At 36.3% G+C, this 232,815-nt stretch overlaps 7 protein-coding genes across 11 annotated transcripts; 1 reads left to right on the top strand and 6 right to left on the bottom strand.

Annotated features, from left to right (window-relative positions):
• Positions 1 to 4,688: 4,688 nt before the first annotated feature.
• Positions 4,689 to 19,967, bottom strand: LOC137396278 (RNA-binding protein PNO1-like). Its single transcript, XM_068082473.1, has 7 exons — positions 19,604 to 19,967; positions 16,879 to 17,028; positions 13,329 to 13,412; positions 13,167 to 13,227; positions 11,140 to 11,257; positions 5,948 to 6,018; positions 4,689 to 4,923 (listed from the first exon to the last, which is right to left on the bottom strand). The coding sequence occupies exons 1-7, from the start codon at positions 19,862 to 19,864 to the stop codon at positions 4,856 to 4,858; spliced, it is 813 nt and encodes a 270-aa protein (XP_067938574.1). The 5' UTR covers positions 19,865 to 19,967; the 3' UTR covers positions 4,689 to 4,855.
• A 4,649-nt stretch (positions 19,968 to 24,616) lies between these two features.
• On the top strand, positions 24,617 to 82,430 carry LOC137397026 (single-minded homolog 2-like). 3 transcript variants are annotated; one of them, XM_068083308.1, is made up of 22 exons: positions 24,617 to 24,666; positions 29,541 to 29,588; positions 42,195 to 42,384; positions 45,935 to 46,137; positions 49,341 to 49,483; positions 50,150 to 50,315; positions 52,923 to 53,077; positions 54,104 to 54,237; positions 60,115 to 60,221; positions 61,546 to 61,690; positions 63,963 to 64,099; positions 68,576 to 69,310; positions 71,912 to 72,040; positions 73,197 to 73,339; positions 75,881 to 75,978; positions 76,078 to 76,175; positions 77,883 to 78,062; positions 79,075 to 79,145; positions 79,252 to 79,372; positions 80,266 to 80,381; positions 80,535 to 80,569; positions 81,152 to 82,430. In XM_068083308.1, exons 4-21 carry the CDS (start codon positions 45,948 to 45,950, stop codon positions 80,565 to 80,567), a joined length of 2,901 nt encoding a protein of 966 aa, XP_067939409.1. In that variant the 5' UTR covers positions 24,617 to 24,666; positions 29,541 to 29,588; positions 42,195 to 42,384; positions 45,935 to 45,947; the 3' UTR covers positions 80,568 to 80,569; positions 81,152 to 82,430. The 3 variants fall into 3 exon arrangements, with proteins under 3 accessions (XP_067939409.1, XP_067939411.1, XP_067939410.1); XM_068083310.1 differs by lacking the exon at positions 71,912 to 72,040; XM_068083309.1 differs by lacking the exon at positions 80,535 to 80,569.
• Positions 82,431 to 82,569: 139 nt separating this feature from the next.
• Positions 82,570 to 89,366, bottom strand: LOC137397027 (calcineurin B homologous protein 1-like). Its single transcript, XM_068083311.1, has 7 exons — positions 89,208 to 89,366; positions 87,414 to 87,486; positions 86,181 to 86,261; positions 85,720 to 85,838; positions 85,532 to 85,635; positions 84,232 to 84,312; positions 82,570 to 82,905 (listed from the first exon to the last, which is right to left on the bottom strand). The coding sequence occupies exons 1-7, from the start codon at positions 89,272 to 89,274 to the stop codon at positions 82,852 to 82,854; spliced, it is 579 nt and encodes a 192-aa protein (XP_067939412.1). The 5' UTR covers positions 89,275 to 89,366; the 3' UTR covers positions 82,570 to 82,851.
• Positions 89,367 to 94,887: 5,521 nt separating this feature from the next.
• On the bottom strand, positions 94,888 to 126,293 carry LOC137396753 (alpha-actinin, sarcomeric-like). Of its 3 annotated transcripts, none has more exons than XM_068083061.1 (17): positions 126,121 to 126,293; positions 118,978 to 119,082; positions 115,990 to 116,119; positions 113,253 to 113,339; positions 110,709 to 110,796; positions 107,552 to 107,630; positions 104,438 to 104,519; positions 103,932 to 104,137; positions 103,309 to 103,457; positions 102,852 to 103,054; positions 102,010 to 102,312; positions 100,988 to 101,232; positions 99,879 to 100,041; positions 98,940 to 99,121; positions 97,030 to 97,257; positions 95,966 to 96,124; positions 94,888 to 95,438 (listed from the first exon to the last, which is right to left on the bottom strand). In XM_068083061.1, the coding sequence occupies exons 1-17, from the start codon at positions 126,214 to 126,216 to the stop codon at positions 95,277 to 95,279; spliced, it is 2,667 nt and encodes an 888-aa protein (XP_067939162.1). In that variant the 5' UTR covers positions 126,217 to 126,293; the 3' UTR covers positions 94,888 to 95,276. The 3 variants fall into 3 exon arrangements, with proteins under 3 accessions (XP_067939162.1, XP_067939163.1, XP_067939164.1); XM_068083062.1 differs by lacking the exon at positions 107,552 to 107,630 and adding an exon at positions 106,421 to 106,499; XM_068083063.1 differs by lacking the exon at positions 110,709 to 110,796 and adding an exon at positions 110,351 to 110,438.
• Positions 126,294 to 131,776: 5,483 nt separating this feature from the next.
• Positions 131,777 to 153,246, bottom strand: LOC137397254 (uncharacterized). Its single transcript, XM_068083542.1, has 15 exons — positions 153,066 to 153,246; positions 150,720 to 150,829; positions 148,129 to 148,172; positions 146,831 to 146,879; positions 146,580 to 146,747; positions 146,228 to 146,345; positions 143,945 to 144,047; positions 143,647 to 143,824; positions 140,701 to 140,846; positions 138,876 to 139,042; positions 135,282 to 135,376; positions 134,080 to 134,190; positions 132,810 to 132,928; positions 132,100 to 132,227; positions 131,777 to 131,866 (listed from the first exon to the last, which is right to left on the bottom strand). Exons 1-15 carry the CDS (start codon positions 153,244 to 153,246, stop codon positions 131,790 to 131,792), a joined length of 1,794 nt encoding a protein of 597 aa, XP_067939643.1. The 3' UTR covers positions 131,777 to 131,789.
• Positions 153,247 to 157,052: 3,806 nt separating this feature from the next.
• On the bottom strand, positions 157,053 to 158,371 carry LOC137397253 (uncharacterized). The gene is made up of 2 exons (XM_068083541.1): positions 157,322 to 158,371; positions 157,053 to 157,103 (listed from the first exon to the last, which is right to left on the bottom strand). Exons 1-2 carry the CDS (start codon positions 158,369 to 158,371, stop codon positions 157,053 to 157,055), a joined length of 1,101 nt encoding a protein of 366 aa, XP_067939642.1.
• A 5,944-nt stretch (positions 158,372 to 164,315) lies between these two features.
• LOC137397623 (mediator of RNA polymerase II transcription subunit 12-like protein) lies at positions 164,316 to 228,396 on the bottom strand. Its single transcript, XM_068083917.1, has 39 exons — positions 228,291 to 228,396; positions 226,647 to 226,757; positions 226,230 to 226,427; positions 224,999 to 225,161; positions 224,059 to 224,237; positions 222,042 to 222,152; positions 221,249 to 221,391; positions 218,333 to 218,529; positions 215,878 to 215,948; positions 214,469 to 214,568; positions 213,373 to 213,509; positions 212,562 to 212,784; positions 211,775 to 212,019; positions 208,611 to 208,730; positions 207,965 to 208,079; positions 207,761 to 207,862; positions 205,579 to 205,694; positions 201,666 to 201,797; positions 201,114 to 201,292; positions 199,655 to 199,763; positions 197,208 to 197,341; positions 195,358 to 195,468; positions 194,101 to 194,239; positions 193,249 to 193,381; positions 192,129 to 192,304; positions 191,353 to 191,499; positions 191,097 to 191,192; positions 190,762 to 190,917; positions 183,063 to 183,171; positions 181,702 to 181,897; positions 180,850 to 181,051; positions 179,894 to 180,127; positions 179,274 to 179,537; positions 173,263 to 173,403; positions 172,591 to 172,798; positions 171,439 to 171,594; positions 170,042 to 170,299; positions 167,358 to 167,515; positions 164,316 to 164,727 (listed from the first exon to the last, which is right to left on the bottom strand). Exons 1-39 carry the CDS (start codon positions 228,375 to 228,377, stop codon positions 164,605 to 164,607), a joined length of 5,979 nt encoding a protein of 1,992 aa, XP_067940018.1. The 5' UTR covers positions 228,378 to 228,396; the 3' UTR covers positions 164,316 to 164,604.
• Between the last annotated feature and the right edge of the window lie 4,419 nt (positions 228,397 to 232,815).

Here is a 232,815-nt window from a genome sequence, read left to right as displayed (position 1 = left end):
ACCTTTTTACATGTCATAGAAGAAAGCCGCATCAACTATCTTGCCTATCCAAAAGACCACGCAATACTGGTAGGAGAAATAACTACCAGTTATTGACTAGTATATCAGCATGGCCAAACCTCATACGCTAGAACTCAAAATAAAACAATGAAAACTAGCTCAAGCTAACCAGTATGATATGACACAACTACGGCATTAAGGGAGTGTATCCACTTTGTTATATGCAGAATAGAATAAATTAATTTAGCCATAACTGTTCTTAGCCGTGTCAGGTTATTGAAGCATAATTTTTGAAGTTAGGAGTTGCCTTTTCAGAATAACATATTTGGCCTAGTGATGGACAACTCACACTTGTCCAGACGATATAATAGCAAGTAATTAGGAAAGGAAATGTACGTGTACTTGTTATTATACTGTACTTGCCAAGCACAGTATAATGACAAACACATTTATTCTCGTTAGTCAGTCTAGCTACTATGTAGCTAGCCATTATACTTTTACTTGATGTTAACGATAAACCACTAGCATGTAGCTCTATGATATACTGGTCGAATATTAGCACTTACCATAGTTATATAGAGGGAGGTGTTGGAGTTGGGTGGAGGGTGAGATAGTGGTAGACTAGGAGACGATGTTTTTCTAGAAAGACAGATACTTTATGTTGTTACATAAATCCATTAGTATTATTATTATTAATATTATTATAGAAAATGACAATAACTTGAGCAGCAGTGATCTTCCAACCCAGATACTTGCAACAGAGAGACAAGCTAGATTCATGGCAAGGGCAGAGATATTGCTGTATCGTGTTCTACACCAAGTACAAAGGATACAATTTTTGATTAAACGACAACCAGACATTTGGGTCGTATCAACGTAAAAGATAACACCTTAGATCTAGTATAGTCAATTAACCCTAAATTTATATAAAAAAAATTATGCCTCAGAGATCATGATTTTTATAATCACTGTATTATATTGACAATTTTATGTCCTGAAATAAACGCTTCTAAAACAACACTATACAATTTGACATAATACCATGAAGCTGATCAGGAGAAATTGGGAGACACGTTGTAAAAACGAAAGCACAACCTGTCTGATATTGACAATGGTGATGACATGTGGAAGCAGTTTATGGTGGGTCTTAAAGTAAAAATCAAATGTGTGTCGACCGTAATCATTAGCTGTAATCATTACTCAAAAATGGTCAGTATGATTTGTGCCATACTGACTATGATTATGACTTAGTGTCGAAAAGCTGTTGAAAAAGAGTCTTAACAAAGTAATAGTAATACTAAAATACAAATGGTAATCAGGGCCGTATCTACCTGTTTGAAAATGGTACTGCGAGGAGAGTCCGAGAGTGGTGCCGAGTACCCTCTTGGTGGGAGGCGGGTCCAGGAGTTTTCCTGGAAAATTTTTTAGTATAACTAGTCAAATTGGTGCAAATCTAGCACCCTTGGCTTCTGATGAGGCACATGTTCTAACAACAAATTTGACATTATAAACTACTGTTTTCTAAATATAAAACTGTTTATTGAGATTGTCTTTAACAACGCTTATTAAAAATATAATTTGAATGAAAGCTGCTAAAGGGGTTGACCACAGCTAGCATGAGGTAGAATTATCACCAGGTACAATGCTGAATGGTGTAGGAGATGAGTAGTCTCCTATGAAATAATTTAATTAAATAATATTGTAGAGTTAAAAAGTAAAATTAATAGAGCACCATGTTAAAAATAATGCACTTATACTATAGTCTATAATACTGTGCAAGTAGTAGAATGAGTAAACTGAGTCATTTACACAAATACGTAGTTAGAATTAATATAAAGGAGGGAAGATCTTCTATGAGAGTGTTTGAAAGTGTCAATGATAGCTTGTATGTCTAGCTTATCAGTTAGATCATTGTGGACATGTAGTATTAGTAAGTTGTTCAGTCTTTGTTGACCCATAGCGGCCCTTATGGCAGTCAGAACCCGGTTCTTTCTCAATCAATAATAATAATAAATAAATAATAATAACAATAATAATAATAATCAATTCTCAATCAACTTCTTTAGGAAATTGCTCAAATAACCCACACGCAGCTTAAACACTGTAGTCCAACAGTGTGCTCCATCAATGATCTCTTTGGGTTGCAGTTGAATTTGCAAAAAAACGCACTTGATGATGAGTGAGATAATTTAGACATCAATGATACCTCTTGCAAAGCGCGTGACTTAGTGTCGTTACCACAGATACTGATTCAATATGGCAACACCCATAAGTGAAAAATTTGTGTTTCTTCAGCTTTTTAGAGACTTATTAAAATCAAGCAAAAAGGACGTGAATTCCAGGATTTTGAGCCTCACAAAATGGTACTGCCATGGCAGTAGATTCAGTATAGGAGGATACGGCCCTGATGGTAATACATCAAGTTTGATGATAAAATGGTTCGCTGTAGCCTTCAGGTAAGGATTTACACAAGCAGTTTTCTCCTCCTGCTGTTGGACAACATCTCAATAGTTTCAAGATCTCGAAAAAAAGCTGAAACTGCATATTTCTTAACTGCCCCCAAATGGCATGCAGTCTCATAAAACCATGCTGTTTCTGCCACTATCATATGTGCTCACTTTCCCAACCCGTGCAACAAAACACTTTCTCTCCGATAACCGAAATCATCATCCCTGAACCCAATAAGGAAAAAATAAAACTGCGAGAAGCGATGAAGTTATTACAAATTACACGAACTCAAGTCTGAAAAAGCCAACCTAGATCAGCCTCTTTATGGTGTTATGCTCCTATCTGAATGGAAATCTGGACACGTCACTTCTAACCACAAATGCTTTCAACAAACTCTCCTCTCTTACCAGTATTCCTTGTAAACTGAAGAACATATTACGCAAAGACAATACAGGCAAGATTGACAGCTGCCTACACAATATACAAAATGGTTTTAGAAAATGTCTCTTCCGTGAAACTCAGATAGGTACACCTCTCCGTGAGATCGCCAGAGTAACTGTTCAAAAGTCAAACATATAAGGGACTACCCTAAATCTATCAATGCCTTTTATGTAGTCCTACATCTACTTCACATGCAAAAACTGTAAGAGATTTCTAACGGTGACAGCTACATAGTTGGCTGGATTCAGGATTTCTTACACCGAAGATCTCAGTGTACTGGATGGTGTTGAGTCTCTCAGTAACATCAGTTCTCCAGGGCTCACTAATAGACCCAGGGCTATGTTTTGTTTATATCAACGATCTTCCCAATCGTGTAGACTGCTCAATTTATTGGTCTTTTTCTTGTTGGCACGCTCATGTACCAGACCGTAAACTGCACAGATGATGAGGGAAGGTTTCAGGCTAACTTAGTCAATTCGCTGGAACTAAATGTGCTTAGCTTGATGCTTCTTGTAATACATCCGACTGAACGTAATAGGAAGGAGATGAAACCACCTCATTATCATCTACCGGAAACAATAGAGTGTTCTGTACCAAGCATCTCTTATGATGCAACTTTGTGGGCCAACAGGAATGAGCTGAAACCGACTTACTGTTTTTTAGTGAAACCAACAAAAGACACCTAGTGTTCCAGGTGTCTTTTGAGATTTAGGCCTAGGTTCTTGGTAGATAAGAGCCTGGACCTCAAAATTCCTAAACTACAAAAGAATGAATACGCTGACAAGGAGTACAACTTTTTTCAATTTTTTTATGTACTATGTAAATATTTATATTTGCTGATTGTGCCATTTACCACATGTACGCTGCCATAGAAACTATAAGCCAACTAAAATGCTGATGCTCACCTGAACACGTACTTTAACGAAGAAGCCTGATGCCTTCAAAACTGGATGTTCGGGTTCACATACTCTGCAAAGTATATTTTTCGTTCCTAAAACTTTATCACAATAACTGGACAGACGGACGCCGAGATGTATAAATACTGTATATTGTGGATTATGGAAAAGATAATAGTATTTTGTTTCTATTGAATCAGATGAGTTGGTTTACTCTGGAATCATTTGTAAAGTAATTATTATACTAGAGGATTACCATTTCAAAAGTGCATGTAAATATGTTCATTGCCGACACTAAAATTTAAATTTGATTTGTTACCCAAGAGTGCTTTAGAATTCTGCAAGGCTACTTCTGAAGTAGGAAGCTAATTGTCATTCGGATGTTAAATGGCAAAAAGTGTGCTAAACGGCATTAGTATATAATATAGATATATAGTTTTCAATGTTGATCGTCCTCTATTGTATATGTCCATCTATAGCTATTAAAACCTTGGAATACAGAAACCATTGAGCAGATTTGATCTCGGAACCTCCAATCACCAGTCCAACACCTTACTAATTAAACCACACGAGCTTAATACATTCACTAGGCAATATATGTCACTGTATGGGAGCAAACAGGCTCCCGGTCACAACGCCAAGTGATGGCATAACATCATGATACGCGGTAGCTCTTATTACTAAGCTTACTCAAATTATCCATCAGCAATGTGCTAGGCTAATAGCAAGTGGCCGACAACTCTCATTGTTTATAAGCTGATTTTTAATACCCGGGCAATGTCGGATAGTGCAGCTAGTGTGGATAGCTATTGTGTATACCTATATACACTGTAATTATTTTTATCCTGATTTTAGTGTCTGTGAGAAAACCTGATCCAGTATTCAAAAGCAACAGCAGTGATGTTGACAGTATCATTGATTGTTTATTATATAAACTGATGCAGAGACAACAAAAACAATCATAAATGAAATTGGTAAAATAAAATTCATCATTAGATTTAAGAGTTGCCAGGACCTGGTTGACTGACTCGAGCACATTGCACAAATGGTAGTACTGGTGGAGAAAGTCATCAGAAACGATCATGCACCTTGGCAGCAACAGCCCTCATTGTACCGTACACCTTGGATGGAGGACTTCCTGCAAATGAACAATTGGGTGTTACTTAATTTGAACTTTCATTCTAGAATAATTCAGTACAGTTGAACATCTACTTATCATCACAAAATGATCACATCTACATATAAATTTTCCAACATATAATATAAATTTGTTATAATTGGCTTGAAATACTAAGCAATTTCTAGCATTCAATGTCAGAAGTTTTTAGAAAAAGTTTTTAGAAACTGATTTTTACAAATCAGTACATAGAGCTGTGCACATATGTACACAGCTCTACTTTACATAGTTTAGACCTACAAATAGTATTAAACATTGCTTTCATAACATTTTAATATGATTTAAAAATATTTTTTGAAAAGATTTTAAAAATTTGAAAGGAGAATGGTAATTGTAAGATATGAAAAAAGGTTTTCCTAAACTTGAATAGAGCAATTTTAGGTAACGTCTTCAGCTCAATTCTTTAGTAAAAATTGTCAAGAAGTTAGTTATAGTTAGTGAGAAAATGGATAGATAAGCTGGCCATGACAATTAATGCTAAATTACAAAAATGTTAAATATAACAATTACATAATTTATGCTAATTAAAGGTATATGTAGTCTAGGTCGCCTAGCTGGTCATCTCTTGATGAGCTCCATATCGCTGTCATCTCTTTTACCCATGCACCATCCAACTCGCGTATTACCTCAATTTACCGATTTTTAACGTAAAGGAAATATGACAACAACGAAATGTTATTGACATCATTTTATTTATTTAGTTTTTTGAATACTTGATATTTTACTTCAAGCAGCTGTCGTAACAATAAAACCAAACAGTATTTTTATAATAATACTTCCTCAAACATTTACTTGGTACATCGAGGTTTGGCCATACCGGAAGAAGAGGGCAATAACTAAATCAAGTACAAGACATGACAACTCTGCTAATACAAATCTAAGCAACTTGGTTTAGCCGTACAGAAATACTGCTATGAATACAACAGTACAAGCCTGCAGGGGAGCACAACACCCAACTAGATCCACTGAACTACGAAGAACTTACCTAATATCAGGTTTGATATGGCCCTCCTCGCAGCAGCGATGTTATGAAATGTACCCAATATGTTGATTTTGCTGGCAAAAAGAACAAAAGAGCATATTAGTAAACATTGGTACCAAAATGTACCAGCATGGAAAAAGTAGTTACAACAATTATTATAAATATACCTCTACTATTGAATGACTGGCGTTGCATGAGTAATAATAAGTAGCTTATAAACAGTGGCAGGCAATGTAGTTGCAAGTGGCTAAGGTTTTTTACCCAATAAATTTGAGTAACTGGTGCTAGTCTAAATTTTTACTATACTACGAGCCGTGTCAATCCCTCGTCAGGAAAAAAGATCGCGTCATGATATCTCGCGCAATCATGAAATTCAAGCGTGTTGACTGAATTGTGCTATTTTAACTAATTGACATTAAGATTCGCAGGTATAATGAATATGACCAGATTTATTCCTTTGCATAGCAATGAAGCCACTCGACCTAATGGATAGCACATCTGTTTGCTGAACTGGAGGTTCCGAATTGAATTCCAGTACGAGTCGAATTTTTCATTCCTAGAACTTTATCACTATAACTGGACACACGGATGACAGCCAGACGACATACAAACACTGATATTTATATATATATATATATATACAGTGCACCTGATATTTGATTTTTCACCTTACGAACTGTAACATGATGATTTTTTCACCTCATCATACGAATTTTATTTCACGGTACTAATTCAACAAACTTTATGCCCGATTTTAAATTTGGCAGTCGGCGTGCTTATTACGTACATCAAAATGATAAAAACACCGAAATGCTGTTTGCCGAAAATATTTTCACAACACCTGAAAGAGATACGATGACCGATTCTCTCAGTTCAGCAATTTTCATGTGTAAAACGGTAATATTATTCCTTCAAAACCAGTAGAAAAGTTGGAGTTACGATCCCTTCATACAGGTTTAGTGGTCAGACAACTCCCATTAACTTGCTAACCAAAATTCATTTCATTACGAAAATTGCATTGTTCGGGTTTTCGTTTGAAAACTGTTTTTAACAAGTCTGCTAAAAGTTATAGTGAAAGCGAAGACAAAAACTGATGAGTGATAAAATTTTAGAAATAAAATGTTGAAATTCAGTAAAATAGTTAGAAATATATACTAAAACTTAGCTTCAAGTGTTTAGTAATCTAAACTTATTTGAAGTGAATTCAACGTTTATGTTATCCGCACGTCTATCTTAGAGGTAAGAATTTTCTAGAACTTTTCTTTTAGTACTGCTCATAGCACAGTGTAACGTTACATTTTAATGCAGATCACAACCAATAAACTCACTAAATATAATAGTCACTGTAGGTAACTATAGTTACTAAGGTTAACATACTATTTTGTTACAATTTTTAGTATGAACAGCTCTTATATAAAATTTTGACAATTTTTACCAGAAGATGTTTGCATTATATAATTACATTTGTACTATGGTTTCTATACCCATACATATAATCTTTTCACCATACGATGTCAACCCTGGAATGGATCGAAATCGTATCCTGAGGGTGCACTGTACCCGGGTTGATAGAGTATTAACAATTGAGAGTGTAAAGTACGAGGCTAAATGATATGCTGGGTTTTAGCTATTCCTGTGAAGGAATAAATTAGTAGTAGGTAAAAGTTTGATTGTAATAAGTAAAGGTTTGACTTTTGTAAGTGGAAGTTTAACTGTAGCAAGTGGAAGCTTAAAATACATAAATTATATAATCTTTTTATTACATAGTTCAATACATCGGAGTCTTGGCTTTTGAATGACTCTATATTCAATACACAAAGAATACTAGAACTATGAAAAACCGGGTGTCAAAAGTATGTCTTGCAGTAAAAAAACATTTGGTTGCGGTTCCCCCAATGTGCTGTCATAATTATTATTTAGCCTTAGGTAATCGCTCCCTTTCACTGCCATTGAAGCTGCGCTTTTCTGTGACAATCGGTGCTGTTAAACCCAGAGAGCGCTAACAATAAACTAGGATTCTAGATAATCAACCATGCCTGGGGATCGTGCTAACGCCCGGCCAATACAAACCCATGTTCTGGGTTAATTAATTATGCTGTCATTGGTAAAGGTAATGAAATCACATCAATTAAATTGTGACCTGCAGTTGCGTGGCCCTAGGACTATATCGCACTTTCGCGAGATCACGCAATACTTGAAATTAATTAGTCTCCGTCGTGCCCCTCAATATCACAATAAAAAGAGAGGGCTAGGGCATAATATCATCGGGAAAACAGAGTATGGTGCTTGGAATCCGAGTCATTTATCATAGAAATAGTCTGTACATGGAGAGCTTAATGAAACTGATTCCTTTGTCATCTTCATTGGTTCTCTGGAGTTGTCCTAACTTTGCCTGCCACTAGATTCATTATCATAGTTGATAAATATAAGCGGTAAGCAATAAAATAAGCAGTAAGAGCACACAACACCGAATATGAAAATTGTGACGTAACAATTTTCGAGCCTGTACCATTGAACATTTCTGCGGTAGAGCTCTGGGGAAATCCTATAAACACCAACCAATGTCTGTCTCACCATGTGAAACAATGGCTCATTCAAAACAAACATGTCAAACAATCGCAATCGCCAAACAAACAATATATAAAAAAATTATGTAATTTATGTGCTTTAACTTTAGTTTAGCTTACTAAACACACACTTACAGCGAAGTTTTAGTGTGTATTTTCAATTGTTTTACTGAATTTCAACTTTTTATCCCTAAAACTTTATCATATTAATTTCTGGCTTCGTTTTCAATATCATTTCAGCCAATCTTTTTACACTTAATTTGGCAAAAAAGTTCGAACAGTGCTGTGTGCTGTTTTCGTAGTGAAGTGGTTTTTTGTTAGCAGGTTACGGAAAGTTGTCTGGCCACCGACCTTCTGTTCAAAGGAATCGCAACTCCAACTTTGCTACTGGTTTCAAATGAAAATTATCGTTTTACACAAAAGAATTGCTGAGCTGAGAGAAATCGGTCAAAGCGTCTCTTTCAGACGCTGTAAAATTGTTTTCGGCAAATAGAATTTCGGCGTCTTTGTTATTTTGACGTATGTAATAAGCATACCGACTGCCATGTTTGAACTCACGAACCTTTGTATGGTGAAGTGAAAAAAATAATGTTCCACTTCGTAAGGTGAAAGAAATCGTATACCAGGGTAATAGTACCCTGAAGAAGCACTGTATAACATTTGTATAAATTATAAATACATGTAATGGTTAAAACTGTAAAAAATAAAAATGTAAGAATTATATTAGTAAAGAGTAAATAAAAAAGTACACAATTGAAAAATGAAAAAAAACACAGAGAAATACAAATACTAACTATGCGCGGTTAGTTTACCTTTTGACTTATCAAGTACAATTCTTAAGTGGTCATTGCTAGCCACAGTTGCATTGAGCAAACCGAAGATTAACTTGGTTTGCTTTGGTCTTTGGTCGAAAATAAAATAAATAATAAAAGAATAAAGGCATTATAATAAGCAATATAATTCAAGATAACAGTGGGCGATGATTAAATGGTTGGAAGTACATATAAATATAGTGAATAGATGTGGATGAAGAGAGAGCAGGCATGAACTATGCAATTTAAATACTCTTGTCTATCACTGGGTGACCATGCTTCGAATGGGTTTGGAGTTGTCATTTCGTTTCGCTAAATTTGTATGAAGACATTTGCTGTAAGAGTACTATTCGACATCTTTGAAACACTCACTGATGATGGATCCATATCGAAAATACTCGGCTAAACTCTTCCCCGTGGTGGTAAAAATTTTCAATGTTGCAAGTCAATGCTGAAATCGAGGGCATCAGTCATCCTCGCTTAAAGGTTGACTTGCAAAAAAATTCACATTACAGCTATTTGGTATCAAAAAATTCACCATGTCTTTCTCTGTTGTGTTGTAGGTGTCAAATATGTGAAAATGTGATGACAAGCTCTTAAAAGCTCAAAAATAAAAAGCCGCCATAGATTGGAATCTCTTTATTTATCTGACGTAGTCATGAAATTTATGTATTGTCTTGTCACGTGATGTTCTCACGTGAATTGAAAGGCCAATAAAAAGCTCAATATAAAACTTATCGTAGCACTAGTTTATGACAAACACTTCAAGTTTTACCGAAAACCCCGTATCAAATATAGATGCTCGCTACTTTACAGTTTTGTTTCGGTTTGGTCTAATCGGCAAGTCGTAATTTGATCATGTGAACCAATACTTCGCAAATAATTTCTGCAGCACTTTTCGATTATCACAGGTGACCAACAGGCTCATCTTGATTATCAGACAATGATATGTACTCATTCGAGGTAAGGTTAAAAACTTACAGTAGTTTTTACGGTAAGTTATAAGATATCACTGCTAAAAGTGACAGCATTACAATGACGATAAAACAAACGCATAAGAACAATAGACATGGTTTTATTGACTGTGCGAAGTATATTTGTGAAAATATTTCGATGAATAAGGTTGCATGAAAGTGTAAACAGAAACCATCTCTCACAACTACGTCACATTTGAGCCATTTTGGAAAGAGAATCCAAACTACGGCGGTCTCGTGTGGCTGCGATTTACTGTTCGTTTTTGAGTTTTTGTCAACCTTTAAAGGTTGACTTGCAACAAAATTCACATTAGAGTTATTTGATATGAAAAGATTCACTATGTCTTACTCTGTTGTGTTGTAGGTGCAGAATATGTGGAAATGTGATTACAAGCTCTTAAAAGCTCAAAAACGAACAGTAAATCGCAGCCACACGAGACCGCGGTAGATTAGAATCTCTTTCCAAAACGGCTCAAATGGGACATAGTTGTAAGCAAACCTTTAAGCAAACAGTTGACTACGCAAGATATGAAGTGACCGTGACCTGAAAGAGAGTCTACTTTAACATGTTTAGTTTTGAGAGATACATCATCAATTTTGAAAAGATCGATATAGCGTAACTCCGAATCGTGCACCGAAAACGGCAATAAAAAGGGCAACTCCCATTCGAAGCAACCCAAATCACAAACCATTCGAAGCATGGAAACACGGAGTGTATATGACTTGACTAGTCACATCTCCCCACCCACCCTGTAACCCTGACAAAATCGTATGTTCCCCTGTAACCCCGACAAAGGTCGCATGTTCCCATAGAACCCTGATAAGCTGAGTTAAGCCCTCACCTCTCTTGCAGCACTATTCTCGTCTTGGTAACATTTTCAATGGTGTATTTGGTTCTACCTCCTTTGCCCGCAATCCTGCCAATAGCTCGGGCTAGATGGTCACCCCTCAAAGTCTTAACTGGCAATAGAAAACACTATTTCATGTAACCTGCATTTGAAACCGTCACCAAAGTCCATAATATCTAAGAGAATATTTCTGACGAGAGAAGGTACCACATATGAACTATGATGACACTCTTATTGCTGACCAGGAAGTGATTAAGGGAGCCTGCACACAATCAAGTGGCTAACAATTTGATTATGAGTACTTGGGTAAGGCAAGTTCTACTCAGGCTTCACTCTAGTTAGCACATTCTTCAATTGTGACCATTCTTACTGTTCACTAAACCCTTTCTCAAGGTTTGGAACAGTTCAAGAGCCCTCAAATAATGCAGACAAATACCGGAAATGTATTTCTTTCCCAGTTTGTATAAACACTACTGCCAACATGTGACATTGAATTTACCTCTGACCAACTGCTAGAGCAACAATAATGCTGTTACTTATTACTTATCCATTTTGGTATCATAAGAAAGATTCAAGGACTCTATCAACTAATAGTTTCTCACTTCTAGTTCTACAATATCTGAACACACAGCTTTTCACACAAACAAACTGAAAACAGACACAACGATGCTATATTTGACAGATCAATGTCTTCTGCCTAGCAAATTTAAAAATGAACGCAGGAAATAATCTATGGCAAAAAAAGGCGAGTAGCAGCACATTTAGTAAATGGCAGTAGATGATGACAGTTGACCGACAGTGATTGTTGCAGCGACCTTGGACATCAAGTTCACCAATCGATTGTCAGATCTTCTAGTCGAAGGTCTGACAATGTGTTGTTTATAGAAACTGCCTGAAAGAGTGACAAGTGCTGCCTGTGCCATCACATAGGCCAAACCCGCAAATTAAGGAACTTACATATAGAGGTGAACAAAAATTACCAATTATGAAAAACAGGCAGCTATGATTACCCGTTAAGAATTATGATGCAATATGTTTCCATAACATGGATAATCCGCAAGATGGAAACAACAAAAATCCACAAGTCAGACGAGTTTTATTGGTTATAATTCTTGATCGAATGTTTCATGCTTGCAACAAATGAAAATGACTTACGAAGAATGCGCAAAAAAATGCTATGCAAGCTATTCTATTTTAAAGGTTGACTTGCAACAAAATTCACATTACAGTTATTTGATATCAACAGATTCACTGTCTTACTCTGTTGTGTTGTAGGTGCAAAATATGTGGAAAAGTGATTACAAGCTCTTAGAAGCTCAAAAACAAACAATTAATTGCAGCCATTGCGAAAACGCCATAGATACGAGCTTTCCGATAGAACCCGAAGTGTTTGTCATAAACTAGTGCTATGAAACGCTCTATATTGAGCCTTTTGTTGGCCTTCAATTTGAATATCAATAACCACAATGTTTGAGTACATCATCGAAATAAAGCGATTCCAAATTATGGCGTTTTCGTAATGGCTGCGATTTACTGCTCGTTTTTGAGCTTTTAAGAGCTTGTAATCACATTTCCACATACTTCGCACCTACAACACAGCAGATTAAGACATGGTGAATCTTTTAATACCAAATAACTGTAATGTGAATTTTGTTGCAAATCAACATTTAAACATTTTCCCCATTTCAGTCATTGAATTTTGATTTGAGCAGTTTCAAATGCGCCGATACCGACCTCTGGCACAGAAATCCTCATCTTTTTAACAAACGACCCGCGTTAATCCACAACATGTGAATATCCATTGAAACACTTATCGCTCAGTAACTCAATGTGCGCACAACTCCAAATTCGCATTATTCGCGTCATAGAAACATAGTGACTGAAAACGTTATTACAGACCAAATCTAAACTATGTATATGTAGTAATACTGACAACCTAATATGGTAGGACAACTTCTCAAAGTTACAGGTGACAACGCGGCTTGATTGTGGTTTGAGAAGCATCTACCAGGCATACTCACCATCCTGAACCATAAAGCTCTCCAGGTATAAATCATCTAACCTGACCAGTGCAAGGGCATCCTGCAATGAGACAAAATCGAAATGCCAGTTGTGGTCTGTTGTAAATGTAAATAATTTTACAGCATTGACATGATAAGGTCGTCTTAAGGTCAGACACTTACCTGAACCTCAAATCCTACAGAAAAAGCTCGAACAAAATCTTCAGCTTTTTGTAGGGCTGAGATTTCCTTAGTTTCTTTGCATGACTACAAAATAAGTAGGGATGATTGAAGCGTTAATCGCAGAACTGAGATCTGGCACTGGTGTAGCTGTAAACTGCATACATCCCTGTAGCAAAAATAATGAAACAGTTTAACCAGTTTTGTTCGAAACTTAGGATTTGTTTTTGTTTAAATAAAGTAACTCTGCGATGTTGGGATAACTGGACGTCTAATACAGAACTATTGGTTCATTTTTTTACCCTAGTAAACTTATGTATTCGCCTCATCTAACTTTCGCGTTTTCGCGGAGTCATCCTCTCGCGAAAATTTCATGGGCGAAACTAAACTATCATAACGAACGAGCGAAAAAGCAAAATTAAATAGCTTTGTTCATTGATAGTCCAAGAAACAAATGGCAGCAAGCGATCAAATTGCATTATCGACCTCGCCCACACCATTCTACCTGCGGTTAACAGTTACAAACTAGTCCCAAATTGAAATTTTTTTTCTTATCAGTGAGCCAGGCCCGTATTCCCTGGGGCAGCTGGCAGACTGAGCCGTCCCAACTTTTTAGGAACTTTCCACGGCTAAGTACAGTCAAACTCGGATAACTCGCCCTCGGATAAAATGTAATATTTCATCTCAAACACAAGGTTAACTCGAACGGATTTGTTTGGTCCGTTCCCACGCAATGATAAATTGCTTCAGATAACTCGACCTCAACATCATTTATTCCAAAGGTTATTTGCCCAACGGCTATGGAGACGGTTTTTATCGCTGTTGAATATCACTTTATTCGAAGCCATAGAGACAAACATCAACTTTTAGTAGTTCTTAGGCGTCATTATTATCATCATCAGTGGCAAAATATTCTTGTTAACGACCTTTATAAAGGTTTGCAATATATCAAGTTTTACCAAACATCCGCTTGGCCATGTCCCATCGAAAGCGTGGAAACTTCCGTATGAACTTAAAATAAAATCGGCAAAATTGATCTTTGTTAAAACGCTCAAAAGAAAAAGATGTCTTTTTCTGAGCGTTTTAACTGCGGTCAAGTTTTGCCTATTTTAATTTAAAAATGTCTCGTCAGTCACATCACCTAAAACAAAACAAATCTCAAAAAATAGAAAAATGTTGACATTTTCCAATAAAATTTTTTAAAACTTCACAAAAGAGGCCCGGCTGAGGCCCTACATAAGAAAAACCTGTTGGGGGCTTACACCGCCCCCTCAACACCCCCAGGTATTCATAACTAGTCGCCTAACATTAGTCGCCCCAACTTGCAACCTGTGAAATTAGGCCTGCGGTGAACTGAACCTGAGGAATCTAATTATGTTTGTTCCACTGCATATATTTTCGCACTCATCAGAGCTGCGAAATTAAGGTGCAGTGAAATTTTACTCTGTATGCTACTCACGAAACTAAATACTAGCGAAATATAAGTGTCCTAGGGTATTATGCATGAAATTGTTGTAAACACCAACGGTAGTCTGTAGTCGCAAGAGGGATGTGAGATTGGTCAAATCTAAGCACCTTGTAAAACTGCTTATGAAACAGAGAACTTCATTTCAATCATGAGTAATATGTCACTACCTATTCTATGAGTAATATGTCACTACCTATGCTATGAGTAATATGTCACTACCTATTCTATGAGTAATATGTCACTACCTATTCTATAAGTAATATGTCACTACCTATTCTATGAGTAATATGTCACTACCTATGCTATGAGTAATATGTCACTACCTATTCTATAAGTAATATGTCACTACCTATTCTATGAGTAATATGTCACTACCTACTCTATGAGTAATATGTCACTACCTACTCTATGAGTAAGATGTCACTACCTATTCTATGAGTAATATGTCACTACCTATTCTATGAGTAATATGTCACTACCTATGCTATGAGTAATATGTCACTACCTATTCTATAAGTAATATGTCACTACCTATTCTATGAGTAATATGTCACTACCTATGCTATGAGTAATATGTCACTACCTATTCTATAAGTAATATGTCACTACCTATTCTATGAGTAATATGTCACTACCTACTCTATGAGTAATATGTCACTACCTACTCTATGAGTAAGATGTCACTACCTATTCTATGAGTAATATGTCACTACCTATTCTATGAGTAATATGTCACTACCTATGCTATGAGTAATATGTCACTACCTATTCTATAAGTAATATGTCACTACCTATTCTATGAGTAATATGTCACTACCTACTCTATGAGTAATATGTCACTACCTACTCTATGAGTAAGATGTCACTACCTATTCTATGAGTAATATGTCACTACCTATTCTATGAGTAATCTGTCACTACTTATTCTATGAGTAATATGTCACTACCTATTCTATGAGTAATATGTCATTACCTACTCTATGAGTAATATGTCACTACCTACTCTATGAGTAAGATGTCACTACCTATTCTAAAATTATGTGACTGACTATCTACTTGAAAGGTTGACTTGCAACAAAATTCACATTACAGTTATTTGATATCAACAGATTCACTCTGTCTTACTCTGCTGTGTGGTAGGTGCAAAATATGTGGAAATGTGATTACAAGCTCTTACAAGCTCAAAAACAAAAAGCCGCCATAGAATGGAATCAGTTTATTTCTCTGACGTAGTCATTACATTTGGTTATTGTTTTGTCACATGAGGTTCTCACGTGAATTGAAAGGCCAATAAAAAGCTCAATATAAACTTATCGTAGTACTAGTTTATGACAAACACTTCAGGTTTTACCGAAGACCCGTATCAAATATAGATGCTCGCTACTTTACAGTTTTGTTTCGGTTTGGTCTAATCGTCTAGTCGTAATCTGATCATGTGACTCAAACTTCGCGAAAAATTTCTGCAGCATTTTTCGATTATCACAGGTGACCAACAGGCTCGTAATGTTTATCAGACAATGATATGTATTCCTTCGAGCTAAGGTTAAAATATTAAACGAATTTTCACGGTAGGTTTTGAGAATCAGTGCTCAGAGTGACAGCATTACAATAATGATGAAATAGACGCGTAAGGACAATAGGCAAGGTTTTATTGAATGCATGGAGTATATTTGTGAAAATATTTCGACGAATGAAGTCGCATGAAAGTGTAAACAGAAGCCATCGTGTTCAGGTACATCCCATTTGAGCCATTTCGGAAAGGGATTCCACTCTACTGCGTTTTCGTGATGGATGCGATTACCTGTTCGTTTTTGAGAGCTTATAATCACATTTCCACATATTTTGCACCCACAACACAGCAGAGAAAAACATGGTGAATCTTTTGATACCAAATAACTGTAATGTGAATTTTGTTGCAAGCCAACCTTTAAGTTTTCCTCAAACCTTTTTATCATCAACACTGAATGTTAAAAATGGTAAAGGAATATACACGACCAAATTGTAATTGTGTGAGTTGGTTAATTAAATTAGCATGAATATTAACAAACGTATCTCAGCGCTTGACGGAAAAAACTCATAGCTTACCTTAATTTCGACTCGCTTAGCCTTGACATTAAATCGAACTTGTAAAAAGAGCTGCTTTACAATAGGATTGTATATATCTAGCCAGGAATCTTTGAGCGCTTTGAATCTGTTGGCAGGGATCCTCACCTTCCTCATCTCAGATGGACCGGACTACAATGTGCACAATTGAACAAAACTCATGACTATGATATGATTCCTTGCTGATACTGTTTTAAAATGCATGATATAACCTTGAGTCTAGTGTAGCACTACACGGCTGAGAGTACAGCACATCTAGTCACTCACTGAACGATATCAAGCCAAAGCATTTACATGACGCTCAAAGAAGATTCAACTTTATGTTTTCAAATGAGAGGATTAAAGACGTGGTTGCGTCAAAAAGGTCGATTTAATGATATTAAGACCAATACAAGGCTAAAACATCAGCTACAATTTGATGCCATTTTTGTCTTTGTAGACTAACCCTGTCCAGAGATATATGCGTTTGAATGAGGCCATCTTTTAAAAAGCTCAGATTCCAGTGGGCGCTTCATTCGTGACGTAATGAATGATACATGTACATGTGAAAAGAGTCCACGAGCGATAAATATAAGATCTCTTCTTTAGCCAATCATCAGGATTAAATCTTTATCTAGGTCATGTTAAATGTTATACGAGTTAAATGTAAAACGAGTTGTCTGTGATGTCAAAGATTCTCGTTGTTAGGGAAATTACTCTATTACTAGTTAGTTATGAGCATCGAGTACTAGTAGATTCTGGTAGCTACATGCATTGACATATTTATTTTACATTAATCTTCAGACAGGTTATGGTTAGAGGTGACAGGCGTCAGCAGCGTTATGCTGCAGAGAAGATAGGAGAATGGACGTAACTTTATCTTTCACTTTGATTTTTACTTATAAACTATAAATTATAAATTGATCTTTTACTTATTCATATATTTTAAGCTAACGGTAATAATTTTAGTACTCATAAATACATCTACTAATAAGTAAAATTATAACATTTTGCTATTACGAATCATCGTTGCATAACTTTTTAATCGTTTCACAACTTTTTATCATTTCACCTAGCTATAGCACTTTCTTTGGCCTTTTTAGCTAGTAAATTAGATTTATGATTAGAATTTATGTTCAGTGAGAAAAAAGTGAGGAAAATCGATTGATCAATGCTCATCTTCAACTCTCAGAAACAAAGCTTCGAATTGTTGGCTTGGCGTATTTATGCTTTTGTTAGACATTTATTCATTTTGAAAATTACACTCGCAAACTGTCTAAACAGTCGCAACTCTCAAATTGAAAGCTTTCAGTAGATATGGGTTAGAACGACATATATATATATATATATATATATATATATGAATGACATTTATTACAGTTGTTTCAATGTTGCAGGATGTATATGTTTACAAGTTCACTAGCGGAGCAGTCGTGTCGGTCTGGAAACTGCCATAAATGGGAAAGAGAGACACGAATGTGTGCTGCAGAAACCATGTTTTGTTTGAGTTTGCTGCAGTAGATTAATTTGTCCTATTATATATACTGAAACTATGTGAATGGCCACGACTGTGATGGACGTTTTTAATAAAAACTTTGTGCTGCGATGAAAATTTTTTGGCTTGTAAAAATTATATAATCAAATAATATTGTTGAAGACCATGCAAACCATGATTTGCAGAGCATATTGAATACATTATAGCCCTGTTATCATCAGCGCTGAAATGTTCTCTGATAGATGGATTTATGAAGTGTAATCAGAGCTGTATTGACAGGTACTTTTGAGTAGCTCGACTCAATTCCAACGGACCAAATATTAGATTCAAAAAGTTTTATGCCCCATCCTACTAAATGAAAACAGCTGAGTCCACAAACCGCCAACCAGGTGCAAGAATGGTTTTATTAATCCTTTACCAGAATCGGAGGGTTAATTGATTTCAACGAACTTGACGTTTTGCGTTCGCTATTTCGGTCAACTCATAAAACCATTTGTTTTGTACTTGAATTAACTAATCGAATGGACCAGTAAAATTTTTTTACAAATTGATACTAATAATGACTAGATAACAGCCTATACATGACATTTGGGATGCAGTTGGTTTCGCCATATACTATTAACATATTATTTCCAAAGATGACGGACGTGCCTATTTTATTTAGTAGCTAGTTTCCGGTGTGTGTGTGTAGCAACTGAGAACTTAGCTGGTACAAAGGCCATGATGAAATAAGCTAACTCGACGACCTAATTACCAAGGACCCCGTAGAATTGGTAGTCAGTACTCAAATATTTACACAGCATTTAGAGTAAGTTAATATGAAAAGTTTTCAATTTCTCTTATTTGAGGCATTTGAAACATTCATAATAATGTATCTGTAGCTGGATTTAAAATTTTATTCTAGCCAACATGAGCAAATAAAAAATAAAATATATGCCAATAGAGCCGCGTAGGACTAGACTTTTATCGCATTAGCCGATGCGAATACGAGAGATAGAAACAGGTTGTATCACGCGTTACATCATTTTGGGCAAGTCTGGGCATGTTTTTTGGCCTGAGCTTTTTTACTGCGTTTAATTTTTTCGATTTTAATCTTCAAATATCTTGACAATGAGATCGTCTAACACAACAAACAACATATCAACTGATAGAGAAAAAATACTTTCTTTTAAAATCAACTCACATTTGACACAACCTTATCTTCAAGGATGCTCTAAGCCAACTTCTACTAACCATTTCATGTTTGTCTGATAACTTGGAAAAATGTGGTTTTTTCGGTGCCGAAGCATCAGTCTCCCTTGGAGCATCTCCATCAGTAGAGATACCCGGTGCTTTCCGTTTAATACGCTGAGGTCGCTTCTTTTTTTCTTGAAATTCGCCCTCCTCTTGGGGAACAGAGTCTGTGTAAATACGGACAACTTTATGGTCTGTTGAACGTAGTTTTCTAGATTTCACTTGTGATTTGTCCGTAATTTCTGTTGACTCCGACTCCATTACTAAAGACTCTTTATAAATGCAGAAGTTGCTCAAGTGTTTTCCAATGTAAGCTTGCCTCTCTGACCCAGCAAGTAGCCACTCACCCCAGAGATATCTAAAACTAAATTAATTTCAAATAAAAAATTTTGATGAATACACAATCTGATAAAAATTGTGTTAAACCTTTTTGGCATAATTTTCGAAATATATTTAAATCCTCAGATTAATTGATGCAGAAGGTTGGTTTGAGAAAAAAACTATCATAATATAGATTGGACTGTAGGCAACTGTGGTCATATTTATATGCTTTACATAACTGAGGCCATGTTTATATGCTTTACATAACTGTGGTCGTGTTCATATGCTTTACATAACTGTGGTCATGTTGATATGCTATACCTAACTGTGGTCATAGTGATACGTTGTACCTAATTGTGGTCATATTGATATGCTGTACCTAACTGTGGTCATGTTGATTTGCTTTACATAACTGAGGCCATGTCTATATGCTTTACATAACTGTGGTCATGTTGATATGCTTTACATAACTGAGGCCATGTCTATATGCTTTACATAACTGTGGTCATGGTTATATGGTTTACATAACTGCGGTCATGTTGACATGCTGTACCTAACTGTGGTCATATTGATATGCTGTACCTAACTGTGGTCATATTGATATGATGTACCTAACTGTGGTCATGTTGATTTTCTTTACATAACTGAGGCCATGTTGATATGTAGTACTTAACTATACCCATGTAGATATGCTATATCTAACTGTGGTCATGTTGATATGCCATACCTAACTAGTCCTCAGAATTGAAAAAAAACCAGTTTTTTATTAAAAAACCAGGTGTTTTGGTTTAAACCGGATTTTATGGTTCATATAATTTGGCCAAGGTTTTTGCAATTTTGTTTTGCAATTTTGCAAGTAACATCACTTACTATAGCTGCTGCATGATTGAGTATTCAACATACATATGTGAAATCATCTATTAAAGATGGTGCCGTGGGAATTACGAGAAAAAGGAGAGAAAACATGGAAATTTCAGAATGAACCTTTGATCTAACATGAATGAAGAAATACAGAGCAGAAATCTTATCACACAAAGTGAATATAACACATACAGTTCAATGTGTAAGCAGGAATTTTAATCCCAGTGAGCAAAATTGAAGCAAAATTTGTAAATCTGTCAGAGTAGTAGATACTGTACAATGTGTGACTGAATATGTACTTAGGTATTGGTCATATGATAAATAAATACAAGTTTCCCATCTTTCTCTGTACCCAGTCTATTTCTGACTTTTGAATGGACAAACCCAAATTTTGAGAATATATGCTCAATGCTAGCACTAAAGTTAATTTTTCGAAACACAAATAACTTGATAAACTGAATTGCAACAATTCAATAACCGTAAAACCTCTAACCGAACGCCATGGTACTCTACTTTTCAACCTTTCCTCTATAGTGGCATTCAAATAGAAGTGGCGTTTGATTGGAGAGTGGCGGTCTAATTTTCAACCTATTTCTCAGGGTGGCAGTCAGTTGGAGTGGCGTTCAAATAGAAGTGGCGTTCAACTAGAGGTTTTACGGTACTTAGGCTTGTGCCCGCTAAATGAAATATTAGTTTGCAAACCTAATGCTTTTGCCCAAAATGGTGTTATTGTTTCAATTTTTAATTACATAGAATCCTCTCTCACTGGCCAGACTTGAGAAAGTTTGCATGCATTATTAGAGACGATGATGGGATTAGTATATTTCACATGGTTTTCATATTTCGCCAGTACAGAGATCAGCATATCACTTGATAAAAGCAATTAAAAATGAAATTCACTAATTCATTGTTGTGCTAAGATTTCATGTAGTTGCAACTTGAGCTATACCACCACCACCACCTTACTACTGTGCTAAATGAACTTCCACAACTGATAATTACATAGAATTGCATTTCTACCACACACGAACCACTAAGTTTAAAACAAAGCGGTTTAAATCAACCGCTTGGTTTAAACCCGGGGTTTAAGCCGCTTAGTTTTAGCCAACTTTGCTATGCCCATGTAAATAAACTGTATCTGTGTGTGGTAATGTTCGGTGCCTAACTGCGGTTATGTTGATATGCTGTACCTAACTATGGCCATGTTGATATTCTGTACCTAATTGTGCCCATGTTGATACTGAGCACCCTCAGGTTATGACATACCTGTTTTATAGTTTTTTGCCATATGATGCGGAGCAGATGTTTTTTCATGTCCTCTTGACGAGTTCTTTCTTTCGACAATGCATTAGCCAAATAAAGTTCATACAGTTTGCAACTTACAGTTACAGTTTGACAACATGGTAACTGGCAACAAGCTTTGAGGTAACAAGATTAAATACTAGTGTTAAGCAATAAACCTAACTTGCTGCTCGAACTAGTAACAGGGAAGTACACTTTTCAGCGTCTGGAGTTGGCCAAGTTGGGAAGAACTAGAACTTTTGTGTTGGCTTATATACTACTGAACAAACCATAAACATGCACAAAATGAATAACCCAACTTGATAGTTCATAGCGTGAACTACGTATATGACTTCCGACTAGTCAGTCATTAACAGCTGCACAACACATGCAACCTACCATGTGCAGCTACCAATGCGATACCTGAGTGCTACCTAAGGCAATCATTGCATACATCTAGTAGGAAGGTATTACGTCTAAGACGTATGTCAAAGGGGTTCAAATACATCACAACGATCACAAAATATTTTAATGGTTTAAATAATGTGATAATTCGTCAACTGCTGTTATTTAAATTGTCATCATCATGACCATACATGTTCCCTAGTATCTGCTTATCGATTTATAATCTCTTAGGATTTTTAAGCGAAAATATGGAGCACAGCACAAAAAACTGTAAGAGAAACTGGAAACTGCGTTTGTAGTGAACTAGTATCTATCTATCTATCTCTATCTCTGTAAAATATCTCAAGTGGCCGCTAGGCCTGTAGAAATAAAATGGTGCATTAGGCATAAAAATAAGATCACAAATAAGCATAGACTTATTTATCTAAGTCTGAAGGATAAAAGTATAAGATCGCTTGGTCTAGTTATAAGAGAATCAGATGTTAAAATTTCATCGCACGGTTAAAAAAAGAGTGTTTCATTGCACTTGTATTGATTGTGTGTCTGATATTGGAGCCTCGAGTAAAATAGGATGAGTTCTTAATTACAAATCTATTAAAATCGACCATTAGGTCTTGGCTTAAAATTTTTTGCAGTGTGCTTTCGTCCTTGATGCGTCTTCTCTCTGCAAGTGTTTGCCATCCCATTTTCACCATTTCTGATGATATACTATCAAATTTTCTTAAATTGTTGGCCCACCTAAAAGCTTTTCGGTTAATGGATTCTAAATCTTGTATACTATAATCAAAATGTGGACTCCAGATTTCCGAAGCGTACTCTAGCAGTGGACGACACACACTATAGTATGCTGTCCTTTTGACATTAGGAGATGTTTTCTTAAGGGTCCGCATAAGCATAAAAAGAGTGCCGTTAGCCTTACGTATGATGCGATTTATGTGTTCATTAAAATTGAGGGTGCTAGAAACAAGTATACCCAAGTATAAAAAGGATTGCGAGGATATAAGAGATGTACCGCAATAGTTGTATATATGTGAAAATCTAACTGGTTCCACAGATGTAGATGTGCATTTATTAGCATTAAATCTCAACTGCCACGACTCAGCCCATGCAGCCACTCTGCACAGTTGGTCCTGTAGCAGAAGGCTGTCGGACGCACATTCTATTGGTCTAAAAAGTATGGCATCATCCGCAAATAAACGTATGGATGTCTTTGGACAGTTCAGAGACTCTGGAAGGTCATTGATATATAAAAGAAAAAGCAAGGGTCCAAGCACCGACCCCTGGGGCACACCTGATGTTACCTGGGTAGGTGGAGATGTTTTACCGTTAACTAGTAAGTAATAGTTTGTTTGTGAATATTATTTATTGAGGTTTTCATTAGAAAATAGTGTTCTGTTGACCTCATAATTAAAAATTAAAGCTAATATAATGTGGTATAATATGATAATTGAGAATAAAATTGATAGTGGCAACAATAATATGATTTCTATAAGAGGATAATAAGGTCGTTGATTGAGCTGAGTATATATATATATATATATATATATATATATATATGCAAGCTGAGTTGATTGAGTATTTAGATTCCAAGTTAGTAATTATTAGTATGGTCATTTTTTTAAATTTTTTAACGCAGGTGACACAATACTCTACTATTCTTATGTCAGCTATGGTTGTACAGTACAGTTTCTTGTACAGTACGATTAAAATAACACTAAACCACCTTTTTGAAACATTAAAAACACGGATAATCTACCAAAAAATTTTGTTCGAAAAATTATCGTTGAGACACTTTAGAGGAGCAATCACTCATACAAATTGTAGCACAACCTCAAGAGCATAGAAGGTCTCCGCGTGTGTATAGAAAAGCGGAAATGCGACTTTCATAAAGTGAGATAGCCATAAAACGTAGCCGATGTGCGACTGGCCTGACGTGGAAAAGGCTAAAAAAATACACTACACTGAATTGTTTCGTGTCGATGAGGTTATTAAGTCGCTTGGCAAACCTAGACATCGTGTTACTGTTCATTCATGTCATTACATGTGTAGTAAAAAATTGTCTATATTAAGCTTTTCACAAACAAAACATCTATTGACTATTCTTTATAGTCTGCTGGCTACAAGCGTAAAATCCTATCTGGGCGAAGTTGGTAGGCGACTAAATTTTGCAGAGGCATAATAATTGGTATCGAAGAGTAAGACCTTACCTTTACCATTTTTGTTGGACTTCACTAGAGGTTTGATTAACACTCATTAATTCTTTTATGCATGCTGCATTCTATAGTTGTTTTTATAAATGAGATATATGTAAAAATATTGAAACTGTTTATGCTCATGTTATTATTTAGTACCTTTTTGCAGTTTTCATACGTTTCGGAATAATGACTCTCGTTTTTGTACGTCAACGAATGAGGGTGTTTGTGTTGAATTGGGCAAAGATTAACGTATGCAATGTTTCGTAGCATTGGTGCACTCTAAAGTGTGACTTTCTTGAATGTTTGGAAGACTAAATTATTGTCAATAAAGCACAGAAGCAAATGTTTTGATATTATTGCATTCAGGTTTTGGGTGATATAAACTTACACTTACTTTCAATGCCTGTTTTGACAACTTGCAAATCAGCAGTTTGGCAAATATTTGGCCAAGTGTCACCAAGTTGAAAGAAGAGTTACTTAGTTTAGCTTTTGTTAATGAGCTCGAATTTTAATTGACTCATCAGTCAACATTTTCCTCTCAGTTAAGATTTTTTCAAAGTATGCTACAAAACCCAATGTTCAACTAGTTTAAGGTTTGCTGGTTTTGTATCTTTTTAGCCTCTTTTTTATATCTGGTCATAAACTTTATGTTTTAAGAGAGCAATATGCAAGCACGTAATTGCATCCCAGAGTAACAAGCTTCTAAAGTTCTAAACTTTCTATTTATTTGTCTGAGACAATTTTTAATGAGAGCTATATAGCATGTCAGGCCTGCTGTCCAGTTTTATGGCCAAACACGATACGAATGCAAAAGTCGAGGTTCAAGTTTTGGTTCAAGACAAACAATTTAGTCTATGTTTGTCCATAGATGGTTTGTCCATTAAGAATAATACCATAGGGTACCACTAGCCATAGAACCTTTTTTTTACTGCAGCTGGTGCCTAGTTGCATAATATTTGTATGTTTAGTCTTACATTCCTTTCATTGTTTTAGTCCACACAAAGTTAATTTTTAGACTTATAATTTGTTACTGTTGCAACTCCGATGTAAGGATATCAATAAATTTTCAAAATTTTGATTTCAACTCAAGACCTAGTTTTTTTGTTGAAAATAAAAATAAAAGAACTTGTGTGTTGTTATTTTTTGAATTGAAATAATTTCACCATCAAACATCCATGCAGAAGCGAATGTTCCTGAAATGACAAAGCAGTATGAATTTTTCATGATACACGTATTTTGATTTGCATTGTCGATAGAAGGATGTTAAGTGATGCTCTCTGTGATGTTATGGCTGTTTGACATTTCCTATCATAATATTATCAGACTTCACCTGCTCAATGTTTCATCTATTGTTGCATAATGAAGCTAACAAAGCATAATCCCTCGTTGCTTTGAGATGAAGGTTCTAAAGTAATGGTAGAATTCAAGCTTTTCTATATTTTTATTTCCTCCGGAAGCTGTTTGGTGAACTAGGCTATCTTACGGTCTCTGGGATCCAACTATGGAAAAGAGTCTTTCCTAATTAGCTCTGTCATATTGGACACTAGAAAAGTGATTGATTATTAGGTAGTATTGACAGCCCAGTATATTTCAGCTACTTTATGCCTTGTATTGGACGTGTGGGATTTGAAACCAACGCAAATACTGGACGCAAAGTTCTGCCCATATTGTTTAATTGTCACCAGCAGCTAAGGGTCTGAGTATGCCTTGTGGGATCTAGCGAACTCTTTGGCAGTTAGTCATTATGTTTCTGCAGTTGAATGCATTGATCATATTGATGCTATCTCGTGAAGAGTAGCAGGGCAGCTTCGCAATTACCTAAAAATGACCTTTTCTTCTCATTTAAGCAGTAACAAAGTTGGAAGTGTTTCTCTTGGTCTTCTGTTTAAGCTATCGCATGTTCGATAAATTATGTAATTTTAAATATTCACAATAGGTGTGGAGAAGCTGTAGTGCTTCATGCATAATGAGACAATACTATTTTTAAACTGTTGTCAGATTTCTTATGTGTACCCTTGATGTACATGTCACAAGTTTTAACAGTTGAAAGCATTTGTTCAGCCCTACACATGTCTATGAACATAGATTTATAAGTTACATGCTGCTTTCAGTTATATATAATCGACATGGTTGTTGCTTAATGAATCAAACAAAATATTTTTAGCAAATGCCGATTATGTTTCTAATAAGACTAACATTTGGTTATTGTAGTTTCAACAATAGAATGTTTATAAAGATTTCGTGCATTGGTTCTAACACTTTGGCTAAGGAAGTGATGCATTTCGTCAGTCTGCAATTTTGTCAGTAGCCAAGAAACAACCAAGTCAAATTGTGCTGCCATAATCGTTTACAGATATGGTTATTTTGCTTGATAAATCACACAGATTTAGATTGAACATGATGATATTAATTGAATATTGCTCTGTATATCATTGTAATATTTCCAACTTTGTCAAGAACTGATGGTTTGGATGACCCTGTTCATTGCGCCAACTCCAATAAACGCAAAAATGTGTCAGGATCTAACCTGACCATTGAGTTGAACACTAACTGTAAATTCTGGTTCACATTATATCGCCATATATCAGTGTTGTTCTGTCGGCGTTCATCGTCGACTATGTGCAGCAAAGACCGATAGCATCGACAGGCAACTCGGATGCGTCGAGAAAGTTTGCAGCTGTGAAACTTTCTTGATATTTTGCTGAGCATCGATGACAGCCTGCACGATGTGCACCATTTCGGCGATAGTAATTCACAGTCGCGGATAATGTAATTTATTATTTCCGTTTATGATAGCTACTGCGGCACCAGATTTTGATTCAAGCACGCGAAAACAAGGAGGTTTCTTTGTCAGGTTAGGGAGTATTTCCTGATGCAAACGCAGATGGGTTTGTGATAGCGTGAACAGTGTTATCATCGACGATCACCGAAGTATTGTCGCATCAACTCCGAGATACGACGATATAGTGTGAACCAGCCTTAAACCATAACTGTCACGTACAACTTTTATTGTATTTTCTAGGTAAATCAAACACGCTGATTCCGATTTTGTACTCAAAATAAAGATTGGTCCACTCACCTTCAGTCATGAAGCTTTTTAAAGTATTTCAATATCCGTCTCGAAAACAATACGATCGGCACAACAAGCTCAGCCTATAAATATATGATTTAGCCTAGTGTTTTAGGAACAAAAGTAAGGGATGTTTAGTCCAATTTAGAATGATAAAGATGGGTGTCTTAAAACCCATTATTATCTAAATTCAGCCTTCAAAATAATCTGTCTTTTCTGAAAGGTAGATAAGCTATTTAACATTGCATATTTAACAATGAGCGATTTTATCACAAGTTAGGGTTGTTATTGCGCTTTTTGAGCTCATTTTTCTCGGCGTTCAGCCTATTAAACATCATGTAACAAGCTACGAACAATTTTAAATACATGTAGTTTATCTACCTTTCATAAAATACTGAAATTATTTTACAGGCTGAATTTAGATAATAATGAGTTTTAAGACACCCATTTCTATCATTCTAAATCAGACTAAACATCCCTAACTTCCGTTCCTAAAAAGCTAGGCTACATCATATATTTATGGGTGAAGCTTTTTGTGCCAGTCGTGTTGTTTTCGAGACGAATATCAAAACCTTTAAAAAAAGCCTTCATGACTTTGAAGGTTAGTGGACCAATCTTTATTTTGAGAAGAAAATCGGAATCAGCTGTGTCTGATTTACCTAGAAAAAACAATAACAGTTGTACGTGACAGTTATGGTTTAAGTATGTTATTTTTATGGTCTTGCTGACAATAAGCATGAATGCTACTTACTAGTGCTTCTAGGTTTCTAGTCAGATTCTCTAGATATCAGTCTGGTTTATTTACGCTCATTTGGTTAGTTATCACTAGGGATTTGATGCAATTAGAGTGGTAACACATCACCACCTCCATGCTACTGCAGTTACTACGTAAGCAATAATCATGTTTGCTGAGTTTGCTCATGATCATATTAATTAGTACTGTGTTGTTTATGAGCCTGTTTATATGTTTAAAAATACATAAACAACAGAATTCATGGACTATAAATGGTGGACTGGAGGAGGGGTGGGGTTGAAGAGCATCCACTATTGATACCTGCTCTACCATGGATCTGGGAAAAGCTTCCCAGAATCTAACGATGCTTTATGCTAAGAGTAAAAGACTTCTTTCTAAATCAGGTCACCGAATCCTCTCAGCCTATCAGAAGCATGACCTATATAAAATTTTCTAATTTTCTTTCAATTTGAGAATCTCTAGAAATGTCTCCTAGTAATTCTGTGCTAGGTGATCAGTTCTTCCAGCTGCATTCAGCCATCACCTATAGTTCCTTGTTAGAAAAAGGTATATAATACAGTTGGTTTCTTGGTGTTAGCATGCTAACTAATATCACATTAAATGTTAGCATGTTAACTGTTAACATGCTAACTTTTGGTATATCATTTGCTGGCATGTTAACTGTTCATATATTAGCTATTGGTATGTTAATTAAGATAAATAAATGATAGTGGATAATGTATTTATATTATAATCAGTTTTAAGCTGGAGTACAAAAGCTTGTTGATAACAGCATCGTGATGAGACGCTTGTTTTTGTAAATATTATAAATGAGAAAGCAGTGGACTGGTTATTAATATTATGCCACTTTTGGTGTTTTCTTTTCATCTGGTTGCCAGCCCATTTAGAGTGCTAAAATGTAGTAGTACACAAGGGACTGTCAATCATTCGACATCAGCAGTAGATGCAGTTGCTATTGGATTTTGGCATAGTTGTAAACATTGCTCGCATTGAAAATTGTAAGTTAAAATTACGCAAGTGTGTAATATATCTTATTTCATTTTCTTCCAGAAGCTTCTCTGTGTCCCCTAACAAAGGATTTTGAAGAACTGCATTGGGGTGAGTAAAACTAGGTAGTGTGATCCCGTTTGTCTTTTTTGCCCTTTCCTTAGCGAATGAATTGAGTAAGAAGAAAATCGATCTGGTCTGATAGCTTGAAATTTCAAACCACTATAATAGTGAAAAGATCTCGGACATTCTAAACCACGATGTTAGTTTGATCTGGGGTTAGTCCATGGTAGCTGTTTAGATGATACCTGATCTAAAGAACTCAACTTTCGGACGAATGTTGTAGCTGATTGGACATTGTTGTTTCCTTTTAGATGTTTGCTTTTTGTTTTTCTATTTATTGCTGTTATTTTTAGCTCAGATTTAAGCATTCCATCAAATCTTTCAGGCAAAGACAAAAATAATTCATACAATCAAAAATGCATAAAATAATGCTCATGATCAAGGGATTAGATTTACAGCTGTCACCATCATTTTCCTCGCAAGTTGAATAAACAAAAACTGACTCGTTATTTTTACAATCATTAGACCAAAATCACACGTTCGTAGGTCTGTATCATTCCCTTGACTTTCAAAACCTGTTTGTTACTAACTAAACTGGTTGGACTCGAGTTTGAACATTAGCATGGGAGATGTGTTGATCTATATCTGTCATTTCATGCAAATGGGAATGCTTGGTACAACTTAGCCTTCCCCTTCTCAACAAATGTATCGAATACTAGATCAGCAAAGAAGCACTGATTAGTATTCACGTTGATGTCACAAATATGCTAGAGACAGTCTTCCTGTCAAGTCTCAATGCTGGGTATATCGAGTGATACCGTTCATGCAGCTGCTTATTTTGCTATGGTGACTGCAACCACTTATGAGAGCTGTGTCCAAATCGGTAGTGATTTGAATACTAAAATATTTTAAGTGAAAATCTATACTCTTGTGTTTCGAGTCCGTTTTCATTTCATTTGGCCAGACACAAAAGTGACTTAAGTTTGAATTGGAAAACATACAGTAGTTTAGGGTTTTTATTCGGTAAACAAATCAAATCATTAGCTGACCTTTTCCCATAGACTACAACTATAATTTGCTGGATAATAGATTGGTTTTCAAATGAAAATACATGTGTATGTTTTCTTTTACCGCTAACACTTTGTGAAATTACCATCAAAGGCAGTCTAGGTAAAAACTTTTAAAACAGTCATCCTCAGGAAACTGTCTATCCCCGCGGCGTCGGCTTCAATGGAAAGAGTTTTCAGCAAAATGGTTTTATAGTGTGTCCAAGACAAGGTTCTCTATCCACATGTACATCAAATGTTTGGAATGTTTTGTTTCTGACGTGTAATGATAATAGACGAGTAATAAGATAAGATGTTGAAATATATTTTTTCCTTGCTCATAGCAATAATTTTGTTGCTTTTTTATATTGTTTTATTCTAGTGTCCAATTACACATTTACCACAGGAAATATACCCGACACATACATGGATAGGCTACAGTGTAAGAAAAGAAATGTTTTATTGCACATCTACTTATTACTAGTACACGTATTCAGTACAATATATATATATAATATATATATAATATATATATAATATATATATAATATATATATATAATATATATATATAACATTATTGTTTTATCAACTGATGAAGAGAGGAAACTTATGGTAACACACACCATATCTTGCTAAACATCGGTTTTTCTTTGTACATAATTATTTCCTCTCCATAATTTGTCAAATATTTTCAAATTATTATTGAAAGATTTGTTATTTGAATTGTGTGTATTAGGCGAGTATACGGTTTTATTTGTTAGATATCATTTAATAAACACATGTCATTTTATTATAAGATTTATTGGATTTTAAATCAAAAAAATTGATTTGGGCGCAGCTCTGCTACCAACTATGCGACATGGATGCAAGCAATAGTCTAGACCAGTGGTTTTAATCTGGGTTAGGTGGGTCAGTCTCAGGGATATGATGGAGGTCAAGACATAAATGATGGGGAACAAATGGTATAACATCCTGTTGTTGCTAAGAAAGCCCTAGAGATTTTTATTCCATTTGGTACAACATCCTTGCGAGCAATCTAATTTTTGTGCGTTCATGCATTGTATTGGTTTTGCTGTTCGAACGCAGCGATATTAATGCACCGTCCATTTTGTGCCCCAGTAAAACATATAAACTATGTCTTGAATGTTAAAAAAATCATACTTAGCTTTTCAATAATGAAACATTCGGTAAGAGTGCGTTTGAAACTGGTCGGTTCAGTGCATCCAACAAAGTGGAAAACCACTGGTCTAGCCCAAAAATGATTTATTCCAGCAAACTAGTCATCGTAGTGACCTTGACTTATCCTAATTTTGCGCTAAATCTGCTGTTAGACAGGAAGTATGAATGAGTGCTAGTACCCAGCAGTCAGACAACCTGTATTCGTGTCCGCGAGCAAATCTAATGCCAGCTTTGATTAGCAAGGTTTGAAAGGCGTGAAGGAGGCTTAACAGGAACTAGTAGTAGGAGCAAGTAATACCTCAGTGTGAAGTACTTATGTTAAGGAGTATTGTTTGGCATCTTTTTATTCTGCTGCAATAATGATTTTGGATGATGAAACTGTGGTATGCATGATTACGGAATAAAATATTAAATCCTGGTTTCCTCGCGTGTCTGGTTTGTCAATATGATTATAGTGGAGTTGATCTGAAGGTCAATTCTGACAAGGTCATTAATAGGGTTCATGCTCTGCGCTGGCAGGGCAATTAAAACTGACAGGCCATATATTCCCTGCGTATTGGGCAAAAGGGTACATGGAAAGTAAGTGACAACATGCCTGCATGACTTTTAGGGCTCCTTTGGTTTCCCTATGCGTAAGGGGATGGTGATGGGGTACATTCCCAATTGTACAGGAGTAATGGTAGTTGACAATGGATAGGTGCATGGAGGTCCTTACATCTCTAAATTCCTGAGGACTTTGTAAACAGTTAATTCTGGAAGGCCATGAAAACCAAACAATTGCTTTCAGATGAACTCATTCGTCATATGCTGAAATGTTTTTCATTTGTTCAATAGTTCATTATTAGAGTAATTAATGACTGTCTGTCACACGTTACGGAAAATAGCATGAAGAGGATGACTCCGAATTTATCTATACACATAGTAATAAATGAATGCTTATCACCTATCCTGTTCACTGATCACCTGTTCAATGACAGATATTTTGCCACAGGTACCCCTCTAGGGTATGCTTAGGTAATCAGAAGACACACTTGGTGAATTTCTGGTTTGGATACCTAATTTGGTAAGGTTAGTTAACAACACTGCTGTGGACTGACATAAAAGGGAGAGGGATTTCGTAAATAGTGATGATCAATTGTTCAACAAGCAGCTATCTACATAATTATTCTCCAAAAATGAGCCGCAGTGTCCGGATGTTGTAATTCATGCTATGACTTGATATAAGTAGCTAGAAGACTATTCTAGGAGAGTTCTTGTATAGATAGATCTCTCTCAACCCAACTTCAAAATTCCAAAAACTATTTTCTTTCCATAAACAATGGCATGAAAGCTATTGATAGCAGCCATTTTATATAATCGCTTTATAATCGCCCAGTTTCATGGTTTATTAAGTTTTTACAGTGTTAATCTGCATCGCTAGTATTTATGCATTGCCATATGCACCAATATTATATTCATTAATTACAACCCATGTACCAGTGCAAGATAGCCTTATATCACAAAGCCTTTGTAGCCTAGACTAAAGTCAAATCTATATATGGCTCACGGGGAAGCTTAGAAACTCCCTTTGGAGCACCATTTACATGTTACTAGAGCTACTAGGGGAATGTTACTAGCGGTGTTAATTTAAGCTCAAGAAACGCAAAAAAACTATGTAAAGCCACACTGATATGAAAATGAATTCATTTTTCAACGCTAACAAAATTAAAAAAGTATGCTTGAGTACGTACATTTTAATAGGTCAGAACTATTTGTATCATCGATCAATGAAATGATTATTCCCATGAAAATACTCTATCATTTGTTCTGCAGCCTATAAACATTTCACTATAATAAATACTGCAGAAAATTATACATAGCAATTAAACAAAGATATTATGTAAAAAATATATCTCTCTCTTGCAGTCAGTCAGGTGACTGCTAGAGAGACTGATAATACTGTCTATGGTTGTGACTTACGTATGATATAATCCAATCAGCTCGACTACAAGCAGTCATCTGCCATGAGTCTGTATTGATCTGCCTCCATTGCAAATTCCTCTTAGCCTGGTCTTAGCTGGTCAAGGCTACATCTTTGTAGCCTTGACCAGCTTTGACTAGCTTTAAGATCATATAAAAATATATAGGAGTGATTAATAGACTAGATGACCTTTAGGTTTAGTGAGTTTATCTCATTGATTTGTTAGACCCAATTTATCTATTTTTATTATTATTTTTATAATAGTTTATTACTTTTACAAGCATTTTTTATTAATAGCCTCCTGGTACTTTTGATAAAACATCATTGGTATTAGGGATGTTGAACAGGATATGTTGTCGTTTCAATGATTTCATCGTTTGGTTGCTGATTGCTTCATGAAATTGATAGTTAAACCAAATTTTGAATGTTGTTATTTCACCTTTCATCTAGAAAAGGGTGTTAAAATGGTGAAAAAATGGATGTTACGCAACACTTTCTAACATTCCATGAATGTTTCATTCAAAGCGTTTTTTTATGATAAATTACTAAAGTCATCAAAAACCAATGAAGTGAGATATTTCTAACATTTGGTCAAAGATCTTAGACGTTACATCATTTATCATGGGCATCTAGCTACATTTTTTGTGTGTGAATAATTTAGGGTAGAGTCACTAACAATCACACCAAGCCTAGCCAAGTAAAATACATATAAATACGAGTTTAAATCTTTTACCTTGCAATATTTTTCGCCATGTCGGATGAGTCGATGAGTCGGATGATAAGACACTGGTCTTATTATAGTAAAGATTTCTAACTTGAATATCATAAATACTAGAGATTATGTGTTTCTGCCTATTATTTGCAGTCTTTAAATGTAGCGAGATACAGTAAACTCCCGGGTTACTGCATCCCTGTCTTATGGTTTTTTCGCCTTACTATGTGGAACACAACATTTTTCTGGTCCCTCGTCGCGGCATTTACAACACCTACAAAAATGTCTCGCGAAATTCCCATTTGGCGTTCTATAGAATTTCCAATGCTATTGGCCGAAATCCATCGCACAACGTCTGAAAGAGATGTGATGCTCCTCTCAGTTCAGCATTCTTTGTGTTTCCTAAAGGCATGCTTTGGCATGAGTTAAACGATATCGAATTTATTTTGCATTTTGACGTTTAATATAATATTCACTATTAACTTGGAGTGAGATATTTCTAAAATTTGGAGAGGGGTGTTTGCATTAAATAATTACTATGGGTTCCTATATACCTACCCCTCTATACAACATTTTGTCAACACCAGCACGAATTAATGTTTTATGGCAGGAGGGGGTCCAATGTATTCCTGTATTGAAACAGAAATAATAGTTGAAAGTTTACAAATTTCTCTATATTCTTGTCACTTTAAACTTGTTTTAGCTTCATTGTATCTGCTAATCTTTGAATTTGTGGAGATGAGTACATGCATGTTGACTTCGCATATGTCGGGTGTTCAATCACTTTTCTGATGCTAGTCGTCAAATTTGGACATTTGAATGTTTTTATTTTTTGCATAGAAATTTGTTAGCTCAAGCAATGCATGAAGCGTGTAGAATCAGCCAAGTCCTTGCTTGGCTTCTGTTACCAGCCTCGTAAAGCTGTTGTTTAGCTAACCTTAGCCATCTGCGGGTCACCAGCGTGACCTCCCCTGACAGTCAGACAGGGCTCCTTCATATCCATCACTCGTTGATGACTCCAACAGGTGCTTGTTCTGTGCCATATGCTGGTAGCTTTTTCTTATTTTTTGCCTTTTTTCTAAAAGTACAGTTGGTTACATTTTCCTCGCTAACAAATGATACAACAGCCTAATGCCATTTATTGTGTTTTTTCTATAAGCCGACAAACCCTCTCACTAGTTACTAGACAGGGAAGGCAAGGACTGTCGGTTCGTTTAATAGTTGCAAGGAGTTTTTCATTTCGTCATTAGCTAATCATCCAGGACAAAAAAATTTGGCAGTTCGCCAATTAGTGTAATGTCAAAAATTCGGTTCATAGGCTTGAATGTAAATTTTTATCATCAGTATTTTTATTATAGGAAATCGGATCAATTGCGGTCTTTCAACACGTTATTAATTTTACATCTAATTTTTTATTGCGTCCTTTTTTACAATTTTTTGTGCATAATGGCATCACATACTCAGTTTTGTGTTTAAAATGCACTTTGAACATTGATTGTTGAAGACATAGAAACACTTGGACAGTAAATTATATATTGTACTCTGTGAAAGATATTTTTGTTACAAAGTACATTCTTTAGGGAGCAAACCTTTCTAGATTTTGACCTGTAGAAGTGATTTCCTGTTTGTAAACTCTACCATGGTCATTCATTTGTTGGCAATAATACTAGAATGAATATAATAGCTGTAATGCTACTATTATTTTATTTAATTTTTATTTCATGTTTTTTTCACCCGACCTGGTTTGCTTTTTTGGGCCAGTGAAATAAGATCAAGTTAAAAACTAGTTTAACATAGTTTTTATTTGTAACGGAATCTAAAAAATTGATACTAAGTTATTACCTATTGATTACCTATTGATTACCTATTACCAAGTTCTTCGATATAATTAACCGCAAAAGGATTTGCTGACATCCACTGGAGTATTTTAGCAGCTATGTAAAGTTTGTTTGATATTTTAGTAGTTCAGGAACTCTCTTAGGTTGTGGCACAATTATCAACTAGACTTTATAAAGGCTTGTTGCATACAGGACTGTATTATAGCACCCCCTCGCAATGATTTCCGTAGTGGTGCAAAGGCTACCCTCCAGTATGGTAGCATAACATACCATCGGCCAACATGATGATGTATCTAAAACCACGTGGTGTAACCTGTCAGATGTCAAATCTATCAAAGTTGCCGGCTCCCTTTATTGCTAGAAGTACAGCTTGAGGTTGTATTCATTTTTGATTAGTTGTTTTGCCCAGTCATGATGGCGGCTCTTTATTTTTATCAAAAGTTAAGGATTATTTAGATTCATGACGGAGTTGACAGATATTTTTGGCCTTGTTTACAATGTCAGTGAAGACATTTCACTTTCATTTATGAAAGTGTCGATTAAGAAAAGCGTGCAGCATCCAAAAACTTCATCAATTGTCCAATTTCACAACTAAATGTGAAAAAATCAAAATCATTGCTTTAGTGCATTTACCCATGATGCAATTGTGCATGATGCAATTAACCATGATGCAATTACCCATGATGCAATTATTATCACGCTTCCAATAGGATCCTTGAAAATAATTGAAAAGTATTCTCAACAACCAAAAATATATATAATTTGTGTCTTTCACGATACAAATTATACATAATCACAACAAATTTGCAGAAGTGCGAGTTTCCTCAGTAGGAAACGTAGCAAGTTATATTTTTATCATCTTCTTTTCTGGACCTCATTAGAGTGAGGATTAGAGTGAGGATTTTTTTGCATAATTTACCAAACTTCAAAACTTTGGCATAAACAACATATGAAGTGAAAATCTCAGAACACAGTTAATGTTCAGAATACATCAGTAAATCTATCATGTATTATTCCAGCATCAATTTGTATGCTAGTTTATAAGTACTATGAAATACTTGCTGATACTGCTAGCTAAGCAGGCATTTCTCCTATCAAACTTGTCTATTTGAATGCTGAAAAATCTATCAAATGTAAACGCTAGTGATTTTGCTTGAATATTCTTGCTTTGTTGTTATAACTTCCTGTCAACACTGATTGTTTCTAGTTGGATCACAGGTAGTCTCTCTCTGATTTGCTGATACAAGTAAACACTTAAGCTTCATGGCATGAGCTTTTCCCTGAAAGAACATAGCAATATATAAAATTTTGTTACCACGGTGATGTTACTACGTAAATAAAGAATATTTGATGGCAGAAAGTTGAAGTATATTAAATAAATGTGGAAATGATTGCCCTCATATGAGGTGGTAGCCTTAGAGATGGCCATTCAGGGGGCAAAAGATAAGGAGGTGATGAGAAGTTTAGGGACTTGAGTGAATATAAAAAACCAACCAGCTGTTCTCTAGGAGATTTTAGCCCGAAACTATGAAGTTAAGTGACTAATGATGGTATGCATGTCTAATCATGGAATTGCTTTTGCACTGGCACCAATTGCAGGTGTTTCTGCAAGTGTCAGGACTTTTGAAGGTTTGATGACAGGTATGGGGATAGAAAGCAGTAATAAGACGAGATAGTTGAGGTTAGACAGCATGTGTGAGTAGGTGTAGGTGTTGATAGGACGGAGCCAAGAAAAAAGTTGTGAAACATACTGATCACTTATAGAGACACTGTTCATGACATTAGCAGATCGGTAAAAATGTAGCCCCCCCTTTCCCCCCTCACCGCATCAACATCTGGCAGCAAAATGATTATTCCAAAAAACATGGAAGAACGATGGATTGAAACGATTGATATAAAGGTTGCTAAGACAGTCGCATCCTTGTAATGCCAAAAATATGAGGTAGCAATTTTAGGTAACAAGTGTTTTTAGGAATTCTGAACCAAAAAATAATTAAAAAATTAAGTGCACACTTTTTTTTATTTTGTAACTCACACTGCCGACCTTGACATGACTCTGTCATGGTGAGCTACAGTTATTACATCGGTACGTATTGATGGTCAGGTTAAGATGTCACCTAGCTGATTAAAAAACGCTGATCTTGTGAAATGTCAACATTTACCTTGTAGTAAAATCAATCACCTGCAAAATTAGCCTAATTTTAGTTATAGACCGTGGCTCGTAAAAAAATTTGTAACTGAAATTGAAATCTGGCTGGATGAGTGTTGAACATGAGGTAGACATGTTCGTGGGTGCCATAAAATCTTCAAGTCTGTTTAATGCAAACAAAAGGGGAGTTTGTTGCTGATGAGCAACAGGTGGTTCGTGCCATGGAGTTTGGTGAGAAAGCATTAATCTAAGGCTCTATACTGAGTCTAGTCAGTGAGGGGTATTACGATAGTCCTAAACCAGGTAATACTACGTACGCAACATCGCCTCCAGCTTCTGTTGGGAATAAACACACATTGCTGTAACAATATGATAATTACAGATATTATTAGACTAGCTACAGAGAAATCAATATTAGGTCGACGTAAGGTTTTCTCAAATTTCCTACATGTGAGAAAATATCGAAAAATATTTACCGTTCTCATTGGGGTAAACATTAGTTTACTCCTGTGCATATTCCTGAACTTGGAGTCGTCTTTTATGCGCCGCTTTCCGCGATATGTCACTGATGCAGTAATTATTTGATCGATGACCTGGAAACGTATCCACCCAAATATTTCAACGGATTTGTTATGATGCAAGTGTTTGACTATCGGAGAAAAACACAGCTGTGATGCACGCTTTAAGCTGTGACATAAGGTCATTTTTTTCAGTAAACAGAGATTTATGGTATATGATGTCGATGCTGGCGATTAGCTAACGCGTAAAGGCAAGACAAAGCACTTCTGTTGACCTTCATTCTAGTTCATTTTCTGATTTAGTCACCACGCTAGATGTCTTGGTTACCCAAAATGGCAGATTATTAAATCAAAACGTTGAAGCAGATTACACGAATGCCAAAGAATGTGTGTCATAATTATGTTCCGTGTTAGCTTTTGATCAGTGATTATAGAATTGTTTATAGGCTTGATTGTAAATCTTGTGGAGTGCGTCAGCAAGAAACTTTTTCTTCACACAAATATGAAATTCAAAAAGTTGTCTGTACAAAATAGTTATTCTCAAACGTCGTCTGTTTAGGAACGATCCGTATAGACTGTAGATTCTGCGTTTATAAAGGATTTAGAATGGACAAGTTTTACATAACCTAGTTAGAATAATGAGCAATTTTAATATAATTATATAGCATTGTAGCTGTTTCTAGTCGATATTTTGGTCGATCACAAATCCTTCTGTCCATTTTCATGACTTGACAATCTTGATAAAACCTGGTACAGGGTTGAAATTACACAAGAATCTTATTCAAACCCAAACTGTAATGTTATTCACTGCTGTTAATGCAATAAAAATTTATATTTTCAGTTAACCTTTAAACTAAACTTCAGTAAAAATAATTAAAAGTTTAGTCATTGCCATGATAACAACGTTAGTCAAACTTGTGACATTCAAGGTGCTTTCAAATGCCCTAGTTTGTATTTGTAGAGGGTACATGTTCGATGTATGGGTTCTCCAATCACATACTCTTCATCATTGTTGACCCTCATCAAATGAGACCACATGCATTCACATGGGATTATGGGATTGGTACGCTGGGGGCAGGTCCCTTACTACCAAATAGTCAGTTTCAGTAGAGAAAAAGTGGAATTACAGGGGTTTCCACACCGATTGAGATGCTCAAGGAATGAGAACGTGCCCCTCGACGCATCATTAAAAACTGGCCTGAGATCCTTGTAAATAGGCAATGTTTGTAGGCTATAATAACTAAACGCTTGTCATGTAACATGTGTTAAGTCAATGCTAAACATGTTGTTATTGGATTCGTTCGTTTGTTGGTTCTCCTTCATTTGATAGTGATTATAATCACATGAATCACTTATCCTTAGACTTTGCAAGTAGAGGATACTTCCAAGATAAGGGAAACTTGTGGTTTGGTGCAGTAGGAAGTAGTATTGCTGGATTTGCAACTATAAATGGCCTTTCTTCAGAGGCCAGTAGGTTCAGACTTAGGAAGGTATGCCTAGATAATTACTTGTGCATAAATAGATAACTTGCTGGTAGATGCATGAATACTAATGATGAGATTTGATTCTGATTATCGATGCACATCCTTGCATAGACTCTTGCCACTTCCTTTCCACCTCATAGTTCACAATAGTAACTGAGCTATAGTATTTGTCAGCTAGAAGGCTCATGGTTTCAGATATGAAGATCATATATTAGAAATGCGGTATTGTTGACCACATTTAAAAAAGTATATGAATTATCATTTTTACTTCCGTAATATAGATATTAACGTTACCTGCACCAGTTCGATGTCATTTGTAATAAATTAGATCATGAAATGAAACGAAAACACTAGTACTAGTAAAGTAAATTATGTGTATTGAAAGATGAAGCCCTTGATGCATAACGTTGTTCTATAATCTAGTCTAGTGGTTTCTTGTGGAAGTAGAAATGTAATGGATGGTCTGGCAGATTGGAGATACGATTAGAGTATTTTAGACAGCAAATATCTAGAACACATCTAGCTCCTCAGCATTAAAGGTTGACTTGCAACAAAATTCACATTACAGTTATTTGATATCAAAAGATTCACCATGTCTTGCTCTGCTGTGTTGTAGGTGCCAAATACGTGGAAATGCGATTACAAGCTCTTAAATGCTCAAAAACGAAAAGCTGCCGTAGATTGGAATCTGTTTATTTATCTGACGTAGTCATTACAGTTTGGTTATTGTCTTGTCACGTGATGTTGTCACGTGAATTGAAAGGCTAATAAAAAGCTCAATATAAAACTTATCGTAGCACTAGTTTATGACAAACACTTCGGGTTTTACCGAAGACCCCGTATCAAATATAGATGCTCGCTACTTTACAGTTTCGTTTCGGCTTCATCTAATCGTCAAGTCGTAATCTGATCATGTGACTCAATACTTCGCAAATAATCTTTGCAGCACTTTTCGATTATCACAGGTGATCAACAGGCTCGTCATGATTATCAGACAATGATATGTACTCATTCGAGGTAAGGTTAAAAAATTACAGTAGTTTTTACGGTAAGTTATAAGATATCACTGCTAAAAGTGACAGCATTACAATGACGGTAAAACAGACGCGTAAGAACAATAGAAATGGTTTTATTGAATGCATGAAGTATATTTGTGAAAATATTTCGACGAATGAGGTTGCATGAAAGTGTAAACAGAAACCATCTACCACAACTACGTCACATTTGAGCCATTTTGGAAAGAGAATCCAAACTACGGCGGTCTCGTGTGGCTGCGAGTAACTGTTCGTTTTTTAGCTTTAAGAGCTTGTAATCACATTTCTACATATTTTGCACCTACAACACAGCAGAGTAAGACATGGTGAATCTTTTGATATCAAATAACTGTAATGTGAATTTTGTTGCAAGTCAACCTTTAAAGGCTTTTAGACGCTAGTCATAACTGTCCATATCAGGTAGTATAACACTACAGCTTAATTTTTAAAAACATTCTAATGTTTCTTCATCAATTTTCGATACAAAATGATACCAGCTTGGAGCATCGTATGACAAAATGGAAAGTGTACGATTCTGTATATAAAGATGCAGTCTTTTACCTCGCTAATAGTTCTAATAACCCAATCTACTACTCGTAGGAAACTCCCACTCACATCATAGACATGAGCGAGTGCAATCAGCTGACTGATTGTATATCGTCTATTATCTATTATCTATTATCTACGCTCATTTATACTAATCTCCAAGTTTACTATTGTTTACCACTTCAGTCCTGGTTCACATCAAGTCATCAGAGCTCCACTGGAGCCATAATAGAGCTCTGAGTGAACTGCAATCAAAACAAAGAGAAGCTGGTCCCTCCAAGCATAGCAACATAGGAAACTCTAGACAGACAACGTTGATGTGAATTACTGCCCAGGACTGGCCTAGTCTGTTATAGCAAGTGCTCTTACTTTGGAGGTAAGAACTTGGTTCATATGTGCCAGGTCACATTTTACTAGTTGGCTCTCCAAGTTCAACTTCATCACTTTGAATTTTTTCGTTTATGCCTGTTTGTTAGCAGCAGAGAAGTTTCTGAGGGATTAATTCTCAATTTTTTGATAGCATATCGAGCTGGACATGATAAGAAAAACTTCTCAAGGGCAAAAATAAGGTTTTCCAGACAACTTTCCTTTTCTTGTGCAGGATCTGTATCTACCTTACACTGGGCAGTTGTGATAGCAGCAACATCTTGTAGTACCAGTATTACTAGTAGTATTAACAAGTAGTACTAGTATTACTAGTAATATTAACAAGTAGTACCAGTATTACTAGTAGTATCAACAAGTAGTACCAGTATTACTAGTAGTATCAACAAGTAGTACCAGTATTACTAGTAGTATTAACAAGTAGTACCAGTATTACTAGTAGTATTAACAAGTGGTACCAGTATTACTAGTAGTATTAACAAGTAGTACCAGTATTACTAGTAATATTAATAAGTAGTACCAGTATTACTAGTAGTATCAACAAGTGGTACCAGTATTACTAGTAGTATCAACAAGTGGTACCAGTATTACTAGTAGTATCAACAAGTAGTACCAGTATTACTAGTAGTATTAACAAGTAGTTTTTTTCTCTCTTCACCGTACATTTCAACTGAATTTATTAGAATTGTTAAATTAGTAACCATTTACATAAGTTTATTTAACTAGAATAAAATGGTTATAAGGAGTTGTCTGTTTTTTGATAGAAAAGAAGACAAGTCTATATTTGTGTGTTTCAACCCAACAAAAGGTGCCACCCATTCATTAAACAATTCATACTTTGTTATGGCTGGCATCAAATTGTTAGTGCTTCCATGCAGGCATTAGCAATTATTTTTAGCAGCGACCCTTTCTATTCAAGTAAAGTTGTCTGCCCTATGAACATATTTGCTAAATGCATAGACATTCAAGCGTTGATGCCTTCAAGCGTTGACCAAAATATCTTCTGCCTTGACGTTATGCATGCATCTGCTTGTTGTAATAGTAGCTTATAATTGTTGCCCAACCATATAGCAAATACGACCGTATAACGAATACAACCGTATAGCAAATACAACCATACAGCTAATACAACCGTATAGCAAATACAACCATACAGCTAATACAACCGTATAGCAAATACAACTGTATAACGAATACAACCATATAGCAAATACAATCGTATAGTGAATACAATTGTATAGTGAATACAACCGTATAGCAAATACAATCGTACAGAAAATACAGGCATATAGCAAATACAACCATATAGCAAATACAACCCTATAGCAAATACAACCATATAGCAAATATGACCTTATAGCGAATACAACGTTTTGCAAAAGTTTTTAGTCAATAGCATTTCATAATTTATTCTTGAGTTTAGCGTTCTCATCTGTAACCTAACTTATATTCGACGCTGAACTAGTATAGTATACACATCTATAAAACCGAAGTGGACTAGAGAAATATACCATGAATTTGTGAGCGTTGCAGCTTCGCCTGCTGCATTTTGTATGACAACAAACTCTATCTATGTAGTTGTGGTTGATATTTACACTTGCAGCTTTGCCGCGATTGGCTCCCTGGTTGTCAAGAAGGGTGTTTTAAAATGAAACACAACTTTTACCAAAAAAGGATTGTACAACCTTAAAACATAACACGTGTCTACCCATCTGTCTGAAACCACGGTTGTTGAGTAAAAAGATTACATCGAGGTGGATTTGAACTCATCATGACCTTCAGCTTTTTTGGTTGACACACCAACTGCTGTGCTAATCATTCACCTTCCAGTGTTTATGAATAATTGTACACATACTTATTCTCTGTTTATTGGCTCGTGTGACCATCTCTCACAGCACACTAAACTGCCAGAGTATGAGTGTAAAATAGAATCGAGTTGCTCTAAAATAATATATTGTAGAAGAAAGCATAAAAATACTCTTACTTTATTTCAAGTTTTATAACAGACACTTTATGAAAAAATGTCAACGGGCAAAGAATTTTGCCCACAGCTTCTGCCTTCAGCAGGTGAGAATTGTTGTTGCAAGACCGGTGTTTGAACTAACATTCTCATTTCACCTCCAGCATCCTTCGACCTTTAAACATGGACTAGCGTTAGTAATTATATTCTTTCAACTGCCGATAGACGCAACTTTTACAAGAGACGCTGGCGGGCGGTGCTAAATAGCAAATCTCTGGTCAAGCCACGATGTAGAATGATTTTATATGGAGTGAGCCACTAGTAAACTTTGAGCAAGCCATGTGAATGCATAGAACATTCTTAATAAAAAGTAAAAAGTGCAGATTCTCTGTTCATATTGCAAGATACTTTTCCATTTCACAGATTCTCACTACCAACTCGCCTGATCCGATGTTATTATTAAATTTATTAAAATGTTAGTACTGATATTAGGATGTGGGCACACCATCTCGTTTGTAAATTAGGCCTCTTAACTTGTTTTTTATTGCAATATTGCACCAGCACTTTCTTATTATTTTTTGCGATCACCAGAGAATCATGAATCAAAAATTGCTCGTGGTCACAATCCAAACTAAGGACAAACAGTACTCACAACTTTAACAGCAGTATAAGAAGTTTCTAGTCACTGTTATACTTAGGCTGAATCAGGTGGGAAGAGTATTTACCTAGTAACCATTTTTAGTAATTCTACAATCAAGCCTTTAGGTATGAAGTTAGTCCATTCTGACATATGCTTCTTATGTAAAAACCTTCGTATGTTAGATCAAACATTCTCATAGGAATACACAGAAGTTCGTTCAATTTGTTCTAGAACCCAAATACCTTCATATCTCATGAAGAAATGCTGTAGGTACAGTTACGTATAGCATTAATGGAAAAAAGTATATTAGCAAAGTAATAATCAATAAAAAGTTCTATTGTTACTTTATTTTAGAGACACACATGAATAGAACTCTAAGCTTGAAAATCGAGTAAGTTTGGAATTAGAGCGAATAAATTATCTTAGCATCGACTATGGGGAGATCAGACTAACCCGGTGTAATATACACTTTATAAATTATATGTAACTATTACCCTGGCAGTCTAGTGTGCCTTGAGAGATCCTCGGGTATAATAACTATACATACAACTATTCCAAACTGTAGGAAGACAGTTGATTGGTGCAGGTGGTAGAGTGTTGGTCTACCTAGCCGAAAATCATGAGTTCTAATCCTATTAAAAGCGATTTTTTTGTAACTTTGGTGTGGTTTCAGATAGATGGTCAGACATGAGTCTTATCTTAGTGAAAATTAGTGTTTATTTTTTATTTCTATTAACCTCTTCCCTACAGTGTTTCATGAAACTCTGAACGTCATGTGTTGGAAATTCTTTGTAGTTTAGAGTCAAATAGTTTTCAAATTTCACATCATACAATGGAAAATTTTTATGTTCAGGTAATTGTAATTTAAGGCTTGACTGTATTACGTATTATTATATCCATGACTACCATTATTGTCAGCCCTTGTTTTGTGTTGGTTTATAGAATTTACTGCGTGATGGCTCAGGTGAAAAAAGCCGAGAAATCAAGAGTCCATGCCAAGCAGCGGCGAACAGAGGAATCACGGGAGATATCTGAAATTGCCGAGCAGCTTCCCATTGCTTTCAACATCACCAAGAGACTCGACAAAGGATCTATTCTCAGACTAGCACTCACCTATCTCAGACTAAAGCATCTCATTTCTACAGGTGCGTTGATTATTGTAGATCTTATCTATAAACTGTTCTTGATACTGTAATGCACTGAAAGGGCTCTAAATACTCAATGCTTAAGTATTTTTGTTAGACACCTACTCTGGTTTCTAATGAGCCAGCCATGCGGATCAGCTCATCATTCTTAACATGTTTAGCTAATAAATTTTGACGGAAGCCAGCATGGCAAACCCACCAATCACTATGTTTCCATGATGCCGTTCATCCGCAAGTTTGCATCATCCAAAAGATGAAAAGGACAAAAATCTGCAAGCGAGTTTTCTTACTCTCAAATTTTTACCAAATATTTCGTGCTTGCCAAAGAGGGAAATGGAACTTGCAAATGATGCTCAAGAAATCGCAAGCTATTTCAGTGTAAACATTTTCCACACTTCAATCGTTCTTATTTCGATTTGACGAGTTACGATAGCCACTACGAACTCTGGCGTAGAATTCCTAATCTTTTCAACAAAGCACCTGCATTAATCCACAACATGTGAATATCCATCGAAATACTTATAGTACTGTAACTCAATGTGCGCACAACTCCAGATCTGCGTCACCCGTGTCATGGCAACGTAGTAGATCAAGTTCTAGCTATTGAACTCCTTCTGCAGTTACTTTTAAGATAGTGCACACCGGGCAGTGGCCGCCCTTGACCTTAGCTATCTTACATGAATACAAAGAATTTTGTTGTGAAAATGGGATGGCTCTGATAAGAGCACTGAAGTTTTAAATCAGGCTCCCCTTCAGACAACCTTGACTTGACAAAGTGACTACAGAAGCTAGTGAAAGCTCAATTTAGTGCTATGAAGCTGTAACTTTATAGAAGTCAGCTGACATAGTTGGTTGCTGATTTGTCACTTAATCGTTGCTATTGAATGGGAGGAATCACATCGCTGTGGAGGGAGGAAATGCTCGTTAATTATCTATTATTAGTGTTATTTTGTCATTTTCACCATCCTCTTCTCTATCATGTTTCATGAAAATTTTAGTGTCATATGAATCCCCTTTGGTTTAATTTTATCTTGTGTATTGGAAATGTCTATGTTCAGGTGATCGTAAGTAGAGGTTCGACTGTTAGTAACATGTATTCATGACTACACGATGGAGGGGTAATGTAGACAGTAAACATGACTTTTAGAGAGTAAAACTACTTCCTTCCAAGATCCATTTCTGAGAAAAGTACTGAGGAATGTTTTAGTAATGTGGGTAATGTTTAGTTGACCTTGAAATGTTGTTTTATCTCTTTAGTAGTTAGATTCAGGAGCTCTTCAGTAGGGACTTCAGTAGGTCTTCAGTAGTTAGATTTATTTAAAAATATTTATTAAAAAATTTCACATTTATAATGACAAATATCTTTGATTAGGATATTCTGCAAAATGATGTTTTACTTCATAGCTTTAGGTGCTATTGTTATTGTCTGCCAATTTACTTGTGCAGCAAGAGTTTGACTTCTCACTGTTGTTGGTGAATTCAGAACTATAATGGTTGGTACTCATTCTATTTAGCCTGAGAATGCTGGGACTACCAATCCACTGATTGTTCTCCTCTTGATTGAGCTGAGTGCAGATCCTGTTTATTTTCTGTAACAACAAAAAAACAACTAAAATAAAATATTACAGAAATTTTGTACCTTGTTCACTGAAAATTCAGTGAAGGCTTATATCACTAAGTTTCCAGAATCACTCTCAAACATATATCATTATGAAGTACCAACTTATGAATTGTCCTCTCTTTCATTTTAACTTTTGTTGTAAAAAGAGCAGATAACTCCTTATCTTGTATGTGAACGTAGTTCATTGAGTTTAGGCAAACGTCTGTTTGAACCAATATTTTAATAAACTTTCTAAGCTGATTAACAGTTGAATGTTCAGCCTTGACACCGCTAGCTATCGGGTAATTCTTTTTGTAGATCGAGAGCTATCTAAATAAACCTCAAATAGTAAAGCCTTTCAGTATAAGCTATAGTTGAAATATGTACTTGCTGTACATTCTCATACAAAGAGGGGACAACTCTAGCTTTTGTAGTCAAGTTTAAACTATTTAAAAATGCTGCATAGGGTTTGATACCTTTAGATTATTTGGAGTTGTGCTGGTATGCTCTCAACTCAATCATTTGGATAAAAGATCTATTCAAAGTTTATATTCAAATATATTATAACGTAAGACAGTTACTTTAAGATATGGATTTCATCGAAAACTAACAGATTAACGGAATTACAACTAAAATATTTAAAAAAAAATCTAATGTTTATGAAAACTTGCATGTAATTAGGACCATTCCAGCACCGACATTGTGAGCTGTTTTTGCTAGTACTATCGACACTCAACAAAACTCACACAATGCACACTTTTTTGTGTTATCATGGAAACCTTGGTTCAGTTGATTGTTTTGTTGAATCTATGTGTGACCTATTAATTTATTTTTCTGTTATTCCAAGACACTATATCTGTCTGGAGAGCAACCATGGCCTAGTGGTCTAACATATCGGACCTGCAAACAACAGGTTGGGGTTCGACTCCTGAAAAAAGTCACTGGTGACAAGGTGACAAGAATGACATCTAACCCTAAATTGCTCTCTGCAATTGCGGATATGTCTCCAGTCATCTAGGTTACCTTGCTACTGAACTCGGACATGTCCAGCCAAGATTACAGAAACATTGTTTGGTCAACAATGCTTTTAAAACACATCCTCTGTTCGTAGTGTGCTAAACAAACACCGCACTCGATCTTAAAGAGATTGCTTACACACATCTGTCACTTAAAGCACGTGTCACATCTGTCACTTACATTCTGATTGACATATTATGTCATTCTCATTTTGTTAGGTTTGATCAATTGGTTCACATGCAACATAATTGTTCAGTACTTGTATATTGTTCAGTACTCGTATATTGTTCAGTACTCGTATATTGTTCAGTACTCGTATATTGTTCAGTACTCGTATATTGTTCAGTACTCGTATGTTGTTCAGTACTCGTATGTTGTTCAGTACTCGTATCTTGTTTAGTACTCGTATATTGTTCAGTACTCGTATATTGTTCATTACTCGTATATTGTTCAGTACTCGTATATTGTTCATTACTCGTATATTGTTCAGTACTCGTATATTGTTCAGTACTCGTATATTGTTCATTACTCGTATATTGTTTAGTACTTGTATATTGTTCAGTACATGTACTTGTATATTATCTAGATGGAACATCTGCAGAACAGACATCGATAAATGAAGCAGATCTCATGTTAGACTCTTTCAATGGTTTCTTCATCATCATCTCAGCCAGGAATGAAATTGTGTTTGTGTCTGAAAATGTAGAGCGACATATGGGACTCAGTCAGGTGATTCTATAACTTTTGTATAAACAGCTGTATCTGTTAGAGGTCTGTTAGAGGTCACAGTGAGTAGGCTATGAATATATGTTTGAAGGGCCACTCGTGTCAAATTTGAAACGATTTTGTCAGAAAATCTAAATATTTTTCTATCATTAGAGATTTTGATGTCCTTTCAACTAACCTATTTTTAAATCATTTGAAACATGAATCGCATTGTATTTGAGGCTATATTTATAGTTTATTTAATCATGAGCAAACACAAAATACAATATTTGTATATAGACATAACACTGCAACCCGAGCGCATTCCCCAATGCCATAACGAAAGGGACAAACAGCACACGCGACTAATGATATCATTTTTGAAAGTTTTTTGTTCAGAGCATTTTAACTGCGATCATGTTTTGTTAATTTTAATCTTGAAACATCTTGGCTGTCAGATCACCTAAAATGACCTGCAAAATCTCAAATGATACAAAAATATCTATACTTTCTGATAAAATATTTTATAATTTGACATGCGTGAACAGGTAAATAAGGGGGCAACTTGTTTTAGGTGACATTTTTAAGGGAGAGGACATGTTATAACCTTAGTTTAATATCTAGAGATCCTGACATGTTCTGACAGGTGTTCTTTTTAATATATGATCACACATAAGCATTTGCTGATAGGTGGACATGCTTGGCAGAGACATCTATGAGTTTGTATTAGAAAAGGACCACAGAGAGCTAAAAAGACAGTTTATAGATCGTTGTGAAGGAGAGACCGTAACTGGGATAGGCTTAAGTCCCAGTGGTAATGCTATCAACATGGATATCAATCTCTCCAAACCTTCAGGTAGATTTAGAGGTGCTCAACACGAGTGGTTGCTTCATTTTTGCTTCATTCTATAGTACCCCAATTTAATTTTCCAGTTTATTCATTTTATAAGCTTTCACAGCCCGTTCTAATACAGTCATACCTCAACGTACAAGTTTCTTAACTCCTTTGGAGTTTGGAGATATGAAAAAAATCATGAGCAACTTGTTGTCTTGAGATACGAGACAAGTCTGCGGTAGAGCATACGAGATGGTTGTCAATGCGGCCACTAGGCGGCCAAGTATGTGAGAGACCGCTTTCAAAAACAGCATCGCTCGGTCTTTCTCGCCGAATCAGTTTGAAAAAAGTTTTTAATAGGCCAGCTAAAAGTGAAGGTGAAAACGAGTCATAAAGAGCCAAGTCTAAAAAAACAGTAAAAACCCAAAACGAAAAAAAGTTAGAATTAAATTTAATGTAAGATTAACATTTAATTTTCAATCTGTGTATATTTAAGTAAAGTTTAAAAGATTAAGCTGTTAAGACTTAAGATTTTCCTCGTGGTTTCAGATGGACTGGCACATTTTTACTCTAGTAAAGATTGTAGTTATTGTGGTTAATTTAAACAACAATTTTATAAACTAGAAATTCCCCTGTCATACAGCCCACGACCAAAGTAATAATGGACAAAGAAAGGGTACTGCTGCTTGTTGAAAAAGTAGTTACAGAAGGTCAGAATTCTACAAAAGTAGAATTCTTTAGTTAGATTTTGTAGGCTTCGCCTACAACATCTACTAAAGAATTCTCTGAATCAGATGAGTTGTTGTTATTATTTTGAGTAGTGTGTTGTTGAACATTAGCATTTGATGTTGATGGTTGCTGTGAGGGCCTTCTATTCCTCCTCTTCCGTAATAATTGGGAGACACGTGGACCGCCAATGCGACGACGTGGTGTTCTGGGAGGTTGTATGTTCATGGTAGTTGTCAAGTTGTTTTGAAATGAAATTCAAAAAGTCAATTATGCAAAACAAAAGGTTGTATAAAAATCAGACCTAATTTACTCCTATCTCAAACCTATGTTTTACAACAATAAAATAAATATTAATTCAAGCTGTAGACCTAACCTACTGTACGTAATTTAACTAACAACAGCAATAAAGAAATATGTTTATTATATCTCTAAAATGCAATATTAAAAGTAAACCGGCAAGCTGCCGTGTAATGTACAGTTTGAAAGTTGGTTGTGTTGTGAATGTATAATGGTTTTGACAGCGATATGTAACAGAAAGCAAACATTAGCATTCACGCGTCTGGAAGTTTTCTGCAAACTGGAGTGAAATAAAGAAATATTATTGTCACAAAGGGGCATTGTAGTTCGGCCCTAGCTTTTAGATAAAATGTAAAGAAATCTGGTTATTGTTCTAGATAATTTAAAAAACCTTCGGTAATTGGACAAAATATGTAGGCTGATAAACTGTGTACCACATTTTCGTACCTGTAAATCGGTCTACGCCTCAAACAGTCTACGTTAATTACACAAACCTCTGGCAATTAAACAATACTATAGACTGGTGAAATGTCAACGTTTTTCTCATAAAATGCTGGCGACTTAATATTTCTACTCTCTGTCGCACGGCTTTATCGGCGTTTCATATGCCGCTCTTAACTTTAATTACAATAGGCTTGTAAATTTTTTATTTCGATTTAAGGCCGAATTAATCTGTCTATTTATGTATAATCCGATCAGATGGGTTAGTTTTAGGGTCTTGCGGTATCCTTTCAAAGACTTGGTAACATATTTAAAAAGGTTTATATGTGTCTTGTATCGTTATTATATTTAAACGACTCTACACAAAAATGGTTAAATTTGTTGATGAAATTTCGGTACAAGGGTTTGCGACGGCTGTTAATGAATAATCTTTGGGAGTTGTGTGCACATGTGCATTTATCATAAATCTCCCAACCAATCGCTTCGCTCGTGTTTGGTCATGGGATTATATCAAAGTATATAGATTAGTAGAGAGTAAATAGAACTAGTCGTCTGCTAGCTATATATATAAATTCAAGTGTTTGTTTGTCGTCTATATGTCTAGTTATAGCGGTAGTTTTAGGAATGAAAAAACCGTTTTTCACTAGAATTGAACTCAGAAACCCTGGTTGTTCAGGCAGGCATCCTATTAACAATGCCACACAGCCTACTTGCCATACTATGGAATAATTGGGCTCATAATTTTTACACTTACCAATCTTCAATAACGATTGGTTAAAATTTCAGCTTCAATTAACGCTTTTAAACTACGAGAAAAAAATACTACCTTAGATTTCCCCAAAAAGCGAAAAATTTCTGTGCATATAGCCATAAATTGTATGCTTATAGCCAATAAACTTATAGTACACACAGAAGTGAACAAACACCTTTATTTAAAATTTAGATTGGTGAATGTTATATTATATTATATGTTGATTAAATATTTTTTATGTGTAAAAACTTTTATTACTCGTGTAACGCAGCTATTATATTACAAGTGTGAAGTAGCGTTTAAGAGATTGTTTTGGTCTTAAAATGCCTCAGGGCAAACTAGAATATCCTATGCACTTCGAGAAGTTTACCCGGGTCTCAGGCATATTTTTCGTATATGTGTGATTACAGAGGCACCGGTGTTTGAGCATCAAAGACAGTTTTTTCTGCGTATGAAGTGCAGCTACCAAAGGAGGTCGAGTGGCCTGAAGCTCAACTCAAGTGTCACAACCTCACAGAATGAATTCCTCCTTCTTCAATGGACAGGATATGTCCACTATGAACAGGTTAGAGTCGGTCACACATAAGCACTCCAGGTTATGGTTGATAGTCTAACTGGAACAGCTATTTCCTTCTTGTGGTCAAGTTGAATGTTCAGCGTATACCTTGTTTTGACGTCTCTTCCTTTGGCTTTGATAAGTGCATGTGTCTTTTTCAATAGATGTAAGTGGAAAGGAAGACTTTAGATGGTAAATTCCTATAGCTCATGTCAGCTATTCCAGCTTATGTTAAAGGCTCACTCGCGTCAAATTTTAAAACATTTTCACCTAAATGAATAGATATTTTATATCAGTAGAATTTTCATTTGTTGTTTCAAGTGATCCGACTGCCAGGATGTTTGAAGATTAAAACTGACAAAACTTGATCACAATTAAAACACTTGGAAGAAAAAGACGTGCCGAGATGTTCTAACTATGCAGTCCCAACTATGCACAATTATTGACAAAAAAGGTGTGCGTATTGTTTACATTGATGACAAAAATGACGTCGACGGTTGTGCATATAGCTTATAAGTGATAAATATACGATCTCACCAGCATAGGGAACTCACTTGTTTACACAGACTTTGGAGAAAAAACTGGAACAATTTCTAACCAACCTACCTTTAAATCATTTGAAATATCTACAACAATATATCTGAGGATATATTTGAAGTTTTATTCCAACAATCATGAGCAAATACAAAATAAAATATATGTCAATAGAAACGTGTAACACTGACACCTGAATGCACTGGCTGATGTCATGATTAAAGAGGCAAGCAGGAAATGCGACTATTGATGTCATTTGAATAAGTTTTTTTCTTCTGAGCTTTTCAACTGCGATCAAGTTTTGTCAGTTTTGTCAGTCAGTTCACTTGAAACAGCAAAAAACTCTCAAATGATAGAAAAAGTATCTGTACAACGTGATTAAATTTTCTGAAATTTGACGTGAGTAACCCATTGAAACTTGGCTCTAGTAACGTAAGTTGTCTCATCAGGATAGAACAACCTCGACTTTCTCAGTCCTCAAGTTATATATTTTATTGTCAGAATGGAAGGATTGCTTACCTAGCAGCTGTTGCAAGACCACTTCAGCCGACTCCTATTATGGAACTCAAAATGGATGGCAACATGTTTATAAGTAGACACAGTCTGGATCTCTATTTCATGTATTGTGACCCCAGGTAACTCTTATCTCCCTTATGTTATTGTATATACCATTGCCGCAAATATTCCGTAGATAGTGTGATGCTGGTTTCACCTATAATGTGTGGTGAAACCTGTAGTGGCTTTTAGATTGTTATATAGAAATGTGTAGTGTTGCATCAGGTGCCCTTAAAATTACATAAAAATTATATACATTTATAACAAAGTTCTACCATGAAAACTATGTTTAGAACAGTCCTAGTATAAATGCTAATCATGAAATAATGACTCACTTTAGCTGTAACAGTCTGCTCACAACATTACGTGGGCCTTTTAAAAGCTCAGAAAGTGTTTATATCAGCACTCAGATCGTGTTTTAGTAGAGCAGGAGGGCATCAAAAAGCTGTCAAAAAAAGTGATTTATTCCTTTTGGAGGTGGGCTATGTGATAAGAGTGGCATCTAGAACAGAATTTTGAGCTGATTTCAAATATCTGGTTTCTACACTTCTCAGATTGTTCATTTTGAGCAATTTAATTAATATATTATTTGAATTAAATAAATATCTGTAATGTTTCGTGTGCTTCTACCAACAATGTAATAATGAAAATGGCATATAAATACTAAATAATTAGTAATAACCTAAGTTGGAATCAATTCTGATAACATTAAAATATTTATTCTTCAAATATTATAATATTAGAATTGTATTATATAATATTATGTGTTCTCAGTTTGGTTGATATTGTGGCAGCTTTATAGTTTGTCCTTGTTATTCCGCAACTCATATATCATTACAGATCTGCAAAACAAAATTAAAGTATTTTTAAAGACTCAGACCATGTATATATAACATTTTAGTATACATATATTCATCATTAATGCTTATTATGTTGAACCGTTTACTTTACTATGCAAGTGAAATCGCAATTAGTCAGTCTTTTATGCGGTGTGACACATATGTATTCTAATCAAACATGAAGTGCACCTTTGGTTACAATACCACTCGAATACTAACCTTCTAATTCACAGTCATCTGAGTCTTCTGCATCACTACTTTCATCTTCATCCTCTTTATTTCTATTGCTACAGCAGCTGCTTCTGCACATGTCCGTACACTTGAGATCTGTATTGTTGCACTGACAGCGACGAGACTGGCACCCAGTTTTGCATCGACAAAACATGTCCACGAGCACATCAGGAGGTGCTGGTTGTTGTGTTATCCATCTAGCTTTAAGCTCTCCACCTTCCATAAACCATCCATGTTGCTGGGGGATGGGGGCATTGATGATGATTTGCTTGGCTCTTCTCCATATCGCGGCCTGATAGGCAGCCTTAGATATATGGAGATTTAACTCATCTAGTGTGGGTGGTAGGTTTGGTTGTGATGTGCGAGACGGTGAGCAGAAAATCTTATACCTTGCTTCATTAATGGAATTTGTCTCTTCACCATATAATCTGCATATGAATGTCTCTATAGATTATCTTATTTCACCATCAACTTCAAAACCTGTTCCCAATGATTTTAGTGTGTTACAGAATTCAAGGTTGTTCTTTAGCAGCTTGAAGAAAGTTATCTTCCTGTTGGAATAGAATGCGCTTACACTGTCATATCCACTTATAGCATGGAGCCCGAGCAGTGCTTTGCATCGTTCGGATGTGAGGACAGTAGACAGACAGCCTGTTTACATATCTCAACTGCTTCTTACCACAGCAGTAAATGAGTTTTTGTGATGGCAGCTCATTCACTAGAGATAGACAGCTTAGGAAATCATCTGTGTCCTGGCACTTGACTAGAACTTTTGAGCTGGGTTTGTCTTTCATCATCTTTGCGATATGTGATAATATGCGAGTATCTGCTTTCTCGTGGTCTGGTGTCAAACTATCTATTTGGTTTACAGCGATTGATCCATCAAGGTCATAGCTGATCATGTGGCATTCTTGAGAAAAAGCTGTTACAAGATCTAGCTTCTGCTTCACAGTTGACTTCCTCCATGTATCCTTTAAAAATTTCACTAAAGCAGTCTTGTTTGAGCCATCTGCTGAAAATTCAGAAGTTCGGACTAAACACAGCAACCTTCTGTCTTCCTTCCACACTTCTATGACTTCTCTCACCTTCTTTAATGCTGATATCTGGGTATGTGTCACAAACAAAATCCACACGACATGTGTGATACACGCTTGCAATATTAACTATTCGTTGCAAAAGCTGACGTGCAACCATGCCAAAAGTTGGAGGAGCTTTCAGGGTCTGAATTTTGGCCATAGCATCAACCACAACAGCATCAAAGACTGGTAGCTGATCCTGGTTAACATAGATTGATGGTTAATCATCAGCATCTTCCTCAACAGCAGCCATCAGAGCCGACTTGGCAGTCTTCAATATAGAGCCATCAGAGTTAGCCAGGGACCAGCTGATGTTGCCAAGAGAGAATGATTACACTTTCCTCAAATCCAAGTTACGCTGTTGGCTGTTCACTAACAAATTCTCAAACAGTCTGTGCGAACACGCTAGGACTTTTTCTTTTGATTTTTTCTTAGCTAATGGTAATGTGGGGAAGGTTTTGAGCTTGTTTGACTTGATGGATGCATTGAAATCAATCTCTTAGGTGCTTAACCTCCTCTGGACAAATTCTGAAAGCTGTTTCTCTCCTATAACATTTGCCATTTCAAGATCCTGCTTCACTTCTATGGAGACTTTTGCACCACTGGTAATATGTACTAGCTTGGTGGTTTAAAACGCAAACGGATTTATTCTTGTTGTTATGAGTCTTTCATGACTTCCCTCATTTCCTCATCAGCCTTCCATGCCTTTTCACGCATCTCATAACTTGCTGCATCCGAATCACCAGGTACTAGCATCTTCTTCATGTCTGTATGTACAGCTGTTTGTCCTGGGTGAGATAGAGTCCAGCATTGAGAGGCCGATGATTCCTGGTAAACCCTATGATTCCACCATGAGACTTTGAGTCTCTTTTAACTGTTTGCTCAATAGATTGATCACAAGCGATATAGCTGAATGGACAGTGATGTCGTGATTGATAAGTAAAATACCCCTTTTTCATAAGAGCCTCATACACCTTGCTAGGCCATACTTTCAGATTAGTCATCTCTGCATAGTACAGCATGCAATATCTAGCGTAGTTTGTGTGGTCATATGCAAAAAACCAAGGACGGATCATACATGTAATTTATCTATAAATTTATGTCCAAATTGTAGACTATAACAAGTCATGTAAACTGCAAAGGGTTAGTTTTGCTGCTCACAAAATGTGCAGACAAAAATGAAAATGTTTTTTTTTCTCCCACCAATGTACCATCATCATGGAGTAATCATCATGAATTTGTAAAGCTATAAATATCTGATCTCACCCCTTCTGCTGTATCACATTCTTTCTGTCTCTTCTCATGTCTTTTCTCAGCTCTTTCCATAACGAGTTTGTTACAATACTTTTTATAACAGGCATAATGACAAGAAGTCTGAACTCTCATTGAAGTTCTCAATGATTAGCAATTTTTGAGCAATTTCACATTGAATGCTCTCTTCTTCCAATATCAACCATCTGTTTGAATACTGTTTGGCTGTCTCATATTGAAGTTTAGTCGCTCTGACTAGGGTTTCATTCACAGACTAATCAAGACAGTGAAACAAGCGGTCTTGCTGCATCCTTGGCAGTGGTTAAGGAATGCTGAGAATTGACTCACTTAATCTCAAGTAAAAACATTTATTAATTTTTGAGATTATAAAATAGTTTTCTTTGTCTGATATGTAAGGTTTTCCAACCAAACTTGGAGTTGCTCCCTCCCATTTCGAAAATGCTCTCTAGCTCAGAAATGTGCAAACACGTAGGTGTAGAAACATTATAATTGAATTCAGCATAATTTTCTGACTATAAAACATCTTAGTTTGAGTAGCCCACCCTCCGAAGGAAAAGGCTGAAAGATAAGTTTATGTTCCTGCTCTACTATTTATATCAGCACTCAGAAAGTGTTTATATCAGCACTCAGAAAGTGTTTATATCAGCACTCAGAAAGTGTTTATATCAGCACTCAGAAAGTGTTTATATCAAAACTCAGATCGTGTTTATATCAGCACTCAGAAAGTGTTTATATCAACACTCAGAAAGTGTTTATATCAACACTCAGAAAGTGTTTATATCAGCACTCAGAAAGTGTTTATATCAGCACTCAGAAAGTGTTTATATCAAAACTCAGAAAGTGTTTATATCAACACACATATCAAACTGGTGTAAGCTTTTTGTGTGGAACCAATAAGATGATTTGCGGTGATATTTTATCTGTATGAGAATATTTGCTCCAGACTATAACAATTGGATCAGAGAAAGCAGATATTGGACAGGGTCAAACATATATTTCAAGGATTTATTGTATATATAAATAATTCTGTAGTTTTTTATATTTATGTACGTTGCAGTCGTGGATGAGATCAACTTTTTAAACTGTTTTACTAGGCGCCTCTGGGTACACATCATCGTTTATTTGTAGTTATGCAATGGAACCGCTACTTACGAAAGACTCCGCATACGAAATTTTCAAGTTACAAACATATCTTGGTAGAAATTGTGCTCTGATGTACAAAAGATATTTCTAGATACGAAAAGGCCTTTTGTATTTTGGCCTGTTTGTTTGTTTGTTTCATGGGTCAGTACAACACGTCTCACTCAGTTCGATTTGCTAGAAAAATTCAGTAAACAAGCGTTTTGTTTTCGTTCATTGTATAAATTGGAGTATATATCGCATTGAAAGTAGGACAACTTTCGTTTCTAACAATTCATGCTCTGTGTTTTTTGGGTAGTGGCATAGTTTCTGAATTTGTTCTGATGCAAGTAAATCTTTCCATCTACATGTACATGTACGTTTTTACAAACATTTATTTTGAGCCAAAAAGGTGCAATACAGCACCAACCTCTTCTCACCGCCGTCTTCCCACTTCTCGTAGCCTTCACTTAGCCTCATTTATAGGCCCAACGCCTAAAGTAACTAGGCAAACATAACATAAGTTCATAGTTTTTGCTCACTACTTTACTGTTCTTTTTTTCAAGTGTACTTTTCATATTTATATTTATGTAGCGATGTAATTATAATATGTATTTGTTACAGGGTTACCATTACATGTTCTTATAATTTACAGAAATGTTATTTCCAAGTTCTGTGGGCCTTGGAACAAATTAGGGCATTTATATGGTAATGTGGTTTCTACTTAAGAAATATTTTATTTACGAAACATATGTCGGAAAAAATTGCTTTGTATGTAGAAGTTCCACTGTATTTGATCATTCTACTAAGTTATCATGATAACAGTGTTACCTGATATAGTAGTTATACTCGATTAGTCTACTTGATATCATCATAACAGTGTCACCTGATATAGTAGTTATACTTGATTAGCCTACCTGATATCATCATAACAGTGTCACCTGATATAGTAATTATACTTGATTAGCCTACCTGATATCATCATCACAGTGTCACCTGATATAGTAGTTATACTTGATTAGCCTACCTGATATTATCATAACAGTGTCACCTGATATAGTAGTTATACTTGATTAGTCTACCTGATATTATCATAACAGTGTCACCTGATATAGTACGTATACTTGATTAGTCTACCCGGTATTATCATAACAGTGTCACCTGATATAGTAGTTATACTTGATTAGTCTACCTGATATCATTATAACAGTGTCACCTAATATGGTAGTTATACTTGATTAGGTACCCGATATCATCATCACCTGATAGCTGTGTGATTGCTCACTCAATGACCTACACCCCATACATGTATATATACTGGTGGATAAGCTGTATCTCAGTCACGTTGTGATATATACATAGTGGAGTGTGTGGTGTACCTCCAGCTGAAGGCGGTAGTCTAATACTTTCTTTTTGGTAGGCTTGCGACTATGCTGGGTTACGAACCAGATGAGATATCGGGTAGTTCTATGTATCAATATCATCACCCTGGAGATCTGGAGATGTGTGGCCAATGTCACAGCAACCGTAAGCTTCTTTACATTTACATTTACTTTTTATTATGTTCTCATGCTTATTAACTTGCTATTGGCTTAAAGGTTATGTATCCAAGTTTTATTACATAAATGCCTTGCATATAATGTTGCTGCGTAGAAAGCTGGGGCTACCTCAGCCGGATGAGCGAAATTGATTTTGCTATGGGAAAATTCAAATCTTCCAGATCGCTTATGAAGTGGAATAGAAAAATTGTAAAATTTCAACAAAGTGGAATGCACTTTTCTTTTCTAGGTCATAAGGCAGTTTTGTCATTTATCTTTCACTATTTATGATTGTCTGACAGGCTAGTGCGCTGTAAGAGGTAGTCAGGTGTGCCATAGAAGCACAGAGAATAACTATGTGCACAATTACTCCAAAAAGCTAGGCTGCAGTCAATTGGCATAGGAGGTGGAGTGTCAGTCTACGGAGCTGATCGTTACGAGTTGAAATCCTGTACAATGCAATCTTTTTTCCCAATCGTCAACAGTGGCTTTGGATGGCTTGACACGGCTCTTATTATAGTAAAGATTATTAAAATACTTGGCGTTCTAGCTGCTAAAAGGAACAGTAAAATACCGTTAGTATATAATTGCAATATAAAAAAGCTAAGGCATACGGCTGGAGTAATAATAGCTTTTGTCAGTTCCATGGCTTCCTTAAACTTATAAGTGGCTCATAGTCTATCTGACCTTCTTCATCTGTGATTTGAAAGTAGAGCTCGTAAGTTCTTTCTAATTGTTTCATATAACAACAAATGGATATCCATTAAGTATTCCATTTTAATCATCAGCCTACTATAATTACAGTTTGTTTCACTCATTAACTTGTTTGGACATTTTGTGAATCGGTCCAATAGTGAAAGAGGCCATGTTTTTACAAGTACGTTGACCTAATTGCATCTATCAATGAGACATTTTAGCATTGAGCGGACAAATACTCATATTTTAGCATTGAGCGGACAAATACTCATATTTGGCAATCTAACGCACTATATAAAGCTCCGAAATAATGTCAGTAAAAATTAATCATCACAAGAGATGAGCCATGACTTGTGTTCGACGCTCTCCTGTGATACTCATAGACACCGTATAGAGCTACTTGTTTCCATCTGCAGCACCTTAACCTGAGGCTCTTGTTCATCTCTCACCTGTTGTCTCTATGTATAGTCAATAAATATCGACATATTTTATATGGTTAACCGACAGAAACAAACCATATTGGTCTACTTTCCATGACATTGACAGCGTGTCACAGGTGTGTATGTAAGTTGATCTCAACCTTTCACAGCTGACATGGCATCATTCATGTGTTTCAGTGATGACAGCTGGTACATCTATAAGCAAGTATTATAGATTTTTGAGTAAGAGAAATGAGTGGTGCTGGCTACAGACAAGAGCTACTATTGTTTACAATACCACCAAACAGCCGCAGTATATCGTCTGCATGAATTATATTGTCAGGTGAGTTTAATCAGCTCTTTCAGTCTCTACAGTCAGAACTCTACAGTCAGAACTCTACAGTCAGAACTCTACAGTCAGAACTCTACAGTCAGAACTCTACAGTCACAGAGCTTAATGCGCTCCGTGACTGAGCTCATAAGTCAATCTACTCGCCTCTCAAAGCCCTATTTCCTATGTAAAATAATTAAGTACAAATTAATCCGTTACCATCTTATGAAAAACCACCTAAAGAATAATATTACAGTGGAAAATGTGTTTTAATTGTTATAATTCAGTACCTACATGAGCAGAGTAACGGATACCCATTTAGTTGTTATGATCTGCAACGACATGTAACACCACTGAATGGAGTTTTTACTTTCGAGACAGGCATCGTGAGAGAGACTTGAGAGCAACGCGTTTTGTACACTGAGCTTTTGTGACCCTACGTAATAGAAACTTTGAATTGAGCTAACTAAACACACACTTGAAGCAAAGTTTTAATCTTTATATAAATCTCAACACTTATCATTTGTCTTTCAAGTTAGAGCGAGAAAGTTTTAGCGGCGAAAAATTACCTTCGTAGTGGATTTGAACTCACGACATTCAAGTCCCAAGTCTACTAACAAGCGCATGTATCTCTAAAGCTAAGCCATTCTTATCATTTCCATCGCTCTTACCATATACTATATGTCCGTTTCATGATTGCACATGCTAAATGTGTACTTTTATTATTAGTTAATATTATTTTTTGCATTTATTATTTTTTTCAAAGGTAATTTTTTTTACCATTACCTAATTTTGTAATTTGTAATTTTCGAATGTGCCGTTACACTCATATATCCGGTTTTGGTAAATCTGTAAAAGCTAAATACTTTTCACTTGTATAATCTGGAGTAAGAATTGCCTCTACATTCTCTCTCTCTGTTCGGTGAAACAAAGTATCAGACAAAGAAAGTCTAGTATCTCATTTTTCCATTTGTACCAGTATCGAGAGGTACTAGTATCGTCCATCAAGACTTTGAATACAATGAGCTTCTGCTGCAACAGTAACCTTTTTTATACACACACTTCCATGAATTCATTGTTTATTTTTTTTCCTAATTTATTTGAACTGCACAAAAACACTTTTCTTATGATATGAAGTTTAAAAATTAACAATGGTAAATGTTGTATATGTTAAATACAAATAATTTTTATGTGCAAAGACATTTTTATTACTCGGGCAACGCTGGCCATTCATATTGTCTTTTACTAAATTTATTTTAATTTTGTTGTCATTTTTTGGTATCTGTTGCCGGTTATGCGCTTTTGCCTCATTTTTGCTAAAACTTCGCCAATCTTTGAAAAACTTTTTTTAAACTGCTTCGAGATGAAACACTGAGCGATGCTGTTCTCAAAAACGGCTTGTGGTCTACTCCACCACCTCTCGCTCACTTGCCATATAGTGTAGTCGCCATCAAGAACCGGCTCATACGCTCTCATCTCAAAGATTACTCGTATTTCAAGGAAAAAATTTGCTAGAAAATCAGCTCGTGTCTTGAGTTTCTAGCATGTTAGGGCACTCAAATGTAGAGGTATGACGGTTTATTGCCAGGCAGTGAATTCTTGGTTTCATATATAAAACATTAGCATGAAGCCTCACGATTCCGGGGTTTTCTTTGATTTTGATTCAGTCTACAGGTAGGTGTTTGCCGAGCGGGCTCTCTGGAACCAGATGAAGTTTTGAGACCAAATATTTTGTGCGCGTGAAATTTGATGAAATCGGCATTTTACACAGGCTAGCAGACACACACAGTGAAAATGTGGGAGTTATTAATATAAATGTTGACTGTGGACACGCACTGTGTGGATAAAGATGTCTTTAAAGATGAATCAGTTTTTTATTGTTTGTTTTACTAAAATGTGCTCAATGTTCGTTTTAGGAATAAATATTACTAGTTTATTATTTTGCTTTCCTATATTATGTTTTCTTGTTTTAATTTCTTTTTTTTCACTCAAACCTGATTGCAAATAAGTGCAAGCTTGGTTGATCATGCAAGCTGACAATCATCTGTTCACACGATTATCTCAATATTATTACCATTATATAGTGATATATAAGTGAAATTGATGAAAATCTTACAGATATAAATTTGATGTCGATGTTTCAATGATGCCCCAGGAGGCAACGCGAACTCATGATTCATTTGATACATTCAGCTGTGCTCGAATTAAGTCTTTCTCTCTGAAGTTGTCTCTCATCGGTCCCCTCTAGTCCACTACTCCATTATAGTACTTTTTAATATCGTAGTGAGAAGGAAGGCAGACGCTATTTGCTTGAATACTTTGATAAGTCTGACACCTTGAGTCCAAGCTCGAGCAGCAGCTCTGGCAGCAGTTCTCGGCATTCAAGCAGTAATCATAGCCCGCATTCTTCGGCCTCATCAGGTTAGCAGCATGTATAGCTCACATTCTTCCACCTCATCTGGTTATCAGTAATCGTAGCCTGTATTCTTCTACTTCACAAGGTTTATGATATTAAAGCAAACTACCACGAACAGCTTAAAACTCATTATTCTCTAAATTCAGCCTTCATAATGATCTCAGTCATTTCTGAAAAGTGGATAAGCTATTTAACATTGCTTGTAGCTTGTTACAGGATGTTTAATAGGCTGAATGCCGAGAAAAATGAGCTCAAAAGTGCCATAACAACGCTAGCTTGTGATGAAATTGCCGTAGTAATACTGCTGAAATAGTAATTACAACTAGTAATACTGACTAGTAATAATAAACTAGTATATACTGACTAGTAGTAATAAACTAGTATATACCGACTAGTAGTAATAAACTAGTATATACTGACTAGTAGTAATAAACTAGTATATACTAACTAGTAGTAATAAACTAGTATATACTAACTAGTAGTAATAAACTAGTATATACTGACTAGTAGTAATAAACTAGTATATACTAACTAGTAGTAATAAACTAGTATATACCGACTAGTAGTAATAAACTAGTATATACTGACTAGTAGTAATAAACTAGTATATACTAACTAGTAGTAATAAACTAGTATATACTGACTAGTAGTAATAAACTAGTATATACTGACTAGTAGTAATAAACTAGTATATACTAACTAGTAGTAATAAACTAGTATATACTGACTAGTAGTAATAAACTAGTATATACTGACTAGTAGTAATAAACTAGTATATACTGACTAGTAGTAATAAACTAGTATATACTAACTAGTCCCACGACCAAACGAGCGGAGTGAAGTGTGGGAGTTTTTATGATAAATGCATGTGCACACAACTTACGAAAATTATTCATCAACAATGAGACGAACTCTCGTCAAGAAATTTCATCAACAAATTTAAGCATCGTTATGTAAAGTCGTTAAAGTATAATAACGATACAAAACACATTTAAACCTATTTAAATATGTTACCAAGTCTTTGTAAACCGTCGGTATTATCTTAAAACTTACCCATCTAATCGGATTATACACAAATAGACAGATTAATTTCAACGAAAATCGCCACAAAACACTTGAAAAGCGTGGTTTAATAAAAGTTAAGACCGAAAATTGAAACGCCGAGGGACAGATAATAGAACGATGAAGTCTTGCACATTTCACGAAAAATTAACGTGTACGTTTCACCAGTCTATAGCATTGTCGAATTGCCGAAGGTTTTGGCAATTAACATAGGAGTACAGAAATCGTTTCATTTTTGCCGATTTCAATTTTTTCATCTTCATTTGCCGACACATTTGAATACTTTCCCATTCTAACTGATGTCCAACGCAGTATAAGTAAAGCAAATGACGATGATATTTTTAACGTTTCTTATGAGATTATTACAATAATTAATTATAAGTTTGGATGACTACAGAACAATGACTACGCAGTACAGACTTTCTAAAAATCTAACGCAGTGTAAGTAAAGGCATGACGATGATATTTTTTCTAACGGTTCTAATGAGATTATTGCAATAATTAATTATAAGTTTGGATGACTACAGGACAATGACTACGTAGTACAGATTTTCTAAAAATCTATATAAATATCTCAACTTCGTGATATTGTTAGCTATGCCGTTTTGAAATGTAAACAAAATTGTGCATTGGTTTTTTATTATTACTATATAAATAATATTGGTTATTCTAATAATGTCAGTGCATTTTACTTCTAATATTGGCCAATATTGCATTTCTTTTTTTGCAGGAGGAGAGATATAAACATATAATCTTTTCCTTTCATTATTGCTATTTGTTGTATATAATAACACCCAGTACATTACAGCTACCATTGCAGTTATCCTATTTGACTGATAATATTGCATTTCTCAACCATCAGTACCCTTTCTTTTTTTCAATATCACTTTGGTCGAGGGCTGTATGACAGTGGAATTTCTAGAAATTCCACTGTCATACAGCCCACGACCAAAGAGATGGCCAGAGATATTGGCAAAAAATAAAGGGTACTAATGGTTGAGAAATGCAATATTAGCAATCAAATGGCTCTGCAGTGCAATAGGATAACTGCAATGGTAGCTGTAATGTACTTGGTGTGGGTGTTATTATATACAACAATAAGCAATAATGAATGGAAAAGATGTTTATATTTTCCCCCTGCAACAGGAGAAATGCAATATTGGCCAATATTAGAAGTAAAATGCATTGATATTCTTAGAATAATCAATTTTATTAATATAGTAATAATAGAAAACCAATACACAATTTTGTTTACATTTCAAAACGTCATAAGTAGCAATATCGAGAAGTTGTGGTATTTATATAGGTTTTTAGAAAATTTATTTAAAAAGTGTTTGGTCATGACAAACAACAACAATGAAAGGAAAATATTACACGTTTATATCTCTCCCTTGCAATAGGAGAAATGCAATGTTGGCCAATATTATAAGTAAAATGCACTGATATTATTAAAATAACCAATATTGTTAATATAGTAATGCAGCAATAATAGAAAACCTATGAGCGTTCATGCGTCTCGAAGATTTCTGCAAACTGCAGCAAAATAAAAGCTGTTATAAAAGTGTTATAAAGCTGTAGGCCTAATTTACTGTAATGTATGTAATTCAACAACAATAAAGAAATATGTTTATTATAACTCTGAAATGCAAAATTAGAAGTAAAATGGCAAGCTACTGTGTACTATACACAGTTTGAAAGTTGGTTGCGTTGAATGTAGAATGGTTTTGATAAGCGATCTTTAACAGAAAGCGGGTAGGAGCATTCACGCGTATAAAAATGTAACAAAATAAAAAATGTTCTCGTCATGAAGGGGCGTTGTAGTTCGGCCCTAGCTTGTACATAAGTTGTAAAGAATTTCGGCTAACGTTTCAAATAATGAAACCTTCGGTGATTGGACAAAAAACACAGGCTGATAAACTGTGTACCACAATTTCGTACCTGTAAATCGGTCTACGCCTCAAACGGTCTACGTATATTACGGAAACCTTCGAATAAATTCGAATACAAGTAAAAATGGCCATAGACTGATGAAATGAGCACGGTTTTCTCGTGAAATGCGCACTGCTAAATAGTTCTACAATCGGTCGCACGGCTTTATTGGCGTTTCAATTTTCGGTCTTAACTTTTATTAAACCGAGCTTTTCAAGCTTTTTGTGGCAATTTTCGTTCAAATTAATCCGTCTATTTGTGTATAATCCGATCAGATGGGTAAGTTTTAAAATAATACCGACGGTTTACAAAGACTTGGTAACATATTTAAATAGGTTTAAATGTGTTTTGTATCGTTATTATACTTTAACGACTTTACATTCCGATGCTTAAATTTTTTGATGAAATTTCTTGACGAGGGTTCGTCTCATTGTTGATGAATAATTTTCGTAAGTTGTGTGCACACGCATTTATCATAAAAACTCCCACACTTCCGCTCCGCTCGTGTGTTCGTGGGACTAGTATATACCGACTAGTAGTAATAAACTAGTATATACCGACTAGTAGTAATAAACTAGTATATACTATCTAGTAGTAATAAACTAGTATATACCGACTAGTAGTAATAAACTAGTATATACTGACTAGTAGTAATAAACTAGTATATACTAACTAGTAGTAATAAACTAGTATATACTGACTAGTAGTAATAAACTAGTATATACCAACTAGTAGTAATAAACTAGTATATACTAACTAGTAATAATAAACTAGTATATACTGACTAGTAGTAATAAACTAGTATATACTGACTAGTAGTAATAAACTAGTATACACTAACTAGTAGTAATAAACTAGTTTATACTGACTAGTAGTGATAAACTAGTATATACTGACTAGTAGTAATAAACTAGTATATACTGACTAGTAGTAATAAACTAGTATATACTGACTAGTAGTAATAAACTAGTATATACCAACTAGTAGTAATAAACTAGTATATACTAACTAGTAGTAATAAACTAGTATATACTAACTAGTAATAATAAACTAGTGTATACTGACTAGTAGTAATAAACTAGTATATACTAACTAGTAATAATAAACTAGTATATACTAACTAGTAATAATAAACTAGTATATACTGACTAGTAGTAATAAACTAGTATATACTAACTAGTAGTAATAAACTAGTATATACTGACTAGTAGTAATAAACTAGTATATACTGACTAGTAGTAATAAACTATTATATACTGACTAGTAGTAATAAACTAGTATATACTAACTAGTAGTAATAAACTAGTATATACTAACTAGTAGTAATAAACTAGTATATACTAACTAGTAGTAGTATACCAGTGTAGTATATTACTACACTGGTATACTACTTCAGCTTTACACAGTATAGTATAGCTGGCAGCTAGACTATGATCACAGTTATTATGCTAAGGATTTTGCATTTGTAATCTTTGTGTTGCGTGTTGCAGAGAACCCATCTACACCCTCTTTAGGACTTAAGAAAACTCGGACTCAATCTAATTTATCCAATCACATGACAGGGTTAAGTCTAGATGGCAGCCAGTATTCTGCCGCTACTCCTATACGTTCATCAACGCAGATGTTTGAGCCTTCCCTCACCAATTCACTAGCGGGCAGTCAGGAAAATTCATCCAGGGCTCATCAGCAATATGACTCTCAGCGACCACTTCCATCAGATTCATTGACCGTTCAACAACAGATCAACTTGACCTCTTCTCAGCAAAATTACTCGACTTCTCCTGTTAGCTATCCTTACAGTGCTAACTCTTCTCCTTCAAGCCATCAACTCACTGCAAGCCCCTCCCCCTCTAACCCGCAATACAATGCTAGCCCCGACCCCTCCAATCAACAATACATTGCTAGCCCCGCCCCCTCCAACCAACAATACAATGTTAGTCCTGGTCCCGCTACCCAGCAGTACATTGTTAGTCCCGCCCCATCTAGCCAACACTACAATACTAGCCCCACCCCCTGCAACCAACAATACAATGTTAGCCCCGTCCCATCTAGCCAACAGTACAATGCCAGCCCAGTGAGTAATGAGCGTTACTCTAATACAAGTAGCCCCTCCCAAGTACTGTATAACACAAGCCCTGGCCAACAATGTAATGCAAGTCCCCCCTACCAGCAACAGAATCAGCATCCACTAGAGTCCCAGTATTCACCAGGTCATCCATCTCCAGGTAACGATATTGTTCATTTTCATCTGATTTTTTCTTATAAGAAGGGTCAAGGTCAAGCTTTTTGCCGATAGAGATTCTGAATTAGTCTTACATAGACTATATGAACTTAAAATAACCATAGCTTATTTTCATCTTTCTTTGTAAATTTTTTGCATTTTATTTTTAATTAGGATGGTCACCGCTTTTACTCTCACTAGTTTAAGGCCAGTTTATCTTCTCGCTTTCTTTTTCTCATGATAACTGCTAGATGACTAGACTTCCTAGAGTTAGTTCAAGGATATGTGTTCATCGCTCGGTATTATCTGTTGTTTAGCTTTCTAAAAGCATTGCCTTCATTGTTTCACCACTTTTATCATCATTTACACGACTCGTCTTGGATCCCATAGTTTTAAAACTAGAAAATGGAGGAGTGAAGCCTTGCAATTCGTTATTCAAGCACTATAGAACCAAACTGTGTGAAGGAGAACGAACGGTGTATATAGTGTATTTACTGATTTATGAAACTGCAACGTTTTGAAATACTTCGGATATCAACTTTTGAAAATTACTTCAAATGGTGCATTAAATATTTCCTCAAAGTTTATGTCAAATGCCAAAAATATATGAAATTTCTAAATACACTTAAATCTATTTATATAAATCTCAAAGTTTGTCTGTCTGTACTTCGGTATGTCCGGCTACAACTATTAAAATTTAGGAGTTAAAAGCTCGCGCTCTGCTGGATTTGAACTGACGAAGATCGCAACCGCAAGATTCGAACCGCAAGACTCGAACTGTGCACTTAGCCACCAAGCTACGCTTTTCTCACAATTCTATTACTTTTATCACACAGCGTATACCCTTTTTTCCGATTTCACACACTAACTGACATAACTATTAACTCTATGAAACACGATGTTTTTTCGTGTTTTCATAAACTTCTATTTCTGGTTTTTTGTAAGGTTCAATTGCTAAATCGGTAAAGGCCATTACTTTCCACTCAAACATGTGTATTTCCTCAAGTAGGAATAGCCTCTACATTCTCGCTCTGTTTGGTCAGACAAAGACAGTCTGATATCTCATTTTTACTTTTTTACCAGTATCGTCGTATTCAAAGTTATGATGGATAGTTTCTGCTGGAACAGTAACCTTTTTTATACACACACACTTCTATGCACAAATTGTTATTATTAATTCAACATATTCAGAATTTTTATTTTGTTTTCTCAGTTTGCATTAATTTTATCATTATCAATTGATCTTTTATTGTAATTGTCGCAAAACAGACTTAATTTAGCTATTACATGTACTTTCTAATTATTTTACATTTACATCTAAACATTTTTATAGTTTTTTTATTTTGTTTCTCAATTTATTTGATCTGCACAGAACATTTTCCTCGTGATATGAAGTTTGAAAGTTACAGTTGTTTGACAAAGTTTGAAAACCTTCACAGTTGGTCTATTTTTTTCTCCTAATTTATTTAAACTGCACAAAACACATTATAACTGTTGTTATATGTTGAATAAAAATAAATTTTCTGTGCAAATACTTTTATTACCCAGGCAACACCGGGCATTTATCTAGTATTTAAGTAAAATTAAAAGTTGAAATTTTTAATTAGCGCTTAATTATGTTCATATATTTAAGTGATCGGAAGTTGGGGTTTGACTGTAGTCTCTCCGACATCATTGGTTTGAGTTGATCACTATTTACAAGTTTCGATAATTTGTTTTTTAATAAAAAAAGCTATTGGTATGGTTTGATATATAATGCTCTCAATAATTTTCATAATCACTCAAACACTAAAAATATCAGCCGGACATTAGCTATCAACTCTCTTGAGTGAGTTGAATTCTTTAGATGTAAGTAAAATATTTATTTGTTACTTTCTACAGTATGAGATATTTCTCTGCCACTACTGATTTTTGTAGTTAATAAGCTTGTTATGAAAAGTTGTATTAACTAAAACTATTGGTGAATTTGCAAGAAAAGATGAAATACATCAGTTTAAGTAGACGGTGTTAATAACAAATCAAAGTGAAGGAGTATCATGATGCTTGAATACTGAGATAGTCGCCTAATTAAAGACAATCAATTGACCAATTAAAAACAATCAGTCACTCAATTAAAAATAACCAATCAACCAATTAAAAACAATCAGTCACCCAATTAGAAACAATCCTGGCCAAACCAGAAGTAAGTGTCTTTTAAAAGACAACTCGGGTATGTTTAAAAAAAAACACTACTATCAGTATATCAATACCGATTCAACACTAACTACAAGATCTCCTTTTTATGGGGCTGTCAAACATAAAGCTGCTAAAACCAAAACATTTCTACGCACCTAACTTATCAGAAAGTCAAGTGTAAAGCACTTATACTCAATTGGATCAGCTATGATGACTCTATGATAACGAAGCTAAATACAGGGGCAAAAGAGGATATGGTTATAATTACCGATTGATTAGAGGTTTTAGGTCTATAGCGGGTAAGCTGTACCAGTGAGTCTTAGTATATAGTCTATAAGCATAATAAGTGTACCAGTTTGTTCCAGCCAGCCGTGTCTCATCATTAAATTAAAATGGTGTTGTTCGCACTTGGATTGATTATTTTATGAAGCAAGTTTGGATGATAGTCCGGCTGCTGTTCCCCAGTATCCTTCTCCTTCCCATGCTAGTGAACCCTCACCCACTTTCTACCTGCCTCATCAGGTGAAACAGGATCCAGAGCCTTCTCCTAATCTCATCGGTAAGGGACCTAACCAACTCTCGGCCTCTACTAAGCTCTGCATGCTGTTCAAGCTTATTGCGATACAACACACGGGTTAGAGTTGTTGACTCATGCAAAGCATGTTCAGTAGGCGAGAATACGCTTCCATCGCTCTATCACCTCAACGGATCAGTAGTTATTTATGTATTCATTCGTATAACAAAAGAAGTAGGCTGGAACAACTTTATAGTTTGAGACACTTTCACTGTTCAATTTTCTACAGCCTCCGGTAGCTACTCAGTCAAATGATTGTCTAATAGTCAAACCTTTTATTGCTCATTAATATACACAAGTACCCTGACAGTCTGGTGTGCTGTGAGACACAAGTACCCTGACAGTCTGGTGTGTTGTGAGACACTAGTACCCTGGCAGTCTGGTGTGCTGTGAGACACAAGTACCCTGACAGTCTGGTGTGCTGTGAGACACAAGTACCCTGACAGTCTGGTTTGCTGTGAGACACTAGTACCCTGACAGTCTGATGTGCTGTGAGACACAAGTACCCTGGCAGTCTGGTGTGCTGTGAGACACCAGTACCCTGACAGTCTGATGTGCTGTGAGACACTAGTACCCTGACAGTGTGGTGTGCTGTGAGACACAAGTACCCTGGCAGTCTGGTGAGCGGTGAGCGATCGTCAGGTGTGCCGATGAAGCCAAGAGAATTATGGGGGCAATAATTCTGCACTCCAGATCTGTGACATCTGGTCAGTTGGTAGTGTGAGCAGCGGCATTCTAATGTCACGGGTTGGAATCCTGGATGATACAATCTTTTTCTTAATCTACAACCATGGCCTCGGACAGACGGACACGGCTCTTATTATAGCAAAACTTATTGTTGCTATTTATTATTTTCAATCAGACAAGAATAAATATATTAGATATTACATTGGATACACTATACACTATAACACTTTCAGGTTCCGCGCCTTGCTTAGCCTTGCCATGGCGCACAGGGACCTCATCATCACCTTCCCTGGAGTGACATTTTTTTTCTATTTCTCTTGTCCTTTTATACTGTGAGCAACACTCATCATATTATTTTTTGTGGTTATATTATAGATGAAAATAAACAAACAAACACAATGTATGTAACTTTGTCTGCCACCACGCAGTTACAGTGAGTTATCTACTCCAACAGGAGGCGATCTATGGCTGAGTGTTCATTCTATGGTTGATCCTGTCATTCAAAATCAACAACAGAGGGTGTCTGATTCACTTATAGATGAAATGGAGGAGATATCATTTCAACATTGTCACAGCCTCATGAATGAAACCACACAGGTAAACAGTGCGCTCCGTATGGCTTCCATCATCCATACATTGCCTATTATTTTCTTCTAAACTATGGTTGATTCTCTCTCATATTTTATATGGCATTGTTCCAAGTCCTGTTAAGAATTTACCTTCACTAGATATTTATGGTACGGTAAAGTGTTATGACCCTTTTCTAGTATAATTCATTATGTATAATAATTGTAACAAACGTACCTGTCACACACCTGTAACGTACCTGTAACATACCTGTAACGTACCTGTAACGTACCTGTAACGTATCTGTAACGTACCTGTAACATACCTGTCCTACAGCTTGGCAAGAACTTACTATTAGAACCTAATCTATTTAGTCGAAATATTTAAATCTATTTTATTTATTTAAATATTAGTTTATTCAAATCTAATCTATTTACTTATCTTTTCAACAACCTTTGAAATTTTACTTTAACGGATCGTAATATTTTATCTGCGCAGTTACTACCAGACTTTTAGGCACAGTCATACTTCGACTTACGAGCTTAATGCGTTCCGAGACTGAGCTCGTATGTTAATTTACTCGCATGTTGGTGCAATTTATTTATACATAGAACCATTAAATATATATTGATTGGTTTCCATACTTTAAAAAATGCAAATAAAACACTCAAAACAAGATATTGTAACAGAAAGAACATGTTGGTTATTGTCCTAATTTACCAAATGCTTTCAAAAAGCAACAATTAAAAAATAATGCAAGGAAATGTGATTAATTAAAATGTAAAATTAAATACATGCAATAGCAGCTAACGCTAGCATTTGCCAGAGAGGGAGATATAAGCTATCCTTCATTACAACAGTTGACTTTGATAAATTTGGATTTTATCAATGTCTTAAAAGACAAACGTAGAATCAAACCTAAAAGCAAACTTTCATTTTTAACTTGACATAATTAAAATTTCTTCGGCGTTCGTAATTTGAAGTTTCTCGCTGGTTAGCTAATTTTTTCTTTGTTTCCCTTTCACGACTAGCCGGCCGTTTTAAGATAATCCTATCTAAAGACGTTTGCCTTTGTCGCCCTTTCAACATGTTGCGATTAGGACGAACGTAGGTGTCGTCAAAAAAGGTTAATGCATGACCACTAGCCAACTTGTCCGAATATCTATTTTTATAATTTTGCTAGATAGCAATGGCCTTTTCATATAGCATCGTTTCAGTTACGCTGTCACCGGCCAATTGTTTATCCAATGCCTGAGCAGTCTCTCCATCAGCGGTCGTGAAGATCGCTGCGCCGTTTAGAAACTACGGCCAGTCCTTTTGCGAACTAAATGCCCTGAATATAATCCTTCGGTTTGATAATTGTGGATGTATTTCTGTCATATTGTTGAGCTAGTTCAATCACGCATACACATTTTGCATATTTTTTAATAATTTTTCGTTTAATATCAACTGTTATCATTCGCTTTTTCTTTGCATTATCTTTCATTTTACTGGCAAACTTTTGGTCAACGCAGAGTACTTTTAATTCACATAATTCTGCACTGAAAATCGCACACAAAAAAAACACGGTACAAAAGTATAACCTGAGCAGTTGAAAAATACAGAGTGATGCTGTTCTCATAAAAGACCTCCAGCATACTTGGCAACTGACTCACGTGCTCGTATCTCAAACATGGCTCGTATGTTAGTGCTAAAACTCGCTTAAAAGCTGGCTCGTATCTCAAGTTTCTTGCGCGTTGGAGCACTCGTAAGTTGAAGTGTTACTGTAGTATTTTTTGGGCGTTTAAAAATTTGAAAAAAATGTTTAAATTAATATTAAAGGCAACATTGTGAAAAGAATGGACATAACTATTCAAGACGGCTTTTATCGCGATGTCGAACTTGTGACAAAAACACATAATTTCTCAAAAAAAGTACCTCTCCTCTGAAGATGATAGCTCTGTTGAATATTTTTATTTGATATAGAAGCTATTTAATAGATGTCTATGTATCACTGTACATGGCCAGTAACTGTATTAATAGTTGCTTTTAGTAGGCCCGATCTTTCAAAGTCATTGATGTGCATCAGTTTTCAATGCGGAGTACAAGTTTTTAACCCATCAGGTATTAGGATACACTGACAGATAATCTATAATAAGTGTCATTAGGCAGTATCAAAGGAAGGTCGACGGTTGAATTCTTCCAAGTAACACTTACTATAGTGAAACTAGTGTCATGCAAATTAAGTATTGAAAGAAGGGAAGTCATTTTTCTGTCATGTTTTCTTACATGTTCAAGGGATTCATTTTTTTCTATGTATATTATTCTTTGGGTTTATCTAGTAAAAAACACCCCAAATCAAACAAAATTTTAGCACAAGCTAATGGAGTTGTTTTCTTTTGCCATTATATAATAATACAAGCTGATAAAGTTGTTCCTCATGGCATTAAATAATGGCATGAGGAAACAACTCCAATAGCGTGCCATTATATAATGGCGCTCTTTTGCAGTGACATCTAAATACTTGTTTACTCTTGCCCTTTTTGAGTAACGTTTATGAATGCAAACTTTCTATTCCACTTATTAATGCAGGAAGCTTTTGCGGCTTTCGCGGCACAAGATGAACCTTTGCTAACTGGGGAAGATCGCAACCTGCGAGACTGGAGTAGCATATCTCAATCAGCAGACAAGTGAGTCACACATCACTTCACTCTAGATTGATGCCTTACAAGTATCTTGTTCAAGTCTGACAAATATCTTGTTCTAATCCCTTGAGCATCTTGTGACAGGGATGCGATGGACATGTTTCATCGAGTCCGGAAGGTTCTGCATGGCGGATCTTCTAGAAGAGTCTATTCTAATCACACCCCGAACAGACACATGACAGGTTAGTATGAAAGTATTGGTTTCCTTACTGCAAATGTCTCTGCAGCTCTATTCTCCTTCCTGATGTTGTCTATTTAAGGTCAAACATGCTATGCACTGTGACCTTGCTAACTACGGCTGTTGCACTGCTGGTTAGCTAACTGAGAAGGGCAGAAAGTCAAATCACTTGCTATCATTGATCAGTAGATGATACCTTTCTTAGCCCTTTGTTGCTGGCACTCGCCACCTGGCAGTTGAAGAATCAGGATACATTTTTAAATCATTATAGATGGTTCCTACACTTTATCTAGTTACACCAAACTATTTATTTACTAAAAAATACATTTTAGTGATTTAAGTCTTCAGTACATTTATGGTGTTTATTGGAGCAAATGGGTGAAAGGAAATAAGTAAACCCAACTTCAGACTCCCCGTTGTTTTATATTTATAGTTTACCATGTATACGGGCCCAAAATTGACCGCTGAACCCCCAAAGAGAATCGTAATAGCGTAATTATCTTCCCATGACATCCATGCATGCTTATATACAGTATATGCAGTGTTATTTCTATAAGTGAACGGGCAGACAGAAAGCCTCACAAACTTTGTGTTTTATATATACATGTACCTACATTGTATATAGAAAATAGAATATAAAGTGATGATAAATAAATAGATTGCAATTACACTCATCATCCAGACAATGCCAGCTACCAACGCCAGGTACCAACGCTAGTTGTCAATATTAGTGTTGTAGATGTTTGCCTATCAACTTTGTTTTACTGCTCCTTGTTCCCCTCGGTCAATCATAGCGCAAATATGAGTTTTTTCTTGTAACTGCTCTAAATTAATTTTAGTCAGCACTAGTATGCTTGTAACGGATGTTTTGCAGATCTTCTACACATGAACAAGTTATATTATGAATAGCAGTGAATTATGTAAGTCAGATGGTGACAAGACGCGTGTTATGTTGGTGTTTAATTGTAAATGCTGTTGTCACGTTTTCAAGCATTATTAGGAATGGTGTTGACACTTCAAGTTATTTCCGACAACTCACGCGGGTGTTATTAAAAAGCTACCCTGTAAGAGAATAGATAATTAGGTGTCTTAACAAGTTAACTTTGCTAATGGGGCTCATTATGAAACGATTAACATACCTGAACATCAAACCATCTACAATACAACTAGCCTACGCAGTCTTCATCCAATGTGAACTCTTATACCATGTATTCATCTTTCGAGGACATCTCACACAATATTTAAAAGGCGAGTACACCCTTCAATACTGCTGAGACTATGTTCAAAGGCAAAATCCAACTTAATTCAATGAGTAACGACTTACAACTAAATGTTTTCAGACGTACATCAGCTCAAACAGCCGCCCATCACATCAGACCCCCTCCTCTCATGTACCAGTACAGGGCTGCAGCATATCCTACAAACTCTCACGAATAGTGCTTTCTCTCTGTATCCAGTCAAATTTCAAACCAAACTTTTCATTAAATTTTAGTATCTTTCTAGTTTTTTTCCTGCAATTTTTATTTCTTATATAAATGTATATATCTACAATTCTTCATAGTTTTCATTGACAGAGCCTGCACGAACAACAATATTTTATCATAAAAAAGCGATACACATACATACATACATACATACATACATACATACATACATATCAACACCCTCAGGATTTGTACGGACAGTTATAAAAATTGTATGAATGTTCTAGCTGCACCAGTGTCCACAGCTGAGGTGCGCCCAAATGTCAGCGTTTCAGCTGGGGCTGCACCAGCATTTCAATCAAATCCTCATTCACAGTCCAGCATGGAAGTTCAACCTGAATTACAAGCTAATCAAACTACAAATATCAGACATGATTCTATGGAGTTCAACATTGCACTGACTCTAGGTCAGTCAAGCTTATGATTGTGCTGATCTATGATAATTGTCTTCTCCTGGCTCCTGCATTAGTTCTCTCACTGGAGTCAGACAGACTACTCTTAGTTGTGGTTTATGTTTTATAATCTCTTTTATCTCATTTTTATTCCATCTCTCTCTAATTCTGGCGCATTTTAGTTGATAGTGCGAAAATTTTAATTTTTAATATTAAAAATGCAACACAAATGCCTTTAATGGAAGCATTTTTGCTGAAATAGCAAAAACCGTCCATGTTCAACATTAATATTACCGTACTATTCGGACTATTAACCGCACCATTATACAAGCCGCATCTGCTTTATTTTCAAAAAGCCGATAATAAAACAATGCATAGGCTGCACCTTTTGTATAGGCCGTAGAACTCATGACGGTGTTTTTAACACGGCAGCAACTTTGCTGGTTATTACGGACGCTTTTTAACCCGGAGCATAACGGAACAGTACCGTTAGGTATTGTTTCGTTTTTTCTTTCACTATTGAAGCGCACTAACTAGAGATTCTGGTTAATGCGCCCTAGCGGTGAAAGAAAAAACCACAAAATAGCTGCACCCTTATATAAGCCGCATGGCTCAAAACATCAGAAAAAGTAGCGGCTAATAGTCCGAAAAGTACAGTAATCCATTTTTATGTTTTATTTTTATGGGTTTATCCAGTGTGATTTGTTTCACAATGTCTCCCACATAGAACCGATGCTGCTAAAGATACAGAACATAAGTTAGCTATAAATATGTAATTTTTTTAGTTTTCTCCTCAAATCTTTAGGCGAATAAAATGAACAAAACTCACTTTTTGCATATTAACGCTTGACTAACTATCCCTTCCATGTTCAGCATCTACATAAGTGCTGCGTATGCACCCCTGAACATGCAGATTGCCTCCTGCTTGATCAGGCTTGTCAAGCGTATGACTTGGTTTAACCCTTTTGAGTTATTTACTTTCACTCAACTATTTCCAACTAATTTGCTATTAATAATTCGATTACAGAAGCTAACAGCCATATAGCCTCAGATCTGCCTTTGCAAGAACCAGAACCTCTCCCAATCGATTCGCAGCAGGTGAGTGCACCCCTCTAGGTTCAAGACCTAACCTAGTCTTTATTAAGGCGCTATTTCGAGAATATTCTAAATTGCACTGCACATTTTAAGTTCGTATTGTTTGCAGGTAACGAGTAGTGCGGAGCTGATGCTGCCACCAATGAACTCTCTAGCTATGTCACGCACCTCAAGGCAACCTTCGTGCATGTCATGCTCATCTAATATTTCTCTAGATGATTTGATCAGAGGTTTGTCAGCTTTGAAATTTGGCAGTTACCTTGCTGTGTAATATGTAAGTTTGAGGTGCCCCGAGTTGTTACTGTGATAGCGATACCTATTGAACAATTTAGTTATAATACTGAAAATTCTAGCTGCAATACATTGTCACGCAGCTGAACTAACATTCACTTTCTATTGTCATTCAAACCTTCTTCATATGAACATAAACAGAACTTGATTCTCACCTCCAGATGATGGCCAGTTTTCAGTTTTGGCTAATCTCATGTTTCTCTCTACCCATTTTAGCCGCTCTTTGATGGATTTTTAGTGATTTCAGCCGTTTGGAATCAAATGGCTGCCACTTTCAATATTATTATATGGTATCATGTAGATTAAAAACACTTCCCGGCCTTTAAGTGGGCAGAAATTGAAATTTCTATCTAACTTGCTCTCACCGCTTTGCGAATGTAAATTTGCTCTAATTGGAACACATTTCTAACAAAGCTTGCAGTTCATCACATACAGTAGGCGCTCCAACAATTAAATAATCTATTCCAGGAACATTTACGTTATAGGAATTTTACGTTACACTAACGGTAAAATATAGCACATGTAAATTGTTGCCTAATCCGTTCCTAGATTTTTCAAAACTAGCCCCTTTGGCCATGATTCGCATAAAAAATATTTTCTTGATAAAAAGCTTCGCTCTGACTTCAATGAGCGATGAATAGAGTATTGCTTGCATGAACGGAGTTTTATGGGTTGTCAGACCGGTTTCATGTAGTTAAAATGTTAACAGCTGCATGACTGGTTGTTATTTTATCATGGTGGTTTTAGCATGAATGGTTTAGGAAGGTGGTTGCTTACACATCTTTGGAACAACTTTGAATCATCATCCATTGACCTTGACATCTATTTGCAGACAGTTCTCAGTCACTCATGTCGCTCAGCTCCAACGTGTCGATGAGCAGTTTACAGCCTATCAGCGCGTTGACCGCAGATATTGACTTCAATATTCCGTCTGCTGCCTTTTATACTGTAAGTGGAGTTTTCTGTCTATCATTGAAAACTTTGTCTGTGATGAAATATCCAATATCGGTATGGGACTTTATTCTCGTAGTAAAGATATCAGCTGTGTCTGTACAATATGCTATGTATCCACGACATTTTAGGTACTATTTACTGTTTTAGAGTGATTGCCAACATCACTCAGAGTTCTACTGAATGTATGTATTGCTTGTGGCACAAGGTCTTGCTCCGCTCACCTGTTTTTATTTAGCTTCACTTGAACAGAGTGACTCCCACTCGATGAATGCTTGTTTGTAGTTTTGCTATAAAGACTGTAACTACACTTTGTGTGACTCTAGAAGGCAGATCTAGTGTCTCTGCTACTACATATACAGCTGTACTTGATGGAAACATGACTATTGGTGGATATGTGGAAATTAGTTGTTACCAAAATAAATTGATCCCTTTTTTGAAAAACTGAAATTCTCATTTCAGCCAATAGCCATAAATCTCTTAAATGAATCCTCATTTTGTCCCGATTTCAAACGTGTAAACCAAACAGCTGTAAAATGATGTTTTTGAATGGTTATGTTGGCTAAACTATGAACATTTCACTTTTTAATGATTGAATATGACAACCTGTACAGATATGATCAAACCATATAGATTTGTATTTGCTCATATACACGTATGACTTGAAAATAAGCAAATAAAACTGAGCCCTTGTAATGCCAAGGTTGAGCCGAATGATGAATGTGTCACAAGTACTTCCTATTCCATTGCATGGTCTTGTGTTTTAGGGAAGCAGTGACCGTTAGTATCCACTTTCAGAATTCTGAGAGGAAACAATCTCAATGGCAGGATGTTTTAGATTTACAGACAGCAGTTGTTTGTCCGCTAGACTGCCATTTAAATTTGGGATGCAAAAACAGAAAATCGAGTTTCATTTTGTGTATTTAGTGGTATTATACCTTTTCATAGAAACCTTTATTTTTATATGCATACATGCTTACATTATAGCTATTAATGCACCTAGTTAAAAGTCATCTAGTAAGTACATCTTTTGTATACGTTCTGTTTCTATTTCAATTGAAGAACAAGTTTGTGCCATTTCATATGCCTATCCTTGAGTTTGCTGCCGACTTTATTGATCGGTAAGTAATTTGAGAAACCTTTTATTTTTAAAAGATTATCTAGTAATGACGTCGTATGCTGTCAAAGGATGTAGAAAAATGATAAATATAATTAGACAATGTTATTGCTCAAAGGAAACTTGTTGTTACTTTAGAATCTGTATCATCAACAAAATCGCTGAAAACAAAAACTCTCTATCTCAAAAATTTTTTTATTTTGAAGCAAAACTACCCGTAAGCATAGCTTAGAAACATCCCTTCGTGAACTGGTTATTAAATATGTGACAAATCTCTTCGACTTCCCAGAAATCTCAGTGGTAAAGGCATGCACTTGGCCTGCTTCCGACATTAACAAGTAGTAAAACTTCATATTTGTACCGTCACAATATCACTCCTTGTCTGCCTCAGTCAAAAGATCGACACTATTTTGTCAGCAAAACTTCTAACCTTTCATATAAAGAAGCTTTTGTAAAATACCACTACATTTTAGCTCCATCAACTTACCTGCTGTTTGGTGTTCCCCAATCATAGCTATGCTATTCATAAATATGAGAGCCAAGCGGACTTAGCAGCATTCCTCATTCCTTGTGTATATTAATCAAAGTCTGTCGGCTGGAATGATGAGTAGACACTTGTTGAGAGCTCCATTACACAAAGCAACCCTGGAAATCTAACAGATCGAGGATATTTTACGGGTCATAATCATAGTCACCCTCGGGTGCGCCGCCGCAGCTCGTATCAGTCACGCTTTAAAAGCTACTACAAACTGCTATTCTAGTCAGAATTCGACAAGCGTCTCCCAGATTCTGCATCTAAAGCGCTTTTCCCAAAACATGAAGTTATCTACACAGCGAGGAAAGTGCTCTACTAGATGTACCTCTACCTATAGAATGGATAAAGAGCAGTTGTAACTGGATTTTAATGAACGCCTTTAGGAGAACCACAAGCCGAATTTGGCTACAAATCATACCAAAAGGTTATCACAAAATATTGACAGCGAGATGTCATGACATAACTTCTGACATTTGAATACTATTTATGTAGCAGTCATAACTTGACGCTCATGGGATGCTAGAATCGAAGTTAAAAATAATGTGACAATTATATTCGTTAAAGTATAAATTATAAACGTATTCGTCTGATCGAAAGGCTGAGAGCCCAAGAAGTTGTGCGATTATTAGGTCAACTGAACAAATTATTTCTATCGGCCTTTCAATATGACCAGAAATAAAATTATTTGAAGACAAGATGAAAGTAGTAGTAGTTAAAAAGATATCTTAATGAGTGTTACATCTATGAGTGTTGCATCTATGAGTGTACAACAGAGTTATAAAAATAAGCTGAGGCAACCATGAAGTAATCTTCATCTAATGAAGGAATCGTATGCTCATCTTCTGCTCAACGTCCACCCTCTCCATGCACTGCAACAGAATCGAGATTAGTTCGCCTTATCGTGGACTCAAAGTTCCGCATCTTGTCAAAACAATCTCTTTCTATGATATAAAAGGATGTTAGGCTCCATTAACAAAATGGAATTTCTTAGCTGATAAAAGCCCTTCCTGTGTGCTGAGAGCCCAGCTTACCAAATCATAATTATATTGCATAAGGTGCCACACGTGATTGGTAGTGGTATAACGTGTTCTCAGTCAATGCTAATACTATCAGGCATTTTATGACCCTGTGGAAATATCAATAAGCACTATCAGCAGATTGCGACTCAGTTCTGTAAATACTAAATACCAATGAATATCAGCAGTTATTAATAGCCAAGTTCGTGAAAAGGAGAAGAGACAAGACTTTCCATAGACAAGACTTTCCATAGACAAGACTTTCCATAGACAAGACTTTCCATAGACAAGACTTATTATAAATAGACTTATTATAGACAAGACTTATTATAGACAAGACTTCCTATAGACAAGACTTCCTATAGAAAGCAAATGATCATTTGTAGGAGAGACCTGTGATGTCTTAACATACTGTAGTTCATGTTGCATTTGCCTGTAAACCATTATTATGATCTACTTGTATACTATTGCTACCATGTTGCATCATAACAGGATTAGGCCTTTTCATGATACTATTTTATACTTTTGATCAGATAAAACGAAAGTGACAAATTGTTGTTCGCCGTCAAGTACCAATCTTTTCCATTAAAAGGGATAATAAATAATTTGGTTGCAAGCCTTGATGACTGAGATGTTATCATAGTGACGCAACATGCGTTATTAAAGTGACACAACATGATGTGGCCATAAAGAAAAACAATAGGCCAGCATATGTTAGCAAGCAAGGCACTACGTGAACACTTGCTAGCGGCTATATCACTTATCAATCACTTGAAATGTTCTTGGAATACTTACTTACGATAAGAAATATTATTTCATGACTGATAATTATGGATTAAAAATGACCTTATCTGACCTCTAAGTATGTTTGCAAATTCATAGACTGCTCCAAGCATGCCTTCTTTAATAAACATGATAACAGCTTATGGGCAAGTTGTTCTGTTGACAGCTGGAACTACGTGAAGCATTCTCAATTTTGAACAAAAACACCATCTTTTAGTAGCGGATGAGTGAAATTATTCAACAGGATGCTGTAGCCACAACGACCCTTCCTAATCTTTCAACAATCAACTGGACTTATGAATCACAGAAGGGATTAATGGTAATCAATAATAAAAATCAATTCCTGTTCTTCTGAATCACATGTGACAGGATGAGCCCAGTGAAGATACAACTTACCTCACAAAACTCTGTAAAAGAAATCGCTCGATCGCCATCCTTATCCGCCTCGGCTATTGTTCTATCAGCTATGCTACCAAGCTAAAATGTATGACAGAATATAATGTTAGCATACCTACTCTCTGCTGGAATGTATGACAGAATATAATGTTAGCATACCTATTCTCTGCTGGAATGTATGACAGAATATATGTTAGCATACCTATTCTCTGCTGGAATGTATGGCAGAATATATGTTAGCATACCTACTCTCTGCTGAAATGTATGACAGAATATATGTTAGCATACCTACTCTCTGCTGAAATGTATGACAGAATATATGTTAGCATACCTACTCTCTGCTGGAATTAATGATCAAGTACTTAATCAAGCCTTCATCACCAGCTAAAAGCTTAAACGTGCATAATACATTCATATTAGATGACTCAACTCGCTGAAGCTCATCCATAATGAAATACATTCAAACCTTTACTTAATTTAAGATACGCTTGATACGGTGGAGCAAACACTCACAAAAATACACCATACTTTGTTAAATAACACAAAAACCTACTGTAACCTCTTTATAAACATTAGAGGTAACTACACAGCGTTAAAACAAAGTTCAATCTCTAAAACAGTAAAAACTAAATATAATAAATACTAAATATACAACGCTAATTTATACATGTAAAAGGTGAAATAAATGAAATGCTAATAAAAAAGAGTTTTTTACTATTATTTCGCAGTAAAGAACACACAAACACACAGACGTAAGTGCTGTAACTTACTCTAATTTAACTTATATTTGACTATGTTTATTTACTTCTTATTTCCCCATCTCTTCATTTTCACATAAAAACTGCAGCTTTCCAAAACTTGGAACATCTTACATCGAAGATTACGTTCAGTGTAGAGTTGAATATTTGCTCAAATTATACAACTTACATGTTAGAAAATTCATATGTTGAGGTTAAAGAGTAGATGAAGATACTCTAGAAGGGGCTAGAATACTCTAGAATGATGAGCTAACCAAGGTGTGGAAGAGCCTGGTTTGACTGATGCATGCGCTAGTAATGAGTTCCCAGACATAAAAGTACACTCTGACAATAGACAGAGAAAAGAAAGAAATAGAGTCACGACTATTTTTGCTGACAGAAAAGCTTTGCTGTTTCATACAAGGAATATCATTACCAATATTTTCTGTTTTCATCAATAAACGATACAATGTTGACATGGGCTAATCAGAATATGGTTGATAATTACGCCATCCTTTGGACCCTCAAGCGATAAAAAATGTGTATTGTAATTGGAAAACTACCTGGTCCTCGGAGATGTTTGCGCCCACCATCATATGCAGCACAGCAAGCAGCTCTTCTCTTGATATTAGTCCATCACCATCCAGGTCATACATTCTGAAGGCAACTGAAACACACAGAGGATATCAAGTGACATAAAAGCATGATGACACCAGACAGCAGGTGATTGATCTCTAGTCACATTACATACATCTAAGCTTTTCCTCTCTGCTATTCAGATTATGGTCTGCATCCTTTGATTTTCTGTATGGCCTGAAGTGGGCCAACGTCCTCATAAACTGTCTAAAATTCAATGTCTCTTCATCGTCTCTATAAAATAAGACAGAAAAAAAACTCAGCACACAGCAAACTGACAGCATTGCCATGTCGAAAATACCAGCACTTGTTGTACGCTGGCAAATGAGGTTACTCCTTCAATATCGTCTTCAATCATTCATGTATAATTATATTAGGCTAAAAGAAGCTGATTACAATGACCTGCCTACCATCGCAAGCAAATTTTTAGAATGCAATAAGTGTGCTCGTCACTAACAGAATTAGCCAATACGATGCCAATGATACAAAGCAAATCAAACAAACACTAACAGATTGGACTTGGGTCATCAGAAGCAGTGGCTAAGCAAATCGACTTCCTTAACACAGCATACATACCCTTCTTGAAAGAACGAATGAACTATTCTGTCACCCAGTGGGTTGATGGCCAGTTCTGGAATACCCAAAAGATTTTCCCGTCTAAAAGCATGAAGCAATTCATTTCATGAACCTTCAATAGTAAATAAACATATTTTTAAGCCATAGCACTAATATATATCATAATATATAATACATATATAATATATCTTATAAAATTACAAACTGTAATAGAATAAATGACACATAAATGTAATGATAGCAACTGCCCGTTTCCTTGTTAAACAACCAGAATCAAAACTGATGACTGAGATAATGAAAAGATATCACTTTTAATTGATCAACTGCTGGCTTTCCAAGTATCTGTACAGCAGTGTACAAAACTGTCAGATTTTGGAATAGAGAGTCAGACATAATCACCATTCCAATCGATGAAATTGGAGTCCATATACTGTATTTTCATTATCATTATATACTAAAACCATAAAAGATTTTCATTTCAACAATTTTCACTATACAACATGTTAATTGTGATCAATTTGTTTGCCTCATATTCTAGTTTGAGCAGCATTCACATCTTGTAATTGTGTTATGGTTGCAACCAAGTCAACTCAATACTTGATTCTAGGATGAGTTTTAATTATACGTATTGTGCGTGTATGCAGTGTGATGCCAAGGTTCCTACGACACCTAGCACTGTCAAATGCACACTATAGCAACCCTCCCATTGCATCCAGCGCTACACGCTGTGCAGTAGGTAATACTGCTTACTGTGCATTCAAAATAGTAAAATAACTGAAAACAGTTGGACTGCATATACATGTACTTAATAATAGTTATACCGTATACTGTACGTCTGTGACACGTCTGCTTACTACTGCTAATGCAATTATATGCATACACGTATCCAGGCAATTATTTACTGTAACTGTGATGCATATTACATCTGGGCATCAGTGAGTATTTATCAATGCGTAGTTATGATTTTTTCGTAATTGGCACAATTCTGACCCTGTTATATCTGCCTTGAGTTCAATTTAATACAAAGACTTACAAAAGGCAAAAAAAAGTACTAGTTATGGAAATCAACGAATTTTAAACAGTGGGACACAAAATTGTAAAACATTAATCAAGACATTTGGCCACTTCCCTGACAAGGTCAAGGTCATGTACCTAGCTGATAGTGAAACTACAGTAACTTGAGCAACTGTATGCATTAGACTGATTAGACTATGCTAATAGCTGTGAACTCACGTCAAATAGCCGCTATTATTCTTGTCTAGATTGTGAAAGCGGCTATATAGTCTGATGATTTGGCTCGGAGAAACTAAAATATACAACCAAAGTTATATGTTTCACAAAATAACATGTGAAAAGGGAAAGGCGACATGCTGGTCCATCCCAAAGGATACAACTAACAGTACACCGTTCAAAATGTGCTTTATAATATCAGCCACAATATTATCATAATTATGTCTTCATATATATATATATATATATATATATATATACATATATTTTTTTAACCTCTGTCGCCGAGCCTGCAGTATATCTATAGTATGTTCATTCATACGGTTGGTGACACTTTCTGATTGCCCGAGTCTGAAAACCCACTTAATGGCACGCCTCTGGATAGTTTCTAGCATATCTATTAAGGACTTATTATATGGCGACCACACCTAACAGGTGTAATCGAGAATTGGATTCACAACTTTTTATAAGCGATCAGTTTGGTCTTACAGGAAGTTATAAAAATACTTTTTATAAGCCCCACGTCTTGTTACCTTTCTGTTACCTTTATATGTGTTCACTCCATTTGAAATTTCTTTCTATAGAGATGCTCAAGTGTCTCACACTGTTGGCTTGTGGGATAGGAGTGCTATTTAACTCTAAAGTAAAACTGAAGTCCTTTCCAGCCTCCATTTGAACACATTTAATAGGGTTAAAAGTCATGCCCCACTGGACAGACCAAGCATACGGCGCTGTTACATTATCTTGAAGACCAGCAGCCCTGCACTCTGTGATATCCATGCCTAATAGGGTTTCATCTGCACAAAGTGGACAGAATGAGCCCATCATAGCCAGAGACATGTCGTTTACAAAAGGTTCACCTCATACTATTTAACAGTAACAAACAAGGCACAGTTCCTCAACCACATCTCCACCCCCTGCTCTACATAAACATCTAATTTATAAGCCTTGATTTTACTAATAAGTTTATGATGAGGCACCTTACCAAAGGCCTTAGCAAAGTTGAAAAGAAATGATAAGCCTTTTGCTCGGTGAGAACATGAGTTGCATGGTGAATAGCATCAAGAAGTTGAGTTTTGGTGCTACAAGGTATATCATTTGCAGAAACCACGTAGGCTACTACTTATCAAATTGAAATGATCCCAGTGTTGAAAGATGGAACTAACTATGACATGCTCAACCATTTCAGAGATAGCAGAAATGAGACTAATACGTCTGTAATTATTTCGGAAGATCTTTCCTCCAGCTCTTAAACATAGGAACATTAGTTAGTCGCCAGTCATCGGAAACGTTTCCTTGATCTATACAGGCTTGCATTATATGGGTAAAGTCATAGGAGTACGGTCATCAATCACTATTAAGTGTTTCTTAGGCATGAGTTTATTGCATGTCAAACAATTTAGAGCTCAGCGTAATTTAGGCCTATACAATGCTTGACAAAGAACACACATTGTTTAAAAAATTAAAGCCTCACATCTTGAGACAAATAATTTGGCAAATTGATACGCAGCAAATTACGGTTCGCAATTTTTTTGGTAAAATTGAACCCAGTCAGTGTTATAGGTTCAGTCATCGAATACTTCGCCGCAAATGAAAAAGAATATATATTGTAAGTATGTGAAATTAGTTTATTACATTCGCCAAAACCTTTGATATTATTTTGGAAAACCAATGAGTTTCGAAAAAAAAACCATTTATTTAGATAGGTTGAGCTAACTAATAAAACTTGTAAGCTATCTACGTATAAACTAGTCCACACGTAAAATAGAAATCGCCGCAAATAAAAGAACAACTCACACCCAGTGTCGTTTTGTATCTCAGCCACTTCTTCAGGTTGTAATAAAACAGCTGATCGGTTACCCATGATTCGTGTTACTGCCTGGTAAGTAATAAACGGCTATGCGCAGTACGCGCTATCTATATTAAAGGCGCAGAACTGGACGATAGGAGGTATTTAGCTTGCACTCGCGATTTAGCGGAAGTCACCTGTCAGCGAAAGAAGATTGTGTTCCCATAACTTCTTTTCAAAAGGCATAACACGCTAAGGTTAGAACTATCTGCACCTGTTTAAATATTTCTTTCTTTATATTTGTTTCGGGAAACAGTCCCAACATCGACAAGTCCGAACCTAGACAAGTCCCAATCTCGACAGAGGTTGGTCTGAATCTAGACAAAGGTTGGTCTGAATATCGACAAAGGCTGGTGCAGTTTTACAATAATTTTATCCTTTATTCTGGTGCTCTCACGCACTAATCTTCAACAAATAATAATAAATGCCTTTCGCAGTTTTATCCTCACTTCAAAAAATAAAAATCAAAGCTACTCACTGAAGTTTAGATTTCATGTGTTCATGTTGATTTCATGTGATTTCGCCGTGTATGGGCGAGTCTCTAGATCAAAAACGGAAACAGATATGCTTGTTTCCATAAAAACAAACCATTTTGTATAACCCCTAATAGAGAAACCACGACATTAATAAACAAAAATAATTTTCATATCTCTGAATAGCTCTAAAAATGGTTGCTGAATTTTCAGAGCAGATAACATTTTATGTAATAAAATTAATAAATTATTTCGTATTCCAATTAAATTATACATTAAATTACCAATTTCATCTTTCACATTATATTATATTATATTATATATATATATATATATATATATATATATATACAAAGTATTTATGTAGACAATGTGAAGTTGACAAGAGTGTTCTTGCAGGGCAATGGTTGTGGCTATCTTCAGGGTACTCAGTTCACTTCGAGCCATCTGGGGAAAGACTGAACCGAGCTCATGACGCGTCAAAGACAGCTTTCACTCAGTCGGCTTTTGCTCGGTCGGCTTTCACTCGGTCGGCTTGACAACAGTTCTTTGCCTCTTCTCTGAGAGCTTCTCGAAAGTAGAGCAGGCTGGCGGTTTCTATCTAGCCGTTTGCCTCTGCCATTCACTGGAATCGGCTAATGAAGTACTCCAACTCTCCAAAGCCACAGTACTGAGGTGACTTAAATTGGTGAGCCAGGGCTCAGGGTACTACCATCATCCTCTCTAGTACCTCGATCAAAGGATCTGTACCTTGGTCTGCCCTCTGAGCATGTCTGATGGCCATCGTGATGCCAACCTGTTTTGAGAGTTACTCTCCGACACTCAGAGGCAGACTGTGCCCTCTGTGCCTAGAGGCAGCCTCTCTGTGCCCAGAGGCAGACTGCCTAAAAGAGCAGTCTGCCTCTGAGTGCCCTTGAAGCACTTAGAGTGCCCAAGTCAACACCGCTACTAACGGGATTTTCACCCAGCCAACTACTAAATGGAAGACAAATCAGATGCAAGAGTGACATCCTACGTCCATCTCCAGCTCACTTGGCACAATAACACCAGTCAAGAGTGGCAAACCAATCAACCCAATCTACAGATCAATCTCACAAGATAGCAGCAAGAAGACACATATACTCAGTAGGAGATGCTTGCAATGCACCCTATTATGGACCAAGAAAAGTAGGACAGCCTAGATGGGTTCCAGCTATAATTACCAAGCTCTATGGAACTCGCGGTGTGAATGTGAAGGTTGTACTAAAAGGGCCTACCTAGAGATGTCATGTTGAGCAGTTATAAAGAAGATACTCTACTGATAAAGATGGCAACCCTGGTGAGAAACCTAAGATGTCCAAGGAGCCTCAACCATCAGTCCAAAAAGCCTCAACCACCTCTTGACGTGCCCAAAGGGCAGTCTGAGGCCAGACTGCCCTTTCGACAGTTAAGGCACTCCGTGATCAAGAAGTGGTCTCGTCTCGGAGCAGTTGTTTTCTCTAGAGCTTTCCTTTTACTATCATTAAGATAGCCTTAGAGTATCTAGAGGTTTGCAGCTTCCTGTGGAGTCGAGATCCGCGATCCCACTACTGCCACCAGTGTAAAGAAATCTACTGACTTTCTCTACTTGCTCAGCAAGAAAACAAACTACTCAATGCAAAGCAAGGAGTATATAGCTTATAAACTATATAATGCGCTCCATAGTAGTGCACATACCTGCATAAAATAAGATGAGACCTCCAAGTGCTATGGTTTTCGTCACTTCTGCAGCTCCTTTTATATTTTTTGCTCCTTGTTTGGCTCCACCTCTCGGTATCATGGTCGATTCGGCAGCCGTCTTCTGGCCAGCCCTGACTTTTGGCCGGCAGCTGACCATTGGCGGATGAGTATTACCAGAAGCTGTATCATCTGCCGAGTCGAGGCTTGGCCCGGTCATGGCATCGGTCACCTCTTATGTGTCGGCTCGGCATCCGGTTTTGGCACTGGCAATCTTCTACCAAATTAGTGACGAATCCAGCTCTAAGCTGTACGTTTTTATTCCGTGTATTTTTTGTAATTAAATTATATTGCAATATACACTCAAAACTTTTTAAGATAATTTAATCGCAATTGCAGCTGTGCTCTTGTTTGAGCTGATAAGTATGCTTTTGAGACAGACAGTTTAAGGAAAGGCATCCACATACAGTATTCAAATAAATATTGCCATTTGCCACTATGTTGTTTGTTGTTTCTCAATAACTTGAAGTCTATGATGTGATTATTTCAAAGGTTTGAAATACTTAGTCCTTCCAGTGTTTGAATAACAGTAGTAGTTTATTCATAATTTGAGATCAGACTGATGAGTACAGAATGTGATTTCATTTATATAGCGGTTTGTTGGTTTTATAGCTAGAAAAAGCATAAGTATCGAAAAGCTTTAATGAATGATAAAAAATAGCCTTTAGCTGTTTAATACTAAAATAATTGATTTCTTTGCTTTGAAGTATCTCAACATTGTTACATCTGTTGACTGTTTAGCTGCAGCCATAGGGTTTTCACGCAGACATCAAACATAAAATTCTTTTAGAAGCACGAACCAGAAAACAATTGCAGATACAAAACCTTTCAGAATTTGAGCTATATGCAAAGTTAGGTAAAACTTATGTTTGACGTTGGCTTTAAAAGGGTTCTTAAATTAGCTATAAAATTATTGGCATCATCTTGTAGGGAATTCTGTCCCCTTTTAAATGGTAAATAATACAAGAATAAATTTTAAAGCTACTCCAAATGGAAATTATTTTTGTTTCTTAATGTTATGATATCCCCGTTACAGCTCATATAAAATTTGTGGGCTTGGCCAGTTTGTTTAGAAGCTAGCACCATTCATATACACTTCAAGTCCTCGCGGAACTTTCTCATACACGTCGCGAGTAAACACCAAACAGGTGTGTAGGTCAATGTTTATCATAATGCATGGATTGGTAATGCAAACTTTTCACGTTCACTGTGCCAAGCAGTAAGAAAAAGATTATACAAATGCACATTAATTACAACACAATGCTGTATTGTACATACTGGAGGGATTTGGAAAAAGATTCAGCTCTACAAATATGAAGAGCAACTACATTAAAATTTGATCATAATCAAATACAATTCAATAGATTGTTTTGCCACACCACCTTTATTCCAGCTCTTACTGGGCGAATTGATTAGACAATACATGCTTTGAAAGTTTAATTTGTTTCTGGAACAAAAATAAAAAAGGCTTAAAAAAAACGGTTGACTTTCTTAGTAAAAAATAAAATGTGGATGGCGTGATAAAACATTCTATTGACTTTGTATTTGGTTAGGATTGCTTTTGAATGTAATCGCTCATAGAATTTGGGGAGCTGAATTTTTCCCACGCCTATTCCGGTGTGTACAATACAGCAGTGTAATAATTATATTAATGTACATCTATACCAAATTTTCTTACTTGTTCGTACAAACTTCACAAACAATCCATGCCTTGTGGTAAACTTCAACATGCACACCTGTTTACAAAAACTGAAAACTGATGAAATTATCCGCTAAGCTGACCAATCAGAAGATACAAACTTTTCTTTCTACAGGAACATCCTTCTGTACCAGCAATCGATCGTGGAACAAAGTGCGTTAACTGTTAACTTATTTTTGGACGAATCAGTTTTTTCGAGTGAATCGATCGCTGTTTTTCTAATGCTACTGTACATGTACTTTGTTAAGCAATTTGCGCAATTTCAATTTTATTGACGATGACACCCAATACCAAATACAATGTATCTATATTTGTTCGATGGAGTTACTAAATCCCCTATGCACATTTCATCATATATTATCTAACGTGCTGTCAATCATAGCCGGTCAAACTGGAGTTGCCCAGAGCGCAAAGTACTTTAAGATGAAAGCTTGCTATTAACCTATGGCGCCTTACAGTGCCTCGCGTTGCGCGTTCACAACTCGAGTTGCACAACTCGAGTTGTGAACACGCAACGCGACTTTTCAAAAGTAAGGTGCAATATATCGGTATTACGGTAGCATAACCGTAGATCTAGTTATATTAACAATGGTACACCAATAGGCACCCGTTAGCTAATAGAAATTAAACTGTATGTACTGTAAAACTAGAGCTAATAGCGAATTATTAGAATTATACTGTGCCGAGTTTGCAACTCGAGTTCATCAAAACCCAAGCCAAGTTCTTTCAACAGCAACTCAAGTTCAACAACTCGGCTTGAGAACATCTCATCGTTTCATTTTCTCTAGCTATATGGAATTTTTTTGTGCATCATTAAACGCCGTTGAAATAATTTCTATGTTCATTTTCGGTGTTCATTCAGTTTCTTGTCAGATTCTAGAGAGATGACTCTTTTTTTATTTGAAAAAGAAGTTGCCCGGCTGGCTGCGAATTTCTTTTTCCCAAATAGGTTTACATATGGCAGTAAAATTTTGGCTCATGATTGGCTTTAGTAATTGCGTTTTAGTATCCAAAACTTACATCATTACATTAGAAATCAATAGTTATAATTAAAAAGGAACACAAAATTCTAAATAACGTAGCAAAACTGATGTTATCATTCAGTGCTGTTAAAACGTAAGAGGCGCTCACTTAAAACTCATTAATTTAAGCCATTTTGAATAAAATTTTGGAATTTTGTGTTCCTCTCTAATTATAACTATTGACTTTCAATGTAATGATGTAGGTTTTGATTACTAAAACTCAATTACTAAAGCCAATCATGAGCCAAAATTTTACTGCCGTATGTAAACCTGTTTGGGAAAATTTCGCTGCTCGGCTCTCATATAGATTGTTTTTAGTTTGCTTTTTACATTCTACAATTGTTTTTGTCTCTTTATATTTATAGAAATGAATATGCGCAAATCTCACCAATATATATAATTTAAATATGTATACATATTTAAATTATTATTATTAAATTTCTGTAAATGAGACACCCCAATTACTCACTTTGCTTTCTTTACGAACCCGTCTTAGTTTTGCGTAACACAACTCGAGTTCATCAAAAACCCAGGCCGAGTTGTACAACACGGCAACTCGAGTTGTGAACGCGCAAGGCGAGGCACTGTAAGGCGCCATAATTAACCACCTTACAGACTACACAAATGAAGTCACAAAGCTTTTTGGAAAAATCTAATTTGGAAGAACTACGCAGCAGCATTACTTGGGCCTGCACAGGGCCTTTATTTAATCAGGTAATATTGCTTACATAACGTCGAAAGTCTAGTTAGAAAATATGAAAAACATGCTAGAGTCCATTATAATAAAACAATAATCATTGTTACTAAGTATTGACCAAAGGCTATGTGGAGGTGCACACAATTTAACAGTCCTAGAGGAAAGACCTAGGTTACAGTCAAATGTTACAATATGGAGGTGATGCTCCAGTCTTGCCTTTCCATGGCTAAAAAGTCCAAAGCCAAGTGTGCGAGGCTCCTAACCTTACATGTCAGTAATATGTTACAAGCATGCTAACAGGCTAGTGGGCGCATGAGTGTAGATGGCTAGAGATGGTATTGAGGAGGGTTCGAGTGCATATGGAACAGAGTCTATAAATCGGACTCTCCATACAGAGCTGTGGAAAAGGAGGTGTAGTCGAGGGCTCCTGCAGCTGGACCAGCACTGCCTCGATATGGTGCCATTCTCGATATGCAGTACTCAGCCTGATCAGGGGGTAACTCTCTGCGTAGAATGTCTGCTGTGATAAACTCCTGTAAAAATGAAACACATAGTACATAACGTATACAATAATATGCAGAAGTTTTAGGTATATAAGATATATAGATCAGTCGAAACTGAAACATAAAATGCTAAACCTACAAAAATACCATTAAGTATATATATATATACTAAGTTAATTAACGATTTAATTTAGTCTGGCTTGAAGTAAGGTGCATGTAGGTAGATCAAGCATCTTTATCGCCACCTTTACCTCCACATTACAACACCTACACTTCCTTTTTCATGTCTCTGTAGTAAAGTAATGGGAAAAACTGCTTTTTACTCATTAGTAATACTTGCTGTTATTTAATGTTATCATTAATTACCTGCAGGATGTTTCAAGGAATTATATATTTTTGGGCAGCCAAATCAATAAAAAAAATGACCTGCAAATTATTCATAAGAGTATAGTTACTCCAACATACAACGATTGTAACAGACAACGGCATATCACAAAACCTATGTAGATACTTTAGTGTACTCCCACTAGGTCCCCTGATTGTGTCCGTGTCCCTACCTGATCTCCAGCAAGTATCCTAAACGACTGCATCACTTGTTCAGCGGTGTCAGTGTCAGCCGTCTCTCGAGTCATGAAGTCTAAGAAGGCATCAAATGTCACAAAGCCTGTGCCATTAGGATCGACTATGGCCATAATCCTCTGGAAATCTGTCTCTCCCTGCAATCGAACACTGACCAGTTTAAAATACTAATTACTCACTAGACAAGATCCCTACTAAGGGACTATAAGATCCCTACTTCAGGAAGTAAAAAGTGAACAAAAGAAAACTATCACCGGTAACGGAGAAAGTTGCAAAAGTATTTTGGGAAGGTATCTCAAAAAATATTGGCCATATATACTGTGATGTCAGCGTAAATATTATAGACCATAGAAGGGGTATGTTGGTATTTCTATTAGCCGTTCTAATATGTACCAAGTTCATATACAGCGCTAATCTAGCGAGACCTGGGTACACCAGTCCCGAAGCAATACCCTGGGCTGGCAAGCAGATCATGCTTCCATTGGGCACTATAAAAGAGCCACGGCTGCGTGACGCCTTATGCCAAGCCATGTCTGCATAGAAAAGAAAAGCAAGACATAGGCACAGGCGCAAGTTTGATGCCGTTGGTCGCTAAGGCCGTTTCCATGGCACAAAGATGGCACATCACACGGGTGTGTCATCTCCAAACAGCGGCACTGAATCACGACAGAATGAGAGCAGCACGGCTGTTTCCATGATGCCATTGCAGCGCAATATGGGGGTGTGTCGTTACGCTATCGCTGTATGTAAACTTGGCAATAGTTTTCACAGACAACCCCTCTTACATCATCAACTGTCGTTGAATTTACTGAATAGGCCTTTCAAAAAAAACTTATAACAACATAAGAGTGATAACACTCGAAGAGAAAGTAAAATGTGTAAAACTCAATTACAAAAATCACAGTAGAGGAGCCAAGAGTTGGGGACATTAATATTGATTAGTAGAGAATTTAGAATATTCAGAATATTGAATAGAACAGAAGGTAAAGTAAAACCCGAAAGGTGAATGATAAAGAATAAAAGAGGAAGGCCATATTAGCACCTGTCGGTCGTCTCTGATGTTGTAGCCAAGGGAGACAAGGCAAGCTCTAAACTCTTTTGGCTCCAGTCGTCTTGATCTGTTCTTGTCAAAATGGTTGAAGGACTTCCTGAACTCGTCTAGTTGTTCATTGGTGATTCCCTTGCTGTCTCTAGTCAGAATCTGGTTCTCAACCTCGTTGATACAACGAGCTATTGAGGTTAACAATTGCTCCCAACCCACTCGCAGTGTCTACAACCAACCAATCAATGGGCAACACGTGAACCGATAAGAATACAGGATAGTATATAGCAATAGATCAAGCATCACTTCGTACACTGTTGTTTGTGCATTATTCCCCGATTAAGTTTTTCAACACTAATACATTTGGGTGAAAAACCTCCATTTATATTGGCTTCCAAATAGTCGATACCCTCTCCTTACAACTTACCATCAGCATAAGGACTAAGTGAGACCATCAGCATAAGGACTAAGTGAGAGATTAATTATTACACTAAATCACTAAACAGTTTATAATTGATAACAACAATTCATTGCTAGTGATCTTTCCAAAATTTGCTCTAAAAATTCTTTGAATGCGCTTGAAGGTAATTTTAAGTGAAACAAATATCAGCTTGCTTTAATTGAGATATTTTGGGAGATACACGAATAGGTTAAAATGGATTCGTTAAAATCGACACTTTCCATTGACAGAATTTGATGGAAATGCCTACATGGACATTCACTGAAAGATTCTCCAGCAAAAGTTGTTAATAGACAGTTTCCAAAAAGCCAACATCGAGCGTTGGTCATACTTATCAAAAATATCACTGCGTCAATCTGACAACTTCGTAATGAAATTATATATTGTGTTTATTTCACTTACTTCCATACAAACAACACATTTGTTATATAACATATATGAGATAATGTCGGTTAACATTGATTATCTGATCAAAGAATTGCAGTCTACAGACTGTCAGACTTAGAGAAGTACAGACATGCGATATTCTGAATATTAAAACTCTGATTATTAGAATAATTAAAATATCATCAACAATTCTTTTTACTTTACCATTCAGAAAATATTTGTTCTTTTAGCAAATTGAAATTTAAGTGCTTCTAAATCCAATATCAGTCCCAACTGAACAATGCTATCTATCATCGGACATTTTATTTTTAGCGATGCTCCAAAGGGTTTAAACTCATTTCAATTTATTGCATTTTTATAAAAGATATAGATAATCTTAGATACAACTTAGTGGTAATTTAGTGGTTTGAAAAGAAATATTAGAAACTGGAGCCAACTAATCCAGTTGCTATAACTGACTGATGACATTCTGTTGCTCACTGAAGGCTTTGAGAGTAAAAGAGCATTTATACCTCGACTTCGAATGATCTCTGGCCTAATTCTTATGACCATTATGATACTTGCCTATTTAGGCTATAGTCATCAACATCAATATAGTCATCAATATCAATATAGTCATCAAAATAGATATCAATATAGTCATCAATATAGTCATCAAAATAGATATCAATATAGTCATCAATATCAATATAGTCATCAAATGCCTTAGTGAGTCAAACACGAAACATAATTTTCAAAACTGTTTATCAATTTCGTGTTTGTTATTTTTGTTATTTTGTTTGCCTAGTCACACTTTTGTTCTTGTCACAATCCGTTTCTACCGCATTCACAACCTCACACAGATTGTTCTAGAAGCTCATTGGCTACCTATTGCACAGAAACAATTGCGGCACCACAAAATTGTCAATCGTTCTATTTGTCGATGTCGATGCACTTTGGTTTACAACAAAAATTTAAACCTATATTCTCGTTCCTTTCACGCGCTGAAACGGTTTCGTTAAAGTATTATTAAGTAAAGTACAATAAGCAAATCTTGCAATCTATTTACTAGCGATAAACATACCTCCATAGTATAGCTCGTGTGCCTGTTCTCGAATATCATAGCCTCCTGCACCTCCTGGTTAAGAATCTCAAGCTCCTCAAGATTAGGTTTGTATGATTGCACATTCTCTTCGTACTGTTTGAGCTTGGCCAGCTGCTGCTCAAGAGACTCCCTGCCCTGTGCACCCACTGAGGCCACAGCATCTGTTGGACACATCCCAACATATAACTACTATATATAACTACTATATATAACTACTATATATAACTACTATATATAACTAATATAACTACTAGCAACAGCCTTCCTCTGATTCATCATATTTAGCTGTGTAAACTGCGTTATGGGTGTTTAACAAAACGCTGCACAGTTCTGAAGCTCGAGGACTACAGTTGTATTGAAGTTGAAATACACTTTAGATATATCACCTTCCATCTATCATTTACATAGAGGAGATGTTACCCACTGTTTCTCTTAGTCGTGTGTAAGACTTACCATGTAATATCAAATAAATGACCAAAATGAGGGACTATGCTAAGATTGTCAAGCATAGCGAGTACTTAGTAGAAGCAATTCTTTTACCTTCCAAAAAAGAAATTTTTCCTGATATACAAACTTTGCGAGGCCCACATCTGTTTTTCTAGAACTAACCAGAAAATGTTGTGGTTCTTCTAACAATAATCTTGTGTCTACACGTGTATCATAGAAATTAATCAACAAGGGAGACAATCCTAGATCAGTTATTGCCGTCAGAAAGCATAACTTGTACCAGCTAAACCGCAGAATGCCACAGATGTTGCATAAGATGAAGCGCGAGAAAAATCATAGATGTACCATGTAAAAATTCAAAGATGTATCATGGGAGAATTCATGGATGCAGCATGCGAAGATTCATTCATGTACCATGAGATGATTCAAATATGGGATAGGAGAGAAACTATGACCAATTTGAAGGCATACCGAGATGCTTCTCAACCCAAGGTCCAACGACATTGGCCTTCTGTGCAAAGGATCTCCTCAGCCTTTCGTTGTTTTGTTGTTTGACCATCTCTGAGTGAAGGGTACCATCCCTGCTGGGAACAAGTTGTTGCACTTCCATCCATTTGTTTGTGATGGCATCACCCTGCAGCAATGTACATGGTTGTATCAGCTGTTTACATTATATTGTATTATATCATATGTCTAAATGTATTATATCAGCAGTCTATATTTATTATATTAGCAGTCTAAACTTATTATATCAGATGTCTATACGTATTATATCAGCAGTCTATACGTATTATATCAGCAGTCTATACGTATTATATCAGCAGTCTATACGTATTATATCATGTCTATACGTATTATATTAGATGTCTATATGTATTATATCAGCAGTCTATACATGTTATATCATGTCTATACATATTATATCAGACGTCTACACGTATTATATCATGGCTATGTGTATTATATCAACTGTCTATATGTATTATATCATGTTTATACGTAATATATCAGCTGTCTATATGTATTATATCAGTTGTCTATACCTTTTTTTATCAGACGTATAGACGTATGATATAATACATCTATACGTATTATATCATACATCTATACGTATTATATCATACGTATAGACGTATTATATCATACGTCTATACGTATTATATCCTGTCTATACGTATTATATCATGTCTATACGTATTATATCAGATGTCTATACGTATTATATCATATGTCTACATGTATTATATCAGCAGTCTATACGTATTATATCAGATGTCTATATGTATTATATCCTGTCTATATAGTACTGTACGACCAAGAAATGCCATCAGCAGATGAGTTTAGAGCTTGATAAATGAAATCTAGAGAGCAATGCAATCAAAATAAGCAGATACAGTAAAAATAGCAGAAATATTTGAGTAGAATACGATACACTAGTACTAGTTACTACGACAACTAAACAGTGGAGTAAGTTGAGCCTGTCTGTTTACTGAAATACCTACGCAGACAAGTGAGCCAGGATGAACTTGTTGGTTAATGAAACAAGCCGTGATGGCCAAGGAACAGGGTAATAAGCCTACCTGAAGGGTTGTGTAGGGGTTTTCATTGAGGAGGCCATACTGTGAGGCGAGGTGTGCTGCGTCATTGCATAGGCCTATTATACTCTTGTATTCCTTGTCAGCTTCACCGAGTGTCGACTTGAACTGTTCATGAGCGTCAATCAAGCCCTGGATCTCTTCCGTTGTGTGCACAATGAACATGTCAACTAAGTCCTCGCGTGCTCCATCTAACCAGTTGTTGAATGGGGCAGCTCTCTTTGCAAACTCTGCAACATAGAGAGCAATGTGTCAGCTATTCAAACCCTAACATTTCTGAGCGCAAATGTTCCAGTACCCGGAACTCAAATGTTACAGTACCCGGAACTCAGATGTTACAGTACCCGGAACTCAGATGTCCCAGTACCCAGAACTCAAGTATCCCAGTACCCGGAACTCAAGTATCCCAGTACCCGGAACTCAAGTATCCCAGTACCCGGAACTCAAGTATCCCAGTACCCAGAACTCAAGTATCCCAGTACCCGAAACTCAAGTATCCCAGTACCCAGAACTCAAGTATCCCAGTACCCAGAACTCAAGTATCCCAGTACATAGAACTCAAGTATCCCAGTACCCAGAACTCAAGTATCCCAGTACCCAGAACGCAAGTATCCCAGTACCGGGAACGCAAGTATCCCAGTACCCAGAACGCAAGTATCCCAGTACCGGGAACGCAAATGTTCCAGTACATAGAACTCGGGTGTTCCATTCTCAAAGTAAAAGAAATTACCCTTCAAACTGACCTATGTGGCAAGCTGAAGCTCTATAATTTTAGCGGACTGTCAATTTTTCCAGATTAATTTTAAAGAAAATGGCCATAGTTGAAATTAAAGTCCCACTCACCACCAACAAGGTAAAGAATTTAGCATATACTCCTGGCCTTTCTTTCCACACCTCTTAACATGTTTATAATTTTTTGAGCGATAAAAATAAGTCTACTCAGTTTAAAACCGACCTTGACCTGTTTATATAGCCTGAGAAAATAATTCAGCTAATTTTCAACTCACCAAGTTGTAACGAGTCCATCTTCTCCAAAATTTGTTCAGCTTCATCGAGAGCTGTACGTCGGGCCTGAGTCAGGTTACCAAGGAGGTCCCATTGGTCGCAGATAGTCTGGCAACGAGAGTTGACATTGACAATGTCATGGTACTCGAGAGTATTGAGTTCTTGAGCAATGGCTGCTATCTGCTCAACTCTGTCTTGATGGGCAGCGAGATCACTCTCAAATGCCTCGTGCTTCCTCTTCATAGCTTTAATATCTGTCAGTCTGCACCTCTTGAAATCCTCTAGTCTCAGCATGTCTTCTTTGCCTACACACAAGCCCAGAGCCATACAGACATGATATGAATCTATTCATTACAAAACATTATACGTTAGTGTCTGTCATCAACCTGAGAGATGTTAAACGTTCAATAGAGGTATCCATAGATAATTCCTAGAGTAGGTGAACTTTCATACGGAGATATTCACTGCAGAGTCATAAGGATGGAGCAATGTTTAGTGAGAGGAAGTGACATTGCAGGAATGAAATGACAGGAAATTATTTCATAAAGTTACACTTTCCATAGAGTTAACCATACGAAACAAATCCTTTTAAGCGTGTTCAGATATGCAGCGCTTAACAAACAAGGTGTCGAGTGCGACTTCAAGTGGCTGAGACTCTTGGCTTAACGCAATCAGCCAAGATGAAGTGTTTATGAAAAACTTGACACAGGGTTATTAAAAGAAGAAAGATAACTTGTGCTATCGCCTACACAACTGGGGCGTTAGTGGAAGCGTTGTCAAGTAAAAAAGCAAAGTAGCCTTACTTATTACTTCAGGGAGGATCAAAAGGAAGAGCAGGACATACCAGTCGACCATTCTTCGTGAATGTCGCACTTGTTCTTAAACTTCTTTGCGAGGTGTTCAAGTCTTTCAAGACGCTGGAGCTCTGTCAGCAGCCAATCCTCAAAGCCCTTCTCAGCAAGCTCAAGGCCCTTCCACGCATTCGCAATATCCGACACCATCTTTCCTTCAGTTGGCAGGTAGGCAGGGCGGTTACTCAGCCGTAGTCTGCAACGAATGTTCTTATATTGATACAGCTAAACGGCATGACGCAAAGACACACCATGCAGATGTGCGAGACATTACAGACAGCGCTAGGAGCTAGGTCTAGGAAATATAGCGTCATATGTCTATGTCTATAGGTTTACAGCTTATGTCTCTACATCTGAGGTTATATGTCTGTCTCAAAGTCCATGGCTACTTGTCTGCCTATGACTGTTTCTATGAATCCATGTCTATGGCTCTATTTTAACAAATCTCACCTCGTCTGCAGAGTGTTGAAGGTTGTCTCGAGTCGTGCTTTGTCCTCAAGCCGAGGAGGCTTCTGCACTCTTCGGTAATCTCGGAACTCATCGAGCTTGCGTCTTGTGCCAGGCAGGGTGTTGTCAGTTGTCCTGTTTTCTAGCCATGGCTGCCAAGGTCATCAAAACAACTGTATTAGCATTCACCGCTTAATGTTTTAGAGCCAGTAGGGGACGTCCTTAACATACGTTGTTAAGGAAGTCCTTAACATACGTTGAGTTCCAAAAAACAACTCTGACGTTAAAGGATGATGTTAGTAATATTTTATCAGCTGTTGCCCTTTGCTATCATGACTCAAGAACCAAACTTAAAGGAGTGAATGTCTGAAACCTGTATCTTACCGTTGTGAGCACAATACAACGATTCAATCTACTGTACACGCAAAAATCAGATCTTTTTAGCCAATCAAAGAGCGAGCAGAAGTAAATCCGTTTAAGACTCAACAATCACTAGATATTAAATTTTAACAAGTGTTTCCATGCCCCAGCTTGATACGGTTTAATCCAGGCTCCACCTTGGTTCGGTTAATGCACTCAAGATACAACCATGACTAGATAATTTTATTAAGTGTTCTATGCCCGACCTTGGTTCGGTTAATCCACTCAAGAAGGTCGCTAGCCAGCCTTTCATACTCCTCCATAAGTCTCTCATTCTCCTGGTTCACCTTGAGCACTTTGCAAATCCTGTTGGCTGCCGTCTCAGCCTGCTGTGCCCCCGAAAAGGCATGATAGTACGCACTCACATACGTCATCACCGATCTCTCATCCGGCTTTGCAGAGTTTACCATGTCTGCAATGAGGAGACTCGTCTTGTCAGCAGATGTCAGTACATTTCAGCGCATGTCAACAAGTAACAGGTAATAGTTTACATATTACTCGATTTGTTGTCTGGCAAATCCATCGAGAGGAAGTAATGAATTAGCTTATTAAAATGGCCGACTTCTTGCTATGAGTGTTAACGAAATTCTAGCAGTATTATGCAAATGTCAAGGCCAGCAAGTATAGCCAATAAACAGCCTTAGTGAGTGACAAATGCCAGCAGATTGAAACAAACAACGTCTAGAGAATCTCGAACTGCACTGATACGTACCTTCCGCATCCAACATTCGAGGAATGTCTAGGTGCTTCTCCGCTACATCGAAAGCTGTGTTTAGGTTTTCCATTGGATTGTCCTAAAATTGCGCATGCTCGTAAAGACAAGGGTGCAAATACAAGAGAAGGCTAGGTGTGAATACATAAACTGTCATTCACAAGATACTCGGTGAAAAAAACATTTATTGCACAATCTTTACTAAATGGGTTTTAATCTTAAAAATTAATAAAGTCAAGAAAACAAAAACCAAAGCCAATGCAAAAATCACAATCAATGAAGTAAACATGCGTCTAACCACAGAGATACCATATTGAGCTGTACAGATGATTATTTGAGAAAATATTTCGTGACAAAAGATCGGAAGTATCAGTGAAATTAGGTAAAGTGTAAGAGCAAGGTACAATTTCAACAGCGACACCAGCTGACGTTACAACGAATCAACAGGAAGGGCATGCAGAGCATTAGAGGTAAGATATGCATGCAGAAGTGTTAGCCAACTACCTAGCATAGAGTTGTCAGTCCTTACAGCGAATGAATGCTAAGTGCATCTTATTAATGCTTTTGTATACGAACCAAGTAGTCAAGCACCTGGTCTCACATTTACACATTTAAAATAGTTCCTGAGAGGTCAAATTCAAATCAAAATAGTAGCAATAAGACAATGTTTAAGCAAGCAAACAGTGGCTAGCATGGCAAGCATCATCATCGATTACCTTTTACAGATTTCCTTTACGACTCGCAATACCTCGGCATGGTAATAATTTATTCTGGTACTTGAATTTTTTTGCCAAAACTACAGCTTTGGTTAGCAAAACCATCCCAGGGGCAACAAAATTAATAACATTCACACTCACTCATACATTCCAAACACATACACTCAAACATTCACACGTAACACACATTCACACGTACAAATGCACCCCCCACACGCTCACCCATATGCACGATGAGTTTCATGGTTAGAAGTCATGCTCTACTGTCCTATGGAATCACACAGGGGTACACAATAAAACTATCATGTAGAACCAGCATAGAGTGATTAAGGCTACCACAGAGTAACTAAGACTATCATGAAATGACCAAAGCTATGCTAGATTAACAAGTCAGCTAAATGAGTCATGTTGCCAACCGAGCAGAGCAAGTCACAGAGATACCTTGGAGTTGTGTTCCCAGATGGACAGAGCTAGTTACAGACAACCCCTTGGAGTAGTGTTCCCAACTGAGCAAATCTGGTCACAGACAGACCTCTTAGAGTCATGTTTCAACTGAACATAGCTAGTCACGAACAGACCCCTTGGAGTTGTGTTCCAACTGAACAGAGCTAGTATAAACCGACAGACACTTTTGAGTCATGTTCCCAACTGAGCAGAGCGAGTCAAAGACAGCTTCTTGGAGTCGTGTTCCCAACTGAGCAAAGCTAGTCACAGACAGAGCCCCTTGGAGTTGTGTTTCTAACTGAGCAGAGCTAGTCAGAGACAGAGCCCCTTGGAATTGTGTTTCTAACTGAGCAAAGCTAGTCAGAGACAGAGAACCTTGGATTTGTGTTTCCAATTGAACAGAGCTAGTCACAGACAGCCTCTTGCAGTTGTGTTTCCAACCTAGAAGAGCAAGTCACAGACAGAGCCACTAGGTCGTGTTCCCAACTGAGCAGAGCTAGTCACAGACAAAGCCCCTACGAGTCGTGTTTTTAACTGAGCAGAGCTAGTCACAGACATATTCCATTGGAGTCGTGTTCCCAACTGAACGGGACTAGTCACAGACAGATATCTTTGGCAATACTACACCTTCACCCCTAAGGGTTGTTTTATACCGTAGTCAGGATTTAGCAGGCGGGGATGAGAGTTGCGATCACAACATACTTTCAATTGTCAGTCATATCAAACTGATCCTATAGTAGTCACTATGACAACAGCTACCTTTTCATATTTATCGAAAACAGACTCCTAAAAACACAATGCATAGACTACACAACAGACTTACCCTACTCAATTTTTCATATTCTATAAGCTCGGGCCGATGTCTATGAATGAGGGCACAGAAAGCAAGCCCATCCTTGAAACTGAAACACAGGCCATGCAATCAACCAACACCATGAGCATGCAGAAGGAAAGGCTGCCACCAGGAAAGAGCAAGTCATCAGTAAAGAGTTGGTCTAAATACAAGCAGCGTCCCTCTCGCAACTACCTTGGCTCATCCGAGTTGAGCGCCTGTTACAACACCTCATGTTCTATTGGCGATAGGAGCGCATTTTGTCATTTATAGTGTTTCAAGATCAGCTTGCACAAATTTTAGTAGATTTTATTGGAAAGTATCGGAATTTTACGATCAATTGCGATTGTTTTTAATGTTTGAGGTGATCTAACTGCCAGGATGCTTCAAGATCACAATCGACAAAACTTGATCGCGATTAATAATTGCACAAGAAAGATACGTGAGAATTGACATCACTAGTTGTTATCATTGCTATCGTTGATATCAGCTATTGAGTTTAAGTTGCAACGGTTACGCGTCTCTATTCTGTCGTTTTCTTACGCAACTATTATAGACGTCGAGATCGCTCTTTCACTTGATCCGAGCATTTTAACCTCGATCAAGTTTTTTCAATTTTAATCTTGAAACATCCTGGCGGTCAGATTACATGAAACATCAAAAACGATTGCAAATGATAAAAAATACCGATACTTTCTGATAAAATATATTAAAATTGTGTGCAAGTCCATGTTCAAAAGGGTGACAGGTTTACAACCATCATATTGAGAAAACGTGTTGAGGAAATGACGCGTGAAAACAGAGAGCTTTAGCTAGTGAGCTATTGCATCAAAATTATTAAGAGACTTTGAAAAACACTTGACAGGTACAGATAAATGAGTTAATCTAGTACCAAAGGTTCTTCTATAATCTAAACTCCACTTGAGGAAACGCTCAGAAGTTAACATGTATGAGCTAAGGCTAAAAAGGCTGCTTTATACTAGACCACCGATACCGATGACATAGAAACTCTTCCCTGAAACCTGAACAGAAATGAGAAGTTAGTATAGCCCTAAAACAGAGGTAGAGTAGTGTAAAGGAAGCGGGCGATGGTAAGGGCATAGCTTAGGGCAGCCATCTCACCCTCGACAATTTATGGTAGTCTATCAGCTCCGGTCTGTGCCGATGGATAAGGGCGCAGAATGCAAGCCCGTCTTTCCAACTAAGAAAACATCAGTGAAATTGTCATCATCACTTCATAGATGTAGATAAGAACATAATAACTATGCTAACTAGCAATAAAACACTCTGTTTAACAAACCATTCCAAAAATGAGGAAGTTCTGCAATAATCGTCTTGCATATCGATGGTTAGTTAACTCTGTTGAATTCGCATTCCTATTCGCCAAAGAGTTAGTCATTCAAGTAAACCATTATAATGTTTATAAAAACATACAGATAGTACTTATCCATAACAAGCTGTCATCATACAATATGAAACATCAATTTCAATGTGAACTTTTGAACGGGTGTTAAAAGGTCAATGACAAAACTGGAGCCAACCAAATATGATAACAATATACGGTATACATACAGTTCTACAGTACTGATAGCGGCAGACGTTATAAACAGACTTCCTGGCAAGCTATTGTTTTCAGCAAGCTTCAGGAATTTGTGTCAACCCTCTCGATAGTAACCAAGAGAGTTGACAGACCAATAGATCAACATCAGAGTTGTCCAATCAATCTTCATTGTACAATGTGATACTGCCTACCATGCCAGACCAGTGGTAGTTTGTTAAGAAGCTTTGGTGTAGCGAGCAGCATTTAGTGGGACTATCCCAGGAAGCATAGAGCAAGCTAGCAAGCCAATACGATGGCAAAGAACTAAGACAAAGCATATGTTAGTGCGTTAAAACACTGATAATCATTGAGACGACAACTTCAACAATACAACACACCAGATAATCATTGAGTTTGGACGATAGGTGCAGTGGAGTCCATAGGGAGGGAGAAAACTACACGATACTATAATTCAAAGTTGTAGAGAGAAATAAGCCACAGCAGTGCTAATTACGCCACCAATCAGCTAGCTCATAGGGTCTACCAGGCGCAAGGTGCGACTATATACAGAGATAAGGTGTAAAATGTGACAACACAACACAGGTGTCTGTCAAGTCTTAAATCATAACAAATGCGTGAAAGGAACACAAATGAGGTTTTAACAGTCTATTTAAATGGTCCAGAGTTCGTGCGAGGCATCTAATAAGTGTAATAGAAATCTATTATACAGGATAGACTTGTACAAATGGGGAAGGCACTGGATAGGAGGAATGTAATATATAATTTAATAATATACATAATATATTATTATATATGTAATATATAATATAATACGTTTATGTAATATACATGTATTATATCATATAATACATATATATTATAATATATATACACATATTATAATATGAAACACGTTATATATTATAATATATACACATATTATAACATATATACTTAATATATATATATATTATAAAATATATATATAATATGTATATTGCATAGTGCCCATGATGATTCAGCATGGAATGAGTGCTAGGCTCTAAGAAGCTAGTCTTTAAAGCAATAAGCATTCATGCAGGTCATTTCCGTTTCACTGCTACACAATTGTGAATCAGATAAACAACGGGTATCAAAATCCAATGAGTCATGCAGAAGCTTCTAGAATGTGTTCAAATGGTTGGCATACCAGAGTGTTTCTGAGAGATAATCAAAGCAAACTGGTAAACAATTGATTAAAGGGTATGAACTATGGTGTGGCCTAAGGATGGTGACATGCAATGATTGAGCAAGGAAGAGGGCGCACGAACTGTACAGCTGGTACAGAAATTGTACAGCTGGTACAGGAATTGTACAGGCGACATAGGAATTGTATAAGTGCCACAGAACTTTATGGTTGAGGTCATTGGAGAAATGAAGGCAGGATGTAGACATTATGAGGTATGAGGAAAGAAATGCAAGTGGACAGTAACAAGGAGTGTATGAAACAGCCAGAGGAAAGGGATGGGAGATACCAACACAGTAACAAGGAGTGTATGAAACCGCCAGTGGAAAGGGAGAAACTGACACAGGAACAAGGAGTATATGAAACAGCCAGCGGAAAGGGATGGGATATACTGACACAAGAACAAAGAAGCAGAAGTGGATATGGGTGTAGCAAGCAGGTTACTAAGATGAATGAAGCAGGTAATAGAAGGACACGGAGTCGATGGATAGGAAAAAAGTCAGCAATAAGGAGTGATCAGCGGAGAATCGGCAGCAAGAAGTAGTCAGCAAGTCGATAGAGAAGAGAAAAGGTACAATGAAATGGGGGCAGGAGCCGAGAGTTAAAATTAGAGAGAGACTCATGGGGCAGTGAATAGGGGGATGGCAAGAGAGAAAGCAGCTGGGTTGGGTGTCAACAAATGATGCACACAACTCATCAGTAGAATCAACTGGACACGCAGATATGCATGAATATACCGTTGTTACATGGAAAGCAAGTGCCCGAATAAGCTGGAAAGTCTTTATTCAAAGCTATTAGTTGGAAACATGTTACATGGCACGAACCACTTGTAAATTTAAAGCCAACATGACGACTGAGAGGACAATACAAAACAGCCCGCGGGCCAATAGAAAATAGTTTTTAATAGCAGTGAGACGCGCCCTTTTCTGTTTTCCACATGAGATGCACCATCTTCGGCCCATTTTGGTACAAGCTGGGTGGTAGGTCTTAACTAAGAATAACTTTCAGCGTTACTTTCACAGGGAATTTACAGACATGCACCAGCTCGTTGAGAGTCCGACTCTGTCATGTAACAACGGTAACGCACACCCACGCATATCAGGAGCATATCAGGAGCAGTTGGTAGCGCACAGCCAAAGTTTAAGCACTGCTATACCTCGTATGAAAGTTTTTGACCTTAACATTGTCATAAGGTTGTGTTTTACGCTGACACCAAAGGAGAAGACCTTCTTTGGCAGACAAATCTGAAAAGAGAAGGGCGTAGTAAGAGGACCATCGTGTTCTAGCGACAGCGAGGATACCAACAGAGGTTAGCATGGGAACACCGGGTGAATGTGACAAAGTAGGACTATAACTAGGCTTTGTCAAGTGGCAGGAACACATGCTTGGGAGTGCAGAAACGTAAAAAGGAAAAGATGGAAGCGTTGTTAATATGAACGCAGAAGATGACCACATGTAGATTACTGGCACACAATGCAGCACAAAGTCTGTCGCAAGCTGACACATTCCTCTACCTTATGTGGAAATTCTGCACATTGACGTTTTTGTATGGTGCAGTTTTACGTTGGCACCAAAGGAGCAGGCCCTCTTTGGCGGTCAGTTCTGAAACACCATGTCAGATGCGTGCACTCACAACAAATAGAGATCACCGTGTAACTTAACCAAGAAAAGATGAATAACTGCTCTGAAAAGGCCTGACTACACAAACCGATGAAATACATAGCCGACATCTGGTGTAGATACGTTGATGTTGTGGTACACACGGACTCTACTAAACGACGCATCAAGTTAACATACAGATTGACTAATGAGAATTGGTCTCAGCCATGTGAAGTTCTTGATTTCCTTCCGATTTTCCTTGCTAGGTTTTTTTCAGCATATTTATTATCTAACACGCAGCATAAAAAATTCGAAATCGCATCTGCGGTGTTTTTTGCATTGCTATATTTTTTGTCAAAGGAAAGTCGTTAATCAATAATGATGAAAACAGCCTTGTGCAAAAATACTGGGTTTTAACATGAATCTAACTCAAGAATTTAGCAAGTTTAATTGCCTAAAGAATTACCAGGAACGTTTATGAACAGCTGTTATTAACACTAATAACCTTCATGTCTCTTATAAGTGAACATATCGTTGTTAACACTTATTAACACTAATAACCTTCACGTCTCTTATAAGTGAACATATCATTGTTAACACTTATTAACACTAATAACCTTCACGTCTCTTATAAGTGAACATATCGTTGTTAACACTTATTAACATTAATAACCTTCACGTCTCTTATAAGTGAATATATCGTTGTTAACACTTATTAACACTAATAACCTTCACGTCTCTTATAAGTGAACATATCATTGTTAACACTTATTAACACTAATAACCTTCACGTCTCTTATAAGTGAATATATCGTTGTCCATATAGTAATCCCTCACGCATCACCGAGGACCGACGATAAGTGCAAATCCATGAAATAGAAACTAACACTTGTTAAAGTATCTGTATTCACCAAACTTGAACACCAAAACACTTAAACTGTTTCTAAACATGTTTATATTATATATAATATAATAAGTAAGTAAATTGAAGTTATCTTGATCGACCTTCGGTGTATATTTCAGCTTCAGTCCCAGTATTTCGAGTTGGAGAATACCCGTACGTTGTACGTGTGTAGTTCAGACTTCATCTGGTTTGAATATTCGCAATTGAGATTAACTGGGTTCGTTGTGAGAAGGAAGTCACATGTTTGTAAATGTATTTTTTATATGTATATTCATGTATTTTCATTTTTCAAAGTTTTGTTTACTTAAATTTTTAACAAACATTTTTAACCGCGAAGTACTGAAACACACGCATCTACATTACATCGGTTACGCAAACGACGCAGTTCGCCAGTGTGTGTAGTCAGCCCCTTACAGTTCTGAACCCGCTACGGCTGTTTCACTCATGCTATACCTTGAAGATATAAATGTTGATACAATGTTGCCAACATAAATAACAAACTGTTTTCCAGCAAGTATACTGCTATCATGTTTAACACCTCATACTAGACTACCAATATGCTGTTAGTGTGTGGCAATACTGTGTGACCATGACAGGCAACAAGCAAACTATGCCATTATAGTCTGTGTTATCTCAGTCATCTGGCACTAAATGGCTGAGAATAAACTGATATATTAGGCCTGGTAAGTAACGATAACAGCTTATCTCCATCTCAACAATTAAACACATTGTAGCACATGCTATTGGTATTTCGTTAGTATGCGCATTCATACTGATATTGAAGCCTGTTCTTCATCCCTGCCACTTAGCCATATTCCTCCGTACTTGGCTCTGACCCTCCCCCTGCTCTTCAGTCTTGCCTTTCAAACCAGCTCCTCCCTTTTAACGGTTTTACTCCTCCCTCATCCATGACCTCCCCTCAGCGTTGCTCTGCAGAATTGCATCCACCCCTGTCCCTTAGCCATATCCATCAGCTCTCCTGAAACTGGCTCCTCAACCTGACCCAAAACCAGCTCCTTCAACTGACTTCTGAGTTTTACACATCATCCCAGCCCCTTAACTCTTTCAATGCGCCTTTTTGCAGCCCACTTTAATGGGTTCCCTTATGCACATGCCGAACAAATCTATTACAACCTTGCTCAAGTGTCTATCCATGACAATAACCAGATTTAATGTCAAACCCTTCGGCGTCGATGTCAAATCCTTCAGCGCCGGTGTCAAACCCTTTGAGACCGATGTCAAACCCTTTGACACTGATGCCAAACCCTTTGACACCGATGTCAAACCTTTCGATACTGTTGTCAAACTTTTCGACACCAATGTCAAACCCTTTTACACTGACGCCAAACCCTTCGACACCGATGTCAAACCCTTCGACACTGATTTCTAACCCTTCGACACTGATTTCTAGCCCTTCGACACTGATTTCTAACCCAATAACTCGGACAATTACACTGATATCAATGTTTTGTCCTCTGACAGTAACAGTTCATCATCTAACATAGCATCTATGCCACTGTACATGCCACTTTGACCATATACCACTGAATCCTACCTTCAACGCTGATGTCTTGGATAGCAAACCGGAGGATAATGGTCCAGATCATACCAAGGGTCATCTTCAAGTTCCCATCAACGATCTCTAGAACAACAATTAGAAAATGAGTGTAAAAAACACCATTTCAAGACGTGGTTCGCGTAGCCTCTTTATCTGCTTCCACATGAGGCTGATTTTCAAGTTGAGATCACTATTCCATTTGCCAGCTATCCCCTAGATTTACATGACGGTGATGAACAGATATTTATGCAGCAAGTTACTTGAAAGCAATTGTTAGCTTGGCTTTTGGGCTATGAATGAAATATTCTAACTTACGCAAAATTTTAGTAGATTTTATCAGAAAGTATTTTTCCATCATTTGTGATTGTTTTTTATGTTTGAGGTGATCGGATAGCCAGGATGTTTAGATTAAAATCGGCAAAACTTGATCCCGGTTAAAATGCTCAGAAGAAAAATATGTGCCAAAATGATGTCACTAGCTGCGTGGCTGCATGTCTCTCTCGTTATTGATATCGGCTATTGCTATCAAGTTGCGGTGTTATGCATCTCTAGTCTGTGCGTTTCTTTGCCGAAATGCAACTGTAATAGACGTCATAATCGCGCATCCGCTTGAACCTGAGCATGTCAAAAAAGGATTTCATTTAAACTATTATCTCTAGACTAGGTTGGTCTAGGAAGACAGAAATTACATCAGTTTGAAGCTTGATGTCTTAGCTTTATATTGATATTATTTTCATTTGTATCACTTCAATGGTGTAAGTTCACCTTTAAATCGATCTCACTTAGTATAGCCAACTTGATACACCAGATGTTCCACCATGACCATGAACGAAGCATTGTTAAAAGACAAAAATTTGTTTTACAGTGGCTGTGAAAATGCTGTAAGGCTCTCATATATTAACACAAAAGAAACATATTGGTGAATTATATCACGAAACAAGTTTTTAACTAACACATTCCAACCGTCAAACTCAACATCACATATTTCCAGATTGGAGTAAATGGTATGAGTAAATAACCACTCAAATGTTATAGGTGTAAATCACAAAGACCTCAAACACTTTTATCACCTCCCAAACCTGCCAACAGCTCATGCAAACATCAGTGAGTGATTACTCATAGAAATGTAGCTAAAACTCTGTGTAGCAACTACTCTTAGGCTTAGGGGTGGTTCCTAAAACAAACCATTAGCATTGCACTTCAGTTTTGTCTCCTCTTTGATGTGTTGGTGTTTGGTAAATGCTGATGCGCACACTAGGGGTGATACGAGGGGAGGCGATACGGGGAAAGGGGGGGCGATACGAGGGGGGGGGGCGATACGGGGAGAGGGGGATGGGTGCGTAGTGACACTCTAGTACTAATTTCTTGAAGCAAGCTTCAAAGCTGAAAGCTTCAAACACAAGAAATTATCTAAACTATTATCAAGCCATATTTATGATACTTAAACAGAGTGTTATACTTTTTGAGTAACCGATTTTATTAATTCTATTTTTGAAACAATTGCTCTTCTAAATGGTATTTATTTTAGAGGTTTTCATAATTAGAACTCAATCTTTTAGTTAGTTTCGAGCTTCATTTTAAACATACTCAGTGACAACTAACTAGTCAATTTTGTAAGTCACAAATCCTAAATATCAGCTACTACTACACATGGATATGCAAGCCCGAGCTGTCACACCAATGCCGGTGGACTCGCAAGTAAATTGATTTCATATTTTTTCAGCATGCTCCAACCTTAACCTTTGGGTATTGTAAACCACTCCTTGGACTTCGCCGGGGTCTCGCAATCGATATGGGAACCAGGCGTTATGGATGAGAACCATAAAGCTATCCATTGCCTTCACCTCTCTCACAGGCTCACATGCTATGCTCAGAAGAGAAATCACACGGTATTCTTGCAGAGCTTCAGCCTAACGTGCGCCAGAAGTGCTCCCATTTGCAACAGTAACACAAGCGTAACTGAGACCACACTTGTGAGATGAATTTTTGACAGCAAATAAATGAACAATTTACATTATGAATGCAAGTACCCTGACAGGCCGTGTGCCGTGACAGATCATCAGGTGTAATAGCTACAAGTACAATTATTCTGGAATGCAGGTGGGCAGTTGATTAGCGCAAATGTCAGTGTGCCGTCTACCATGCTGAAAGTCGGGAGTTCCGAACCCCATACGATGCAATCATTTTCCTATCATCCAACTGTGGCTTTGGACAGCCAGACACGACTCTTATTATAGTTAAAATTATTGAACAGGCGCAATTGAATCCAATCGTTTAACAACTTATTGGAACCGTTTAGACCAACTTTGATGATACCGGTATTCCTGAAATATTAACTGGATCTGTATAACCAGACTGACAGAGCAATTTTGAAATGCAGACACCTAAACAACACTCCCAAATACCGTGCGTACAAAGAATCGATAGATTGCAAAGAGATCATTGTCAAGATTAGTCCGTTTATATGAACCATCTCTTAAACATTGAATTGTGTAAAAAAGGTATGTAAAGAATACAGGTCCCCATAAGGTAAGGTATGCAACTGGAATACTTAACTAGCCTCTAGGCCTACAGAATAAATTTGAATTGTAAAGTGCAAATAGGTCACGCTTGGTGCTTTCGACAACACACTGCTTAGGAGCATGGCGGTTGCAGACTCGGTTATTTGACATGCAAGTAGAAACGAATGACAAGATGGGAAGCTGTAGAGGTAAACCAGTGTTAGTTGAACTACCTTCGGCTCCAATGCAGACGAGACGAACTCCTTTGCTCTCAATGAACTCGAGGGCTTTGTTCACATTGGCTATCTTATGCACCCTCATTTTTCCTCTCTCGGGTCGAGGAAGAACCTCCCCAGATATCACCTACGTAACATAAGAATACTCCCATTGAGTACACATCAACAGCATCCTATCCAGCAGCATGCCATATCAGACGAAATATTTTCTAAAATGTTCCACAATGCTGCATTTGAATTTATAATGAAATTTTTATGAATGAATGCATGCCAGTTCAATTTGTGATCCCAATTGAAAGGCAGGTAATTTGGTCAAAAAATGGGGAGTGAGAATAATGGCTCTACATTCACTTTGTTGACATGGATTTGGAATTGTGCCCACATGGAGTTACCGTTTAATGAGTATTTCAATGAACATTCGCACGTTGCGGATTAACGCGGGTGTTTTGATACAAAAGATAAGGAATTTCATGCCAGAGGTTATAGCGGCGCAATCCTGTATCTTACCAGTACACTTTCAAAGTAGCGATGACTGAAGTGTGGAAAATGTTTAAAATGGAATAGCTTGTGTGGCATTCTCTTGTGTATCATTCACAAGTGTTATTTCCGTCGTTCACAAGCGTTGAGCATTCGATTTGCGAATAACAAAACTCGCTTTTCGGTTTTGAAGTTTGCATCTTGCAGATGATATAAACTTGAGGATTAACCTCCCCATGGAAACAAGGAGTAATTTACAATAAAAACACTTGAAGAATAGTGGTCTACACATTTAATTTGACAGTAACAATAGCTCTGGCAAGAAAATCTTTCATTTCCAGTAGTTTCTAATAATTTAATAGTGGCTATTGAAGCGTGGACCTATGTGACATGAATATTCCGATCTAAGGCGTTTTCGTAATGGCTGCGATTAACTGTTCGTTTTTTAGCTTTTAAGAGCTTGTAATTACATTTTCACATATTTTGCACCTACAACACAGCAGTGTAAGACATGGTGAATCTATAGATACCAAATAACTGTAATGCGAATTTTGTTGCAAGTCAACGTTTAAACTTAACAGGGCTATAATAGTAACGGCATGGATATGATACGACTATCACAAAAGGATGAGCATAGGAGATAATCTTTGTATGTAAAAAATAAAACGTTCAAGCTTTCGACGTTGGAGCGAGAAACTTGTCGATATAGACGACCGCTTGAATCTGCTGTATACACAATGAACATTACAAATAAAATAATCATGTGGCCTAGTTGCACAGAGGGAAAGAGCTAATAAGGAGACCATAAAGAACCAGCTCCTGTATGGATGATCCTATAGAATTTGGAGCCTGACACTTGAGAAGTTATAGAAATTCCTGGATTGTTAACTTTAGTGACGAATTAGACAGCTAATAATGGAGTGGCTAGTAATGGAGTGGCTAGTAATGGAGTGGCTAGTAATGGAGTGGCTAGTAATGGAGTGGCTAGTAATGGAGTGGCTAGTAATGGAGTGGCTAGTAATGGAGTGGCTAGTAATGCAATGGCTAGTAATGCAGTGGCTAGTAATGCAATGGCTAGTAATGCAGTGGCTAGTAATGCAGTGGCTAGTAATGCAGTGGCTAGTAATGCAGTGACTAGTAATGGAGTGACTAGTAATGGAGTGGCTAGTAATGGAGTGGCTAGTAATGGAGTGGCTAGTAATGGAGTGGCTAGTAATGGAGTGGCTAGTAATGGAGCGGCTAGTAATGCAGTGGCTAGTAATGCAGTGGCTAGTAATGCAGTGACTAGTAATGCAGTGGTTAGTAATGCAATGGCTAGTAATAGAGTCTATCTTATAAACTACTATTGAATCATTTTATTCCTTCCATGACAACTTTCAACTCATTGCCATGCTGGCCTAATCCTGACTATAAGAACTATTTTCATTATAAAACCTAGTAAATTTTCATATTTTGCATCAATGAAAATCGTATTTCTGCAAAGTAGAGTTTTACTTATCAATGAGTCAAGGGAAATACCAAGAATATCGATAGAAAGCTATAGACCGATACTTTGGTGAGCAGCAAGAGTTATTGTTATGTGAAACTCGATCTAAACCACCCGGCATGACAATGGCTAACATCAGCATCTAACACGCAGTGTTTATACTATCTACAAGGCCAACCAAATAAAATATTGACATTTACATTTGAAAATTTACATAACTTTTTGTAAAATTTGCTATTCTTGGAAGTCATTTGTTTAAAGCATACTAATACATGTTTTGCTTTCATGAATAAGGATTTCGAACAGAAAATATTTAGATAACCTAGTTCAAAGAATGAGTGGTTTTAATATAACTACATGGCGCCAGAGCTGTTTCCATTTCTGGTTTCTATCCAATTTTATGACTTGAAAATGGTAATAAAAACTGATATTTGATCAAAATTATTCAAGAATATTATTCACACCTCACTCTGTAATGTTATCCGCTACTTTTAATGCAATAAAAAGTGCGCTGTCAGCTAACAGCTTTCATAAATTTAGAATTTAAAGGCTAACGCATACCCGATAACCTGTCACTCATGGAAATGCCACTGACAGCACTTCATTCCTTTTTATTATGTCGCCTATTGCCGGAATTAGCAAAAAATTATTTAAATTGCTCAAATTTAGCCACTAGTCAATAATACTACAGACAGCTTTCACGGCAGCGAATTTTTTTCTGTTAATCAATAGGAGACATGAGGCACTCGTTGATGCTAGTACTAATATATGCTGACTAAAAGAATAGGTAGCAACTATGACCGCTATAAACATAGTAGTAACCATACAGGAGAGAAGAACATTCAGATTCAGCGGGATTCAATACTTTTATTGCCTTTAAAACATGTTAATCTTTTCTCACTCCTCTAGCTGCTCTAATCATGATATGATACCCATAAATGCTTGCATCTCAACTTTACTTTAGGCAAGAGCGCCCGACTCCTTCGGGGCACCTTCAGTTTAATCACCATGTCTATGATTACCTCTAGTAACAGCATTAGCTTCAGGCCGTTTCTGAAGTCCTCATCGATATTCTCAATGCTTGTACCAGCTTTCCTCAGGTGAGAATTGCACCATGCGGTAAAGGTCTGCAAAGGAAATCGACAGACTGGTTAACACTGCACACTTTAACAAACAGACTGGTTAACACTGCACACTTTAACAAACAGACTGGTTAACACTGCACACTTTAACAAACAGACTGGTTAACACTGCACACTTTAACAAACAGACTGGTTAACACTGCACACTTTAACAAACAGACTGGTTAACACTGCACACTTTAACAAACAGACTGGTTAACACTGCACACTTTAACAAACAGACTGGTTAACACTGCACACTTTAACAAACAGACTGGTTAACAGTGCATGCTTTAACAAACAGACTGGTTAACACTGCACACTTTAACAAACAGACTGGTTAACACTGCACACTTTAACAAACAGACTGGTTAACACTGCACACTTTAACAAACAGACTGGTTAACACTGCACACTTTAACAAACAGACTGGTTAACACTGCACACTTTAACAAACAGACTGGTTAACAGTGCAAACTTTAACCAACCTTTAACAAACAGCCAATGCTTTCTAAGCAACCAGATGGTGGGTGAACACTCACCCTATTATTGTATTATTGATGTATATATATAATATATATCAATATATATATATATATATATTGTATGTATATATATACACCATAAAACCTGTATTTGAACGCTTTATGAAACCTTTATTTGAAAGCTTCCTCTATTTGAGCGCCATTACGGTAGAAAGGTTGAAAAATAGACCGTCACCCTTTATTTGAACGCCGCTTCTATTTGACTGATACTATTTGACATTCTTAATCTTTACCAACCCATAATAGCAAGTTATCAATGGAGGTGTCCACAAAACCAGACTATTACTGACTCAATTACATTAATAACAATTAGTTCGTTGTTTCTGTTTGTATCGAAGTCTATTTTCCAACTCCAAATATAGTTTTTTTGTTAGAAACTAATTGCAACACCATAAAAATAATTAGTAAATGTATCTAGCTAATAGTAGTTCCTTTTTTATAGTGGTCTTGATACTTCGATGTATGTAGGAAAATGTTTGCCTTTACATTGGAAAATGTAAAGGTCATTTCTAGGCTAACATTTCGAGGCTATTCTGATTACAGGCGGTTTATCTTTATTTCCGCTAGAAGTTTCTATTAAAAATGGCGTCGCGTAAAGTTTTGCTTTGCTAAAAAATTGTTGGACACTAATATTGACTAGCTCAACTGTGCAGAAGAAGAGTTGAGGTCAGAAGACATTGTAGAAGGTATTGAACAGCCAGAAGATATGAAATGGTCCCAAACAGAAACAACAATTAAAACACAACTGGCCGAGCAAACGATGCCAATATTTTTGTTTTAAAAATGTCAATTTTTGTTTCTGAATGCATTATAAATGTGGTTTTTTCATACCACTTGTTCTTGAATAATTATTTGTAGCATTTCATAGATTATTGTTACATAATTTATTAATTTGCAGATTTATTGCATATCATTTGATAGTGTGAATGTGGTAATCTGAACTCAGCTTACAATGGATCGACGCTTGTAACTCGCTTTACTATTGCACATGAAAAGCCATTATGGCTGGGAACTGTGAGGGAAGGACTGCCACTCTAAGGGAAGGGTTGGGAAATAGTGCGCCATGGCGTTCAAAAGTTTTGTGGGGTGTGTGTGGGTGCATGTGGTCCTATTTTATTTGTGTACCTCTCTTCTGATAGGTACAAAAATCAAATCATCACGCCGCCGTGGATATCTGGTACTTGAGAATTGCATCATATCAGTGATGTCTGAAGGAGTTAAACCATTCAGTATTTGAATCCAACAATGTTAGTAAGATAAGTTAACATATCTGGCAGTTAATTTATCTGGCTGATCAACCTGTATCTGCAGTTGCCCCCATCCCTTTTTTGTACGACCAGGACTATTGCTATGGTAAACCATGAAAGCATAATGTGTACCTCCTACTTGAGCATATATTCAGGCTATCAGACCTTTCTGTTCATAGCATTGCGAGTTTACGTTGATGTAATTTTAAAACGCACCATCTCAACAATCCTATGTTTCATTGGTTACTATACTGGTAGGCATAGAACCAAAATCTACCTGCGTAACCGCACGCACAAGCCAACCATGACAACAGAATCTAAGGGCATATAACGCCTCTTCTATCAGGCCCGCTCAAGCTTGAACGAATGCCTTATTAGGAGAATGTTAGTCCGCACGTAAGGACTTATCAATGTAAAGCCGAGATGTCAACATTGTTCTCTGCTTGCTCACGCATGTCTACAATGCATGTCAAGAATGCATTGTACATTACTATCAACCTGCATCAGCTTTCAACAGTTCAGTAGTTCAGCGCATCCCTGAGATGCAGTACCCATCATTTATCACAGTACTTTGAGCCAACTTATAATTATTATTCCATCTCACTCTTTGGAAGCCTTTCATAAAGTTCTTTGTTGTAGCTGATGGACCAATTCAGTAGATATTTCAGATTGACCCGATGAGAGCGGAAACTGGATACAGAATAAAGCTAAGGTTTAATGTGAGGAAACTGCAATGGCTTTTATTTCCTACTGTATGACATGATTGTGGTTATATAGATAGCGGTCAAGTATTTATCGGGCCATCTACACTATCCGGTCCCCTTCACACAAAGAACTGATTCTCTTGGACTTAGCACGATCTGAATTTTGCAGCTGCTTCTTCCTTGCAAGTATACCCTAATCCTGTCCAAGTCACAAGTGCTAATCATTAAGTATTCGTAGATGGCCAGTTCAGCCGGCGACTAATTTAGACAGCGGATAGTTCCGACAGCGACTAGTTCCGACAGCGACCAGTTCAGACAGTGACTAGTTCAGACAGAGACTAGTTCAGACAGCGACTAGTTTAGTCACAGCGACTAGTTTAGTCAGTGTATCCAACAATAATAATTATAGCCAGTCCCTAAAGATCAAACAATAGCAGATACATGTCGATAGTCTCAAAAGGATGGTTTTATAGTATAACTTTGTCATATGATCTTGAAGCTGGCAAATGCTCTGTTAGTTGCTTTCACATTTCGGCAGGTCTACAGGCCAGGTTTACAGACCTAGTCACAAGTTCATGTTCAGGGAGCCTTTCACAGAGGCAACATCAAAAGGAAGAAGGTTACCTGCTGGTGTTGCCAGCATGTAGACTACACCATCATATACACCAGTGACAAAGAGGCATTTACGACAAACAGATACTTGGCTGTCCTCGTCGACAGGCTGAATAGGCAAGACTGATGTTAGATACACTCATCTAGATAAGGCAGGTATGCAGTATCTCATGCTAGCATGCCTATAAACTACCTGTGCACAGGATAAGCGTAAGAGGAATTCTGCAAGGCTGCCGAAAGCCACACATATCATATAGCCTGATAGTCAGCTAATATACTGACAGGCTCCAAGCCTACAGTAATTGTTGCAATCGCATTATGCTAGCCAACTTCAGCTGTGGCTGTCAAAAGGCTACAACTACAACACAAAAATATTGTGAGCTCCTGTAGCCATTGTACCTGTCCTGCGAGGCAATAGCTAATTTCAGGATCAATTTTACAAATGATACTGCTGAGGTTTCAAGAAGAAATGCATGTGTTATTGCAGGTCGAGTTTGACAAGTATTTATTGAGTAGTAGAGCAGATAGTCATGTTCATTTTGCAATTTGTTAGAAGCCATTACTTATATGAATGATTGTTATCTTGGTTCTATTAGTATGGATTTCACTCAAGCAACATAATTCCATAAATATGTTCACATTCATTAAAAATATGACATTCTGACTCAAAATATGACAATTATTCATATTTAACCTTGTCAAAAGTTGCAATCCACCTGCCAAGAACTGTCATGGTTATAGGAAGTGGGAGTGAACCATGATTGCCTACATGCTCACAGGACAAGGTATTTTGAGAGTTGCCACAATCGACTTGTTGCAACATTCTGTTGTAGTTGATTTTAGGTAAACCTAATTGAATAAAGTTAGTTATTCCAATTGTAATGCAAGGTTTTACATTTGAGGAATCGCGATATAGTAAGTCTAATGCTTCACTGACGGTAACAATGCATTCAACTCCTATCGGCCAAAAAGGCATATTTAAAGTGTTGTTACATGCGATCCATCTGAAACTTCAGATAGTGAAACTCTTCGTGACACAAGAAAAGGTTGTGGAGTTTTAAGGCGAATGTCTTCCATATAAATGAGATTTTTAAGCTAACCAATCTTTTGTATTGAACAGTGACAACAAATCATGCCTAATTCCTATGTCCATTTGGCTAAAAATTCTCTGAAGTCAAGAAGCAAATAACTGGGATACATTTGTGCAAAATAAACACGTTCAGACTTTTTCAAGGAAACTATTTTTTACAATTGAATGATTAAAAATGTGACGAGGCGCAGGACAGTTTACTGAAAGCAATTCATATCTTGTAATGGCATTTTTCGAAACACCAATTTCGGCCATACCGGCTGCAGCCAGAATGGAGTGTCATTTAAACAATTAGTAAAAGGTTTATATTGAATTTTAACTGCAATTTAGATTACTATTAAAGGTAACAAGACTTTTTATGTTGCAGTCACTTTTATAAATCACTATAGATAGAATGCTTGTCAACCAGATCACTTGTGTCATTCCTGACTTTCACAAGTATAAATAATAACCTTACAGGATTTATAAATATGTTAGGAAGCTACAAAAACTTCAAGGAGATTGAAACGTTAAATTGAAAACTATTGTAAATCTTCGAAAACTGTAAACTACCAGAATTTAATCTGTGCTGTTACAGAAGGCTCGACTGAATATTTAGCAACTAAGGGATAAATTATAGAATAATCCATAAAGCAATTTTAAGTCACTCTTTTTCCTTAGTAATTCATAGGGCTGTATTATAATTAGCCTAGTCAGATATCTCAGAATCATTTTTCCCTCGGCATTCATGAGATATCTGAAGGAGGGGATCCAGGAGAGTTCATAAATTAAGATTTTTCTGACCAATAAGCCTTTTATTTGTTCTTCTGAATGAGTTTGTTGTTAGGCAGCCTTATAAAAGGGAACATTTAGAGACTGAGTTGATGATCAATATATATAATAGTGTGCAGTCAAACTGGTTGAGTTGGCTCACAAAGAGTTCACCTTCGCATTACTGTTCAGCTCATTCTTTCTACTGCATCTCTACCACAACAGAATTAGATCAACATTATTTTCATAACAATTAGCATCTGCCTATAGCCAGCTGTAGTTATCCATCCATTTAAATACACCTGTCAAAAATCAAGCCTCCACTCAACTCCGACAGATATTTCCTAAGTATTTACATATTGTATACGATTCCCATTTAAGCAACACTAAGACAAAGATGAAATGTCCCGCACACATGCCTGCAAGTTTCAGTCAAGGTCAAAAGTTTTGTTCTGCAATGTATTTTACATTAATGGTGGTGAAACTATCTAATTGACAAGATTTATCTTCAGAAACAGTTTGCGTGAATAGTTCATCCAGTAGTACAGTAGGTTTTGAGATCATGTCATATACGGTTGCAGTGCATCTGCAATATATGGCTAGCTTACTGTACATCAACTGCTAATAGCAATAGCTGGTTGTAAGTGATAAAAACCTGCTAATTTAAGACTAGCCCAAGGGTCCATGATTACTTTTGCGTATTAAGTTTGTCTGCTATTGTAACCGTGTCACTGATTTAGAAGTCTACAGGTTTGGGCTTGCACAGATGTTCCAAATAGTAAAACCTTCTGCAATATTAATAATACTGGAGAAAAGATGTTTTGTGACAATCAAGGTATTGTTTTGACTTGCTGACGCCCAACATTAAATTCTTGATAGTAGAGCAGGCAGCAGCACAGAGATTTTGTCGAATGTTTACTGATTGCACTGCTTTCTGGCTTGATTTTTGATGTCTCTGGAAAAATCAATATGCTCTTGCCGTACAATAGGATTAGGCAGTCCGGACCCATTAAAATTTGTACAGTGTAAACATCGCTGTAGGCTTACACAGGTTTTTGGTTGTACATAGTGGCGTAGCAACCATATCTATCCATGCAGCAGCAGCACCTCTTATCAAAACAACATTACAATTATTCATGCAAATCATCAATGCAAAAAAGTATTTATACTTAGCACAGTGTAAATACGGCGAGTCTTGCAATGATCGCTTATTAGATGCGAGAGTGCATGAGAATGGAGTCAATGAAAATTTACTAGCTGCAGCTTGCTATGGCTGAGTGAGCAATCTCCAGACCTGCTGCTGTGTGTCAAACTTCCTTGTTAGGTAATCGAAACGCTATACAAAATCATTGGCTGCCTCTTAATTATACTAAGTTACAGTTTACCTGATAAAATGGTTCTTAACAAATGGTTTTATAGACCATTCCTAATAGATATGACTATAATTAATACTTTATTTTTAATAGATTGAACCTTCACTCGAGCACTACACCAAGATCTGATCGGAGTTAACATCAATATTATAATTGTTGCCGTATATGTAAATAAATTATTAGGAAAACAACAGCAAGGACACTACAGTGAACTAAATGCGTGTACCTTACAAAAATATAGCCTGCTGCATTTGCTAAAAGATTGGAGGACTGCTTTGTATCATTCGTAGAGTTTATTACTGCACTACATACTTCATGGCCCTTCATATCATCGAAATATAGACTTGTCATCCATATTGTTAAATCTGAATTTAAGAGATTGGAGAGTCATATATTCAATGTTTTTTTTATAATAACAAATCAGCGTAAGAAAAATTAGAATATATTACTCATTTAAAATTGCACTGATGATCGACGGAGCTAAAAAGTGTATCACCACATGGTTTCATGCATACGAAACAATGCGGTCCTGTAATACCAGATTTAATTTAAACAATGAAATAACTGCTATATGCTTAAACACATGCTCATATGGCACCATTACTGTCTACATAAGCAAATAATGAATTTCACTAATTGTGTGATGCCAAATGTGTAGCAAGCGTAGCACTTCCGGGAAGAAAAGGTCATTCATACATAATTTATGAAAGTCAAGTCACCTACTTTTCTTTGCTGTTTTTCCCACTCTGGATCCAGCAAACCCTCTCGCTCCCACTCATTTTCTTGCGCCATGTACTCATCTTGATAGAGGTCAGCCATGGTGGCCTTTCTCGAAAAATGTAGCCGTCTTTGCCCAGAATACGTGGACTACTAGTCAGCCACAGCCGCTCTACCGGTTTAAGATTTGTTAGAAACTCATCACGTGACAATAGCTTCCCCGCCGCAGCGAAGAGGGCGAGGCCCTGTGTTGTGCATACAACTCCTCATTTAACAAATTGAAACCCCACTCCAATAATATAGATTTAGCAAAGTTGTAATATATTTGAAAAAAAGAGTAAAAATAAAAAACAATTAAAAGCTTATTTTCATGTGTATAGTTTTAATTTGAATTTCATTAAATTTTTAAAATCAGTCAAACTAATGCATACTCAATTACATGTACATATCAATTTTTATATTGTTTAAAAAGTCTGTGTGTTATTTCACATTACCTGTCAGCTTTTTGCAACGTTTACCAGCTTTTTGCGGTGAAACGGCTTTTTAACAACATGTTATTTGAAAGTTGGTTTTTATTTAAACCTATGTGATTCTTCCATGTTTTTGTAAAACCATGTTATTTTATTACAAAATGTTGAAGTCTAAGAATTTACCGATCGTAAGATGGAATATAACTATATTATTTAGACTGCTTACATTAGAGGTTTTAAAGTGATTTAGACATATTTTTTATTATACACAAAACCTGTTCACTTCAGCTCTCTACTTTTATGTTTAAAAAAAAACTTTGATTGTTGAATAGGGTCATAACTAATTAAAACCCTGTAAAAGCTGATCTTTTGTCACATTAGGTACAATTTACTGTGCGTTTTCCAACTTTCTAGCTTTGCTGAAAACCGTGTATTAATAGTTGGCAAGCAAATATTTTAAAGTGTCCTGACCGATATAAACAAGTGCTAAATATATTTCATAAGCAACAGAAAGATGAACAGGCCACAGAACTAGTCTTTCAAACAAAGCCATGTTTGCCGTGCAGAAAAGACGTTTATGCCATTCGCTATGTAATTAAGCCTTAAGTTCTTATAGTTCTATGCACATAGAACTATAAGAACTAAATAATAACAAATGGAATTTTAGGAGTTGTATCCCCAATACAAGGGCTTTGAATTCTTGTTAAGTGTAGTTTCATTTAATGTACGAAGTTTTCTATACTGATTGTTTGTGTTTTAATCAGTTCATTGCAAATCTAGACAAAGTCTTTTCAACATGAAGAGCTGGAGATAATTAGGGGTACTCCGTACTATATACTGAAATCATGTCTGATTTGTCTTAATCACACATGACACCATCTAAAATATTTTTTATAACCACGCAGTGTCTTGACAAGCTTAAACTCTACATAGATTATGACAAACTGTAAAATATTTTCAAATGCTTTTAATTTTAGATTTACTTGAAACATTTTTATTGCTAAAAGCTTAAAAAATTGAGTGAAATTATGTAAATTAGGTAAGTCAGAGATATTTAGAAGCTGCTGGCAAATAGTAATACTGATAACTTCGTACTAACTTTTGATGTTTTTAACTCTAAAGTTATTCAATAATCTTCACAGAGCCCTCATTACCGTCAGAGTTAAACTCTAAACCTATAATATACTTTCCATGCTGTACATAATAAGTACATATAAACTTACAGCCTACCACTCCTCCACTGTCTAGTCGGTGAAACATGGCGGGTTAACCCACGTGTACACATGGATTACCCTCTTTCCTCAATATTTGAATTTTTTAGTTACTTTCATAGTCAACTAACGATGTCTGTTATCTAAACTATTAGCCATGTTTCCAACCTGTTTCATAAACAATCAGCTACTGCCCAGTTAGTAAATTTATTTCAGTGAACAAATCCAAGATATGTCCCATACAACATTATATTGCTAGCTATGAATCACAAAATCAAAAATGTTTTCCATCCAAGCAGACAGCTTGGTACATTGTAGTTTTTACTGTAGCTTAAAGTTGCACAAGCAAATGTGCATGACAAACAATTTAACACAAAATCTCAAGTTTATTCATTCATAATAATCCGAGTAGACAACTCTCGTTTTACTGCAATTTGCAAAACACGTGATTGCTTGTCCAACTCAATATTGTATAACTATTTGATTAGTTTAAAAGTTTAATAAACAGGTTGTTCTGCTGTTTAACAATTTTTTAGTTCATAAGTTGAGAGGCCAAAGCATAGGGCTATTGTAACTAAAAAATTCCACTACAAATTAAATTTTACTTAGCTAAGGCACCAATAGGTATTGTCCACGATTTGCTGCTATACCAGCTGTATTTTATAAACTTGCGTGCTTCCTGCTTCAACAATTTTAGTTTCTGATGAACTTTTATTTGCATTTGTTTTTACTTAACAATCATAAGTATACATGTACAGACCATCATATCATTTTGTATATTTGCATTTGTCTTTACTTAACAATCATACATGTAAGTATACATGTACAGATCATCATATCATTTTGTGTATCTGATTTTGTCTTTACTTAACAATCATAAGTATACGTGTACAGATCATCATATCATTTTGTATATTTGCATTTGTCTTTACCTAACAATCATAAGGATACGTGTACAGATCATCATATCATTTTGTGTATTTGCACTTGTCTTCACTTAACAATCATAAGGATACATGTACAGATCATCATATCATTTTGTATATTTGCATTTGTTTTTACTTAACAATCATAAGTATACATGTACGGATCATCATATCATTTTGTATATTTGCATTTGTCTTTACTTAACAATCATAAGGATACATGTACAGATCATCATATCATTTCTTATATTTGCATTTGTCTTTACTTAACAATCATACGTATACGTGTACAGATCATTATATCATTTCGTATATTTGCATTTGCCTTTACTTAACAATCATAAGTATACGTGTACAGATCATCATATCATTTCTTATATTTGCATTTGTCTTTACTTAACAATCATAAGTATACGTGTACAGATCATTATATCATTTCGTATATTTGCATTTGTCTTTACTTAACAATCATAAGTATACGTGTACAGATCATTATATCATTTTGTATATTTGCATTTGTCTTTACTTAACAATCATAAAGATACGTGTACAGATCATCATATCATTTTGTATATTTGCATTTGTCTTTACTTAACAATCATAGGTATACGTGTACAGATCATCATATCATTTTGTGTATTTGCATTTGTCTTTACTTAACAATCATAAGTATACGTGTACAGATCATCATATCATTTTGTTCTCCAATGTTAGCTACTTTTGAGTGATTGCTGGTGTTTCTTCTCCTCCAAATTTGTTTAACTCCTTATTGCTAGCTTACCATACCGGAGACGACGGAAACATTCTGCACTTCTTGCACCTGTGTGATTTACCAGTGAAGCGCCAACCAAAGAAAACACAGGATATAAACTCTAGTAATCCAATCTAATGCGAATGAGATGATCAACAAGTTTGCAGAGGAAACAAAACAAAGATTGTCAAAGCGAGACAAGTGCTTAAATGAGAATGAAAAAGAACAAACTAGAACCCAGGGTTGTAACAGTCATTACTAGTGACAACTGATAGCAAGTGTCAACTCACACCAAGTGACAACTTTTAGCTAATGATGACACATACAGTTGGTAGTGACAACTCACAGCTGGTGGCAACATGTAGCTAGTGACAACTCACAGCTGGTGGCAACATGTAGCTAGTGACAACTCACAGCTGGTAGCAACATGTAGCTAGTGACAACTCACAGCCGGTGAAATATTCCCAACTAGTGACATTCCATAGGTAGTGACACTCATAGCTAGTAACAACTTATAGATAGTGACAAATAAAAACACTCAGCAAAGACCCCAACAGCGACCAGCACGGAGATAAATACAGGTGCGACAGGACTGCTGACAAAACACCATCTGAAGTTGCAAAGAACTGAAATGACCGGATAAGAAATCCAACTAGGCGTAATTCAATTCATTGAAAAAGAAAACCTATGATTGTTTTGGAGGTTGATTGGAAGTAGGATTATCAGGTTGGTTCTGATTGGAGGATTATGTGGGTCGAAGTTCAGCTTAAATGGTATTTTCGCCAGGCCATCAGAACTCTCTCATGCTATATTTATATCTTTGGAGGCCGGACACCATAGACTATTGCTATGCTTGTGCATACAACAGCTGCTCCTGTGGCACATCAAGCGTCACATCAAGAAAACACAAATTTTTAAATATTTTTAGCGATATTCTATCTGGCTTGAGCCTTGTACGTAACAAAATGGCTGATTAAAGGAGGCTCCTTCCGAAATCTGCCTAATAGGAATTAAAAACCCATTAGCTCTTATCAACTAGTTTATGAAACCAATTACCCTTCAGGAATAGTGCAACAGTTGATCATTTTCATAGCATTAAAAGAATGCACCTCACACAATCGTATTTGAGGAATTGGATATGACAATATAGATTTAGCTCAACATATCGTTAGCTCTATAGAATAACGAGCTGTGCTTCCTGGCGTTGTCTGGGTATTAAAAATCAGCTTATAAACAATGAGAAATAATGAGTGTTGCCTGCCACTTGCTATTAGCCTGGCACATTGCCAATGGAAAATTTGAGTAAGCTTAATACTAATGAGAGCTACCAGCTTCTCGTGACATTATGCTATGACCCTGTGTAGTACGCAAAGCCTTTGGGTATTTGCTCCCATATATAACGACTTATATCAGCTAGCTCAGAAATCAATATCTGTGGCCTAATGGGTACGGCGCCTGACTTGTGAACGGGAGGGTCCGAAATCATATCGTCTTCGGTGCAGAATTTTTATTCCAAGATTTTAATGGCTATAGCCGGAATGCAGACAGATCCACCGACGACATGCTTTGAGAAATATATATATAGATAAATATCGCTTCTAATTTGTCAAGTTTTTATTGCAAACAATATCTTAGGGCAGAGCTTCCCGATTGCGGGTACGGATTGCTAACTATTGTTCGCGGGGGTGCAAAGATCAATTATGAAAACGAAGACAATATATTTTTGTCATCTTTCTGTGAAGCCGTATTGTAACTTCTTTTATATATCAAAAATAAATTTCATAACACCATCAATACTAAACATGATCGGCGTATTTCACTCACCCACAAGGAAACACGTTTTGATCAGATAATAACAGCAGGAAAAAAGTCAAAATGCTGCTGTGTAAAATGTTAGACTCTTCTTAGAATAACCTTATAAATAACATATTGTTTTCATATATTCTGAATATGTCTGTTTTTCATTATTTTTTGAGCTATTTTTGTTTCATTTAGAACAAAGTGATGCGAGATTGTTCTCATCGGTCATAGCGGGTTCAGTGATGAAACTGGATAGAGAAGCGCTGTCTTAGGGTAAATTGATTATAATGACATATTATGGTTACATATTATGGTGACGTAGCAAAGCCATTTCAAAGCAGCCTAAAAAAATAGCGAACCAACTTGAAAGAAATAATTAATTCATGTGAATTTATGGTTTGCAATACATAATCACTTTAAACATTTCATACGGATTTATTCCAATAAATATTTAGTAAACAATAACAAAGTAAGTCAACTGTGTTGAAAAATTCTGCTGCAGCCCACAGTGATCTTTTCATGCTTGTTTTACATTCAATTTATTTGCTTCGGCTTCGAGAGTCTCTGTTAATCTTTCCGGAACAATCTTTGCAACTACAGAAATCAATATAATATAATATCATATAATTCATGCAACATGTTAGCTTTATTATCTTATTATTATTAGCTATTATTAGTATTATTATTTTGTATTCATGAAAGTCAAAGAAAGACAAAACAAATATTAACTCCGAAGCCAACTAGAAATCATCTTAGCTGACAAGTGTTGGCAGGTAGTTTTAGACACATTTAGCGACAGGCTGAAATATGACACGTGGCATATTTACCTCCTTCTTCCTTGATCAAAGACATCAGCTGCTCAAAGATGTCTTGAAGAACCATTATCTGCTTTCCTACTCCACGTTTGTCTTCTTGTTTTTGGCTCTTCTCTAGAGCAACTCTTGCACTCTGCAAGCTGTGCATCAAACAGGCAAGATCAGAAACAAAAGATATAAATTAAGGGATACTTTTGGCAATAGTTATTTTCAGAGTCAAGAATGAGATGGTAGGAGGTAAGGGCCATGAGAAGCAAGCAATGCAGAGGTGGGAGATGAGGTTTGCAAAAAATGGTATGCATAGTAGTGTACACTAATGTAGTGTAATAAATTATTATTATTATAGGTAATATCATATTAGGTATATTTAAAATAATATAATACATATATATGGTAATATAATATTATCTTTATATTAGCAAGCACTTGATTTAGGACTGCAATATATTATAATATTGTATTTAAAATAATATATGGTGATATAGTATTATCTTGTTATTAGGAAGCGCTTAATTTAGGGCTGCTATATATTATATTTAAAATAATATGGTACATGATATTATAATATCATAATTTATTAGCAAGCCCTTAATTTAACTTTGTAACTGCAACAAAAGACTGCACAATTACGTCAAAAAATTTAAGTCTCTAAATTTATATCTAAATGTCACAATAAACAATAGAGTGTGACACACTACAGCAGGTCACCTAAAAATACATACGTGTCAATGGCTTGGCAAATCTCCAAGGTTTTGAGTCGAAAAGGCAGAGATTTTCCTTTATTTTTCAAAATCTTTCTAAGCTTGTTCATATCATCTGAGCCTGATTGTACCGCAACGGTCTACAAATTTTATTTTGTATTAATAATATTATTTGCTGTTCATAGAATCACCTAACAAAGAAGAATCAGATACAGTAACTAAAAGCTTTTAGCTTCGTCTTTACGTTACACAGCTTTACCAAAATACTTAAAGTGAAGCCAACATGCTGGACCATTTGAAGTTACTCTCTCCTAAATAACTAGAACAATTATTATTTGATGGTGCTCAATAGTATAAGAGAGAGAAATCTTATTGTGAGACTTATTATCTTATTGTAACACTTGCAGATTTCCTCCCTCTCTCTATTAATTATAGGGAAAGAGAGAGGGAGGAGATCTTTCAATCCTCTCTTCTCTTCCCCTCTCTTTTCATCTTTCTCTCCCACTTCCCCCTTTTTCCCTCTTTCTATTTCACCCTCCCTCTCTATCTCTCTTTTCTCTTCCCCTCTCTCCTTTTTGCCAATCTTTTTTCTCCCTCCAGTCTCCGTCACTCCCTCTCTTTCCCTCTCCTTCCCTATCTTTCCCTCTCTCTCTCTCTTTCTCTCTCCCTCTCTCTCCCCCTCTCTCTCTCTCTCTCTCCCCCCCCCCTCTCTCTCTTCCTCTCTCTCTTTTCCTCTCTCTCTTTTCCTCTCTCTCTTTCCCTCTCCCGCTCTCTCTTTCCCTCTCCCTCACTCTTTCTTCCTCTCTCTCCCCCTCTCTCTTTCCCTCTCTATCTTTCCCTCTCTTTTTCCTTCTCTCTCCCTTTCTCTCTCCCTCTCTATCTTTCCCTCTTTTTCCCTCCCTCTCTCTCTTCCTTCCTCTTTCTCTCTTTCTCTCTTTCTCTCTTTCTCTCACTCACTCTCTCTCTCTCTCTTTCCCTTCAAGAAAGGGAAAGAGGGAGAGAGAGAGGGGGAGATTATATATTACAAACTTCAGAAAGAAAGTCGCGCACAAGCAATGAAATATTTGGTATTGAAAATTTGCAAAGTATAATAATAAAGCCTGCTAATAAATAAATATTTAAATTATAATCAATTAGATGTTATGAGAAAAGGTGAACACCATTAAAAGCATTAGATATAAGGAAGCACACACTACGTATAGAATTATACTAGCAAAAAGACTTTAGATTCATCTGATATAAGGCAGGTCTTATCTACGTATCTAGAGAAAGATTTCTTTAAAATATTCACCCGTCTAATGACTCCTCGAATGATCTTGAAGTAGAGTTCTAAGGCGTTATGTGTGTGGAATGATGCTGTCTTGTTTGATCTACAAACAGGAGAACACAATTCCAACAGCTGCTGTAGTATGTGGTATAGAGTGAAATGTTTAACTTTAGCCTATCCATAATTGCTGTTCACAGTATAAAACTAGCATAAGAACATTTTTATTGTATCTATGTGAAAGACTTAGAATGCAAATCGGAAATTACGTTTGCAGTCATGTTTGTTCGCTACCATAAGAACACCACTAGGACATTTGAACAGCCAACCGATCAAATGACAGCATTACTTAACCGTACTCAAACCTCGATCGATGCCACCAAAAACGGATTGAGCTATTATTTGTCTCGGTATGTAAATTAGTTTTAAAACATTTAAAGTTCTTGAAGTATGCCAGTTTTGTAAAATCAAGACATACGTATGCAGTTCTCTTTCCTATTGGTGGGTTCTATACTGCTCTAATACAACTTACCTTTTTATTCAAGTTTAAGGATTTAAAGCCTCAATAAAACTAGTGTAAGTGGCAGCAGTGATAGAGAGAAATAGAGGACAATGTTTTTTAAAATATAACAACAGATAATAGAAAAACAAGAACAGACATCTTTGGATCACATTTTTAAAACTCTTAAAGCCCATCAGTGACAAAGAGAAAAATAAAAAGTGGTATGAGAAGTAGAAACCATGAAAATAATAGAAATGAAAAGGCTGTAGTTTTCATTTCATGCCACTTCCTGTCACTTCATATCACTTCCTGTCTTGAATTGGCGTGATATAAACTAATATGGAGTGAAACGAAATGAAGATGATCCGAAATGCAAAAACATACACATGTTTGGCAGCATTTTACACATATGTAAACACATTTTTGTAGACACGCATATATAAACACATATATGTAGGTGGACATATATAAACACACATATGTAGGTAAACACACATATGTAAACACACATAAGTAAACACACGTATGTAAACACATGTATGTATACCTACATGTATGTAACTGCATATATATAAACAACTGTATGTAAACACGTGTATGTAAACACACACATACATGTATATATACCTATATTATCCGTTACCTATAACAAATTATAGACAAGATGTAAAAAAATTGGTCACCTTTTGAGATTTTGATCCAAAGCATCTATCAGTTTAGTAACAACCTTGACATTCAACTCATCAAAAGCCTTTCCTTTCATTCCGTTGATTTCTTTCACAACCTTCTGCAACTCTTCTCTGAGACGCTCCAATTCTTTGCCTTTAATACAAGAGCATCTAGCTAGGCCTTTAAATCAGTTTTGTATAGTTTTATAGACACCCAGACGGTCCGTTGTTCCGGCAGAATTGGCCAATAATGCGCAGCGGATAACTATATGCATATTAATTCTGATATTTTGGAAGTTATTTGATATCTCTAAGCGTGACTTCAGATAAGCGGACACGGCTCTTATTATAGTAAATATTAGCGGAATGCCCAGCGTTGCACGGGTATTACAAATCAGCTTATAAACAATGAGAGGTAATGTACATGTAGTTGCCTGCCACTTGCCATTAGCCTGGCACATTTTCAATGGCTATATTGAGTAAGCTTACAAATAAAAGCCGTGAGAGCACGCATAAAATTACGTAGTGCCGGCTTGGAGAGCAGCAGCGCATTCCATCCACATAGCGTCATATATTGCCTAATGAATTCATCACTTTTGCGTAGCTAAATTAGTAAGGCATTTGCTTGACGAAGGGGAGGTTTTTAGGTCAAATCTTCTGCGATTTTAATAGCTATAGCTGGACAAACTGAATAACACACAGATACACAGACTTTGAAATTTATATAGATTGATAGTTCGACTTCTTTAAAATTTAGTATATTTGATCTTTTTAGATATTTTGTATCGCTAGTACCCTGGTAGTTTTGAATGCAATAAGAGATCGGCAGGTGTACCAAGAAAGCACAGAAAGTAGTGTGTGCACAAATATTCTAAAATTTTAGAAGGTGAATATTTCGTACAGATGATAGAGCGTCTGGCTGCTAAAGCAAATACTGGAAGTTCCAATCCTGTCCAAGCAATCTTTTTTAAGCCTTCAACTACTGCTTTGGACACACAGACACAGCTCCTATTATAGTAAAGACTAACTGAATGCTTGAGATTGTTAGTAACTTAACTTAACTAGACAATCCTTAAAGGTTGACTCGCAATAAAATTCACATTACAGTTATTTGGTATCAAAAGATTCACCATGTTTTACTCTGTTGTGTTGTAGGTGCAAAATATGTGGAAATGTGATTACAAGCTCTTAAAAGCTTGAAAACAAACAGTTAATCGCCGCCACCACGAGACTGCCGTAGGTTAGAATCTCTTTCAAAAATGGCTCAAATGGGATGTAGTTGTACAAGATGACTTCTGTTTACACTTTCATGCAACCTCATTTGTCGAAATATTTTCACAAATATACTTTACGCATTCAATAAAACCATGTCTATTGTTCTTACGCATCTATTTTGTCATCATAGTAATGCTGTTACTTTGAGCACTGATATCTCAAAACCTACCATAAAAATTTGTTTAATTTTTCAACCTTAGCTCGAATGAGTGCATATCATCCTCTGATAAACATGACAAGCCTGTTGGTCACTTGTGATAGTCAACAAATGCTGCAAAAAATGTCTGCGCCATTTGGCAGGAAGGATGGGTTACATAATCAGATTACGACCAGATGATTAGACCAGGCTGAAACAAAACTGTAAAGTAGCAAGCATCTATGTTTGATAAGGGCTTTCCGGTAAAACCCGAAGTGTTTGTCATACTATAGTGCTACAAGACATTTTATATTGAGCCTTTTATTGGCTTTAACTTCATGTGATAACATCATGTGTCAAAACAATAATCCCAATGTTTGAGTACATCATCGAAATGGCTTCGATTAATTGATGGCTTCGATTAATTGTTCGTTTTTTTCAGCTTTTAAGAGCTTGTAATCACATTTCCACATATTTTGCACCTACAACACAACAGAGTAAAACATGGTGAATCTTTTGATACCAAATAACTGTAATGTGAATTTTATTGCGAGTCAACCTTTAAGTTAATTAACTCATTTGCACCCTGCTAATTTCCAGGCGATTAGCCCTTAAATACCGCTAATTTTTCAGAAAGTTGCCATAATTCAATTTACTACTACAAGAAACAGACTTTGGATAATTTACTCATTCAAGTTGCACAAGAACCAGCCAAGTTTCCTTTTTTAAATGATATTACATTCATATAGACAACTCATATCCCTTTCATGTTGATCTGTGTCTCAAAGAAGGTAGTTTCAGAATTTTTCCGATTTTGAAAGAAATTGTTATCTGCTAAAACAAAGTTAAACTTGCACCATAAAAATTGCACAATATGCAAAGTATGACTAAAATTACTTATTTATTACATACTATGCACAGTTATGAATATTATTTATACATATACAGTTAGTCATGAACACGAAAATTATGAAACTCTAATTTCGAAGTTTTCCTCGCGAGTATCATCCTTCAAACCAAAACATAGCTAATCTACATGCCAATATAACTCAAATAAACTGTCATAAAAATGTTTCAAATAATAAAATATGTTCAATAACCCTGTTCTTGACTTTTCATATTTTATATACAGCTCTAAGAATCAATATGATGCTATTGAAAGCGAATGATAACTTTAGGCGGACTACGGCTGACAGCCTAAAAAGAGCATTTTATTCGAGCATAACGATTAAAATTGGCAACATTAAAAGTTAATAAAAACTTAGAAACATTAAAAATAATGTTTTGATTTGATTTATGTAGTTTTTTTACTGTCTTCTGAATTCTGTTTTCACCACTTTTGAATCTGCATATTTACTTCTGTAGTTGAAAAAATTGATCACGAACAATAAAATTTTAAGTCACCAAGATGATTTCCGGGTTGGGTAGATGTTGAAATGAGTGTACTATTTTGGTCATAACTTTTGCCAGAGACATACAAATATGCCTCAATGATGTTTGTCTGATTTGCCAGAAATTTTTCTCTTCGACTAAACAAAAATTTTCTTCTATAATTTAAAAATAGCGATACATTAAGTAGGTAAATTTCAGAGGCGAGATAACTCCAGTGGGTGCATCGCAACATTATGAATACGCGAATTAACTCGCGTAGAGTGCGAATGAGTTAATATTTTTAATTAGTTAATTAAATGTAATAATGTAGTTAGTTAACAATTATGTTACGGCGTAATGATTTCTATTAGTAAAATAAGCGAGCTAGTACTAACCAATAGTATTTTATTAAGCATACGTATTTTAGCCGATGTAATGACTATGACCACAATTATTCCATTGTGTAACAATGTGGCCATTTCGCCAGAGGATAAAACGTCTGCCTGCAGGCCAGGAGGTTTCGAGTTCCAATCCAGCATTAAGTAGATCTTTTTATCGCTATAGCACGAATGACAAACGACCAACAGACGAACAGACAAACACCGAGATATATATATGCATGTATAAGGTAAAAATATAGTAAATATTGAGTCAAATTATGCATAATAATGTATGCATTTATTGATATAAATGCATACATTATGATGAACCAAATGCATAGATATCCTCAAATGAGTCTCGCACGTTTGGTAAGAAAAGAACCTGCTCTGTTCAAACTGAGCCTACATATTTGTTTAGTTTTATTTACAATTTTGGTTTCTCTGTAAAATAACATAAAAACATTGAAGATTAGGTATTACGAAAGAGACACCTGTTTTCAGTTTGGGTAAGTCTTTCTTTTGCAGACGGTTGGTGTGCTTGTATACAAAGTTATCATAGTTGATACTCTGGACAGTTCTTCTCGCTGTCTCCATCAGGTCATTGCACTTGAGTGATGGCTCATTTTTCAGTATAATTATCAGATCAGTGAGAAGTTCTCTGTGAATTATGTTATATGTTGCATTATATAATAGTATATTATAATATACTATATTGCATATTATTATACTTCAAACTTTCATCATATTGTGTTCTATCATCTTATGCTATATCTTATCATGTTATATTATCTAATATTATAATATATTATATAACATCATATATGTTTGTTTGTTTATTTTCATCTATAATATAACTACAAAAGATAATATGAAGAGTGTTTCTCACAGTATACAAGAACACAAAAAATAGAAAAAAATGGCACTTCAGGGAAGGTGATGATGAAGTCCCTGCGCGCAGTAGCAAGGCTAATCAAGGCGCGGAACCTGAAAGTAGAGTCAGAAGAAGTCTGTCTAGTTAGTTTAGTCTAGTCTGGTTGTCTGAGGTAGCGCTTCAGTTCATTTTTGAAAGAATTAGCATTTACAATTTTACGCAGTGTAACTGGTAGTAGATTCCATAGCAATGACTCCTGATAATCCGAACAACATTGACCAGCTTTTGATTTAAACAATGGTATTTTTAGGTTTATGTGTGTTTGACGAGTGGTTAAATGTGTTATTGTCCTGTTTTGGTTTGTTTCATAAAATGTGTTAAGTGCTTTTATCAGTACCTTGTATTTGTATAACTTTTTAATAGTTAAAATTCTATTTAGGTTGAATAGCGGATTAGCTGAAAAGTCATAAACTTTCTTGTTAATTATTCTGAGTAAACGGTTTTGAAAAACTTTAATTTTGTTTAAGTAGCAGTCTGGAGCATTTCCCCATGCCTCAACACAATACGAGAGTTTGGAATTGAAAGAATATGTAATGTAATATGTACCATATTACATTACATAGTTCTCTGTGATATTATATTAGATTTTACTGTATTATGCTTTATATTATATCTTTCTATGTTCTATTATATACCATATTATATTAAAATAAAATAATATTATTTCATATTGTTGTATAATATTTTATATTAAATACTGTATATTATATGTAATAATGAACTACCATCTTGTAGTACTAAACATTTTGCTAATGTTTTACTAAAACACATGTGCTCTACATATAAATACCTGTGTTCTAAATATAAATACCTGTGTTCTACATATAAATACCTGTGCTCTACATATATTTACTTGTGCTCTACATATAAATACCTGTGCTCTATATATATAAATACCTGTGCTCTACATATAAATACCTGTGCTCTACATATAAATACACATGTATATATACATGTGTATTAGCAGTATATTGCTAATAACTGTTATGGTAGAATGTAGCTCAGATCTAAACAGGAAAGTGATTCATCAGTATTATGAATGAGCCATCCTAGTCATCAGTTATTAGTTAGCTGAGTTAGAGGTCAAGGTCACTAGGCAATGAGTCATCTCGGTTGTACATTATATGATGCATTAGATATCTTCAGTATTAGAAGTATCTTAGTATTAAAATGAGAACATTTCAGGAAGAATAAAATGTGGCCAGAGAAATATTCAAGGATATATCAAATACTAAACTGTTGTGTATTCACAGTGCCTATAATAATAATAATAGTAATAATAGTTTTTATTCTCTACTGAATGTATTCATACTTCTTCGTCGCTATGCCAATGCTTTACATTAATTATTTTTAGTCTCCGTTGCTATGGTGACGTATTACCTTACTTGTTTTTAGTCCTTGTTGCTATGGCGATGCATTTTCTGATTCGTTCCTTCACCTTGGCCTCTGAGATTTTAAGTATTCCATCACGATCAAAGATGTTGAACTGCTCAAGTTGCTGACGTAGAGTCTGCATTGCGATGAGAAGAGTCTAAAAGACATGCAAGAACTTTGGATGCATGATGACCACCTTTATTCTTCGGTGTTTCCAACAATTATATATACATGTATATATCTCAAAGTTTGAGTGCCTGTGTGTGTGCGTCGGTTTGTTTAGCTATAGTTACTAAAATATTGGAATGAATCCATATCACAAACGATTTGATCTCAGAACCTCCCGCTGACCAGACAACACACTAACCCTTTGAGCTGCGTAAGATTGACAGATTCATTAGGCAATATGAGTCAATATCTGGGTGGAAATACCGCTATGCGTTATGCAACGTGACCCAAGCTTGCTCTAGCGGCTCTTATTAGTAAGTTACTAGCCTACTCAAATTAGCCATTAGCAATGTGCCAAGTTACTGGCAAGTGGCAGGCAAATACATTACCTGCCGCTGTTTTATAAGCTGTTTTTAATACCCGTGCAACGCCGGGCATTCCGAGTTCTACACATATACAGGACAGAGTGAGTTTGGCATTTTAGCTCAATGAGTTCTGGTAATGGGCAAAAGAAGCTGACAAGCTAAGCAGAAAAAATGTTTTTCAGTTAAACATGTGTGAGTCTACTTTGAAGGAGGCAGCAGAACCAAGTTCATAGCCCAAACAACAGACCAGAAAAGAATCTTACGATGTATTAAATGCATCTATCTACTTATTAGAAAAGCAGCATTTCACACGAGGATATTAAAATATGCAATGTTGCTAGTTGCAGGATTTCATAAACTGTGAAAATTGTTGGAAAGTTAATCACAGAAGTTCAATATAAACAGCTGATGACAATAAGTAATTAATAGCTTGCATATCCATTTTAGTTTGAAAACTAACAAAAGATCAAAACACTCATAAGCAAGTATAGTCATGTGTTAAAAGTTATACAGTTATTAATAATTTAATTCAGGGGTTCCCAACCCTTTTCAATCAATTCATAAATCTTTTCATAAATTTGATTCACCAGCACTTTTAACTCACATGACTACAAACAACTGATACAAATTATAATCCCATTTTATTGTACATATCTATACATATAACATAATATAGATTTTTATACAGTACGCATACAACATACAACAATACATGACCTTCAGCATGGAAGTGAATTGGTTTATGACTAGGTTAGCTTACTATCCAATCAGAATTCAGATGGATGCTTTCACATATATCTGGGTTCTGACTGGTATCTCATTATTAGCAACTGGTGTTATAAATAAAACCAAAATGTTAAATGATGAAGCCCAAGATCACACGGCACTGCAGGACATGAATTAAAAATTTATCAAATCAGACACCTCTTTTTTCCCCCTTGTATATTCAAAATTCTCTCCCTAGGTGGAATTCCTCCCTGGTTGGGAATTTCTGATATAATTCATAATTAAAAAACCGAGCTCAGTTATCAGTCATCCATTATCAGTCATCAGTCATCAGTACCAGCAGACTGCTGGTTGTTGTTGAGACTTGAGTCGTTGTGACTCGTTTCACTGTGTCAGTAAGATTTGTCTTATAAAAGTTGGATCAGCTGTCCAAATCACTTTGCTATCGAGTGGGAGTATATTATATTACTGATTGTGTATTGGAACATTGACCTACGAAACCAGATACAGTCTACGATGCCAGTAGATGAGCAGTTGAAATATGACCTCAAAGAGTCAAGGTCACATTTAGATTCTAGCCTATGATGCAAACAGGCTTGATATGTTGCAAGAAGACTTGATATGCTACTAAAGACCTGATATTAGAGGGGCAAATATTGTCTATATTTATTTTGTGACATCTTGTTGTTCATCTGGTCAATAAAAGTCAGTCACATTATTAGATTGTTATAATATTAGAGTTCTTTATTTAGTTTAGAATGTTGGTACAGTAATCAATATACATACTGTAGTTGGTCAGTCAGCTCTGTCAAAAATACCGGTGTGTTGGAAGGCAGTTTTTTCCTGTACCAACTACAGGTAAAATTAATATGTTTAGCGCACTAAACCGTCAAAGCATAGTGAGAGATGGGCAACTTGAGGAAAAGCTGCTAGGCAGAGAGAGAGAGTTCCCATCTAGTCTGAGGCTGTCTCAATTCTAGAAGTGTAAGAATGAGCAGACTGAAATTATATCACAGGAATAGCAACGAACATTCCATCTGGTAGATGTTCAGGGTTCCTTGTATATAAGCAGAGCAGTAACATAGTTTAATTTATGACAATGTTTGTATTAGCTTGAAATTTAAAATTTATGAGTCATTACAAATTTCAAACATGGTAAAATCCAGAAGTTAATATCTGTTAAATGTTTATTAATCAGTATTTATTATCTTTTAGTTATTATTCCTCAATGGCTATGAGTCATTGTCTACTAGTTGGTGTCTACTAGTGGGTGGCTAACTAGTTGACGACTACTAGTTGGTGTCTACTAGTTAGTGTCTACTAGTTGGTGTCTATTATCTGATGTCTACTAGTTGGTGTCTATTAGTTGGTGTCTGCTAGTTGGCATCTACTAGTTGGTATCTACTAGTTGGTGTCTACTAGTTGGTGTCTATTATCTGATGTCTACTAGTTGGTGTCTATTAGTTGGTGTCTATTAGTTGGTGTCTACTAGTTGGTATCTACTAGTTGGTATCTACTAGTTGGTATCTACTAGCTGCTGTGTATATACTGCGTATGGAAAGTGCAAAAATCATCGTGTTCTACATCATAGGTCAAAAAAATTGTTTCTCTAGTTTCTGTAATCTTCTATAAGTATTTCAACTACTATATTTTTCTAGCAATAATTATCAGCAGTGATATGCTCTGCTAACTACGTACATTCAGTTTCTCCATATCGGTATCTTGCATCTTATTCAGGTTCACATTTTCTCTGCACTGTTCAGTCATACTTTGGTAAAGTTGTGCCACAGTGCTATCAAGTAATGCCTGAGCCTCATTGCACGTACTTGACATCTCTGGGCTGCTCATACGTACTTTTCGTAACTGCAGGTAAAGACTAAAAACACATGGTGCTGCGGTTATATGAAAACGCAAAAGAGAGAAGTGATGAACAATTAAAAATAGAGCCTAAACTACAAATGACTTTGAAAACGATCATACAAAGAGTTGTCAGTACCTGTAGAGTTTATCGATGTCCGGGGATGCGTCATACAGTGCTGCCAGTGTTTCTTCCTTTATTCTCTCCCACTCATCATAAGTGAATTTAACATTCACTGAATCTGGAGTGTATAATCTTTAATTAAAACTCTACATCTTAAAACTGCTTTTACACAAAAATTCAAACTCAATTCTAGGTAACCTGATGGAGAATTTCATCCGATGTTTTCACTAAATTTCATCAGAGTAAACCTGCTTCAGCTGATCTGTGCCTTTATCATTATTATTGTTACTATTATTATAATTATTATCCCACGACCAAACACGGGCGAAGCGAGTGTGTTTGGGAGCTTATTGATAAATGCATATGTGCACACAACTCCCAAAAAGTATTCACCAACAGCCATACCCAAACCCTTTTACCGAAATCCCATCCAAAAATTTAACCATTTTTCTTTGGAGTCATTAAAGTATAATAATGATACAAAACACTTATACACCTATTTAAATATGTTACCAAGTCTTTGAAAATTGTTGACAATATCCTAAAACTTATCCATCTGATCGGATGATACATAATTAGAAAGATTCATTGGGCCTAATGTCGTCATTAAAATCTGACAAGCCTTTTTAATCAAAATTAAGATCGGCCAACAAAACGCCCATAAATCCATGCAACAAATAGTAGAAAAACGTGCACATTTCACCAGTCTATGGCATTGTCCAATTGCCAAAGGTTTCTGTAATAAACGTAGACCGTATGTTTTACCTTCAGTAAATCATAACATTATGACATTGCAATATTAATTTACAAGTACGAAAATGTGGTACACAGTTTATAAGCCTGTTTTTTGTCCAACTACCGAAGGTTTCATTAAATTATCTAGAACATTAGTCAAATTTCTTTACATCCTATGTACAAGCTAGGGCCGAACTACAATGCCCCTTTATGACAAGAACATTTCTTTATTTTGCTCCAATTTGCAGAAAACTTCCAGACACACATGAATGCTAATGCTTGTTTTCTGTTACAGATCGCTGTCAAAACCATTCTACATTCAACACAACCAACTTTCAAACTGTGTATATTACACAGCAGTTTGCCATTTTACTTCTAATATTGCATTTATCCTATTGCAGGGGCGAGATATAAACATAATCTTTTCCTTTCATTATTGCTGTTTGTTGTACATAATAACACCCAGTACATTACAGTTACCATTGCAGCTAGCATTGCAGTTCTCCTATTGCACTGCAGTGCCATTTGACTGCTAATATTGCATTTCTCAACCAACAGTACCCTTTCTTTCTTCCATTATCACTTTGGTCGTGGGCTGTATGACAGGGGAATTTCTAGTATAATATTATTATTGTTATCAGATCGATTATGTGTTTATTTTTGTTTTGGAGAACTTGCAACAGAACTAGTCGGGTATTTATATAGTTTGACGAACTTGTTTGTGGCGGTCTTTAAAAGTTTGCATAGTTCTTTGTTTACTGTCTGTAACAATTGGTAAAGGAGCGGCTCTTGTTAGAACACAAACTTTGAAGGGCTTCAAGCGCCCACTTTTGCATGATAATATGTATAGCATCAAGTGTCACCAGATGAGATAACAGGGATAACCATATTCTTTTTATAAAAATTAGACAAAATCCAATTCTATATTTCATTCTAGCTGCAATGTTTGGTTTAGTTTCCAATTGCTAACTAGATAGAGATTGTACTGATAGACAGGTAAAGCTTAGCTTGTACTGATAGACAGGTAAAGCTTAGCTTTTAATCATTTTACTGTTAGGTACTGATAGACAGGTAAAGCTTAGCTTTTAATCATTTTACTGTTAGAGATAGTCATGGGACAATACTCCAAGCTGTTTTGCATCATTTCAGCACCGTAACCAACAAACTGTTCAAGGAGGAAATCATGCACTCCTCACACAGGTTAGGTTAGCTATCGTGTGCTCCTATCGGCTAGAGAGTTGCACACTCTTGGCACGGTTGTAGTGGTAGGCTAATCAACATGTATGTTAGCTATATACTCAGTATGAAATAAAAGCTAGTCTATTGCTAGTGGTCATAATAAAACTATACATAAACACTCATTCAGAGACTACCCAACTAGTAAAACCAACCAACTAGTGAAACCGCACTAGTCAGACTACCCAGCTAGTAGACCACACAAGTAGACAACACAACCACACAACCATTGATCTAGTAATAACTTGCTTATAAACTAAAGAAAACTTAATAACACACTCCAAGCTATGGAGGTAACTATCTAGCTGGGGAACACAGTAGTCCTACCTTTGCTGGCTTTAGACTCCAAGAACTTGAATGAGTCACTACCAAGGTCATCTTGTAGGGAAGTCATTGAAACTAAGGTCCTACGAACTCGTCTTTTCTTCTCTGAGCACTGGCTACGCTGTTGTAATAGAAACATGTTACTACTGCAGTGTCTAAAACATTTTAGGAGTTGTGTATCCTTTATAAAATGCTGCAAATGTGAAAACCTTTTTTTAAACCCTAAAATTTCCTTATATTTTTTATGTATCACAGAAAACCCTTTGAAAATGTTAATACAAGTGCACCGTGCCACGAGGATTTTTAATCAAATATGTGCCTAAAATGAAACTTGATTGATTCAATATCAAAGTACCGTTTTAGGAATAACCAAACTGTTCTTGACAACGGCTTGCCGGGACTTGTTATGAAGCTGAAGACGTGATAGCATTCGCATCTGATAGTTAGATTTCATAAGTGAGGAGCCCTTAGCTTGTAACTTCATTCTATCTTTATTTACGTCATCAGGAACAGACGACTCCCTCTATAGAAAAGCACACGCTGATGAACTATAGAGATAATGGAATAATGTAAAGGAAGGATGTGACGATCTATACTATCACTTACATCTGCAGTTTCATTTGTCTTTTCTGTGAACTTCTTTCCTAAGAAAGTCCTGTAAAAATTGGCAAAAAGGTAAAGCGAAGACACAAATGTATTAATGTACTATTATTATAATTATGTAAAGAATTGTATAACATGTTACACTTATATAAAACACATAATATAATAAAACATGGCATGACATAATACCATATAATACAAAATATTGTAGATGTAATATTATTAGATGTAATAATGATATAATATAATATAACTATAATAAATTAAATAATAATTAAATAATAAATTATATTATATATGATGCAATAAATAATTGCAATTATATATTATACCATTTATCATATAATACTATATGGTATAATATACTATCATCTTTACTATATTAAGCGCAATGTCCGTCTATCCGGCTGTCTGTTCGTCCATCCTTCCAAAGCCACATCAAGGCCGCTAAGAAGAAAAAACTGCCTTGCATGGGCATCAAACCCGGGGTGTCAGATTCCATGGCAAGCACCCTACCACTACCTACCACTAAAGCAGGATAAGTCTCCATATACAGTACTGATTACTCATGACAATCTCTCACAGTGCACAGGACAGGCAAACATACTAGTACAACATAATATAATGAGATATAATATCGAGTCTTGCCACTTAATATAAAATAAATTAATAAGTTTTATTTATTTTATATATTTATAACTTATAATATTTAACTTAAATAAAACTAAATTATATCTCAATGTAATACAATAGTGACAAACTCTAGCACAATCATATTTTGAAAAACAAGTTAATCCAACCCGGAAAGTGCTTCTGAAAACTTTTAAATCTTTTTCTATTTGGTTGAAAAAATTACGACAAGCTCCACCATCCATCATTCAGTTCTTTGCAGGTAACTAAAGCAACGATTATTGTCGCACTCCTTAACAATTGAGCAAACACAGGCTAGGCTATGGCTATGTATGCTCTCTAATCAAAGGTTTAAAATGCTAGCCTAAGGGATCGTGAGTAATAAAAGAACAAATGTTGAAGAAGATTAACATTTAATGTCGGCAAGTTCTGAAGGCCAATAGAAGAAGACCATACGGAGGTTGTCAAAGAAAATATACCTAGTTAAATAAATTCTTAGTGTAGGCCTGAATAAAAGAAAGACTTAACCCTAGATTTAAGTGTTTAAAACAACATAGATTGATACATAATCAACATAGAACTATATCTAACAGAGTTGAATTGAGTTGAATTGGCAGAGTAAGATATTGATGAAGGTCTATAAAGATTGGAAGCTCTAGTAACACAAGTACCTGAGAGCCTTGTGATCGGGTATGTAATAGTCAGGGGGCTCTTCCTACAAACAACAACAAAATGTCTAATGAGGTTAACTTTGATAACTAGGTAACTTGTGGAGCTGATACGCAGTCATATTTGTTCTGAGGAGTTATCTTCTCTTGACAACCACATGAAGGATGGTACACACTATGATGCGGTAATCCTATAATACATTAGTGATCATCAGTGATAACGTTGTTAACACTATCGTGAATGACTCCACCAGCCCTTGAAGCTCCACAAGACCGATCAGATAAACCAACAAGCCAAGTGTTTATATCATATAATTAATCATAAGTTCAGGCACAAACAAGCAGGCAGTAATGATGCATCAAAACTACTCAAAATCTTTAGTCAGTTTTAAGGAGAGTAGACAACTCCAGTTTTCGAGTGAATACATAAATGACCTAACGATAAAATATCGGCTTCGATATTCACATTGATTTGAAAACTGACCAAATATAAAATCATCCACTGAAATATATCGTCACATTGAATGATATGGTTTGATCGCGCAGCACTAGTTCTATCTCTATATATAAATCTCAAGGTCCGTGTGTATGTAGTTCAGTTTGTCCAGCTATAGCTGTTAAAATATTGGAATGAGGAATCCGTATCTTGGAACTTCTTATTCGCCAGGCAAATGCCTTACCAATTTAGCTACACGAGATTGATGGATCCAACGGGTGAAATATGCCGCTATGTGGGTGAAAATACGCTACCGTTTTCCATTACAGCGCAACATAATTTTATGCGTGCAAGTACAGTAGACGCTCCTATAACGTAAATAATCTGATCCAGGAACGTTTTTGTCATAGGGATTTTACATTATAAGAGCAGTAAAATACATGTAAATTGCCTGATCCGTTCCAAGATCATTCTAAACTCACTCCTTTGGCCATGCAGCAAGAAAAAAACCTTTACTTGACTATTTTGATTTGTGGCCTGTACCATAACTGCAGAATAATTGGTTCGCATCGACAACTTTTTCCTTTTTATGATCAATCTCACTGGTTTTATAGACCATGATTGCGGTAAATATAAAAATATAAAACTGATAGGAACTGCACATTTTTGACGTTCATTTACAACGATGTGCTTATTTTTCTTAACGGCAAAGTCTATTCTGCAAAGTAAAGCTGATGACAAATATTTTGTAGGTCTACAACAAGGCAGAACAACAAAATATTTTTACTATAAAAAGCAGTTCTACCTATTTGTCGTCTACCTGTTTGTCGTCTACCTGTTTGTCGTCTATTACTATCCACGGGTAAAGATTAGGATAAAGATAATTTTCAACGATACTCTAACTCGTGAAAATAAGACTGGTAGACCGACGCTGTAACACCTACACTTACCGATAACCTTTGTATTTATGAACAATCGGGCCGCTAAGTTATTCGCCTTTTTGTCGATAGATTTAACGATCTATTATGACAAACGAGAATGTCGTGAAAGTTATATATAATAAATAGTACGCTAATCGCATGGCGTTCTTTCTTCTGCAAGTGCAGCTAAATAAACTAACATTCAAATCGATTTTAAAAACTCACCCAACTTGTCACGTTACGTCATATGGAATTTTTTACATTGTAGGAAGCAAAAACTTTGCATAATTTTTTACCTTATCTGAAATTTATGTTATAAGAGGTATTGCATTGCTATTGATTTGTTTTGATATTGCTTTGTTTTTTCAAACTTTCGATTTATGTAGAATTTCGAAACTTTAACCACCTTTTGGGTTATACATTTTCAGTTTAATTTAGAAGTTTTAAATCAATTGGACAATTAGTTCTTGAGATATCGCCAAAGCATTCCTAACCAATCAAGAAATGACAAATGGCTACTGACAGAACATTTCTAATGACACACTGATCAGTTGTTGGCAGTGAAGGACCAGAAATCGATAAAGCTAGAAAGGTTCTTCTCTGCAACAAGAGCTTTACACTAAACCTATTTGTTTTTCTATTCATAACAAATACACACTCTATCAGACTCAGTGTACTGCAGCCTTTGTTTTTTCAGTTACCATTTAACATCACTCTATATTTAATTTATGTTTTTTTCTTTTTACTTTTCTTTTTATTTCTGTTTTTTTCATTGATTTTTACAAGCTTGAAGGTTCAAAATGATATTCAGTAAAAAGGAGTTGTGCTTCTGCAGTCAATTGAAAGTTGTTTATACAGTTTAGGATCAGAGAACATTCTTGTATATACGAGACAAGACTTGAAGTGTTAAGAAACTTTCCTTCTATTAAAGACTTACATGTAGATCATAGTTCATAAAACTAGCTCGTAGACATCCTTAGCCCTGCATCTCGAAGACAGCAAAGATTAATCTTCTTTGTTTATTTGGCAGACGAAGTAATTTAGAGTTAAGGTCATTTTCAAGTTTTTTGTTTGCAGGTCAGACGTTAGATTACCAAGCAATAGTTACTCTTTTTTTAATGGTGTAGTAGTTACAGTAGTTGTCTTCTCATTTCAAATTGGTTTATTCCACTATATATTAGTGCAATAGATGACATCTAAGAAATCACACAGGAAGTAACAGCAGAAAACGACTTTACCTGTTGAACATCTTCTGTGTTTCCGAGGCGATTCCGAACTCTTTGATTTATGTTATCAATAATAGCTTTTCTTTCCACTAGACAGACTCCACAGTTGTCACCAGAAATTGCTGAAATATTGGAGGGAACAACCTTAGCTCTAGCTAGTCAGACTAAATTAGTATTTAGAGATCATTACACTGAGGTCTCACATGAAACTGCGTTGATCCATTTTGTTGTGCACATAGATATTATGATTTTAGTTGGTTTTTTACATGCCACAGATGTTTATATTATAAAGCCAGATATTAGGAGGCCAGATATTAGGAGGCTTCTTCCAATAATTACACGACCCAATAATCTTCATTTTGGTACCTGTTGGAGCAATGTTACTTCATTTAATTACCAAATATTGTATATAATTACATTCAGAAATTTCTCCTTGTTCCAGCACCCCTATAATAGCCTTTTTCATGACCAACAACTATTATTACAGGAGTTGTTCTAATAATGTTGCAATAGTATCACAAAATTAATTTGTTGAAAATACAACAAGCAAATAACTAGGGTATCTTTTGGTTTTTTTGTCAAGGCCAGTTGAATACACATAATCGTTCAAATGAAATTAATTGCCAATAACAGCTTATTGAAAAATCACTCCATATAATTTGTTAAATTTTTTTGCAACTAATGATATAGGGTTTGCGGTGGTTTTTAGCAAAATTAAAGCAATGAATCTCTCAGTGTCTCAAAATGTGAGATGGTTGTACAATTTCTGACGGTACTTTATATGGGTGGCGTGTCGCTCGGCCGATAAGATACGAACGTGATAATTTGTTACAACGTTTCTATAGGAGCGCCCGTTCTCATTACAAAACATTAGCTCTAGAATTGAATTCCAGTTCTGCCTGATTGACTCAGCATAGCTGATATTTGCTATTTCCTTTGGCAAAATTAAATGAGCAAATCTGTGTTTTTTATTAGAAAACAACTAAAGGTTGATATAGCAATTGGAAGACTGAATCAAGCTACCAGTGGCTAGCAGTCTTGCTGGATACAGTCGACTGCCCCTTTTTGAACTTCACTTCCCTGGACTTACAATGTTTGGCCGGGGTCCAGACAATTGTTTGATGTAAAAATGTCTGTCTGAAGAATGATAGCTTTGATCAATAGGTGCCTCTTGTGACAGATGACACAAGCGACATGAACGGGTTGATTTCCCGCCAGAGTGTTGTACTGTAATTTTTGTTTGTTATTTGCTATTAATACTATATTGTTGCAGGTATTACACAATACTGTTGCAGGTATTACACAATACTGTTGCAGATATTACACTATATTGTTGCAGGTATTACACAATACTGTTGCAGGTATTACACTATACTGTTGCAGGTATTACACTATACTGTTGCAGGTATTACACTATATTGTTGCAGGTATTACATTATACTGTTGCAGGTATTACACTATACTGTTGCAGGTATTACGCAATACTGTTGCAGATATTACACTATATTGTAGCAGGTATTACACTATACCTTATTGAAGGTATAACAATATTTTATTTTCTCATGCATACTCTAAATGCATATTGTACCATATTGCATCTGATGTGTACAATATGGTACCATATGTGTGTACCATATTGCATATGAGTAAGGAGCATGTGTGTAAGACAATATAGGCTGTTTAATTTACAGTATAGTCTTCAATTTTCAAATCCGGTTCTGCATGAGTTCATAAAAACGTCGGCAACTCGTATTATCAACTAATCAAATACGTATACAAGAACTAAAAGTGGTAGACTCGTTTCTTTACAAAGTTGTCTGCCCTATGTACAAGTGTTGATGAATCTCAACCTGATAGTATGGCAGCCACAGGGTTCAATCACCTTAGTTTATTTGAACACAGTTAATTTTAAGGTTTTTATTTAATGTATCCTGCCTGAATCACAATTAAAAAAAACTTTTGCATCAAGCACTATTCAGAAGGCTTAATTTGTAAGTTTTCTATAATATTCAGAGGTCACGGTTCTTATATGACATTTTATATTTTAATTTTAGTATTTAATTGTTATAAAAGTTTTGAGCATTTTACCAAGTCTAGCAACTTGTTCAGGTCATGTGAACTACCTGTACTGAATAAGAAACTACAAGTAGGCATAACAGTAGCTATAAAAGTACAGTACATAATTATAGAACTAAAGCAGGGTTTGGTTAAACCAAGTATCAATATGTAGGGCAGTTATCGCAGAAGTCCGTAGACATCAGCCAATTATAACCAGTATCTACCTACTTCCAGTATGTACTGTAGTGAGCAGAAAATATGTCACAAGGAGACAGGATTTAATGGCCATTCGATACTAACTTTTCTGGTTCCATTCAGTCGTACACTTAACAATGTGCAGTCGGTTGTGTCCAAGTTGATACAGTCCACCAAACATAGGCATAGGAACGTCAATACGGTCTACTCCAGTTGAAACAGTTAACTTTTCTTTCTGTAGAGTAGAGACAGGCACAGGATTCTTTTCTTCTTCTAGTGCCCTCATGGAGTTGTTATGTTTCTGATGAGAAAGTAAATAAAAAAGCTAGTTTACAATGTATCTTTTAGTAATAGCAAACATATTACAAGTTTTGCACTTTTTTATAATTAATAAATTCAATAAATTAATTAAATTAATAATTAATCAAATCATAAATTAATAAATAAGTCCACTCGGTAAAAGAGAACCAGTGATTCATGGCAGTTTTAGCATATAGCTGATGTCAGTATTAACCATAGATATATAAACCAAAGATATATAAACCAAAGATATATAAACCATAGATATATAAACCATAGATATATAAACCATAGATATATAAACCATAGATATATAAACCATAGATATATAAACCATAGATATATAAACCATAGATATATAAACCATAGATATATAAACCATAGATATATAAACCATAGATATATAAACCATAGATATATAAACCATAGATATATAAACCATAGATATATAAACCATAGATATATAAACCATAGATATATAAACCATAGATATACAACCCATCTATACATATATTTCTCAAAGTCTGTCGGTTGGAAATCCGGCTATAGCTATTATTAGAACAGCTGAGCTGGACAACAATACAGACTCAAAGTCATCGCTTACCCTCATTGGAAGCCTAACCTTAGTAACTAGCTTTGTGGAGTTTTCCATAGGCAATATGCCAGGCTACTAGCTTGAAAGGTACAGTTGTTTGACAAAGTTTTTAAACCTTTACAGTTGTTTTTATTTTTCTCTTAATATATTTCAACTACACGACACACTTCTCTCATGATATGTACTTTGAAAGTTATAATGGCAAATGTTGTTATATGTTAAATACAAATTAATTTTCTGTCCAAAGACTCTTCTGGTGGCACAGCTAGTAGATATATAAACCATAGATAAATAAACCATAGATATACGGTATAAGATTTATATATCTACTGTGTTAACGGAGAATAAGAAATACCAACTTGTTGTGTTTTAGCATACTGATGCGAAGGATGTAACTTGGAAATGAATATTTCGGTGAACATTTATTTAACCGGAAACCGACTGAATCTCGATACGTTTACATAATAGCATTACAAGAATAAGGAAACAATACTACATAAGTATTGATCTCCAAAAGAGTATTACGATTATACAACATCTCCCCTTCCCGGGTTGATAAAATAAAACAGCCAAATAGCAGGCCACAAAACATGAATGGATAAAACTACTACTACAAACTACGTAAAGCAATATATGAATAAAACCATTATTCAATATAGTAATGTTGACAGGATTGTCGAAAGCATGGTGTACTATATGCAATTCACTATAGATCTAAAATTTTGCGTGGCCTAATAGTTCGGCCAAAACTAGACTGTTTTGCACTATCATTTACTTTGGGAGAATCGGTTGGTTCTAACGGAACTATGTTAGTGATATTCCGCCTGACTACACTCCCCCTGCTATCCTGCACCACCACTGAACGGGGCGTTGTGGGGGAACAACCAACAACTTCAGCGTCTCGTTTCAAGTCCCGAACATGAACATTACTACCTGGACTAAGGCAAGGCGGGACTACAACACGACGTCTTTCATCAAAGTTAGCTTTACACTGAATTCGACTGAGGGACTCTTTGGTACGGACAGCTTCCAGATCTGGCTGTTTGGGAGTTAGAACTGAAGGCAGAGAGGGTAGTGTTGTGCGAATTTTGCGACTCATTAGCAGTTCACTCGGGGAGAGACCATTTTCTAGTGGAGAAGACCTGTATGCCATCAGACCTAAATAAGGATCTGGCTCTTTCTTGAGGATTTTCTTCATGGTCTGGACTGCCCGTTCAGCAGCACCATTTCCTTGTGGGTGTTTGGGAGAACTGGTGATATGTGTGAACCCGTACGCCTTAGCAAAAGACCTGAACTCATCTGAGGCGTACTGAGGGCCATTGTCCGAAATTAAAACCTCAGGGACTCCATGGCGGGCAAAAATACTCTTCATGTGTAAGATCACTTTGGAACTAGTGGTCTCTTTTAACAATGCAACTTCGATAAATCGAGAATGATAATCTACTATTAGCAAATACCACTTGCTGTCAAAAAAAAACAAATCACTGCCTAGTTTTTCCCAAGGACGGTTGGGGAATTCCGAACGGAGAAGAGGAGCTTGCTGAACATTAGACTCCTTCCTGCACGCTTCACACCTACGCACCATTTCAGCTATCTGTTGGGACATGCTAGGCCACCATACTGATTGGGCAGCTCTAGCTCGGCACTTTACAATACCAAAATGGCCAGTGTGAATTTTTTCAAGGACCGAAAGACGCTCAATTTGGGGGATTACGATACGGTCATCAAAAACCAGGACACCATCAACTATAGAAAGCCTAGAGCGGCACTCAAAATAGGGACGTAGTAAAATCTCATGAGAAGGGAGGTACGTAGGCCAGCCAGACCTCACATAACTGAGAACGCGGGAGGTGACCTCATCATGCTCTTGTTGAACTTTCAACTCCTCTAAACGAGGTGATGAGGCAGTGCAATAAAGTGCTGACACAGCAAACAACTCAACATCCTCCATTAACATAACATCATCTTCACTGATAGGACCAAGAGAACGTGACAACGCGTCAGCAATAACGTTATTCTTTCCTGAGATGTGTTCAACACGGTAGTGAAACCTCATGAGACGCATTCGAAACCTCTGGATACGGGCTGGGTTTTTGTCTAATTCTATGTCGCTCAGTAGTGGGACCAAGGGCTTGTGATCGGTTTTTATCACTACTTTCAAGCCTATGATATAATCTCGAAACTTTTCGCATGCCCAGACAACACCTAAAGCTTCCTGCTCAATAGTGGCATACCGTTTCTCGGTTTCACTCAGCGCTCGAGAAGCTGCACTGACTAATCGCAACTCCCCATCATCTTGCACTTGAAACAGGGCAGCACCGATGCCACCTCGAGAGGCGTCTGTGTGTATAACTGTTTCACGTTGTGGGCTATATGGTGCAAGTTCTACTGAACGCTTCAACTCTTCCTTGACACCATTGAACGCTTGTTCCTGAGCTCTATCCCAAATCCACACAGAATTTTTGTGAAGTAACTCTCGCAATGGAGCACTGAGTTCACCAAGCTTGGTGGTGAACTTGCTGAGCTGGTTTGCCATACCTAAGAAACTACGGACATCCTTAACACAGGTTGGCTTGGCAAAACTTTCAATGCCTTGAATAGCCTCAGGGTTAGCGCGAATACCGGAAGCAGATATGACATGACCGAGAAATTTTATGCTGCTGCAGGAGAACTTGCACTTATCAACATTTAGAGTCATACCAGCCTCAATCATCCTACTCAACACAGCACGAACTCTGGCATCATGCTCAGCAGTGGATTTTCCCCATATGCACACGTCATCCATATGGACTATTACGCCTTCGAGGCCATCCAGAACTTGAGACACAATTTTGGAATACAACTCTGGGCTAGATGACAGACCGAAAGGCAACCGATTAAAAGCAAACCTACCAAATGGAGACAAGAATGTGGTTAACATTTTTGCTTTAGGGGAGAGAGGAATTTGGTAAAAACCCGAATTGGCATCAAGGACAGTAAAAACGGTACCATTTCTGAGTTTGGCAAGACTTGACTCAACGTGAGCCATTGGGTGAACCTCTCGACGGACAACTTTGTTTAATTCTGTGTAGTCAACACAAATTCGGACTTTTTTGTTGGCTTTAGGAACAACAACCATAGGGGCGCACCAATCGGTAGGCTCACTGACGGGGGACACGACACCTTTGGTAACCATATCGGCTAGCTCTTGTTTAACATTAGGCAACAACGGATAGGGCACGGACCGTGGGGTGTTGATAGCGAAGGGTCTGCAGTCAGGGCGTAATTCTATGCCTACTTCCTGTTTCATCTTACCTAAGCCTTGAAAAAGTTTAGGAAACTCACTACGAAATACACAAAGTTCAGTAGTATCGTAAACAGAGTCTACATCACATCCACAAGATATCAAACCTAGTTTAACACATGCACTGCGACTAAGTAACGCTTTGGTTTGATTTACAACATACATTGTTTCACTATGGCTAACGTTATTGACAGTAAGTACAGCCCTAAATGAACCTAGTACTGGTATCTTAATGTTACCCGGGCCTACAAACTGTTTCTTTGTTTTTTCAAGGGCTACATGTACACAGAGTGTACTAGGTAGTATGGAAACGTCTGCGCCGGTGTCCAACTTGAACTGAACGGGCGCATCGAGCTTGTCAACAGAGATGGTTTTTGTCCACACACCCACACTGGTGTCGGTTATTTCACCAAGAAATATGCGTTCTTCTTCTTCTACTTGGCTGATGTTGGGTTCAGATTTAGATCTACACACTTTAGCATAGTGACCGACCTTTCCACAAGATTTACAGCTAACGTCTTTGGCAGGGCATGTTCCTCTTGTATGCGTCAAATATCCACATCTGCCGCATGGAATGTTATTACTCAGCTTGCTGACGTTACTACTCGCTAGGTGGTTGCTCCTAGACTTGGGTCTGCTGCTGCTTTGAACTCTTGAGACGGCGTCGACGGTGTCAGATTTGTTTGCCGCAGCTCCACCATGCCCAGCCAAGTCTTTCATGTGTTTGTCCACCTCTTCTGATTGTCGAGCCATGTTAATGGCAACTCCTTCTGTTAGCTGGTCCACATTCATCTTTTGCATTTCACGGCTGCAGTCAGTGTCGACGATGCCAACTACTATACGGTCTCGCATTTGCTCAGACCTGTTTGAAAACTCACACCTGTCTGCAATGTCATTAAGGGCTCGGATATATTGCTCAACTGTCTCTCCTGGCTGTTGATCGCGTCTGAAGAACCTAGCCCTTTCATAAATAATGTATTTACGTGGGGTAAAATATTGCTGAAAAGCTTCAGTGACTTTTTTGTAGCTTTTTGCATCATCAGCGGACAGACTTAGGCCATTAAATATGCCTTCACTTTTACTTCCTAGGCAGTATAAGAAACTGTCTATCTGCAACTGCTCTTCATCTTCACTGAGCTTCGCTACTGCATGATAGCGGTTCCAACGAGCAAACCATTCCGTCCAGTTTGCCGGGTCAAAGTCAAACTCCTTCGGAGGATTAAATTTTGGCATTATATGTTAGAGAACGTATCTAAATATATGCAATCAGTGTTTGTGCATCTAGAATTAGCACGTACTGGGCACCATGTTGTGTTTTAGCATACTGATGCGAAGGATGTAACTTGGAAATGAATATTTCGGTGAACATTTATTTAACCGGAAACCGACTGAATCTCGATACGTTTACATAATAGCATTACGAGAATAAGGAAACAATACTACATAAGTATTGATCTCCAAAAGAGTATTACGATTATACAACACAACTACCTCATTGTCGTGATGGTCATAAAGCGGTAGTTAGAAGAGCAACTAGTTAATGTTAACAACTTGCCCTGGTGTGGCAAATGTTATAAATAAAAATTCCTAACAACTGAAGTGAAAAGCTCAAAAGCTTGTAGCATAGTAGTTAGACTAATGAATGTCAGCAGAAGTTCACCTATCGGAAGAAGACAACTTTACAGCTTGATTGTTTATTGTGACTCTAAGAAGCAAATACAAACAATGATCACTAGCGAATAATAAGCGAATAGTGTATTATACCAAAGACCGGTGCGCTATTTGCCAGTAGAAAAGTTATATTATTTATTTTGCTTTTGAAGTGCCTATTCATTCATTTCTTTCTAATTTTTTTCTAGACATTCTCATCAATCAATCTGAATCAATTTAAATTTCTATCATTCTCTTACTCACTGTTACTCTAAAATATACTTACATGTATATCTGTCCATAAACACAGGACATAGACATAGACACAGGAAATAGAGACAGGAGTTAATATGTAGATTATGATGATGAATTCGAGGGTGTTTATGGACTGATGCAAGTATATTTCAGAGTAATAGTGAGTAAGAGAATGATAGAAACTTAAGTTGATTCAGATTGATGAGAATGTGTAGAAAAGAATTAGAAAGATTAGAATGAATAGGCACTTTAGGAGGAAAATAAAGAATATAACTTATCCACGAGCAAATCGCAAATGGCGCACCAGTCTTCGATATATTAGTATGAGAAGTGAGTCTAGCTGTCTCTACATAGTTTTTGGTATTCATTGAGGAGACAACTCATATTCCTCAGTTCATCCCTTCATTGTATTCCTCAGTTTGCATTTGCACTTTGTATGAGCCTGTTTATACTGCAGTTGCTAAGTAGGGGGCCTACATGGCGTTCAGTGTATATCTATATAATAATCCACCAACATTCTCAGAGTCATCACACCTTACATAGCTGCCGACCATAAGTACATCTTATAAAACTGTTAGTTTTATTTCTCAGGTATTTCAATTAATAGCACTAAATTATTGAAGTATTATTCCAATATTACTTCAATCTGTCTGACCATCCATTACATTCCTATTTCCCTGAAAAATCACTACACCTTATATCAGACACCAACACCTTACCACATTATAGAACAGAGTTATGCAAAGATAGCTTTTTCTTCTAATACTAATAATTCTAATTCACTATTGCTAATGTTTTGTCTCATACTGTAGTCTAATTTGATTTAAACAGCCTCGACCCTTGATAATAAAGTTCATCTCTATTTATTAATCTATCTTTCCTTCTTGAATCACTTTTAATAAGTTCTATTTAAATAATTTTCTCAAACTAAAAAGTATATCCTTGATATTCTCTGACATGCAAAGCAGAAAAGGAGTACAATTCATATAGCAGCGGAACACATTACTAAAAATGAACCACTTAGTTCAGAATCTGAGAGTAAGCATTGGAATGTATAGTTTCCTGTGTGAACATTTACAAGTAGTTATTGATCTTCTACCTGATTGAAAACACATTAATTTTAGTCAATCCTCTGCAGACAACGATCTTATCTATCATATGAGTGCTAAAATAATTTAATCTTACATTTATTGTGTAATATTTGATATACCATTAATCAGCTGCTTGTGGTAACAGCAGTTAATAAGAATTGAACTCGCCAAAGAGCACCTGTGATCCATGGCAGTTTTAGCGTATTGCACTTGTCAGAGTTAATAGAGATGCAACAAGCATGTTATTGAGGCTACAAGGAGTAACTGTGAACAGGTGTGATGTAAAACTCACTATACTAAAACATAAACTTGGTAATGAAAATATCTCTTACAATATTTTTTAGTTTATTCTTGATTTTACTTGCTAAGGACGGGGCATAGTAACCCAGCTGGTCAGAGCATGCCAGGCTATGGTATGGACGTAGCGCAAGGCCAGACCGACATTCATCTAGAAGATATATTTTACTAGGTGAATGCCCTGCGTTGCACGGCCAATAAAGAAACGGCCTATAAACATTACAGTACCTACATTACCTTACCTACTACATCACCTTTACACTACCTGCAACTGTTTATAGGCTGTTTTTATGGCTGTGCAATGCCGGGTATTCACCTAGTGAGGCCAGCTGGTAATCATTACGTGTGACGCTATGCGCATTTTAGCTGATGTAATGAATATTCTGACATTTATTGATTGCCATGCTCAGTTGAAAGAATAGTCTAATGGGTAACCTCATCGCCTCCAGAACTGCATTTACTGAGATTGAATCCTCTGCGGAATGGATTTTTGTTACTAAAACTTCATCACCCTAACTGGACAGACGGACATTTATGTATATAAATTACTTTATTGGTAATAATATCCTTTAAAACAAAAATGTTTTCCAAATTATTTCATACAAGATTCATAAAATAAAAAAGGCAGCAGTTCGTATTCAGCGTTAAAGTTGAATGCTTAACCAAGACGGCCCCCTGTTGTCCCCAAATGTATTGTAATACTCAGAACTTCTTATAGACCTTTGTACTGTCTTTGCATTTGCCAAATAGCAAAGAACTATATTACCTATAAATTTACTAAATAGTGAAGTACATGTACTATTAATATCAAGAGTGAACAATCAACTGAAAACTTTTAAAATCTTCTCATTTTAAAGTGTGTACAAGAGAAAGATGGCAGCTGAAGTTTACGTAGATCGATTTAACATAGTGCGTTAGGTTTTTTTATCAGATTTTCAACCAACGGCATGAACTAGAATGTGCAAGTTTTGCTATAGCTACTACTAGCTTACTATAGCTACATTTACTTACGTCTATGAGTTTGTACTTGGTCTCTAGTATCCGAGTAAAAATATAAACTTTTTACACGCTGTAAGTTATACTTGTAGAGATGCAATAAGATACACTGAACCAGAAAAAGAGTAAGAATAAGTTAATGCGAATACTCACATTGTCGGTGACTGGTTTCTTTTCGCCTGGAGGTGTCATCCTGTTGAACTACAGCTGAATGGAGATGGCAAAATGAGAGGGAAGAAGCCTGCTCCCAGCTCTTTTACTTGGCTCCACTTATTGCCAAGAACACAGTTGTTAAAAAGGGTCCATCATCACTAGAGAGTGTCTATTGTTGCTAAAGAGTGTGTCCATTGTTGAGACAGTGCATCATTTTTGCTACAGTAGTAAGCAATCTGTTGAAAAATTGAGTATAGTCTCTGCTTAGCTTACTGTTGGACAAAAAACTTCGACCTCTGGAGACACGCCCAGTTGCAGGGAGCAATTTAAGGTTGAATGTCATTCCTGCCACCACCAGTTGCCTTGTTTGGGAAATGAACTCCCAACCTTTTGTTTGTTGGTCAGTCGGTCTTGACTACAAGACTACGACCGCTCTTTCACTACCAAGTACCTATCGTTACCAAGGATTATCCATTTTTCTTTAGGCGGCTCCTTTTCTGCTACAGAGTCTACTTTGGCCAACCACGGGCCAGCTTTGTTTTCGCATGGTTTTATAGAGAACTAGCATTAAGTTTAACATTGTCCAGTAGGTACATTTCCTTTTCAATCAGGTAGCCCTCAGCAAGCGTGTAGATTTCCAACGGCTTGCGACACTGCCTTCGCAACATTCTATGAACACATTCAGTAAGGGCAACTGTCCTTAATGAATGGGAAAACGCATTCTGGTGTTTCTAATCAGACGGGTGCTGAAGAGGCTGGTTCTCAGGATCCAGACAGCGTTTTGAAACTAAATATTTTTACCAACTAGGTAGAAGGTATGAAACATGTGTGGAATTTAGACGAAATAAACCACGAAATATAGAAATGGATAGAGTTTATGCAGAACAACACACAAAGTGGGATTTGTTAATAGAGTTACTCAGTTGCTAGAAGTGACGCGTTATGTCAAAGCTAACAGGTACTGCTAAATGTTGTTTCTGTTAGAGTTTAGCATTAGTTGCGAAACAATCCACCGTTTGCTGTGGTAAGAGTCCTGTTATTATTTAAATTAGAATGCATAGGAATGAAAAGGATGCTATGGCGAGGCAACTGACTTTTTATGTGAAATATAAGCAGTCGTTAGCCAGGTTTTCTCTTGCAATAAAATCAATATAGTATACAATCTTTATAAACTAACATTAGCCCTTTTGACCTCCGACCTACTTTCTGCATGTTCAAAAAGTGTCAACTTTTTCCTTCCAACGCAGCAAAAAATGCTAGTGTAATTTTCTATATTTAAAAAAACACGTGGATCAACATTTTATGTCAAAGTGAAACGAAAGAATTTTCTTGTGTCTAAAGTTTCTGGCTACTGACTTCTGGCCGAAACAATAATAGCAGCTGAACTGAATGAACTGAGACCAAGTGGTATCGACTAATGCTGGCCACGGGTTATAAAACTCGTTGAACTCACAGGTTTATCTTCTCTTGAGTCTCGGGTAATAGAGATTTTGAATATTTCGATCTTGCAGGTTCGGACTTGCGAGTTCAGGTTTTGGTACACGGATCCGTCGAGTAGAGTGGACAAAAACTCAGTCTATTGCGCCCTGCGCTCTAAACACTGTTAGATAACCCTCCTGTTAACCCTTTGAACCCTGGTCTTTTTGTCAATGTGCGTCAGTAACCCTGGGCAGTATGTCCAACGATCCGAAGTTTTTAAACTTTTATTATATATATCTGGAAGTGATCATAATACAATGATATTTGGTAAAACACTAGTAAAAAATTCGGGCAACCCACAGCAAATGCCATCAAACAGAAAAAAGCTATACTTTACTATTATTCGGGCTAAAACTATGAAAGTTTGTACGATTTAAAAAAACTCGTAAAAATGTTTACAATAACATCATATTCATTGAGCACATGTTCATCTTTATTTTAAATTATTCAAAATATACTGGAAAATTATAATTAGTATTATAAAATTCTTTATTTGCATCACAATCATTTATGACCTACCAACAAACGAGTCATGACGATTTTTTTGCGATATCGTTCAAATAAAATTTGTTATTAAAATGATGGAAGTAGGTAAAGATATTTGAAAACTACAAATCGAAGTGAAATTTCTGGTCTAATATCTTGTGCAAAAATTAATTTGATTGGTTCACGCTGTTACTTAGAAACAGCTTTTGTAAACAAAGCCATGTGAATGCCGAATTCTGGCCAATAGAGATTCTGACAAACCCTACGCATTGCCTGAAAACCGACAGTTGGAGTTCAAAATTTAAAGGGTTAAGGCTGCGAGCACAAATATCGGTCGTTAGAAAATAGTACGAAAAACTAAATAATATGAATAGAATTATAATTACATTGTAAATTTTAGAACATGTCTGATGTTTGAAAATTTTAGACCTAAAACCCGTATCAATAAACCCAATACCCGAAAAAACCGTTGGCCAAGAGGTACTCGTGCCACGCACTAGTATCGACAATAGGACTAATGACTATAGGACTAGCGACCATATGACTAGCGACCATGAATAATGACCATAAGACTAACGACCATATGACTAGTGACCATATGACTAACAATCATAGGACGAAAGACCATATGACTAGTGACCATATGACTAATACCCATACAACTAATGACCATATGACTAACGACCATATGACTAACGACCATAGGACTAACGACCATATGACTAACGACCATATGATTATATGACTGATGAGCATAAAACCGAGAGGAATAAGCTGTTGTAATTGTATTGAAGTAATTATACCAAACGTTGCCACCACTAATGGACAAAAAAGGAATAAGATTTGTAGAGAAATATATAGCTAACTGTACTAAAAGAACTTTAACTAGTGTAAACAACAATTCCGACTAAGAAAGCATCGACTTTCACATCAGTTGACAAGCGACACCTTACAGTAGCACAAAGGTTAGACCTCGGAGAGTTAAAACTATTAGCGCATAAATGCGTGGGATGATGCCAACTAGATCTTGGATATTATCCCTCAAGCAGATCCTGAGATTCAGTAGTTATTGTATTGGTTGCCCATACCAGTGTTGTACTGTGCAGGTGGTTGTTGAGGGTGGGGTGCTCGGGGTGCCATGTACTGTCCGCTGTTTCCACCCATCATTCGACTCTCCAAAGGCTAAAATACAGAAAACCAAGCCACAAGATAATTTTAATTAATGCATATGAGGTTGTTGACATGTGTAATAATGGACCTTTGAATTAAAAATAACAGGCTGTTATCATGTAGAGTTTCCACCAAGTTATGTTGGTAAAAAATATTAATAGATATAAGGTAAAACTGCCTAGCTCGGCTGCTTAATCCATACGGAGTCATAAAAATACCAGCTGGACCACCCATAATATTGCTGCAAGGTCACACATACTAAGGGCACATATAACACAGCCGTCCAAAAGAATAAGATGAATATAAAATATAGGAATGTTTGCAAGCACTTGTTAGAGCCATGCACACTGCTATTACTATGATAGACTAGTGACACAAAAGACAAAGATGTGGTTGCATCAAAAAGGTCGATTTAATGAAATCAAGACCACTAAAAGGCGAAAACATCAGCTACAATTTGATGTCATTTTTGTTTTTGTAGACTAACCCTGTCCAGAGATATATGCATTTGAAGCTCAGATTCCAGCGGGCGCTTCATTCATGACGTAACGAGTGATACATCTGAAAAGAGTCCACGAGCGATAAATATAAGATCGCTTCATTAGCCAATCATCAGCACGAAATTTTTATATAGGTCGTAATAAATGTTATCACTCATAAACGCGTTGTCTGTGATCTCAAATTTAGGGATTTTACTCTATTATTACATTGGATCGACATCGATATTTACTAAATTAATTAACATCCGTACTTTAATGAATTACTCGATCGACACGTTTTATTGACGAACAACGCAATTGTAAAAATTACTGTAAAGTTACTGCGAAGGCGACTCCGAGTTTTCTGAGCATCAGGTAGTTAAAGTGGTAGAGAAAGATAGGAGAATGGAGGTAAAATTATCTTTTACTTTGAGTCTCCTATCGATATACCGTTGCGTTTACATTCAGATTATATTTCCCTCTTTGAGGTTATAATGTAATTTCTTGTGAGCGCGTGCGAGATAAGGACGCACAGTGAGTTCTTGACGGCTTCTTTTTAATCCATAGCATCTAGCAATACAATTGCTTAGATTGATGAATATACTAAAGATAATACTTTTAGTACTCACAAATACATTTACTAATTAATAGAGTTATAACTTTTTGCTATCACCAATCATCGTTTTATAATTTTTTATCATTTCACCTAGCTATATTTGCTTCAAATTTTCTCTTGCAGATTTAGCTAGTAAATTAGATTTACATTGTATGATTTGACTTTAGATGTTCACTTCTCACTAGGGAAAGTTAAGAAAATCGATTGATCAATGCACATCTTCAACTTCCAGAATCAAAGCTTCGAATCGCTGGCTTGGCGTACTTATGTTTTTGTTAAACATTTATTCATTTTTAAAATTACACTCGCAATCTAACTCCCAATTTGAAAACTTTCAGTAGATACACGTTTGAATGACATATATTTATTGTATTTGATTTATTGATTACAGGATGTTGATGTGGTCCCACCAGCCGAAGCAGCTTTATCAGTGTGAAAACTGCCATAAAGGGGAAAGAGAGACTTGAATGTGTGCTGCATACACCATGATGTTTTGTTTAAGTTTGCTGCAGTAGATGAATTTGTCCTATTGTATGAGCTGAAACTATGTGAGTGGCCACGACTACGACGTGACCGTAGACCGGTAGAATTGGTAGTCGGTACAAAGATCTTTACACAGCATTTAGAAGAAGCTAATATGACAAGTCTTTAATTTCCCTTGTTTGAGGCGTTTGAGACATTGGTAATATCATTGTATCTGTAGCTGGATTAAGAATCTTATTCTAGCCAACATGAGCAACTACAAGATAAAATATATGCCAATAGAGCCGCGTAGGACTACTTTTATTGCAATAGCCGATGTGAATACGAGAGATAGAGACAGGTTGTATCACGCGTTACATCATTTTGGGCAAGTCTGTGCATGTTTTTTGGCCTGGGCGTTTTTATGCGATCGAATTTTTTCGATTTTAATCTTCAAATATCTTGACAATGAGATCGCCTAACACAACATACAACATACTGATAGACAAAGAAAAATACTTTCTTTTAAATTCAACTTAAATTTGACGCAACCACATCTTTAACATACGGTAGACTACAGTGCACAGTGATATATCATATAGATCATTTGATGCTTGAAAGGTGTCATTTCAATTGACATGACACTTGAAACTGTAAGCATTACATATGCCACTCGACATAAAACACTTGACAGTGCAGACTTAATAACGGCTCCTGTCAGAGGCACTTATCATGTAGTATAAAGGATATGATGCTAGTATCTCATTTAGATATTAATCACAGTAAAACTACAGAAAGTGAATGATGATAATGGGTGATCTTCTTCTTGTTCCTGTGTTGATACAGAAATCTTGCTCAGAATAGCAAGAGGCCATCGTGAAACTGATTTCAATAAAAGGATGGAGGTGACTGTGTATCTAAGGCTTTCTCCGAGAAAATATTGACATAGAGCATCAGGTTTCTAATAAAGCATTAGATCAGATTCCAAGTTGCGACCTTTTCTGTAGATTTTAGAAAGAGAACCTATCGATTATTCACTGTGATAAAGTTCCCAAATATCTGATTAGAATAATAAATTAAACTACCTGATAGGGCTGACTGAATTGAGGGTTGTAGGCTCCTGCTGGTGGCTGCTGTGTGGGAGGGGGTTGTCCTCCAGTCATATATCTACCCATAGATTGCTGTCCTGGATTGTATTGCATCATATTGCTGTGTCCCTGCTGGCCTCCCATCATCATATTTGCTAGAAAATAATTATTGTCCATGCTGAGTTTTTGGTTGACGATAGCGGCACTTCAGGTGTTGTATCCTGCGGCTAGGGACAAACACCCGCAAGCATAATGCAGTAAATGGTTAGTAAGCAACTCATTATTGACTCTTTCACTACCGCAATGTATCGGCTCAGGTTACCTTCTCTTTGTGGCCGGAAGCCATAACATCGGCTTTTAGTTTACCAATGATTACTCAGCTTTTGATTCAGATAGACCAATCAGATTTAGTCTCCATGAAAACAAGCTTGTTGCTAACGATATAGACTAATCAGCAGGCCTATCAATAGCGACTCACTGATTATCAAACAGAAAGTTCACAGTGGAAAAAGCATGGACAAAAGAGAATACCGCAATCATTTAAGCTGTAGAAGTTTGTAACATTCGTAAGTTATGGCCACACATAACAAGTTTTTCGTTCATTTTGACCAAAATCATGAAATGAACGAAAAGCACAGAATTATTTAGCCGAAATTCACAGAATTGTCTGAGCTGTGCATGCACACCGAATCGTCGACGAAACGCTTTTAATTGGCTAAACAAATTATTAGCGAACACGATTTTAGCAGCTTTTGCAATTTATATAGTCCAAAACAAAAACACGACACGCAAGAAAAATACTAACGCAATATGCCATAGTAAATACGATGTAACTGACTCGATTACGCTATTGTTGGTTCTTTATTGTTTGGACAGCTACATGGCTACAAATCGTTTCTTTTTTAATAATATTAATTTCTTGTTAGCAGCAAAACTTCCGTTGTGAAAAGAGTTGCCATCTTTAGCGCAATCAAGTCATTGCATCGTATTCACTATGACAAATCGCATTAGTATGTTTTTGCGTGTCGCGTAATGTGCCTTGGACTACATAAATATCAAAAGCTGCTAGAACCTTGCCCGCTAATAATTTGTTTAGCCAATTGAAAGCATTTCGTCGACGATTCAGTGTGCATGCACAGCTCAGACAATTCTGTGAATTTCAGCCAAATAATTGTGTTTTTCGTTTATTTCGTGATTTCGGTCAGAATGAACGAAAAATTCGTAACGTATGGCCATACCTTTAGCCATTGGGACTCCAGTAATTCTATATCGAGTGATTCTGACTCTTCTAGTGCATGCATTTCATGTGAAAATTTGTAACGGTAATCGAATATTAAGGCGACAGTCAAAATACGACTATCGAAATCGCTGGCAAAATATTGTTGGTAAAGTTTGTAAAATCTTTTACGGTTTTTAAATTAAGTTAATTTAAGATTTTTTTCCTAATAAAGTATCTTTTTTTCAACAACATGTTTTTTAAATTAAGTGGATATCTTCATTCTTTTTTAAGGTATCACAAAATTAGTGGACGTTATGTCAACATTTGTGTGAATAGAAAAAATAAATTCGGGCAGTGCTAGAAATAAGTTCGGTAGCGTAAGAGTTAACCCTTTGGTGGGTGAAATATCATTTACGCCATTTATATTTTGCACTCTCCCACAAAAAAGAGCGATATTAATGACGCCCGCATCAGAACTTTTTTTAAAAACAGTTTTTATACATGTCGAAGCAACCCACGGAGTTAAACGAAAGACTACTTTACATAAAACATATTACAATACTACACTGATACCGTTGTTACTTATTTCCATCAATGTTGCTTTAAAAGTTATGAGAAAAGACCGAAATACATTAGTGTGAAGACGACACATCGTCACAATGGCGACTTCAGATGCTAGTACGACGTATGCTGCTCATGAAGAGCACTCTAATCATCCATCTAAACATTTTAAAATCTTAGGATCTGATTTTGAAACCCTTTATAGATGAATCCAAAGACAGTAAGTCCCATTTATACCCCATAGACTCAGAATCAGAGTGTAGTTCTGATGAATCTGTCGATCAATCCACATCAATCCACAAATCTACATCTTCACTAAAACCACATTAACCACAACAACGACAAAAATAGTTCACGTATATTAATGTAATCCAATCATTATTAGTATCATTCTGCAGAGAACTTTCTACTGATCAATTTTTATTCAGAGGTTATAAAAATCAAACAAACTGTTTTAGTGTTACAACCAAAATAGTAACCGTTTGACACATACAACTTTTTAAAATCTTATTTGCCCCGAGAAAAGGAAATGTTTAGAATTTGCCTACCAAGGGTTAAAAGATGGTATACAAACACTATCTATACATGGAAGATAACATAAAATATGTTACATACTTTTACGACTCTGTGAATAAGCTCTCCGGGTCTAAGGATATTTCAATCACATAGCATCAGGCTAGTTTTAACAAAACTAAGCCAAGGGTTAAAAGATGGTATACAAACACTATCTATACATGGAAGATAACATAAAATATGTTACATACTTTTACGACTCTGTGAATAAGCTCTCCGGGTCTAAGGATATTTCAATCACATAGCATCAGGCTAGTTTTAACAAAACTAAGCCTACTGAATGCATGATCTCTAAATCTAACCTCTGTTGCTAACCAAGTATGCTTACCTTGGGTAGGAGGAGGCGGTGCTTGTCCGTAGCCAGGTGGCTGAGCTGAATATCCTTGGTTAGCTATTCGACTTCCATACTGTGAAGTCGATGAGTATTGTGGAGGAGGAGGCTCGTACTGTTCAGTTATAGAGCCGCCCATCTTCCCTTTCCTGCTCAGCATGATGGAAAGTTGTTCCTTGGTGTTGGACTGACCATGAGCTACATCCATGCCATAGCCTGGCATGCTCGGACCAGTTGGGTTACTATACCCCATCCCTAGCAAGTAAAATCAAGTATAAACTCAAATATGCGTAATGAGATATTTTTATAGCCATATGCATATCAGAGAATATCAAGTATATCTAACTTTCCAAAAAGGTTATATTACTAGAAATTAGCGAAGATGATTCAAGAAGAAAAGGTCCAACATTTGCCGTTTTATGAGATCAACCTGTATTTACGGGTGACGGCTAACTCACCGGTCAACTGCCATAAAAAAATAGCAAAGCAGTGCTATGGAAATGTGACCTAAAACTCATGTACATTACAAGAAAACTAAAGCTTCAGATGACCTTAAAATGACCTGAAATTTATTGAATATCTATGAAATGTAGTGCTTGTAGTGCACAACACTGTTAGCAGATTGTCATTCTACATGGTTTAATAGAGCTGTGTTAGCATTTTGAAACTTGGGCCCTGGGTAATTCGAGGAGTTGTTTTCCCACCAAATCCTATACTCAACTGCATAGTTTCACTTTGTTTTTCTGCACTTGCAGTTTACGTAGGATTACGAGTGATCTTTTAAATTGTTAAATTTTTAATTATTAAATTTTTAATTATTAAACGTTTAATTATTAAACTTTTAATTAATTTTTGTTGTTAAAGTTTTATATCGATTTAAATACCGAGAGCACTTCTTACCGACTGAGAAATAAAACATGGCTGCCGACAGAACATTAGTTTCTAATGATTGCAATTCTTAACAATGAAGGATAAAAATAGAGAAAGCTATAGAGGTTCTTCTCCTCAGCAACAAGAGTTTTACATTAAAACTATTAGTCTTTCTATTCATAACAAACATACACACTCTATCAGACTCAGTGTACTGAATCATTATGTTTCTTCAGTTACCTTTAAAACAGCATTTACTCTATTTGACTTCTGTTTTGTTTATTGAGTTCTACAAGCGTAGAGCTTCAAAATGATATTCAGTTCAAAATGAATTGTGCTATTCTATGAGCTTTCACAGATGATGAAATGTTGTTAATATGGTTTAGGACCAGAAATATCCTTGCATATACAAACTCAGGCTTCACAGTGTTAATAGATTGTATCAACTCTACATGGTTTAATAGAACCCTCAACATACATCACAAATCAATAATTAAATAATCAATAATAATCAATTCCCATACCAGCTTGACCTTGTCGATTCCGGATCTGGTTTTCCAGCGTTTCCTTGACATTGGCCGACCTCGGGTTGTGCAGACGGCTGATGGTACTCTGGGTAGGCATATTGAAAGTACCCTGATAGCCTGGAACCATACTCCGTTGCGGTGTGCTCCAGTTACCTACAGTAGAACAATCCATTTTTACTCAAAGTCTAGTCTCACTGGCTAGGTACTGCCTCAGTGACCGGCAATAGCTCTAATGGCATGAGCTTATATGACTACGATAGCATAAACTTCCAAACACAAGAATGAATACCTTTAAACCCAGAACTTCACGCATCCCACGAATGAGCATTCTTGAAACTGCATATATACTGTGACTGTGCATTACCATGAAGTCAATACTGTGGATTAACTGACACCACGACCTTTCCAAGCACCAGCACTGCATTGCATAAATTGTCAGATGCTATGTTGGTAACGGTGCATCTTAGGTCGGTACAACGCGCATACAAGACACTTACAACGCACAAACTTTGCGGATACAATGCGCATGCACTATCATCACAACGGACATACAACGATCAATAGAAAATAAATAGAATACTTTGTGTAATGTTTTAGACCTGTTTTTATTAACAAACTATAAATATAAATAGAATATTGAATAATAATATAATATTATTAGTTTTATTACTATTATTATACATCAATATTATTAATAATTTACAACACGCATGCGTTGTAAGCGTGTTGTACCGACCTAAGATGCACTGTTGCCGCTATGTTTAGCAACCTCATGAACTGGTACTTCAAACCCAATAACACTTTGAAATAGGGAATCATACATTATTACAGTTCAAACCGATAACATTTGGGTCATTGCCTTGTATTCTCATAAAGATTACAAATTAAAACCGAATAAATTTTTATTGTAACTATATTCAACATGCTAATTGTGGTCAATTGTCTAGCCCACTACTACTCAAATTTGACCAGCAACTGCAATCGCAACAGCAACTGCAAATCAACTCGATACATGATTTTGTGATAAGTTTCGACAAACCTGTGCTCTGCGTGTACGCACGGTGTATTGCAAAATATTTTACTGCGTGTAGCACAGAGAAAAAACAAAAAGAACATGTCATAAACATGGGTGTAATACTCCAGAGATACCAGAAGTCATTGCTGCTCCTGAGCTCAGCCGACTCTCATAGCTTTGCCCTGCGATTCCACCATAATTTGATTTCGTTTGACTGCTGGTACGTGAAGAGCTTCTCCTCTTACTAGCTGGAGCTCTGGTCTTGGGGTCAGGGACACTAGATGCGAGACTTTTTGCCATCTGAGCTCTTGCCTTCAGGTCGGTTTCAGGTTTCGTCTCTTCCTGCAAGAGATTCCAATTGAAAAGATTTTGAAAAGAAAATTGAAAAGATTTTTTGATGTTGATGAATTAAAGAGATGACATACAATTATGAACAGGTTTTGTAGAGAAGAGACTATGTAGAAACAGTAAAAAATTACTCAACGAGTTGCACTCAAAGCTAGGGTCAAGGCCAACCAGTTGAACATGACCAATAGCAATGAAAAGCCTTAATCTGTGACGGCGTTAGAATGTTGAATGTTGAATGTGTTATAGTTGACCTTAACACGAACTGTTTAATGATGACTGCATCTTTGAAATACCACCTGCAGCCCTTGTATATGGGTCAGCTTTTACATCCAAGAAACCGACAAGTCAAAGCTTATTTTTACTACAACTGATCAATTGTCAAACACTGTTTATAATTAAACATATTTTAATTGAGTAAAGGCCCGGGTGTTACAAGAAATAGAAAGATGCAGACATACGACTTCAGCAGCATCTGTCGACTCAAACTCTTCTGGAGGAATAGAAGGTGGCGCCAAATAGTCAGTGTTATCTATAACCTGATGGGTGTGAGGGGCCATCAGTGCATTCTGCTCCTCCTGCTCCAAAGGTTTACGCTCAGACTATAAAAATAGGCAACGGTGATACAATTGACGTACTACCAACACAACTGACAGCATAATTAAGAATACAACAAAAAGAACAACTAACGGTTACTAAGATATCAACTAACATAAAAAGAAGGCACACAACTAACATAACTAACAAAAACTAGCAGAATTACTAACAAAACTATTAACAGACCAACTAACAGAATAACTAACAGAATAACTGACAGAATAACTACTAGAACAACTAACAGGATAACTAATGGAACAACTAACAAAACTACTAACAAAACTATTAACAGAATAACTAACAGAATAACTAACAGAACTACTAACAGAGTAACTAATAGAACAGCTAACAGAACTACTAACAGAACTACTAACAAAAAACTAACGAAAGAACAAACGAAAGAACTAACAGAATAACCAACAGAATAACTAACAGAGTAACTAACAGAACAACTAACAGAATAAGTACTAAAACAACTAACAGGATAACTAATGGAACAACTAACAAAACTAGTAACAAAACTATTAACAGAATAACTAACACAGGGGTGCTCAACCTTTTCATAGTGAGGGCCAATATGAAAAATTATCTGTAGGCAGGGGGCCGAGATTACATCTACATAAGTTAGGTCAAAGTTGCTATACTCCTTGTTTGCACACAGAGTTCCGTGAACTGATTAATTAAGATTTACAGTGCTATTTACAGTAAACTTTATTTAGGTTGGTAAAATAAATTGTACAACTAAAGTAAATGAGATATACATGTACAGGTACATAAATTGAACATTTCATGGACAGTTACAAACACTATAACATGTAATTAGATATTTCAGTGTGATACTTGGCATTGCTTTTCTCTGACTATTCTATCAATGTCAGGCTGGGAAGCTGAGGAAGCCAGTCTTAGTTGCTGGGTCAAGTGTTCATCAGTGATAGTTGTCCTGTATTTATTTTTGGTATGCTTCATACAGCTGAAGAACTGCTCGTATAGATAAGTCGAGCCAAACAAACTGCCCATGAGTAAAGCATGTTTGTATAGGCCTGGAAATCTTTGTTTTGGAAGAAAATCACGGTAAAATTCTACAAGTTCATGGCTGTTGTGATGCTGGCTCAGCCTTTTATCAGCTTGAATATCAATCAGTTCCATTTGTAGAGGAGCAGGTGCTTCTTCTGCGTCGACTGAGAATGGGTCTTCAAAGATGTTGATATGCATGCAAGTGCCATCAAATTGAGCAAACCTTCTGCCAAATTCAGCAGCAAGGCCAGTCAGGAGCTTTGCATATGGCTCTGCACTGATATGATTTTCAACACTCTGTTGTCGCTCCAGCAGGCTCTTAAAATGTGTGCAGTTTCCATTTTGAAGTTGACCGACCCACAGATTTAATTTACACCGGAAAGCTGTTATATGGCTCCACAGAGATGATACATGCTGCTGCGTTCCCTGTAGTTTGCGGTTGAGATCCGCCATATGCTCAGTAATGTCCGCCAGGAAAGCACGATCATTTATCCACGCCACATTTCTGAATTCTTCAAGGTTACGTCCTTTGCCTCTCATGAAAGTATTGATGGGATCTAAAAGACTGAGAAACCGACGAAGTGTTTTTGCACTACTGAGCCATCTCACTTTACAATAATATGTCACGTCTTGAAATTCTGCTTCAATCTCCTTCAGCATCTCTTTGAACTGGCGGTGGCTCAAAGCTCGAGCCCTTATGTAGTTTACTGTGGATACAACCAATTCCATGACATGTCCCATCTTAAGGTGCTGTGCTCCTAAATTTTCCTTGTGAATGACGCAGTGGTACACGATAGGAGAGACATTCCACACTCTGGACTTCAACAGCAAGCCAATTAAGCCTGTGTGTTCTCCAGTCATTGCCGGCGCACCATCAGTGCATATCCCTGATAACTTCTCAAGTGGTAGATTGAAATCATCAAGTTCTTTGAGCAGGTTGTCGAATATGTCTTGACCAGTTGTGGTTGCCGTGAAGGCTGCTCATTGTGAGAAAATCCTCTGTGATGCTGAACTGATCATCAATACCTCTGACCATGATGGCAAGTTGTGCTATGTCTGAATTATCTGTACTCTCATCAAGCGCAATGCTAAAGTAGATAAAATTGCTTGCAACCTCTTTGAGTTTGCGCTCAATGTCCTTACTCAATGTTTCAATCCTTCTAATTACTGTGTGCCTTGATAAAGAGATGCTCTCCAGTGCTTCTTTCTTGTCGGGGCAAAACTCTTCCACAAATGCTGTCAGTACCTACAATACAATAGTCAATAACAATACTTTCATGTGCTGTTGAATATGCTGATAAAATTTAAATAAAACATAAAATTCATGCAAATATAATACACATATAAATGGTACCCAAACAAGAACCGGTAATATTCAGCATATTGATGAAATAGAGATAAACTTACCTCTTTTGCAAACTCTCCATGTTGAAATGGCAGCTGCCTCTGGCCAATTTTGTTAGCTATCACCAAACCACACTTTGTAGCCTTTTCACTGATTTCAGTGTAGCGGGTGAACAAGCGCTGCTGTGATGTGAGATTTTTTGACAGTGTTTCATACTTCTCTGCTCTCTCTCAGCCATTGTGCTGGTCATACTGTTGTGCATGGCGAGTAGTATAATGCCGTCGAATATTATATTCTTTGAGAACTGCTATAATTTGGTTGCAAATTACGCAGACAGCCTGATTTACAGAGTGGTGTTTCACAAAATAGCTTAATTTCCAATCGTTATCAAATTCTCTGGCCTCTTTGTCTATCTTCCTTTTACTTGCCATGCTTGTGTTTAACCCGTGTTTAAATGAATGAACCGATTTATAAACCAACAGTTAGCAGGTCAGTTAGGGAAATTCTCTAAAAACTGGGGATTTTACCCACATGTGCAGTAATATCAGACAGGAAGAAAAAAGTGATGCAAGGGAAGGGGATTTCCAAGAGTCATAGCATAGCTGTTAACATGGTCAGAAAGTGTGGCTACAATTGGCCTACATTTCTGCTAAGTTAGGGCCTGAACTTGGGCAGAAAATTCAGTATAAAAATTTTAAATTGGTAAAGTCTCTGGGGGGCCGCATAAAATCAGGCTGAGGGCCGCATCCGGCCCCAGGGCCGCCTGTTGAGCGCCCCTGAACTAACAAATCGACTTACAAAATAACTAACAGAATAACTAACAGAACAACTAACAGAACTACTAATAAGAAAACTAACAAATGAACTAACAAACCAACTAACAGAATAACTAACAGGATAACTAACGGAACAACTAACAAAACTAGTAACAAAACTATTAACAGAATAACTAACAAATCAACTTACAAAATAACTAACAGAATAACTAACAGAACAACTAACAGAACTACTAAAAGAACTACTAAGAAAAAAACTAACGAAAGAACTAACAGAGTAACTAACAAAGTAACTAACAGAACAACTATTAGAACAATTAACAGAATAACTAATGGAACAACTAAAAAACTACTAACAACACTATTAACAGAATAACTAACAAATCAACTTACAAAATGACAATGGAAATAACTAATAGAGAATACAGAATAACTAACAGAGTAACTAACAGAACAACTAACAGAACTACTAAAAGAACTACTAAGAAAAAAAACTAACGAAAGAACTAACAGAATAACTAACAGAGTAACTAACAGAACAACTAACAGAACTACTGAAAGAACTACTAAGAAAAAAACTAACGAAAGAACTAACAGAATAACTGACAGAGTAACTAACAAAGTAACTAACAGAACAACTATTAGAACAATTAACAAAATAACTAATGGAACAACTAAAAATCTACTAACAACACTATTAACAGAATAACTAACAAATCAACTTACAAAATAACTAACAGAATAACTAACAGAACTACTAAAAGAACTACTAATAAGAAAACTAGCGAAAGAACTAACGAAAGAACTAACAGAATAACTAACAGAATAACTAACAGAATAACTAACAGAATAACTAACAGAGTAACTAACAAAGTAACTAACAGAACAACTATTAGAACAATTACCAGAATAACTAATGGAACAACTAAAAAACTACTAACAACACTATTAACACAATAACTAACAAATCAACTTACAAAATAACTAACAGAATAACTAACAGAACAACTAACAGAACTACTAAAAGAACTATTAATAAGAAAACTAACGAAAGAACTAACAAACCAACGAACAGAATAACTAACAGAGTAACTAACAGAACAACTAACAGAACTACTAAAAGAACTACTAAGAAAAAAACTAACGAAAGAACTAACAGAATAACTAACAGAGTAACTAACAGAGTAACTAACACATCAACTACTAGAACAACTAACAGAATAACTAATGGAACAACTAAAAAACTACCAACAACACTATTAACAGAATAACTAACAAATCAACTTACAAAATGACTAACAGAATAACTAACAGAACTATTAAAAGAACTACTAATAAGAAAACTAACGAAAGAACTAACAAACCAACTAACAGAATAACTAACAGAGTAACTAACAGAACAACTAACAGAACTACTAAAAGAACTACTAAGAAAAAAACTAACGAAAGAACTAACAGAATAACTAACAGAGTAACTAACAAAGTAACTAACAGAACAGCTATTAGAACAATTACCAAAATAACTAATGGAACAACTAAAAAACTACTAACAACACTATTAACACAATAACTAACAAATCAACTTACAAAATAACTAACAGAATAACTAACAGAACAACTAACAGAACTACTAAAAGAACTACTAATAAGAAAACTAACGAAAGAACTAACAAACCAACGAACAGAATAACTAACAGAGTAACTAACAGAACAACTAACAGAACTACTAAAAGAACTACTAAGAAAAAAACTAACGAAAGAACTAACAGAACAACTAACAGAATAACTAACAAAGTAACTAACAGAACAACTATTAAAACAATTAACAGAATAACTGAATAACTAACAGAGTAACTAACAAAGTAACTAACAGAACAACTATTAGAACAATAGAATAACTAATGGAACAACTAAAAACCTACTAACAACACTATTAACAGAATAACTAACAAATCAACTTACAAAATAACTAACAGAATAACTAACAGAACTACTACAAGAACTAATAATAAGAAAACTAACGAAAGAACTAACGAAAGAACTAACAGAACAACTAACAGAGTAACTAACAGAACAACTAACAGAATAAGTACTAGAACAACTAACAGGATAACTAATGGAACAACTATAAGAACTATTAACAAAACTATTAACAGAATAACTAACAAATCAACTTACAGAATAATTAACAGGATAACTAACAGAACTACTAAAATAACTAATAATTAAAAAAATAACGAAAGAACTAACAGATCAACTAACAGAATAACTAACAGAGTAACTAACAGAACAACTAACAGAACTACTGAAAGAACTACTAAGAAAAAAACTAACGAAAGAACTAACAGAATAACTAACAGAGTAACTAACAAAGTAGCTAACAGAACAACTATTAGAACAATTAACAAAATAACTAATGGAACAACTAAAAAACTACTAACAACACTATTAACAGAATAACTAACAAATCAACTAACAGAAATACTACAAGATCTACTAATTAAACTATTAACAGAATAACTAACAGACCAACTAACAGAGTAACTAACAGACCAACTAACAGAATAACTAACAGCATAACTAACAGTATAACCAGCAGTACACTTAACAGTACAATTAATAGTACAACCAGCCATATAATTTACAGAACAACACAAAGCATAACGAGCAGAAACTCATTCTTTGTGGATCAACATTGACAATATAGGAAAATTAGAGAGAACTAGATATGGTACGGTACCTTGACTGCCCCAAACCACTGCCAGCAGAGGGAACTTGGGTTCTTAAGGCCTTCGATGAGCTCCCATGGAGAAATCTTGTACTTGTTAGAGACTTGCAGACCAGATTTCTTGCTGATTGACTCAAAACCTTGAATCTTGTTACCTTTAGCATCAAGGATGCTGCTGTGTGATTCACACGCTATCACCTCCACATAGTGCTTTGGTATAGGCAGGAGTTGTCGTACCAACGCAAGGCTGTCTGACTGCTTGTCACCGATATCCTTCTGCAATTCCAGGCACAAACATGATTCAGACAGGATCGTTGTTTGTCATGTTCAAAATCAATTTTTTAATTAGTTATAAAAAAAACAACTGAATATAGAATGAATTCAAAATCATCATAATTTTGAACAATCTTTGGATTACTCTGCTCTACAAGAGAATGTCTCACGGCTAAGGTGCCTGACAGAGGGTGACATCGATAAATTAAATCGTAATTGAAGAAGTTCAAAAACCAATCTTTACAAAATGTCTGTGACCTTCACACGCCATTAAGAATTTGGAAAGCAACTTTGGTGAACATTTTTATTAGTTTTTTAATTACTTCAACTTTTTACTTATTGTCGAGCAAAGCACTGACCTTAATTTTCTTGATGAGGCCGTGGTAAGGTTTCTTACTGTTCTCTACACTGTCGGCGCTGTCAGAGACAAGCGTTGAATGAATGAGGGCTGACAGCATGTCAAGGACAGTGTAAAAAAGCTCCGAGCATGAGTGGACATCTACTATGTTATATGAGATAAGCTTGTTGAGTATATGTGCCCAGTCACCGGTGACAGAGTGAGTACGCTGTATCGTGTCAAACATACCTCCCACCTGTGAGAATGACCAAAAGTAATTTGCTGAGATCGAAATAGTAAACAATAAGTTAGCATGCAAGTTTGTGTCACCCAAAAGATGGAAACATCAAAAACTTGCATGTCAAACGAGTTTTATTACTTGCAAATTTTTAAGGATTATTTCAAGCTCGCGAAAGATGGACATGCAATGCGCAAGAAAATGCCACGAAAGCTATTCCATTTTAACCATTTTCTACACTTCAGTCAATCCTATTTCGATTGGAGCAGTTAGCTATGATCTCTGGTATAGAATTCCTTATATTTTTTAACAGAACGTTAATCCACAATGTGTGAATGTCTATTAAAACACTTATCGTGCGATAGATCAATGTGCATACAACTCCGAGTCCCTATCATCCACACAATAGAAACTTAATGATAGACTCATTTGTAGCAGACAAACAATGCAGAAAAAAACAAGAATAACTTCGCAGAGAAAAAAAATAACAGACATAACTTTTTAAAAAAACACCTCACATTTGCACTGCTGCACAAGTGCAAAACAATGCAATACAATGTATCGTGTGCTTGTAACGGAGCCTCACAACAAGTTAGCTGGTTTATTTGTAAGCAATTTCTTGACTACAATTTAGATACTACAACAATACTAGATTTGATCACATCCAATTTATAACCAACTCCAGTAGTGATGCAGATAGCAGCCCTAATTCTAACAACATAAAAACCTTGTTTCCTTACCAAACTCAGCCTTAGTTGTAGGGCCTCATACATGAGCTGCTTGTGATGAGGGTCGGTAGGCAAAGTGTCTTCCGTAGCACACGAGACAAACTTGTCTAGTTGAGACTGAAGGGATGATAGGATGCCCTCTCTCTGTTCATCATGCCCCTTGAGACAGGTGAGCACTAAGGCTAAGAAGGGCTGGTGGTTCAACAGAGACATGCTACAAAAGGTTCGTCATGTCCCTTGAGACAGGTGAGCACTAAGGCTAAGGGCTGGTGGTGGTTCAACAGAGACATGCTACAAAAGGTTCGTCATGCCCCTTGAGACAGGTGAGCACTAAGGCTAAGAAGGGCTGGTGGTTCAGCAGACATGCTGCAAAAGAACTCAAGACTCAAGACACTAACTAATTTCATTTAACTTGAGCGCCTCTTATAGTCCTCAACATTACTTATTATGTGAGAGAGATAGAGAGAGGGAGAGAGATAGATAGAGAGAGATAGAGAGGGGAGCGGGAGAGAGCGCTCAATGTGTGGTATAACTTTATTTTAAGTAATACTAACACCAGGTATACAGAACAACACCAGGTACTTATAAGAATTAACACCAGACACCTGTGAGTAACATCATTAGGTATCTGTTAGTAACAACACCAGGTATCTGTGAGTAGCAACACCAGGTACCTGTGAGTAACAACACCAGGTACCTGTGAGTTACAACACCAGGTATCTGTGAGTAGCAACACCAGGTACCTGTGAGTTACAACACCAGGTATCTGTGAGTAACAACACCAGGTACCTGTGAGTAACAACACCAGGTATCTGTGATGGAAAACTGAGATAGACGTAAAGGATAAGTTGATCAGCACAATACCTGCTCTCCCTATCCTTATCCTTCTGTCGCTGGTGAGGAGGGGAGCCATGCTCTGTCTGCTGCCAGAGTTTGTTAGATCGCTCAAGCACAAGAGCGGCGCTCTGCAGCACTCGTCCCTGAACATCTGTTGGAAGTTTGGCAATTAGTGGCGCCACTAGCCAGACCCCACCTTTCTGGGCATCTGATGATTCGGCTTCTACGAGGAAAGAATGATGAAACTGAAGAAGCATCTGAGAGAGAATGTTGTCTGTTGGGTGCTAACGAGTACTAACAGTCTTCCACCAGCTAAGTGATTACCCAATTTAATGGCTGACAGCAACAACAGGAAGCAGACGCCTGAAGGTTAGCTATGTAGCAATAATGAAACGCTACTATGAAAGAAACTGCCATTACAGCTACGGTATCGTGAAAAATAAATGACTCTAAAACGCTATTTATCAGCACCCAAATCCTGAAGTGAATAACTATGAAATATTATAGTTTTCCAGTTAGTCCCCATTATTGCATCTCAATTGATACCTAGCCTTCAAAGTCTCAATTTGCATACAGAAGATAAATAAATGTTATATATATAATAATATGTTAATATATATATGAGCAATATTTATTGTGGTAATCAATAGTCATATTTTACAATATGTTTTCCACAAGGTACCACAGCAAGTGAACTAACTAAAAAGCAGTGTACAACAAAAAAAATGAAAAAAAATGCAAAGAAACTATAGTCTAAACTAAATAACTAGTGAATAGTCTAGCTAATATAATAATGTTGGAACTGAATGCATAAAATATGTAAAACGCAAGCTTGGGGATTGATATGAGTATTGCTTAAACAAAAAGTGGACAAATAAAAGCTCTGTGAAAATAGTTATACATATCTATGACAACAAATTTCTAGTTATGAAAACAACGTGTAATATAAAAATGTTAAAATAGAGGAAGAGTTCTTAAATGAGTGCAGAGGTTATTAAATGAATTTAGCAGGTTACTGTTGAGTTTGTTGTGGTTTATGGCACTAAGTAATTTAAATCTGGTCCTGGTTTTGTGACCATGATTTATTTATTGTGACCATAATATTTATGTTAAATATTATGTGCATTACATGGCTTCAATGTACTACAATTTTATAAATCTAATGTATAAACTCTAACAGTGCTAGAATACATAATAAACATTAAAAATCACATACTGTAGTTCGCAGAACATATCAACAAGTAAAATTGCTCCTACCTGACTGGGAAGACTAAGGCAATAGCAAAGGTACACACAACCTTCTAGTAGAACACGCAGCGTAATCAGATAACAATGGGGGACTTTAAGCTCTGCGTTAAGATGAGAGGCAAGGGGTCAAACTTACTAACCTGTCCCAGTATAGCTGTGGAAAACTTCAATGGTAGCTCTGGCAATGTTATCAAGAAGGAGAGACAACTCCCCTTCCATGCTATTTGGGTTTTGCCAGGTGTGCATTAACTGCAAGAAATTATCATAACAGATATACAATAACTCCTTAATAATATATATACATATATATAACTATATATACCAAGTATCTATGTATATGGTACTGTAGATATACCACAAATATATATTTATACTAGATAAATTCCCGGCGTTGCACGGTTAATAGAAATGTTTTTGCACAGAAAATTTATATTTAACAAATGTGTACAACATATACCATCTTCAATTTTAAATGAAGATGTTTGGTTATTTTTATGTGTGCTACAAGTCTAATTAAATTGATGCTATATACCATAAAACCTCTATTTGAACGTCACCTCTATTTGAACGCCACCCTGAGAGAAAAGTTGAAAAATAGACCGCCACTCTCCGATTGAACGCCACCTCCATTTGACCGTCATTTTGACATTATTTGATCTTTACAAGCTCATAATATCCACTGATCAGTAGAAAAGTGTCCACAAAATCCTATTAATAATAATGAATCGTATATATCAATAACCATTAATTTTCTCGTTGTCCAACTCCAAAGCTTTTCGTTTTTTTCGTTAAAACTTTGAGAGCAAAATCATAGAAACAATCATAACGGTCTCAGGCTAGTGGTAGCTCTCTGTCTAACGCGGTCTTTCTACTTCGAAGTAGCCTACATATATAAGAAACGCTTTCAATTTACGATAGTAGATGGAACTTTGAAAGCAACGCCATAAAAATAACTACATATACTAACTGTCTCAGGCTAATAGTAGTTTTCTGTTTAAGGCAGTCCTAATACTTCAAAGACATGCATATAAAAACCGGTTCGCAGGTTTTGGACCAAAGGCTACGTTTATTGCGAGCAAAACTTTTACGGGTTGCTTTAGTGATAAAAGCAGCGCGTGACCGTTTTGCTGAGCCAAAAAGTTGTTTGGATGTTAATATCGACTAGTTCAGCAGTGCAGAAGAAGAGTTGAGGCCAGAAGATATTGTGGAAGGTATTGGACAACTAGAAAATGTTCGTTCCATCGAAAGTAACAATCAGAACACAGCGATTCGAGAAAACGATGGAAATAGTTTTTTGTTTTAGAAACATTAATTTTTGTTTCTGCAGGTAATATAAGTATGGTTAGTTTATGTCACTTATTCATGAATATATATTTGTATCATTTAATAGTTTATTGTTGTATACTTTGTAAATATGCAGATTTATAGCATGTTATTTAATAGCATTCTTGCGGCCATCTTAACACGGCTTACAACGAATCTATGTTCATGGCTCCACTTCTATTGCATATAAAAAGTTAGTTTTGGCTGCAAACTGTAGCAAACATGCAATGAGCTTTCATCATGAGTGCAATGAGCTTTCATCCAACATTGTTAAATATAAATATAAAATAAAATTATGTCTTCAAATTTAGAATGGAGTAAGAATTGAAAGCACCAACAAATTGCAAAGAAGGACACAAACTTTAATATCATCGCAGGTCAATTGCGAGCAATAGATATCAACTGGTAGAGACATTTCAGTTTCTTGATGCACATTTATTTAGAGATGTTTGACAAGTTAGAAGTAAGTTAGCAGATTTATTGCGTTCAAAATGTTTAATATCGGTCCACCGAAAAAAGAGAGTAAAATATAGGCGACATTTGCCTCATCCGCAATAGGGTTAAATTTATCTTCCGAAAATTCTGAAGAGCCAGTTGAAAATAGACTGCCAGCCTCTATTTGAATGCCACCTTCAATTGACTGCCACTATAGAAGAAGGTTGAAAAATAGAGCTCCATGACGTTCAATCCATCGTTTTTTTTGACGTCATCAAGTCGTTTGCACATGCGCTCGTTCACGAAAACGCCGCCATTTTTGTAAAAAACGATTGTTTTTCTTTGATTTATTAGTACCTTTAAGTGATGTTTTGATACTATAATAAAAAATTGCAAACAAAAACATCGTTTTCAAATTATTATTGCGAAAGCTTCGTGTTTCTAACGATAAAACTGTCTATAAAGATGGCCGACAACGATAAAATGACGTCACGAAAAAACAAAGGATTAGAGGTTTGACAGTACATACATTTATTGCATTTTAAGGAAGTCTGGTCACACACTTTTCTTTTAGTAGTTCAAGCATGCTAGCTGAAGCGTGCTTATTTTAACCAATTTTTATTTTAAGCCATTAAATATTGGCAAGTGTAATGAGTATGTGCACAATTATTCCACGGCATGACAAGTAGACCGTACGGTGTAGTGGTTAATACACCTGTCTGCAAAAACGGGGTTTGTGGATTCAATACAATGCCATTGCGATGCAGTTTTTTTCGTTCCTAAAACTCCATCGCTATGACTGGACAGACTAAAAACTATGAGATTTATATATCTTGATTAGTCCATATATATACTATATCTATACGAGGGGCGATCGTAAAGTTCCAGGAAATGTCTCAGTACACAAAAAGCGTTAATCATAATTACCTAATTTAAACTGTCTCCTTCAAAGTAATCGCCTGAGCATGCTATGTACTTGTCCCATCTGTGTTTCCACTGATCCATGCAATGCTGGAAATCACTTTCCGTGAGGCTTCAGAGTTGTCTCGTCACATTTTCTTGAATAGTTGGTATGTTGTCAAATCTTTCACCTTTCATTGTCAATTTGATTTTGGGGAATAGGTAGAAGTCACATGGTGCTAAATCAGGTGAATAAGGAGGATGGTTAAGCACAGTCGCCTTATTTTTTGCCAAATACTGATGTACCACCAATGAGGTGTGAGCCAGAGCGTTGTCATGGTGTAGGTACCAGACACCTGAGAGCCACAAATCTCGACGTTTCCTTCTGATACTGTCTCTAAGTTTTATCAGAATGTCTTTGTACACATGCTGATTCACAGTTTGACCATGTGGCAGAAATTCAGAGTGTACAACACCTCTAATGTCAAAAAATGTTAGCAGCGTTTTTACATTTAAGCGAGACATTCTAGCTTTTTTAGGCCTAGGAGAGCCAGGGGATTTCCATTGAGAACTTTGTGATTTGGTCTCTGGGTCATATCCATAGACCCAACTTTCATCCCCAGTCACAACTTTTGAAATAGAGTCAGGATCTTGTGTTAAAGCATCTTTTAGTTCGATACAACAGCTAACTCTTTTTTCTTTTTGGTCGTCAGTGAGCAGTTTGGGTACCATCTTTGCAGAGATCCTTCTCATGCCTAAATCTTCAGTGAGAATAAGATGACATGTACCATAAGAAAGCCCACTTTCTGCTGATATTTCCCGTATAGTCAATCGCCTATCACCCATCACCTGCAGCCTCACAAGGTCTGTGGCAGTTGTGGTCCTTGAAGTTGCCGGTCTGCCCATGCGGTCTTCATCTTTAGTACTTGTTCTTCCCTCTCTAAATCTTTTGTGACATTCATAACAGGCTGTTTTCTTAAGGGCAGAGTCTCCATAAGCTGTCCGTAACATTTGGAGCGTCTCAGCACCGGACTATCCAAGCTTTACACAAAATTTTACACAAACGCGTTGCTCTTCTACTTAATTCATTTTCGAAAAATCTGACGAATGATAAAAAATGACCTTGACATTGCCTACTATAACTTCATTGCGGGTGCTCTGACAAGGGTAAAACTTTGGCTATGGGGAAATCCCGTGCTGCTTAGCAACATGGAACAATCAAAACTGCACATGGTCTTCTATTTGACTAGGAAAACGATTCCGGGAACTTTATGATCACCCCTCGTATGTGTCTCAATATCCCGTAAAACCTCCATTTGAATGTCATGGTGCTTTATTTTTCATCCCTTCTTCTATAGTGGCGGTCAAATAGAGGTGGCACTTAAATAAAGGCTTGCATTGTATTTTTTAAATGCGTCGTCAGAATTGTTGGAAGATAAATTTAGCCCTTTTATGGGCAAAGCGAATGTCGCCTATATTTTGCCCTCTACTTTGGGTGGAGTGACATTGACCCTTTTCGATGCAATAAATCTGCTTAACTTATCCCCAAGTTGTAAAAGATTTCTTAATAAATATGTGTTGGGAAACCGAGAAATATATCTACCAGATGATATCTAGGCCAGAAAAGCTAGGCTTGTTAGTATGAGCTTGAGCTAAGTGTGAGCTTGAGATAATAATATTGCTTGCATCAAATCTGAAACAATATCTATTGCTTGCAATTGACCTGCGATGATATTATAGCCTGTGTCCTGCTTTGCAAGTTGTTGGAGCTTTCAATTTTTAATTCATTCTAAATTTGACGACATATTTTTATTTTATATTTAAATTTACCAATGTTGCATAAAAGCTCACTGCATTCATTGATATGTTTACTACAGTTTGCGGTCAAAACTAGCTTTTTATGAGTAATAAAGGAGCAATACTTTTACACGTTGCATTTAGCGCAAATGCAACGCGTAAAAGTTTTACTCGCTAAACGTAACCTTTTGTAACCATTTACTTCAAAGTATCAAGACCGTGTTAAACAAAGAACTAATATTAGCCTGAGACCATTATTAATTATTTCTATGGTAATGCTTTCAGAGTTTTAACGAAAATTGTGGCTTGTTAGTATAATGAGAGATAATAATATTGCTGGCAGCAAATCTGAAACAATATCTATTGCTTGCAATTAACCTGCGATAATATTAAAGCCTGCGCCCTGCTTTGAAATTTGTTGGAGCTTTCAATTTTTATTTCATTCTATAGTTGAAGGCATATTTTTTATTTTATATTTCTATATAACAATATTGCATAAAAGTTCATTGCACTCACTGATACGTTTGCTATAGTTTGCAGCCAAAACTAGCTTTTTATGTGCGATAGATGAGTTACAAGCATCAATCCATAGTGAATCAGATTATTGCAATTATGCTATTAAATGATGTGCTATCAATTTGCTAATTTATAAGTTATATAACAAGAATCTATCAAATGCTACAAAAATATATATCCACAAACAAGTGACATAAACAATCATACTTATAATACATGCAGAAATAAAAAAATACCATTTTTGAAACAAAAATATTTGCATCGTTTGTTTGGCCAGTTACGTTTTGATTGTTTGCTTTCAATGGACCGAACGAACATCTTCCGGTTGTCCAATACCTTTCACAATGTCTTCTGACCTCAACTCTTCTTCTGCACTGCTGAGCTAGTCGATATTAGCGACCAAACAATTTTTTAGTAGAGAAAAACTTTTACGCGTTGCATTTCACACAAATAATAACAAGCTTTTAGCCACATGCGCGTTAAGCACAACTTTTAGCCTAAAACTAGTCATTCAGATACCATCGTAAATTTAAAGTGACGCTCAACACTTCTTCTATAGTGGCGTACAAATAGAGGCTGTAAATTACATACATTATATTGTGTACATATAAATTATATTGCAGTACATACGGTATATGTCACATCGGGTGCTGAGGCCTAATAAAATTTGCTGAGACAAAATTATTTTATACCCGTAGATGCTCTAGATATATGGAAACAACAGATTTCTGTTAATATTTTGTTATATACAATTGTATGAAGTATTGCATAGGCAACAGTAAAATACATAGTTGACAGCATTTGAACACAAAAACTCACAAAGGGCCAACTGAGGGGGACAAAGCTACAAGTAAAATTGATTTTGACGTTAATGAAAACATGAAAACAATAACTGTGTCAAGTCTGTGAAATTCTCATGTCACTCTCCATTAATGTTGGTGTAATGCCTCCAATAAAATCAAGCTCAGCAAGGTACAAAACTTCATAACAAACTTTGGCTGCTACAAGCAACAAACAACCGAAGGAGAAATATAAGTTATTATATTGTCCCTCTGAGCATTTTTGTGATGCATAATGCACTCCAGGAATTGCCAGCCCTTAAACTGCTTGCCTTTTCATTAGGATCAGAAAGTGAATTTCAAGATGAATACTCCAGAAAAACTCCATGAAGAACAAGCAAAAGAACTCCATGATGAACAAACAAAAGTACTATGTGATGAACAAGCAAAAGAACTATGTGATGAACAAGCAAAAGAACTATGTGATGAACAAGCAAAAGAACTATGTGATGAACAAGCAAGAGAACTCCATGATAAACAAGCAAGAGAACTCCATGATAAACAAGCAAAAGAACTATGTGATGAACAAGCTAAAGAACTCCATGATGAACAAGCAAAAGAACTCCATAATAAACAAGATAAGATAACTCCATGATAAACAAGCAAGAGAACTCCATGATGAACAAGCAAGAGAACTATGTGATGAACAAGCAAGAGAACTCCATGATAAACAAGCAAAAGAACTATGTGATGAACAAGCAAAAGAACTATGTGATGAACAAGCAAAAAAACTATGTGATGAACAAGCAAGAGAACTCCATGATGAACAAGCAAAAGAACTCCATGATGAACAAGCAAAAGAACTATGTGATGAACAAGCAAAAGAACTATGTGATGAACAAGCAAAAGAACTCCATGATGAACAAGCAAAAGAACTCCATGATGAACAAGCAAAAGAACTCCATGATAAACAAGCACGAGAACTCCATGATGAACAAGCAAGAGAACTCCATGATAAACAAGCAAAAGAACTATGTGATGAACAAGCAAAAGAACTATGTGATGAACAAGCAAAAAAACTATGTGATGAACAAGCAAGAGAACTCCATGATGAACAAGCAAAAGAACTCCATGATGAACAAGCAAAAGAACTATGTGATGAACAAGCAAAAGAACTATGTGATGAACAAGCAAAAGAACTCCATGATGAACAAGCAAAAGTACTCCATGATGAACAAGAGAAGATAACTCCATGATAAACAAGCACGAGAACTCCATGATGAACAAGCAAGAGAACTATGTGATAAACAAGCAAGAGAACTCCATGATGAACAAGCAAGAGAACTATGTGATAAACAAGCAAGAGAACTCCATGATGAACAAGCAAGAGAACTATGTGATGAACAAGCAAAAGAACTATGTGATGAACAAGCAAAAGTACTATGTGATGAACAAGAGAAGATAACTCCATGATAAACAAGAGAAGATAACTCCATGATAAACAAGAGAAGATAACTCCATGATAAACAAGCACGAGAACTCCATGATGAACAAGCAAGAGAACTATGTGATGAACAAGCAAGAGAACTCCATGATAAACAAGATAAGAGAACTCCATGATAAACAAGCACGAGAACTCCATGATGAACAAGCAAGAGAACTATGTGATGAACAAGCAAGAGAACTCCATGATAAACAAGAGAAGATAACTCCATGATAAACAAGCACGAGAACTCCATGATGAACAAGCAAGAGAACTATGTGATGAACAAGCAAGAGAACTCCATGATAAACAAGATAAGAGAACTCCATGATAAACAAGAGAAAAGAACTCCATCATAAACAAGCACGAGAACTCCATGATGAACATTGAAGAGAACCCAGTGATGAATAAACAAGAGAAGAGAACTCCGCCGATGAAACAGGCAACAGTTGTCTACACACAACTTACAACTATACTTAAACTTAAACACTCTCGGTAGAAGAAACTAAAAGAAGTGAAAGTGAAGTTTGAGTTATCCAAGTTTCACTGTATTTATATACAAGTATCAACCATTTTAAACCCTGGTTCATAGCTGCAATTTTATACCTGAAGTTCAAGCCAGGCCACCCTTATACTCCATTGGTCAAGACCTTGAAGAATCCGGGCTATGACAGCCTGTTGCTTACTGAAGTCTTTGATATCATCATGCTCACTCTCCGATGTCGGTCGTCGCCTGCATATCAGCTGCACCAGTCTCCATACCTGTAACAAACGTCCACGGTTACACCCATGTTTGTTTCACAACAGAAACAACTCCAGCATATTTTCAGCTCCTTTTTGAACTCTATGTTTTGTAGCGCAGTCACACCTAGCGTGAATAAGGCTTGTGCTAAAATTATCATATGTCTCGGGTACATGAGAGCATGAGTGAAATTATGTACCTCATGTGAATCAAGAATACGATCCTTCAAAAGGTCCTTGTCGATGAGAATAAATTTTTCTCTAACCCAGTCTTCCTGACAGATATCCGACAGCACCTATAAGACGGACAATATTACTCAAACATGCCTAATAAAAAAGTCCAACTATCACAAGGTAGTGCAACTTATGGATTGTTTAACAGTACAAAAAGTCAGATATCAGAAGCATACTACTTGCTGACACGTGTCACCATGACACATGCTTAATCGTAATCACCTGTGCGGCATGCCGCTCAATAGATAACTTGCTATCCTTTGCAGGTCCTTCATCCTCTTCATCAGTAATATCATCAAGTAAAGAGGCAGCAAATCGGTTGTCTCTCGCTCTACTCGATGAATTGGTCTTGGCTAGCATAAAGATGGCCTAGAAAGAACAACACCACCTTCTAGCCTGAACAGCTGGAACTTCAGGAAAAATGATTTTAACCTTGACGGTTTACAAACAATACTAGATATATTATACTGTCCGAAGTCATGACTGGAGGTTAGAAAAAAGATTGCTTCACACAGGTCTTGAACTCACACCTTTATGCTTTGCCATCCAGCGTGCTACCACCTAAGTCAATCATTCACCTTTTATTGCATTAGAACTATTGGTCATATACCGTAGCTAATCTATGCGTTTTATCAGCAGATGTGGCGGCCTCTTGCAGCGCATCAGACTGCCAGGGTACTAGTGGTTGCTATGAATTTAGTTGTGTTGTCTTTAGACAAGTATAACTAACTTTGGCCAGATGTTTGGATAACAAAAGCTGATAGAGAGGGTCTTTTAACAAACCCTAATTGTTCTACATTGAGCAGGAATCAAAATAATGATAGAAATAACAAATAATTACACCAAAGGAGATGAATCCTATTTTATCGAATGTTGCACTGGCCGAAATGAGCAATTAATGTTTGCATTTCCATTAATAGGTCACTATTTTGTCAAAAAAGATGCTCAAATGATTATATCAAGGTAAAAACAAACTAAAAGATGTTTGAAAATGTAACCTTGAGAACGGCTAGCAATGGATTGATTTCTATGCTCCTATTGGCTGCTGCGAGAAGGTGAATATCACACGAGCTCTTTATGTAAGCTGAGCGATGGAGAAGGCCCTGGCTGAGCTGTGTGTCTGCCTTGAAGATACGTAGAACTATCTGGAGGGTGAGACGTGCACCTTCCTCCCCTGATAACAGACAAATATGGCAATCAGACAGTTGACCACCATAAGACTCGCAAGATTGTTCACAGCCTTCTGAAAGAGATGACATGGTAGATATTGTAAAGGTTTACAAAGGTGATAATGGACATGCTTTAACTCCTTGACCCCAGACAGCCGGCAGGCATTCCGGTTTGTAAACATTTGTAAACATGATTCTGTTTACAAATGCTGTTTCCAAGTATAACAGCGCATACCAGTAAAATCAATTCTTAAAGCAATAGACCAAAAATTTCACTTCTTTTTTTCACCGTTTTTGAATATCTCTACTAACTACCTCCGTCATTATAACAATTTTAGTGGGATGATATGACGAACAGATTTGATACGACTCAGGTGTTGAATGCATTAGACGATAGTGAAGCAGATGAAGAATTTCGATACTAACTATAATTTTGCTGATGATTTCGACTCTGAAAATGATGTTGAACTGTATGATATGATGATACTGTAAACATTTCCAACATTTTTATTCGTTTATTAAAAATATTGTTTTCTATGACATTAACAATGTATTGTTAGACTTGTTTTTCCAATATTTTACCAAACATCATTTGATTATGAATGGATTTAGATACATATATACGTATATATAATGAGATTTCAAAATGTTCTACATTAGGCAAATTGCCAAAAGGATGCTGACACACATTGATGAGGACGGCCAGGGTTCAAAGGGGTAACAGAGCTTTCTATATGCCTATTAGATCACAAATGTGTAAACCATAACAGCGAGCAGGTAATATCCAGAATTATTGATGTCCCTCCCTTAGTTACCAGAAAATTGACCACAACTCCCTCTAGCAGTTATCATGTTACTAGTTGGGTCGCCATCCTAAGAGCCCAGTGCGAGCTTCACCCAGTCAAAAAATCAGTCTAACATACTGTTAGCCTTAGCTACAAGAGACTACCTTTAGTGACAGGACGAGTGAGAGAGAGCAGTGCCACCTGAAGCAGGTCATTCAGAGAGAAGCAATGCCTTGCGACGAGCACAGAGCAGAAAATGGCAATGTTATCCAGCTGTTGAATGGTCATTTGTGAAACCTATGAAAACATTAATTGCGCAAAATGTATCTGGGTCAGAATACACTGAAAGAGGTTCAGAAGCTGGAATACAAGTCAACATTCAAACTAAAAGTTTAGACTACACTAGACACCCCCTATGGGTATGTCCCAAAATATTTTTGTGCCTTAAACCTGGAGGAGTACCAATGAAAACCACTTGAAAAATTTTCAGACAGAGATTGTTTGATTAGAAGTTAGTTTTCATAGAAGAACAACGAACAGACAAAGACAAATTATATATATGTAGATTTATAGGTAACATAATTAAGGTAACTACGGTAAGTTGCGTTTAACCTGAGCCATTTTGTTTATCAGTTTGTTTCCAAGTTTTCACCTGAAATTCTTATGTTTGGGCAGTTCCTTAAGGGCAAGTAGGCAAGTGTATTTGGTAACATGATATGCACTAAGTCGTTTTTTTTAACCGGAGAGACTATTGACTGTTTGTTCCAAAGAGATACATGGATTTGCTATGTACTCCAACAAAACTCTCTAATTAGAAACAAGTGCCAAGGATTGCAAATAGCCTAAGTGTCTAGTGCAAGTAGCCTAAGTGTCAAGCATTGCAAATAGCCTAAGTGTCAAGTGCAAGTAGCCTAAGCGCCAAGCATTGCAAATAGTAAATTTCCAAGTCTTCTCAGCCTGCAGGTCTGCACAACAGCTCGACTTGTAAGGATTGAAGAAGAACAAGAAGGACTTACATTGAGAACTTGCAGAAGCTCGGTGTAACCGAGTTGGGTAGAGCTACAGCACAGAGTTTTCAGCACTCCCAGCCAATCAGAAGAGAGGTGACTGCAGTAGGCTGTGAACTCAGAGCACATGAGTGCTATCTCATTCACCCTGTGTATGGAAGCCAAGAAGGTCATGTAAATACATTAACATCGGACAAACTTTAAAATGGATACTCAAGAGTGGGACAGCTAAAGTGATGAAAGAATTGACTTAAAGAAAGTAGAACGTTACAAACTTTATACAGAAAGAACTTTTTTATTTTTTGATTTGTGACGACTGATTTTAGATTTGCTTCCCTCGGTCTAAACAACATAAAAATGTTGCCTACTGATGCCTACGCACCGATTCATGTATGCTCATTCATGCTCAATCACACTCAGCTTTGATTAGATTTGTTTTACTTTAATCTGGTGTCACTAATCTATTAATTAGATTTAGCTAAATGGTTTAACACAAATTTATTAGATACCATTGTATAGAGCACAAAATTCTGCATTCATTAATATATATTGTTGACAATAGGACGAGTTGGAGGTTGGAAGCTCCTATAGAACTTTGCAAACAACTCAAAATAGGAGGTGGTCTCATAATTTTGCCCAGCTCTGTATATGTATATACACGTATTTATTAAATATATATATTTCATTATCACTTAACACGCGGTGTCGTTATTATATAGTCTTGTGAAAGGTAAAGGGACCCAGCAGTTTCCTTTACAGCCTAATAAATATTTAACTATGATTATATTATCTCAGACAAAGTTATACAACTTAAAATAAATTCATATAAGTACTTGACATATACGAAACTGCCATCGCTTGGAAGCTTAAAATTATTTAGTTATCCGAGTTGTTAGTCAGCCACATGCCTCTAAAGACAAAGGTATGTAACTGTCATTGACCTGGGCTATTGCAAACCGCACAAGCGTGACAAACCTTTATTATAAATTACAGTAATTATTAAATTATTACACATGATGATATCTTACAGGTTACAGGACTGTCAGGTTACTGGTGGTTGTAAATTGTTCAATGTGAAGATTACTCCTGACTAAAATAAAATTGTATACCCCAAATGATTTTTATAAAATGCACCGGCCCTGCCACTGCCACAACTACTTCATGGGTTTAGAGGCTCAAAAAGACTAGGTACTTGTTATAGTGCAACATATACTATATAGTGTTATAGTGAACAAATGCTGCAGCTGTGCTAGAATAGCTACATACCTGTCAAAGCTTGTCAGCTCACAGATGGAGACCAGAGCATTGCAAACGAAGCTTGTTCGGTCTTCCATCATATTGTGACTAAACGGGGCACCAAATCGAAACTTGTAAATGCTAAAAACAAACCAACGGTGATAATGTGCAACCAAGAAATACGAATGCAAGTTTATGCGTTTCACAGATGTGGAGGCCGACAGTTGTAGTATACCTATTTAACACATTTTGTGTAAATTATAGCATGATCTTTTTACCAAAGGCTGGACAGGTATCACCTTACTTCAACTCAAAACAAAAATGAAAACCTCGAGATGTTAGAATGTTTGCAACACAATGATTGTACGAGTTACATAAATAGTTGAAGAGGTCAATGTCGGGCTGACTAGACCATGATAAGTAACTGGATGAGAATTGTTGAATCAGCATTGGCTAATTTTTGCTGTCCACTAGTACATCTTTGAAGCCAATATGCAGCTGAGAACAACTCCCCATTCTTCCAATCAACCTTTCAACTTTAAAATATTTATTCTAACATCTTTAAAGGCTTTGCTGAGATTCCTATTAATACATCCATAAGAATGGACTTATTGTGTATTGTCCTACCAAAACCACGACTGACATTTTTGATGGCAGCATTAGCAAGTAGATTGACATAAGGCGGTACTTCTGATTGTGATGGTGACACCAAATGAGATGCTGGCACTTAGAGCAGTGCAGGTGCCTCCGGGCAGCACTGCGGAGAGCATCAAATAAGGAACGAGCATTTGCAGTAGGTGACAATGGTAAGGAGGAATGACGAAGTAAGTAAATTGACTTACAGTAATGCTTAAAGCCGCGATACTAAGCGCACCGTCTGCTTTGAAAAGTCTGCTTACAGGTTGATATGCAACAAAATTCACATTACAGTTATTTGTTATCAACAGATTCACCATGTCTTATTCCGCTGTGTTGTAGGTGAAAAATATGTGGAAATGTGATTACAAGCTCTTAAAAGCAAACAGTTAATCGCCGCCATCACGAAATTGCCGTAGATTAGAATCCCTTTCCAAAATGGCTCAAATGGGACGTAAATTAAACAAGATGGCTTCTGTTTACACTTTCATGCAATCTCATTCGTTGAAATATTTTCACAAATATACTTCTCGCGTTCAATAAAACTATGTCTATTGTCCTTACACATCTATTTCATCATCATTGTAATGCTGTCATTTTGAGCACTGATATCTCAAAACCGACTGTAAAAATACGTTTAATTTTTTAACCTTAGCTCGAAGGAGTGCATATCATCCTCTGATATACATGACGAGCCTGTTGGTCATCTGTGATAGTCGAAAAATGCTGCAGAATATGTTCGCGCTGTTTGGCAGGAAGTATGGGACGCATGATTAGATTACGACTAGATGAATAGACCCAACCGAAACTGTAAAGTAGCGAGCATCCATATTTGATACAGGCTTTTCTGTAGAACCCGAAGTGTTTGTCATAAACTAGTGCTACCAGAAGTTTTATATTGAGCCTTTTATTGGCCTTTCACTTTACATGGGAACATCACGCGTCAAAACAATAACCAAATCGTTTGACTACGTCAGAGAAATAAATTGATTCCCATCTACGGCGGTTTCATGAAGGCTTCGATTAACTGTTAGTTTTTGAGCTTTTAAGAGCTTGTAATCACATTTCCACATATTTTGCACCTACAACACAGCAGAGTAAGACATGGTGAATCTTTTGATACCAAATAACTTTAAAGTGAATTTTGTTGCAAGTCAACCATTAAAGCTGCGATACTAAACGCACCGAACACTCCAAGCATTAAAAAAATCCAGAGGGCCAAACAAGGTTACAAAACAACTCACTTGAAGGTGTGGAAATAGTCAATCATAAAATTTTTTTTCCAGCATCCAGAAGACATGCCAGCTGGAACAGTGCCACACAACAACTCCTGAATCTTGCTCGTCACCATCTCAAATTCAGCGTAAGTCTTGCTCGCCTGTGTAAGTACATAATGACAGGCAGAAGTTAGTAAAGGGATGGAGTGCGATAAGAGACACTGATATGTACATGCTAAGGAAATGTGTAGGTGATATGAACTGCTCTCCTAGCAAATTATACAGCATCCATTTTGGACAACGTTTATGTTACACGTCTGTCTCGAAGGTCTGTCGTCTGTCTCTGAACTCTCCACGGTACATTCAGCACGTCGTACATTGTAATGTTACATTTTCTTGCAGATCATAACCACAAAATGCACTAAAGTTATTGTAGGTAACTATAGTTACTAAGATTAACATATTGTATGTTACTATTTTTTAATGATGATTTTGATGATTTTTACCACAAGGTGTTTGCATTAGATAATTACTATGGGTTTCTATACCACTCTATACGATATTTTCGCCTTATGATGCCAACACTGAAATGAACTAAGATCATATAGGCAACTGTATACCAAACAATTTTTCATTGTAATCGTAGCAGTACAAACTATATTTAGCCATTACTTGCTAATGATTTCACATTTACATTTAGACACCTTTACAGTTTTATTTTTCCTCCTAATTTATTTAAACAAAACACTTCTTTCATGATATGAAATTTAAAAGTTACAGTTGTTTGAAAAAGGTTAAAAACCTTTACAGTTGTTTAATTTTTTCTCTTAAGTCATTTGAACTGCACAAAAAACACTTCTCATGGTATGAAGTTTAAAAGTTAAGAATCGTAAATGTTGTATACCGTAAAACCTCTAATTCTAATCTTCCTCTATAATAACGATCAATTGGAGGTGGCGTTCAAATAGAGGCTGGCATTGTATTTTTCAAATGGCTCATCAGAATTTTGGAAAGATAAATTTAGCTCTTTTACGGGCGTAGCGAATGTCACCCGTATTTTGCCCTCTTTGTTCTGTGGAGCAATATTAAACCTTTTGAATACAATAAATTTGCGAACTTACCTCCAACTCGTCAGATATCGTTTAATGAATGTGCATCAAGAAACTGAGAAATATCTTTACTAGTTGAGATCTATTGCTTGCAATTAACCTACGATGATATTATAGCCTGTGTCCTGCTTGATGTGCTGGCTGTAGCTAGTCTCTACTTTAATATAACAGACTACTAGCTAGTCTCTACTTTAATATAACAGACTACTAGCTAGTCTCTACTTTAATATAACAGACTACTAGCTAGTCTCTACTTTAATATAACAGACTACTAGCTAGTCTCTACTTTAATATAACAGACTACTAGCTAGTCTCTACTTTAATATAACAGACTACTAGCTAGTCTCTACTTTAATATAACAGACTACTAGCTAGTCTCTACTTTAATATAACAGACTACTAGCTAGTCTCTACTTTAATATAACAGACTACTAGCTAGTCTCTACTTTAATATAACAGACTACTAGCTAGTCACTACTTTAATATAACAGACTACTAGCTAGTCTCTACTTTAATATAACAGACTACTAACGAGTTTTCGTTTTAATGAGGCATTTTATTAAAAAACCTTTAATTTTTAACAATTTCTTGTGCACAATATAAAATTTGAGTAATTTGGCTCTACACCTGAAGATGTCGAAAATGAAAAATAAAAATTGAATGTAAAAATATAAAATGTTAATAATGAAATAAAGATAGAAACACACAAGTTTACCTTCCACTTAGTCTAAGTCAGGGCATTCACTGCTTATGTTTAGCACCACAATCACTTCTCGGTGAGTTATTTTCTGCATCAACAAGCCTACTGCCAACATTTTCATTCATTTGTTTTCACGGCGCAAAAAACAAAAAAAGCTATTTTTTTTAATTACTTCTTTCTTAACTTCTTCCATTTTTCTTATATAATGCTTTTTATTTCTGTGCATTCGTCTCTCAGATTTATTATGAAGTTAATAATGTTTGGATTTTGGAACCAATAAACAAATTGCTGGGTATACTTATGGAAGATGTTATTAATCACATGATCGTTTTTGTATATAAGTAGATCTCAGAAAAAAAAGTAAATTTGAGGTTTAATAGTGCTAGCAAGATGTAGTGTATTTCAGTAAAACATTCGTTAATTATTCTGTTTCTCTAAAAATGGTAAGAGTATTTTGCAACTAAATTTTGCAACATTCCGGATTATAACAAAGGAAACACTCTCATTACATCTACTCCAGAGGTTACCTTTACTACATAAAAGTTCATAGATCATTACATGGCTTAAAGTTGCTCCTTTCGCTAGACACTAAATCTAGAGCATGGAAGTCTATAGGTAGGCGATCGAGTGAGACGCGCCTTGACACTCCCCTTGGCTAGACGTACCTTGACATCACCTGAGGCCTGGTAAAGTACCAAGAGGAAGTAAAGAATACATCGCTGGGCGGAGCTGCACACAGCTGCTACTCTCAGATCTCTCACCATCTGTACCATCCTGTATACACATGAGATGGCCTTGAAAGGGCAGTGAGCTGGTAGAGTTGGACCACCATGTGGTTAAACGTTCAAGTATATTGCTTCTTGATTCGTCATTATTGGCCATATTTGGAAAGTTAGTTAAAGCGCATCAGTTGTGTGCAGATGTTATAACAGCCAACCAACAATATCAAGTGTAATCATCTAATCATTCTATCTTTCACACTAGTCAATTTTTTCTGAATGACACGTCCTGACAGGTGTCTGACAATATGTCATTTAGACTACTTTTATCCAATACAGTTTTGTTCTGAAGTACAGTGGAACCTCGGTTCTCGAACACAATCCGTTCCAGAAGGTAAAAACCGAGTTGTTCGAGATCCGAAACAGGTTTTCCTATTAGAATTTATATATGTAAGTTTTAATCCGTTCCAAGTCGATTTAACAACCTCGGTAAATTATTTTTTAACATTTTACACCATAAACTGTACTGTAGACTGCATACTATAAATAAAAACGGGTAGATATAGATCGTGTTTAACTTTAATAAAAGATTTTTTATCTATGAGAATGAAAAAAGAAAACAAAAAGTAAACACTTCATATGCTTTGCTCTTAAAACATCAAAAACATTAAAGGTTACGATGCAATACAAAAAATTGCAGAAATTAATAATAAAACAGCCAAAAAATGCAACAGATCAGTTACAACAAAAATGGTGTGAAAAAGAAAATAGAAACAGCAATGGCACGTTTACTTCACATCTTTGAAGAAGAATCCTCCTCCAAGACAATTTAGGGTAACTCGACTGGAGGAGTTGTGTCCCTAGAAAATCTCTTAGGTAGAGGCGACGTCTTCCCAGATGGCTCCTTTTTGTAAAGAATTAATGATGTGAAACTTCTCCCTTTTTAGAACCTTCCTAAAGTGGTTCATAACAACGTCGTTAAACGTATAAACATGCTGTTTCCGGAACTGTTCCGAATGTTTAATTCAAATGCGCATGGTCCAGTTCGGTCGAGAACCGAATTTATGGTCGAAATCCGAGACGAACAAATCTCAAATTTTTTGGTCGAAAACCGAGTTGGTCGAGAAGCGAAGCGTTCAAGAACCGAGGTTCCACTGTATGAGTATTTCCCAAAAGTATGCAGGTCGTGCATGTTTGAAAATGTACTTTAGTTGGATCATTCCATACTTATACGGCTGATGTCAATATTACAGAGCTGCATCCTAATGGAATAAGATGATTGATACGTTATAGATTATGACCTTTAATACAAACTCATATTTACATGACAAGAACTTGAATGGCACATACTCACTGATTAATCAGCTAATCATAGAGTTTGCGTACAAAAAAAATGTTAGCTTACCCATTGAATAGCTGGAGAGAAGCCTGAGGCATGAGGAGAAGAGAGGGAAGATGGCATCTCAGCAAACCTACACAATAGACTGTGATGTGCTGCGTGTACTTGCCCGCTAAAATGGGCTGCTTGGTCTCCACCTCAATCTCTCTTATCTTGTAGTCAACATTTTCCATTTTGGAAATAAGCTGTAAAAGAGAAGATAACTCCCAGTCTCCGTTAAACAACAGAAGAGATGAATGCCCGAAGGAGCCAAGTTTCTAGACATAATTATTAAAGATAACTCCTAGACTGTACATATGACTTATATAGAGCACCTTGTTCACACCTACTCAATTAAACAAGGCAGAGAAGTAATAAACCATTTGTATATACCTAGGGAGACTGGGCCATCCAATTTACCTGCACTGCAAACCACCTGTCGGTTACCTGTCACATATTTCATAAGATACGATAACAACAATACCAACATGGCGTCATTACAATGTTTTCTCTTGCAATAAGCAATATCGAAGTCGATTAAATAAACAGAAATGTGTGTTCAAAAGACCAGATAAACACCTTGGCGCAGAAGTTGATCAAAGTTGTTATGTTCAATGAGCTCTCCATGAGGTCAAGTATGAACATGATGTACTCGACGAGAGGTACATGTGAGTAAACAGAACTTGGCTTCGTCACAAAGTTTTCAAACATCTAAAATAAATACACAAGTATGTTACAGGATCACTTCTGTCACAGCACATGACAGTATATGTGTCATGATCACAGAAACCATGGTTAAGTCGGGATTATAAGATTTAGAGTTATCTGCATTAACAGAAGGAGAAAATTCTCACAATTATTTTGCAAAAAAAATTTTGATTCTAGCTTAATTACAACAGATTTTATGGTCAATAAACTGAATGCATGTTTACCATCAGTGCGAAAACCTAGTTCCGAGAAAACTGGTGTTAAAGTCTGAGAAACGAAGACCGATGCACAGTTTTGTTTGCATTTCAAAACGTCATAGCAACCAATATTAAGAGGTTGTGATATTTATCTAGATTTCTGTATTTGTATCAAAAAAATTATGCTGAATTTAAAAATCTAAACAGATTTTGGCTGGTTGTCATAGAAATGGCTGTATATCTATAAGAAAATGTATTACCTAATTTTGCAGATATTAAAAACGGCTTGGCAGTGCTGGGATATTGAGCACAACCGTAGTATGATCAACAAAATGTTAAAAAATAATAATAGCAGTAACATATTGCACATCATTGGTCACTTCATACTTTGATCTTGCAAATTCGAATAATTTTTCTTATAATCAAATCTTATAAAATCGAATAATTATTCTTATAATTAAATATTGTAAAAATCTTATATGAATGGTTAAGAATATATCATGGTCATTCCCTTTACTTACACTGCTTTTGGCATCAGTTGGAATACCAAAGTACTCATTATAAGTGTCCAAAATGTCAGAATTATCCCTCAAATCGGCAAAAAAGAAACGATTACGTTTTTCGGACGCCATTTATCAGTACTTCCTGTTTAGCATAGCAACGGTTTTAAGGGGTTTTTCCGAGGTTTTAAGACATTTATTATCTAAACTGACTTCAAATTCAGAAAGATCACCCTTTGATTAGTCCAGAAGCATGTGTTATCAAAATCCTTACTAAAATTATAAATTCAGTTAGTGGAACTTTAAAGTCGAATAACTCAACTTCGTGATTTGCGACTTAACCATGGTTTCTGTGACCGCGACCCATATATCATACTCCCTGTCAGCATATAACAGTATTACATCATATTCCCTGTCAGCATATGACAGTATTATATCATACTCCCTGTCAGCATATCACTGTATTATATTCCCTGTCAGCATATGACAGTATTATATCATATTCCCTGTCAGCACATGGCTGTATTCCCACGACCAAACACGAGCGAAGCGATTGGCTGGGAGATTTATGATAAATGCATGTGCACACAACTCCCGAAAATTATTCATTAACAGCCGTCGCAAACCCTTGTACCAAAATTTCTTCAACAAATTTAACCATTTTTTTGTAGAGTCGTTAAAGTATAATAACGATACAAAACACATATAAACCTATTTAAATATGTTACCAAGTCTTTGAAAGGTTACCGTAATATCCTAAAACTAAACCAATCTAATCGGATTATACATAAATAGACAGATTAATTTAGACAAAAATCGTCATTAAAACTTGACAAGCTTTTTCTAATCAAAGTTAAGATCGACCAACAAAACGCCAATAAGGCCGTGCGACAAATAGCAGAACTATTAAGTCATGCGCATTTCACGAGAAAAACATGCACATTCCACCAGTCTATCGCATTGTCTAATTGCCGAAGGTTTCTGTAATTAACGTAAAAGTACTGAAAATTTATCATTTTTTTGCCGATTCTACGGGACTCTGACATTTCGGACACTTATAATGAATACTTTGGTAATCCAACTGATGTCCAAAGCAATGAAAGTAAAGGAAATGACGATGATATTTTTCTAACGATTCTTACAATATTACCTATAAAATTATTACAATATTTAATTGTAAGAATAATTATTTGATTTTATAAGATTTAGTTATAAGGATAATAATTCGAATTTACAAGATCGAAGTATATAGTAACCGATGATGTGCAATATGCTACTGTTATTATTTTCTAAAGATTTTGTTGATGGTACTATGGCTGTGCTCAATATTGCGGTACTGCCAAGCCGTTTTTAATATCTGCAAAATTAAGTAATAGGCCTACATTTTCTTATAGATATACATCTATTTCTATGACAACCAGCTAAAATCTGTTTATATTTTTAAATTCAGCATAATTCTTTAGATATAAATACAGAAATCTAGATAAATATCACAACTTCTTGATATTGGTTGCTATGACCAATGATATACAGCCCCCCAGCAATATATATAATTATATATATGTATATTACACAGCAGCTTGCCACTTTACTTCTAATATTGCATTTCTCCTACTGCAGGGAGAGATATAAACATACAATCCTTTCCTTTCACTAGTGCTGTTAGTTGTACATAATAACACCCAGTACATTACAGCTACCATTGCAGCTACCATTGCAGCTACCATACGACTGTATTATATCATATTCCCTGTCAACATATCACTGTATTATATCATATTCCCTGTCAGCATATGACAGTATTATATCATACTCCATGTAAGCATATCACTGTACTATATCATACTCCCTGTCAGCATATCACTATATTACATCATATTCCCTGTCAGCATATGACAGTATTATATCATATTCCCTGTCAGCATATGACTGTATTACATCATATTCCCTGTCAGCATATGACTGTATTACATCATATTCCCTGTTAACATATCACTGTATTACATCATATTCCCTGTCAGCATATGACTGTATTACATCATATTCCCTGTAAGCATATGACTGTATTACATCATATTCCCTGTCAGCATATGACTGTATTATATCATATTCCTATCAGCATATGACTGTATTATATCATACTCCCTGTCAGCATATCACTGTATTATATCCTATTAGTATTATACATTACATATCACTCTGACTGCAGCATCAAAAACCATGTGTAAGGTAAGATAAAGCCGTGGTCACACGATGGCCGAACCGACTTAGGTTTGGTTCGGAGGTTGTTTTACTTCGGTTCGGCTAAGCTTCATGTCACACGGCATCCGGAGTCACTTCGCTTCCTAGATACCATACGCATGGAGACAGGACACTGTTTCATTGGTAGTTTTTATGTATTTGAGATAAATATTTCTATTGTGAACAAAAAACTTTGAGGAACAATTATTAATTATAATTACGCAGCAGATTTATCAGAAGATCGTTCAGCTGCTCAAAATAAATCGATACAAAGATTTTGCCAACCCTTCCCATCAACAAAATTATATTTTTTGTTAACATATGAATGTTTTTCTATGCTGAGTACACAACAAACAAAAATAGTCTTTATCATAGTCCTGTGGTTTTACATAAATAAATCAGTCAACGATTCTTCATCAGGATGAGTATGACACATTACTTCTATTCTACACGAAAGGAAATCACAACCATTCTCTTACATTTATGCATAACTTAAGTGCAACATCTTACATTTATGCAACACAATCACAAGTCCGGGTGAACCTTGTCGTAAATTGCTTCATGTTGTTTATTTAACGAAATAAAAAGATCGTCCCATATATTTTTTAACTTTGCTCACACCCACGTAAGGAGAAATGTGACACGTGCTCGCTAAAATTTTAAACAGCCAATAAGAGCAAGGGTTCGGCCACGAAATTTCGAGCAGGACCAAAATGGTTCGTTTCGGCCAGAAATGTCTTCGGCCGAACAGTTTACAGTTTTCAGCTGACAGCGACGTCGTTTTGCGTCGTTTAGTTCGTTTCGGCTCTCGTGTGACCACCCCTTAAGCCGACCCTTAACACTCACCTCTAAGACGTGCTCCATAGTGCTGCTGGCAATGCAATACTGGTCATAATATGCGAGGGCTTGAAACCTGCCTAACAAGCCATCCAACTCAGTGTCTGTTCGCGCTTTCACTTTGCCTAGAAAACATTAATTTACTAGTTGTAACTAGTGACAGATTATGCTATAGCCAGCAAGAATTCACAGTTTACTGCACTGTGAAATGGAAATGAAAATCTCAGCATAAAACAAATACAAATTTAATAACTATTTAAATGTTTTTAGCATATAGTCACTGATATGACTAAGCGGATAGTCACTGAGATGAGTAGCGGATAGTCACTGATGTGACTAGCATATAGTCACTGATATGACTAGCGGATAGTCACTGATATGACTAGCGGATAGTCACTGATATGACTAGCATATAGTCACTGATATGACTAGCGGATAGTCACTGATATGACTAGCGGATAGTCACTGATATGACTAGCGGATAGTCACTGATATGACTAGCGGATAGTCACTGATATGACTAGCGGATAGTCACTGATATGACTAGCGGATTGTCACTAATATGACTAGCAGATAGTCACTGATATGACTAGCGGATAGTCACTGATATGACTAGCGGATAGTCACTGATATGACTAGCAGATAGTCACTAATATGACTAGCAGAACTACAAATAAGTTGAATGATGAGGAGTTTGATTCCACAAAACAAAAATAAAATGTTATAATCGTTGTAGGTGGTGAATATAGTTACATACAGAGCGCCAGTGTTACAGTTCAAAAGCAGTGGTTTAGTACACTCAAGTCACTCTGTGAAGTATTCCTAGTCAAATGGTTATCGATGCAAATATTTACAGAGTCAGATAGTAGCAAGGCTAAACAGTAACAGGGTCAACCAGTTACAGTCAATTACTACCAGGATCTCATAGTAACAAGTACAAATGGTAACAGGGTAAAATTGCGACAGGGTCCAATAGTAGCAGGGTCAAATAGTTGCAAGGTAGAATATTTGGAGAGTCAAATAATTGCAAGGTCAAATAGTTAGAGGGAAAAACAGTTCTTTGCTATACGATTGCGATTCAGGGTCAAATGGACCCGCCGATCCACTATGCATTCAAATACAGACAGAATCCACAGCACACAATACTTAGTCACTGTTAACAGAACCTAACACAGCCAAAGGGATTGTAAAAAGTCATTACCATACTCAGAAAGAGAGAATAATGGCAGCTACCAAAAACATCCTAATGCTGCCTGGTCAATATCATTTACTGTGTACTCATTTACAAACTAAAGAATGGTGGAAGTCTCTGCCTATGCCATGCAATGAGGCACACCCGTGAAGGAGCTTGAAACCATTGTAAATTACAAGGCTAGAAATCTACACAAGCAGGCTAAAGTCTTATGAAATGTATATTCTATGCGATATCAAATGACATTCAGTAATAATACAGAGATTGTCAGCAATAAGCAATTACAAAAATATTATGTAACCAATTTGATATTCAGGTTTTTAACTTGTGTAAATTTTAATATTCGCTAGAAACTGATAATGTTAATAACTTAATCCATTGCATATTCACTAGAAACTGATAATGTTAACAACTTAATCCATTGCATATTCGCTAGAAACTGATAATGTTAATAACTTAATCCATTGCATATTCGCTAGAAACTGATAATGTTAATAACTTAATCCATTGCATATTCACTAAAAACTGATAATGTTAATAACTTAATCCATTGCATATTCGCTAGAAACTGATAATGTTAATAACTTAATCCATTGCATATTCACTAGAAACTGATAATGTTAACAACTTAATCCATTGCATATTCGCTAGAAACTGATAATGTTAATAACTTAATCCATTGCATATTCGCTAGAAACTGATAATATTAACAACTTAATCCATTGCATATTCGCTAGAAACTGATAATGTTAATAACTTAATCCATTGCATATTCGCTAGAAACTGATAATGTTAATAACTTAATCCATTGCATATTCGCTAGAAACTGATAATGTTAATAACTTAATCCATTGCATATTCGCTAGAAACTGATAATGTTAATAACTTAATCCATTGCATATTCGCTAGAAACTGATAATGTTAATAACTTAATCCATTGCATTTTTAGACTGTAAACAATACAAAATGCTACTAGCAGTTGGAGTACTAACTACTTACCTGAATCAGAAATATGCAGCACGTCTATTGAGCACTTTTTGCTAAACAACTTCTGTAGTTCTTTGCCGACCTTCCTGACCTGCTGCTTGCTATTCTCTCGTCCTAGAAAAGATAAGTATGCGTTCATAAAAGGCTAGAGAGAGTGGAATCACTGAAACACCACTAGCTGAAAGTACAAAACAATGAACAACTCTACTGACCAACCTTTGCCCACACCAAACAGAACCACCGATCTCTGGTTACATTCATGAATGAATTCATCTTCTTGAGGAATAGGAAAGTGTGTAACATACTGGAGATGCCTCGGTTGATGAGTCGGCTGTCAAAACCAGCATCTGTTGTTGAATTTAATCGTGAGAGACAGTTCTCACACTGAGTAGTTTGCTCAGGTTAGACATACGTGTACATGTACATAGTAGCCCATAGTGTGCAGATACAAATATACATTATAATATTATATACATTATAATATTATATATATTATATATACTATAATATGTAATATATTATATATAATATTATAATATATAAAATATTATATGTAATATATTATATATAAGATTATATTAAAGAAAATATTATATGTAATATTATATAATGTAATATACAACATTACATATCATAATATATATTATACATACATATCATATACTATGTAGTACAAATCAGATAGAAATACAGTGTGCAAGATATGCTGCTCAACCCAGACTTCTTGTATGAAAGCTCATAGACACGCAGAGCACTCTATAAGACTGAGAAAAATAGTTGATAGGCACAAATTTAAATTTAGGTTTATGATACATCTAAATAGTACTGTTCAAGACCTGACAGTGAAACATCAAAAACGAACCTGAGCAATTTCAGACGTAAAAGGGACAGGAGGAGGCAACTCTGACAAAGATGTGGTTATAGACATTCCGGAAGATATAGGTTTTTCATCTTCTGATTCTAAAATTTCTTTGAGTACACTCTAAAATAAAACTCTAAAATGAACGCTTGATCATCAATTTAAGCAACAAAATAAAGTAAACGTAACGCAGCATTGTCAGGGTAGCAGATTTTGATACATACCTCTATGTTTATATGCATACCTCTATGTTTATATGCATACCTCAATGTTTATATGCATACCTCTATGCTTGTATACATACCTCAATGTTTATATGCATACCTCTATGTTTATATACATACCTCTATGTTTATACACATACTTCAATGTTTAGATGTATACCTCAATGTTTATATACATACCTCAATGTGCTACGCTTCGCTTAAAGAGCATGACGCAATATTTCTCCTAACACTGGTTCAAGTTATAATAACAGCTCTTATTGTAGCTCTAGCTCAAGTTACTCAAATGCAATGGGTAAAGAAACTCGGCCAACTAAAAATAAATTCTCTATGCAAGAACATTTTTTATTACCCGTGCAATCTGGCATTGCCCGGGTAATAAGAAGTCTTTGCACAGAAAATGTATTTTTATTTAACATATAACAACACTTACCATTCTAACTTTCAAACTACATATCATGAGAGGAGTGTTTTGTGTAGTTGAAATAAATTAAAAGAAAAAATAGAACAACTGTGAAGGTGATTAAATGTAAAATAATTAGCAAGCAATGACTACAATAAAGTCGTTTTTCTATGATATTAATGGAAAATTACTTGGTATACAATTATATGATTTTAATTCGTTTCAGTGTTGCAGCAAAAATATCGTATAGAGTTGTATAGAAACCCATAGCAACTATCTAATGCAAACACCCCCTGATAAAAATGATCAAAATTTTAGATACCTACTGTACATATTAAAAATTAGTAATAGGACAATATGCTAACCTTAGTAACTATAGTCACCATCAGTAACTATTGTATTTAGTGGTTATGATCTGCAAGAAAATGTAACATTACAATATACTACCTGCCGTATGTACTATGGAGAGTACTTACCTTCGAGGCAGACGTATAATATAAACGTTGAAATTAACTTAAATGAAGTTAGCTTACTAAACACATACTTAAAGCTAAGTTTTAGTATGTATTTTACTAAACTTCAACTTTGTCATCGCCTAAAATTTTATCACTTACATGTATAAGTTTCTAATTCGTTTTTACTATAACTTATAACGTTGAACTAAAATGGTGAGCAGCTGGATCTCTTTCTGGCATTGCGGGAGAGATTTCGGCGAATAGCATATCATCATTTTTGTTGTTTCATTGCGATCAGTACACCAACTGCCAAAGTTTAATTTTTTGAAACTTTTTGTTGATATCGTATGGCAGATAGAATATGGACAAAAAATCTTATAACGGGGCATCGTGACCCGAGGGCGCAGCGTATTAATTAATAATTGAGCGTGTGCAGTCGCGAAAAAGGTATACAGTATATAGTGAGAGCGATGGGGAATGGTAAGAACAGCTTAGCCTTGTAGTTAGGTGCGGGTGTAGGCAAACTTGCGGTTACGATTTTCGTGAGTTCAAATCTAGTACGAAGTGCATTGTTCCTTCCTAGATTTTAATCGCTATAGCTGGACAGACATATGACAGACCAACTTTGAGATTTATATAGATTGCATAACAATTCAAAATATATGAATAAAACTTTCAATTTCCCATGTATAACTCTTTTACTTTGCAATCTATCACTGCTGCAATCCAACATTTGAGTGAAGCATTTTGAAGTCCTATATCTCTGTTTTATGACAGACACGGGGTGATACCAACCTACAACTTAGGAATACCTTACAGGTTTTGGGGTCATGGACTCAGTTTAAGAAAGCCGTGTGAATAATATAGACTTAGTATTACTAGAAAGGTTACGCTATGTGTCTACTGCAATTGGATGTAGCCATAATCTTTACTGTATAATTATTTTTTTAGGATAGTGAGTATATGGTCCTTTGAAGATGACTCTAAACCAAAATGGTACGCGGTCATTGACATAACTGCCTTAGAAACTGAAGAGCAGCAGTGCTCATGGCTTCTCTTTCTGCTTGAAGCAGCTCATTAGTAGTTTGTTTGTTCTGGTGTGGGATAAAGCTGTCGGCGCTGTGCACTCCAAGAGCGTTAAAAGAAATTGCCACATGATATGCTCAGTACAAGATTTGATACGATTAGTATAACCTCGATTGGTCTAATACCGATTGCTACAAATCTAATTTGTCTGATATCCGTATTGTGATATACCATTTGGTCTAATGATAATTAGTCTACAACCTATTCATCCGATATACCATTTCGTCTAATGATGATTAGTCTAAAATTGATGTAAAGACAAGGATAGAAATACTAAAAACTTAAATCAGAGACTTTTATTTAGAACACACAAGTTAAAATATCGGAAGCTTTATTGAATTAAATTTAAATTCAGGTAATTTTGTGCGCAAAAAAGACTAAAAACACAAAAAGATAAAAATTTAAAATGATAAACAATATACAATTATACTGCTAGCTCTAGATTATGTGCCATTCATGGAAACTTTAATGTCTTGTTATTGTACTTCTCGCTAAGAATAGTCAAGATTTTCTCTTCACGTTCAATGTTTCTCTTCTTGAGCTTAGGATTAGATTCTCCTCTAATATATATCATAGTTTGAATAGCACAGTTTCACACACAGGAGACTCCATTTTGGTACAAATTATTCCTAATGGTAATTAATCAGTTGTATATTTGGATGAATTGGATTTAGACCGATCGTGTCATTGGACCAATCATATTAGGTGAGGTTATTTTAGACGAATTGGCTTTAGACCATTTGGAATTGGACAGTTCATTGTTAGACCTGCTGTCTGGCACCTCTTAGTAACGCACCAGTCTGGCTTGCCTCAGTCAGAAACAGCAGTTTTCATAAAACGACAGAACTAGCTCAAATTACTGCCCTTTTCCGAGGCCAGCTAGACGTCTAGTCACAGATACTCTTGAAGGAGAAAATAGAGAATGAGACAGGCATGGTCTGTGACTGAACAACCTAAAAACATTTCGAGACATGAAAAAGGAAAATAAATATAGCAAACCTTCGAAGGCCTATCTGTCTGAGGGTAACTTGTTGATGGGGGTGGATAAGTCGCTGGTAAAGGGTTCACATTCGTACACGGAGAAGAATTGTTGAGATCTCCTCGAGAGATCAATGTGCTTACATAGATGTCGTGAGAGAAGAGCTCAAGGCGTATAAGCTCGGCAAAGAGCGCTACACAGTTGGCAAATTGACTTCTATTCGCTCCAGTTACTTCTGCTTCATCCGAGCCTTCCTCGCTGTCCTCTGTAACAATATAGTCCTCTATAACAACAACTGTCTTAAACACCCTTTCTACTCATTGTTCAACATGATGATCCCACGGAGTTCAATTCATATGAGATGCTGTTTGATGCTAAGTTTTTTTATGTAACTCAAACCATAAAAAAAGCTTGAAGTCAAGAACTGATCCTAGCATTCTGCCAAAATAGACAGCAAAAATGTTCCATGAGAATACAAGGTTGCGGTGAATACCAAAACTGGTTGATTAAACATAAATATTTAATACAGAAAATAAATATTTTAAATACTTTATCTATCATCTGAGTGTAACGAGTCAATGAGGTCAAAAAATTGGTTAGCCATATGAGAAGTAAATAGAAGACAAATCAAGAGAAGAGAGAACACACCTGCTACAACTTATCACAAGTGTAAAGAAGCCACTCGCGTTAAGGTGCCGCATAGAGTGCAATGGAATGAAAGGCTCACATCAACATCTACGTAGTCAGTGAGTCCAAAACAACAACATAGTATCATAACAGAGGAGCTACATTCACTCATCTACCCACCGAGAACTGGTGCGTGTTTATCTAAATACTTGAGGAAGATGTTGTGGAACATGTTGTCCTCAACCTTCTCTCCGCCATCTTCTTCCTCGCTGCTGTTCCAGAGTTCCCCTTGATGCTTTTCCAGTAGCTGCGCTACGATGAGAGGTCGGTGGTCTCCGAGTCGATTCGTTGTGATTGCCCAATCACAGAGGAGGAAAACGAGAGGTTCAAGACTTGTGTACGGCTGAAAAAAATCCAAAATAAATATACATTTACTTCAGCAGTTTCCTAGTCGGCCACTCTTGATCATAATTTACTTAATTTTATGCATTCTATGTATAAAAAATTTACTTTATCCATAGATTTAACTAGTACTTAACACAAAACTCAACTGCATTGTATACACTTAAGTACTAACAACGTCAACAGAAAAAGGTAAGGCTTTTGCACTCGCATCTAATGAAGTGAACAGAGATACGAATGAATACAAGGAGGGTGAAATAGTAGTAGCACCATAGTAGGACTGATCACCAATATAACAGAGATACGAATGAATACAAGGGGGGTGAAATAGTAGTAGCACCCTAGTAGGACTGATCACCAATATAACAGAGATACGAATGAATACAAGGGGGGGGGGGTGAAATAGTAGTAGCACCCTAGTAGGACTGATCACCAATATAACAGAGATACGAATGAATACATGGGGGGGGGGGGGTGAAATAGTAGTAGCACCCTAGTAGGACTGATCACCAATATAACAGGGAAATGAGCAAAAACAGGTGTGCGAAGAGTTGAGCCTCTTCCGTAGCCTAACAAGAACAAACCTCACCTCATTGTTTGTCTTCTCCTGCCATATGTACATAATTGTATGATATATTTGATCTATAGCAGGCGTCGTGTCAGCCCGTTCAAAGTTATATCTATCGAGCTTGTCAAGGATGGAAAGGAGCTTACCGGTGATGAGACCTGAAATAGAGGTAACAAAATAGCATATTTGAAATAGAATTGTCTTCGCCAAATTACCCAGTGAACAGTGTGAACCAGTAAACTTTGCCAATCGAAGTGTTCTAGTGAGTTTTTAATTCCGTCTTACTGTGGAACAGTTTTAAATGAGACCAACCCGCTAGGCTTGTGCAGTGCCCACTTTATTGTGAAACATTTGATGTAAAACACGCCTGAGACTCTAACCACATCTTAGTGAACAGTAGCAAAACATGTTAACATCATGGATGGCAACCTTGAGCGTAGTGACACGGCAGATGAAAACATTAATCACCATAATATGATGCATGGAGCATTACCTGGAACAAGGCAATAAAGCATCGGGTGAACAAAGTTTAAATAATTTGCCCTTGAACAAGGTAACAATAATTGTATTTGAAAAATCAGATATCCCAATCAGATTTAAAGAAAAGGAAGTATAGGAACAAGCTCAGAATCAACAAACATTGCAGATAGCAAGCACCTTACTACACTAGACACGGCGCGTGCCTGCACACACTAAATATAGTAAGCACCTGTCCACACTTGACGTTTCAAGCACCTGCACAGACTTGACACTTTAAGTACCTATACACACTTGACATAAAAACCACATGTACACACTGGGCATGACAAGCGTCTGCACATGTTTGACATGGCAAGCACCTGTAAACACAGGACATGATAAGCGCCTTGCGCATACTTGACATAATAAGCATCCGCACACACTACAAGGCATCCACCTGCCCACACTAGACATGGCATGCACCTACGCACACTAGACATAGTAAGACCATTTGTACATGACAAGCACCTGTACACACTATACATGACAAACATCTGCACACACTAAACAGAGTAAGCACCTGCACATGCTTGACATGGTAAGCACCTGTACATACTTGACATGGAAAGCACCTGTACACATTAGACATGGTAAGTACCTGTCATGCTCTGTTGTACTTTATCCGATGACCAGCTTAGCTCCGCAGCCATAGACCTCCTCGCTATTTCAATCTCACACTCTCTCATTGTCTTCCGAATCTACAAATGTTGATTATGTCACTACAGAGAGACAGGAAACAGAACTTCAATAATCCTCCTCTGTGGAGTACCAGAGAAGTGACATAGCCTAGGCTTCAAGCACACAAAAAGACTTGTGTGACTGCATGCATATTTAATACATTTTTATCCGATAAAAAACTTTTATGAGGGTGAAGACTTCTTGAAATTCTTGCTCAGAAATTTCTAGTTCAACACGATGTTGTGCGCGTATTAGCCCTTGTATCATGTATATGTATGTTAGCCCTTGTATCGAAGATCCTAATGTGCTTTAAAACCTAATTCAATTTTGAACCAGCACATAATAAAAATAATAGTGGCAATGAGCAACTTTTCCTTCCAAGGATTGCCTGAGTTCTCAACTTCTGATAAACGTAAATATGACAAGACTGACAAACTAAGACTAGCAATACAAACTAAGACTAGCAATGATGTGAGCGAAGCAAGAGCAATGAATTTAATAATATAATAAGTTATAGCTTAATACTGAATCCCTCATCCATACTAGGGATGAGGGCGCTTCCACTCACTTATTATATTATATATAGCTAACTTATAATTTTTATTTCAAGTTAAAGAATAAATGTAGCAGAAATGTAAATAAGTCGAAGAAATCCAGTTTCGGACCAAGTTGATTTGACTGAAAATTACAGTAGAATGAGTTGAAATGAAGTCTAAAAGCACAAATGAGAAAGGCTGAGTTAACATCCACAGCATTACAGACAGATTCTGAAAAGAACCTGGTATTGGTTTATGTGTTTGAGGGTTAAACATTTATATAAGTTCAACAGATTTCCTAAACCAGGCTAGTGATTCTAATGGAACTAACAAAACATCTCCCTTGTGTACCTGTTAGCACGTGAAAATAACAAAACTGTTAGCTATTATAGTTTGACACGACGAAACATAATGCAAAATGAATTATTCATAAATAAGTTTTTAGGCATTTCTGGTTAGCAGCCGCAACAAGCATATGTTGGACACGAGGAGATAAATACGACTAGAATATTTTATAATCTGTATAGGAAATGGTTGCCTTTAAAATCATAAGCATTGCTGAAACCTCCTCGGATACTGTTACATTATGTTTGACATCTTACTTTCACTCTCATTATTCCAAAAACAGATTCAACCAAAAACAAAAACCACTCTATTCTATCTAGATAGCGTCTGCAGAAATCTAAAAATAAGTCCCAAACTATAGCCAATTACAGGCTTGCATACCAGTTAGATTAACCAATAAGAGCATGTCAAAGATAGAGACATGGGTATGCTAGAGAGAACAGAATACCTCAGCAATGTTGTCTCCAGGAGTAATAGGCAAAGTACATGGGTGGCACGGCAACAGGTCAAGTGGTGAGCCTAAAACAGACGTTATTCAACAGTCAAACTTTTTAGATGAAAGCTATATAGTTTAGTGCAACGGAAGACAACTCCAAATGATTCCACATAATTATGTTTCAACATCAAACAGGTCCGAGTGGTCGAGAAGAGAGAACCGTAATGTTCCATAGCACCAGGTGCCTTAGTGCTAGATATTATGATTATATCCTGGAATCGATGAATTAAGACCAATTACACCAGGCTTACTGTAACGGCCTTAAATACGGTGGTACTAACATATCCGAACAAGTCAGGCAAGTGTGTTAAATGCTTATACAAATTTCTTCTGCAGATGAACTTCTTCTACCCCAAACCACTTGAACATTGTTAGACATAAAAACTTTCTTTCCCTCTACGGCATGTGGTAATATAATAGCTATATAATATAATAGTATAATAACTTGTTAATAAAGCTTAAATGGTTAACTTTATGGAACTGCATAAAAATAGCTCTATCGACAGTTAGCTCTTTTCAAATAGTTGACTAGAGATTAAGACCAAACGACTATTAAACAACTACCACAGTTTGCAACACTTATTATTGCAACACAAATAATTTCTTCATGATACAATTTAGAATTATGCATCACGCTACTAGTTACCAGCTACTAGTTACCAGCTACTAGTTACCAGCTACTAGTTACCAGCTACTAGTTACCAGCTACTAGTTACCAGCTACTAGTTACCAGCTACTAGTTACCAGCTACTAGTTACCAGCTACTAGTTACCAGCTACTAGTTACCAGCTACTAGTTACCAGCTACTAGTTACTCGAGAATTGTCAAAGGTTAATACACATATACAAGTACATATTGTTCCACCAGAGCTACGTAGCTGACAACACGTTAGCTATTGCATTACGTTTTGTTACACCAACACAAACTAGAAATATAAAAATAGTAATTTTGTTTTGTATTGCACAGGCAGCATCAAACAGTATAGTCCACAGTATTTGTACAAACCGTCACACAAAGTGCTCACCAAGGAAGGCAAATCTCATACTGGTCTTAACGTGAATATGAAAATTATTACTGTGAAGTCTTTAAAGTCTCACGTCATACCTCCTTTATTGTCTAGCAGGAATTTAATTTAGATGAGTTGACAGTTTCACATTTTTGTACAGTAAATAACCATTTCCAAAAAACAGCTGGCATGAACCTGTTAAAAGGATTTAGCTAACTAACCAGAGAGGAGAGGAAGCAAGTGCGGACAAACCTCGACACACATTAAAGATGAGCAAATATTTGTATCAGCATATGGAGTAATTTGCAACAGGTTACTTCTAAAATTTCTTAAAACGTTGCAGTATTTTCTTAATACTTGATTGCCTATAATTGTATTTCAAACAAATGCTTCCCAAATTATACCATAAAAGAACCATAAAAAAAGAAAATTGCTAGCCAATAAAATTAAATGGTTTGACAAATAGTGTTTACAATATGTACCTTTCTCTGTTGAATGAACGCATATTAGGTGGAGCATTGTTAAAGCAGCTAGCAATGATATTTCCAAAATAATTGCAGTTTTGTAAGTAAAAGGGAAAAAGCTAGTGGAATTTCAAAGGAAAATGTAAAGATAATCTATATATAAATCTCAGTGTGGGTCTGTTTGTCTGTGTGTCCAAGTACAGCGATAGATTTTTAGGAACATAAATCCGCTTCACACAAGATTTGAACTCAGAACTTGGCTAATTAGTCAACTTAGCCAATGGCAACTACATTACCTGTCACTTTATATAGGCTGTTTTTATTTCTAGTGCGATGCTGGGCATTCATCTATTTAAAATATATAAATGAAGTCAAGCTATACCTAGTGTAAATTGGAATAAGTTATGTCACATATCTCTACAGCTAACTCTACTACTATTGCTGAGACTATACTTCTATTGACAACTCTCTGTAAGATATGGTAATAATAACAACTTGTTTCTACTGATTATTTTATCAATTTATTTTTTCCATACAATGTGAATCCTTGATTGCATTTTTATAGACTCATATAATACAGCTGTTTTAATAACTAATTATTTGACAAATTTGCCATTGTTTAAGATGAAAACAATTAAACAAAACATAATATATTCTTATAAGCATATTTGCTCCTACATAAAACAATTTTGACATATGACACGAATGTTGGATGGATTAATGGGGCATGTCAAAGTTTGACTGTTCGGTTAAACCTGGACTACGATTGCGTTAAAATATGATCTTAGAGGTTATTTATTATTTTAATGGTAGCCATGAAAATACACGAAAATTAGAATCTTCGCAATACAATAAACTGAACACGCAAATAGTTTTAAACATGTCAAAATATTTCGCTATGTGCGGAAGCTTCAGTTAAGAATGATAATGAGGTTACCTGATTGAATGAAGGAGCTCTTCCCTTCACCCATGTTGAGCCATACGAGGGCTGACGGACAGGACAGAACGAGTGTCTGCAGCATGGAGCAAGTCATGTATGTGATGCTGCGGTGCTGGTTACACTGCAGGTAGTCTGACCAGATCTCATTTAGACTAGAGAGGGCAGTCAGCTGGGCAGCAGCGTTTCGTTCCTGGCTGCAACAATAGAGCAATTAATGGTTAGCTATTTCTCCTTGTTGAATCCATAAATGCAAAGGGTGTAAATAGCTATAACTATCTGTCAAATACATAAAAGGAGTCAATTAGATATGTGAGCTCAATCCCTCAAAGATTGAGTGTGTCTGCTGAGCTTACTGTAAGCAGAGGCTGTGTGTGTTTTTAAGAGCATTTTACACAAACAGTGGCTCTGTGATCTTGGCTGAACATGTCTGACTGCAGTGACAAGAGAACTTCGACAACTGGAGACACGCCCAGAAAGGAACTTCGACAACTAGAGACACGCCCAGAAAGGAACCTCGACAACTAGAGACATGCCCAGAAAGGAACCTCGACAACTGGAGACACGCCCAGAAAGGTACCCCGACAACTGGAGACACGCCCAGAAAGGAACTTCGACAACTAGAGACACGCCCAGAAAGGAACCTAGACAACTGGAGACATGCCCAGAAAGGAACCTCGACAACTAGAGACATGCCCAGAAAGGAACCTCGACAACTAGAGACACGCCCAGAAAGGAACCTCGACAACTGGAGACACGCCCAGAAAGGAACTTCGACAACTAGAGACATGCCCAGAAAGGAACCTCGACAACTAGAGACATGCCCAGAAAGGAACCTCGACAACTGGAGACATGCCCAGAAAGGAACCTAGACAACTGGAGACATGCCCAGAAAGGAACTTCGACAACTAGAGACATGCCCAGAAAGGAACCTCGACAACTGGAGACATGCCCAGAAAGGAACCCCGACAACTGGAGACACGCCCAGAAAGGAACTTCGACAACTAGAGACATGCCCAGAAAGGAACCTAGACAACTGGAGACATGCCCAGAAAGGAACTTCGACAACTGGAGACATGCCCAGAAAGGAACCTCGACAACTAGAGACACGCCCAGAAAGGAACCTCGACAACTAGAGACACGCCCAGAAAGGAACTTCGACAACTAGAGACATGCCCAGAAAGGAACCTAGACAACTGGAGACATGCCCAGAAAGGAACTTCGACAACTAGAGACATGCCCAGAAAGGAACCTCGACAACTAGAGACATGCCCAGAAAGGAACCTCGACAACTGGAGACATGCCCAGAAAGGAACCTAGACAACTGGAGACATGCCCAGAAAGGAACTTCGACAACTAGAGACATGCCCAGAAAGGAACCTCGACAACTGGAGACATGCCCAGAAAGGAACCCCGACAACTGGAGACACGCCCAGAAAGGAACTTCGACAACTAGAGACATGCCCAGAAAGGAACCTAGACAACTGGAGACATGCCCAGAAAGGAACTTCGACAACTGGAGACACGCCCAGAAAGGGACCTCGACAACTAAAGACACGCCCAGAAAGGAACTTCGACAACTAGAGACATGCCCAGAAAGGAACTTCGACAACTAGAGACATGCCCAGAAAGGAACCTCGACAACTAGAGACATGCCCAGAAAGGAACCTCGACAACTAGAGACATGCCCAGAAAGAACCTCGACAACTAGAGACATGCCCAGAAAGGAACTTCGACAACTAGAGACATGCCCAGAAAGGAACCTCGACAACTAGAGACACGCCCAGAAAGGAACCTTGACAACTAGAGACATGCCCAGAAAGGAACCTCGACAACTGGAGACATGCCCAGAAAGGAACCTCGACAACTGGAGACATGCCCAGAAAGGAACTTCGACAACTGGAGACATGCCCAGAAAGGAACCTCGACAACTGGAGACATGCCCAGAAAGGAACCCCGACAACTGGAGACACGCCCAGAAAGGAACTTCGACAACTAGAGACATGCCCAGAAAGGAACCTCGACAACTAGAGACATGCCCAGAAAGGAACTTCGACAACTGGAGACACGCCCAGAAAGGAACCTCGACAACTAAAGACACGCCCAGAAAGGAACTTCGACAACTAGAGACATGCCCAGAAAGGAACTTCGACAACTAGAGACATGCCCAGAAAGGAACCTCGACAACTAGAGACATGCCCAGAAAGGAACCTCGACAACTAGAGACATGCCCAGAAAGGAACCTCGACAACTAGAGACATGCCCAGAAAGGAACCTCGACAACTGGAGACATGCCCAGAAAGGAACCTAGACAACTGGAGACATGCCCAGTTGCAAAAATCAATTAAAAAATGAACCTACACACAATTTTAGTAGATTTTATCCGAAAGCACAGGTATTTTTCTATTTTTGCGATTGCTTTTGATGTTTGAGCTGATAGCCAGGATCCTTCAAGATTAAAATGAACAAAACTTGATCGCGGTTAAAATGCTCAAATTAAAAATATGCGCGAAATGATGTCACTAGTTGCTATCATTGCTAGAGTTAATATCGGCTGCTGCATTCAAATTGCAGTGTTGCGAGTCTCTATTCTGTCAATCTATTTGAAACTATAGACGTCACAATCACACTTTTGTTTGATCTGAGCGTTTTAACCGCGATCAAGTTTTATATTTTTTAATCTTGAAAGATTTTGGCAGTCGGATCACCTCAAACATCAACAACAATCACAAATGATGGAACGATACCGACACATTCTGATAAAATCAACTAAAATCTTGCACAAGTTCATATTTAAGGTTAGATGTCATTCCTATCAACACTAGTTGGCCTTTTTTGGAAATTGAACTCCGGCCTATTGTTTGCAGGTCATGTGCTATAGATCACTAGGTCAAGAATGCTCCCTATTAGATATACCTGGTGGCTGAAGGTTCAATATGGGGGGAGGAAGATCTGGGCGAGACATAGCCGGAGGAACTTGTCATTTGGGCAAGTTTTTTACTGCAGAATTGAGCCAACTTCCTTGCCAGCAAGTATTGCTGTACAATCTCCTTGATGTACTGAAATAGAGAATATGGTGTTTGAGTGCTGAAGAAATAAACACATTTCATCAACCTCTAGTAATATGCAAGCTATGCTATACTACCGCGACAAGTAAAAAATCGCCACAATATATGCATTTGGAATTATCCAATCTCACTTCTATTTTGAGAAAAGGCCTTACAAGCTTTGGCCAATACAGGAAACATTCATTACTAGAGCCTTGATGGCTAGTTGACACCAGCAACTAGTTGGGCTAATGTAACGAAATGCCAAATCAACTAGAAGCAGACCATGAGAAGATATGCTAAAGCAATCTAGCAGATTCTAGCTGATACAGTAAATCTTTACTATAATAAGAATCAGGTCCTTCCATCTGAAGCCAAGCGCTAAGAAAAAAGATTGCATCCCGTGAGAATCGAACTCGGATATCCGATATTTCTCGGATACTCAACTGCATTGCTACTGCTAATTGTGCACATGCCTATTACATTGACGATATCTCATGGCACACAAGACTGCCAGTGTACTAGTTCTGATAGATTGAGTTAGACCAATGACAATAGACCATGAGAAGGGATGTTAAACTAACCTTGCAGATTCTAGCTGACTGAGTAAATGCTAATAATAAGTAAGGCATCTGAAAGGCTCATATGTCTTTCTTACTAACCTGATAAACTAGGGAGAGCGTGATCCTGAGGATATTCTCATCAGAAGCTTTCGTGTTCTCAAGGAGGTCAATAGCCCAGCTAAGAAAATCCTGTTTGTCAAGCAGGCCTTCCTAATACACCAATAGGAATACATTAGAAAGAGGATCACAAATGTTGAAAATAAGAAGAAAACAGTGAACAATACATGACGCAATAAGGAGCCAACACTCATCTTGGGACAACGATGAGAGTCTGCAGAGGCAATGAGTGAATGAGATTGGTGGAACAAAAGTGGCAGGTCAGCGAGTCAGACAAAGCAGCGAGTTAGCTAAAATTGTGTTACCAACTCAATGATTTAGTGAATAATCTTAAGCTCTAGAACATCCTATAAGATAAATAGACAAGTTGAACTGGGATAGCCAAAGGGTTTATATACGACTTGCTAAGAAAATCTAAGACATAAAACGATCGCCGAGTCCAACGATCTTTTTGTGGATAAAATAAAGTAAAAACAACACTTCTAATTGTTTGGAGTCGACCAAACCACTGGTAATTATAAGACTTCATAGGACCTAAGAACTAGAGTTATGACCTTTCACACTACTAGCAACTGATCACTCTATATGATAAGCAGCCCATAATTTCTCCCAATCAATACCTCTATGAGTGTACACAGTAAAAGACTCCGGAGTATTTCATATTGACAATGAAGAATTAGTGTCAGGTTAGTACTACTACAAGGTTTTCATACAGAGATGATGTAGCAACATCTGATTGAGTCAGTGCCAAAGTGACACGCCGGGCCGACAAACAGATCATGTATTCATAGGACGCTATAGTAGAGCGATGGTTGTGTGACGCATATCAAGCAACAGGACAGCTATACCTCTGCGCATGCAAATGTGCAACACCGTTGGTTACTAAGATCGTTTCCATAAGACAAACATGGCGCTTCGCACTGGTTTTTCGCTTCCAAACGGAGACACTGAATCATGACAGAATGTATGTTTGTACGATGAAGGTTTCCATGCTGTCGTTGCAGCACCATATGAGGGTGTGTCACTACGCTATCGATGTATGTATCTTACTAATTATTAAGCTTAGCCAAGCGAAATAGAAGTTGCAATCAGCTTAAGGTGCAGACACACTAAGCGATTTTATCGTGAGTGTCATAAGGGGGGCGTAGAATCGCTGGCATGTGCCTAAACACACTTGAGCGATTCAACAGCAAGTGATATAGTGGGCACGCTCACAAACTGCCAATAAATTCCGTATCATTAGTTTTTTCGGAGTTGTTAATAAATTTAAGCCAATATGGCATGTCTAGGCAACGACGTAAACAACTTCCACTTTTGTTATTAGGCCTATCTCACTTTCACGGATTGTGCACTACCAGAAGACAAGAAAAAACAATTCTTGTATTTTTAACAGTAATATTTTACAATTTTTATATATAGTTTACTTCATAGTAATATTTTATATTTAATATAATTAATATTTACCATTCTCAAGATGGTCAATCTACGCAACGATTGACTCCAAATGTTTTTTTTCAACTAGGATTTTTGTAATTTCTGTGTGTTATGTCGTACAGGTCTGGAAGTGCTTTCAATAAATTTATGAACAATTCAGTGTTCGTTCTGATGATATTTCAATCGTAACAAAATAGCAAAATGTTGCTGCTGTACGTTGGTGAACATCGATAAGAAATAATTACCCGCAATAAAGTTGCATTCTGGGAAAAACCAACCAATCGAAATGCATCTCACTAGCGATAAAGTTGTGATGAGAATGTCTAGCATTATCGCTCTGCATGAGCTCACTGAGCAAGTTCTAGCGCCACGCAGCCCGATATCGCGCTAAATATCGCTTAGTGTGTTTTCACCTTTACCATCAGTATTGGCACAAAGCATTTGATCAATCATGCGCTGGTTGATAGCAGCAACTGACTTATAATATAACGGTCATCTCAGGCATGAAATAAAATCATAAGTAACCAAATTTCGGTGAGATGGAAAGAGAGAAAAAAGTGCTTACCTTATACATGTGCAGAGTAAGCTTGTCAAAGTAATGCCAACGCTTGTTGATGGACTCAATATCGACCGGACTTCCTGTTGTTAGAAACACAGGTACAACCGCTGCTGGACCACCTCCGTAGTACTCTACCATCTTTTGATGTAATTCTCCCATGTATTTGACTAGCACTTGCGTCCACTCTACAAGCACGTGTCTCTCGTTGTCACAAACCCATATCAATAGTGTATTGAAACAGGAAATAAAACTGCTAGCATACAGTATCGAAGGCACGTTGGCTAACATATTATGACTAGATTTCCATGATACTTAGTTATAAAATAATTTAATGGAAACCATTCAAAACTGTATTACAAGATGGCTGAACCATACCTTTAAATACTGGCGTGTTATGATACAATCAAGATACCTAGCTTACGATGTGAATATTTTAATTGCGAAAAATGTATAAACAAAAACATGACAACAGAAAAACTAACAGTTGGGGAACACAAAAAAGAAACACATACAGTAGACTAGTATTATATAGACCAATATTATATAGATAAGGGAAGTCTTCATATTTGTGTAAATGGTTATGAAAGGAGATGCTATCAAATCATAGTTACTCAAATATTCTGTCATCTGAATATTTTTTGATTTAAATTTTATATTTCATCTTCCAATCTTCAGATCTTCCAATCAAAATATAGTCTGACCTCAGATATGACCTCTATGGACAGACATAATAGATCGATACAATAAATAGATAATATAGAAGAATGTTATCAATGAATCTATAGATGGCTAACATAGATATGTGCTATATATGCTGTAGATAAACTGATTGGCATGTATTGACAAAAGCGAATGGAAACCCCTCTGATATATGCTGCGCTAGCCTGTCTTGACAAGCTGTTGTTAAAAACAACAGCTTGTCAAGACAGGCTAATGCTGCGCACACCTTGTGATGGGTCATTGAGATGCCTCCTCAGTGTTTTCTTTGTTTCATTTTGTGTCTGATTGTAGGCGGCGGTCAGCTTCATGCACCAGGCAGCGTTTGGATTTGGTACGGAGTACTCAAAGAGAGTCTGCAACAGCTCCTCCTTTTTGTGGAATATCGGAACCTAAAAAGAGTTACAGAATCAGTACGCTGAACCTCAACCTTAATGTTTGATAAATCTGATATGGGTAATAAATAACACAGTAAATGTGAGCAGCGATTTCATCATGCTGATGGTTAACTCTATTTATAGACATACTTACCTTAACTTACAGCTTTTACATGAAAAAAAAAGTGAGCGAATATTTGTATTCGCGTACAAAGCAATATTTAAAATGAACAATTCATCACTTTAGTAAGGTATATAATGCAGCGCACCCCAAGGTTATGATGTGCCTGTTTATACTGTTTTTCGCCTTACGATGTCACACATTATGTTTCTGGTCCCGCCATACGACATGTTATTCACCATACGATATCAACAAAATTCTTTCTTGAAATTCAAATTTGGCAGTCAATTTGTGTTGAATACATCGTAATAACGAAGACACCCATATGCTATTCGCTGAAATTTCTCCCATTACTCCTAAAAGAAATGCGATGCTCGCTTGCTCTATGTAGTTGCTGTTAGTTCAGCGTTATAAGTTATAGTGAAAATGAAATCGGAAACAGACAAGTGATAAAATTTTAGACGATGACAAAATTAAAGTTTATTAAAATACGTACTAAAGCTTAGCTTTAACGATGTGCTCAGGAAGCTAAATTCATTTAAGTTAGATTCAAAGTTATGTTATACGTCTGTCTCGAAGGTAAGAACTCCCTTCAGTACGTAATGCCCATAGAATATTGTAATGTTACTTTCTATTGCAGATCATAACCACTAAATAAACTTAAGTTACTGTAGGTAACTATCTATAGTTACTAAGGTTGGCATACTATTTTTTCCTAATTTTTAATATGTACATGTATGTACATGTTTAATATGTGCATATATAAAATTGTGATGTCTTTTACCAGGGGATGTTTGCATTAGATAATTACTATGGGTGTCTATAGCCTTTTAAAAGACATTTTCGCCTTACGATTCCAGCACTGGAACGCATTAATTTTGTATGACAGGGGTCCACTGTAACTCATTCTTTTAGTAAGGTATAGAATAACTATATTTTTAATAAGATATAAAATAACTCACCTTCTTTGTGAGATATGTCAAACTCTTCATGCCATTTGCCAAACAGTTCATCCATGTATCCACCAACTGTTTGTGTTTAATACTAGGAGTGACTAGAAAGAAATTTTCTTTTTGCACAGAAGGACGTTTTTTTCCTGCATCTGACAATGTGTTAAAGTCTGTTTTCTTTTGTATAATGCCATTGAGATAGGCAAAGACCTAAAAGTGAACCCAGACATGATTAGCTATTTCATGGACTCGGAAAATATTCAAAACTCTTAGAGAGTCCAAAACTGCTGCAAGTTAGTCTCATTAGTCTGCTGTCTCTTATCTTGAGCCTGCGTCATTGAAATAAGATCAAAGTGGACAAAGCTTTATCGTCTTTGTGGTGCGGAGATCAATGACATTTTATGAGATTATATTACAGTTAATGATGACCTGCGATTGAGAAAGTCCACATGAAGCTTCCTTCCTCGCAGTTCCATGTTCATCTGGACATACAGGGTCAATTGGAAAACCTCTTTTCAGTGCAATAGAAGAAAGACAATCCTAAAATAGTAATACAATCCAGGGTAAACTTTGATTCAACTCTTCAACTTCGGATCCCAATAAATCAAACAAGTCGAGTTGAAGACAATGTGGATTCACCAGAAACATACAGGAGAATGAGATAAAATGAGTCATAGAAGTGCAATGAATGAATATGAGACAGGCTGAATTCATATCCGAAGACCTACAGACAGCTTTTGAAAAACTTTGTACCTAATTATATAAAAACATCTTAAGAATTGTGACCCTCAAACAATCTAATAATTTTAATAACAATAAGAATAACAATAAACATTCTAATCAATTGTAAGTTTCTGCTTTCCTATGCAATCTCCACACATTTATTGATAACCGTTACAATCTTCCTATGAGGAAACAAAGATCAATTTTATGACAAGCTTTTAGCTTCGACCCATAAAGTCAAAGCGAACAACTAGGAAACACCGGTTTGCACATCATAAACTAAGTTTTATCCTACTTTAGGCTTATGCCAACTAACAGTAAAAGGGGTTATCATTTTTAAATGACAAAATGTTGCTCTGAAACAGAATACGGTAGCGTTTTTATTATCTCAAATTCCTTAGAAAGCTAAAGAATACATCTATTGAGCATACTTTGATCAATGGTAACCGCGTTATATTGTTACTGTAATATTGTAACGGTAAGATTGTTACTGCAATATTTGAAATATCAACCAATCTTATAACTGATCAGTTAATTGTGCTTACAAAAGCTGAAAATTAAAATTTTTAATTTGTAACTAAAGTAAAACATGAAAACTGTGTATTCTTTCAATTCTTTGTTAGTTTGCTTGTTAGTTAGCAAAATTGAAAAATTGTAGTTAGCAGTGTTTACATGTAAAAATGTAGAGCAGGTCTAAAATGAAGCTGATTTCAATTTAGCGCTGCAAAAAATAGACCTACAAAAGCTGTTCTTTGTTGAAACTCTCAGTCATCCGCATACAGGCCTGCCAACCCAAGAGTGGGGCAATGCGTGAGATTTTGTTTTGGGGCAATTGATGTATCAATGATAGTATATATAAAATTGTGGAAATTGGGGCAAAAATCTCCGCTTTTTCTTTGAGGTGATTACGTGAGTCTCACGGCCAATGCGTGAGAGTTGGCAGGTATGTCCGCATACGCCTTTAATTTAGAAAAGTAGGCCTAATGTTTTTGAATAATCTTTCTTATAAACTATTTCACCTCAAGTTGGGTGGATTTTCTAAAAAAGATTGAACAGATTTTTTAGTCATAGAAAATCATAGAGCAGTCGAGTCATCTGCTCCAGCCCAGTACGAGGTAAAACAAATCATGTCAACAAGTTTTGACTTAGATTTGAATACAAATGTGTAGTATTCAAATCTAGAAGAAACCATTAGTGTTAAGTGGTCGTAACAGCGTTATGACAGATATTGTCATAAAAGCGTTAATTTTAATGTAAAAAAGCAAACAACAAAGTTGAACGGTTCTTTAGATCATTTGCTCGTAGAAAGAAGCTCCCCAAACTAAATCCTTAATAGTTAACTCGTCTTACCTCTTTCTGATCAACTTTCTGAGCATAAACATCTGGAGGTCCAATGGCATGGCGCTTTAGAGGCCTATTTTCTTGGTTAAGAAGCATTATGAATGCTATCTATGTAGTGTTTTAACGAATGATACATGCAATCATTATTAAAACAGAGGCCAGTGATTTACTACCAACCAGGCCTCGGTTTAGGGTGCGATCACGACAATCCTGAACCTGTATGAAAACATCATGAAACGCTTCGCCCTAATTGATTTTAATAACTGCGCTACAAAACACTTGGCGAATTGTAACTCAACAGACGGTCACTTCGCACAAGTTGTGGAATCGTTAAAAAGGTAAACAGACGGGAACCCGTTTGCGTAAGAAAGATAACTCCAGTTTTACATTCACTTGTTTACAAATGTGCAGTATAGAATTTACATGTATGATAAAATAAAATTTATGATAAAGGTTTTTTTAACAGAAATCAATTTCTGCTCCAATGAAGCATTTAAAAACAGTAGAATATGATTCGAACTTTTATTAGCCAGATAAAAAAGGCCTCTTCTTTCTACTTGTATACTACAGCTCCAGGGGTTCACTCTCTCTCTCTCGTCTGTTCATTGCCAAGGGCTAGTCTGAGATGTACTAGATAAATGTCTGAGATAAAATTTACCCTTTCAACTGACTTACACATTAATAAAAAAAATATTAGTTTGGTACATGGATACCCCTTTTCACACAGTGGAAAGGGGTATCCGTGTACCGAGCTAAAAAACATACCCTTTTTTCTGAAAACACTCTAGAGTGTCAGGCCACTAGAAACACACCTAAAATGGGCTTTTTTCGTCAAGCCCATGGAGATGAATAAAAAAGAGTGAACCCCTTTGGGACTACAGCCGCCCGGTAATGGTAATATAGCCATTAAACTGGTCCAAGTTCAGAGTGATTGCTGTCTAGCTTTGGTTTGCTGAAATTAGCATAATCTGTCAATTTCAAAATTTAGTAAAATGCTCTGGTATCTAATAAAAATTTAGTCTTATGACTATTCATGGCCTGTTGGGTAAGCATGCTTATAAATTTCCTGTTTTGTGTAACCAGCTGAAGCCGTCCATCATTGTCGACCTCAGCTATTTTGAAACGCTGCTTTAGTTGTAATGGTTGGTCATAAGCAAAACACATTAGTGAAGGATGTGAAAGATGATAACTACTACTGAACCTTAGTGCGTTTTACTTAAGTGGACCTTATTGCTTCCAACCTTATGGCAAGTTTTGCTGGCTTAAAAGTTATAGCTGCTTTTCATTAGATTTATCCATTTGTATAACCGTATGAAAAATCCATGTACTCTGTTGTTTTCATGATTAATGCGTCCCATTTTTAAGCAACAGATAGCAATGTGAATAGCCGCACAAAAATCATGGCTATCACAAGTCATTGATTATAAATGTTATATCACAAGTCATTGATTATAGATGTTATAACACAAATGTCATGCCATTCCTAACATTTTTTTCAACTCCACTCCCACTTGTTTCGTGTCAGTGCAGGGATGACAGCATATCTATAAATCACAATGTTTGTCTATGGGTCTGTTGGTTTGTCCACGTGTTCAGTTATAGAGATATAGTTTCAGGAACGAAAAAACTGCTTGTCACTAGATTTGAACTCACAACTGTTACATATTAGCTGTGCAGTCAGCTTTCTTTTAGCTGTGCTATAATCGCATAATTGTCTAATAACCCATAGCTATGGGCTTGCTAACTAAGTCAGTTCCTTTATGTGCTTCTTACCTGTTAGCTGTGTTTTCTGTAATACAAGACTTATCGTGATAATACAATACAACAACTACAATACAACAACTGGTGTCAGAAGTGGGATGAGGCAAACATCTGTAAGTGGTTAAAAACGTTGTGGGCAGTCTTGATTTTTTCCCTCCTGCACAATTCTTCTTTACAGATTGCTTAAGAGTCTGGACAAATCTCTCCGCTTCTCCATTCGATGCAGGATGGAATGCGGGAGATGTTATATGTTTAATGCCATGCATGGTGCAGAACTGGTCAAATTCATTTGACACGAATTGTGGGCCGTTATCCGTAACACTAGTCCGAGGAAGACCTTCATGTACAAAGATCTGTCGTAGCACGCCAATTGTGTCCTTAGAAGTAGTTTTTCCTACATCTAGCATAGCAACGTACGGATATCGGGAATGTGCATCTACACAAACCAACCACATCTGACCTTTAAAAGGTCCTGCATAATCCAAATGAATTCGTTCCCATGGTAGTTGGGTGGACGGCCAACTTTGGTAAGTCTTGGCTGGGTCATTAGCACAGATTCGGCAAGGTTCACAAGCTTTGATTAACCAGATTAGTAACCAGAATTGTGCAGGAGGGGAGAATAGCTATGGGTTATTAGACAATTATGCGATTATAGCACAGCTAAAAGAAAGCTGACTGCACAGCTAATATGTAACAACAACCTTCAGTACTACAGACAGGCATTTATTTAATGCACTACACTGTCCAATTGACTATATTATGAAATTAATTGGGTACATACTTATTACACATGCCAATTTTTCATGGCTTCACGTTTACAACTGCAGTTACAAATGCATGAAACCATACCAGAAGAAAATTATGTGCCCATATTGAAGAAAAATGCTTAAACTCACATGGCCAACACGACTATTGCAATCAGTATAGACTTGTAGTAAGCACTGCAAATGGTACAATATGAATTACACAGAAATAAATATGGTGTACATGAATAAACACAGCACACAGGAATAAACAAAACACTTTCATTTAAAACTTTTTTATCACCCGTGCAACGCCGGGCATTCAGCTAGTATGAGAATAAGCAGAACTATGCCACAAGGAAGATGGCTAGCTCAGTTGGTAAATCAAACTCGACAGCCTGTGTGCCTTGTGCATGTTTAACACTTCGATATAATGCAGTGTCTTGTTTTTTCACCCGATGCTACACCTGAGAAAACAGCCTCAGAAATAGAAAAAGCAAGAATGCTTTTTACCAGCAACAAGAGTTTTACAGTAAAACTAGTTGTTGTTCTATTCATCAAAAACATACACCATCTATCACGGTTTCCTCAGTTGTCTCTAAAACACTACTTTTTTGAAAGAGTGCAAAATAATTCATTCTATTTTATGTCTATTTGATTTTGAGGTTTTTCATTGTTTTTTGCAAGCTTAGAACTTCAAAATGCTGTTTCGTTTCAAATGAGTTGCGCTACCCTAAGTACTTTCACAGTTGTTGGAAAGTTTGTAATAGGGTCCTGGGTCAGAATACCTGCTTGTATATACAAGACTGGGCATCATTCTTAAGCCAACCTACGCAAGAAAACAGACGTGCGTACCTCCTCTACATATCTCTATCTCTAATACATACATGTACCTCTTTTGAAGGCCAACTGTAGGATACAACCATGACTTATTATCACTCATAATCAGTGTTCATAGACTATAAGTAGTCAGGGATTATGATCAGGACATCCTCACTAGGTGTCAGGATGGGCTAGTGGTAGTGCCTCTGATTGTGAACCATGGAGTTAGTGGTTCGAGTCCTGCTTAATGCCCATCTAACAAAAAACTCTCAGCAAGCTTTCAACCCTAAGTTGCTGGGTCTTTTGGATCTGGATCATAACTTGGAGGTATCGTGTACTACACTGACAACGTGGGCATGTTGACACAAGTATGCATCGCTAAGATGCAAGTGATTGTAGAGTTCCGCCAGACAGACCTGTGTGTCATGGGCAAAAATATAGCAATGCCTACAACAATCTAGTATTTCTTAAACATAAAACCTGTCTAAAAAAGACAGGTTGCATTTTTATCTAGAAAAAGGATATGAATACAGAAACTTGGTTTCATTTTAATGCTCAGGGTCTCCTGTTATCTGTTTCTCTTATTTATTCAACTTTAATAATATTCTGGCTGTTATGTTGCTAAGCAGTTTTAAATATCAATATTTTTATTTACTGAATGCTATTGTGAAAAACGAGTGCTTCAACTGTCAAAATAACTAAATCCATACTGCTGGATAAGTAGAAATGTCAAAAAATTGAAAAACCAAAAAATTTAACGCACCGTCTTAAAAGAAAAAATTACCACCTATTACCCTTAGCTAAGGTTCATTAATACAGAACAGATCTCATCATGTGAGGCTTACATAATTAGGAGGAATAAATTTTAACTCACAAACAATGCAATAACATCACAGAAAAGTACACACTTTCAAGATTGAAATTATATATAATGATAATATACCATTATATATAATACTATATATTATAAAATAGATAATAAAAGAGCAGTGTAAAATTTGATAAAAACTGTATAACTTAGAGTTTCATGCTAAAAAGATGTTAAAATATTTAGCACTCATCAGACACTAATAGTAAATTGTGTCTTACGGATCTTATAAAGGAATACAGTACAATCAAATACAAGCTAATAGATTAAAACATTAAAACTTTAGGATGGTTTGAAATTGGAAATCATAAAATTACCTAAATTGCGGCAATTTAGGTAA

This window comes from Watersipora subatra, chromosome 5 (assembly GCF_963576615.1).
Source record: "Watersipora subatra chromosome 5, tzWatSuba1.1, whole genome shotgun sequence".
Classification (NCBI taxonomy): Eukaryota; Metazoa; Bryozoa; class Gymnolaemata; order Cheilostomatida; family Watersiporidae; genus Watersipora; species Watersipora subatra.
This window is presented reverse-complemented; position numbering and strand designations above follow the sequence as displayed.

Excerpts from the sequence above, each read along its gene's own strand:
- LOC137397623 (XM_068083917.1), bottom strand. The coding sequence starts at position 228,377 with ATGCTTCTTAACCAAGAAAATAGGCCTCTAAAGCGCCATGCCATTGGA. Across the intron at positions 212,020-212,561 it reads TAAACACGCACCAGTTCTCG|AGGACAGCGAGGAAGGCTCG; the intron begins GTGGGTAGATGA and ends ATATTGTTACAG. Across the intron at positions 197,342-199,654 it reads AGGCCTCAGGTGATGTCAAG|GCGAGCAAGACTTACGCTGA; the intron begins GTACGTCTAGCC and ends GTACTTACACAG.
- LOC137397254 (XM_068083542.1), bottom strand. The coding sequence starts at position 153,246 with ATGAGGGCACTAGAAGAAGAAAAGAATCCTGTGCCTGTCTCTACTCTA. Across the intron at positions 150,830-153,065 it reads GACTGAATGGAACCAGAAAA|CAATTTCTGGTGACAACTGT; the intron begins GTTAGTATCGAA and ends CCAATATTTCAG. Across the intron at positions 146,748-146,830 it reads AGACAAATGAAACTGCAGAT|AGGGAGTCGTCTGTTCCTGA; the intron begins GTAAGTGATAGT and ends GCTTTTCTATAG.
- LOC137397027 (XM_068083311.1), bottom strand. The coding sequence starts at position 89,274 with ATGGGTAACCGATCAGCTGTTTTATTACAACCTGAAGAAGTGGCTGAG. Across the intron at positions 87,487-89,207 it reads GATACAAAACGACACTGGGT|TTTCTCCGAGCCAAATCATC; the intron begins GTGAGTTGTTCT and ends TGTATATTTTAG. Across the intron at positions 85,839-86,180 it reads CATTCGTTCTTTCAAGAAGG|AGACGATGAAGAGACATTGA; the intron begins GTATGTATGCTG and ends CTTATTTTATAG.
- LOC137397026 (XM_068083308.1), top strand. The coding sequence starts at position 45,948 with ATGGCTCAGGTGAAAAAAGCCGAGAAATCAAGAGTCCATGCCAAGCAG. Across the intron at positions 72,041-73,196 it reads GCCTTCTCCTAATCTCATCG|GAGGCGATCTATGGCTGAGT; the intron begins GTAAGGGACCTA and ends CTACTCCAACAG. Across the intron at positions 78,063-79,074 it reads CAACATTGCACTGACTCTAG|AAGCTAACAGCCATATAGCC; the intron begins GTCAGTCAAGCT and ends ATTCGATTACAG.
- LOC137397253 (XM_068083541.1), bottom strand. The coding sequence starts at position 158,371 with ATGCCAAAATTTAATCCTCCGAAGGAGTTTGACTTTGACCCGGCAAAC. Across the intron at positions 157,104-157,321 it reads CTGTACTTACTGTCAATAAC|ACCCTTCGCTATCAACACCC; the intron begins GTTAGCCATAGT and ends CCCTGACTGCAG.
- LOC137396753 (XM_068083061.1), bottom strand. The coding sequence starts at position 126,216 with ATGGCTGACCTCTATCAAGATGAGTACATGGCGCAAGAAAATGAGTGG. Across the intron at positions 107,631-110,708 it reads GTGCAGAATTTCCACATAAG|TTGGAAAGACGGGCTTGCAT; the intron begins GTAGAGGAATGT and ends ATGTTTTCTTAG. Across the intron at positions 102,313-102,851 it reads TCACGAAGAATGGTCGACTG|GCAAAGAAGACATGCTGAGA; the intron begins GTATGTCCTGCT and ends GCTTGTGTGTAG.
- LOC137396278 (XM_068082473.1), bottom strand. The coding sequence starts at position 19,864 with ATGGAGTCGGAGTCAACAGAAATTACGGACAAATCACAAGTGAAATCT. Across the intron at positions 17,029-19,603 it reads TATCAGACAAACATGAAATG|TCCGGTCCATCTGAGATGAG; the intron begins GTTAGTAGAAGT and ends TGCACATTGTAG. Across the intron at positions 13,413-16,878 it reads CTAAGCGAGTCGAAATTAAG|TCATGCAAAGAAACTAAGGA; the intron begins GTAAGCTATGAG and ends CTTATTTTGTAG.